This window comes from Tiliqua scincoides, chromosome 5 (genome assembly GCF_035046505.1).
Source record: "Tiliqua scincoides isolate rTilSci1 chromosome 5, rTilSci1.hap2, whole genome shotgun sequence".
Classification (NCBI taxonomy): Eukaryota; Metazoa; Chordata; class Lepidosauria; order Squamata; family Scincidae; genus Tiliqua; species Tiliqua scincoides.
In genome coordinates this window covers 26,788,789-27,058,897 of record NC_089825.1, presented here as the reverse complement: position 1 = coordinate 27,058,897, position 270,109 = coordinate 26,788,789, and the positions used below count along the sequence as shown (strand labels likewise).

The window sequence follows — 270,109 nt, the reverse complement described above, 5'->3', positions numbered from 1 at the left end:
GATTGAAAAATATGTCCATTACATCCATGGGGCAGCCCAATCCAGTCCCTCTTCAGCTGGTGCAGGCATTCTTGCGCTGGCTCAGAGTGTCATGAATGTGATGTAAAGCAGGTTTGTGCGTATTCAAGAGCTGGCAGCACCAGCACAAAGACGTGCGCCTGTGTGCTGGTGCGAAATCCATTCCCCATGCTGGCTGACACAGGTACAGATCCATTCCCCATGCCAGGTGGTGTGGGAAGGGGTGGCAGGAGGGAGTTTTTGGGGTGGGGAGGGGTTGTTTTTGGGTGGGATGAAGGTGGAACAGGAGGCAGATAGGGCCAGGGATGGAATGGGACTGGTGGAGAAGGCCTCCACTGTATCCTAATCCCACTCCTGGCTGGCCTGGTGTTAACAACGGGCTTCTTGGATTTGGACCAGCTAAATAGCTGGCGCAGATCTGAGAAGTCGCATGGGGTGGCAGGGACTTTACTTGGGGTAAGTCACCTTACCCTGAAATGACTTCCAGTTGCCTCCTGACCTGCACTGAAAACAGAGCAGGTCATGCAGCCTGGCTGTACCGGCACAGGTTAGGAATGCACTGTTAATGGATAAGTTACTATTTTAATATAGTTAAAATGCAATTAAACTCCAAACAAAAGAGACGCGCACTCTACCTGGCTTCAACTCAGATAGAAAAGGGATCCAAGCTCTGGTTTTAGTGTTTTTATAGGAAGACATTTATAGTCATGAGGGACAAGCACTTAGGATCAAGTTATGCATGACATTTAAGAAACTTTGCATTTCCCATTTTTGTGGTGTTTTCGTGTCACCACCATGAAGGTTTCTGGTCCAGAATGAGACTGTGGTGGAAGGGGTTCAACCAGCCCCCTCCCGCTCTGGTCCTGACAAAAATAACATTCATAAATTTATTTGCTGTTTGCACCAGGAGGATAGCTGCTAAGGGGCACATAACACCCTTCACTCTTAGGAACTTGGGGCAGAGTCCATCTTTGTTGAGGGTTTCTGTTTTAAACTGGAAAGGCAAAATCTTCTTTCTATCACCTCTCATTTGACTCAGAGAGTGCCTTTTATACTAACAGCCCAATCCTGACCTGCTCGGCACGCAAGGTTGCTGTGGCACCAAAATGGCTACCGCAGTATCCAGTGTGCGCCAGGTAGTCTACAACAGCTCCTTAGGGCAAGGAGGCATTCATCCCCTTCCACTGGGTAAGGGGACATTTGACTCCTTCTCCCAGGTAGGGGAAGTAGCCCCGCAATGGGGCTACTCAATTCTGCGATGGCTCTTTGGCCGGCACAGAATCAAGGGATCCCATGTCAAGCCACACAGCCTGACACGGGGCTTTGAATCCGGTGAAGCTGGTTCCACTCCCTCCCGCTCCACTCCTTCCCTTGCCATGCTTCCCCCAATTCTCCCCACCCTGGAACACCTGGGCCTGCTGTAATGGTCGCAGATGTGCCTTAAAGCACATTTGCAACAGCATTGCCAGACATAAACCAGTACGCAGGGCTCTGAATCAGGCCCTGAGATGGCTACCTTGACCAGCTCTTTGTGCCATCCCAGCCATCAATTTATCCACAGGCACTTCCCAATCATGGTCCCAAAATGGCCCAACACCAGCTTACTCACCGGTATGCCCATTCAAAGACAGCCCACTGCTACTGGAGCCCTTCTACCAATTGCTGCTACATGGCCACCATTGGCAGTGGGGTGCAGACTAACTTCTGACACAAACACACAAGCAGAGAGGTAGGAAAAATATGGAGAATGGGGCAGGACAGGGCAGGTCAAGGACAAGCCAGTGGCCACCTGATCCTAAACCCCCTTCCGAAGCAGGTTTGGAGACCCCAGCAGGATCTGGGGCCACAAAATGTCTCACAAAATTTACCTAAGGCAGAAAAGAGTGCCACAGAAGTCTGTCGTCACATCAGTGAAATGATATACAGGTTGAGACTAATTATTCTTGTGGGTTCTGAGAAAGCACTCAAATGGATGGCAAAAAAACGCACTATAGCAAATCAATTAAAAAAAAACAAAGTTTCTTTGCTCTGGTGATTTAAAAACAGCCTTGCTGACCTTTGTGATGTAAGCTAAGAGTCATTAACAAGACAATCCATCAATCAGTCCTCCTCCAAGAGCTTACAAAGAGCTGAGAGCTTACACTCAGCCCTGACCTTCACCAATGCAAAGGGATCACCTTTCTTTCACCTGCTCAGGGGGAAGGGAGGGATTGCCTGGAGAGAGAAGGACTGATGGATTGTCAGCCAGCTGCCCTCTCTCTAGCTTTCATTAAGAAGGCTATTGTTAAAGGACTGTTCAGTTTAAAAAACTGATTTTAAAGGGATGCATTTTTCCCCTTCTCTGGGGATCAGCACATTCCTTCTCATTTGCAGAGGCCATTCGTGTTGAGTCAAATCCGTGTATAAAAAAATCTGTGTATAAATAGGCTGGACTTGTATATTATCAAAGCATTCATTCAGAAATCCATTATTCCACAATAGCCTATAAAATGGACAAATAGTGAGTGATTAACCTACATTAGGCCCTTTAGGCCCATGATTTTGACATTTATTAGACCAATTGTGTCCACCGTCAAGGAGACATTCATCCCCTTCCACTGGGTAAGGGGACATTTGTCTCCTTCTCCCAGGTAGGGGAAGCAGCCCCGTAATGGGGCTACTCAATGAGGGATATATGCATTTTCCCAAGAAGATTTCACATTTAAGGTCTGTTCACATATTGCAGTTCTTTAGGTATGAATATTAAAAATTGAATTAAAATTGAATTACTGCTTCTTCTACAGAAATGGTTCATGCTATGGGAGATAAAGCTTTGTTACCCCAAAGCCAGTGTTTCATGTTCCAAACACAGGTGCGCTCTGTGAGAGCAAAGAGTTAAAGATACAACATTCCCAAGATGGAATCTGCTGGCATTTCCAAGTATAAGGCAGAAGAATTTCCAGGCATGATAACACAAATGGCCTGTTTGCCCCATAACTCCTTATCAGAAACAGTGCAACACATCCCTTGGGTAATAGAAACTAGCTAATTGCCACCTTCATATTGGGATAGGTGTGATGAGTTCTGGAATCTGCAGAAACATAAAAAAATGACTCCATTGTTGTTGCCCACTTAAGGTTTAGCCCACTTGAGAACCCTCCCCTTTTAGGTAGCCCTCAACCCCCTAAAAAACTGACTCTAGCTCAGACAAATTGGATTGCTTGACTCTTCAAACAACCTCACTTTCACTCATAGTGCCCCATCTTCTTTCACCTACAGCACTCTGAGGAACAGAATCCATCCCCAGAAGCTCCAATATCAGGTACAGGTAGAGCCTATTTATGCAATTAACAAAAAATGTGTTGTGCTGAGAATTAGAGTCCATAGAGCAAATAGGCTGCAGGCTGACACTTCCGGTTGGAAGGAAACTAAGGCAGCTGTTCTCAATCCCCTCTGTTCCGTACTCAGCCCTCCTGTTGCTAGCTCTCCTGCTTCTTACACAGTTGGAATGGTGAGCTTGCTTGGGTAGTCTCTGTGTCCCAGGCAGCCTCCCAACAGCACTGCAGGTTCTTCTCCTCTTCCCTGCTGCTCCTGCAACCCTCCCAACCACCATCATGGAAACTCCTCTGCCCTGGAGCATTCTGGGACTTGTAGTCTGGCTCTCTGCTCACCATCACCTGTCTCTCCAAGGCTTCCCAAGAGCCTGCATCATGGGGGGGGGCTGAACACTCCCTGGGCAAACACTCCCTGGGTTCTTTAAAGCAATCCCCTCTGTTGCTATGGCACCTGAGAGAGAGCGCTCTACCTCGCTGCACATGTTCTGGCTACAGAGGTTCTTGCCCCCCCTTCCCCCCTCGGCTGGCTCAGGGGCTCCAGGAGTGTTACTGTTCCTTTGCAAGGGGAACCTCTTCCAAGGCTACAGGGCTATTCCCTGCCTGGGCAAGGCGGAGCCTTTTTGCAGTGTTTTGGGCTGCCTGGAAATGGAGCGAGAGGCCAGCAAAGGGCAAAGGAGGCAAAGGTGTGTATGACATTCAGTACCCCACCCCATAAAGAATCCATGGATAAATAGGCTGCACCTGTATTTTACTCTGCTGCCTTTATCCCAAGCTTCTTTCACTTCTTCTTTTTACCCAACAGGGAAAACACATTGTCCTCTTGGGAGTAATTTCATTTGTGGGTATCTAATGTCTCCTTTGTTCAGGCATGGCCACTTGAGACTTGGTGCAAATGCTGCTGCCAAGCAACCCTGTCCCTGCTGGACCCCCCACAAATAAGGAACAACGAAGGACAAGAGAGTGAGGGAGAAGCATCCACCCCGTCCTCCCAGGAGAGCATAAGTCCCTTTCTCCCTCAGCAGTGCAAGAGGAAGAAAGGGGAAATGTGTTGCAGGTGTTGCTATTCTCTTCCCCATTCTCATCCTTGCATGTGGCTTTCTTGAGCCACAAGAAAAAGCCTCAGGCAAGGACTAGTAAGCAGTGGCACCCAAGGGGAGGTAAGGAGCAGAGTCATCCTACCTTGTCTCTTCCCATTCACTCCGCTGGAGTTGAGTGGGCAGAAAGAGCACTGCTGAATTCATTCAACTTGCATCATCAATGGGGCTGGCCATGTCTCTGCTTCCTCTTCCTCTCCCCTGCTGTTTACTTGCAATCCTGTAGAAAGCTACCTCTCATGTTCTCTCTCTCCCCAAACTAGCTCTCCTAATCAACCCTTTTGGCATCTGCGTATGTCCAAAGACAACATCAATAGAATAGTTTTATAGGGTGCCTCTTCACCCTCTTCCTGGGTAATTAGAAGTTTTACATTTCCAAGCTATTTTTCTAGTAGTGTTCCTTTCCTTCAATAGAAAACTGATTCTTGGAACTATTTAACCCAAACCAGGCTATTCCTGTCCATCCTCTTCTTGGTACCAGCCCAAAGCTGTGCGTGCTGTGATTAATGATAAAAGATCCCTAAAAATGTGTGTGTGTTACTACATATGTAAATGTGCATTCACATGTCAGCAGAACATATGAGGTAACAGCTTACAGTTAAAACCATAAAAATCCTATCAGGAAAAAAATTGGCACTCCTAAAACTTCCTTAGGTTTACAGCAGTGGTATTCAAACTGGGGCATCGCGATGCCCCAGCCTGTGGGACCTGGCCTCTGCCCCCTTAAGGGGCAGAGGCAGCCAGGAGACAGGGGGAAGGCAGGCTGCACGGGCTTCGGTGCACTTGTCCAAGCCTCCTGCAGCCTCCCAGGGGTGCGGGGAGCCCTGCGCAACCTTCGGCTGGGCTCCCCAGGTCAGGAAAAGTGAAAGTGGAGCAATTGCGCCCCACTCTGCAAAACCGGAAGCAGAGCACGATCGCTCCGCTTTCCCTTCTGACGGGGCTGCAGGAACTGGGGTGTAGCCTCCAGTCCCTGCAGCAGCCACCCTCTGCTTTTCGGAGGCAGAGCAGATCGCTCCACTCTTCCTTTCCCTGACCTGGGGAGCCCTGCAGGCGCTCGCGCAGGGCTCCCCACAAACAGGGACAGCTGCTGCAGGGACTGGTGAGTGCATCCCAGTCCCTGCAGCCCCCTGAGCGATGCGATCCTGGGGGTCACATCGCTGCCCTCCCCTGTCCCTGCGAAGACTTACTGCGGGTTTCAAACTCCCGGAGAGTTTGAAAACCGCAAGGTTTACAGGGAAAGCTGAAATTCTTTCAGAAAAAATGCCTCGATGTACACATTGCTTTATGGCATGACAGTTTCCCCCCCCCCCCAATAAATAAATGATCCTATAATCACAGATACCAAGATCACATGATATCTCAAAGCCCTGATCAAGACAGATGGTGCCTTGACTCAGACAGTGCAGCTACAACTTACTTTCCACCCCAGCACAGGGTCTTTGACACTATGGCAAGGAACTGCATCATTCATCATTTGAGGGATTCAGAAGATGGATATTTTGCCAGGTTACAAATGTGACATGGGTGTGCAAGCACAGAGGAGCATTTCTCAGCAGCAATGTTGTAGAGGCAATGTGTATATTAGGGTTTAGAGGTCCCTTGTGGCAGACTATCTGTGAAACATAACATTGATTTATCACATTTTCAGAGACCTCCTGTTCAGTTCAATGAAATCTATGTGGTGTTCTCCAGTCGGGTTGCCTAGTAACTGAAGAGAACCTGCCCTGCTCAGTGTTGTACTTTACTAGTTGTGAAATGATGCGGCCCCTTATCAGCGCTGTACTGCTTGTCTTTTGCTCACAACTCCTTAGGCATTTGTCGCTTACCTATAAATAGCAATTATGTTTCAGTGCAACTTGAGAACAGCAGGCGAGAGACCAAACAGATGCTGTACCTCAGTAATGGGTTAAACATCACCACCACCACAGAAGCTGTCCTTGGGAAAGTTGGGACTTGGCCAATGGGATGAAACCAATCTCAGAAACCAGAGTCATGCATACCTGTGCAACACCCGTCTGGCATTTTTGGTTTGCTGATGCTCCTGTATATAGAAGCCACTCAGGAGCAAGCAGGTATAAGACAGAAAACCTCAGACAAGCAATAGGGCTATTGAACCACCAACCACTATCATAAAGTTAACCTCATCGCCCTGCCCCTTGACATTACATCAGTGGTTCCCAAACTTTTTAGCATTGGGATCCACCTAAAAAAATATTTTCACTTCCCAGCCACTCAAGCCTTGGTGGCTAAAATGGTGATTGGGCAACAGTGCTCCCACCCCAGCCCACCCCCAAGCAGCAGGCAGTTCAACCCTTGATGCACACAGCTTAATCCAGTGGTGGCGAACCTATGGCACGCATGCCAGAGAGGGCACGCAGAACCCTCTCCGTTGGCACCACGGGAGGCGCCAGCAGCTGCACGTCTGCCGTGGAAGGTTGAGGAGCCCACACAGCCACAAAGCCAGCCTCCTCCTGCTCGGCAGCAGCCGAGGAGGAGGGGTGAGGCCAAGGGGGGAAGGATAGCAGGAGGGAGATCAGGCGGGGGGGGGCTGATGCCAAAGACCCAGGTGCCCCCCCAAGGCGCCCCATCTAGCCAGGCCACCTGGGGAGGAAGAAGGCTGAGAGGCTTTGTGAGGGGATGTTTCTCACATCACCCGCCCCTCTGCCCAGCAGCCCAAGAGTAAGGTGGGTGGCTCACATGCTGCGTGAGGGTGTGGCATATGGAGGGGCACAGCAAAGCTGCTGCTGTGGGCTTTGGGGCACCAGCCCTGCATGTGGTGCTGGTCCTGACTTGCTAAGAAGTAAGTCTCATTAAAGTCATTGGGGCTTGCTCCCAGGATTGCAGCCTGAGAGCCCACTCCTATGCATGTCTACTCAGGAGTCAGTCCCATTATAGTCAATGGGGCTTGCTCCCAGGAAAGCGTGGCTAGGATTGCAGCCTTGGAGCCCGCTCCTGTGCGTATCTACTCAGAAGTAAGCCCCATTACAATGGATGAGGCTTACTCCCAGGAAAGGGTGGTTGACATTGGAGCCCGCTCCTGTGCATGTCTACTCAGAAGTAAGCCCCATTACAGTGGATGAGGCTTACTCCCAGGAAAGGGTGGTTGGCACTGCAATCTTGGAACAACCCTCACACAAGTAGAAAATAATATTAAGTCGTAGACCTCTAGGTGGCATTACAAAGATAACCTTAATATCACTGAATCTGTACAGAGAAGCCAACTTCTAAACTTTTTCTTGAGTCATCTGGGGCTTCTGGTGAAGTGCGTGTTGTTTTCTGAACAGATGGCATGACTCAGTTGGGATATATTATTTTGAAAGCCACTGTTGTGGCTAAGCTGCATAAAGGTTCCAGAAGGAAGCCTCCAAAGATTATGCAAAGTATATACTAGACTTAAAAATACAGAAACATGAAGCCATATCAGTGAACACCAGTTACTGCCTTAATATATAATCTCTGGGCTCCTTTCACTGGGCAGAGATTTATCAACAGAGAACTGTCCTTCATAGACACTCTGTAGAATACATGGTTTCCTGGTCTATTCTGTTTGATCTTCATTTCCACACTCCATTCCTCATATATGAATGTCCACAGATGTGAAGGATGAAGAGATTGTTGCATCGAAGCAATGCGGAACGATTCCATGAAAGCATTTCTACAACAGGTCTGACCTGCCTACAGAACGAAAGGCACGAAGAGAAAGAAGTGAAAATGTCACCATTCTGCAGTGCAAACCTAGGGCACAATCAAGCTTCATTCTAGTTCGTGGGAGCTTTGCCAATGACATCAATGCCTTACAGCCCAATCCTCTCTGGGCCTGTGCTGCCAGAACACACATTCCGGCATCCCATCCATTGAAGAATGAAGTTGCAGATCTCTTGACTAAGGTATGCAACTTGTCCCTCAAAACGGCCATGGTGCCAGAAGATTGGAGGATAGCAAATGTCACGCCTATTTTTAAAAAGGGAAAGAGGGGGGACCCGGGAAACTATAGGCCGGTCAGCCTAACATCCATACCGGGTAAGATGGTGGAATGCCTCATCAAAGATAGGATCTCAAAACACATAGATGAACAGGCCTTGCTGAGGGAGAGTCAGCATGGCTTCTGTAAGGGTAAGTCTTGCCTCACGAACCTTATAGAATTCTTTGAAAAGGTCAACAGGCATGTGGATGCGGGAGAACCCGTGGACATTATATATCTGGACTTTCAGAAGGCGTTTGACACGGTCCCTCACCAAAGGCTACTGAAAAAGTCAGGGAATTAGAGGACAGGTCCTCTCGTGGATTGAGAACTGGTTGGAGGCCAGGAAGCAGAGAGTGGGTGTCAATGGGCAATTTTCACAATGGAGAGAGGTGAAAAGCAGTGTGCCTCAAGGATCTGTCCTGGGACCGGTGCTTTTCAACCTCTTCATAAATGACCTGGAGACAGGCTTGAGCAGTGAAGTGGCTAAGTTTGCAGACGACACCAAACTTTTCCGAGTGGTGAAGACCAGAAGTGATTGTGAGGAGCTCCAGAAGGATCTCTCCAGACTGGCAGAATGGGCAGCAAAATGGCAGATGCGCTTCAATGTCAGTAAGTGTAAAGTCATGCACATTGGGGCAAAAAATCAAAACTTTAGATATAGGCTGATGGGTTCTGAGCTGTCTGTGACAGATCAGGAGAGAGATCTTGGGGTGGTGGTGGACAGGTCGATGAAAGTGTCGACCCAATGTGTGGCAGCAGTGAAGAAGGCCAATTCTATGCTTGGGATCATTAGGAAGGGTATTGAGAACAAAACGGCTAGTATTATAATGCTGTTGTACAAATCAATGGTAAGGCCACACCTGGAGTATTGTGTCCAGTTCTGGTCGCCGCATCTCAAAAAAGACATAGTGGAAATGGAAAAGGTGCAAAAGAGAGCGACTAAGATGATTACGGGGCTGGGGCACCTTCCTTATGAGGAAAGGCTACGGCGTTTGGGCCTCTTCAGCCTAGAAAAGAGACGCTTGAGGGGGGACATGATTGAGACATACAAAATTATGCAGGGAATGGACAGAGTGGATAGGGAGATGCTCTTTACACTCTCACATAATACCAGAACCAGGGGACATCCACTCAAATTGAGTGTTGGGCGGGTTAGGACAGACAAAAGAAAATATTTCTTTACTCAGTGTGTGGTCGGTCTGTGGAACTCCTTGCCACAGGATGTGGTGCTGGCGTCTAGCCTAGATGCCGTTAAAAGGGGATTGGACAAGTTTCTGGAGGAAAAATCCATTATGGGGTACAAGCCATGATGTGTATGCGCAACCTCCTGATTTTAGAAATGGGTTATGTCAGAATGCCAGATGCAGGGGAGGGCACCAGGATGAGGTCTCTTGTTATCTGGTGTGCTCCCTGGGGCATTTGGTGGGCCGCTGTGAGATACAGGAAGCTGGACTAGATGGGCCTATGGCCTGATCCAGTGGGGCTGTTCTTATGTTCTTAGGTCCTCTGTAGCAGCACAAAAGTTGGACCACTGCTGCAAATGGGTAGAAGTGCTGCACACACACCTGCAGTTCTTGGAGACTCCGCTGCTCTACTTAGTACTTAGTACTTACTCTACTTAGTACTTCCTGCCTACTTAGGCTTAGGTGACAAGGGTGTGGGTGAGGAAGGGGAAGGTAGTGGGGACTTTGGGTGGGGGAGGGGTGAGGGAGTGGATCCTGGTGGCTCCAGCATGCCCTAGGATCCTATCCCCTCTTTTTGATCCCTCCCCATCTCTTTTCTCTACTCAAACATATGCCAGCTATACAGATGGAATAGGTCCAAGAAGGTTCGTAGGTCATCAGGAGGCCTATGCAGACGTAAGTAGCAAATATTTTTATTTACCTGTAGCAGGCCTCCTGATTGTCCCCCACCATTGGATGCAGCACACACTCTGTCAGCACAGCTACATCATCATTAATGGTGGGGTATAGGATTGGGGTCTTACAGCCCACTCCTGAGCTGCCTGGCACCCAAGATGCCGGATAGCTACCGGCAGCTCCCGTGGGAAGGGGACATTCATTCCCTTCCCCCAGGTAAGATAAGAAGCCCTGCAATGGGGTTACTTGACTTTGCACCAGCTATTTAGCAGTTGCAGAGTAAAGTAGTCCCATGTTGGGCTAGGAGCACAACTCCTGGCCCCTTGTGCCCTTCCCCCGCCACACCTTCCCCCACCTTCCTCCTGCTGCAGGACACCTCCCTCCCTGACTTACCATTATGTGCGAGTACCAGGCGGCATCTGACTGGCCTCCAACCAGTGCCAGTCCAGCGTGGGACCAGCACTGACTGCCACAAGTGTGATTTATGTTATATTTGTGACAGTGCATGCCAGCGGTGGGCCAGCATGCACTGCACAAGATTGGGCTCTTATCATTTGTTATGATTAGGTAATGGTTCCAGTGATTTTGTCAAATAGATTACTGGTCAATCGCTCAAGTATACCTGGGTATGGAGTGTTAGTGACTATGAAGTACCCAGTACAGATAAAGCCATTCAAGTTTTGTAAAATGTTCCCCTAACCTGGATCGTATCAGAAGAGTTATGGTGTGAGGTTACCCATTCCTGCCTGTCATGTAGCCAGTGTAAGGAAGACCAAAGACAATTTTTGCTAATTTGCTAAACAATTTAAGACTGCCTAAGCTGTTACATCATCTTGGGGCTCAACAGGGCTGCTCTCTAGAGAAATGATGCAACCTGTTGATACTTGTAAGGAGTATTCTGCTGTCTACCTCCATCCAATGCTCCACCTGTACATTTGGAAATAAAAACAAATATTATAAAGACCTCATAAGTCTCCAGGGCTCTCTATCCTCCAGAGAAAGCCAGAATTCAGCCCCTGGAATTTCTCACTATCTGGGGAAGTGGGCAATTGCATAACACATCCCTGTTTACTCAACAACATCTAAATGTCAACACATTTTTGTATCTTCTAACATGACAGCTGTCATAGTGAATAGCGCAATGTTTAATCACAAGTTATCAATAATTTGATCCTTAAAGGATGAAGGCTGCAATTCTATACACGCCTATGTGGAAGTAATGCCACTGAATTCAATGAGATATTTCTGAGTAAGCATGCACAGATTGAGCTATGACATAGAACATCAATGGCAGGGCCAGCCTTAGGGCAATTTGCCAGCAGAGTACCCAGAGCAGCTGCGGACACCTCACTCTGTAGCTGACACTTTGGCATGGAATCTTCCAAGCTGAGGTGTTGTGAGGAGAGAGCTGTGAGTGGAGAATTGCAGCTGGACAGCCTTCCCTCCCACCTGCCCCTGGCTCTGAATTGGCTTTAAATTGGCAGTGATGCTGCTGCCAGGTTCCTCACCACTGCCACTCATTCTGAGTAGGGGTACTTGCAGGGTGGGGGCCCCACAAAAACATTTTGAATTGGGGCCTGCAGCTCCTAAGGCTGGCTCTGATCAATGAAAAACTGGAGGAAGATCTATGTACAGTGGACTAGCTGAAATGAACACTGTAAAGGGTTAAACACACATGTGATTAATGCAGGGAAGGCACAAAACAAACAGAATCAGGGCATTCTTTATAAGCTGGAATTGATCAATGTTTGCAATGCTTGTTTTATAAAACAAAATTGCAAATATACTTTGGTGTCGAATTATGTGATTCCTGGCGCTTGTAAGTAATATTTAGCATTAGAGCAACTATCCTGTTAGATACAGTTGTCTTTTCTTTTCCTTTTCAAATCAAATCATGGGCTGCACCCGAATTAATTTTTAAAATTTTTTTTCTAATTCATGTGAGGTTAACTTAAGTACAGAACACCGCAATGTAACTATGAGAATTTTCTGACACTTATACTGAAATGTTGTGCCAAAGGGCAAGCTGCATTATTAAAGGTCATATTGAAATACTCTGCAAACTGTCTGTGCAGTTTTATTAATTGTTTGTAGTCGAGGTTCTGGGTCAGATAAGGACTTCAATTTTGTTAGTATTGTATAAACAGTTAACTAGAGTTCTAGTTCTGTACAGTGTGTAATTACTCCTTCCAATAAAACAGATACACTTACAAAATAATCAAGAGCTAGCTTCACCTCCAAGAAATAAAGAGAATGTCATTTCATGAAGAATCTTGTCATTAAAACAAGATTAGCCATTCTTCAGCAGTGCTCCTTAACAAATGTTTAAACATATGGCAATCCATAGGGGAGTGACACCAAAGGGGTAGTTTAAACTTAATTGAGTCCCTGGGAATTAAGTGTCATTTTGACATCTATTGATGCTTTGGAAAGAAAACATCACTTTTAATTAGGGTTCCTGGAAGGATCATAGTGTGTACAGAAATGGCAACTCAATTTGAGAGCAGCCAAAGGATCTACAGAGGAAATGCTATATAATTATTTGCCCAAGAGAAAAGGGCATTAAAGGCCTAATTGTATGAGATCCCTGTACAATTAAATACAGCACAGTGTTTTTCTTAATTATTAGATCTTGGGGCTTACTTAATGCAACAATGAACTCTAAATAATTAGATTGCCCCAGGGATGCCAAGCTGGATGTAGGTCAATGTCCTATCCCAAGTTTCCCTATCCTGCCAACTACGCCAATTTGTCCTGTCCAAATATTCCAACTCCCTTCTAATGCCCACTTTTTGGCTAATTAACACCCTCCTTTTCCAAGAACAGCAGCTGTGGTGTGCAAAGAAATGAACAGAACTCCTTATCAGTTTGTGCAATTAACAAAATCTATTGCTATAAATACATACATTCCCTGCAAGTCTTCTTGTCCAGAGGCTTTCCCTCCCCAGAACTCCACTTAACTCAGCAGGTAAAGGTCTAAAGCCTCCAGTCCAAGTCCACGGTCTAATCTCCAAAGCACAGTCCTGTCTTCCCAATCCAGTCTTCTGCAGCAGAGTCCCTCCTCTTCAGCAGTGTCCTCTCCAGCAGAGTCCTGGCAGTCCTCTCTTCTGTGTCCTCCAGCAGAGTCCTGGCAGTCCCCTTCTCCCGTAGGGCTGGGTCAGATAGCTCTTGGCCATGTTCCCTCTGGATCAGGTTGCATCTCCCTCTGGGTCAGGATAGCTCTATGTCTTCTGAAGCTGCCTTTTATCCTTGTATGTCCCATTAAGTCCAAATGCAGCTCAGCTGTGAGCTACCTCCTTAGCTCATTCAAAGTCCCATCAAGGGCAAATGAAGCTCAGGTGTCCATCCAGGTCTCCATTGGCCTTGATTGATTACAGCTGTGGAGACAGCCCTGCCCTTCCCAGAGCTGTCATACAGCTGTCAAAACATGGAATCACAGTCAACACCACATCATCTACCTGATGATCTTCTAATCTTCCAATACAGTCAATAGCAGAATGTGTGATAATAGGAAAACTAATCCTACTGCAAATCTGGATGGTGTTTGAGTTGTTTGTGCATGTTATAGGTCAGTCCCACATTGCTTTGTGAACAAGCTTGTGCTGGTTGGGCATGTTTTGACTGAGAACAAGTCAGGAGGCATTTGTGGTAAAGAGAGACAGATCACTTATTAAATCCCTGTCTTGTCCACAGCAGTAGCTTTTCTTCTTAGTTACAGTTATGTTTTCCCTAGATTACCCCAATTCATGAATTCATGTACAGTTGAGTGTCGCTTAACGATAGGAATGCATTATCCAATCGCCATCATTAAACGACCTGACCTGTTTCAAGCCTCCATAGCCTAGGGAAGCTACGTTCCCCTTGCCTCTGGAAACTTTTCTGAGCCCAGAAGGGGCCACCTGCATCCTCCCGTGGCCTCTGCGGGTTTCGGAATGGCCATTTTGGCCAAAAAAGCAACTTTTGGTTTCAGGAGGGAAATTGGAAATGATGTTTTTATGCCTTATAAAGTATTATGAGGACAGGGGAAGCCAAAACAGATCATTTGAGTCCGGTAGAGGTCACAAACAGACACGTGTGGCCTCTGCAGGACTCAGAAAAGTCTCTGGAGGCAAGGGGAGTGCAGCTCCCCTTTCTCCAGAGGCTTTGGGTTGGAGAAACCAGGATCAATGACGAACCGCCGTATATGTGGTCCATCACCGATTGGGAAGTTGCTAAGCAACATTCACCTGTATAACATATATAATACCAATGCTTTCCAGGATCTTATAGTATATATGGCACACTACCCTAACTAAGCAAAAGTTTCAGTATGTGTAACTGAAGTTACTGCATATTCTTTTCCTGTTTACTCCACTTACATTTCCCTCACCTTTCTCTGTTGCCTCTATTTCTAGCTTCTAAACCCATTGGGGCAGGGACCAGTCCTCTCTTTCTCTGTAAAGTGCCATGCTCATAAATGGCACTGTATAATCTAATGATACAACCACTAGTACTAATAGCTATGCTATCTCCTTAACCCATTTCTGCCCAGTTCACAGGCGTACCCATTTGATCCCTGTTGCAAATCTGCAACGTTGGGCAGAAATGGCTTAAATCAACTTCATTATTATAGTTTCCTCAAATAATTCTGGGAGTTGGATTTTCACTGAGTGCAGCAAATTCTGCAGGAGACCACTCACTCAGGGCCAGCCTGTCCATGAAGCAAAAGAGACCATTTGTATTGGGTGGCAGACTGGACTGGAACAGAACGGGTGATGAACAGACAATGACCACCTCCCCCCTCCATCTCCACTGCTGCAGACGAAGCCAACCTCTTTACTGACCCCTTCCTCTGCACTATTCTTTAACCACAGCAGGAAATATGAGCAGTTGCATACCTCACATAGACTTCCCTGGGCAAATGCTCCAGGCGCTGGCTGCTAGGACCCTGCAGAAGCTTCTCTGAGGCTCCCGACGGGGGTGGAAATGGGGAACTTCAGAGAGGTTTCCCTGACGCGGGAGAATGTTGCACAAGACTCCATGAGCCTCTGGTTAGTGGGGGGGCAGGGGGTTGGCAGCAATAGCCCGTGGGGGGGACCATCGCAGGGCTGCGGAGGTCCACGGCTGAATGTAAGACTCACCAAGAACACCCAGCATGCTCCACAGTTCTCCTTTGCATAAAGAGCCCAAGTGGTTTGCATAAAGCTTGGGCATAAAGCCCAAGCTCTTTGCATAAAGAGCCCAAGAGTGAGAAATCTGGATAGGATTGGGCCCTAAATGAAGAGGCACTTCAATTTAGGATTGGGCCCTAAATGACATACAGAGGCACCTGGCAACTCTAGGAAAGGCTGGGAAATCTGTTTAAGCCTGTGGTGCACCCTTACCTTACAGTATAGACGCACCCTTAAAAAGCCATGTTGGTGCAGAGGCAATTGTTTGACCAAATGAAAACTGCCAAGAGTCCGTTTACAGATCGGTCACAAGAGTTAAGAAGATGTCCTAGGAGGTTGCTCTTTTGGTTTCTAAATAGATTAAAAATGCAACAGCTCCTCTGGGATGACATAGTTCAATTGTTTCATCCACAAGACAAGAGGCTGAGTCAGCTTTGCCTCTGGGGGTTTTCGGTAAGTCCACCATTGCTGCCAGCAATGTACTCGTTTGCAACAGACGGCCTCAGTGTCCCTGGATCTCTCGCTAGCATGGGAGTCACGTAATGAAAAGTTAAAATCAGACAGTGAGCAAAAACATAGCTATGCTGAAAGATTAATCTTCTATACATGGAGAAGCAGACAGAAAGTATAGAAGGGCAAACAAACCACAGCCTTCTTCAGGTTAAAAAAGAATGCCACCCTCTCTCCCACAAGAGTAAATGGACAGCATACATCTTGTTGTTAAGGAATTGAGAGAAAGCAGAAAAATGTCTGAGGCACTGGTGTGAAGAAAAAAATACATAAATCAGAATTTCTGCTTTGTAGCATCACTGGCAAAGAATCTAAGCAGGCAAAGGAAAATAAGCTATACAATCCTATCCTCCCCCACTTCCATTGGTGCAGTCATGCCAAAAAACAGCCACGCTGTATCCAGTGGGGAGGATCGGGACGCAACCAGAAGGGAAAGGGGATTAAAATCCCTGTAGCCTCCTGCTCTGCAATGGGACTCATCAGACAGGCACTAGTGATTTTGCTAGCACAAGTCTGACGGGGGGGAGGGGTGCTTCAGAAAAGGGGGAAGGATCTGGTCTATGCCATTGCCACCAGATCCACCCCTCCTGCAGCCTCCCTGCTCCCCATTATGCCCCCTTCCCTTTCCGGTTTCTCCCCCTCCTCACTTCCATTCTGTTCCCCCGCCTCCCCCATTACCTTACTTCCTTTGGGGGGTGACCAGAGATCTGCTGCTACAGGCAGGAAGGCTCCAGCCTTCCCACTGGCATTGCAGCAGTGTGCCATTTCATGCAGTACCAGGAAGCACTTTACACAGCCTTACGAGCTACCACATCATGCCATACACCATTGGATTTGGAATGTTTGATGGAACACAATGCAAAAAACCCCACTGAGAGAGCTCCTTTCCTTCAAAAATTATGGCCAAAAAACCGGAAGGAAAAAATGCATGGAGCCCTATGGAAAGTGAAAGTGAGCGTATCATGCGTTTACTCGTGAGTAGGCGTACTTGCCATAGTCCATCGGAAAGGGCAGGCTGGGAGGACTCCAACAATGTCAGAATGGTCCTGATCCAATGAGTGCAGCCCCCCAAAACACCTGAGGAGGAGGTCCCCACACACACACTAGAAAGGACCAACAAAGAAGCTTGAACTGGTAAGGGGAAAGTTTTCTATTTTGCACTTGCAGTTTCCCTCACAGCCCAATCCTACCCACACTTTCCTGGGAGTAAGCCCAACTGACTCTAATGGAACTTACTTCTGAGTAGACAGGCATAGGATTGGGCTCTCAGACTTGTAAAGCCAGATGAGTCTTTGTATTGATGTGCTTGAAATAGAAGGACTTTAAACTGGGCACTGGGGAGGGCTGAAGATCTCACTGATTCTTTTGGGGGGGGCGTTATTGCAGGCAGGCTACAGAGAAAACTCGCTTGGTGGAACAGGACTGGTTTCCCCTTGTTTAATTATTTCTTTTATTTTAACTATTTATAATTATTTTAATTTGCTTGATGATGTCACTTTTGGTCATGACATCACTTCCAATGGGTCCCGGACAGACTGTCATTCTAAACAGTGGGTCCCAGTGCTAAAAGTATGAGAACTGCTGCAATAAGGTGTTAGTAAGTTGACACGGGTGTGTGTGTGTGTGAGACAGAGAGAGAGAGAGAGAGAGAGAGAGAGAGAGACTCCACAAGTTTTCAAAATCACTAAAATCAGAGTTTGGAGGAATAATACCATCATGTTATATATCAATCAATGTGTAATTTCATGCAGAATGCAATGAAACAAACCCCATTGAAATATCTGTGTTTTATCAAAAGGTACTGCCAAAAAACCAGTGGGGGCGGGGTGATGGTACATCACCACGCCCACCACCTGGGGTGTTGCCCCGCCCACTGCATGGGGTGACACACAGGCCTCCCGCACTGGGTGACTCGAATCCTAATGACGCCACCGCCTGGCTGTTTCCCAAATAGGTGTGCAATACTTGGATGAACAATACAATTTTCAGTCACATCTGTAAAAAATAAACACTTTTTGTGAAAGGGCAAAGTTTTTCTACAAATAGTCTGTGAACCTTTTAGTAGACTTTATAAAATGACTTGGAAGCAAAGAAAATCATGCTGTTTTTTCCATAATACATATTGATTTTTCTGGGGATATATTCACAGGGACCATAAAACATGTGGCCAGGATCATGCACAGACATAGCTACATAAAACTCCTAAAAACTAAAAATGAAAATGACACCATCCAGCCCTTGAATGGTCTAAAATAGCAAAGTGCTGAAGATGCTCAAAATTATTTATGATGTTGTAAAACAAATGCCTTTAAAGATTATGTCTGTGGATGGACCTGAAAAGACCCTACTTCTGGAAATAGCCCTGGAAACTATCTTGCCTCACTTTGTCAGTTGTTATATTCAAATGGAAAGATTTTTTGCATATTCTCTAGATCCCAATCTGGAAATTCTCTGGTGCGGAGTGCAACTTCTACCCTTGTTGTTTCTGATAAATATGTGCCCAAACCACAGGAGTAACTTCGCAGCATTCCTCTTTCCCTACCACATATGGCAACAATGATGTATGCATTATCTTGGCTTTGGGACTCAAGCCAGATTGTCTTTCCGGGTAGCCACCTCATGAACCAAAATGAACTATTGCTGTATGTAAAATGTCCTTAAGAAGCCTTCACACATAATGAAGAATGTATTATTTTATTTTTATGTTTGCCATACATACTGCAGTATTCTCATCTAGTTCAAAAAAACCCAATGTTATGATAAATCACACATATCTCTATTCAGATTCAATGCATTGCTTCAAAACAAAACACATGCACACAGAGGGAGAGAGGGAGGAGAAGGTCTGCGTTACTAGCCATTTTCTTGAGAATTGCTGTCCTTTATTCATTCTTTTCTAGAATGTTCAGAATACATCAGTGTCAGCCCATTGGTTTCCAGTGCCTTCTGATCTTGGGCTATTTTAAAATATGTTTGACACAGCTGATCTAGCAAGTTCATGGGTGAGGCGAGATTTTAATCAGGAATTTTCTGGCACATTCACACAGTGCAATCCTAAGTGCTTCTACTCAGAAGTCATACTGTGTTCAATAAGATGTACTTCCAGGTAAATGTGTTTAGGATTGCAGCCTTAGGCCCACACCAAATCTGCAGTACATTGCTGGGAAATCACATCCATAAGTGTCAACCCATGTGAGATTTGCAACCACACGTTCATGCCAATCTGGGGGTTATCTGTGGCAAAAGCCACACTAGTCCCTACTCTGGTGCTGTCAAACATCCTTTCGCTTTCTTCCAGTGTCTACTGGTATACCAGCAACACTTGCCCGCTGAAAGGGGAAGGAGTTTTAGGCTTTCTCCTGAATGCACAGCAGTCAGGAGGTAGAGACGGGTGCTATCCCTGTCTATATGTTTGTATTCACCAGTGAGAAATATGAAGAGGGCTGAGGCGTCTGCCATTAGCTTGTTTGTCCCTGTGATGTCTAGTTGCCTGTGGTTCTTTGATCAGCTGGATCTGGAAAGCTGGAGGGAGAAGGAAATAAATCTGTAAGCAAAGAGTTTCACTCTGCTTCACTCTGGTCTTGGCGTATCACGGCAATCCCCCATAGTCCCTTATGTACTCAGCTAGATTTTAGATGTTTGGGGGGGGGGGAGGATAAGATTGCAGCTGAAGAGAAAAATATGTCTTCTTACACAGTCAGCTGCTTTACCAGTTAGCAATGCACCATATGCTCCCGTGGGCTTTGTGCAAAATACTGCTTTCCCTGATCTTGTCTGATCTCGGAAGCTAAGCAGGGTCAGGCCTGGTTAGTACTTGGATGGGAGACCGCTTGGGAATACCGGGTGCTGTAGGCTTATACCATAGTCTTTCGAGACTGAAGGTTGCCAACCTAAATCCATTTAAAATGACAGCCCAATCCTAACCTGTGCTGGCACAGTCAAGCTGCATGGCCTATGCCGGCACAGCCAGGCCACATGGCTTGCTCTATATCCAGCACAGGTTAGGGGTCAGCTGGAGGCAGGGCTGGCTTTTAGGCAATTGGCCCAATTGGGCCCTGCACACAGTGGGGGCCCCGTGCTGCCCTTCTGCCCACCGCTGCTTCCGACTGGCCTGAAACTGGGCCACTTCGGAAGCAGCTCCCATCCACTGCTGCTTCCAATTGGCCCAAAATTGGTGCCATGCAGGCAGCAGCATGTGCGCCTTGCTCTTTCTCCACCCTTGCAGATCCCAGTGCCATCCCCTCTGCCGTCTCACTCCAGAGCGGGCTACTGCAGATGGGTAGGCAATGGGCAAAGGTCAGGGAGTGCTGTGAGCTGGGCATGCACTGGCCCACAAAAGGTACAGGAGTCCTTTCCACCTGCACAGAAGTAGCAGATTTTTTCCCCCTGGTTTGGCTCTATTCAAGCTAAGAGCTAAAACAAATTAGTAGAGGAAACCCTGCAAAATTAGAGAGGGCCCCGCAAAAAGGTTTCCAATTGGGTCCAGCAGTTCCTAAGGTTGGCCCTGGCTGGAGGTCTCCTTGGGATGAGGGGATATATTTTCCCCTTATCCTGGGTAAAGTCCCAGCCACCCATATGGGGCTTCTCAGATCCATGCCAGCTATTTAGAAGGGGCAAATCTGGAAAGCCTGGTGTAATGCAGGGTGGGCTGGGCAAGCAGTTAGGATATGACGGAGGCCTGCTCCACTGATCCTGGGCCTGATCCACCCCCGTTCCATCCTCCGCCTCCCCAGTAACACCCCCTCCCCACACCCCTGTGCCACTTGGCACAGCCTGACCTGTGCCAGCGGGCACTGCTCCTGGATGCAGGGGCAGGCACTGCCAGCTCACAAGTTGTTGCTGATGTGCCCAATGACACTCTGAGCCAATTTGCGACACTCTGAGGCAGTGTAGGGACAGCTGTGCCAGCTCAATCGGCAGTTAGGATTGCACTATAAAACACAATAACCCGCAAGACTGATTTTTAAACAACGCTCCAATTATCCTGAATTTTCAATGGCTTTCAGGTTTACACATAACCTTTGTCTTGACGAATTCATTACTTTGGAAGTGATGGAACCATTTGATATTAATTATGAAAAAAATTAGTGATAATATCTCTGTCCATCAGAAAGGAGCATGCCATCCCAGGAGTGCAGATGAAGAGAAAATTATGCAAATATACTAATAAGTATGCATTCCTCCCTAAGCAGCAGGACACATAATTTTGAAAAAGAAGGAAGTCAAATTGATTGGAAAGCAGCAAATGAAGAAGGTGCTAAAAATATATTGACTCCATTTAAACTATGCTAAATATTTGAGAGCTGATGAACTTAAAGTCTTCTGTTCAACTGCATGCACACCGGTAGAAATTATAATATCATGATGTGATGGCTGGTTGCGGAAATCTTTGGGTACAGCCGAATCTACCGAAACCCCTGTGTGGTGATGCAGTGGCACTGGTATGGCCTCCACTGCATCCCTCAGGGGGGTTTTGGCTGCTGGTGGTCTCCTTGTGGTAAGGAGACATTTGTCCCCTTACTCTGGGGTAAAACCCAGCAGCTGCAATGGATCAACTTGGACCTGTGCCAACAATATCTCTGGCGCAAGTCTATATTGACCCCTGCAGGCGGATCAGGCCTGGGAAGGGGTTTAGATTCAGTGGGTGCTGCTGCCGCTGGACCCAACCTCTTCTTGAGCCCAATCCACCCATTTCCCACCATATCTCTTACCTCTTCCACTTTGACATGATCCACATGCTGAAGTAAGTTCTTCTGAAATGCTCTTATCACAAGAGGAGTTGGGAGACAACCAAATCCTCTGGGTAAGTCAGAGGCATCCCTGGTGTGGTGCTTACCTAAAGAGGCTCAGCATCAGTGCCGTCACTAGGGTTCGCGTCACCCAGTGAGGGATGCCAGTGTGTCACCCCCCCATGCAGTGGGTGGGGCAATACCCAGATGGTGGGCATGGTGATGTACCATCACTCCGCTCCCACTGGTTTTTTGGCTGTACCTTTTGATAGAACAAAGATAGAACACATTCTGCGGGAAATTACTCATTGATTGATATATAACATGATGGTGTCATTCCTCCAAACTGTGATTTTAGTGATTTTGGTCACTAGTGGTGTCACACACACCCCAGGGTGTCAACTTACTAACACCTTATTACAGCAGTTCTCAAACTTTTAGCACTGGGACCCCTTTTTAGAATGACAATCTGTCTAAGACCCACCAGAGGTGATGTCATGGTGGAAGTGACATCATCAGGCAAATTAAAAGAATAAGTATAAATAATTAAAGTAAAACAAATAATTAAATAAGCAGAAACCACTACCCAGTGCCCAGTTCAATTTAAGAACTTCTGTTTAATCCAGATCACTGTCAGGATCCACCTGGCTTTCAGAAAAGTTCTCAGAAAAGTTCACCTTATCAGCTGAAGCCTCTGTTTTGATCCTTTTTAGTGTGGGGGAGGGGGGGAGGCTGCCTTCTGGAGCATTTGTTGAGCTCCAGTTCCATCAGATCAGGATCATTCTGGTGGCTTCACATCCCCCTTTGCCTGGCCTGACCACCAGCCAAGGCACGTTTGCTTATTCGTGAATAAATGCGACTGTGAGGCTTAGTTTTGCTTTCCATAGGACTCAATACCTTTGTCTTCTTGGAGAGAGGGACTTCCTTCTCAGGTTTTTTGGGGGGCTGCGTTCATTGCATCAGGACCATTCAGGTATCATTGGATTCCTCTCAGTCTGCCTTTTCCGATGAACTAAGGCAAGTTTGCCTACTTGCGAGTAAATGTGTGATACGGCTCAGTTTCACTTTCCATAGGGCTTCATGCATGTTTTGTTCTCCAGTGTTTTGGCCATAACTTTTGATAGAAAGGAGATGTTTCACTCTGGATTTTTGCATTGTATTCCGCCAGAAATTTCAATGCTATATAACATGACAGTATTACTCCTAACCACCGCAATTTTAATGTGTCACCGCCCCCAGTGTGTGTCACCCCCTCTGTGCGTGTCACCCAGTGCATTCCACACCACCCGCACCCCAATAGCGATGCCACTGCTCAGCATACTGGAAGTTCAGGGGTGATGTAATGACATAATCCAGCCACTCCCAACCTTCCAGGCTATTCCGGGCTATTGCTACTGCCTCGATTCTGTGATCTTCGGCCAGCTGCAGGTTAGCCACTTTGTGTTCTCACTGGTGAGTGGTGAAAAGCTGATCATTGATGAGAGTGTGAGGCAGCTGAGCCCAGAGCAGGACGAAGATCAGCGCACAGGGGTTCAGGCAGTGTGGTGTCACCCCTCCTGACACCACAACACTGTGTGTTGTGTCAGGCAGTGCAGCCCATAACCCCTTGTGCTGCTACTGGGATAAGTTTTCCTCTATCACTGGAGTTCCCCTTGGACTGTCTGCTTGGAAAATTCTTTCATAAGCAACAAACATCTCAAATTTCTGAACCTCAAGGAAACATAAGCGGTTTAATAGCCGTTTCTATTATTTTTTAAGCATGAAAGCTGAAATTCTCTTGACTTTTATTACAAGTGATTATGTTCAGCTTCTAGACATCACCACAATTGGAGTTGTATCATATCACCTGACAATCCTGCTGTCTTAATGGATAAATAAGACATCATTTTAATGATTCATAATAGAACCACATTTCATGGCAGTGAGGGAATGTTGGTAAATTACTTGTTTGGAAGAACAAAAGCTTCATTTGAAGTCTGAAGATGAATCCTCCTTTCTCTTGAAGGTGTTCCATTTGTTTAATGCTAACAGAAGGCGCTCCCAATTTGCTTCTAAATCATCCCTTCAAACATGAAGATGAAGAAGGAAAAACACATCGGTCTGTTCCTCCTCCCTGCCCCTCCATCAGTGCTATTTCATGGCGCTAGAGTAACACTCTTTGATGTTTCCTTGATGAGCTGTAAATGTGTTTGGAATCAGGTAAAAAAACAACCTGATAATGCATCAAAGCAGGAATCACATTTCAGCTCATTTTGTACAGAACAATTGGAAGCGCTTAGACAAAAAAAAATAAGGGACAACACTTTCAGAAGAATCACAAAGTATGTTACTCAAGCTTTTCAACTCATTTCCTAAATTAGACCAGTGTTTCTCAAACTGTGGGCCGGGACCCACAAGATGGGTTGTGAGCCTAGTTCAGGTGGGTCCCCATTCATTTCAATATTTTATTTTTAATATAGTAGACTTGATGCTACCATGGTATGTGACTGCATTTGGGGAAATGTTACAGACCTGTACTTTTACCAAGCTACTATATACAGGTGTGCGCCACTTAACAACGGGGATATGTTCTCCTATACCCATTTTTATGCGATTAGGTCATTAAGTGAACATCCAGTCCAATCTATTGCTTTTGTTGTGTAAACAGACACTCCCTGCCAGACCCTAGCTAGCTGCATAGGCTACTGGAGATAGATTGCCTCTTCTTTGCATTTAGAGCCTCTCTGCTGTGTAAACAGACACTCTGCTGCAGGAACAGACACTCTGCTGCAGGCTATGGAAGACGCGATTGCCTCATTAAGAGCATCTTTATTGTGCTTTGACCACTGTCATATATGCAATCTGTTGTTAAGTGAACGGTTGTTAAGTGGTGTAAGCCTGTATATTCTTTTAACAATGATAGTAAATGGGACTTATTCCTGGGTAAGTGTGGGCAGGATTGCAGCCAAGGATTGTTAAAATTTTTCCTGCTTGATGATGTCACTTCCAGTCACGACATCACTTCCGGTGGGTTCTCATTCTCATGAGAATGAGACAGATTCTCATTCTAAAAAGTGGGTCCCCGGTGCTAAATGTGTGAGAACCATTGAATTTATCGTTGTAATTGATAGGAGATTCAACTCCTTTATGCAGAAACACAGCTACATACCATTCAAAACATGGTTATAGAACAGTGGTTCCCAAACTGTGGGTTGCGACCCACTGGGTGGGTTGCTACCTGATTTTTGGTGGGTCACCAATGGGTGATGGAAAGATCAGATAACTAATTGCCTCAAGCCCTGATGCTATTCAAAAATCAGATACTGTAACTGCTAATTACCCTGCAAAGAGCTGACCTCCTGCAGTTTTCAAGATAGCTGCTACCTGTCCTGCAAGAAGCTGAGATTCTTCAGTTTGTAAGCACATGTAAATAAATGTTTGAGGGTCTTTTTCTGGTTATTATTACTTAAAAATAAAATATTATTTCTTTCTAGATCTCCTTTTAAAAAAGCTGGTAAACCTGGGTGGATCCCAATAGAGTGTCATTTTAAAAAATGGTGCTAAAAAGTTTGGGAACCACTGTATAGAATATTATGTCAATATAGGGAAATGACATAAATGACATAAATATGACATAAATATTATGTCAATATTTATGGAAGTGACACAGTTAGGACACAATCCTGACCCGGGATTGGGCCTGCAGTGCCTCCATAGCTATAGTTTTCTAGTAATCCAGGAACAGAGTTGTTTGGTTCTGTGTTCCCTGGAAAGGATTCAGGATTCAGAGTTGCAAAATCCACCAAGTCAGATCTTAGTCACCAGTTAGTCACATGTTTGCATACAAGACATTGAAGGCCACTGAGTTGACAGACCGAAAGGAGGGAAAGATATAAATGTGACAAATAAATATGAGCCATACGTTAGCTACTGCTCCTGCACATCTTCTACTCATCTTATCAGAACTCTGATGGGAAAGGCTCTTGCTGGATTTTACCAACAATCTATTAAAAATGTATCCCATTCTAGAACTGCAGTGATGGAAAGGAAATGCATTTGAAAATTAGGAAGCCTTGTGACTATCTGAGTAACGTGGGTCTCTCTCTTCCCCAGGAAGTATTTCCATGTTTGCCCACAATCAGGTCAAGGAATTAGCTAAGCCACTGACAACCTGCTAAATGCAAATCCACTGATGAAAAACCTCTTCCCCATTCATAAATCTCTAATATTACATCCATTGATTCATTCTACTCTGGCAGGGACAGTATTTCTTCAAAATGCTGGGAAACATGGTCTGTTTCCCAGCAGACTACTGATATCACCTGCCATGCTGAGATAGTTGTGTGTTAATCGGAGAATGCTTCAGTGAACTACATATGAAGAATGCCATTTGAAATCCCTAATTTGGGACAAGAGGCTGCTACTGAAGTAACCTGTAGAAAAACTAGACCTGTTTAGTAGTGTAGACCTACAGCCCAATCCTAACTAAGAAATTGCTCCAGTCATACCTGGCAACCGTAGACGGCTCATATGGGAGAAGGTGGTCTTTCAGGTACCCAGGTCCCAAACCATTTAAGGCTCTAAAAATAAGAACCTTTAAAGAAAAGCACTTTGCATGGGGAAGCAGCTCCCACAGCTTCTGCATACATGTGTAACTGAGCCCCCATGGACTGCAAATACAAAAAGATGGTTAATGTCTAGTAACAGGCCAGCAGTCCAGCTTTTGTGATCTAAGACAGAGTTTCTCAAACTGTGGATCGGGACCCACTAAGTGGGTGGCAAGCCAATTTCAGGTGGGTTGTGAACTCAGCTGCCATTGAAAACACAGAGCTGCTGGGATGGGTGAGCTCGCAGAGAGAGCCCGCTCTGGGAGAGAGGCATGATGCTTTGACCTGAATAGGTGAGAAGACGGACGGGGGAGGGCTGTGTAGTTGGAGAAGGATCCGTGTTCTGCCTCTGAGCAGAAATGTTTGAATTCCAAATTATGCAAAATAACAGCCTAAATTGATGTCACTTCTGGACATGACATCACTTCCAGGTTAATGACATCACTTTGGGCGGGTCCTGACAGCTTGTCATTCTAAAGAGTGGGTCCCAGTGCTAAAAAGTTTGAGAATCACTGATCTAGGATATATAAGCAACCGGGGGGGGGGGGGGGAATGGGACACTACACTCCAGAGAATAAATAACATACAGTATATACAGAGCTATTTCATGCTATATCATGATTGTTGCCTCCTAAAGACTAACATTGCTTGGAAAGGTGGGGAGCCAATGTTCTATACACAATAGTGTCTTGCTGATGCTCGCAGTTCCACGAGAACTTTCATCAGTCATATAATGCATCATCTTTGAGAAGGATAATTTACTTTGGAGTAAATCTGCTCATCAGAGATGGAAAATATTTGGAATGAAAGAAGGAGTGCACTCTAATTTAAAATAAGGTCACATCTTGGCATTCTTTTCACGCTTACAAAGTACACCCACACTGGAACAGAATTGGTTATCAGAAACACTTTTTATGAGGGCATCTCTGCGTGGCAAGACTCTCCCCATCAGATAAGCAAGAACAGATGAAGTTTTCTTCAAGATATGGAAAAAGATCACCACATGGTAGTGAAAGCAGAGAAACTAAAGGCACAGCCATTAAAAGCTCTGATGGCCATGAATTGGCAGTCAATGAGCCTTCAAAGTTTAGTTTCGGTCCATTAAACAGCTGAAATGCATTTTTATTCTAGTACACTGAAGCAACATGGATACTGCAAACTATTTCAGTAATATCTCTTCAAGAGGCACTGTACAAACTAAATATTTTGTTTCAGAGAAACTCTAGGGAAGGGGTGTCAAACATAAGGCCCAGGGGCTGAATGCAGCCCCCAGAAGCAATTTATCCGGCCCCCATTATAATTGGGCTCTCCCAGCTTGATAATTGGGCTCTCTCATATTGTGAAAATACGAACAAGATTTGCACATTTCCTCTTCTGTCATCTGCAGCTAATGAGTTTCTATGTGAGAACAAAGTGCTTACTTCTGGCCATCATCTGCTTAATGATGTCACTTCCAGCCCTCATCAGGAACCATGAATGCTAATTTTGGCTCTGTGTATGAAAGGAGTTTGACACACCTACTCGAGGGGAAACCAATGTTGCACATATCTGTAACCTTCTGAACATGTACTGTGGTTGATCCATGTCCCAAAGAGGCAGTGGATGTGGGAAGATCTATCACCTAATCTGTGGATACAAGGGATGGTTGGCTGTATAACCAGGTATGCTGTATTATATTACACATGCACTGTGCCACAATGTTTCATCTGTATATTATTTTTTACAGAGATGGGACTACCATGCTCTTGCTATATATTTTGATATGGCATATTGATATGCCATATCAATTTATCATATAAATTTTGATATGGCATTTGATATGGCATACCAATCAAAACAAACACACAGGTGCGCAATTAAGCCAAATGTGGATAATAAGCATATGATGCACTGAACAATTATTATTGCAAAGTCACATTCATGCCCCCCATCTGTGGATCCCATATCTGCTGATTTGCTTATCAGTGGATCGGGTCTGCGGCACCCCATGTGCACACCCCTTCCAGAACCAAGGGGAGCAGAGCTTTCCTTGCCTCTGGAGGACAAGGCATTCACCCATATCTGTGAATTCACCCTGTTTCATGTAAGATATGTGCCCCCTGCAGATATGGGGGCATGCCTGTATCAACACTATGGAGAAGTGATCAAAAGCGTAATGCCAGAATGTGGGGAGGCAATCTACCTGGTCCCAATATACTAACTACCTGGTTACAGCACTTGGGGACCCTCTGCAAGGTCTCCTACTATGCTATCTTATTCTATCAAGATCTCCTATTTCACAGCAGCACTGACCTAGCACTCCAGTTGGCTTTGCCTTCAGAATTCAGAAACATCTGAATTTCTGAACTCAGAGGGTTTCCTCAGCCACTTTGAACATTCTTTTTAAAAAGTGCTTGCAGGTAGCAGGAGATAATATGAAAACTTGTATATCTTTATATAAGTTTTACACAGCAGGGAAAATTTGTTGTGGTCAGTTGGGAATTTGGCAATGGTCCCTGAATGAATTGTTGCAATGAATTTGTTAGCTTTTATGGTGCCATAAGGCTCTTTACTGAATTGTACAGTTATTTTGATATGGCTCTTTAGGACCAATCATTCAATTTATTTTAGTTTCAGTTTCCCTTCTAGTTGTTAGCTGTTGTTAGTTATGTCCCGGCAGGAACCTCAAAAGACTCTTTTTGGGTTCTAATGATGTTTTTAGCCAGTTTAAGTATTGGGTTCTGGTGGAAGTCTTAGAGATCAACACATGCAGAGACTTAGAAAAGTGGTATAGGAATATTTTAAATAAATAAATAAATACATCTTTGATGACAGGAGATTAGCCAGTCACACGGGCTAATCAGCCTTAAGAACTGCAGGACCCAACTGGAAACATTTTTTTTTTTTGCAGGGTCCCAGGTTCATAGCCAAGATCTGTAAAATCTTAAGAGATATAAATAAAATTTATGATAGACTTCTTATCCTCTATGGTAGAATGGAAAGCAATCAAAATGTGTGTTTAAAAAGTGCCTGTGAATTAATAGACCAAATGAATCTAGGCACACCTAGCTGCCTACAAGGAAACAAGCAAAACATGTTGATTATCTTTGAAAAGTAAATAGTGACAAAACCACTTATTTTTAGTGACTGTGAAATGATTTAGTAAAAATACTGATTTTAATTTTTTTTAGAAAAAAAAAAAAATTCAGAATGTCCATTGCAATGCTTTGTATATACGTGACAAAACTAAATTACCCTAGCGCAGGGTGCCCTTAGGCCAAAGGTTTTCAAATTCCTGGGGAGAGTTTGAGCCTCTCTAAATTCTTGCGGGAGCAGGGGGGAGGCAGTGGGGGTGGGGGAAGGAGGTGATGCGATCCCCAGGATTGCGCTGCTCAGGGAGCTGCAAGGGCTAGGGTCTACTTCCCCGAGCCTCCTGCAGCCTCCCAGGGGTGCGGGGAGCCCTGCACAACCTTCAAGGCTCCCCACAGCTTCAGAAGTGAAAGTGGAGCAATCACGCTCCACTTCCACTTTAGCAGAGGCGGGGTGCAATTGCTCCACTTTTGCTTTCAAAGCTGCAGGGAGCCCTGCAGATGGTCACGCAGGGCTCCCCGCACCCTCTGGAGGCTGCAGGAGGCTCGGGTAAGTGGACCCAAGACCCCGCAGCCCCCCTGAGCAGCATGATCCTGGGGTTTGTGCCACTGCCTCCTCCCCGCCTCTTGGTTGCCCTCACCCCTTAAGGGGGCAGAGGCCAGGGCCCACAGGCTGGCAAGTTGTGACGCCCCAGTCTGGAAAGCCCTGCCTTAGGCAATTTGGAAGCAATTGGTTCAATTGGCTTAAAGCTGACCCTGCATATAACGTGTGCATCTGAATTAGGGTTGCCAACCCTCATGGATTATCCTGGAGGCTCCAAGAATCAACCTCAATCTCTAGAAGCTACTGAAAGCAATCTGAAGATTTTAACAGGACCTCCTTAGCTAAATGACGTCACATCATATTGGGGGGGGGGGGAATCCAGGAAGCATTTCAGTCAGAATTGGTAAGCCTAACTCAGATCCCCCCAGAATTCTCAGGTTTCTCATGGGGAGTTTTCTGATGATAACTGGAAGTAGTGTTTAAAGGCCGTCTGGAGGCCTTGGGGCCAGAGTACGCCCCAGAGCAAACAGTAGGTGGGGCACTGCAGTCTCCTGGGGGGGGGCATTCTGCAGCATCCGGGCAGCACATGGGCCAGGATCGCAATTGCCAAGACAAATGAGGACAAAATACAAGTGTATATTATTACAATAGCCTCTGTGTGTTATAAACCAGGATCATTTAACACTGACTAGTCATGCCCCAGCTGTTAAGAGCTCCTGGGCATGTACGCTTGCTTTGCAAATTTAAAACACATCTTAAGACCACAAGGATTTTAGTGAAACAGAACACTAAAGTCATCCCACACAGGGCTCCACCACATGCAGACAGTAGGAAGTAGGGTGATGTCTAGTTTCTACAGAAACATATGTTTCCATGTAATCCTAGCGTACCACCTTACAAGGCAGCCTTCCACCAGCAATTAAAGTTTAACTGTTTGCTCCTAATGTCCACCCTAACTAATCTGATAGAGATCCTTTCCCCTTTAATTGGTTCTTTCTCAAGCCTAAGGCGTCCAAGAGCAAATTTTGAGTATGGGAAGAGATTATAGTGAATCTACAGAAGTGATGCTCACCAAGTAATGTGCTTCTGGAAGACAGCATGTAGCACTACCTCCAGTGAGAACAGAATGACAAATCTCTGCATAAGAAGTACAGTGAACTGAAAAAAGCAATAATTTTGATGAATTCCACAGGCATCAAAATGTACACCCAACTATCAGTTAAATACTATCCTGGTCATTGTAAAATCAAGCACACTGTTCAAAAGCTGTCCTTGAGGGCCACAACCAAGCCTTTTTTCTCCAGCAGAGTCTTTGAACACAGGCTGGGAAGTGATGGGCTGTGTTCCAGCCCTTTTAAATGGTGATATTGGCCTCGGGAAAATCTATGCGTCTAGGTTTCTTCTGAAAAGGAAATCCTGCTCTCCCACAGTAAAACTTTGCCAGTGATCAGATAGTTTTAATTAAGGCTACATGTATACATTTCCTAGAAAGTCAAAGCCGGTTTATGCCATCAGCAAAAGCGTGCGAAAATGCTTTTCCTGCACTGGGTCACTTGAAAATTTCTCATTTACCTTTTATATGAATTGTGATGCAAATGGAGCTCAGCCAACATATTTTTGAGAGCCACACATTATATGGCAAAGAGATGCCTGTGGCTCATGAACCATGGTTTGGCCGCTCCTGGAATATAAGTAACTATGCCCCACCTTTATCCAATTGATGCTAAAAGATGTTTATGGAACCCAGTGGTGGACTTTCGCAGCCCTGTGTCTAGGGCAAAGGTCCGCGGTGGCGCCCCCTACACGATGCCACCTCTGTGCACAAATCCCCCCATTCACCTGGAGTGAAAGGGAACCTCGTGCAGCTCCAGGAAGAACCAGGGAAGCCATCTGTGACTTCCCCAAATTCCTAAACTGTGCTTTCGGAACCAGTGCATCAGGAGCCTCAATGAGGCTTCTGTGGAGTCCCAGAGGTGCGTGAGGCTCCGCACCCAGGGCATTTGTCCCTTTATGGCAGGTCCGACACTGATGAAACCTGTTCTAGGGATTCAGCCTATTGCATTCAGGGAAAAACCAATCTGATTACGACATGAAAGTAAAAGAGAAACAAACTCATGCCATTTTACATTCAGTTATGAGGATGGATTTAAAAAACAAAACAAAAACCAAATCATCTAGTAAGTCATGATGTTTATACCATCTGTTTCTCACAGTTCCATTGTTCTTCTACAAAAGGAGAGTAACAAAAATTATTGTAAAACAAATGCCAGCTCGCTTCCAGAATGTCAGCTTCATTAAAACATATTACAAGTGCTTTTAACATTTGCAGCCTTGCTTGTGACAGATGAAATGTGAGGGGTTAAGAATGTTCATGGAGAGAAGCCATCCATAACTTCTGTTCATTGGGAAATAAATGTTGGTGCATTCAAAGTTCTTATCTCATCAAGGTCTGCATCCTCATATGCCTCAGCTGGTCTCAGATTCAGACAGCCCAATCCTGAGTTTGATGCGCCAGCTTACCGCCAGCATGCAGTGTCGCAAACTTGCCATAAGGCATGTTTGTGAGGCCTAACGCCGGGGGGGGGGGCGCACCTGTGCTAGCCCAGTGCTGGCTGGCAGTTGCATGGACCATCAAGCCACGGTAAGGAAAGTGGGGGCGTGGGGGGAGGTGGGGAGGAGGCGTTCTGGGGAGGGGGAGGCGGGCTGAGGGTGGGTAGGAGGCATGACAGGGAGGCGGGAGGCAGGGAGAGGGCGGGCAGGAGGCGTGCTAGGGCGAGGGAGAGGAGAGGGAGGGAGGGGGGTCCAGTGGAGCTCTGCTCCACCGGATCCTGTCCATTTGTGTGGGGCTCAGTGCCCTACATGAACACCTTTACCTCACTGCCGACCTTTTGGTTGAAGGTGAACTGAGTAGCCCCACTGTGGGGCAACTTCCCTTACCTGGGAGAAGGGGATGAAAGTCCCCTTCTCCAGAGGTGCCACCTGCGGTATAGCGTGGTGCACAGGATCCAGCGGCAGCCGTTTTCAGTGCCGCCAAAGCTGCACGCCCGGGAACTCAGGGTTGGGCTGCCCATCAGTATTACCTTTATAAAGGGAGAGTGGTTTTGCTTTACTCATGTACTGAGCATATCAAAATCAGTGAGTGCGCTCTCCTGCATCTCTTCCATCTACAACAGGTTGCTGTATTAGTTATAATTTATGGTAACAAACATAGAGGGATTATAGTGCCCAAGTGACAATATACACAGGAAGAAGCATCAGAAAACAAGACTGTGTTCAGTAGAACTTTGTGCATTTTGCCAAAGAATTTCAGCTGAATTCTTTCCTTTGGAGATTGTGGGATGTCTGGGCAACATTTTGCAGAGGGTGTGCCTATGGATCAGACACCATGCCAGCTGGCAGGTTTATGTCAACATTCCGCTACAGCACAATCATATACATGTTCTATCAGAAGCACACACTGGTTCAATCCAGGAGTTTCCTGTCCTCATGACAAACGAACTACTTAAGCTTTTGGCTCCACTTTTTCCTCACTCAGATATACATTTGCATGTCCTGACTCTCCTGAGCAGTAGAATGTTCCAAACAAGCCTTCCAAGAAGACTGAGATCCCAACCATTTCCTCAGTCTCTTAGGTCCCAATCCTATCCCCCTCATCCAGATTTGATGCAGCCCTGCCAAAAAGGTGCACATTGTATTCTATGGTGGGGGTGATTGAATAGCCTGTAGGAACTAAGTAAAAACATTTTGTATTTACTTCCTGGTAGGTTGCCTGATTCCCAGTGGATTTCCTCAGAACCAAAACCTTTATTCTCCCTCCAATCCTTCTGGCCTATGTGTAATCCTTTCATCTCCACAGAATGCAAATGTCCCCCATGTGTGCTAACTCCCACCTTCCTCCCCATCCACATTACAACTCCATGTTCTCCTTCAGTATTTTCCCACTCTCTCATTATCCCTTGGAGCTCGTGCGTCTTAGGTTTAGCTATGTGTGTTACATACAACCATTTCAATCAATGCTCCTTTATTGCACCGAATTCTCATCCTTGATTCTCCTCTCTCTCATTGTACACTTATACTCCCAATAAATAAATAAACAAAACAAACAAACAAATAAATAAATAATTGCATCTACTCCTAATTCTCTCATCTTTCACAAATGCCAACTTCCTTTGGGATTTATATCAAGCCACTGGCCCAAAGACTTATCGAATACACATGTATGTATATGAGTGGAAACATGGGCTTATGAGCACGTATGGTAACCATGGAAAAAGTCCAAGGGAAATCAGCAGGGACTTATGTTCAAATAAACATGACTTAGGAATGGGTTGAAAATGGGCATTAAATTTTAGCACATGCCAATTTTTAAATCTATTATCATAATAAAGAACTGAACTCATGTGAATTGCTGGATGCCCTTATAGCAATTTAACACCTTTCAGTATCTTTCCACATGAGGTTTCATGAAGCTCACTTGGCAATTTGGATGTTGGGACATAAGTGTACAGAAATGTAAGTAAGGTCAACTGTGGGCTGATTAGGAATCCAGGAGGCTGAAATAGTACTGAATAATTGGAGTATTCACTTCAATCAGATTTTTCAGCTGGGAGCTATCAGGGGAGTGACAGCTATTCACCTTAATTACAGTTGCTTCATCAGCAAGCTGAATCATAGCCTAGGTCTATTTTTATTAGCAATAATAATAACAAAGATGAATGACCTACTCTAATCAGTTACAAAAGCAGAATTCCCTAAACCCAGCCTGGGGGGTGGTGGCAAAATCCCCAGGGCCTGGGCTTTTATGACAGAACAAACTACAGGACAAAATATATTGATCACAAACTAAATTTTGTTACCTCAGTCTCAGCCTATCCAAGGCTGCATTTCCACTACAGCTTTAACCCACTTTCAATGCTATCCTCCCAATGCATTTAGGAAGGGGGGGAGGGGTGAAATCTGGCATCTTGCCCGAGGCCCAGGGCCAGCTCTCTGCAACCCAGCCCTAAATTTATATCATCTTAACATCATACTATTCCTTATTATTTGTATGCTGTAGTGTCACCACAACTTCTTATGGTCTAATGAAATATTCACTGAAATGGCATCAAGCAACTTTTTAATTATTTTATACATTTCTATGCTGCCTTTCTAAGTTTTAAGATAGCTTACAAGAAACAGATCATAAAAGGAAAGGGCAATCCAATCCTATCCAGGGCTGGTGAAGCAGGGCCCTATGGCCCACAGTGTATCCAGCATTAGAACTGAGCAGGCTGGAAGTCTCCTTGGAGTAAAGGACCATCATGTTGGCATCCTTCGGTCTCGGAAGACTATGGTATCGCGCTCTGAATGGTGGTTCTGGAACAGAGTGTCCTCTCCAGTGCGCGAAGCCTGGGTAAAGTAGATGTGGAGGATAAACTGTTACCCATGCAGCAAATCCCCCCTCTCCTCGTCACTGGAATGGTCCAATGGAAAGGCAGAAGCCAATATGGTTGGTTCCAGCGGCGTCGCAGGAGTTGCCAGAACGTGACTGTGTTCAGCCATGAACTGCCTCAGGGACTCCGGCTCTGAATTTTGCCTCGAGGTTGACTCCTGAAGCCTTTTCCATAACTGGATGTAGCCACAAGGCAGTGGAGGTTTGGGATCAGAGTTTTCCTTCTCTCAGATGAGCTGCCTTCCCAGGCTGACGAGTCCCATCTACCCAGTGGCCTCTTACGACAAGTACAGCCAAACTGAGGGCCTATTCTTATCCCCCAGCCCCCAGGGGTTTACTCCCCCATGGAGTAAAGGATCATGTCCTTGTTTTCTAGGTACATTCATTGAACACACATATTGAATATGAAAAGGACTTGAGGGTTCAATCCAATGGGCCTCCAGTGCTGGTGATGACATCCAGCGCTGGCGCTGGGTGTCATACGCATGCTGTAAAGTATCCTATAAGAAAAGGACGTGCGGAGCAGGGTGCTGTAAAGCATGTTTACAGCACCTTGTGAGAAGGGGGTGCCAGTGCCAGACCTGTGCCTATCCTCCGTGTCAGGCTGAAAAGCTTGACGTGGAGGTGCTCTGATCTGCTCTGTAGCAGACTTGAGAAGCCCCATTGCAGGGCCTGGGGATTTCCTTTGGCGAAGGGAACAAAAGTCCCCGTCCCCTGAAGAGATCTCTAGAAGCCTTGGTGGGACTGCTGGATACAGCAGTCGCTATTTTGATAGTCACTGAGGATAGGAATGGGCTGCCCTTCTCTGAGAACTGTGGCACTCAAGTTATGACAAAGCACAACCAAGCATATCTACTGTCAGCACGAAAGTCCACATACTGTCACAGAAGTTCTGAAACGACCTATGATAAGATACTCAACAACTCTATCCTCATGTCTTTCATGTTTTCCAAAAAGACAGACACAGGAAGGAACATGTCTCATCACAAGCATAACTCTTTGGGATAGCCATGAGAAACACACTGCAAATTCCTCAGATATGCTCTAATTACTACCAGAGCCATGTTAGTCCAATGGTTATAAATAATATGCATTTTTTCCTATCTAGTAAAGGCACTAGACTACTGTACAAGGGAAGGAATATAAATCATAATGAGTTATTTAAAAGTCCTTTTAAACAACAAAAATTCTCAGTGGCATATATCACAAAGGACTATACAAAGCTGTGTAGTCAGAACATATCTTGTCTCTCTCAAAGGCATAGACACGACTAACTGGGGACAAAAATCAAGATGAAAAATAAGAACGGCATCCTGAAAACGAAAATTATGACAACAAAAGGCTAACAAAAGAACTGTTGTCTTCCCTTTTATCTTGACTTGTCAGTCATTTTGGATTGTTTTCCATAACAAACTGGGACACAGTGGAGAACTGAGTTTTCCAAATCTTCACGTGAACAGATGAAATTGTCTTATATCAAGTCAGTTCATTAGTTCATTAGCCATCTATTGTCCATTCTGTCAACGTGTTTCCAAGGTCTTCATAAGAGGTCATTTCCAACTCTGCAGTCTAAGATGTTTTTGTCATGATGTGAATTTAACTCCCAAGACAGGAAGTTGGCCTTAACCCTGCCTAGAAACAACAAGCACTGGACTAGCTGTCGCAAATTCAGTAGAGTATCACTTTGTATATGCCCAGAGGCAGTGTCATTTCCAGCAAGCCTGGAAGCTCAATTCAACTTTTCTTTAATGTTTTAGTGTTTAACTGTAAAACTAACGTTTTAATGGCTTGTTATGGTGATTTTTTCTCTCTCTTTTCTTCTTTTTCTCCCTTATTGTTTTGATACATTGTGCATTTATTATGGAGTTCCATACGCCACCTTGGGCATTTGCTTTGGTATGGGAAAGGCAGGATATAAATTTTTCAAACAAACAAACAAGAGATGGACTTTGCATCCTAACAAAGGCAACCAATTTTCAATGTGGTCTCAGATTAGAGGAATGATACCTTTTCAGGCTGCAGCTTGATGAATCATTGCTATGGACCAGTCTTTCTATAATGTTATGATAATCCCATTATTGATTGGGTATTATGGTGCCTCCCAGAGGGACACAATCTAAGAAGCAATTGAATTCTGCCAACACATAGAAACCTAAACCAGTGGGCATCAAATGGTTATTGTGAATATTGTTATTTTGCAGAAACCACAAGTATAAAACTACTAGAGAGGGCATTTCATCTCCCATATCATAAGTTCCCCAAACTTTAATGAAGCAATGCAATGCAGCTGAAATAAAAACTAGCTTGGAAATAGAAGATTTTGTTTCAGTGAATATTATTTTCCCAATCATCCACATACTCAAATGAGACTGTTTTCAATTCATACTTCTTATATCACAAGCCTAAGCATGACTATTCAGAAGTAAATTCCACTGAGTTCAATGGGACTTAGGCTGCAATCCTATCCATACTTTCCTGAGAGTAAGCCCCATTGACTATAATGGGATTTACTTCTGAGTAGACATGCATAGGCTTGGACTCTTACTCTCAAGTCAGTGCGTACAGGAGGATTGCAGCCTTTCTATACAATCCTATCCACACGTTCCTGGGAGTACGTCTTATGTTAGTGAGTGAAGGATTGCACTGTTAAATTAGGAACTGTGGTTGATCTTATTCTCAGTCATACAACTACAGTTTTTTATGCTTCCCCACACTCCTTCCCTATGACTCAGTAAAACTTGTATGTATATATATAACTGTAAATTAGTTCTGTAAATTCAGTTCTCATTTTCAGGTTTCTTTACGTTGAGCCAAAAGAGCTGCAACCAGTAGCATAGCTAGAGGGGCTGCAAAGCACTAAGTTTTGCAGGGAGCCTCACTGCGCTGTGCAAGTAGCCCCTCCCCCTCCCTTTTGGAGCCATTCGGGCCACTAGAGCAACACGGAGGCATATACCTCCATTTTGCTCTAGCATCCTAGATGGGCTCTGAAAGGGAGGCAAAGGGATTGCTTAAAGGGCGCAGTGAAGCTCCCTGCAAAACTTAGTGCTTTGTACCCCCTTTAAGCTACACTGCAGGCAGTAAGTGCTGCAGTTGTTAGAAATTCAGGACATGGTGTATATTGCTTGAGCTTACTCTGTAAAAAGAAACAATATGTTCTGTATATAATATTCTGTAAATAGTAGAATTATATAGAATATGTATTATATAATATAATGTTCTGTATATAATATTAGTTCACATCATAATAAATGTAATTAAGGCTGCAAGCCTCAGCACACTTGCTAGGGAGTAAATTGCTAGGGAGTACAAATATCTGAAAAATAAATAAATTCCATTGCATGTAATGAGCTTTACTTTAGAGTAACCATGCTTAGGCTCATATTGCAACTCTGGTAGAGCATCCCATTGGATGTAGTAGGGCTAACTTCTGTGTAAACATGCTTATGATGACATGGCAAGGTCTTTAAAATATACCTGTATAATATAAAGCAGTATGTATTTTTATTAGTAATAATACTGAATATATATTCCTTTCTGTAACAGAATAATAAGAGCACAGTTCATCTTCATTATGACCCTCCACACAATTGCCAGTCAACAACTCTAATCAAATTTCCTTCTCATCAATGAAAATGTTACTACTGCAATTTCTTATTAAGTTCTTATTACTACTTAAATTGCACTTATTAAGTGATCAACTCTTACATCATTTTGCTTTCCAACATTATCACTTCCTCCGTTCAAATTGGCTTCAGTGACACCTACTGGAGAAGAATGTCAGTTCATCCAGCACCCACATCTTTCTGGACTCTAGAGCAGGGGTGTCCAAAGTTTATGGCAGGAGGGCCACATCACCTATCTGATACTGTGTTGGGGGCCGGGGGGGGGGAAATAATTAATTTACATTTAAAATTTGAATAAATTTTCATAAGTTTACATAAATGAATATATTAAAGATGAACTTATATGAATGAATGACGGTCTTGCAATAGCTCAAGGCCTATAAAAGGCCTTGCACAAAGCAACGCTGGCCTTTCCTTTGCTGCTGCTACTGCATCACAGATGTGAAAGAGCAACAGTGGAGGGAGCCCTCATCCCACAGCTCACGCAAGAGGTCAAACAGTCGCCCTCAGGCTGAGAGAAGTTGCGTTGGGCCAGTGTGGGCTCCAACAAATCTCCAGAGGGCCAGAGGCTCATTGGAGACTGGGGGCTCCCTGAGGGCCGCATTGAGAGGCCTTGAGGGCCGCAAGTGGCCCCCGGGCTGGGGTTTGGGCACCCCTGCTCTAGAGCAAGGGCAGTAGAGGTATATGAAGTCTTCAACCATAGCAGCAGGACTGTTTCTAAACAATTATATTCAAAATTGTATCTACTAATAAAAACCTGTTGCAATCATCCTAATTTTTGTTGTCTTTAAAGCCATATTTGATGTCCAAATTAGCAGAGGGGATTAAGGCAGGTGCTGCTATTCTGAAGGGCCGTTTTACATTCTAGCATGACACATTTCAGCCACTGACGACATGCACTGATTCACTGCTGTTATTTAGAAAGCATTGATTTCCATTCCTACCTCAGTAATGTATGGTGAAGGAAATTGATAGAACTTAAAGATCACTGGAGCAATTCTTCAGTGCTAAAGCAAAAACAAATATATACAAAATCAACAGCAAATAACAAATAGAAGAGGCAACAGATGGCAAGGAAATAGTCATTCAGTTGTGCAGGAATAAATGACATTGTAAAATAAAAGCATGTCTGTTACTTTAAAGGTAGTGCAATGACCCAATGACATTTTTTTCCTCCCATATATTAAAAGAGCCCCACATGATTCATGTTTTTCATTGTTTGATGCTGTCTGTCATAAACAGCTTTCATGCCTTAGAACAGTGGTTCTCATGCATTTAGCACCGGGACCCACTTTTTAGAATGAGAATTTGTCAGTACCCACTGGAAGTGATGTCATGACCTGAAGTGTCATCATCAAGCAGGAAAATTCTTAACAATCCTAGGCTGCAATCCTAACCACACTTACCCAGGAGTAAGTCCCATTTACTACCTTTGCTAAAAGATTATACAGGTGCAGCCTATTTATCCACGGATTTTTTATCTGCAGATTTGTCTCAACAAGAATGGGGTGGGGGGAACCGAAAGTCACACACACCTTTGCCCTGAGCTGGCATCTCCCTCCATGTCCAGGCAGCCCAAAACACTGCAAAAAGGCTCTGCCTCATCCAGGCAGGGAAATAGCCCTGGAAGAGGTTCCCCTTGCAAAAGAACAGTGACACTCCTGGAGCCCCTGAGCCAGCAAAGAGGCTGAAGAGGGGAAGGGGGAGCTGAAAATCTCTGTAGCCGGAGCACTTGCAGCAAGGTAGAGCACTCTCGCTTGCTTGCGCACACACACACGCACGCATGCTCGCTCGCTTGCGCGCACACACGCACACTCGCGTGCGCACACACACACACACACACACAGACACAGAGGGACCAGTGTGGTAGCAACAGAGGGGATTGCTTTAAAAAACCCAGGGAGTGTTTGCTGAATTCCCCCCCCCCATTGAGATGGTGCAGGCAATCACTGACACAAGCAAGCCTTCCCACCAAGCAAAGCATGAGATTTAGCCTATAATCCTCTCCAAACTTTCCTGGGAGTAAGTCCCATTGACTACAATGGAGTTTACTTCTGAATAGAAATGCATAGGGCTGGACTCTTAAAAGATCAGCATCCCAACTGTGAAAGAACCCAGGCAGCTGGCAATGGGGACGGCTGAGTACAGAGGGGAGGGGATTGATAACAGCTGCCTTAGTTTCCTTCCATCCGGAAGTGTCAGGCTGCAGCATGTTTGCATAACTCTTTGGAATTTAGCACAACTCATTTTTTGTTAATCGTGCCGAGTCATGGAACGGAACTAATGCGGATAAATAGGCTCCACCTGTATATAGTCGTTAAAAGTACAGGTCTGTAATTTCCCCAAATGCACTGCCTTAGAAGGTAATCGTTCCTTGATGTTGCATTCCAAGCACGTTGTATTTACTAGTTCCTTATCCACTATACTTTCTGGTTGTGTCTTCTTAATCATACTGAATATCAACATGGCCTTTATTCCAGAGTCAATTTGACCCAATCATTTGAGGGCTTTTTCATGCGCTGAAGTGCTTTACCACACATCTGAATCACAATTTGCTGCACAACTGCAGATCAGCTTTTTTGCAGTTATGGTAGCATCTAATGTGGGATGGCCAAAGAAATCAGCCCAGATTCAGTACAATCCTTACATGGGATCATATGAATAGGCATTTACTCAAGTCAGGAGCTTCCCACTAGGCAATGCACACCTTACATTTTACATACCCTGGGGAATGAATTTCTTAAGTAAACACAAAAAAGAATAATTTAACACCTTAAAGCTGTAAGGGCACAATCCTAACCCACTTCCCAGCCCCAACTTAAGGGCAATGCTACTCCGAGGTAAAAATGTTCCCTTCCTTTGAGGAGACCTGTCTGAGTGCTACCCAACAGCAAGATGCAGCACACGTTCCATTGACACAGCTATGCCAGTGCTGGAAAGTTGGTTAGGATTTGGGCCTAGGTCTTTTAACTAAATTTACAGTGGTATACAATATAATGGAATAGAATACACCTTATCAAATGCATGATGTGCACCCCCCCCCCAAGTGGAACTTGAACTGTAGCTCCAAGGAAGCACACATCCTTTACATGAATGAGGTCCCAGGTTCAAACTCTTGTATCTCCAGGCAGAACTAGAAAAGACTACTGTCTGAAACCCCAGAGAGCTGCAGTCAGTATAGTCAATACTAAGCTAGACTATGGATGAATTCATATGGATGAATTACATAACTTTTGGCACAATCCTAAACTACATTTGTGCTGGTGAACTGCGCGCTTTCTAGGCACAGGATGTTGCAGATGCGCCATAAAGCACATTGTGGCAACATAGGGGTCAGTATTGCCAGCAGGAAGGCCTGCACCATCCCACTGGTGCCAGTGCAGGCCTCAACATGTGCTGGAGCAGGAAAGCTCCACACCAGGCAACAGAAGGCCAGGGGGAGGGCAGGGAGGGGGGTGGAACACAGGAGCGGGTGGGGAGGGGCAGGGAATGGGTTGATCAGGTCCCAGAAGAGGGTGTGATCAGTGGCACTGGCACACACCATATCCTATTCCCCTTCTCAGGCCAGATCAGCTGACACCAATCCACTTGTACTTGCGCCAGCAAATTAGCAGGCACAGATCCAAGTAGACCCATTGCTGCAGCTGGGGCAAGGGACAAATGTCCCTTTACCTTCAGGAGACCTCCAGACTGCAAAATTCCCAAGAATTTCAGTATGACTGGGCTGCCTGTACAGTAATATGCCCATGAGGCAGCTTCTTTTACACTGTTTTGCTACAGCACTCTGTCCTAGCTGTGATTAACAGCTATTCTAGTCAATGGGAGTAGTGCCTTCTGGGTAGCATAGAACCAATCAGCACCTGATTCCTGCCTCATAGCTGTTGTTGAACTCCTATAGTACTGTTTTACAAAACACTCAAATATTGGGAACAGTGGGTAGCTAATGATAATGTAGCTGGGTGCCAAGCTCAAATGATGCCCCAGAAGTGACATTACACATGGGCTTTTGAAAAAGTGAAAATCAGGGGAAAAACCACTTCCTGCTAGCCCCCCATGCCAAAATCAAATTTAAATAATTAAACAAATAAATTAAAAGTGTGCCCCTTATTCTTTAGAGACACTGTGCTGGAGTGAAGAAGGATGTTTATTCTCCCCCTGTACCACTTGAAAAAATGCCTCTTTCCCCAGTTAGCAGGGGGTAACTGTATGAGAGCTGACTCTTATTAACAACAACAACAACAGTATTTATATACTGATTTTCAACTAAAGTTCACAAAGTGGTTTACAGAGAAAAAAATCAAATAACTAATGGCTCCCTGTTCCAAAGGGGCTCACAATCTAAAAAGATGCAAAAGAACACCAGCAGACAGCCACTAGAAAAGACACTGCTGGGGGTGAGTTGGGCTAGTTACTCTCCCCCTGCTAAAGAGGAGCACCCACTTGAAAGAGTGCCTCTTACCCAGTTAGCAGGGGTTATTAACACCTGATTGGTTCCATGCTGTATCATAACAACATCTCATTGGCTTTCAGAACAATCAATCTCATAGGTCAGTTTTGAGTTAAAGAAATCCAGTTTTTGTTCTATAAGGCAGTTGTGTTTACATTTTCTGCTTAATTTATGATAACTTTTGATAGAATACAGATGTTCCAATGCGGTGTGTTTCATTGCATTTCATTGCTTTCTCCATTAAATTACCTTTCCAATGATATTTAACATGATGGTATTATTAGTGCATACCAAGGTTTTCACAATGTTGGCCACTAGTGTCAAGCTTGCCCTCTTAAAGCTTCTTGCAGTACAATTGCTACCCCCTGCATCCCCTTAGCTACACCACTGATTGGGAAACATATCCCTTGTGCTATTAGAGATGCAGCAGGGTCAGGCCTGGTTAGTATTTGGATGGGAGACCGCCTGGGAATACCGGGTGCTGTAGGCTTATACCATAGTCTTTCGAGACTGAAGGTTGCCAACCAACCATTCCTGTATAATGAAACTTCAGAACTTATGTTTACGTGCTATCTTTAGTTGGCATAATCAGGTTTAGAGTACAGCCAAGAGGTGCATTTCTTGTCGTTTCTTAAAAAGTAACTTTCTTGCCCAGAATGGGCTGCAGTACACAATGACACAAATAGGAACAAGACACAGTCAACTGTATTGATTAGGGTCCATAGCCACTGCAGTTCTCTGCTAATCAAATCTAGCTAATCCATAGACCTAAGTTTCCTGTTACAGTATGGCCTGAGTGTATCTTACTTTATTTATATATGAAATATAATTATTAATGCTGGAGGCTATAGTTTTGAACACCAGGCTGTAAGAACAGTCACAAAAAGGAACAATTGACTATGCTTAATTTGTGGGGGGGAAAACTACTGGAAGTCATATTTTTAGTTTCTCCACAAAATCTATGTAATTAATCTCTGTATTGCACTCAGCCTACAAACAGATTGACGGAGAAACTAGCCGAAAAGTGTCAGTTAGATCTAGACACCTAGAACATGATTTATGGTTCACTCAGAGCTAAGCCAATTGGAAACATTGAAGCTAATAATATACATGAAACGTCTCTCGCCATCCAAGCCTTAAAGCAGTAAATCTGATAAAGTGATCTCTGGATGCCTCTGTTTTCCACTAAAAGTCCCTTGATCTTTAACAAAAGCAAACCCTGTGAACAGGGTTATCACCGCCCAGATCAAAGTCTAGGAGACTCATATATACTGGTGTGTGAAGCTTTAATGATATGTAAAAAAATCCAAGCTCCATAGGGAGAGGATGTGAGAACAGTAAGAACTGAAGTGTCCTTTGAGAAGATGCATGGAAGGAGATTGTTCTAAGAAGCACCAACAGAGAACTGAGGGTGGCAGACTTTTAAAAAATTTGTTATAGTAAGTAATGGTCCAACTCTGAAACTATTATTGGCTATTCCCCACCCCCCATGATGGAATAGGCTAAAACCCTATTCACAGTTACCTGGGAGTAAGAGAAGCACCAATCACTGTTGTTCTTCAAGTGGGATGGAAAGAAGTACTGCTGTATGTTTCTTACTTTTCAAGTTGATTTGGTGGGCTGCTGTGAGATACAGGAAGCTGGACTAGATGGGCCTATGGCCTGATCCAGTGGGGCTGTTCTTATGTTCTTATGATGGCTCAGCAGATAAGGGGAAAAATATTAGATTAAAAATTTTGAAACATAAAGTGTACTCAAAAGCCTAGCCCACCACTTACTTCTCCCTCACTCTTCCTCTCTTACTCCATTTCCTTCTTCCTTTTCCAATACAGGAAATGGGAGAGAAGAGGTGGAGGCAGGTGGGTAGGTGGAGGAGGTTTCCATCCAGCACACCACTGCCTGAAGCAATCACCCCAAACTGGGCCAGAAAGGCTCATGGCCTTGGCCAAGGCAGCAGAACTTAGTCCAAGAGCAGCTACAGTTTTAATCACTGCCCAACACCGCTGGTGCAAAGTCTCAGGAGCAAGATCCGTCAAAGCGTGAATTTCTTAATTTCAGGACAAAGCTCCTTCTAGGTTCCCAAACCTTTAGGAGCCCATGGACCACTGATTAAAAATTGGAAACATCATGGAAACCACATGCGGCTATGGGTGGTTTGTCTCCCACGGGTTCCCCTACAGACTATCAGAAAGAACAGAGAATGGACCGCCCACAGACACAGCTATGGCTTAAGCAGTGGCTGCAGGTGGTCTCCACCCTCTTTGGTAGTCCATGGGAGATTGCTTGCTCGGCAAGACACTGAAAGTTATCAAAGATTATTTTTTCCCCTGAAACCTCGAAGACCACTTTTCAGAGTCTTGCGGACCACCTGTGGTCTGTGGGCCACAGATTTGGAACCAGTATTCTAGAATGAACATTCAAAACCACGTTTAACCTACTCAGTGGGATCCTGTCAAAAAGAGGTGCTGTAAGGTCATCGCATGAAAGGCAGTATGATTTGGAACTTTTGAAATTAATAGATCCACACTTTCAGCAGATCCTGCTCCTGAGAATTTGTACTAGCTTCATTTCAGCATAAACATCCTTAATTCTCCCTGTTTCCTCCTCTCTGAGATCGCTTCCTTTCCATCTGATTTCTAGCTTATTACAGAAAGAGCTTGGGGGATTTAAAATTCAATAATAAACAAATGGAAGTGGCAAAGTGACTTATTCTCCCCCAAGCTGCTGCTGAGTCACTGCAGATAGTTAACGGTGGCAGTCCTCTCCTTATGCTGAAGGTCTTTAGAGGCATCCATTTTTCTAAATTATGCTGACAGCTCGGACTGCTTCTGCTTTTCTTCTTCAACTGACTGTGCAACAATCTGAGCACTCGCAATGCGCTAAGAGTGCCATTGAAACGGTGACAAGTGAAGGAGGATACAATTAGGAGGGTTTGGGAGGTGTCAGCTCATTTTCAGCAGAGTGTTTCTAGAGAGCTCTCTTGAATACCAGATGTTTGGGGCAAGTCCCTAAATGTGAAGATGATTGCTTTTCTGCTGACAGCGATGTGAAATGTGGGCATGGTGCCAGCAACATTGCACTGGGGCAAATTCAACTATTCTAGTACAGAACCACATGTGCATGCTTGATGTGTGCAATCAGAGTTCCTGCACATACGGGTTTCCCCATACTGCAAGTCCTGTGGAAGGTAGATACAGGAACCCAGGAGGATGTATATGTTGAATTGTCATCTCATTGAAAAGCATTGCACAGCTCTTGCAGGTGCAGGAGCAGCCACCCGCCTGCAACAAATCAGCTAGAAATTGTGTTGTGTCCATGTTTAATCCTATGCAGGCCTGCCACCAGTGGAACATACATTTTGTTGGTGGCCACTGCCTTGTGGCAAGCTTGTGCGTTACCTTTTCTTTGAAAAGGTCAACAGGCATGTGGATGCGGGAGAACCCGTGGACATTATATATCTGGACTTTCAGAAGGCGTTTAACACGGTCCCTCACCAAAGGCTACTGAAAAAACTCCACAGTCAGGGAATTAGAGGACAGGTTCTCTCATGGATTGAGAACTGGTTGGAGGCCAGGAAGCAGAGAGTGGGTGTCAATGGGCAATTTTCACAATGGAGTGAGGTGAAAAGCGGTGTGCCCCAAGGATCTGTCCTGGGACCGGTGCTTTTCAACCACTTCATATATAACCTGGAGACAGGGGTGAGCAGTGAGGTTGCAAAGTTTGCAGACGACACCAAACTTTTCCGAGTGGTGAAGACCAGAAGTGATTGTGAGGAGCTCCAGAAGGATCTCTCCAGACTGGCAGAATGGGCAGCAAAATGGCAGATGCGCTTCAATGTCAGTAAGTGTAAAGTCATGCACATTGGGGCAAAAAATCAAAACTTTAGATATAGGCTGATGGGTTCTGAGCTGTTTGTGACAGATCAGGAGAGAGATCTTGGGGTGGTGGTGGACAGGTCGATGAAAGTGTCGACCCAATGTGCGGCGGCAGTGAAGAAGGCCAATTCTATGCTTGGGATCATTAGGAAGGGTATTGAGAACAAAACGGCTAATATTATAATGCCGTTGTACAAATCAATGGTAAGGCCACACCTGGAGTATTGTGTCCAGTTCTGGTCACCGCATCTCAAAAAGGACATAGTGGAAATGGAAAAGGTGCAAAAGAGAGCGACTAAGATGATTACAGGGCTGGGGCACCTTCCTTATGAGGAAAGGCTACGGCGTTTCAGCCTAGAAAAGAGACGCCTGAGGGGGGACATGATTGAGACATACAAAATTATGCAGGGGATGGACAGAGTGGATAGGGAGATGCTCTTTACACTCTCACATAACACCAGAACCAGGGGGACATCCACTAAAATTGAGTGTTGGGAGAGTTAGAACAGACAAAAGAAAATATTTCTTTACTCAGCGTGTGGTTGGTCTGTGGAACTCCTTGCCACAGGATGTGGTGATGGCGTCTAGCCTGGACACCTTTAAACGGGGATTGGACAAGTTTCTGGAGGAAAAATCCATTATGGGGTACAAGCCATGATGTGTATGCGCAACCTCCTGATTTTAGAAATGGGTTAAGTCAGAATGCCAGGTGCAAGGGAGGGAACCAGGATGCAGGTCTCTTGTTATCTGGTGTACTCCCTGGGGCATTTGATGGGCCACTGTGAGATACAGGAAGCTGGACTAGATGGGCCTATGGCCTGATCCAGTGGGGCTGTTCTTATGTTCTTATGTTCTTAGGAGTGCTGGCGGAAAGGCCAGGGCCTTCTTCTATGCTCTGGAGGATCGCCAGCCACCTGCCAAGGCCAATAGGATGGCTGGGGAGGTGGGACAGGGTGGGAGTGCAGAATGGGGCCATGAGAGGGCAGAATGAGGTGGTGATGGGAATTGGTGGGTGGGAGGCAGAGCATGACTGGAAAGGTGGCAGGTTTGGTGGCAGTGTGGATGCCAAATCCTAGTCCCCTTCCTGGAACTGATCCCGCAGCGCATGTGGGGTCCACATGGACCTGCACCAGTAAAGTTCATCCCGCACATCCCGCAGTGTGGGATCCACATGTACCTGCACCAGTAAAGTTGCTACCACAGGTCCGAATAGACTCCTCCATGTTGTGGTGGTTTACCCCCACTAAGGGTGCAGCAGTAGCCATTTTGGCATTGCTGCATTGGCAGGGGAGGACGGAGAATAAGATTGGACTTTTTTTTTTTAAGATGCATTTTATTGAAATTTAAAATAGCAACATAGAAATTGTAACTGCAATGTTTAATAGATTAATAAGTTAGATTACCTTGATTAAAGGTTTCAGATTCATTAAAAGGATGCCCCCACTTAACTGGACAACAGATTAAAAAAATTAATCACCCATTCAGGCTCACCTGATACTGTGCTAATATATTTTTTTTCAGAGCAAGACCTATTTATTTTCTTACTTATTGTTTTATGGTGACTCAGAGGCATAGCTAGGTCATTTGACACCTGGGATCCATAAATTTTTGTCACCCCATACGACATAATTATATTATATTGTATTATATTAATATAATTCCAGGACCCACTGGAAGTGATCTCATGGCTGGACGTGACATCATCAAGCAAAATAAAATAAATAATTATAAATAATTAAATTAAAGAAAAACTGATAATTAAATAAGGGGAAGCCAGCCCTGTTTCACCAAATGAATTTTCTCTGTAGCCTGCCTGCAATAACACCCCGCCCCCAAACACACACACACAATCAGTGAGATTTTCAGCCCTTCCCAGTGCCCACTTTACCAGCTCAAGCCTCTATTTTATTCTTGGTGGTTGTTGTTTTTTAACAGAAGAGGAGCAACTCTTTCCCTGCCTTTCCAGAGCTTGCTGATGACAGCCGCCATGCTTTTTTATAATTGGAAGACACCCATGATTACTGCCCAGCCTGCTGGAGGCTATCTTCCTGATGCCTCCCCAGAAATTGATGAGACAAGCACTGTCTTTTTTGTTATTGGGCAAATGGTGGTAGTTCTCCCTGGAGGCTTTAATTGCACAGGCATCTCTGCCCTTTTTGTCCCTTGCAAACCACCATAGCAAGGGGATTGGTAGCTCGCCTTGTTCCCTCTGTGTGTTGCTTTAAAGCAGCCATTTTCAACCACTGTGCCATGGCACACTGGTGTGCTGCAAGTGGTCCACAGGTGTGCCACAGGAATTTGGGGAAAGGTCATCTATTAATAGGGCCAATGGGAGATGTGAGCCCCCACTGGCAGCATGGTGTGCCTTGTCCATTGTCAAATACCTGCTGGTGTGCCTTGACCATTTTAATGCCTTGTCAGTGTGCCATAAGTTGAAAAAGATTGAAAATCACTGCTTTAAAGGGACTGAGCTGGAGCTGAAAGGAGCAGCTTGGGAAAGGCAAAAGGTATGGTTTGTTTTTTTAATTTGTTAGGTCCTTTACATTTTTTTTTAAACTTGCTGGGTTAGGTGAGGCTCTGCCTCCCCTGCCTTCCCATCACTGCTCCCAGGTAAGTGTGGATAGGACTGCAGCCTAAATTACATGCAAAGTCACCTGTCCAAGGGTCCCTGCAACCTTTATTTGATCCTGCTCTACATTGCACTCAGCGTTTTCTTAGCACAGTCAGTGGGGGGATAAACCTGGTAAGTAAAGCTTTAGAACAGGGGTGCTCAAAGTTTTTGGCAGGAGGGCCACAACATCTCTCTGACACTGTGCCGGGGCTGGAAAAAACAACATTTACATTTCAAATTTGAATAAATTTACATAAATGAATATATTAGAGACAGAAAATGAATGAATGAATTCAATCCAGTTTATGATTCCATTAACTCTAGTAAGGGGGGGATCTTCAAGCCAGTTTATTATTCCATTCACCCTAATAAGGGGGGGGATCTTCATGCCAGCTTATGTTCCCATTCACCCTAATAAGGGGGGATCTTCATGCCAGTTTATGATCCCATTCACCCTAATAAGGGGGGATCTTTATGCCAGTTTATGACCCCATTCACCTTAATAAGGGGGATCCTCATGCCAGTTTATGATCCCATTCACACACACACAAATGGAGGGGGGGATCTTCTATACTTTCACACACATACACCCGCCTGCTCATCTGCCCCCTCGCCCTCTGTCTTTCCCTCCCTCATTTGCTTGGGCTGCCTGCCTGCTTGCCCAGCTACATGCCTACCCGCCTGCCCACCTAACTGCCCTTCCTCACTAGCTAGTGCGGCATGTGCTGCTGCTGCTGCCTGCCTGCCTGACTGCCTGCCTGCCTGCCTGGCCAGCCAACCAGCCCTCCCTCCCTCGGAGAGGTGCTGTGGGCTGGGGCGCTCTCTCTCTCTCTCCTCTGCACTCCCCTGACTCAGGTTGCAGGAGGGAGGGGAAGAGAGCCGAGCCCAGCGGAGCCCAGCCCAGCCCATGGGGAAGGCAGGTAGAGACCAGCTGGCAAGCGTGCAGGGTCTTTTATAGTGGGAAGTAACACGAGACCTGCAAGTCTCACATTACCTTCCCACTATAAAAGGCCTTGTGCACGCGCTGGGCTTGTCTTTCCTTCGCTGCCACTGAGCTCAGCAGCAGCAAGGGAAAGCAAGGCGCGGAGCTCGTGCGGCGGGCGGGCCCATTGGAGATGGGGGGACCCCCTGGGGGCTGGCCACAAGTGGCCTGCGGGCCGGGGATTGGGTACCCCTGCTTTAGAATGATGATGGTTTGGTCGCATCAGTGGAAATGAATACTTTTCTAACAATATGACTATAAAATTCAGTGCAAGTCACTGCTTCATGCATGATTATTCCTCCAGGGCTAAGAACATCATTAGGCTGATGCAGCTTGATAACCGCTGCTATAAAAGCACCAGATAAATCAAATAAACACATTGTGCCCGTTAATCTAGTCTCCCAAAGTTTCTGCTTTTTTGATTCAGTTTTCAAAGAATCCCAAAGGTGGAAAGAGAATACCATCAAAAGGATTGGAGCTATTTTGAAATTCAGTTGCACGTCTGTGGTGCTGTTCACCGTAGCATTAAGAACTCAGGGACCTGAGAAATATATTTCAAAATTCTCATGCTGACAAAGGATTCCCCATGCATTTCAATGAACCTGGGGGAATGCCTCATACATGAAGGCAAGTACATGTGCGGCTTCCCCGATATAGAGATGAATGGGAAGGTGTTGTTCTAGGCAATACTGGCTTGCTAAGGATTTGGAGTTAAGGCCATAATTCTTTGCACAGCTTTTAAACCACTTGTTATTATCAAAGTATACTAAATGAGTGATAAGGGTGGTGTCCTTTGACTAGGAAGACCTGGATTCTGATCCCTGCTCAGCTATGAAAGTTTGCCACTCCTCAGTCTCAGTTTTCTAATATACTTCAGGTACAACAGAGAAATGAAAGGTATATTTCTTGTGGCAATTATATTTACCAGGGATGAGAAAATCCAGCGTGGTTTGACTTGAGTCGAGTCGCTGAATCACTGCCCCCTGCAACTTGACTAGAAAAAGAATAATAATAATAATAATAATAATAATACACAGTATTTATATACCGCCTTTCTTGGTCTTTATTCAAGACTTTATTCAAGGCGGTTTACACAGGCAGGCTTATTAAATCCACGCAGGGATTTTTACAAATTGAAAGAAGGTTCTCTCTTTCAAGAACCACTACATATTCAAGATGTTACACTCCGATCTGGTTTAACATTCTGGCCTCCATCCTCCCACGCTCCGAGCAGATGGAACAGCTCAGCTGCAGCTTGTCAGCTGCTCCAAGGTCGCACGGTGCCGGTGGCCTCGAACTGGCGACCTTGTGGATGTTAATCTTCAGGCAAATGGAGGCTCTACCCTCTAGACCAGACCTCCTGCCCATCCTAATGGGGATGCTTTCCAAGTCTCCGAGTCACCCTTTAGTGACTCTAATGGACTTGAGTTGAGTCGCCCCCCCTTATACAGCCCGCCATGGAAAAATCAGGGCTGCTGCTGGGGAGTGTGTGTCGTGGAGTTCTCTTTACTCTCTCCCCTGCCCATCTGTAAACACGGCAGGAGGAATGGGAGGGATAGCAAGAGAGTGGGGATGGAAGTGGCCAAAGGAAGGAGGAGGGTCACAAGCTGCAGCTGCAAGGCTTACCAGGTTGACCCGATTCTTGCAGCTGTACTCAGAAGTAGTCCCTTCTCAGTCATTCAGTGAGGGTCCCCCTCCCCACCAGTCATGCCATGCAAAACATGATCACTATGAACTCCTTCCCTGCCTCCACTCTCTCCCTGAACTGAGTCGCCCCCTTTAAAAAGCCAGCTGTGGGGAAAACAAGGCGGCTGCCAGACTCTGTGTGAGTGTGGGAATTCTCTACTACTCCCCTGCTGCCCCCTTCCATCTGTAAACAGCGGGTGGGAGGGACTAAGAGCCAGGACAGAAGCGGTGAGAGGGAGGAGAGTCACAGGCAGCGGCTGGGAGGCTTATCAAAAGTAGTCCCACTGTAGCCGGTCATTCAATGAGGCTCCCTCCCCCACACCAGCCATGTTGGCTCCTCCTATTCCCCAGCCAATGGAAATATGAGAATGCCCACCCTTTGTCCAATGATCATCTGTTACTTCCTATCAGAGATGGGAAAAGAGAGCCCAGTCTCGCCTCCCCCCTCCTGCTCACATTAACCCTTTCCTGACTCCCGACTGGAACTTCCCTGTTGCTCACCTGTCGAAATGTCCACAAGGTTTTCTACACCACAGAAACAGTAAGTAAGCACTCCAGACACAGGCAGACTCGAGTCAGCATGCGTGGGGACAAGTGCCGAGTCAGGGGGGCCCTGACTCAAGTCTTTTTCAGAGTCTTCCACATGAGCGACTCACGAGTTGCAGTCACCCAAAATCACACATTTTTGCGACTCGGGTCCGAGTCACTGACTCGGAGTTCCCAACACTGATATTTACAATGGGACAGAGTGAATGGATCCTTGTAAGTTTCTTTTTCTTGACTACAAATCACACTTCTGCATCTCAACCTTCTGTAGATATAGCCCTGATTCACCCAAAGATTGATGCAGCTGTACATAGCAGTATGCAGACAATAACACTATTCTGGGGATGGGGTTAAGTTAGTCTAATGGTGAATGCTTTGCATACAGAAAGAATGCAAGTTCATGCTAGCTAAAAGGATCTTAGCTAGCCAGGCTGGTTAAGATCTTTGCCTAAGAACTTAGAGAGCTCCTGCCAATTTGCGTGCTGGGATAGATGGATCAATGGTTTGACTCTCTTATAAGATAGTTTTATAAGCCTGAGGGGCCCTAATCAATAGTAAAGCTCATGTATTGTATCCATAAGGTTCAATCCTTGGCATCTCCGCCTAAAAGAATTTCAGGGCTGAGAAAAACACAACACTTCTGCCTGAGACCTTGCAAATATGCTGAAAATTGGAGCAGAGAAGCCGGTACTGGAGTAGATGGGGGTCTGTGTAAGACAGTTTCACCTACATATCAAAAACCTACAAACTTGATAATGAGAATGGGCTCTGAGACTGTGATCCTAAACACACTTACTTGAAAGTTGGACATTGAACTGCATGGACCTCGCTTGTGAGTGGTCTGATTCATGTGGCATTTATTTCCACACAAGTGTGCAGCAAGAAGATTTGATCCACAATGTATTGATTACCTTTTATGTGACAAGTTTGGTTATTGGGTTCTTCTCCTTTCCAATTCACCTCCATAAGGCAAAACACAATCCAAAGGCCCCTATTCTCAGAATGTCTAAACCACATTTTTAGAAAGATAGCTAGTTAGACAGATAATCAGAAGTATTTTCAGCTTTGGAAAAACATCCTCATACACACACACAAAAACCCCTACTGTATATTTTAACTAATGTCAAATACATGTGCTAATTGAGGACCCAATCCTATCCAATTTTCCAGTGCTGGCACAGCCATGCCAATGGGGCATGTGCTGCATCCTGTAGTGGGGAGGCAGTCACAGAGGCCTCCTCAAGATAAGGGAACATCTGTTCCCTTACCTTGGGGCTACATTGTGGCTGCATCAGCACTGGAAAGTTGGATAGGATTGGGCCCTAACATGGGTGGAGTTTTCCAGCTGGAGTTAAATTAAATGTCAGGTTAATCAAACTTGCGTGTATCTGGAAGGCTTTAACATTCTTGGCACCCTCTTCTCAGGAAAGATCCAATAGGTGAACAGAAAAGATACTTGAGTCTGGGCCTGAAGTCCATTGGCAGAGGTGTGTGTGTGGAAGCTTCCGGTGTTCTCACTGCTTCAGACTCCACTTAAAATAAAAGAGTCTTGATTTCTCAGAAGTAGAATTCCATTTCCCCTTTGCCAACAACATATTTTAAGAGGAAGACATGTCAGTGGGAGAAAGTGCTGACAATTCGGTAAGATATGATTAAAACCGGGAGCATCAATATCTCGCCATGCCTGTGTCAGAGAGTCCTGAATTGTTTGCACATTATGGAAATGGATCAAGATGTACCACAAGTGTGTTGTGTCGGATAACAAAGGAGCAAAAGTTCCAACTAACTTGATTCCAAAACTTATGTAACAAATGTTACATGACTCTGAAACCGAGTTAGACAGACTTCCTCTTTCCAATTCTTCCTTTCTGATCTTTCCGCAAGAATTTCTTAAAGGTTCCAGGACATGGCTTGAAGGCATATGATAAAACCACCTTGCTAAATTCAATTATTCACACTACAAAATGCCAGCTGTATTGCCAGCTGGGAACACTGGCAATAGCTTAATGGAAGGCACAGTTGTAATAATACAAAATTGAGTATTTGTGGCACCTTGCATGCATTGCTTCATCAACCCGGCTGGAATCATTATGCCTGTATATTGGTGGTGGTGGTGGGTGGGAACTGAGGCTAAAAAGAGAGCCACAAATGAGTTTATGTTTGATGAGATTTGAACTAGGCTCCAGGACTACACTCTTGGCCACTAGATGACAGACCATGATGTTAGAAATTGTTAGTAGAACAAGGAGCAGGCAAAGAAGCACTGGCTTGATACCATCAAAAGAGATTAAAAGATGAACATCCAACAGTTGAAAGAAGCTGTGCTTGACAGGGTAGCATAGAGAGCTCTTGCCTATGAAGTTGCTGTCAGACATGACTGAATGGATAAAACACACACACAGATGTCACCAGCCCTAAGTTCATTGTATGTCTTGTGTCCAGTGGTTAAATTTGCAGGCATGAACCCAAATTTAGAACAGGAGCTGTAACTAACTTAACAGCCCAATCCTATTGTGGGCTCATGGCAGTGGATCTTGTGATCTACCACCTGGTTCAGGGTTATAAGAGATGTGCCATTGACATGCACTGCAGGATCACTGGTGCAAACAGCCAGAGATCCTGCACTTTCAAGAGCTGTGTGCAGAAACCCTACTGCAGCAGGTAAAGTGGCAGCAGTGGTGGTTCGTGGGCGGTTCAGGGGAGGCTTGGGATGGTGAGTGGGGCAGGCAGGGGTGGTTTGAGGGCAAAAGGAGGTGGATCTCAGTGGCACTAGTACATGTAAAGATTCTATTTCCTTTTTCTCAGCCTGACACTTGTCCCCTCCCCCCAAAGTTTTCTCAGACTTGTGCTAGCTAAATCAGTGGGGTACATCCAAGGACACCCACTAGCAGCCAGGCAGACCTATGGAGAGATAAGCAAAACATATTTTTACTTATCTATCTTGGGCTGTCTGGTTGCCTCCCCACCATAGGATGTTGTACATACTCTGGCAGGGCAGCTGCATTGCATACACTGCTGGGGGATAGGACTGGATGCTAAGGATACAATCCTATTCATATCTTCCTGGGAGTAAACCACATTCAAACATTGAGATTTACTTCTGAGTAGAAATGCCCAGGTTTGCAGTGTTAGTGGTGAAGATGACCCTCAGCATATATGCAGCGGTCTGATTATTCCTAAGAAAGCAAGCAGGCAATCCTTGAGATCCACCCAGTGGTAAGAAAAAAGGTCACAGTTTGCATGCTAGATGGCCCAGATGATAAGAAGTTTCACAGTAGATTTTTGACAAGACCAGATTTTGTCTGGAGAAATATCCAAGAACGGCATGACCTAGAACACCACCTAATGATGCAATCTTGGATCTGCTGCCACTGCAGTACAAAACAAACAAACAAACCTTACTATACTCCTAATGCACCGTTATCAAATCACAAGCCAGGATGGTTTGGGAATCGGACTTAGACCTGGAAGATCCAGGTTCAAATCCCCATTTAGCCATGAAGCTTCCTGAGTGACCTTGGGCTAGTCACTATCTTTCACCTACCTCACAGGGTTGTTGTGAGCACCAAAGGAGGGAGAAAAGGTGGTATAAAAGTGTGGAAAACATATAAAATAATTACAGTGCTTTTGGTTTCATTTACAGGGACAATGCAAACAAAGGAGTTATTTTGTTAGCACTGTCCCTGTAAATCAAATTGGAAGTTCTATGCTTCCAGGTTGGATGCTAGCATAAAATGGGCATGGTAAGGAAGGGAATGATCCGCTCTCTTTCAAATGAAAGGGAAGCAGATAATTGCATCCTGAATCAGCTGTGCATTGGAGGGAGGTGGTGGCGGCGGCGGCGGCAGACTTCAGATGAAAGGCACTCCAAATCCGCCACCCCTTTGAATATCTCGCGATCTACCACTGATCCAAGCCACACCAGCTGTGGCCTCATGGAGGGGCCGGCCCTGCAAATATCCCAGCTAAGGAGGAAGGATTGCAAGGGCACGCAATGTTGATCTTAACAGACCATCACCCCCCACCTCAACCCACAAAGGCAACAGCAAACTTTTGGTTCTCCCCAATGTTGCTTCTTGCCAATGGGTTTCTCTTTCTCTGACCAGATTAAAATGGCAAAACTCTTTCTTTAAACTCTTCATTTTGCACAATAGAAAAAAAACCCCTACAATATTTGGAATAAATACGGACAATTCATACAGAATACTTTTTCTGAAAGTGTCATTTTCTCATAATTTGTGTAGTAGGCCTGCAAGTCTCCATCTTTTCCTATTCTTAAAAGGTATCTTGCATGCTGGAGGTAACCACATATGAATGCACAGCACACTGTGCTGTTTCTCCTGCATTTAGCCTCTCTCTGTGCTTTCTACTGCTTCTATTCTTTTTTTTTTTTAGCATTTATACTCATAGGTACTCTTTTCTGTATGATAAGCAAAGAATTTGTGCTAGAGTGTGGTACAAAAATATTTCACTCCCAGCTACCAGCTGCTTATTTCAGGTGGCTATTATCTGCAAATTTTCACATGCAGATTACCTGGGAGATACATTTCCTATGCTCAGATGCAGCAGTTATGACTCACTAAAGTCAATGGGACTACTCAGAAGTAAATAGGATAACAGCTGCTGATTGTAAGAGACCACCACATTTGAGATACTCAGAATATGTTTTCAAAGAAAGAGTCTTTGTCAGAGAAGACTCTCAGCAAGTGTGATTCCATCATTGTTATTATCATGGCATCACATATCATGTGATACTGTGAACATCTCCTTCAAATATAGCACACTGAGGGCCCAATCCTATCCAATTTTCAAGCTCCGGGGTAGCCACAATGCAGCCTCATGGTAAGGGAACACATATTCCCATACATTGAGAAGGTCCCAGTGACTGCCCCACCACCACAGGATGCAATGCACACCCCACTGGCACAACTGCACCAGCATTGGAAAATTGGATAGGATTGGGCCATGAGCCTTTTGGCCATCTGAGCCTCAAAGACCTGGGAAGAATACAAGAGGTTATTCTTTCAGACTGGTTCTGTTCACGTGGAGATCTACAGTGGAAGTGTAAACAAATAAAAACCAAATATAGAAATTCTTCTTGATTTGTAAATGGGTCAATCAGGGCTGGCCCAAGACCTCCTGATGCCTGAGGCAGCCCCCCCCCCCATTACTCCCTTGATTCAAAAAGGAAGAGGGAAGAAGCAGAGAAGAACACAAGCTGTAATCTCAAATGCCTGTTGTTCTGAACATGGATATGAGTAAGAAGACTAAACACTTGTGTGTGTGTTCAACACACATAACAGAAAGACTGCTGATTCCTGCTCAGTTTCTCTTAGTCCTAAAACAAATTTATTTAAAATTCTGTATAAGATTCACATTTCTGTGCAGAAAGAAGACTCCAGTTTTCCTGTCCCTGGGGAAGAGGGAACACCCAGGTGATGGAAAGTGAGTCTCTTGTTAAGAATGCCTCCCAGTCCAATCCTATCCATGTCTACTCAAAAGTCAGTACCATTAGAGTCAATGGGGCTTACTCCCAGGAAAGTGTGGCTAGGTTGTCCATTAACTAGAATGGGGAGCTTGAGGGCCCAACCCTATCCAATTTTCAGCACCAATGCAGGTGCAATGCAGCTGGGATGTAACAGAACAAACACTCCCTCACTTTGAGGAGGCCTCCATGGCTGCCCCCCCTGCACTGCAGGATGCAGTGCATGTCCCATTAGCACGGCTGCACTAGGGCTGGAAAATTGGATCGGATTGGGCCCTTAGGCTGCAATGCTATACACAGTTTCTTGGGGGAGTAACCCCATTGAACACAGTGTGACTTACTTCTTAGTAGTGCATAGGACTGTGCTGTTAACTCCTAACCCCACAGCTCTGGAGACTTGGGCTGTCCATCAACTAGAATGGGAAGCTTTAGCCTGCCATCTTCTGCACAATTTCCTGGGGGCGGAAGCCCCATTGAACACAGTGTGACTTACTTCTCTGAATGCACCGGACTGTGTGCTGTTAACTCCTAACCCCACAGCTCTGGAGACTGACTTGTGACGTGGGGAGGGATGCTGCACTCTGCTCACGCCCAGAGGCGCTACCTTTGGTTGATCCTGACTTCTCAAGGGCCACAATCCCATCCACACTTGCCTGGGAGTCAGCCCCATGGACTGAGGCATGCCCAGCGTGGAGCTCCTGGAGGAAATCAGCCTAGCCCAAGCTGGGCGTGGTGGACTCCTGGCTTTCAGCGCCTGCCCACCGAGGGTCCCTCTCCTTGCTGGGAGCGCCCGCCCCTCTTCTCCCGTGACGGCCGCTCCTCCAGCTCTGGGGCCAGTCAGCGGCGCTTCCCTGCAGCCGAGCGTGCAGCTCCTTCAAAGCTCAGGCAGTCCTCCCCTCTGGGGTTCCAGAGCTTGGGCTGCTCCTCGTTGCGCGCTGGTCCTTCTCCGCTGCCTTCTGCTCGCGTTGGGCGACCTTAGAGACGGGGGCAGCTCGGTCCAGCCTGGAGGGGGGCTGTGGGTCCAGCATCATCATCACCATCTTCAAAAGCACCCTGCGCCTGGGCTTGATCTCTGCCTCCGGTGGGTCTTTGGAGCTGGTGGCACCGGAGCAGGACGGGGGCAAGCAACAGCTGCTGGTCGCCAGCCCTCTCCTCGCGCCTTCTCTTGGGGATTTAAGGGCTCCAGCCTTCCCGGGCTGCCTAGGAGTTTGGGGCTTGATCCACTGCTGCGGGGATCGGAGAGGACCCCCCCACCCCGCACCTCCAAGTGCTCCCAGTCAATGAGAGCTGTAAGTCCTGGCAACTTTTGTTTAGGTGGGGAAGAGAGCGGGGTGGGTAGAGCGCACTGGAACTTGGACTGTGCTGGCCTCAGTTTACCTGACTGTAAAATGGCTTTTTGTACGGGGAAGCAAGGGAGTGGAGGTGTCCCTGGCTGACCGCTTCTAAAGCCAGTCCTGATACACAGAGGTAGCTCTAGGTCAGCTGGAAACTTCTGTCTTGGTGCGCCTTTGGCTTTGGTGCCTCTCTCTAGAGTCTAGTCTTGCTGCCCCTTGGCCTTTGGTACCTCTCTCTGGAATCTAACTTGGGTGATTTTTTTCTGGAGGAAAAATCCATTACAGGTTACAAGCCATGATGTGTATGTGCAACCTCCTGATTTTAGAAATGGGCTATGTCAGAATGCCAGGTGCAAGGGAGGGCACCAGAAAGAGGTCTCTTGTTATCTGGTGTGCTCCCTGGGGCATTTGGTGGGCCGCTGTGAGATACAGGAAGCTGGACTAGATGGGCTTATGGCCTGATCCAGTGGGGCTGTTCTTATGTTCTTATGATGATTTTCCAGGGTCTGTGTGACTTGAATTCATTCCCGGAGAGTCTCTGTGGGCACATGTGTCAATCACGCTGGGGGGAAAAAAAACACCTTGATTTCTCTGCAGTGCTTAATTGGGCAGGGAGAAAAACCACCACAGTCCCAGAAGGCAGCCACCACAGTGTCACTCTGCTGTAGAGTGTGGCTTGGAAATATGAATCGGCCAATGCTGTGTTGGTGTGCCCATAAATGGTGCACACGAGAAGGAGTTAAAAGTGCTCCATTAAGAGGGCTTTAGAGATATCAATGAAAAGCAATGGCTCTGTTGGCAGGCTGCAGAGGACTTAGTAACTCGTGTGATGATGGGAAGGCACGGTGTGTGCCCTGCACTTTTAATGTAGCTTTTTTTTTTTTTTACTTGGCCAGGAGTGCAGAGTGAATGGCAGAAGCTAGCAATGTCCTGGGCAGTTAACTGGCATCCAAGTTTGGACTCAATGGCTTATAATTTCATTAGCTGAGATGATTTTTTTTTGTATTCTCTTACAAAGCACCAGCCACTTAACAAGCACCAGTGTGTTGTCTACTGCTTGCAAATGGAACACCAGCGTTCAAAAACAGCATATCCTTGCAGGGGTCTGGCTATTTCTCCGTTTGGCATATTAAATCTTGCAATTTGGGGCTGTGTGTTGAAATACAAGGAAAACACCGCTTGTGATGTGGCTGTCGGTTCTCATGCACCTCCCCTCTCCTTTTATGTGTTATAGTAGATTTCTTGGGAAATATGTGTATGATGCGTTGCTTTGGAAGGGGCGAGAACTGGATGGATGGTTGTGTTGGACTCTTACATCAGACACATGGGATGGCTTATGAAGTCCTTTTGCAACAATGAATGGCTAAAAATGTGTTTTGTTTACTCTGTTTGTACCTTGCCTAGATCCACAAAGTGGTTTACTGGGAAAGCAATGTACAAAAGAGTTGCTCTGGTTAGCATAGGGCTTGATAGACACAGCTTTCAGCATGTCACTTTCTTTTCTCCTTATGGCTGCTGCTCCTTGAGTGTGTGTGTGTTTATATGCTGGCTGTCGCGCAAATCAATTAACAGTCGCAGAATCTCTACAACTCTTACCAGAAATATTGCTTCTCTGTGATTATTGGAAAGATGAACAGAGTGAAATGAGGTCAGAGTGGATTTAACAATTGAATCTGCCCAGATGTATTCCCTTCCCATTCTGAAGTGGAACGGAATCAACTGTCTTGCTTTCATGTACATCACATCTAGGCAACATGCTTGTGTACTAGCGACTGGAATGACTGTGCTAATCTGCTCGACACTGATAGACTTGCAGAAATGCATTCCTCCAACAGTGTTCATGACAGATAAATAGATGGATTTAATTTACCACCCAGACTATTTAATATGCTGGGTCAGAACTGAAATGTACAAGAGCTTTATTTAGTTATTTTTTTACATTCTTGGGTTTTTTTTTCTCCCAGGCATCTGATAACTTTGGCATTGCTGATCTCTGTGACATTGTCTTCGTTCTTCCACTTACTGAAAAATTAGTTTTACAGCTGTTAATGATAAATGAATCCAAAACTGGTATTTCATGGCCCAGAACGGAATGCATAGCTATTTTAGAAAAATGCTTTTGCTCTATAAAATTTTACTGAACTTCTATTGCTATTCTTACACTAGGGTTTAGGCCAAATTAGCAAGGTCTAACACCATCTGTTCTCAAATCTACAGTACAACTTCTTTAGCTTCTTCCTCTAAGAAATTTAGTTGCAAGTACAGCTAGATAATGAGCAAAAAAAGCCACTGCCAACAATTTGTTTAGATGGTACTGAGCTAAATAGTCAACTGGTTTACCCTAAGCTAGTGTTTCTCAAACTGTGGGCTGGGACCCACTAGGTGGGTCATGAGTCAATTTCAGGTGGGTCCATTCGTTTCAACATTTTATTTTTAATATATTAGTCTTGATGCTACCGTGGTATGTGACTGCATTTGGGGAAGTGTGACAGATCTGCAGTTTTAATAGGCTACTATGTATATGCTTTTAACAATGATAGTAAATGGGACTTACAAGATATCTAGAAAAGAAATTTATTTCCACCTGAAGTAATTTACTTGCATGGGAAGGATAAAGTGGATAGAGAGATGCTCTTTACACTCTCACATAACACCAGAACCAGACGACATCCACTAAAATTGAGTGTTGGGAGGGTTAGGACAGACAAAAGAAAATATTTCTTAACTCGGCGTGTGGTCGGTCTGTGGAACTCCTTGTCACAGGATGTGGTGACAGCATCTGGCCTGGATGGCATTTAAAGGGGATTGGACAAGTTTCTGGAGGAAAAATCCATTACGGGTTACAGGCCATGATGTGTATGCGCAACCTCCTGATTTTAGAAATGGGCTATGTCAGAATGCCAATGCAAGGGAGGGCACCAGGATGCAGGTCTCTTGTTATCTGGGGCCCTCCCTGGGGCATTTGGTGGGCCACTGTGAGATACAGGAAGCTGGACTAAATGGGCCTATGGCCTGATCCAGTGGGGCTGTTCTTATGTTCTTATGAAGCAGATGAGGCAGACGGGAAGAAGTGAAATATTTATAGTTGGAAACCTCTTCTCCTTATTCCTTGTAAAGTACACTAATATCTCTTGAGCTGCAATCTTGCACACACTTTCCTGGGAATAAGCCCCCAGACACAGTCAGACTTACTGTACTTCTGAGTAATCATTATAGGTTTTTACTTGTATAGTTCTGACACACACTTTTGTGAAACTTGTCACCTGCTCTTACATGGGTCTGGCAGTGCAGTCCCATCCAGGGAACTGAGCAGCTCAGCAGTGCTGCAGTCTCAAATGCTCCTAGCTCACAGAACTACCCATGCACTGCTAATGCAAGCATGTTTACTCAGAAGTAACAGCCCAATCCTATCCACATTTTCCCAGGAGTAAGCCTCATTTACAATAATGGGACTTACTTCTGAGTAGACATGCATCAGCTTGGGCTGTAAGTTTCCCCGAGTTAATTGGGATTTATTGTTTAGTAAGTATACATAGCATTGCAGCTTTAAAACACTAAAGCTGCAGTCGTAGCCACACTTACCTGGGAGTAAGCCCCATTGACTATAATGGGACTTACTTCTGAATAGACATGCCTAGGCTTGGGCTCTCAGGCTGTAGTTCTGTAGACATGTACAGTACTTGAGAGTGAGCCCCACTGAATTCAATAGAACTTGTGTCTGAAGATCACACGTACAGTACAGGATTGTGCTGTAAATCTTGTAAGTTTTTCTCACTTGAATCTTAAATAATCTGGATAAAGGAATTTGTGTGGTGGAGAAAGTGAATGAGAACAATATGTCCAGAGTATACACATGTAAGTCAATATGGATCTCGGTTTGTATAGAATTGTTTTCATTACTTTTAAAATGTAATTGTCTTTCTATGAAGAAAGCACAATAAAGTACAAAGATGTATGGCTGATTTTAACCCATTTCTGTCTGGCCCAATTTTATCCCTATATTTTATACATATTTTATCCCTATTGAGTACATATTTTACATATTTTATCCCTATTGAGTATATGAAATGCTGGGCAGAAATGGCTTTAAAAAGACAAGTTGGTGTACAGGGGTGTTAACAATGAAAACAGAAGGTAAAGGCACAATTAAAAATAATTTTTAAAGCAAAGGGATTTTTTAATGACTTCATGCTTAAATATGAAAAATGAGTTGGCTTGGCAGGTCTCCCTGGGAGAGTTTTAAAGTAAAATTCCTAGACTTAAATGCAAGAATACCAGCATTCATCAGTTGGATCAATTTTGTACTGAATATCAGTATTGACATTTTCAGACTTGTGTATTTGGTGGTATTTTTTATTTCTTTGAAGGGTGGGGCATCAAATTCTAGGAAGAAGATTTTGTGAATGGCAAGGTGTCACATGCTGAGATATCACATGGTTAGTCTCATAGGAATGGAAGATCCCCCAGGAATGGGGAGGATATGCACCACCTGACTATAGAGCTTCGCCTTCCCCTCTGATTTCTACCTACATGCTTCAGAATTTTTCTTGCGATCATGAGATTGAGATGTCTGTTTTTCTCCATGAAAGCCCAGATTATATGGCTTCTATAGAAGTGTCTTGATTTGAGAGCATGATCTGTTTTATGGTGTGATTGTGGCCATGTGGCTTCCTAAGGGATATTTATTGAGATTACACTAGGAGGTACGTTCCATATTTACTTATCAAGGGGGGGAAATGATTAAGGTGGCAATCCTGCACACACTTACAAGAGAGTAATTGCTGTTGAAATTGGTTGGACAGAGTATATATAGTATACATAGTTTTTCGTTCCCCTGGGGGCTGGGATAAGAATAGGCCCTCAGTTTGACTGTACTTGTCATAAGAGGCGACTAAACAGCCACTGGGTAGATGGGACTCATCAGCCTGGGAAGGTAGCTCATCTGAGAGAAAGAAAACTCTGATCCCAAACCTCCACTGCCTTGTGGCTACATCCAGTTATGGAAAAGGCTTCAGGAGTCAACCTCGAGGCAAAATCCGGAGCCGGAGTCCCTGAGGCAGTTCATGGCTGAACACAGTCACGTTCTGGCAACTTCTGCGACGCCGCTGGAACCAACTGTATTGGCCTCTGCCTTTCCATTGGACCATTTCAGAAACGTGGAGAGGGGGGATTTGCTGCATGGGTAACAGCCTATCCTCCATACCTACTTTACCCAGGCTTTGCGCACTGGAGAGGACACTCTGTTCCAGAACCACCATTCAGAGCGTGACACCATAGTCTTCCGAGACTGAAGGATGCCAACAATGAGTTTTTCGTGCTCTCTTCCTCTTGCTCTGTGTGTGTGTGTGTGTGTGTGTGTGTGTGTGTGTGTGTGTGTGTGTGTGTGTGTGTGTGTGTGTGGTCCTTTTAGGCTTGCATGTATTTACTTGTTCTTTAAGCGGTTTTGGAGCGTAGATAGAAAATCCACCTGGTGCCCCCTCCCTCTTGTTATGATGTGCAACCAACCAAATGGTTTTCTGCACCAGTTCCATTGAAATTAATGGTAGTAGTTCTAGCACACAGTGGAATGTTTGCACAGCTCCTGTTTACCTCAGTGGAGCTTGTGTCACTCATCAATCCAAACAATTGTTTGATAGCATCTATGGCAAGAACACTTTTCACTCTTAGCTTGTTCAATGAAATCGAGGGCTGGCAGCAAGCTACATGCAGAGCTTGTTAGGAGGAGGAGGAGGCTGGTTAGAAGGAGGTTGAAAGGGAAGGTAAAAAGAGTCCAGTCTCTACAAAGAGCATGGAGGTTGCTCAAATCAACAGTAATAGAGGTCCAGCAGAAGTGTATACTACAAAGGAAGAAGGGCTCCATTAAGTCCAGGAGGGTGCCCGCATGACTAGCCAGCCAAGTTAGAGAGGCTGTAAAGGCCAAGGAAGCTTCCTTCCCCTTGCCCCTTGGAAGTCCTGCCCTAATGAGGAGAATAAAAAAGAACATAAACTGTGGCAAAAGAAATGTAAGAAGGTGATACAGGAGGCCAAGCGAGACTATGAGGAACACATGGCCAGCAGTATTCAGGGGAATAATAAAAGCTTCTTCAAATATGTTAGAAGCAGGAAACCCGCCAGAGAAGCGATTGGCCCTCTGGATGGTGAGGGAGGGAAACGGGAAATAAAAGGAGACTTAGAGATGGCAGAGAAATTGAATGAGTTCTTTGCATCTGTCTTCACGGCAGAAGACCTCGGGCAGATACCGCTGCCCAAACGGCCCCTCCTGACCGAGGAATTAAGTCAGATAGAGGTTAAAAGAGAAGATGTTTCAGACCTCATTGATAAATTAAAGATCAATAAGTCACCGGGCCCTGATGGCATCCACCCAAGAGTTATTAAGGAATTGAAGAATGAAGTTGCAGATCTCTTAACTAAGGTATGCAACTTGTCCCTCAAAATGGCCATGGTGCCAGAAGGTTTAAAAATGTCACACCTATTTTTAAAAAGGGAAAGAGGGGGGACCCGGGAAACTATAGGCCGGTCAGCCTAACATCAATACCGGGTAAGATGGTGGAATGCCTCATCAAAGATAGAGTCTCAAAACATAGACGAACAGGCCTTGCTGAGGGAGAATCAGCATGGCTTCTGTAAGGGTAAGTTGCCTCACAAACCTTTTAGAATTCTTTGAAAAGGTCAACAGGCATGTAGATGCTGGATAACCCGTGGACATGATATATCTGGACTTTCAGAAGGCGTTTGACACGGTCCCTCACCAAAGGCTACTGAAAAAACTCCACAGTCAGGGAATTAGAGGACAGGTTCTCTCCTGGATTGAGACCTGGTTGAAGACCAGGAAACAGAGAGTGGGTGTCAGTGGGCAATTTTCACAATGGAGAGAGGTGAAAAGCGGTGTGCCCCAAGGATCTGTCCTGGGACCGGTGCTCTTCAGTCTCTTCATAAATGACCTGGAGACAGGGTTGAGCAGTGAGGAGGCTAAGTTTGCAGACGACACCAAACTTTTCCAAGTGGTTAAGACCAGAAGTGATTGTGAGTAGCTCCAGAAGGAGCTCTCCAAACTGGCAGAATGGGCAGCAAAATGGCAGATGTGTTTCAATGTCAGTAAGTGTAAAGTCATGCACATTGGGGCAAAAGATCAAAACTTTAGATATAGGCTGATGGGTTCTGAGCTGTCTGTGACAGATCAGGAGAGAGATCTTGGGGTGGTGGTGGACAGGTTGATGAAAGTGTCGACCCAATGTGCGGCGGCAGTAAAGAAGGCCAATTCTATGCTTGGGATCATTAGAAAATGTATTGAGAACAAAATATTATAATGCCGTTGTACAAATCTATGGTAAGGCCACACCTGGAGTATTGTGTCCAGTTCTGGTCGCCGCATCTCAGACAGGATATAGTGGAAATGGAAAAGGTGCAAAAGAGGGCAACTAAGATGATTGCTGGGCTGGGGCACCTTCCTTATGAGGAAAGGCTACAGCGTTTGGGCCTCTTCAGCCTAGAAAAGAAACGCCTGAGGGGGGACATGATTGAGACATACAAAATTATGCATGGAAAGGATAAAGTGGATAGAGAGATGCTCTTTACACCCTCACATAACACCAGAACCAGGGGGACATCCACTAAAATTGAGTGTTGGGAGAGTTAGGACAGACAAAAGAAAATATTTCTTAACTCGGCGTGTGGTCGGTCTGTGGAACTCCTTGTCATAGGATGTGGTGACAGCATCTGGCCTGGATGGCATTTAAAGGGGATTGGACAAGTTTCTGGAGGAAAAATCCATTACGGGTTACAAGCCATGATGTGTATGTGCAACCTCCTGATTTTAGAAATGGGCTATGTCAGAATGCCAATGCAAGGGAGGGCACCAGGATGCAGGTCTCTTGTTATCTGGTGTGCTCCCTGGGGCATTTGGTGGGCCGCTGTGAGATACAGGAAGCTGGACTAGATGGGCCTATGGCCTGATCCAGTGGGGCTGTTCTTATGTTCTTATGCATTCATTTGATCACTGAATGGAGTTCCCACATATACAACTTTAAGAACCATATGATTAAGAACTTTCATTTTATAGGGTCTCTGAGGACGCGAACCAAGCCTTACATCCAGCTGTTCAGGGACTCTGTTCAGGTGTTTAATGACCTTGTAAATGGGAGCCTGTCCACATCATCCCATGTTCCTCGAACCTGTGAACTTATAAGATGAAAAGGACTAAGAAAGATTCTAGGATGAAACAGCTTTCAAAGAACAGAGGGTGTCTTTTGCTTTAAGTATACACATTAACCATGTTTGGTGGAATAATTTTAAGTTGAGTTTTTAAATGGGAAAAAAGAATACCTCACAGCCTCTACAGAGAATCTTCCCACCAAGCCCCAGGACAGGGGAAGCACCATTAACTGGCAAAGTCATCTGTTTAAAACCTGTAGTCTCTGTGGAGTTATCCCTGCTGTATCTCAGCTGCGTTTTTAATAATCGTTTCCTGGTAGGACTCTGACAGACAGAAATGTAACACTGCAGCTTTTCTAAGTACAGAAAAGCTATGGATTCAGTGGTAGGAAAGGGTGACCTGTTACATTTATATCAATTATGGGTCATTTGAAGGCCAGAAAAACCCCTAACCCTATTCTTCTGCAAACCCAAAGGAGGAACATGAATACGCTAGAGGGTTTGGTTTTCTTGATATGACCTGGGGCCTTCTCTGTACCTATGGTCTGCACAAAGAACAAGCGCTAAGGAGAATGTTGGTGTTCACAGCTCTGCCTAAAGTATGTGGAATGTAGGCTTTGTGGCATGGGATCTGCCCCTTCCTTCTCACTACTCCAATGTCTCACTTCATAAAAGAGAGAATTAAGAGGGATAGGGTGATGTGGGAACCACCAATGACCATAGGCCTGAGCCACAGTAAAGGCCACCTCGGTGATGAACAGCAGGAAGCTAATAATGTGTCAGATGCATGTGTTGTATTTATTACAATTGTACTTTGATTGTAAGGGCCTTTCTAAATGATTGAGATCTGTAGGAATTTAAGTGCAATTACATGTGAGGCACTCTCCTGAGATGTGCTGAGACTGACCGCGTTCACCTCCATTAATCGGTGCTTCTTCCCACCCTTGGATTATGTCAGCCCATGTACAAAACACTCTGTCATACAGCATGCAAGTGTTATACATGGATCCAGTACTCTTTTTCACTACTATTACCACAAGATGAGGCCATGAGGCTAGCTTTCTACCTCGCTGTGGGTTGGTCTATCCACCAACAGTCCCTCATGTTGATTCCCTGAGAAAAAGGGGGGAAGCATCTCAAAGGAATCCTTTCCCTCTCTCACCTACACATTTCCATACCATCACACCACACACCCAGCCCTTCTCTGGATAGCGCTGCCTCACAGAGACAAGAGGTGCTCTTCAGGTTAAAGACTAAGCAGGTGTGTTTTAATTCAAACACAGGAAAAGGTTCATTGTGAGTAAATCGGATAAGGAATAAATGGACCGTAAAATTTTATACTGTAGGTAAAGTTCATAGTTGGCAACCTTCAGTCTCGAAAGACTATGGTATCGCGCTCTGAAAGGTGGTTCTGGAACAGCATCTAGTGTGGCTGAAAAGGCCGATTCGGAAGTGACAATCCCTTCCACACTGGGAGCAAGTGCAGTCTGTCCCTGGTCTGTCTCCCTGGCTATGGGCCTTCCTTCTTTGCCTCTTAGCCTCAGACTGTTGGCCAAGTGTCTCTTCAAACTGGGAAAGGCCATGTTGCACAGCCTGCCTCCAAGCGGGCCGCTCAGAGGCCAGGCTTTCCCACTTGTTGAGGTCCATTCCTAAGACCTTCAGATCCCTCTTGCAGATGTCCTTGTATCGCAGCTGTGGTCTACCTGTAGGGCGCTTTCCTTGCACGAGTTCTCCATAGAGGAGATCCTTTGGGATCCGGCCATCATCCATTCTCACGACATGACCGAGCCAACGCAGGCGTCTCTGCTTCAGTAGTGCATACATGCTAGGGATTCCAGCACATTCCAGGACTGTGTTGTTTGGAACTTTGTCCTGCCAGGTGATGCCGAGAATACGTTGGAGGCAGCGCATATGGAAAGCATTCAGTTTCCTCTCCTGTTGTGAGTGAAGAGTCCATGACTCGCTGCAGTACAGAAGTGTACTCAGGACGCAAGCTCTGTAGACCTGGATCTTGGTATGTTCCGTCAGCTTCTTGTTGGACCAGACTCTCTTTGTGAGTCTGGAAAACGTGGTAGCTGCTTTACCGATGCGTTTGTTTAGCTAGGTATCGAGAGAAAGAGTGTCGGAGATCGTTGAGCCAAGGTACACAAAGTCATGGACAACCTCCAGTTCATGTGCAGAGATTGTAATGCAGGGAGGTGAGTCCACATCCTGAACCATGACCTGTGTTTTCTTCAGGCTGATTGTCAGTCCAAAATCTTGGCAGGCCTTGCTAAAACGATCCATGAGCTGCTGGAGATCTTTGGCAGAGTGGGTAGTGATAGCTGCATCGTCGGCAAAGAGGAAGTCACGCAGACATTTCAGCTGGACTTTGGACTTTGCTCTCAGTCTGGAGAGGTTGAAGAGCTTTCCATCTGATCTGGTCCGGAGATAGATGCCTTCTGTTGTAGTTCCAAAGGCCTGCTTCAGCAGGACAGCGAAGAAGATCCCAAACAAGGTTGGTGCAAGAACACAGCCCTGCTTCACGGCGCTTCGGATGTCAAAGGGGTCTGATGTGGAGCCATCAAAGACAACAGTGCCCTTCATGTCCTTGTGGAAGGATCTGATGATGCTGAGGAGCCTGGGTGGACATCCGATCTTGGGGAGAATCTTGAAGAGGCCATCCCTGCTGACCAGGTCGAAAGCCTTCGTGAGATCTATGAAGGCTATAAAGAGTGGCTGTCGTTGTTCCCTGCATTTCTCCTGCAGTTGTCTAAGGGAGAATACCATATCAGTGGTGGACCTGTTGGCTCGGAATCCACACTGTGATTCTGGATAAACGCTCTCTGCAAGTACCTGGAGCCTCTTTAGTGCAACTCGGGCAAACAACTTTCCTACAACGCTAAGGAGAGAGATGCCACAGTAGTTGTTGCAGTCACCCCTGTCGCCTTTGTTCTTGTACAGCGTGATGATGTTTGCATCCCTCATGTCTTGAGGTACTCCACCTTCTATCCAGCAGAGACAAAGGATTTCATGCAGCTCAGTGATGATGATCTCTTTGCAGCACTTTAGGACTTCAGCAGGGAGGCTGTCTTTTCCAGGTGCCTTGCCAAAGGCAAGGGAGTCCAGGGCCACGTGAAGTTCTTCTAGGGTTGGTTCACTGTCAAGCTCCTCCAGCACAGGCAGGCACTCAATGTTGTTCAGCGCTTCTTCGGTGACTACATTTTCTCTGGAATATAGCTCAGAGTAGTGCTGCACCCAGCGTTCCATCTGCTGCGCCCAATCCTGGATGACCTCGCCTGTGGCAGACTTCAGAGGGGCAATTTTCTTCTGTGTTGGACCTAGGGCCTGCTTGATACCATCATACATCCCCTTGATGTTGCCCGTGTCAGCTGCTATCTGTATCTCGGAACAGAGCTGGAGCCAGTAGTCGTTAGCACATCTCCTGGCAGTCTGCTGGACTTTGCTGCGAGCACAGTGAGGTTGCGCTCACTGGGACAGGCCTTGTATGCTGCTTGAGCTCTCCTCTTTTCCTCAATGACTGGTGTCAACTCCTCAGAGTGGGCTTCAAACCAGTCTGCTGTCTTGTTGGTCTTCTTGCCAAATATGGACAAGGCGTTGTTGTAAACGGCATTCTTGAAATGTTCCCATCTGTTGGATGCGTTTGCATCGACCGGGCCTGGAAGAGATTCCTCAAGCGCTCGTGCAAACTCCTCCACTTTTCTCTGATCCCGGGTCTTGCTCGTATCAATGCGAGGTCTTCCTTCCTTTTCTTGTGTGGTACAGTCGCTTTGTTTGCAGTTTCACTCTGCTGCACACCAGCGAGTGGTCGGTGTCACAGGCAGCACCCTGATAGCTGCGTGTGATCTTGATGCTGGGAAGGCTGGAGCGTCTGGTGAGAATCAGGTCGAGCTGGTGCCAGTGCTTTGATCTTGGGTGTCTCCAAGAGACTCTATGTTGGGGCTTCGTGTTGAAGAACGTGTTGCTGACACAGAGACCGTGATGACAGCAAAACTCTAGCAGGCGTTGGCCATTTTCGTTCATCTTCCCAGTGCCGAACTGACCTAAGCAAGTGGGCCACGAACTGTTATCAGCACCAACTCTAGCATTGAAGTCGCCGAGGATGAACAATGGCTCTTTTACGGGGATCTTCTTGATAGTGGTGGCCAGGTCATCATAAAATTTGTCTTTGGCTTCTGCTGGAGACGACAGAGTCGGTGCATAAGCACTGATGAGAGTGACAGGTCCTGCTGATGACTGGAGCTGCAGGGACAAAATTCTTTCACTTCCCACAGTAGGTGGGATGATGGATTTCAGCAGGGTATTTCTGACCACGAAGCCAACACCATGTTCCCTGGTTTCGTTTGGTGGTTTTCCCTGCCAGAAAAATGAGAAATTTCTCTCCTTGACAGATCTGGAATCTGGCAGCCTAGTCTCTTGAAGGGCGACGATGTCCATCTGCAGTCTGCTCAGCTCCATGTCGATGACAGCTGTTTTGCGTGCATCGTCTATTGCTTGTAGGTCATCAGAGAAGCCAGGTGTCATTGTCCTTACGTTCCAGGTGCCCAGCTTTAGGGCAGGAGTTTTCTGTTTTCTATTGCATGGTGCAGAGTTGTCGATCCGCTTGTCGGTTTTCACCCTAAACCCCACGCACCCCGTGAGGTTAACGGACCGTGGCGAGGCAACACCTTACTGGCTGGGGACTGCCCAGCTTAAGGCGGGCGGTAGCTGCCCAATGAGATGCAATGATCTCTCCCACCGTCGGAAGCAGCCCCTGGCGTCATGCCCTACGCCAATTGAGCAAAGACTTATAACCGGTAACTGCTGCTTCCCGTGTTGTGCCGACGCCGTATGGCAAAGTTGGAGTGTCCTCTCCAGTGCGCGAAGCCTGGGTAAAGAAGGTATGGAGGATAGGCTGTTACCCATGCAGCAAATCCCCCCCCCTCCACGTCGCTGGAATGATCCAATGGAAAGGCAGAAACCAATACGGTTGGTTCCAGGGGCGTCGCAGGAGTTGCCAGAACGTGACTGTGTGCAGCCACAAACTGCCTGAGGGACTCCGGCTCCTGATTTTGCCTCGAGGTTGACTCCTGAAGCCTTTTCCACAACTGGATGTAGCCACAAGGCAGTGGAGGTTTGGAATCAGAGTTTTCCTTCTCTTAGATGTCTCCCTATTCAACTTCCTGATAGCCACAAACCCCTCTCGTGCCCCTCCCCCTGCATCCTGTCTGCCTCACCACTGCTCCCTATTCAACTTCCTGATACACACAAAGTTCAAGATAACATAAGGTAAAGTTCAAGATAACATAAAAACAGATTCTAATTAAGACATGCCCTTATGGAAAGAAATGCACTTGCAATTGGCATCCTGGCCCTGGAGAGAGAGATATCCTCTTAAGAATTAACCCTCTCCTATCTGGGCAGCATCACAGTTTTCCTCATGGATTGGCTAGTCTTGCAGTACACATCATGTCCAACTAATGCAGCTGGTCAGCTCTCCTTTAGCTCAGTTTCTGGAGGCTAGCATCCCTTGCTCTGACAGGCTGGTTTGAAATTAATGGATGTTCAGATTTCCCACTCCCAAGTCAGGTGATTGGATTGGATCAAAAACTTTGGTGTGGTTAAATCCAGTGGGGATCCAGGACTGTTTCAGTCATGGCCATTATTCTCTGGGGAACCCAGAAAATCACAGGACTCCAATATATGTTTTGAGGGGAAAGGTTACGTGATCCAGAGGTCTGGAGAGAATGCAGAGTGTAATGGGCTGATTCCCAGGTCACCCTCAGTGTACCCAGAGAGTTGTTATTTAGGGAAAGGGGGCGCTCCGGAGAAGGGTACTTGTTCATGACAGTGTGCCCGAAACCACATGCTGAATTATGTGGTCAAACTAGGCATTAGGTGGGGATTCATGATAGGATCCTCTAAAGCAGGGGTGTCAAACATAAGGCCCACGGGCCAAATGTGGCCCCCAGAAGCAATTTATCTGCCCCCTATTATAAGTGGGTTCTCCCAGCATGATAATTGGGCTCTTGAGAATGTGAACAAGATTTGCACATTTTCTCTTCTGTCATTTGCAGCTAATGAGTTTGTGTGTGAGAATAAAGTTCTTATTTCTGGCCATCATCTGCTTAGTGATGTCACTTTCTGCTTAATGATCTCACTTCCAGTCCTCAGCAGGCACACTGTATAACTTTCCAACTGCACCAATTCCCCAACTGTAATATTTTCCTACAGTGGAAGAGCACTGGTACCCAGGGCCAGAAGAGTAAAGGTGAGGTCAGCTGTAATGGCCAGTGGTGTAGCTGGGGGGAGCAAGGGGCTACACTGCCCTGGATATCACATGTTGAGGGGCTATCTTAGAGACCTCCAAAAAGCACTTCTGGTTTTTGGTGAAAACAAGAAGCGCTTTTTGGAGGCCTCTAAAATACCCCCTCAAGATGTGGTGCCTGGGGAGCCCCTTGACCCTCTTGTCCCTAAGACCCCTGTTAGAGTCCCCAGAAGGCCTCTGTTCTGCCACAGCTTCTCCCCACTGGGCCTCGTGCCCGCTTAATGCTGATTAGTTTCCCTTGTGAAATTCACCAGTGCAGCAAGCAAAAGTCAGAGTCCAATTCCAGTCCACAGATTCCAAGTAAACCAGTCCAATCAATGAGAGTTGCCAAATCAGAGTCCAGAGCCAATAAGCCAAGTTACAGTCCAAGGTCAGGTTCCAGGTAAGTCAGTCAAATCAGTCAGGGTATCCAAGTCAAAGTCCAAAAGTCAATATGCCAAGTCCACGGTCAGATTCCAAAGTCCATAAGCCAAGTCAGTCTCCTCTCCAACCTACACTCCTCCTACAACCCACACCACTAGTTCCTCCAGGTACTGTTTATATGCTCCCAGGTTCACTTTAGCCTCTAGTGGTTGCAGCTATGCAGCACACCTCCAGCTACCACTTGGGCTTTAACCCTGCATTTACTTAGAGTAAGGGGCACTGTGGACACCACACCCTATCTCCTCGGTAATATCTCCCGAGATTCCAATACAGCCTCTTAGGCTATAGACCTATCCACACTTATCTGGGAGTAAGCCCCATTGACTAATGGAACTTACTTCTCAGTAGACTTGCATGGAGGCCTTCAAAAGGCACTCTTAGAGGCCTCCAAAAGGCACTTTGGATTTTGGTGAAAGCTGGAAGTGCCTTTCATAGGCTGCAAGGTCATATGGGGGGGTGCCCCATATGGGTGCCCCTGGGTACCAGATGCCTTAGCTACGCCACTGACAGTTGCCACTCTGTTCTTTGTGTACCCCTCTGAGTGAGCTAGTTGACTACAGGGTTGGGAAGGAGAATGAAATCTGTGGCAGCAGAGAAGGACTTAGAGGAAGAGCCACTTCAGCTGCTGAAGAGTTCAGCAGATCAGAACTGACAGTTGGGATGGGTGGGCAGAGCAGAAGCCCACCAGCATATCAGACAAGCAGCTGCCTGGAGATGGCTTTTAACATCAGATAAATGGGGGTGGCAGTGAATTCCTCTGCCTTGTGCTTCTGTGAACTAGGGCTCATTGGCAGGCTAGATCTGATCTTGCTCCTTCAGGCACTCACATTATCTCTCTTCCCCCCCCCCCTCTGTGGTTAGTAGGAACTTAGGAGTCAGTTTTAAGCTGGGGAAATGGCAAAGACAGACAGAGTTACCCCAAGCCCTATAGCAATAATCCAAATACCTTTCCCCCTGCCCTGCATCTGCTTTTAATGAAAGAAAATTGTTCAGGAGATTCAAAGTTCTACCATGTTACCTTACATCCTTAAAGATGTTGTAGCTTATATTTGTGGCATATGGATTGCTTACAGTTACAGCTGTAGTACAGTTAAGGTCTCCTTCATGGACACGGGGCACCCAGCACATACATTTGTGCCACTGGCATTCTAATACTAGGCACTACGATTCATTCAATTCATTCATTTTTGTTTCCAGGGTGGATGATCAGACACAGCGCACAGTATAAGGCTAAAGTTAATAGCTGACTGTACTGTTGTCTTCTACATTTCTATTATTTGGTGAGGAATGAAATGATAAGTAATGCAACATTAATTGAGCATGGAGTTGGCATTCCCAGCTAGTTCTAATTTGGATAATTGTCGCTCTGGAAACATAAATTTTGCTTCCCATCCAACATTTGTTTTCTAAGCATCCTTGCAGTAATGTTCAGTTAAACTCCCTTCCAAAATTTGGATGGGATAGTAATTAAATCCTATCTACTATGTCACACTTAATTTGAATTATTTTATGTCAGCTTAATGCTTCCTTGCCAGTTCTCCGTGATAACATACCATAGAGGTTGTGATGGCAGTTGCCTTTTATTTTAGCTTTTCTCCAGGTGGCATAAGCTTATACAGTAGAGTCATTCTCATTTAGCCTCATAACAACCCTGTGAGGTAGGTCAGGCTGAGAGATAGTGACTAACCCAATGGCAAGTCGCTCCTTTTCAGCCTCATCTTCCTGGCTTCAGTATTGGGATCACAACACTTGCTTATCTTACAGGGTTTCTGTAAGGGCAGCATCAAGATAATGCGCATAGCATGCTGTGAGCACTTGCAGAGCTTTGCACAAAAGTATTAAATAGTACTTTGCACAAAAGTATTAAATAGTACTCTGTATTAGAATTTGCTGTTGCTGCTATATATTTAGGCATTGTTTATGCAATTAGTTGTCCTGGAATAATTAGCTCGGAACTCAGTTTGCTTTTCACAACTACAAGGTACAAAGTGAGAGGCTGAAGTGAGTTAAGAGTTGGCTTATCCTAGAAAGGTCTCTTCCTTTGCCTTTCATTAATCCCGGGATAAGTGACCATGAAGATTATAGCAGAATGTGGATGAACCAACAATTTATTTTGAGGAGGCACCAGAGTGGGGGAGAGATGGGCCTTCCCTATAGGAAATATCCACCTATTTATGTTGACTTTTAAAAACAGTTTTGCGTGCCTCATCTTAAATACTGTTGCATTTAAGTTTTAGTGACACTTGGGGAACTTATTTCCAAGCAAGCAAGCTTAGGGGCACAGTTGTTAGCCTGTAGATGTCACTATGGACCCGAACAAAAGGCTAATGAACTTGTAGTGATAATCCTAGCAAGAGCATCTCCAGTAGCAATAATCTGTGTCCTCCTCGATTTCCTTGAGGGACATTTAAACTTCATTGGGTCTCTAAGCTCAGTAGTGAATGCAGGACTGCTGAATCTAGCTCTCCAGCTAGTAATCTAAAAGTAAAATCTGAATACTCATCAGACCTGATTTTTTACAGTTGAAGAAATGGAACAGAATACCCAAGTCATTCCCTGCAACACTTGGCTCGGTTTCTGAAGATGAATTTTGTTTATAATTTCAGCCAATTCATTAGAGGCCCTGGGGTATTTCATATGTTTGATAAAATAGATGTTAAAAGAGAAGGCTGAGATTTGGAGGTGACTAATTACAAATAGTTGAAAAGTGGTATATAAATTCTGTTAATAATTGCAAGAACATACATATAACTTACAACAGCATAATCCTAGCTATACTTACTCAGTAGTTTACTGAGTGTATAGAATTGCAATCTAAGAGTTTCTTTGTATCTAATGGCATTCTAGGTGCTGTAGAAAACACCTGAATGAAACTGATTACATTGAAAGTCAGGAAAGACTAAGGGCACAATTCTATCCTGCGTGGAATAGGCAAGCTGAGAGGCTTGTGCTGTATCCAGTGCAGGATAGGGGCCAGAACTGGCTCAGCCAGAGGCAAGGGGAAACTTTTCCCCTTACCCCTTGGTAAGGCGCCCTGGCCCCATGGGTCTCCTTGGGCTTGCACCACCTCCTGAGGTGGCACATGTCCAAGGAGAGCGGAGCGGCTTTAAGCTGCTCCGAACTCCCCAGGAACAGGGGTTGGGATCCAGCATAACTGCTAGATTCCAGCCCCGCTCCCCACCTGCCCACCCCTAGGGCCACCCACCACTCGCCCTTCCTCCCCCACCTGGGAACGCCTCCTCCCTGCCTCCTCCCTGTCTCCTCCCTACCCAACCCAGAGCCTTGCATCAGCCCAGCTTGTGTCAGTCTTCGCAGGCTGACACACCTCTGTGTGCTGACCTTGCCAACTCCTGAGGAGGTGCACATTTGGCACATTTGCGACCCTCCTGGGCCCATGCGCAGCTCAGGATTGCGCTGCAAGCTAAAGAACTGGCAGAGAGAAAGGGAGTAAACCTAGAAAGACAGAGGCTGTTCCCGGTGTGAGAAATAGACTAGGAAAAGGCACAGAATAGGGAGGGCAGGTGGGGAAGGGTTCTGAGAGAGAACATGAATATAGGTTCTGATATGAAATGCATTCAAATGTTTAGATGACAGACAGAATTAGGTAAACAGGTTATGATTAGACATTACATATTTGAGCAACTGTTCAGTTAGACTAAAATAAATTGAGATAAATTACATTAAAATTACTCCTAGCCTTGCTGGCAAGATTTTTTTTTTCTCTGCAGGGATTGGGTAGCTTGCATTGTTTAGCGAGCATTTTTAATGGCAGATGGTAATGATGATAATTATAGAACTGGCACACTGTAAAACACAAAATGACATGCTGGGCCCAAAGGAGTTTGTAGTGAAGATTAGAATAGGATGAGTGATGACTTGGCTGTAAGCTTTGATACTTGGGACTGTTTTCGAGCAACAAGAAGTACAGTAATTGAAACAAAAGCAGAATTAAACGTTCTTGGAAAGGAGGAATTTTTGCCATGGTAATCTATTCTTTTATAACAGGATTGACAGCTCCAGAGTGTGCCATGGGTCTATCCTTAAAGATAACCCAGAAGCTACAACTGATTGAATGTCGGGCTGCCAACTTCCTAGGAATACTGGAAGGAAAGAATATATTCAGCTGCTATTACAGTGATTACACCAGTTGTCTGCTTTTGGGTAGAATTCAAGGTGTTGGGAGTTATCTTTAAATAAGCCTTTAATAACCTGAGACCCACATCCCTTTGAAACTTCTTTTCTATGTGCAAGTTCCCATGGCGCCTGCGCTCAGCAGGTCGGTCCTTGCTCCAAATAATCACTCTTTGGGAGACAAGCACATGTTTTGCAAGGCGGAAGGTCTTTTCCTCACCTTCTCCAACCACATTCTGAAACACCCTCCCCAAAGTGTGAAGTCATTGCTCCTTCATCACTTCCTTTAATAGTTGTAAGATATATCTGTTTCTGAAAGTATAGGATATTAACCTTGCCATTTGTTGTGTTTGTTTTTATGCATTAACAACTGTTTATCTTGTTTAATGTGCTGAGCTTTTAAAATTTTGGTTGACTTCATTTTTGTTGTGATCATGTAGTTCACTTTTTGATTTTTGTCAGGCTGCAATCCTGTGCACGCTTTTCTGGGAGCAAGTTCCATCATGGAACTTGCTTCTGAGCAGACATGTTTAGGATTGTGCTGTTAGCAGAGCATCATAAATGTGCTCTAAGAATATTTTAACTTAAATAAATAAATAGTATTGCAGGGTGGGAATGCAGCATCTCAGTTTCCCACTTCTTTTGGTGATAGATGTCCTTCACTAAAGCATTCTTCAGTATAAGCCCTCTTGAAATCAAGAGGTTGTGCTTGGTGCATTGAGCTTGATTTTAGACATTGGGTTTTCTTCTCTGATTCGAAACAAAATAACTGGTTTCCTTTTGTTAGGTAATACATTTTTGTAGCAGTAGCAAGGTGTTTGGGTGGGTCGGGTGGTAGTTGAGGTAAGGTAGAATGGGGGAGGAAAGGGAGGTTGATGTAGGATCTCTCATTTTTTTAAACTACAGGTCCAGCCTATTTATACATGGATTTTTTATACACGGATTTGACTCAACACGAATGGCCCCTGCAAATGAGAAAGGATGTGCCGATCTTTCTTCGGAGAAGGGGAAAAATGCATCCCTTTAAAATCAGTTTTAAAAACTGAACAGTCCTTTAACAACAGCCTCCTTAATGAGAGAGAGAGAGAGAGAGAGAGAGAGAGAGAGAGAGAGAGAGAGAGGGCAGCAGGCTAACAATCCATCAGTCCTTCTCTCTCTCCTTCCGATCCCTCCTTTCCCCCAGCACCTGAAAGAAAGGTGATCATTTTGCATTGGTGAAGTGCAGTGTGGGCTGAGTGAAGTGCTGATGGATTGTCTTCTTAATGACTCTTATCTTAGAGTCAAAAGGTCAGCAAGGCTGTTTTTCAATCACTGGAGCAAAGAAACTTTGTTGTTTTAAATTGATTTGCTATAGTGCATTTTTTTAAATCCACGTGAGTGCTTGGAACGGAACCCACGTGAATAATTATAATTAGTCTCAACCTGTATATTATTAACAGTATTTATATACCGCTTTTCAACCAAAAGTTCACAAAGCGGTTTACAGAGAAAAATCAAATAACTAAATGGCTCCCTGTCCCAAAAGGGCTCACAATCTAAAAAGATGCAAATGAATACCAGCAGACAGCCACTAGAACAGACAGTGCTGGGGTGAGGTGGGCCAGTTACTCTCCCCCTGCTAAAAAAAAAAGGAGCACCCACTTGAAAAAGTGCCCCTTACCCAATTAGCAGGGGTTAATAAACATCTGGAACCAAGAGCTAGAACCTTCAAAGGTTTAACCATTTAGAATGGGACTTAAGAAACAACTGTACCAACCCAATGTTGCAGAACAGGATCTTATCCCAGAGTTATTACTAGTTATGTGCACTGCAGCCTTTCCAGTGAGGAGGCTGAAGTAGTATCCTGTGCAGTGGTGGACTTGCTGACACCTGTTAGAGCAGGTAAGCCTGACAGGAGGTTGGAGAGGCTGGAAGAGTATGGGCAGAACAGGGGAGAGGGAGACTCCAACCTCTTTTCTAGGTCTCATCCACCTTCCCGGGTCAATGTGGACATGTGCCAGTGATGGCGCTGATCCAAGTTGACCCATGGTAGCTGCTGAACCTTACCCTGGGGCAAGGGGACAAATGTCCCCTTATCCCGAGGAGACCTTCAGCAGCTGAAAATCCTTTGCAGGACATAGCAGTAGCCGTGCGGGTGCCTCTGCATTGCTGCATGGAGGTTTATGTAGTTAGGATTGGCACAGGTCTTAGGACAGAAAGGGTGTGTGTCGGGGGGGGTGAGAAAGGGGATTGCATACTGGCATGGGTTGCATGTAGCAGGATACACCTGTCCATAACACACCTCCCCTTCCCCACTCCCACCCAGGGCCTAGGAGAGGGGGGTAAAGAGGGTAATTTGTACTTGGGCCCAGGGTCATTAAAGGGCCCAGGAGCCAAAGGAGGGGGCCCAGAAAATTTCTTGGATCTTACATTTTCCAATCTCACCCAGACTCACTCCCCATGCAGAATGCTGGGGGCATTACCATGGGCACATGGCACTATAGCCACAAGCCATACACACCAAGCCAGGAATGCATACATTGCTTAACAATGTCACATCAGGGAGGAAATTGACCTGCTACAATAGCTCTTCGGCTTAGGGTTCTGCTAACCATGAAGGAGTGTAGAGGAGCTCAGTGACACTGCTGTGGGACTGCAGCTGCTGCCAAAGTCAGTTTTGGTATACACAGGACACTCTCCATTCTAGTGTGAGCCTAAATACAATGCTCCTCATCTCCTGCAATGATTTTCTATAGTTGAAAGATTTTAGAGAGACTTAGGAATGTGTTTGGTTTTCCGTATTACTGTATCTAGCCGCCATCGCCGGGTGGGCAGGTAGACCTGAGCTCTGCATTGGAAAGACTGGTAGACCTGGGCTCCAAAGACTATTCCAGCTGTTGCCACTTTCCTCCTGCCAATTTTGCCCCCATTCTGCCCACCCCCATTGCCAACCTCCACTCTATTTTACCCCTTTCCCTCTTTCGGAAGGGGCCCAAAAGCAACTTTGTACCTCCTGATAAAATTCCTCTCAGAGGTCCTGCTCCCACCCTCTGCCCCGTTCCACCCATAAGTATTTATTTATTTATTGGGATCATGGCACGAAAAAGGTTGAGGATCACTGCCATATATCTTTGAGACATTCATTCTCAGCTGCAGCATAGATGCTCATGGATTCAGCTGGGTGGGGACAGACTGCTCCCTTTTCAATGAACGTTTTACTTAAGAACCTCTTCATCTTCTCTTGCTCAGCAACCATGACTTCCGGAAGCTCTACTGATCTTGAAATCAGAAACTCTTTATTTGGAGCATGGTCAAATAATCTCGTCACAGCAGATGTCTAATCCTCCCCCTTGTGGCACTTGGGGCAAAGACTAGATAGACTTGTATCTGTAATTAAGTTGCTCTGAAAGTTTTAGGGCACAATCCTAACCAGATCTACTCAGAAGTAAGTCCTATTTTGTTCAGTGGGGCTTACTCTCAAGAAACTGTGGTTAGGATTGCAGCCTTACTGTTACCCATAGGCTGGTGAATGAGCAGGAGAAAATTTAAGGCAAAGTAAGTTTCAAATTGGTTGAACTAGAGTTTGTTTCCGCATCCAATAGATCTCCCTTCCTAGTGGCTGGACTGTAAGAGTTTTCACAGCTTAAAAGAACACTTTGTCCTGTAGCTCTCTGTTGGGGTTCTTTTTTTCTCGGAGAGAGGATCATGCCTTTGTGGCTAGTTCCCTCCCTCAGTTCTCCTAATTGGCAAATTGACTGGATCATATAAAAGAGCTAGCTAGCCTTGTAAACAAAAGGATAATCAAACTGGATATCTACACCACAGCTTCTCACAACTCCAGTTCATACAGAGTTTGTTGATATGTTACATTCCCTTTGCATGTATTTTTGAGCTGCTACCAAATTATAGACTGGACTCCTAGCCTTTGCTGATATCATTGTCTTCTCTCACTGCACTGGTAGTCAATAGTGTAGTGGGGAGGTGGGCAGCACAGTATATACTGCAGGCACTGCAATGTGCTGTGTAAGTGGCCCTTCTCATTTGCCATCGTAGCCAATATGCAGCAAATGCCTCTGTGTTGCTGCTGCTGCCCAGAATAGCTTTGATGGTGCGTGGGAGGGGCCACTTACACAGCACATTGAGGCACCTGCAGTACTTATCGTGCCACCCCCCTGCTATGCTACTGGGTGAGACATTAGTATTGGCAACCTTCAGTCTCAAAAGACTATGGTATCGCGCTCTGAAAGGTGGTTCTGGCACAGCGTCTAGTGTGGCTGAAAAGGCCAATCCGGGAGTGACAATCCCTTCCACACCGGGAGCAAGTGCAGTCTGTCCCTGGTCTGTCTCCCTGGCTATGGGCCTTCCTTCTTTGCCTCTTAGCCTCAGACTGTTGGCAAAGTGTCTCTTCAAACTGGGAAAGGCCATGCTGCACAGCCTGCCTCCAAGCGGGCCGCTCAGAGGCCAGGGTTTCCCACTTGTTGAGGTCCATCCCTAAGGCCTTCAGATCCCTCTTGCAGATGTCCTTGTATCACAACTGTGGTCTACCTGTAGGGCGCTTTCCTTGCACGAGTTCTCCATAGAGGAGATCCTTTGGGATCCGCCCATCATCCATTCTCACGACATGACCAAGCCAACGCAGGCGTCTCTGTTTCAGCAGTGAATACATGCTAGGGATTCCAGCACGTTCCAGGACTGTGTTGTTTGGAACTTTGTCCTGCCAGGTGATGCCGAGGATGCGTTGGAGGCAGCGCATGTGGAAAGCGCTCAGTTTCCTCTCCTGTTGTGAGCGAAGAGTCCATGACTCGCTGCAGTACAGAAGTGTATTCAGGACGCAAGCTCTGTAGACCTGGATCTTGGTATGTTCCGTCAGCTTCTTGTTGGACCAGACTCTCTTTGTGAGTCTGGAAAACGTGGTAGCTGCTTTACCGATGCGCTTGTTTAGCTCGGTGTCGAGAGAAAGAGTGTCGGAGATCGTTGAGCCAAGGTACACAAAGTCATGGACAACCTCCAGTTCATGCTCAGAGATTGTAATGCAGGGAGGTGAGTCCACATCCTGAACCATGACCTGTGTTTTCTTCAGGCTGATTGTCAGTCCAAAATCTTGGCAGGCCTTGCTAAAACGATCCATGAGCTGCTGGAGATCTTTGGTAGAGTGGGTAGAGACAGCTGCATCGTCGGCAAAGAGGAAGTCACGCAGACATTTCAGCTGGACTTTGGATTTTGCTCTCAGTCTGGAGAGGTTGAAGAGCTTTCCGTCTGATCTGGTCCGGAGATAGATGCCTTCTGTTGCAGTTCCAAAGGCCTGCTTCAGCAGGACAGCGAAGAAAATCCCAAACAAGGTTGGTGCAAGAACACAGCCCTGCTTCACTCCGCTTCGGATGTCAAAAGGGTCTGATGTGGAGCCATCGAAGACAACAGTGTCCTTCATGTCCTTGTGGAAAGATCTGATGATGCTGAGGAGCCTGGGTGGACATCCAGTCTTGGGGAGAATCTTGAAGAGGCTGTCTCTGCTGACCAGGTCGAAAGCCTTTGTGAGATCTATGAAGGCTATAAAGAGTGGCTGTCGTTGTTCCCTGCATTTCTCCTGCAGTTGTCTAAGGGAGAATACCATATCAGTGGTGGACCTGTTGGCTCGGAATCCACACTGCGATTCTGGATAGACGCTCTCTGCAAGTACCTGGAGCCTCTTTAGTACAACTCGGGCAAACAGCTTTCCTACAACGCTAAGGAGAGAGATGCCGCGGTAGTTGTTGCAGTCACCCCTGTCACCTTTGTTCTTGTACAGCGTGATGATGTTTGCATCCCTCATGTCTTGAGGTACTCCACCTTCTCTCCAGCAGAGACAGAGGATTTCATGCAGCTCAGTGACGATGATCTCTTTGCAGCATTTTAGGACTTCAGCAGGGATGCTGTCTTTTCCAGGTGCCTTGTCAAAGGCAAGGGAGTCCAGGGCCACATGAAGTTCTTCTAGAGTTGGTTCACTGTCAAGCTCTTCCAGCACAGGCAGGCACTCAATGTTGTTCAGTGCTTCTTCGGTGACTACATTTTCTCTGGAATGCTTATCTAGCACCTGTCTTTCCCAGTTGGGCTAGTAGTAGCTTGAGAGGGGACAGTTTTGTCTTGGGGGGAAGTCCCCGTTCCTTTGTACTGTTCCTCTAGTTGAAATGAGAGAGGAATGCTCTTTTGCACCGGGTAGATGGGACTCGTCAGCCTGGGAAGGCAGCTCATCTAAGAGAAGGAAACTCTGACCTCAAACCTCCACTGCCTTGTGGCCATATCCAGTTGTGGAAAAGGCTTCAGGAGTCAACCTCGAGGCAAAATCAGGAGCCGGAGTCCCTGAGACAGTTCGTGGCTGTATACAGTCACGCTCTGGCAACTCCTGCGTCACCGCTGGAACCAACCGTATTGGCTTCTGCCTTTTCATTGGACCATTCCAGCAACATGGAGAGGGGGGATCTGCTGCATGGGTAACAGCCGATCCTCCATACCTTCTTTACCCAGGCTTCACGCACTGGAGAGGAACCACCATTCAGAGCGTGATACCATAGTTTTTCAAGACTGAAGGTTGCCAACTGCTGAGATGAGAGCCCCTAGAGTTGTTAAACTCAACAACATTGGGAGATCCAATCCTGTACCACCACCACCACCACCACCACCACCACCACCATCATCCCTTTTAGTCTACAGTTACATAACTTGATCTGTGCAAACTACAGTGTAACATCTCATATAATTTTAGGATTTTTAAAAATGTTTGTATGCAGGTGCTGTTGGCCCACTTGCTGCTTAAATGGCATCTACTCAACAACTGATGCCAGTACTATTTAAGGCTTCTGTTAAACTCGCTTTGTATAGCTTGTAATGGCAATGAGCCCTTAAGTGCTACTCCACAAATAAATAGAACCTTAAATGCTGCTAATTTTGTTGACCTCAGTGGCTGTGCTGCTTTTGTTCCAGTCTCTAAAACATGAACATTAAGAGGAAGTTGGGCCTACTGAGAAAAAATATAGTTTGTTCCTACTCTGCTGCCACTTGGAACCAGGCATTTTCTAAAACACGTGCTGTGCAAGGTACGCATGAAAAGTTGGCCACCGTATAAAAAGAGGCTTCTGATGTAATTGGCTTTGAGGCTCTTAAAAATGGTCCCTCGCTGTTCAAATCAAAGGAAATTAAAAAGGATGCAGTAAATGCAAAAAAAGCTATAAATGCTGCACTTAAGCAAATAGAAATTACAGCTTCCTACTAAAATGGAGATTTTTAGCACTATACTGAAGACGTATTAAAGTGACTCAATGAAGAATGGATAAAAATCCCATAAATCAACACAAAGTTTCCATTCTTTTTCAGTTATCTAAGGAAAGAGTTCTTCAGTATCTTGTTTCCCTATGATGCATTTAATCCTTTGTAATAGGTACAACTTTGTTGTTCATCATTTCTCTTTTCTTCTCATTAAAAACCCCATCTAAGCAGAGGTGCTCTTCTTTTGATCAGCAGAAACAAAGTTTAATTCAAAATAGGGGCTCAAACGCTTTAAAGCTGGACAGAGCTCCTCTGTTGTGAATTTTCGAACAGACATTGAAGCCATTTCTGCCCAATGTTGCATATACGCAACAGGGAACAAACGTGTACAGCTGTGGGCCAGGCAAAAATGGGTTAAAAATAAAACTCTATATATGAATTTCCCCCCCCCCCCCCGGTAAAGAGCCAATGAAATATTTGGTGGGGAATGGGATCCTTGTGAATTGGTGTGTTATAGTATGAACTTATTCCCAAGCTGCATGGAGTGGGGATGGAATTGTTCCTAAATCCCCTTGTGCCAGTGAAGCTCAAAGGTATCCTGTGAATCTGTGGCAGCAAAGCAGTCTCCTTGCACTACTGGACGCTACCACCATTGGAGCAGCGTGTGGCACAGAGTTTAGAAGTACCTTTGGTTCTCCCAGAGGTTCATTTGCAGCACTTTTGACGCAACTGTATTTACCAAGAGATGGTACAATTTTATTGTAGCGTAAGCTTTCGTGAATTGCACTCATAAAATTCAGTACGCAGGTGTGTGCGTGTATCCATTCATCCTTGGATAAAACTGAAAACCATAAAAACTGAAAACCATAAAGTCAAATGCAGGAGGATCTATGAGAGGCTTAGTCTTCTGACAGGCTTAAATGCGAGATAAATCGGGTGACAATTCACAACAGCAATGCCCAGTTAACTCTTAACTCTGCAATGTCATTAAAAATCTTTTGTCTCAATTCCGGTTTGCAGTGATAGTGTCAGGCTTTCTTATACAGTAAATGCTAATTCAGCTGATTCATACACTAGTCTTCCTTTGACTTTTTCTTTTGAAACACTGTGATGCAAGTTGAAAGGCTCCTTTTGAAGTCTGTGGAAAACCTCACATAGCTGCCTGCCCATCTCCAGCCACTCCCACAGCCATGACGGAAGATGGGATTCCAACTAAGGGCACAATCCTATGACCAGGCAGGGCCGGCCTCTGACATGCTGCACTGGCAAAAGCTGTGGCATAAGGCATGTCGCGGTGGTTGGGAGAGGAAAGGCACTGGTGGGCACCAATCAGTGCTTGGCCTCTGCACTGGTGGGATGTCTGTTGGGAGCCACTAGCTATAAGTTTCCTGCTGAGCGGTGGGGAGGGGGAGAAAGTGGGTGGGGGGAAAAGTGACTCGGGGGAGTTCAGGCTCAGGATGGGAGCAGGGACAGCAGCAGAGGCTACCAGTGCATCCTATCCTGCCTGCTGGGCCTCAGAGCCCTCCATGGTCTTGCATGTGTCTGGGCCTCAAAGCCTTCCACAAAACCCATAGGGGCTGCTGGGGACAGACGCAGGGAAAGATAACCAATGTTCCCTTATCCCAAGGAGACCTCTGGCTGCCTCTTTGGCCCTGCAGAATGCAGTGGCAGCTGTTTCAGCACCACTGGCAGCCTGCATAGGATTGGATTGCTCCTCTGCAACCAAATGCAACACATCACTAGGAATATTTAAGGTCCATCAACAGAACTTACTTCTCACATACATGACGATGCATATCACCCAGCAGCTCTCTCTGTCCACCAAAAATCTGTGCTGTGTGGTTGGGGGACCCTCCCGGAACAGGACTGGGGTATAAGCTGGGGTGACATGACACAGAATTCCTCTTCGCTACAAAAAAAATCCCATACTCCCTTGCACACTGTCATCAAACCCAGAGGTGCAGGATTTCTCGTTCTGACAGAGCCCTTTCATTTCCCTGTAAATAAAACTTGAAACCACCAGACGCTCTTCCGGGTTGTCAATAGCATGCAATGAGCATGGTAAGCACCGGAATGATCTGCTTCTTCCTTGCATCAGCTTGTATTGGCAATGGGATGGAGGAAGGTAGTGGCAGCAGCAGCAAACTTGGGGTGAAAGGCAACCCAAATCTACTGCATCCTCAGGCCCCTTGCAATCTACCACTGATGCAACCTGTATCAGCTGGCCTCATAGATGGGCCAGTCCTAGATACAAGGGCTGCAGCGTTACAGGAAAATGCCTTTTGGTCTCTAATTCCACAGCAGGACTCAAATCCTGCTTCTGGTGGCTTTGTGGCCCATGGATTCCATAGCTCCTCCCTCTGGGCTATAGAAGAAGCCAGATGTTGCAATATTTTCTTCTTTGCCTGGTTCTTCTCTTTTCCCAGGGCAAAGGGGTGTTTACAAACTGGTGCCACACTTTGTTGTTGCATTGAAGATCTTTTGTCTCTAGTAGCCCAAGAGCAGATAGCCTATGCTAGGAGATGATGCTCAGACAAATCAGATGGAATGTGGAAAGACTTTTTGGAATTATACACAAATTCATGAAACATGTTCATTTGTCCATGTAAGCCACCAAACCACCTATATTTGAGTTCAACTGCTGGTGTACAAGATATTTCCTATAGTTCCAACCTACTATGATGATTTTAATCCATTTACACATGTTTGCAACTCATTTATTTGTTTACTTGTAAATATACGTACGTTTCGTTTGATGTTGGCAGGGCTGAGTTACAGGTTGGAAAGGAGTTTCAAGTTTGTATTTCCAGATTTATAAAGCCACAATAAAATATGAATGACAAGAAATGTAACAAATTTTCTGTAAGTGAAGGGCTACAACTGTAATGATTGAAAGCATGTGGCTTTGAGAAAAATGTACCAAGATATTTCATTGGTTTAACATGATTGATTTACCTTGATCCTTGAAGGGCATAGCAGCATACATTCTTAAGCTTCTTAGAGAATAATATATATATACCAACCAAACTTAGTTGTCCTTTCATAAATATTGAAGGGATGAAAGTAAAAAATATTTCTCAAAGGTTCATTCCAGGCTGTTTGTTCTGGTCTTTTTTTTGGTTCAAGAACATCAAAAATTAACATTCTCCGCTCTATTGCAACGTATATCGGTTTAGAACTAGATTCTTTTGTTTCAGATAGCACAGCAGGGAAGAGTGGCCGTTTCATTGGAATTAATATTGAGTTATGCTGTGTTGGCCTAGTTTCAGAGCCTTATCCTAAAAGCTGCCTTGAGTTACTATGGTTGCTACTGGCACACACAAGCTAACTGAAGCCATTGGTTTCCCAGCAGCATGGTCAAGGTGTGGAAGCCATTATAGCAACACCTTGCACTATTATCTGGTTAAGGACCAGAGCATGGATGAAAGTCAAAAAATGGATGAACACAAATTAACTATATAACACATGCAAAACTGAAACAAACAGAAACAAAAGAAAAACAAACATAACATCAACGAATGTTGTGAAAGGTTGGATGAAAGAGGAAAGCACATGAATGAAATGTGAAAGCAATGAAAGACAGGTGAATGAAAGTCAAGGTATTGCTGTACTTGGCTTCTCCCCTTAGTTCTGGAGGAAGCAATGCACACCTCCAGAAGCCTTACCATGCCTTTTTCTAGGATGTCCAGACTGAAGTCAACTGTTGGAGTTGACTATCCATGATATTAGGAATCATTCATATAACTACAGTAAATATGGACAGCGTGACGCCCTCCTAGGCGTGCAGGTGCACTTCCTAAGGGTGCTTCAATGTAGAGGGTATAGGAAAGATTGAACATGTGCCAGTGGCATAGCTAAGGGAATTTGGCACCTGGAGGCACAAACATTTTTAACATCCCTGGGTTGTTAACACCTCTGAGAGCCAGATGCCCAGAACACCCTGGGGGTGTCTGGGGAATGGCCTGATGTGCAGGGAAGCCTCCCTGGACATCGGAAGGCCTGCTAGAGGCCTTAGAAAGGCACTTCTGTTTTTATGAAAATTAGAATGCCTTTCTAAGGCCTCTGGCAGGCATCTAAAGCCTTCAGAGGCTTGGGGAGGCTGTGCATGGCCTCCCCAGGCCTCAGAAGGCCTCCAAAAGGCACTTCCTGTCACCCCCCCAGCATGGCACCTGGTGCAGTTGACCTGGTGCCTGTCCACCCTTAACCATGCCACTTACTTCAGCACCGCCTGATACATGACCTTCAGGAAATTTTTTGCTGAATTGGGCTGCCCAAAATCAGTCTACCAGACCACAAAAACAGCTAGTTGTGGTTCCACTAGAAGTAAGAATTATACATGTCTGTTGTCATCCCCACTAACACCACCATTACAATTCTGATTAAGGTTTATAACATACTGCTGTGACTAGTTACATCAGTGTTAGTTCTGGGGGTCTCCCGTCCCGTGGTAGATGTAGCCCAGGCTCTTGATTCGCACATCTGAGCCTGCATCATGTCTGCAACAGACATGTGAATCAATCTGCTTGCCATCCAATGTTATCTAATAAGCAGAGTCCTGACTTTGCTTCATGGACTTATACATCTGACCTTGTGAACAGCATGTTTATTTCTTTGAAATATTGGTATCCCACCTTTCCTTTCCCACAGGAAGGCACCTAAGATACCTAACATCTATAATCAAAAGAACAGTAAAGACATTAAAGCATCAAAACCCACACTGAAGCAGAGCAACAAAGTCTAACGTCAAACATCAAACCAGCAGGCAGCAAAATATCAAATCTCTTGCCTGGTTTCCCCTGTGTGTGCCCTGGTGAATTCTGATTTGAGTCTCAGCATTGCTGCATATACTTGGCATGGAGCAATCCTGTGCACACTTTCCTGGGAGTAAGTCTCATTGAGCACAATGAGACTTATTTCCTCATAAGTATTCCTAGGCACCAACAATTAGCATATTGTAGAAGAGGCTAGTCTAGAATTGATTCTTTTCAAGAGTGAGCTTTCGAGCTACACTGAGTGTATTCTTGGCTAGCCTAGAATTGATTCTTTTCAAGGGTGAGCTTTCGAGCTACACTGAGTGTATTCTTAAGTCCTAACAAGCTTTTTCTGAATGTTTGACTCAGTTCTGAATAAGGTGCCTTTTCGACATTTTCCAGCAGCTCATCCCTAAGCAAGTTCCACATGGCTCGGAAAGTGTTTTGATGCCCCAACCAAACGGATGAGGAATTGTCACTCTGTCAGAAGATTTAGTGGAAGAGGCTCATGATTGGCCCCCATTTGTGTCATTTGGGTCATTTAAAAGCTCTCCCACACATTTGGTGATGCTCACAGATAAGTAGCTCCTATAGAACTGGGAGAATGTATGGAGAGCACCTGTGATTCTTAATGATGAATTACTTCAAGCACTAATGGGTGAGCACCATAAGATACGTTTACACCCCTGTATCTTTGCATAAAGCATATGTCTGCTTTTACAACAAGTCTAAGGTTGTGGCTGATTAATGCAGCATGCCTTGGTTCCTGCCCAGAGTTCTGCTTTGTCCTTTGCATCTAAAGCATCATTTATTTGCAGAATTTGGTGTCCAGAGAAGCTTTGCTTTGATTTAAAATAAATGAACATTTTATCAATATTTATGACTCAACGTTTCAGTTTAGCATGTGGGATGCTCATGCTGCAATCCTGTGCACACTTACCTGGGAGTAAGTCTCATTGAGCACAATGAGACTTATTTCCTCAGAAGTATTCCTAGGATTGGGCAGTGAGGCTGATAATACCAAGTCAGTCAGAGAGTCCAGATGAATCTAGTTCTTAGTCAAACACAGCTTTCCTCCTGGTGCAAATGCTTGGTCTTGTAAGGTGTTCATGCATTTTTTAACTGATACCATTGGCATACAGTATTGTCTGCCATATATTTAACTTTTCCTCCCATGGACTAATGTTGCACTTTCTCATTAAGCCTGCATAACTGAATCCTACTTAGTGATATAGGCCCAAATACTAACCAACTTTCCAGCACTGGCATAGCAGTGCCAATGGGATGTGTGCTGCATCCTGCATTTGGGCGGGACTCATGGAGGCCTCCTCAAAGTAAGGGAGTGCTTGTTCCCTTACCTCAGAGCTGCATTGCCCTTATATCAGTGCTGGAAAGTATGTTAGAATTGTGTCCGTAGTTATTGAAACAAATCAAAACGTCTCAAGAACTTCACAGAACCAGAGGGAAAGAATTAAATGAATAAATGTAACCATGAATTTGTTCCTGTAAAACAGTGGTTCCCAACCTTTAGAAGTCCATGGACCACTGAGGCAAAAATTGGAATCATTGTGGACCACGTGCATTGCCAGCTGCAGACATTCCATTCTCCACCCTCCCTGGTGGTCTGTGTGGAAGTGTCTCCCAAGTGAGCCACAGCCACTCAACGGACCGCCCACAGCTGCAGCTGACACTTCAGTGCCCACTGAGGATGTGGCTGGTTCATTCTCTTTTCTCTCTGGTGGTCCATGGGGGAGCACTTGCTCGGCAAGACCCTGGAAGTGATCAAAGGCTATTTTTTTTTTCCTGAGGTCTCATGGACCACTTCTTAGGGTCTCAGGGACCACCTGTGGTTCACAGACCACAGGTTGGGAACCAGTGCTGTGAAAAGAACTACTGCAATGGCTAGAAAAGAGAGAGCTTTTGTGAGAGAAAGCTACTATGAGAATGATTTCTGACTGTAGATGCTGAAGAATCTCTGTGTATGAAATAGCAAGACCATCTTAAAAAAAAAAGTGTGGTTTCATGCCAAATGCACTTCTTACACCAACATGACAAAAACATCTCTTATCCAGTATTTTGTAAGATTTCCATAGCCTTTTGTAGGAGGCTGATAAAAATGTCCAGTAGGTGGCAACATATTATACATTGTTTTCTGTGATCTTGCAGGTCTTTTAATTGAAGAATATTTCAGGATCAGACTTAAAACGAAGCTGCCAACACAAAAAGATGTTAATTATCCTGCTTCAGAATTTTCGTAGACTTCATTCCCAAAGTTTGGGCCTTTAGGTCTTGTAGCCTATCTGCAAACTGGTACTTCAGTTAAAGTGGATTTAGTCCAGTCAAAATAAAATCGACTTAAATTCTTGTATCCTGTGGATTATGGATTGGGCTGGTAGGCACTTAAATAAAAAGTGAATGGCTTTTATATTGTGTATTATTCCATTTCTTTTCAAATTGCCTTTGACTAGCCTTTGGTAGAAATTATCTAGTAAACAGGGTATTTGTTTCATTTGAGATGTGTTAGCCATAATTTTTATAAAGTTTCAAAAAGTTGCCAAATACTGCATCAGACAATTACATTTTACCTGGGGACTGGTGAAATTTATGCTATGTAGTGGAGAGGCATAATGATTGATTTAGCTATTTGATGGGCAGCTCAATCCTAACCCATGCTAGAACAGGCAGGCCAGCTGGCCTGCCCCTTATCCAGTGTGGGGTGGGGCTGCCCTTGGCTCAGCCCAGGGCAAGGGCAATTTATTCCCCTTATCATGAGTAATGCGGCAGCAGCCTCAATGGGGCTACTCGAATCTGCGCCAGGTCACTTGTGAGTGGGGTTAGCCCAAGTACAGAATCCTGGCTCCATCCCCCCCGCTGGTCCTGGGCTGCCCATAGGCCCACCCTCCTGCCACCCCAGAATGCCTTTGTTCTCCCCCCCCCAAGCCCCTGTACCAGCCTGACTCAGCCGGTGTGAACTTACCCCTGCACCGGCACAGAAGGTCTTGATTTGGCCTCTGGAGGCTGGCGGACGGACTTGCACTGGCCTTCCTTCTCCCACAGTGGTGCAGAAGTGCCTTATGGCACTGTTGTGACACCTCCGGGCTGGCGCAAGGGACTTGTGTGAGCCCAAGGGCACTTTAGGATTGCGCCCTCATTTTTGCACCCTCCATCTTTGACAATGCTTCCTTAGGACTTGATGATCACAAGAGATGAAACAAATATTCCCAATATGAATCAGCCCTTCTGTATAATTTTGCTAATCCATCCACTCCTGTCATTTTTATTTCCCTTAAAACGGTGGTTTGAGATTGATAACTATGAACATGGACGTTGCCTCTGAGTGTTCTGTGCCACAAGTGAATTGGATTCACAGCCTTATAAAAATGACGTGCCAGTTTGTTTTGTGATAGATTGTTTGGGCAGGTGTTTCAGGTTGCTGGTGTACTTGGCAGAGAAGAGAAATAGCAGGTGCCTGCTGTCTATTTGGTTCAGAACTGCAATGGACTGCTCACAAGGGGAAAGCAGATACATGTGCCTAATATTGGGGGGGGGATACGGGGGGATACTTTCGGCAAGTATGCAACAAGTCAAGTTGGAAAATTACAGATGCAGGTTTTCTCTTCCTTGGCTTGGAATATTTGAACTTGCACAGAGGAACAGAAATGGAAGACAAGAAATCCAACTTTCTTCAATGGGCAGCTCAGTCCTACCCAGCATTGGTGCAGCAGGGCCCTCACCCACACATGCCTGGAGTTCTACTTGGGGCAAAGCTTGAAATCTGCCCAATTTGGTTACTTGAACTTGCATTGGCTAAACAGCCAGCACAAATCCGAAAAGCCCATGGCTCAGAAAGAGGCTCAGGAAGGGAGCAAAGTTTATGGCGTAAGCCTACTTCGCCGGTTCCACCCCCTCCCAGGCCTGATCTGTCTCCTGTTCCACCCTTTCCCTGCCTGGAAGCATTCCCTCCCTGCCCCATTCCACCATTCCCCCACCCCTGTGCTGCATAGAACAGCTAATATTATTATTATTATTATTAACAGTATTTATATACTGCTTTTCAACAAAAAGTTCACAAAGTGGTTTACACAGAAAAATCAAATAGCTAATGGCTCCCTGTCCCAAAAGGGCTCACAATCTAAAAAGATGCAACACCAGCAGACAGCCACTAGAAAAGACACTGCTGGAGTGAGGAGGGCCAGTTACTCTCCCGCTGCTAAATAAAAGAGGAGCACCCACTTGAAAAAGTGCCCCTTACGCAGTTAGCAGGGGTTACCTGTCTTACTTGTCTCTCCGGCCACCACCACTTTGGATTCAGCGCCAGCAGGACGGCTCAGGTCTTTTCGCTGGCACAGCTCACTCATGAGTCTTTATGTACATTTGCAACCATCTAGGCTGGCACAGCAGCTGCTTACCAGCATAAGGTAAAGTTAGGACTGTGCTGTGAGTCAGAGATGGTTCTATCTAGATCAGTGGTCTCCAACCCTTTTCACGCTACAACCCCAATATTTATGTAAATAATGTACGAGATTGGGGACCCACCATTGTTCCTCCCCTCTTCAAGCACTGTCTGCCCATTCCATACCCCTATCACCACCCATTTCCCGCCCCTATTACACCCTCCCAACACCGCTCACTGTAACCAAATATTCTTATTAGAGAGAGCAGAAAAATTTACCATGGAGTCTGGCACTAGTGAAAGCTATTTTAACACAATTACTAAGAACCTGAGCAGGACACAATCCACTGGTACCTGAAGGAGTACACCAGGTGCCTCCCCTTTACCTTATGGTGCTGTAGACCAGTGGTCCTCAACCCTTTTTATTCCTGTAAGTTGCCACAACCCCATTGATTCCCGCCCCAAAGTTGAAGAACACTGTTCTAGATCTATCAAGTCAAATGGGCAAAGGGTCCTCGACCCCTCTTTTGCAAGTTGGACAAAGCCTTTCCAGAGCCTGAACAACCTTAGGACCTCATGTCTGGACATTTGCTTCTGGGATAATATGCCAAGGACTCCACTCTTTACCATGGATGGGCTGCCAGCGAAGTCTGCACCTCATGTGTTTAAATCTATGTGTTATGAGAACAAAATAGAGTTGAAGGAGTTATGTGTGTGTCCCTTGGAGGAAGGGTGGTATAAGTGCGACTTTAAAAAATAAATAATTTTGGAAAACAGATTGTTTAAAACAAGCAAGTTCCTACTTGCCGGCAAACCCCATGGTAAATGTTTTGGAACTGTGAGGGATACCAGTAAGCTTGATGCTAGTTTTCCACAGATGCATTGTTGATCCGCATACATCCATAGATGCATTCCTTGTTTGTGTGAATTAGCACATAAGTTTGAGATAAAGAGGGCTCTGCAGTGTGCATAATTGTAGCAGCTTAAGAAAGTGCTGGCACAATACTGAAATTAGTGATTCCTGTTCAGCTCCATTGGAAGCCACTGGTCTATACCAACAAACTGTGATTATGTGTGAAATGGGCTTAAGTCAAATTTGTGCCAGCACTGGTCAGTGTGAATTGGTATGTTTATGCTTGGAGTGAGGCCAGGAGATACAGTGGAGCAATATCATTTTGCCCTGTTAGGTTGTATTAATTCACAGCACATCAATTGCATCTCATAACATGGCTCTACAAATCGATAGATTTATTAATCTAGCGTTAAAAGAACTTGGGGGACACCTGCCAATAAAAATCAAAGAGGCCTCATTTATTCTAAGTAACTAATTTTATTATGAGCTTTGACAGAAAAATGGTATGCAGTCTTGCGCATAGAATCGTACAGCTTGAGCCTCTGCAAGTCAATGTACATGGAACTGTACCCTTAATCCTGCCAAAAGTAAATGCCTAATAAAAATTGGACCAATCATGTTCTTTTTACGCTTTGGAGAATTCTGGTATTTGCACTGAGGAAGGCACTGCGACAGACCAATGCTTTAGTTTAGTGCAGGGGTGCCCAAACCCTGGCCCTGGGGCCACTTGAGGCCCTTGAGGACTCCCAATGTAGCCCTCAGGGAGCCCCCAGTCTCCAATGAGCCTCTGGCCCTCCGGAGACTTGCTGGAGCCCACACTGGCCCAACGCAACTGTTTTCAGTGTGAGGGCAACTGTTTGACCTCTCACGTGACCTGTGGGATGAGGGCTACCTCCACTGCTTGCTGTTTCACATCTGTGATGCAGTAGCAGCAGCAAAGGAAAGGCCAGCCTTGCTTTGTGCAAGGCCTTTTATAGGCCTTGAGCTATTGCAAGACCTTCATTCATATAAGTTCATCTTTAATATATTCATTTATGTAAACTTATGTAAATTTATTCAAATTTTAAATGTAAATTAATTATTTTTTTCCCTGGCCCCTGACACAGTGTTAGAGAGATGATGTGACCCCCTTGCCAAAAACTTTGGACACCCCTGGTTTAGTGGTTCTCAAACCTTTTAGTACTGGGACCCACTTTTTAAAATGACACCTTTTCAAGACCCACCTAGCTTTATGAGACATAAAAAGATGATCTAGAAAGAAATATTTTTATTTATTTACAAGTAACATTTTGTTTGTTTGCAAAAAACTTGATCCATTTCTCCTAATGAGGCAGCCCTAATGAATAACCTCAAGTCTTGAGGGACAGGCAGCCCAATCCTAACCCAAGCTGGAACAGGCAGGCCAGCTAGCCTGCACTGCCCGTGACCCGCCTGCTCCTGGGACGTCCCCAGAACACCCTCCCCAGGCCTCTCCACCAGCAGCATACCACTGCTGCTCACTTACCTTGCTGCTGGTGCAGGGGCCCTGAAATTGACCTCCGGAGGCTGGCACACGTCCATGTGCCAACCTCCCGACTCACCGGGTGACACAAAATTGCCTTATGGCACTTTCGCAACACCTGGAGGGACTTGCACCAGCCTAGGCCACAGTTTAATCTTGGAAATTGGTGCCAAGGGAGACATATTAATATGGTAGGATATATTGCATTTGAAGAGGACAGGGTAAGCCATGAACTTAATATAACTGACCCAGCCCCCAAAGTAGTATTTATGGGTCATAGTTGAACTTTCAAAATTCTACTGCCACACAAGTAGACATTCTTTTGTGTTATCTTTGTATGTCCTGGAACATACATACATACAGTCCTGGAACGAGCTGGAATCCCTAGCATGTATGCACTGCTGAAACAGAGACGCCTGCGTTGGCTCGGTCATGTTGTGAGAATGGATGATGGCTGGATCCCAAAGGATCTCCTCTATGGAGAACTCATGCAAGGAAAGTGCCCTACAGGTAGACCACAGCTGCGATACAAGGACATCTGCAAGAGGGATCTGAAGGCCATAGGAGTGGACCTCAACAGGTGGGAAACCCTGGCCTCTGAGCGGCCCGCTTAGAGGCAGGCTGTGCAGCATGGCCTTTCCCAGTTTGAAGAGACACTTGGCCAACAGACTGAGGCAAAGAAGCAAAGAAGGAAGGCCCATAGCCAGGGAGACAGACCAGGGACACACTACACTTGCTCCCAGTGTGGAAGGGATTGTCACTCCCGAATCGGCCTTTTCAGCCACACTAGACACTGTGCCAGAACCACCATCCAGAGCGCGATACCATAGTCTTCCGAGACTGAAAGTTGCCAACAACCATCTTTGTATATACAAATGAATCATAGAAGCATGATATTGGAGGTGGAGGATAGAGAGAATATTGGCTCTAAGTAGATTTAAATTCAGGGTAAATTCCAGGGGAAAGCTTAGAAAGAAGAAGCTGATCTCTATAGCTCTGCTTTATGCTTCTAATCTGAATTTAGTAAAGGTTTGAATGACAAGTCAAGGCTAACTAATTTTGAGTGGCAGGTGAAGGAACTGTGCTTTGTTCCTCTGGTAATGTGACCTGTCTTACAGTAAGATGTTTTGATCATAGTGAAAGTTCGAAGTAATACACAGGAGAGTCCGTCCACTGTGCTATGGAAGGTTAACTTTATAGAGTGCGATCTAATAGCTTTTGGTTATGACACCATTGAACAGGACTGATTGTCTAATGCAGGGGTGCTCAGAGTTTTTGGCAGGAGGGCCACAACATCTCTCTTACACTGTGCCGGGGCCGGGGGAAAAAAGAATTAATTTACATTTCAAATTTGAATAAATTTACATAAATGAATATATTAGAGACAGAAAATGAATGAATGAATTCAATCCAGTTTACGATTCCATTCACACTAATAAGGGGGGGGGAGATCTTCATGCCAGTTTATGATCCCATTCACACACACAAATGGAGGGGGGATCTTCCACACTTTCACACACATACACCTGCCTGCTCGCCTGCCCCCTTGCCCTTCCTCCTTCCCTCCCTCGTTTGCTTGGGCGGTATGTGCTCCTGCCTAGCCACCCACTCACCTGCTTGGCTACCTGCCTGCTCCTGCCTGCCTGCCCACCTTAAAGGCCCTTCCTCACTAGCTAGGGCGGCATCTGCTGCTGCTGGCTGCCTGCCTGCCTGCCTTTGTGCCTTCCTGGCCGGCCGGCCAGCCAACCAGCCCTCCCTTCTTCGGAGACATGTGCTATGGGCTGGGCTGGGCTGGGCTGGGCTCCCCTCCCTTTCCCAGGATCTCTCTCTCTCTCCTGCACTCCCCTGACTCAGGTTGCAGGAGGGGAGGGGAGGGGAGCCCAGCTGAGCGGAGCCCAGCCCAGTCCAGCCCATGCGCAAGGCAGGGAAAGACCTCCCCCCCCCAGGGGATCTCTCTCTCTCTCTCTTGCACTCCTCTGGCTCAGGTTGTAGGAGGGGAGGGGAGCCAAACCCAGCAGATCGGAGTCCAGCCCAGCCCAACCCATGGGCAAGGCAGAAACAGACCAGCCGGCAAGCGCGCAGGGTCTTTTATAGTGGGAAGTAACGTGAGACCTGCAAGTCTCACGTTACCTTCCCACTATAAAAGGCCTTGTGCACGCTCTGGGCTTGTCTTTCCTTCGCTGCCACTGAGCTCAGCAGCAACCAGGGAAAGCAAGGTGCGGAGCTCACGCGGCAGGCCAGCGCGGGCTGGGGTGAGGGCCGGGTGCCCATTGGAGGTGGGGGGACCCCCTGGGGGCCGGATGGGGACCTGCAGCAGGCCGCAAGTGGCCCGCGGGCCGGGGTTTGGGCACCCCTGGTCTAATGCATCTGACATTGACTTTGGCATTTTTTGAAAGGTTTTAAAGACATACATCACCATTGGGGGGAAAAATCATTGATCTTTGAGCATTGAAATGGATGTTACCATTTTGAGGTCTTCAAGAAAAAAGTGTGTGTGTGTGCACGTGAAATCCAGCCTTCAATTATATGTAGTGAATGAGATATTCACAGGATAAACTTAGGATTTGTGTACACGTATATGCTTAGCCATTTTGTTTTGGCTATATAAAAGAGACCCATGCAGTTGTATGATACTTCTAAGTTCGGTATTCCAGAAAGTAGAAAGTTTGGAGGAGGGAAGGGGCCACGTTAGTACCCTGTGCCCCAGATATAAACTCTGCATTCTGTGAAATCGCATGAGAGTGACCTTTCTGGCCTGTACATCTTCCATATGCAGGTAAAGTTTTTCATATATATATATATATATTAGGGCTAGATGAGCACTGAACCTGTAAATAAAAACCATCTTCTGTGCGGAGGCGGGGAAGAGCAAGACTTGTATCATGCATCACAAATGATGATACGCAGCAGCCTTTCATAAATGACTGTGGAACTTACGCAACCGCATTCTGCATAGCAGTGACGATAGTAACAAATGCAGAAGCTGGAGGGCGAAGAAAGATTATATTTTCCCTGGTTGCAAAACATGGTGATTTTAGTGCTGGGAGAGTGTTATCTCCTCATCAACAAAAGCACTGCCTGGAAGAAATATATTTTTGTTGCAGTTGAAAAGCCTATCGTCTAAAAAGGGCTTCAGGTTGGTTGCTTAGGGTGCCAGCAGTGTGATATTTTGTCACATTGATCCTAAAGATTAATACCGCTGCTGCTTTCCTGGAACTTGCTACTTTTTGTTTTGACTTCAGAGGTGCTTGAAAGCATGCAGGTGGGCTCCAGAAACTTACCTTTGGTCTAATCCTTGGCCATGGTGTAGTGTAGGGTAAGGGTTAAAATCTTACACGATTCATATTTTAGATAGGACATGCTTTTAAAGGTCTTTTAAAATATTGTTTTGTTATTTTATCCAGTGATGTTAGTTGCATTGTCTGGTTTGAAATATTTGTTCCAGGGCTAGCCCCAGACCTCCTGACGCCTAAGGTGGAGTGCCAAATGCTGTCCCCCTCACCTAATAATGGGTCAGCCTTTGCTCCTCCCACCCTCCAGGGTTTTAGCTCAACACTCTCTTCCTTTCCATTCCCCTCTTCCTTTTCCAGTCCAGGGAATGGAAGAAGGAAGATGGTTGGCAACCTTCAGTCTCGAAAGACTATGATATAAGCCTACAGCATCCGGTATTCCCAGGCGGTCTCCCATCCAAGTACTAACCAGGCCTGACCCTGCTTAGCTTCCAAGAGCAGAGGAAGCAAGTAGGTGGACAGAGATGGGTGCTCCCCAGCAATCTGCTACCTGAGGCAACAGCTTCAGTTGGTCTCATGGATGGGCCTGGCCACAGTGGTGGTCCCTACAGTGGTGGAAGGGCAGGATACAAAATTTAAAATTACAGGTGTTCCCCCCTATCCACAGGGGTTCTGTTCTGAATTGCTAGTGGAATTGCTAGCGGAATTGCTAGCGCTATTTACGTTGCTATTTTTGTCTGTTTTTTCATTTCCCTGCTTGTTTGTTTGCTGAGCACATGTAGTTGAATTTGGACAAGTGTACATAAGTTGTGGGCTGACAGTTCTTTTATTATAGGTGAAAGGAGTTGATATCCTTTGTTGAAGTAACATGTTACTTGTAAATGTAAGTATCATATTTATATCTATACCATTGAAAAATCAAGCATTTTTATGGCATATTGAAAAGTAAAAAATATATATTTCTTGTTACCGACAAGGCAGCTTGTAAGTATCTAGTATATACTGAACTGGCATTCAGCCTTCTATTGCATAGAAGTTCACAAGGAACATAATGTAACTGATAACCACAGGCGAAGATCTCACCAGCAGCACTAATAAATATATTATTTATATCTGCCAAGTAGCAGAGCTCCGGTGCTTGCCCAATGGTAGCCCAGCACCGATTGGCACTGGGCTACCACCGGCAGAGCACCAGCACTAGGGTTCACAAATGTGCCTTACGGCAAATTTGTGATAGTGCGTGCCGGCGGTGAGCTGTTGTGCCGAGGTCAGGATTGGGCTCACAGTCTGCCACTTCCCCATAGAAACTAAAGGGCACAACAGAACATAATTCAGAATATGCCTAGATATGTTTTTCAGGTAATCTGCACAATGCATTTGCCTGTAAAGGAGAAACTACAGAATTGGATAAGCAGGACAGCATGTCATTTGTTGGCAAGCTCCATTGTCTGACCTGACTTGGATATTGCGCATTAAAATTAGCTTTCAGATGTGGCTGGACCCTTGTAAAACTTGATCTATTATATTTCAGAGGTTACAGCATATTCTGTCTGTGGCTTCTTATTCTGCAGGGTGAATTTATCACAGAGACATATTAATGTATCACTGCGGCTACAGGGTGGAATTCCAAACAGATGCAGAAGTAGTTGCTCACTGGGGTCAGTTGGGACACTTCTTTTCCCCTTCTTGCTTGTTTCTGAGCATCAGAAAGTGCTACCAAGTGCATAGTATGATGTTGGAAATTAAGGACTGATGCCAAGAAGTTTTGAAAAGACTTGCAAGGACGCCTGTGAAATTGAGTCCCCAGCTTGGTCCACTGCTCGCCCAACCTCTTCACCAGGGGAAGCAGTGTCAGCAACTATGACTGCACTGCTGTGCTCCCAAGCTGTAGAGAACATTGCAGATTTTCCCCAATGACTCCCTTCAAATTTTTAGAAGCAAAGGAACAATAGTAAGGTTGCCAGGTAGGCATAGCTGAAAGGTTGGAGAAATAGGTACCTTCCTTTGTTCACTGGGAGTGATTCCTACATGCCACAGTTAAGCATATGAGTAAGATACTATCCATCAAGGAGGGTGGCCAGAAACAGGAGTATTTTCTATGGTGGGTGCTGGTGTAAGCTAAATGTAAATGGACACAGGGCCCAATCCTAGCCAACTTTCCAGTGCTGGTGCAGTCATGCCAACAGAGTATACGCTGCATCCTGTTGTGGTGGGGGCCTCCTTGAGGTAAAGGAATGTTTGTTCCCTTACCTCAGGGCTGCATTACAGATGCATCAGTGCTGGAAAGTTGGATGGGATTAGGCCCTGGATCTGGCACAGCAGTTGGAATGTCAGACTAGGACTGGGGAGATGTTGATTGAAATCCCTGCTAGCCATGCAGCTCACAGTTGAAACTTGGGCCAGTTGCCTAACTTTCTTCACAGGGCTCTTGTGAGGCTAAAAGGGGAAGAAGTGCCATCCATGTGTGCCATCCTGAGCTCCAAGTCTGGAAGGGCAGGATGTAAATAAAGTAAACATAAGTGCTGAAAGAAGTTCAGAGTGGGTTTATTGAATTCACATGGGGCAGTGGCATTGTGATAGCAGACTCTGACCCACTCAAATTAATTCTTACCAGAGAGTTTGCTTTGAAGGCATTAATTTTGTCCAAGTTCCTCAATCTTTAGTGGACTCCTTCCCTATCCCGCCCATACGCCTGCTGTGCCCTGCTGTGACACACTCTCTGCCTTGCCATACCTCTCTTCTTCTGCCTTTCAGAACTAAAGGCCCAATCCTATCCAACTTTCAAGCACTGACGCAGCTGTAATGCAGTCCCGAGGTAGGGATCAAATGTTCCTGTACCTTGAGGAGGCCTCCATGACTGCCCTCCCACCACAGGATGCAGCACACACAGGATGATGGCACAGCTGCATCAGTGCTGAAAAGGTGGATAGGATTGGGCCCTAAGTGTGCACTATTTCCATACCACTCTCTGCTCCTTCTCTCCTTCCTTTGTTGCCCTAAAAGGAAAGAGGGGACGGAATGATACAGCATTGATTGGCTGCCACAGGGCAGGAAAAGAAGACGAACTGTGGCTATGTATCCATTCAATTGTCCAGCCCTCTTGCCTGATGGGCTCTTGGGCAGGTCCTATTTTGCAGGTTGGGGCTTGAGGTGGGTCCCAGCTTTTGACAAGTTGAAGACCACAAGCAGAGGAATGTATGGTGTGACAAAAACATTGTTGCTTTCGTACCTCCGTATGCTTTGCATGATCCTTGCTAAATTTAAATAGCGGTTTTCCTTGCCTTAAGCATTCTCTTGCTGTGTCTTACTAGAGGGATGCCAGAACTTATCAAAAAAAGTAAGCCTGCAGGGCATGAGTTATCTGAGCTCTCAAAAGTCGGATGCTTGACACAGGGTGCAGAAGAGATTAACAGTGCAATCTTATGCATGTCTATTCGAGCAGTAAACCCTGTTGAGTTCAATGGGGCCTGCTCCCAGGAAAGTGTACATAGAGTTGCAACCCAAAAGAACAGCAAAAAGGACATGGCAAAACTAAGCAAACAAACAACTTGGAAGCCCAAGTGTTTGTCTAATGTTTTGTTTCTCCTGCCTATGCATGCTTTCTGTTTGGCTACCCACACAAATTAATGCCTCATTTGGGAGTGCCTTCCCTGCTGACAGCTGTGAGAGAGAGAGAGCCTGTTTGCCAGTGTTAAAATCCAAATTACACAGAATGTGCAGCAACAATGGTTGTCTGTGGATGTTAATAGCTCTTAGAGAGTATGCTTGGCTTGAGAAGGCACTGTCAAATCGGCGCCAGTGTTTCCCATACCGAAGGCTGGAGAGGACATGCTGGTGGAGCAACTTCCAGCTGCTCGGTTGCGATAAGATACAGCTAAAAATATATATTGTGTGTCCCCATAGTGTTCTGCTCCTAATGCCAGCCACTGATGTTGCAGAAAATGTGATCAGTAAACGGGGAAAGAAGTTTGTGGAAGTGTGAATAGGGCTATGATTTTATATAGTCACGGGTGCTGAAGTTTGTAATTCCCTTTTCAGAATACAAGCCTGGCTGATTTGTAATACTTGCCTCTCATCTGAGGCAATCATTATGATTCCCAAGAGTTTGTCTTCAGTTTAAATTGTAATGTGAACCAGAGAGAAACTTCTCCCATCCCCATTCACTTACCCATTTATCTCTACCTGCCTTATCTAGGTCTGATAGCTGCAGCAAGTGGGGATGGTAGAGCCAGGAAAGGAGCTCTAATCCTCTCTCCTTGGAACATTGATTTGGTTGGCAACCTTCAGTCTCGAAAGACTATGGTATAAGCCTACAGCACCTGGTATTCCCAGGCGGTCTCCTATCCAAGTACTAACCAGGCCTGACCCTGCTTAGCTTCCAAGATCAGATGAGATTGGGCATGTGCAGGGTAACAGTTGCTGATTAGCATTGATTTGGTCGTGACCCAATAGTGTTTTGTTTGTTTGTTTTTGTTTTTTTAGAAGAAGTGGGGTGGAATTTGGAATTTGGACAGCATCGTGCTCTCAGTGGTGCCATTAGAGGTGCAATAGGGTCCAGGTTAGCTTGTTTCTGGGTTTGGGAATAACATTGCTCTTTTTCTGAACTGTTATGAAAAAAGCTTTGCTGTGCATGCCCCATTCCAAAGCACTCTTTGCTACACAACTTGCTTATTCAAATAGATGCCAGATTAGATTATTATCAGTGTCCAGCCTACTGGTTCTGCACAGTGTGGCTGTTGAATATAACCTATGGTTCCTGAGATATATATTTCACAGAACATCAAGCAAAAACAGATCTGTATTTCTTGTTTCCTGATTTCATGTTGTCAGAGAAGATTGTGGACTAGAGTGACTAACCTTACGTGCTGCAATACCTGTGATTACTCCCTTTAGTCACAAATGTCCTAGAACTGTCCAAATAAATGATTCGAGATCAAATAGAGTCTTCTTGGTGGTGGCACCTGTACCGTGCAATTCCTTCCCCTTCATTGTTAACCTTCCAGTGAGGCCTGAAGACATTTTTATTTAGGAAAGCCTTTGATTCCCTGTAAGAGGATATGATCACTGCTTTTTAAAAAAAAAAAAAAATTTTAGTAATTTGTTTTAATTGATGGTTTTGCTGCTGCTTGGCTCTTATTGTCTATGTTTTAGCTGTATTTTTTAATTTATTTTGTCTTTTATGTTTTTTAAATTGTTATCCACGTTGGATGCCCTTCGGGAGAAAGGCAAGGCACAAATTGAATAAATAATAATAAAACTGGTGCCTGATTGGATGGTTTCCCTGCAACAGTGTACACAGCTAGAGACAAGCCACCTTTAAAAAGAAACAGTGGCTTGTCTCCTTGGCATGAAGAAAATATTCAAGGCAATCTTTAGTTGCGCACATGGCTCCTGCGGATGTTTTTCATTTGAATCCTGACCATGCTGACCAACAAAATTGGAAAGAGTTGGTGGAGATCTTGACTTCATAAAGCAGATGAAGCAGTAACAAAGTAGCAGTGGAAGAGGCAACATTTGGTGCACTTTTTGTTCTTTGAATTTGTTTTTTCTTAATTAATGTCTTGCTAGAAAAATAAACTAAAGATGTAATCTTCAGTGCATCTGCATTTCTGTATCTAACAAGCATGAATAATGATTATTGGCTATTAGCTGGAGAACTCTCCACTCCATACATGGATGATTGGCTCTGCTTTCTTTTGTGGATTTTTCCCCTCTCTTTTACCGTTCTCATGTTTCTCGTATTTCCTCTTGGTGGAATAATTTTTCTTGGTGGAATAATAAGTATGGTTAGTAAATCATACTTCCAAAGTGGAGACTGCTTTTTCAATATCCAAGTTCAGGGCACTTTGTGGGAACAAGAAAATTAAAAGAGTTTAAAGTTGCAGCAGAAGCACGATGGTTCATGCATTTTCAGGAAAAAAATAATTGGCACTTCTTCTGTTTACAGCATCATTTTTTTTCTGAATTAAAGGCACTAAAGATAAGTATTAATCAAATGCCTACTGACTCACAAGTTTACAAAAATTGTAATTTATTTCTAACTTATGTTGTTTGATCATAGGCATGAAATACATTGAGGGTCAAAATATACTTTAAAAACTTAGTTTGACCCTCTTAAATACCCCCTCTCCAAGGTCCCAGTTCAGATTGGTTCACCCAAGTCTGGTTTCTGGCATTTAGAAGGGCCAAACTATGCATTACATTAACTGTACATTTGGTCCTGATTCCATCTAACGGTCCAACCCTATCCTGGTCTGGCTTGCAAGGGGCAGGGCTACTGATGCAGTGGCCACTACATCCTGCAGGCCAGTTGGGAACCAGTCTGATAGGAGAGGTAAATTAAGAAAATTTTTTGCATACCTTTCTGACCACTCTGTGGTCCCCTACGGACTTACTTGGATCTGCACCAACTCTTTTGCTGATATAGATCTGTTAAGGCAGAGGGGACATTCCAGGTGGATAGGAATTGGAAGCTTCCAGTGCCACCAAGATCTGCCCCTCTCCCAGCCCAATCCCTACTCTGATCTGGCCCCACTGCCACCATGACTGTGCTGACAGCTGGTGTCTGTGATGCCCCTCTCTCACGGTTGCCCCTATTATTATTTAATTAGGTGTAAATAATTACTGAAACAAGAATATTACATTTCTTTGCAAGGTTGTCAAATGATTCTGTAATTTGCTCACTGCATCTTCACCATGGGTTAAGACTGCAGTATTTCAAAAATTTAAAAAAAAAATTACTATTGCTTGCTTAAGTAAGGATTCTGAAATATAGAAAATTCCACAGTAGTCACCTAAAATGTACGCCGAAATATGCAGTATTAATGCGGTGAGATACATGGATTGTTAGAGAATGACTCTTTCACCCTCCCTTGAAGTAACCCTCCTGCTGCCAACATTAATACTTGTGTTTCTGACTGTTACAATGCTGAATGTGTTCAGAACTTGAAATCTGAGAAGCTGTTCCATATCTTGTTTAAGACAGAAGCCCTGGTTGCTGTTAGACATGGTTAGCATTTGGTGCAGGTGTAATGGTTAACCATGGTTAAAGCCAACAAGGGGGGAATTCACATCAGAGAAGAGTAAACATAACAAGTCATGGCCCAATTACTTAACTATGATTAAGAGATTGCAACAGTGAGTCTGGATCAAAATGATCCATTAATTTTGATACATTGAAGAACTTTTCTTTTTTCAGGTCTATGAGGGTTGTGCTGCATTTGACACAGCAGTCCCTACTAATGCGTGATGACCTATTGAGGCCTGATTCTCACATTACTTTTGAATAGATAAAGTGACCACAAAAACAATAGCAAATGAGTTTAGAAAGCCAGGCAACCAGAAGATCCACTACACCTAATTAGATTACAGGTGAACATGCACATATAACAAGACATTTGCACCGAAGATGAAGATTCTTCTACTTGGGTTAGAGACTCCTAGCCTCCAGGCTTGACCAGACTCAGGCCAAGATGGACAGGCCCATGCCCAGGGATCAGGTTATGTGTCACTAGGAAATATTAGGTTGCACTTAAGAATCCAATCCTTCCCCACTCCATTGGCCTCTGTGGACCCCTGAATGCCCCACAGAAGCAACTTCCAGTTTGCAGCAGTATTCTAGGGCTTGCGGAGGCCAATGGAGTGGGTCACAAACCTCGCATGACCTGGTAGTGACCTCCGGGGGCTCCCAATAATTCTTTGCAGCACTACAAGGGGCATCACCCTGTGGCCCATCACACAACAGGTCGTGACACACCTGTGGATCACAACCTACAGTTTTGGAAATGCTAATCTACATGTACAGCCAGGGCTAGTCCAACCATGAGGCAACCTGATGCAGTTTTACTGCCAGATAAATATGTATAGAATTGTAGCGTCCAGTTCATAAAAGCATGTGTAGCTACCCAAAAACTGTTGAACAGGTACACATGTAGCAATCCTATTCCACTCTGTGGCCAACAATATTTGGGGATTCTAATTATTAAATGACTGACAGTTCTACCTCTTATCTCTCCAAAGTTTCGTTGGTATCATTTATTTTATTTATTTATTTATACAGGTATTTATATACCGCCTTTCTTGGTCATCAGATTTTTCCTCAGACTTTAATCCAAGGCAGTTTACATAGGCAGGCTGTTCTAAACCCCTGTAGGGATTTTTACAATTGAATAGTTCTAGTCTTTCTTAAAACACCTTGTTCCAGCTGGATTCCTTCCCAGTCTGGCCTCTCTCTGGCCCTTCGCTTCCCACACTCCACTTGGTGGTAACTCCTCTCTGTCACGGAGGGTCAGCTCATCAGTATATCAGCGTGTCGTCAGTTCTCGGGTACTTCCGGTTGTTTCGAACCGGCAGCCTCAGATCTTCAGGCATACAAGGCAGCAGCTCTACCAACTGAGCCAGACCTCCTGCCTCATTTAGGGCTAATATGTTCCCTTCTAGGACTGCTTATTGATGTCTGTGGGAATTTTGCCTTTGTAAACACTGCTAGGCTAGGACATTGAAGAATGCCACTTGAAGAATCAACATTAACAAATTCATCAAAGAGACACCCTATACTATGCTTCGGTTTGTAGCTCTCTCGATCTTATTACAGATCATTAATTGACTAATAATGAACATAATTAAAATAATGTTTGAATTAATTGGATGCATCTCTGCAGACCCAAATCTTTTGTCAGTTTAAATTATTTCATCATTGCTTCACATCTATAATTATTATTTTGGAGCCATTAAAACAAGATGGAGAATGTTTAAAAATGAATGCAGTTTATTGGAACAAGATAAAATTTAATTAATAAGAAAATGTGGCCTCTTCATTAACAATCCACTGAAAAAGGAGATAAAAATGTCTGGATATTGTGCTAATTTCATCCCACTGTGAGATAAATGTCTATACAGGTAGTGTCTCAATATCCATGAGGGATCTGTTCTTAGACCTCTTGCGGATACCGAAAAACGTGGATAACCAAATCCATGGTTTTGGTACCTTTAAACCCTCCATAGGCAACCCTCCATGGTACCTTTAAGCCCTCCAGTCACCTCCAGAGGACTTTCTGAAGCTGCTAAGGTCACCCACAGCCTCTGCAGGCTTCAGAATGCAGCCCCAAGGCAAAAAAAAGCAACTTCTGATTTCCCGAGGGAAACCGGAAGTGATTTTAATACCTTAAAAGGCATTTTTAAAAGGCATTCTGAGGCTTGGGGAGGGCTTCCCTGGGCCTCAAAAGTCATTAAAACATCACTATTTTAAATCCATTTCTGCCCAACATTGCATATACACAACAGGGATCAAATGTGTACACCTGTGGGCCAGGCAAAAATGGGATAATAATACCTCCAAAGGCATAAAAACATCTCTATTAATGTTTGTACATAGCATTGCACCATACCTGGTGTGGAATTTGATGCCTGAGAACTTTAACTTGCATTTTTTTTAAAGTAGCACGTTTCCAGCTCTTGAGGGGATATGGAAAATTTTGAAACCATACTGGCTGAATTTCTGGACTAGAAATGTCAACAGGGTATAGCATAGCAATGCATATTAAAATCTAGAGATGATGGTAAAACTCATTTATCTGGAGCTTGGATAGTTTCAGGTGTCTGTAATGCTTACCTCAGAGAGGATCTGAGCATTACGGGACCTGGATTGTTCAACAAAATTTAAATCTGGGCCAAGGAAGAATTTCCAGCTTAATTCTCTCCGTACTTTCATTTTGAACTCTTCATACTGGCCAAGCTGGTCCTAGCAACAGTGGTGATATCACTCTGGCCACAGAGAGAAGGGAGGACTCTTTATCCATCTCTACTGACTCTTTCTTGAAGTTACCCTTGAGGAAAACGGCTTTTCCCAAGGGCCACCAGGGCCTTTCATCCTGGCGCCCCAAGTTTCAGAGATGGAAGGGAAAGTTTCAGAGACAGACTTCTTTCCCTGTAGTCCCTCTCCCTCTCACTGCTGCTCACTTGCATGTCACTGCCAGGTTCAATTCCCCTTGGTTTACTTGTTCTGACTGAAGTGGTCATATTTTTTTTCCCCAACATGATGTCATTAAACCAGGGAAACCCTACTCTTCAGTAGTCACCTGGCAATTGATGCTAATTCCCAGAGACTCCAGGCCAATCCTAGAGAGTTGACAACCCTATCGTCCACCAATGACAGGACATGCATGGTGGTCTCCTCAACTCTGGTTCCACACTATTCCATAAAATGAAGATTCCATTTGCACCAACATTAATTTGAAAAAAAAAAAAAACCACACATACACACAAGCTTCAGAGCTGCCAAAACTGTATGTGCATCTGAACATACTATCATATCCAAAGTTATTTTTTCTGTCTGATTGGTATCCTTTCTTTGCCTTTGATGTTTTATTGTTTAGGCATGGCAGCGGTAGCAGCTGTTGGTACAGATTAAACATTCCTCATTTCTATAGGTATGCCTATGTCAGTGTGTAAGAAATGATACCTCGTGTCTTTTATAAGGCTGAAAGAAGTCTGAAGATGTTGAGAACATAATCAGAAAAGTATTGATTTGAGCTCTATGGAGTCCTGAGTACATTTGAATATACCTCTTCATACTGATGAGCTGCCTGTGTTAATCAAAAGCTATGGAAAGCTTCTTTTAAGCAGCTACTGTCTGACTTGTCTTGCTAACTAGCATCTGTGCATTATTCAGGTCTACATCTAGTGCATCATATTCAGCAGTATGTGCAAATTTAAATTCTTTCCCACTACCCCAAGTACTGCATACCACAAGGACAATCAAGCAATTAAGCATCTAAGGGCCTAATCCCATCCAACTTTCCAGTACCAATGCAGCCCTGAGGCAGGGGGACTTTTGTTCCCTTACCTTGCCCCAACACTGCAGGATGCTGCAGCCATCCCTTCGGCAAGGCTGCATCAGTGATGGGAAGTTGAAAAGGACTGGGCTCTAAAATATTTACTTCTTATCAGAGGTGTTCTTGGAAGGGGGCATAACAGTAAGTGTCTTCAGGAGCCCAGGCACCTGTGCAAAGCAGCCCCTCCCCCTCCTCTTCCAAGCTAATTGCAGCTATGGAAGCAAAGTGGAGGCATCTGCTATGCTTTGCTCTTGCCTTCCTGAATGGCTCAGAGGGGCAGGGGCTGCTTTACATGAGCATCCAGGCACCTGAAGACACTGCTTTGCTCCCCTCCAGGAACGTCCCTGCCTCTTATATGCTTCAGCCTCCATAGGCATACAGAAACGGCATCATTCTCTCACATACAAATGAGCATACACAAATGCCCTTTCTCTTTCTCACATACGTGCATGCATGCATGCATGCGTGCATGCATGCATGCGTGCATGCATGCATGCATGCATGCATGCATGCATGCGCACAAAGACAAGCTCACTTCCCCAATTCATCCCTGCCCTCTCTTCTCCTGCTGTCTCTTTAGTGTCTATTATTAAGTTGTGAGCCCCTTGGGGCAGAGACCTTATGTAGTCAGATGGTGCTATACAAGTGAATGAATAAAGGATGTGCAAATTTTCTTGCTTACTAGACAAAGATTGTAAATTATCTGGGCAGATCCCTCTGGATAATCTGAAGTTTTGGTATTCCCCTGAACACTGTCAGCTCTAAACAAGTGATCAAAGAACAGTAGCTGTTTATATAACAAGTCATTTAATTACAGGGAAAAGAGGACAACTTAATGAGGAGTTGTCAACCAGGATAAGAATACTTAAAAATTTCAATTTGTATAACATTTCTTAAATATGCAAAGTGCTTCCTATGCATTATCTTGATGCTGTCTTTGCCACAACCCCGTAAGGTATTATCCCATAGTGCAGTGGGAAGGGGGGAAAATAGTTTGCCAACAACACCTAGAGTGAGATTGAAAGTGAGATTGAAACTGGGAAAGTCCTGATTTGCAACTCGGTCTTTAAGACTGTGATCCTATAGACATTTACCTGGAATTAATCCTAATTGAATGCAATGGGACTCAGGGCTCAAAACTAACCAACTTTCCAGCACTGACACAGCTGTGCCAATGTGGCGTGCATTGCATCCTGCAGTAGGGAGGCAGTCAAGGAGGCCTCCTCAAGGTAAGGGCATGTTTATTACCTTACCTTGGGTCTAAATTATGGGTAGGTCAGTGCTGGAAAGTTGGTTAGGATTGCACCCTTAGTTGTGTAACACATGCATAAACCTGAGTATGTCAGCCATTATGCTGTAACATTGTGTTTGGAAGCCACTGAACTATGTTAGATAGTTTTGAATCCTGAAGGGGCTTTGCAGCAGTATAGCTCAAGGGGGTGCAAAGCACTAAGTTTTGCACGGTGCCTCACCATGGCTTGCAAGCAACTCATACCCCTCCCCTTTGGAGCCATTCCAGGCCACTAGAACAGTGTTCCTCAAACAGTGGGTCGTGTGCCAATTTCACGTGGGTTCCCATTCATTTCAATATTTTATTTTTAATATATTAGACTTGATGCTACCATGGTATGTAACTGCATTTGGGGAAATGTTACAGACCTGTACTTTTAACCAGCTACTATGTATATATTCTTTTAACAATGATAGTAAATGGGTCTTTCTCCTGGGTAAGTGTGGGTAGCATTGCAGCCTAGGATTGTTAAAAATTTTCCTGCTTGATGATGTCACTTCCAATCATGACATCACTTCTGGTGGTTCCTGACAGATTCTCATTCTAAATAGTGGGTCCAGGTGCTAAATTTGTGAGAACCACTGCACTAGAACAAAACAGAGGAGGTTTTGCAACCCTTCTGGCTATGCTACTGGGGGTTTGGATTTGTATCACTCAAAGAAGAGTCCCCTTCCATTGCAAATTGCTTTTTGCACAGAGAGAAATTTCAAAAGCAGTTTGTGCTATGTTACGTGGTTCAGCCATTGAAGAGAATAAAACGTCTCATTTGGTGCATCGAAAGAATCTCATTGGATCTTAGTGTTTACTCCTAGCAAAAGGGGAAAGAACAGGCAGTCTTGAATACTGGCTAAAGCAGTGGTTCTCAAACCTTCAGCACTGGGACCCACATTTTAGAATGAGAATCTGTCAGGACCCACCAGAAGTAATGTCATGACCAGAAGTGGGCATTTGGTGGGCCACTGTGAGATACAGGAAGCTGGACTAGATGGGCCTGAGGACTGATCTAGTGGGGCTCTTCTTATGTTCTTATAAGTGACATCATCAAGCAGGAAAATTTTTAATGATTCTAGGCATGTGAACACTCCTAGGCTGCATTCCTACCCACACTTACTCAGGAGTAAGTCCCATTTACTATCATTGTTAAAAGCATATTCAGAGTAACCTGTTAAAAGTACAGATGTGTAACATTTCCCCAAATGCAGTCACATGCCATGGTAGCATCAAGTCGGATATATTAAAAATCAAATATTGAAATGAAATGTGGACCCACCAGCAATTGCTCGTGACCCACCTAGTGAGTCCTGACCCACAGTTTGAAAAACAGTGGGCTAAAGCACTATTGTTTTAATCAGTATCTTCCTTGCTGCTTTTTCCTTAGCTGATGCACATTTCCTTATATAATCCTGTTCTTTCCAAAACGATACTTGTGCATTAAGGTTAACAACCATGGGTCAAATTCTGAACTGAATGTCTTATGTCATGGGAGTGTAACTACTTTCCTTATGGAAATGAAAAAGTCATGTCTTCTTTAATAGCTAGGTGTCCTAGCTATTAAAATGGGAGCATGATATTTACCCTTTGTAGAGCATTTCTATTCACACAGAAATTTGACTGCTGAAAAATGCAAAAAAGACAGCCCATGGAGCATATCCAGTTCTTTTTGGAAAATGAATAATTGAGAATATTAGAATCTGTAGGCCAATTCTCAGTCAGACATCCATGATCTCCAAATAGAATTGTGTTTGGATCCTATAGGATTACATTTCAAAGTCTCTGAGCGATGAGACAATTCAGTGTGAAACTTCAGATATGCAAACTTCCCCAATGACTTCTTTGCCAGATTAAGACTGAACATCCATTTCTTTAGAATAAGAACCTAATAAATTGGATATAGGTAGAACAAGAACTCTGAACAGGGATTGTAGATTGACTGGAAATTAACTTTTCAGTGGGCTGTGTTCTTGTAGTTCAGCACTGCGAATGTATGGTCAGGCTCATTCACTTTTGTGCAATAGCCACCAACAGAAGTTCCATAAGGATGGCACTTCCAGGTTTCGCTGCTGCTACTGTCAAACTCATGTAAGTTAAAAAAAAAAAAAAGCCCTTTTTTTAACTTACCTGTGTTTGGCAGCAATGGTGACAGCAATGAAACCTGGAAGAGCCACATTAATGGCAATATGGGTTCCCAGTCAGATCACTACCCTCCTGTCCAAAAACACGCATGCCTGCCCTAGGGGATCATGACCCCCAGGTTGGGAACCACTGCTCCAAAATATTCCACTACCTTGATAGAACTGTAACTGGGTCAGGCAAGACATGCCTACTATAAAAGCAGGAAATAGAAAACGAGCATTCTGTGGCCATAAATGAACATTACACCATTATTGGGTCCATGAGAGATGAATTGATCTGTTGCACGGAGTAGTGGACTGAATAGCAGTTTTTCAAGGTTACCCCATTTCAACAGGGCCACAGTGCCGGTCTCCAGTGCACTGCACTGGCAATAACCATCATGAAAGTGCTGGAAAGCACTTCACAACAGTAAAGCAGAGACAGGCGTCGGTGGGAGGTGAGCGCATGTGGGTGCTGAGCCTTTGCGCTGGCCAGAGAGGCACTGGGCACTAAAGGTAGTAAGTTCACCGCCAAGCAGCACAGAGTCATTTGGAATGAGGGGAGGGTGGGAAGGGCAAAACCGGGAGGGAGAGGGTAGTGCGAGTGTAGGGATGAGCAAACCAGGGCTGGGAGGGGGTGGGACAGCAGCAGAGACAACCAATCCAGGCCCGCTCCACTGACATGGGGCTGCACGTACCTGTGGCAGTGATTTTGCTGGTGCATGACTGAGTAACCCCAGAGCAGATGCTGGGGTTTTCCCTGGGGCAAAGGGACACAGGTTCCTTTACCTCAGGGAGACCTCCAGCAGCCTCACTGCCCCGATTGATACAGCAGTGGCTGTTCCGGTACCGCTGTATTGTGGGGCAGGCAGTTTGAACGGGATTGGGCTGTTGATTACTGACTGATCCCATTGAACTCACTAGATCAGGCTGCAGGGTAGGCCTTGCCACGTGGTTGGTACAGATGAAACGATTGACAATGTTTGTTATAGCAAAGCTGCGTAACACAATGATGGTTAAATAGCGCTGAGCTGTGTAAAGAGACTGAGGGCTGATGTTTTTTTATCTTGGTGAGACAAGTGTAGGACACTAGATGTACTCAAGTCCCTGGAACACATTTTGGGGCATTTTGGGGCTGCTGGGTAACAGGAGGCATTTCCGCTTTTTGGGTCCCCTGAAATGAGTGATGGGCAAATTCCCCCTAAGTCAATTTAGACTGGGGCCTCAATTGCAAGTGAGTGTGGAAAATACTTGGAGGGGAGAGACACACAGTTGCCAGGTCTGTTCCATGAGCCCTAGCTATCTTCCTCATGAGCTGTCCAATCTGTTTACTTGGTAGCTCTGTGTGGGTGTGTCTTGGCAGTCAGACCCCTTGGAGAAACTACATGTCCCTGCAGGGTTGGCCTTAGAAACTAGAGGGTCCAATGCAAAACATTTTTGTGGGGACCCACACCCTGTGGCCCCCTATTCACCTGGATGAGCAGCAGTGGCGAGGCACCCACCAGCGGTGTCACTGACAACAGCTTCTGTGGAGGCTGATTTCAAGCCAAAGACGGCAGGTGGGTGTGCAGTGGTGTGTTATGCAGCGATGCTCCACTTGCCACACTCTCCTCACAATGCCTTGGCATGGAAGATTCCCTTTCAGGTGCAGGGCCCAATTTGGCCAAATTGGTCAAATTGCCCAAGTGGCCCTGTGTAACTGATTACCTGGTGCTTGTAGCACATTGTAGCAGCATTATAAGTATTGAAGAGGAAGGAAGAGAAGGAAATTTCCCTTCGATCCTGTTGTCATTGCAGAAAGGTGAATGAGAGTAGGAGGATGGAGTTTCTCAAGAACAGTGGCAGATCTCCCATTCACTCCATGGGGCAAATGCCCCAGGCGCATTTGCCCCATGGACTTAGGACTTAGGACTTGCGTGACTTAGGACTCCATGGAAGCCTTTCTGAGGCTCCCAACAGGGTCAGAAACTATGCTTCCGGTTTTCCGGAAGCACAGTCTAAAGCAGGGGTGTCCAAAGTTTTTGGCAGGAGGGCCACATCATCTCTCTGACACCGTGTCGGGGGCCGGGGAAAAAATAATTAATTTACATTTAAAATTTGAATAAATTTACATAAGTTTACACAATTGAATATATTAAAGATGAACTTATATGAATGAATGAAGGTCTTGCAATAGCTCAAGGCCTATGAAAGGCCTTGCACAAAGCAAGGCTGGTCTTTCTTTTGCTGCCGCTACTGCATCATAGATGTGAAACAACAAGCAGTGGAGGGAGCCCTCATCCCACAGCTCATGCAAGAGGTCAGACAGTCGCCCTTACGCTGAGAGCAGTTGCATCGTAAACTTTACATCGTTTACTACACATACATCGTTTACATTGTTGATTGTAAAGTACAATGTTCAATCTAAAAAAAAAAATTAAACTGGTCTAGGTTTACAGTTGCCATGGCTTATATCATGATGCAGTAGAGTTGATTAGCAGAAAGCTCCAAAATCTATGAAATTTGAGTAGTGTTGAATAATTTAGGATATTGAAGGATCTGTAGTATAAGAATACATGTCCTTGTGTTGCTTGCAGGCAAAGAGATAAGTTCAAATAGATTAATGCAAATGAGGAAGATGGCTGTTTATTTCCATAGTTCATCCCTCTCATGCTAATTCATATCTGAACATTGATTGGAGGAATGGAAGGGCTGTAGCTCTGAAGTAAAGCACATGCCTTGAATGTAGTAGGTCTTAGGCTCAGTCTCTGGTTAATGAGATCTCAAGTAGAAGGGCTAGGAAATACTTGTGCCTGAGATCCTGAAGAGTCATTGCGCACTGGAGAGGCCAGTACTAGGCTAGATAGCCCAACTGTGTTTAGAGGCAACTCTAAAGGTTTATCCCAGAGATCTATAATAACGAGCTGTATTGGAATCACGGAAGATCTGGCGAGGAGGTAGATGTGGTATCAGCAGTGGCCCCTTTAAGGGTAAGACCTGGGCATCCAGCAGAGTGTGCTGCACAGCTGCAGCCACTTGAAGGCAATAGGGCCCTCAGGGATATAAGGAGCACCTGAGGCAGGAAGGGTTGGTGGGTTGTAGAAGGAGTGCAAGTTGGAGGTAGGAGAGGAGACTGACTGGGCTTATTGACTTTGGAATCTGACCTCAGACTGTGACTTGGCTTATTGACTTTGGACTTTGCCCTGGATACTCTGACTTTGTGACTAACGGACTACTGGACCAGGCTTCGGAGAACTGAGGTGTGCTGCTATACCAGGAAGGACTGCTGCCTTAGGAACTGGGTCCCTGCAGTTTAAATAGGCAAGCTACCCTGATGGTGGAGTCTAGCAGTGCTGCTGTAGAGAACTGGGGCCATCCTTGGGGAAATGAAAGGGGAGCTAATTAGCTTAGAGTGGGCATAAGTTCCCTAAGTGAGGCTTAGAGTGGGACTCTGACAGAACACGAGCCTGGTGTAAAAGTTTACTGCTATCCAGATGGCCAATTTAAAGCATCTGCAAAGGAAAAAAAGAGCACAAAGTTTAAATCTTGCAGAAGAAAAATAAAGAGAAATAGCTTAATATCATATTAAGATATCAGAGTATTCCTGACAGTCAACCAATCAGTGCAACCTCTATAAGGACATCTGTGGCGTATCAGTCATTATGGCAGACTTAGAAAATCAGTTTTTCTACACACTCTGATCCCTAAGGTGCAGATACAATGGCTCTGAGGGTGCAGTGCTAACCAGGTCTTCTCAGAAGTCCTATTTTGTTCAATGGGGCTTACTCTCAGGAAAGTGTGGTTAGGATTGCAGCCTGAGTCAGTGTTCTGAGTAGGGAAATGTTCTGCAAGGAAAGTGTTCTGCAAGGAAAATCAAGTCGTATGCAGAGAATCTGTTCTACCCATAGTTGCTTGAATCTCCCAGCTATTTTTGTGCATCCTGCATGCAGAAAAACACAAGCAGTTGGTCTGTGTACTAATTCAAGAATTGTACTTAGTTAGTTAATCATTAGTCTTTAGCCAGTTGAATACAAGGGGCCCACAGATCCCATATCCATGGATTCAGTTATCCACAGATCAGGATCTAGTCCAGGGGACCCCCAGCATGCACTCCAGAGGGGCTTCAGCAGAGGCTGGGGACATTCTGCTGAGCTGAGACTGACCTCCTCAATAGAAATAACATGACTTCTAGTTTCACGGAGAGACTGGAAGTGATTTTTTAAGTAGCTAATAAAGCATTGGGAGGTTCAGGGAAGCTCTCCCTGCCCACCCAGTGCCTTTTTAGGCATTAAAAACGTCACTTCTGGTTTCTTCATGAAACCTGGTTTCCTGGTTTCTCCATGAAACCAGAAGTCACTTCTATTGAGGAGCTCAGTCTGAGCTCAGCAGAGGTCAGGGACAGACATCCCCAGACTCTGCTGAGCTCAGAAGTCCCTCTGGAGATGAGTGGAATAGAGGTCCCCTCGCCTCCAGGTGGCAGCCCCCAGACCGTGGAGATGGACGTCTGCCGTATCTGTGGTTTCAGCAGTTAAAGGGGCACACCTGTATTAGCTACATTTTGATCCTCCTCTTTTGCCAAGGAGTTTAGACCATTGTAGGATGGTGTCCTCTTATCACTGCAGCAACCCTGTGAGGTAGGTGAGGGACTTACTACTAGCTCCAAGTAATCTTCATGACTTAGTGGGGAATTTGAACTTGGGCATCCCTGCAGTTAGTCTGACAGCACAATCCTATGCGTGTCTACTAAAAGTGAATTCAGCTGTGTTCAATGGAGCTTACTCTCAGAACAGTATGTGTAAGATTGCAGCCTGACACACTAACTGCATTATTAATTAAATTGTTAATTAAATGTGCCTAATTGTGCATGTAACTTGGGAGCCACAAGTATCAGATTGGCTTACTAGTCAAAAGCACTGATCTGTTCTCCAGAGCAGGCTAAAACAACTCACAATGAATCCTGTGGGCTTTCTGTCCTTATAACCGATTTGTGAACTTTTTTGTTGAAAAGCAGAATATAAATATTTTTGTTAAGAACTATAGTACAGGAGTCCGTTCCTCTCCCCCCCACCCATATCCGTGGATCCAGTATTTGCAGATCTGGAACGGTCCTGCTTTCTTTTAATGTCCTGACCGTGTTTCCTTAGCGTGCTGACTGCCTGCCTGCTTGTTGCTTTCCTTTTGTAGAATCTGTAAAAGCAAGCAACATGCCTGCTTATTAATTTTTAAAAAAAAGTGATGGGATGAGGGGGATGCAGAACACTGTATCTATATGGTTTCCCTATGTCCACAGTTTCTGTATTCGCTAGGGGTGCCTGGAACAGATCCCTTCAGATATGGGGAAATGCCTGTAATTTACTTCAGTGCTGGGGAAGGTCTGTTTTGCTGAATGTAGTATCCTACCATAGTTAGAGCCAGTGTGTTGCACTAGTTTCTGGCATCTAATTTCAGTATGTATGAAGATGTGGAGAGAAAGAGGAACAGCACAGTTGACGTTCCTCCCACTCCCTGTCAGTAACTAAAAAGACAATCACAGTTCAGATGAGCTGCTGGATTTTCATGACGTTGCTGACCATATTAAATATTACAGCCTGCTGATAAAACATTAGGAGAGTTTTGATTTTTTTACCTCCGTAAAGCATGTGACACAGAGCAATAAAAAAAAAATCTTTCTGACATTTTGGCAAATGTTCATCCAAAGGCTTTTTAAAGCTTCTAGAAAGATTATCTTTACAATTAAGTCATAGCAACATTAATAAATTGGAGAATATCACATCAGTATTACAGAGGTTCCTCTCATCCCCCTGCTCTCTGGTCCTTCATTCTTATGTGCTTGGTGATGCCATTAGCTGGCGGAATGGATTTTGAGAATAATAACAGTGCCTTCCTGAAAGCGAGAAGATTGATTGCAGATCCCTTTCCCCATAAAATTGTGGAATTATTGTATAGTTTTTTTTCAAGTGTTCCTCTTGCTTAGCACAAAAAATCTGAGCTAGAATCCAAAGCTGGTCAAAGTTTGAAATGGCAGCCAGACCTCCTTTGTCTATCCATATCTGGGTTTTACTAGTTAACTTATGCTGATACTGGAAACAAATTCTTGGATTGAGCATGTGTTCAGAGGCACCCTGTTCTTCTTCTTCTGTCTCTGTCCATTCCTCTGAGGTACTATGTTGTACCTGCCTCCAGATGATGGGTCTTGGGATTCCAGTACAAGCAAAGTACATCTTGCAAGCCTGAAGTCTTCACCTGGATGGACACCAACTACTATGTGCTGCTGCCTCTCAGTTAATCAAACTAACCATTACAAAGATGGAAGATAGTTAGTCACCAGTGTAGCAGGTTTGGTTGCATTGGGGCTCTAGGGCCTGAGACAATGAAGAAGCTGACAATGTGATTTAACAATAGTTAGTGTGACTGTCCCATTTTTTTTATCTCAGAAAGCCTTGAAAATGATCTTTCCAGGATGTTTTTTTAAAGGAGCAGTACTAACACTCAGAGCCTTGTACTCTTGCAGTGCTCAATGGCTTCTTGACAGACCACCTAGCATCTCTATCAGGTGGTTTGGGGTGACTGCATCCCCTGGAGAAATTGATGGTATGGACCTTCACAGGGTAGTGGTTGACAGCTTGGGTGGTCTCAGCTGCTGGTTTGAGTCTGGTGGAGTAGCTGCCTGCTAACCTGTTTCTTTCTCGACTGGACTAGTGTTGCAACTAGGCTATGTAGGTCCTCAATGGACTCCTCATTTGTTTTCTGATCCAAACATGATGTCTCATCCTTTTGGGGAGGGGAGTCATTTGGCACTCCAATAATCATGCAGCTATTGCCATTGCAAAGGTTTTAGAGATAAGAATGTTGTCCCTATAAGAATTGTAAACAATGGAACGAAGTCCCAGGCCTTTTGAAATAAATGCAGTCTGTTCCCTCCAACCTACCCCAAACTAGTCAGCTCTGTGTTATTGAAGAGCTCTTAAACCTAGTTGCTGAAGAACAGCTTCAGTGGATATGCAAAATGAATTGATCCTGTGGTGTTGTAGCTCATGGGCAGATTGGAATATTTTCCTCATTGGCGGCAGGTGTCCTGTCAGGAGCCTGTGGCCAGCAAGAAACCAGCCATAACTAGGTGACCAAGCACCTGCTCTGCATGAAGAAGATCCTAGGTTTCATCCAGGTACTCCTGGACTCTGGAGAGTTGGTGCCCATCAACTGACAATACTGAGACAATCAACTGACAATACTGAGCCAGAGAAACCAACACTCTGACTCAATATAAGAGTTTTGTGTGAAATTTCACAAGTTAAGAGGAGTTGCATGGTAACTGGGATGCTAGAGTTTGAGGAGTTGGAAAGTTGCCATACAAAGGCACCATGTTTTGGTTATATAACTGGTCAACTGACCGTCAGAGATAAATGACCTGTGGTGATTCACCACAGAGCTACACTTTGGATACGTGGACCTGATTTTCAACTAATTGCCTAACCGTTTTAAAACTCAGCATGTAGTCATTAGGGCACATTATGAAATAGTGACCTATGCATGGAGATGGTGTTCCTCTCCAATTTTTCCTGCACTTTTTAACAGGTTATGCATCATTCATTGGGCCATTAATCATGTCAAACTTTCATTGACATTAGCATTAATTTTCCAGTTTAAAGAATGAGTCTGGAATTGTTTCTTTCCCTGGCTGACCTTTCCCAAGTGCATGCAGGAGATTTCCTTCCCTTCTACCATCAGCCAGAAAGGACTTGCAACCATCTGCTGAAACAGCATGAGCTGAAACACAGCCAATGCTTCTTCAGTTTATATTCTTGCATATATTGTCTTTGGCAATCTGATAGCTCAGTAGTCTCCTCTACTCCCTATTTCTTCTCTGTCTCCCTCTTCCTTTTCCAATTCAGGGAGGAAAAGAGTAGGAGGAGCAGTGGAGGCAAGTAGGAGCAGTGGAGGCAAGCAGAGGAGGCCAGAGATGACCATTTCAGTTGGTCTCATGGATGGGTCAGTTGGCCTCCTGATTGGGCCAGCCTTGCCTAAAGGGAATGCTTACTGAAACAGATGCATCCCAAACATAATCTGATGGCATTGTATTGGCAACCTTCAGTCTCGAAAGACTATGGTATCGCGCTCTGAAAGGTGGTTCTGGCACAGCGTCTAGTGTGGCTGAAAAGGCCAATCCGGGAGTGACAATCCCTTCCACACTGGGAGCAAGTGCAGTCTGTCCCTGGTCTGTCTCCCTGGCTATGGGCCTTCCTTCTTTGCCTCTTAGCCTCAGACTGTTGGCAAAGTGTCTCTTCAAACTGGGAAAGGCCATGCTGCACAGCCTGCCTCCAAGCGGGCCGCTCAGAGGCCAGGGTTTCCCACTTGTTGAGGTCCATCCCTAAGGCCTTCAGATCCCTCTTGCAGATGTCCTTGTATTGCAGCTGTGGTCTACCTGTAGGGCGCTTTCCTTGCACAAGTTCTCCATAGAGGAGATCCTTTGGGATCCGGCCATCATCCATTCTCACGACATGACCAAGCCAACGCAGGCGTCTCTGTTTCAGCAGTGAATACATGCTAGGGATTCCAGCACGTTCCAGGACTGTGTTGTTTGGAACTTTGTCCTGCCAGGTGATGCCGAGGATGCGTCGGAGGCAGCGCATGTGGAAAGCGCTCAGTTTCCTCTCCTGTTGTGAGCAAAGAGTCCATGACTCGCTGCAGTACAGAAGTGTACTCAGGACGCAAGCTCTGTAGACCTGGATCTTGGTATGTTCCGTCAGCTTCTTGTTGGACCAGACTCTCTTTGTGAGTCTGGAAAACGTGGTAGCTGCTTTACCGATGCGCTTGTTTAGCTCGGTATCGAGAGAATGAGTGTCGGAGATCGTTGAGCCAAGGTACACAAAGTCATGGACAACCTCCAGTTCATGCTCAGAGATTGTAATGCAGGGAGGTGAGTCCACATCCTGAACCATGACCTGTGTTTTCTTCAGGCTGATTGTCAGTCCAAAATCTTGGCAGGCCTTGCTAAAACGATCCATGAGCTGCTGGAGATCTTTGGCAGAGTGGGTAGTGACAGCTGCATCGTCGGCAAAGAGGAAGTCACGCAGACATTTCAGCTGGACTTTGGATTTTGCTCTCAGTCTGGAGAGGTTGAAGAGCTTTCCGTCTGATCTGGTCCGGAGATAGATGCCTTCTGTTGCAGTTCCAAAGGCCTGCTTCAGCAGGACAGTGAAGAAAATCCCAAACAAGGTTGGTGCAAGAACACAGCCCTGCTTCACTCCGCTTCGGATGTCAAAAGGGTCTGATGTGGAGCCATCGAAGACAACAGTGCCCTTCATGTCCTTGTGGAAAGATCTGATGATGCTGAGGAGCCTGGGTGGACATCCAATCTTGGGGAGAATCTTGAAGAGGCCGTCTCTGCTGACCAGGTCGAAAGCCTTTGTGAGATCTATGAAGGCTATAAAGAGTGGCTGTCGTTGTTCCCTGCATTTCTCCTGCAGTTGTCTAAGGGAGAATACCATATCAGTGGTGGACCTGTTGGCTCGGAATCCACACTGCGATTCTGGATAGACGCTCTCTGCAAGTACCTGGAGCCTCTTTAGTACAACTCGGGCAAACAGCTTTCCTACAACGCTAAGGAGAGAGATGCCGCGGTAGTTGTTGCAGTCACCCCTGTCACCTTTGTTCTTGTACAGCGTGATGATGTTTGCATCCCTCATGTCTTGAGGTACTCCACCTTCTCTCCAGCAGAGACAGAGGATTTCATGCAGCTCAGTGACGATGATCTCTTTGCAGCATTTTAGGACTTCAGCAGGGATGCTGTCTTTTCCAGGTGCCTTGCCAAAGGCAAGGGAGTCCAGGGCCACGTGAAGTTCTTCTAGGGTTGGTTCACTGTCAAGCTCTTCCAGCACAGGCAGGCACTCAATGTTGTTCAGTGCTTCTTCGGTGACTACATTTTCTCTGGAATATAGCTCAGAGTAGTGCTGCACCCAGCGTTCCATCTGCTGCGCCCGATCCTGGATGACCTCGCCTGCGGCAGACTTCAGAGGGGCAATTTTCTTCTGTGTTGGACCTAGGGCCTGCTTGATACCATCATACATCCCCTTGATGTTGCCCGTGTCAGCTGCTATCTGTATCTCGGAACAGAGCTGGAGCCAGTAGTCGTTAGCACATCTCCTGGCAGTCTGTTGGACTTTGCTGCGAGCAATTCGGAGGACCTGCAGGTTGCGCTCACTGGGACAGGCCTTGTATGCTGCTTGAGCTCTCCTCTTTTCCTCAATGACTGGTGTCAGCTCCTCAGAGTGGGCTTCAAACCAGTCTGCCGCCTTGTTGGTCTTTTTGCCGAATATGGACAAGGCGGTGTTGTAAACGGTATTCTTGAAATGTTCCCATCTGTTGGATGCGTTTGCGTCGGCCGGGCCTGGAAGAGATTCCTCAAGCGCTTGTGCAAATTCCTCCACTTTTCTCTGATCCCGGGTCTTGCTGGTATCAATGCGAGGTCTTCCTTCCTTTTTCGTGTGATACAGTCGCTTTGTTTGCAGTTTCACTCTGCTGCACACCAGGGAGTGGTCAGTGTCGCAGGCAGCACCATGATAACTGCGTGTGATCTTGATGCTGGGAAGGCTGGAGCGTCTGGTGAGGATCAGGTCGAGCTGGTGCCAGTGCTTTGATCTTGGATGCCTCCAAGAGACTCTATGTTGGGTAATTCAACTAAAGCTAAAGAGATCTACATCTGGCTTGTGCTTCTTTGGAGAGACCACCTGGGAATTCTATCTGTCTCCCTTGGTGCTGGAAAATTGGAGTAGGGTGGGTGGGCAGGAAGGGTGAGTAATGGGCAGAGAAGAAGATGATCAGGATGGGGATCAGGGCCACTGGAAGGTATGTCAGAATGGGCAGGAGGTGGTTATTACTGGCAAAGACACTGCCAATATCTTATGCCCCCCACCTGACCTTGCCACATCCCCTTGGGTTTATTCAGTCAAAGTGCTTGTGCACATCTGAGTAAACTCATAGGGCAACAGGGGGCTTACCAAGAGATAAGGGAACAAAGTTTCCAGGCTTTGAAGAGGCTTTCTGATTGCCTCCCAACCATAGGATGTGGTGTGTGTCTCCAAATGGTGCAAGTGGTAGGTTGATAGGATTGGGGCATTATTTTTTAAAGAAATTTAGCAGTGTGCCTAGATGGCCAGATCAGATGTATGGCCTGCTCATACAATTAATCACACTGCATGAGAAGCAAGAGGATGGGGCAGGATATGTGTGCGGTATGGGTATTCATGTCTTTAATAATGCGAAGCAATTTCGGGCAGGAAAGGATTGTCTAAACTGGCTCTTTGTCTTATCATTAGATGTCTGAACAGACTTTAACATAAACAAGCATCAGCAAATGTTAGGATGATATACAAAGTCATTGTAATTTTGGTCGTTTGTTTTGTTACAGTAGTGCTAGTTTTTAAAAAGTATCAGACAGACAGACACCCCTGAAAGGTGAATGTACACTGGCCAGAATATATGACTGATTAAAAAGTGGCAGTCTTTCCGGACTGCTTTGAAAACATTTGCAAATAGCAGAAGAAAGTCTGAAAAGGCGTATGTTAATATCCTGTGTTAAACTTGCTTAAACTTAACACTCTCACATGATTATTTTCTAATATAATCCCACCACAATTTGCTAATTTCCATATCACACTTTATATCTCAAAGTGCCTTAGAAAATCTTTATTGAGTTTGCTCTCACAAGAGCTCTCTGAATGAATTCTCACTCGGATATCTGTGGGGATTGCACACAAAGGAATACTCTAGATTTTGACTCTCTGATATTGATTCTGGAGGATAAAATTCACTAAGCTCACTCATGGTGACTGTTGTCCCCAAGATACATGTAGGTGAATGAGCAAAAAGGTTCCGGGCCCTAAATGTGCAGTTTAACGTGCAGGCAAACGTTTAACGTGCAGGCAAAACTTCAGCATAGGCACACATGTACCATTTCACCTTCTCCTCGGTATTTGCTTGCACATGAACCTTTATGATTAGGCTGAGCAGCATTGATGCTTGAAGTATGCTCAGTACCAGTGGCATTGCTAAGGGGCTGCAGGCTGTACCAGGTGACATGCACAGGGAGATGACACCATTACTTGTCAAAATTTTTAAAAACTTAGTATTTTTTTTAATAATACCATCATGTTATATATAGTTCGATGTGTAATTTCATGCAGAATGCAATGAAACAAACCACGTTGAAATATCTCTAGTCTCTCTATAGTTATAGCCAAAAAAACCAGCCGGGGTGGGGCAATGGTGCCTCACCATGCTCACTGCCCAGTTGCTCCACCCGCAGCATCACCACATCCACTGCCCAGGGCGTTTCTCCACCCAGTGCATGGGAGCAGGTCCATCATTGGGGTAACGTGCTGGCCTCCTGTACCGGGTGATGCAAACCTTCGTGACACCACTGATCGGTACATACCAAGTAGTACCCTATTGGGTCTCTTATCTGATGTTTCAACTCTGAAATGTAACTTAGTTTAAAACAAACAGAATATGACAACTTTTAGCATTTTATTTATACTATGGGGGGAGAGACTAAATATTGCCAATCTGTTCTCTAGAGTCAAAGAGATGATATCTAATTCCAGCGTATTGGCTGTGGTGTGGTTATTCCTTAATTTTGCCATAATCATCTGGGACTTGCATTTCCAATTGTGACCTTTTATTAGAGGTGCATAGTTGTTTTTTTTTGGGGGGGGGGGGATTCATGATACTCTTTAGTAGGAATAATTTCCACACATGAAGCTGTAAGCCTTGGGAAGCAATTTTCCAGGGTTAAAAAAGGGCAATATTGCACCTGTTCCATTTATTCTCAGAATATCCACTTGACATGTCCCCAGCAGAGAATGACCATTATACTTGGCATCCAGATCACCGCAGTGTAGCAGTGTAGTCCTCAGTGACAAATAAGAACTACTGTCAATGTGTTTTAGGGCAAATTGCAGAAATTGGTGAGAAAGTAATTGGATGGTGCTAATACTTTTGGGCTTGTGTCATGGAGAGTCAGGTTTGATACCATGCATTCAGTGGTGTCTCTTAGAGGGGTGTGGGGCTGCACCAGCTGACACACACAGGAGATACCACTACAGCCAAAATTTTTAAAATCTTGGTGCTTTCGAACAATGCCAGCATGTTATATATCAGTCGATGTGTGATTTCATGCAGAGTGCAATGAAACAAACTGCATTGAAATATCTTTATTCTATCAAAGGATATAGCCAAAAAAACCAGTGGGACGGGGCAATGGTGCATCACTGCGCCTACCTCCCCTGGCATCACCCCTCCCACTGCATGGGAAGCAGTTCATCATGGGGGGGGGGGTGATGTGCTGGCCTCCTGTACCAAGTGACACAAACCCTAGTGATGCCACTGTGTGCATTGTTGTGAAACTCTTTCTGGAGATCCATAAGGCAAATCTCATTGCTAAAGCTCACTTGATTGTGACAGTCACCGGCGAGGCCCAATTCATGAATCAACAGGCAAATGGCAACAATGGAAATAAAAACATTGGGAGAACAAAATGGAACTGAATTATATTATCACAATAGGAAGAACTGCAACATCAAATATTCCATTCCTGTTTCTAAGTGGCAAGCAGTATTTTTTCCTCTACTTACCCAACAGGTCCTTAAGTTTTAAGCTGCAGTATTCTTAGTTGACAGACGATAATGAGAGCATGCTAAACCCCATTCTGTATTAATAAACATAATTATGTTCCAACACTGAAAAAGTTGTGGTCATTCCTAGTTCTATGAATTGTGTTATCAACATAATGCTTTACTGAGTAATAAAAGCAAATTGCCCCCACCTTAAGGAACCAAAACCTAAAAATTGACAGCAGGAGTGAGGGGATGTTGCTAAACTGTCAACAGAGGGAGGAGAGTTATAGGAAAAGTCAGGATAACAATGAATAAGTGCAACCAAATGCAGGTACATGGGCTTTGTTTCGGATAGGAAAAGGGAGGATGTCGGATAGGAAAAACATGTCCATTGGGTGTTTCAGTTTAAACTAAACAGAAAATTTTAAACTATTTGCAGTACTGAATGGGAAAAGATAGCTTATTTGGGTCTCCAAAATAAGATATGGGACATCTGAGAACATGGATTTTTTTGAAAGTAAAAAGCAACTGTGATGGGGTGAGAACTGGATTAGGCTTGGGGTGCTAGGAGAGGAACATTGAACCCTTTTTCCCCCCCCATGCTGTTTTCCTGATTCAGATTACTGCCCCCGCTATTATTCCCTTATACTGGAAAATGCACAGGGAGCTGATATGTTCCGCTCCCATAGGGGAAAAAAGCATAGCTCTGCCAGTCGTACGTGTGCTGCATCCTGCACTTGGGCGGCACTCATGAAAGCCTCCTCAAATTAAGGGAATGTTTGTTCCTTTACCTCGGAGCTGCATTGCCCTTATGTCCGTGCTGGAAAGTGGGTTGGGATTGCGCCCTTAGAAGAAGATCAACATTGGGAGAACAGTGCATTGGAGAAAGGGTTAAACCCACTTTCCGTAGCTGCTCAGCCTTGATTTGATTCAACTATATTGCATGACTGTTTTTAACTTAAAACAAAGAAAAAAGCAAAAACCCTGGAGATACTAATCACAGATCTCCAATATCTTATTGAGCTTGATCTTCAAATGAGCCTCTCTGGGAGTTGGCTTTGCATAATTGAAAATCCACTTTGACTGCAGAGACACCACCATCCGTTGCTCCCTGCTTTGGTCATCAGCAAGCAATTTGTCTAATTAACTGGTGAATGACTAAGCATGAAATTGGTTACCGAAGTAATTCCAAGTCTGTACACCCAGTTCGGGTGCACTGCTGAAAAGCTTTTTAGATAGGGTCTCGTTTCCCATGGGTAGTGACCTAACTGACAATGTGTAATGTAATTTTGTAGATTGTTCCCCACAGAAACTCATACAGGACTCTTATTTCGTGAGCAAACTATTGAGTGTATCTGCAGCTTTTGTTCATCTGTTGGCAAAACTTGCTGTTGCAGAGATGCCTTTGAAAAGGGGGTATGTTTGTTTATGCTGTTAGACATGAAGCGCCCCTTGGCATTTTTTAAAAACCCAGTTAGCAAAATTTGAACACTATTTTCCCTTATAGATCCTTCACAAAGAGTAGTGCTTGCACATTGAGTCTAGCCTGGAAATGAATCAACATAGATCAGGGCAGTCCAACTTCTGGCCACTGAGGGGCTACACGACCCTGGTGAGAGCCTCAGACTGCACAGGCATGAAAGTAACTTCGTGGTGACGCGAAGATGTCACCGCCAGTCACTTTCAAGTACTGAGCTACCAAATTACTCAGCAGGATCAGTCAGAAAGAGACGGAGGCAGCAGTAGGCACAGTGGTGCTTTTCGATCTCTCTACCGCACCATTTCAGCTTCTCCTCCAAAGGAGGAGCTGAATGGCTCAGCAAGGAGACCGAAAAACAGCTGAAGCTGGAGAAGGCATGGGGAGTTGTGGTTTTTTCAGAGCAAAACGCTTGGTCTAGACTAGAGCCACCCCACCACTCTGCAAACACTCAAACCTGCCTCTGCTACATGGATGCAGCCCTGTCTTTGTCTGTGGGCCCAATCCTAAGGGTGCATTATGCTGGCAAAACAGACATCCCCCAATGATAAAATGCTTTGCTGCTGTGTAAGCAATACCCTGCAAGCAAGTTTGTCCTGGCCACTGTCAGAAGTGGTGCATAGATGGGTCTCTGGTGACAAATGTCTGCAGCCTCAGGTAAGATTGCACAGGCGCTGGGATGGAGATGACAGAGGCAGGGAGGAGGGTGGGTTGGTCCCAGGAAGGTGGGTTTGGCAGCAGCAGCAGTGCTCACCAAATCCAGACCCCCTTCCCTGGCCTGATTTACCTTCATGGGTCAACACGAACTTGTGACAGTGATATTGCTGGTGCAGATCTGAGTTGACCCACCAGCCCTGCAGGGGCTTACTCCAGGGCAAGAGAATAAATGTTCCCTTACTCTGAGGAGGCTTCCTGAGGCTAAAATCCCCCCTCCCGGTTTCAACGAACACCATGTTGATGCTGCTGTATCGCCACATGGACAGTTGCGTTGGATTGGGCTGTGGCATGCTCACAAACGGGCAATGAAGTTTCCTGCCTACCTGGAATGTTATACGTTAAGAGCAAAGGAACAGATGTTGGCCTTCTCTCAGAGCATTCTATTGATAGTGGCACATCTGCCACCTGTTTGTCAGGTTCCTGCAGAATTGGTATGTGAGCTAAAATTAGGATGCACAGTTGAGGCTTTACCAGTTGTGGTTCTCCTGAGACATTGAATCATAATCCAAATCCTGCCTGCTTTGAGAGAGACTGACTGACTGAAATGATCCGTGGCGGGACAACTCAAAAGACCCCTGATTTTTTGTGATGTTGTCGTCTACAGGCAGCACAGCTGACAGTTTGGTCTTTGGGAGTTTATAATCTGTCAGATCTCTCTGTTTCTTAATAGGAAATAGCACAGTGCTAGGCATCCTGCAATGAATGGGTATTAGTAGCCATGTTTCCAGCTGTTTACAGACTGCTGGAGTACCTCAACAATGTAGCCATGATGTTTCTCTCCCCCCCCCCCCCCAGCATTTAGACCGGAGAATATTGTATCGCTTGAACAAACCCTTTTCCTTTCATGACTTGTATTTGAGGCCAATAACAATGCATCATGCTGTGCAGAAATTTCCAGTTGAAGCATGAAAGCCCCATTGCTAAATTCCCCCACCAGCAAACAAGATTATTTGGTGTTTATCTCATATCCTGCCTTACAGAGATAAGTATGTCCTTGTGAATAATGGAACCCTTTTTGCTTTATATGTTATGGTCATAACTACCTAGTCGCTAAGTCATTTTCAGCAAAAACAATGGTGCCGCTGGAGTGTCCTGCAATGTTTCCACGCTGGAAACCATTCAGAAATACCCTCAGAAGGCACACAGGGGACTCGGCAGCTGCAAGTCTTAAAAAATTCAATGAAGATGTGAAGGAATGCAAACTATTTCTAATGTGGGTGAATTAAAATAAACAGGACGCACTGAAAGTGCCCAGGGTAAAATTAGTAAATGTTTAATGGTGTGCTCAAGTCTTGTTTCCCAGTGAATTCAATGGGAATGACTATGTGCGTGTATTATTTAGAGACGATAAAAGCCATTTGGAAGCCGGGTGCATTTGTTTTGCTTCACAGCAACTTGAAGTAAGTAGGGCAAGCCTGTCATTCTTATAGTTATCCGTACACACTTTCAAAATGGTGCATTGCCTCTCAAATACAAACTGGGGTAAATGACACTTTTTTGAACAGAGGGCTGGTTACTCAGAGCAAATTATCAGCAAATTAGCCATTTGTGGGAGAAAACGGTATCTGCCACTTCAAATTAGGAAGGGAAAGTGGAATTTGCCTTTATTGGTTTCCCAGGTGGCTGTAAATTCAGAGATGGGTAAAATTGTTTGGAATAGATTCCAGCCATTTGTAAAATATCAGCCTTTCCATGTTTAGCTGTCACTGTTTGCAGAAGGTAGAAATTCACTCTTTTCTTTTCATAGGCCGGTTCCATATCTGATATAGTTGCCCCGCTGTTACAGAGACATTGTAATTCACATTTTGCTTAATGCAGTACATTTGCCACAGGCCATCATCTATCAGTAAACCCTTCTAGCTGTGTTTCAGTTTCAAGTTAAGCAGCCTCTGATCTGACTTCATAAAAACCAATCTATAGGCACCAAAGGACTGTTCTCTTTCTGTAGTGAAACATCATCGTGTACAAATCTGGTTGTTTGTTTTGTTTTTTTTTGGGGGGGGGGAGTCAGGCAGATAAGAAAAATGCAGTGATTACTCACCATCTGTTTCATACCTTCCAAGACTGGTGTTTAGAAAATATTCTGGAAAAAGAAAGATGTTCTGGAATGGAAATACATGTTCGGGAAAGAAAATTCAGACAAGCAGCTTTGGGTTTGGGAGGAATGGGCCAAAAAGACATAAAAAGGGAAAATATATAGACCAGTGGTTCTCAGACTGGTGTGTCACGACCCACCAATTTGTGTAAAGGTCCCCCGGTCCTTTACGGTGTGGGGAAAGGGGAGAGGCAGCAACACAACCCCCAGGACCTCGTCGCTAAGGGGGGCGAGGGGGGTGCTTTCCACTTACTTGTAAGTAGTTAGGGCTGCTGGAGGTTCCAGGAAATGTGGGGTGTCCTGCACAGCCCTCCACAGGCCCCCACAAGGCTTAGAATGTTTAAGTAGAGCGTTTGCAAAGCACTTCCTGTTTGCATTTGAAGTGCTCCCTGCACCTCCTCAGCATCCAGCAGCCCTAACTACTTACAAATAAGTGGAAAACACTCCCCCTCGCAACCCCTTAGCGATGCAATTCTTGGGATTGCGTCACTGTCCTACCCCCTTCCCTGCAATGACTTACTGAGGGAGTAAATCTCCCTCAAACTTTGAGAATCACTAATATAGATTGTATTTTAATGCTAAGAATCTCACTACGTGATATTTAAGGAGGAAATAGATATCATCAGAATGTTGTCTGATTGTTATAAGTGGGGTAAATACATTATTTACAGGTATCATCCCTGGGTATTGAATCAGAAAAAGGCTCCCCAAAGAATTACTGCAAAGGGGGACGGATGGACACATTTTTGCAAAGTGTGGGCTTGCTCACGAAATGTACACTTCATATTGTCCAAGGCCTGTTTAAAACTACTCTAACAGCAGCTCAGATAAAATATGTGGCACAGTTAGAAAAAGTATGAAAAAGCTCAAGAAGTGTCAGCATGGTTAAACAGCAATTTTAAGAAAGCTATATCAGAGAAGAAGGCGTCCTTTTAAAAGGACTTCCATATTTTAAACACAATGGGACTTGCTGAGTGGATGTGCATAGGATTGCACTGTAATTGATTTAAAACCCAATTCTAACCTGTTCTGGAATGGGGAGGCAGGCTGGCCAGTCCTGTATCCAGAGCAGGGTTGGGACTGCCTGCAGTTCAGCCCGGGGCAAGAAGAATATAGTCCCCTTACTCCGGGTAATGCTGCAGCAGCCCCAATAGGGCTACTCAGATCTGCGCCACCTAAAGAGAGGGCGCAGATTCGAGCAGCCCAGAGCTACTCTGAGTCACTTGGGACCGGGATTAGTATCTGGCACAAGTGCTGGATCCTGGCCTCACCCCCCTCCCCCACGCAGCCATGGCCCATGCACAAGCCTGCCACAGCAGTGATTTCCACTGCTAAAGAGTGCAGTACAGCTTGCAAAGTACTTGAGGCAACATTTTATAATATACTCACCCCAGACCTTATTGCTGACATTTTCTATTAATGACCAGTATGAGCATGTTCTACCTGACTCATTCTACATGGACGTGGTTCATCAGAAGGGGAAAATGAAATTCCAGTGCACTCCAAGGCCACCGTGCTTGAGTCAAGCCTCAGAAATCCATTCCTTGCAATTCCTGGGTGGTTGGATATAAACTGTTACCGTAGTTTCGATCCAGCCCTCCAGGCTGCTTGGTATAGGTCTCTATCCAGTTCTGACTAAGATGTGCTTCTTCTGAACCAAAAGAAATCAGTCTGTAACTGTGCAGCCAGCTGAGATGCATTGATTAACACTGGACCTTGGAGAAAATTCTTCCCTGTTGACCCAGTAAAGATAAACCAAACTTCTAGTATTCATTCCAGCTTGGGCCAGTCTAGAGACTGCTAGCCAGTCAGAGGCCTATGCTGGATATCTCTGTATCTTTCTGTGCCTGCACACACATAATACTAGGTAGCTCGATAGATTAGATCTCAGACCTGGTTTATACAGACTTTCTGACAATTCATAAACATAAATTCAGGCTGGAAGACAGACAAGATGGAGTTATTGGGGAGTCCATTTTCTGTTATATAAGCTGTGTTTGCCTGTGCTACCTGCACATGGTTACATCCAACTGTATGTAATCAGGGAGCATAGTAGCATAACCACTTTCTGTCTTATCAGGAAAAGGTACCGGAAAATTGGAATAGTAATGAACAAACACTTTTGAGAAAATCACAGATCCTTATTTGATGGAAGTCAACAATCCTTCTTGGACAGATAATCTGTCCCTGCAATTTAAGTAGTTATGGCTGCATTGCACAAAGTTATTGCACTGGATGATTTCAACGAACCAAGCGCTGAAGGTTTAACGAACCAAGCGCTGAAGCATTTTCAGGTTCTTTTTTTAAAAGAGCATGCTTTTCACACATAAGTGGGCATGAGGATTTACCATTCTTTGGGCAATCCAAACTTGCGCTGGAACAGGCAAGCCAGGAGGTTTGCGCTGTATCCAGCACAGGATTGTGGCCAGAAGCAGCTCTGCCAGAGGTAAGGAGAAACTTTTCCCTTACCCCTGGGTAAGGGCTGCTGGCCAAAATGGGTCTCCTGGGACTTGCGCCACCTCAGGAGGTGGCGCAAGTCTGAAGAGAGTGGAGCGGCTTGAAGCCACTCCATTCTTCCCGGGAATGGGGGTTGGGATCCAGCGTAACTGCTGGATCCCAGTCCTGCCTCTGGCTCCCTGCCCGCCCACCCCTGGGGCTGCCCATCGCCCTCCCTCCCCCCACCCAGGAATGCCTCCCTCCCTCCTTCTCCCTGCCCCCCATGCCTACAATTCATGCTTGTGCCAGCTCATCTGAGCCGACGCAAGGAGCTGGGAGGAAGCTGGTGCGGAGGCTTCCATCAGCCTCTGCAGGCCGGCACTCTTGGAGCACCGACCTGGCCTCCTCCCGAGGAGGCACAAACGTGCTGTACGGCACGTTTGCGACCCTCCCAGGCCAGCCCAAGGGACTTGGGCCGGCATAGGGCACAGTTAGGATTGCGCCCTTTGCCAAACTGTCTTGATCAGCTACTTTGCTCTCACAAATAATGGAGCGAACAGTCTAACTGTTTAACATGGGTCTTAGCAGCCCAGCAGCTTTAAGCTTCTCAATGCACTTCCAAGCATGGGGCCTGGAAGAACGTGTATGAACATTTTTTTAAAAGAAGAATGTGTATGAATATTTAGAAGAACATCTAAACTTTTGCATTCCTTTAAATTGTTGGAGGTCTCCTGCCACACGGATGCCACTGTGTATGTGAACAGTGATGGAAAGCGGTGATTTATGTTGCCTTGATTGAACTATTTGCTATCTCAAAGGTGTTTGCTTTCCTTTTTTTTCCCCTCATGTACCTGGTCATTTCATGCACCTGCTGGGTCATTTACATACAGCTGCCATTTATGGATTCATGGAGGCAGTGTATTGTTTTTATTTATGCTTCTTTTCTTTCCCCAGGTTTATGACTTCCTGGTCTGCTGAAAGGAAAGGACCCAGAATGCACTGGGTTGGTGACATTAGGACCATCAGTGGACAAACCTGTATGATGAAAATCTGGGTATGGTAATAAGGTAGATACTTTAGTGTCTATTTGTGCATGGTTTTCCCACATCTTTATTTGCAAATATTCCTAAGTTTCTAAATCCTTGTTATGTAACTTAACTTCTGTATTTAGTGAATATGTAATAAAAGTATTGACTCAATATAAGGACCACTGAATAAGGAGCTAGGCAAATGATCGTTTGGAATTATCCCTTAAACCTGATCAATCTTGATTTGGTTGATTTTTTTCTTCTGTCTCATTTTGTATCCAGAAGTATCCTCAGTGTGGCTCACACAAAATAATAAAACTTAATTACATCAGCACTGAGGTAGCATAGCCTCCCACCCGCAAGCCAGTTTTCCTTAGGACATTATGGCTTTCCACATACATTTTCATCCCTTTGCAGTTCCTAACTGCTGTTTACTGGGTGGTTGGTTGTCTGATTGTGTGCTTCATACTTCCTTTCCTGTAGGGCTGAAGGTCTTTTCATAGTCCAAAGACAGAGCTAAAGGAGCATATTTGAAACATTATGAAACCTTACCATGAGACTTAGGATAAAAAAAACCTGATCTAGTTTCCAGTCCAACCTAGTCTTACCAGAAATGAGGCCAGAGTGTGATGGTGACATTGGAGAGGCCCATTTAAGAGAGACACTGCAGGGGGGCAGGGCAGAGAGTGGAGGCAGAAAGGTGAGGGAAGGAGAAGTGAAGAAGGAGGTAAGGAGAAGTGAAGAAGGCTGGACAGGAGGAACAGTAAAAGAGAGAAGGGGAGAACAGCTGGGAGCAGTCCAGACAGCCCCTAGGGACAAAGGATCATCCCAGCTCCCATATCCTGTACCAGGACCCACAGGACCTCAGCACCTATAATTCAGAGGTAGACTTTGGGAAGCTGTAATTACTGGTCTTGGCCCCCAGCAGGGGTCCATGTGAGGCTAAATGAGAGGGAGGAAGACTCTCAAACCAGCAATCAATCCCTGACAGCTCGTCCTGTACTCTCTTCTCACCCTGTAAAAAAAAACTTCAAAACCCCTTCTTAGCAGCATCATCTTGCCCCCCCCAGTCTCTTGTACATCCTGCCTTCTGCCCCATGTTGCTCCTGTCCCCCTATGATATGAATCTTGCCCTTTGGGTACGGCAGGGGGAGAAGGCATGCCTCCAGTGTCCACTGTCCCACTGAACTCAGTGGGGCCTACTTCTGAGTAGACATGCATAGGATTGTACTGTTGGGTGCAGTCTTCTCCAATAACACTTGGAGAACATCTTCTTGGAGAATGATGATGAAAAAAGTATTAGTTATTGCTTACAGACTTATATGTGCTGTGGTAACATAAAATTCCAGGATGTGTTCAGGTTGTTGGTTTTGATCTTTAAAACCCTGCACAGCTTTGGGACCAGGTAATCTTAAGGCTGCTTTCTCCTATATGAAACTGACCAGTTACGAAGAAGATGGAACGGTCTCTCAGACAGACAGAAGGCTTCATTTATAAGCACACTTAAACAGGTGGGATCTGTGCATATTCAGTTATGCCTTGCTCTGGACCCATCTATCTATAGAGATGGGACAGGTGGTGGCATGTGAGAGGGTTAGCACTTAATCATAACATAACAAAGTAATTTAGAACTCAAACATCTGGGAAGAAATTTGCGTGAGATGAATTTCAGAATCTTGTCAAAGTTCTGGTATGTGAGCACCCAAAGTTGTTTTCATCTGCGCATATCCTTTCAGATGAATAGCAGCCAGATGAAGCTCTAAAATATTTAGGGTTCTTTCAAAAACCTGCGGGATATACCCAAAAGCTTTCTCTCTCCATTTCTTAAAAAATAATAATTTGATACAGAAATTCTGCTCCTAGGGCAAATAATGTATTGCTATAGATTGTTAATTTAAGATAGCAAAGGGATGGGCTTATTTGTCGTTGGTATGCAATGCTCTTGAGATATCAGACTTTTGAGAAAAAATGAAGATCTCTGATTCCTGGGCAGTTCTCTTGCTAAAAAGATAGTTAAGTACATCTAGGAAAAACACTTTCTGTATTGCCTCAGTAAGGTATATAGCACCTTGCTTTTGTGTTTAGACCTTCTCTCTCATAGAACTATAGTGATTAAAAAAAAAAAGCTTTTATCAAGATATTTTTATTTAAAAATTAAAATGTAGTCCATTCATTGTGCAGCACATTGAATGAAAAATCCAAGCTACAAAAACCATCTCCTGCAGGAGAACTATTTTGTTTTGAAGATAGCAGTCAAAAGCACAGGCACTCTGAGAAATATATAAATTGCTTTTCTCAAATTGGTTTTTTTTGCTAGGGAGTAAGAGTTTTCTTTTTTTTTTTTGCTGTTGAGCCAGAACATTTCTAGCTACCATATCCTTAGTAGAAATGAAAGTGATTCTTGAAATAGGGGGGAAAACCTTATTGGAGAGAAGGCAAATATCACTGCCAAAAGTTCTAAGGAACTCTAAGCATAGACAGTGGGAGATAGGAGTAGACTCTGCTGTAAGCAGGTTGCAATTTTCCAGGAGCTCAGGTTCAGGAAAGGGTGGGATTGGCAACCTTTGGCACTCAGGGCCCCTCCTTTCGCATCTGGGTCCCCTTTTTGACCCCAGACCCCGGTACAATGTACCCCCTGCACACCCCTCTCATGGGTCCTGGGTAGATAGATAGATAGATATTGTTATGGTCAAAGACCAGCAAAAACCAACACACAATACCGCCCTACAACAGGTGCAATTTAAAATTTTAACATTAAGACATTAAAATACATTCACATTTAAAAACATTAAAATGCAAGATTAAAATACAATAAAATAGCCATCATGGTATTGCGAACAAATAAGGAGTAGTAATTAAAATTTCATCTCATTATTAATAATGCTGGGTCCTGGGTAGAAGAGGGAACAGAGCCTGCCCAAGACCTCCCGATCCCTGAGGTGGCATGCCAAATGCAGCTCCCTTAGCTGGTGATGTGCCAGTCTCTGCTCTTCCCCCTCTCCAATGTTCCTCAGCACCTTTCCCCTTCTAGTCTGTTCCCATCTTCCTTTTCCAATTCAGGAGTGCAAGGTGAAGAAGAATCTGTGGAGGCAAATAGGCAGACAGAGATGGACACCCCCCCCCCAGCAATCTGCTGCCGGAGACAACGGCTTCAGTTGACCTCCTGGATGCGCCAACCATGGGGGAAAGTGCTAGAGCTATTGACCCATTCCTGGTTCTCCAAATCTTGGAGGATCATCTGAATGCAACTTCTATATGTGAGAGGTCTATCCAGAAACTTCAGAGGCAGCTTACAAGGTGGTGAAGAGGCTATTTCCAAAAACGATTTGGAATGCCCATAGCTTTCCCATTTTGCAGACTGACATGGCCTATGAAAATGCAGTCATTTTCCTTAGCTCCCCATATGCAATGGAAGTTACTTTGGATGCACTATTGTAGGGAAGCCGAGGAAGATGAAGATTACAAACCAAATAGATCAGTTTTGGAATTGTGTATATATTAAAGCTGCAGAAACCCCTTCGGCAAAATGTCTTGTGGGAAAAGAATGACTGACACATTTTAAAAATTGTATTGTTGGCAGACTGATGACAGATCAGTTGATTATCTGATTATCAGTTGATTATTACAGTGGATTATCTGTAAACTGATTATCATCAGTTATAAACTGATGATAATTTTTACACAATTTATATGTACAGCTACATTCAAGAAGAGCTCCTTCTGGAGTTGCAGTTCATGCTTTGAATTGTTTACAAATATTCCCAACCTGACTAAAGAATATGTGCTCACTGCTATAGAAATAATCATATGAAGTTGTCATGCTTAAAAATACAGGCTGTAGGAGAGCTCGGTTATTAATGGGTACTAGAAAATTCTGATACTTGGCAACTGTTCTGCCCTGAAGTGGTGTACTTGAAAGACTAGATTAAACCCTCCATTTCATACCCATCAAACACAAGATGAAATGTCACACCTGAAAGCTGCAGGCATCCATCCAGAATTATTTCCATAGCAGTGACAGCATGTTCTTGAGACTACCAGTGCCTTTTTGATCTGTAGCAAATATAGCCAAAAACCCTCATTTTCATGAAAGATGCAAGCAACTGACCTGTTCGTTACTCATGCTAAACACTAGAAATGGGGAAGCTGCAGACGATACTGCTTTCAGTTTGTGAGGCAATGCAGAGAGAAGCCTGTCTGATCACAAACCTAGAAATGAAGAAGGTGAAAGATGAGGAAGTTTTTTTTTTTAAAAAAACCCTTTCATTTGGATAGTGTTTACAGAATAAATGGATGCAAGTGTGATGTGTTAAGGGATGGCAATAACATCTCATTGATGGTTTTCTAAAATATGGAGAAAAATGTAAATACTGTACTCTAGTTTGCATTATAGTCTGTATTAGACAACTGCTAAAACTATAGTAAGTGCAGAACGTATCCTTTTAAAATCTCCTATGGCAACAATTTGATGCAGGCTCCCTAACATACGTTTCTGCAAAGCAAACCACATGTCCATCACTTCGTAGATTGAAGGCAGATATCAAAAGCCCTACCACACCTCATCCTATCCAATAAGATGAGTGATGCCATTGAAAATGGACATTGCTGACCATCTTATCAAGCACTGCGTATGCACTTTGAGTGGCCACCGCTGTTCTCACTGCTCAGTTGATCCCGCTCTGAAGTTCTTCCTTCTGCCCTTGGCTTCAGTCTTTACTATGCGCCCTTCTCCTCCTCTTCCTAGCTAGTTCCTTCAACACCTCCCCGTGTTCTCTTCTGCCACCCTCTCCTTGCCCATCATATAGCACAGAGCACTCCATGCATGCCCAAATGAGGTGCCCTGCTTCTCATGAACCATCCCAATCAGGTAATACCAAGCCACCCACTGTACGGGTTCGCATTCCTGTTGCCTGAACAACTCACCACTCACTACAGGGAGCCCAACCAACCAGGTTGCCGACATACCCCACACTTTGCAGTCTTGGGGTTTACCCACCATATGAGAGGTGAGTTGCTTGGCAGCCTTAGCCCTGGAGATCATTAGCATGCTGATACATTTCCAAGTAAAACAGTTGACCGTAGCTAGAGTTTAGAGCAGCAGTTCTCAAATTAACAGGGAATTCAAGATTGCAGGTAAGTCTTGATGAGGTGGGGGGGAAGATAGCGACATGATCCTCAGGATCACCTTGCTGCTGGGCTCACATTGGCTTTCTAAAAACGTACCCCTGCCCACAGCAGCCTCCTGGGGTGCGGGGAGTCCCACAGAGCCTTATGCAAGGGCACTTTGCACCTAAAAATAATTTTAAAATACGATCGCAATCCACTTCTGGGTGACAATTGCAAAACTGGAAGTAGGTTGCGATCACATTTTTTTATTATTTTGAGGTGCAGGGAGCCTTGCAGAAGGCTCCACAGGGCTCCCCACACCCCTAGGAGGCTGCTGTGGGCAGGGGTAAGTTTTAAAAAAGTCCCTGTGAGCCCAGCAGTGATGCAATCCTGCAGAATGTGTCACTCCCCCCTTCCCAGGCCCTTAAAGGGCCAGAGGCACTCATTCTCAAGTTGGTGGGTCGCAACCCACCAGTTTGAGAACCATTGGTCTAGAGTGCAGGATGCAGATATCCTAGACCTGCAGCAGCATCCATAGTATCCATTTGTACATCTGGTTTCCAATTTTTCCTATGGATGTATTAATAATACTATCTGTATAGCAGTTGATGTTGTCCTTACAATAGCCCTTTATTGCCGATATTATGTATTATAGGAATGTAGGACACTGATTTATTTACTTAGCCCAAGGTCACCCAGGAAGTTTAGTGGCTGAGCAGGGATTTGAACCTGGATCTTCCAGTCTAAGTCCAACTCCCAAACCATTACACCATCCTGGCTGTTTTATGCTGAGTCTGACATTGATACATCCATTTTTATTGCCAAGATTGACTGGCAGCGGATCTCCACAATACCTGCAGATGGCAGGTCTTGAACCTGGGACTTTGTTTGCTAAGCATCTCCACAATGCAGTGGTTTCCAAACATTTTAGCACCACGACCTACTTTTTAAAATGACAGTCAGTTGGGACCCACCTAGGTTGCCAGACTTTTAAAAAAGGAGATAGAGAAAGAAATATATAATATAATATAATATAATATTTCCATATGCTTGCAAACTGTAGGAACTGAGCTCCTCGTAGGGTAATTAGGAGATATTGTATCTGATTTTTCAATAGCTTCTGGACTTGAGGCAATTAGTTCTCTGATCTTTCCATCACCTTTTGGTGACCCATCAAAAATCAGGCCATGACCCATCAGTGGGTCCTGACCCACAGTTCGGGAACCACTGTCATAATGAAATTGGCAAGTTGAAGTGGTGAGAAAGAGCTGTGGCACCCTAGGGCCGCCTATTGAATTCATTGCAGCGGTAAAATTTCCACTGGAGACGTCCTGCTTTGCAACTCACAGCCCAATCCTAACCAGCACTGCATGGCCCATGCTTTATCCGGTTCTGGAATTGAGCAGGCTGGAGGTCTCATTGGGAACTTTTGTTTTCTTACTCCATTGCAAACCAAAGCCTGCTCAATAGAGATATATAGATCTTCGCCAGCAAAATTTGTGGCGCAAGTCCAAGAAGCCCCATGTAAGCATATTCCCCGGGAGGGCGAGTAAGATGCAGCACAGGCCAGCACTGCTGATTCCTCCTTCTCCCAGGCCTGAACTGTCCTCTGTTTCACCCGTCCCTTGTCCCTGTGCCTCTCAGTGGAAGCTTACCTGCTCTGATAGGCGGTGCTCCTGGATTCAGCTCTGGCAGGACAGTGCAAACCTTCCCACCGGAACAGCCTTCTCACAGGATGCAGGAAACATCTAGAGCCAGCGAATAGAATTGTGCCATCAATCTCTTAATTGTGGCATGACAGCAGCTCTCAGTAAAACATTAGCACCAGAACTAACTTTGTAAAATAATGGGTTTGTCTAAGCTCTCTTTTCCTTTAGCGCTGCAATTTGGAACCTTTCTTTTTAGAAATTGTGGCTTATAGAAATAATACTTTAGAACCTAATGACATGATTGTCTCCTCTTCCAAAGCAAGAAAAGGATGCAAAGTCTGCCTTTTGTATATCGACTGAACATTATCATGGAATTGGTGTATCTTCTGAGTTAGTTACAGAATTTTGGTTAGTATTTTGTTGCTAGAAGTGGAACTGATAATGGAACTAACAAATTGTTCTGATGTGTAAAAATTAGATTTGTGTCTTGAAATAAGACCTTAATCTACATAGCAAAAAGTATTCAAATGCTTTGGGAATATTGAAATCATTTTTTTTTTTTTTTTGGAAGGATACAAGTGAACAGTCCTATCTGTCATTAGTTGTACATGTTATGTTGTTGGCAACCTTCAGTCTCAGAAGGCTATGGTATCACACTCTGAATGGTGGTTCTGGAACAGCGTCTAGTGTGGCTGAAAAGGCCGATTTGGGAGTGACAGTCCCTTCCACACTGGGAGCAAGTGTAGTCTGTCCCCTGGTCTGTCTCCTTGGCTGTGGGCCTTCCTTCTTTGTCTTTTTGCCTCAGTCTGTTGGCCAAGTGTTTCTTCAAACTGGAAGAGGCCATGCTGCACAGCCTGCCTCCAAGCGGGATGCTCAGAAGCCAAGGTTTCTCATCTGTTGAGGTCCATTCCTAAGACCTTCAGATCCCTCTTGCAGATATCCTCGTAATGCAACTGTGGTCTACCTGTAGTGCACTTTCCCTGCACTAGTTCTCCATAGAGGAGATCTTTTGGGATCCGACCATTGCCCATTCTCACAACCTGACCAAGCCAACGCAGGTCTGGAAAACGTGGTAGCTGCTTTGCCAATGCATTTTTTTAGCTCAGTATTGAGAGAAAGAGTGTCAGAGATCATTGAGCCAAGGTACACAAAGTCATGGACAACCTCCAGTTCATGCGCAGAGGTGAGTCCACATCCTGAACCATGACCTGTGTTTTCTTCAGGCTGATTGTCAGTCCAAAGTCTTGGCAGGCTTTGCTAAAACAATTCATGAGCTGCTGGAGATCTTTGGCAGAGTGGGCGGTGACAGTGGACAGTGACAAAGAGGAAGTCACGCAGACATTTCAGCTGGAATTTGGACTTTGCTCTCAGTCTGGAGAGGTGACCATTGGTCCCTTCTAATGTAGTCTTCAAGTAATTCATTTAGGTTGCACTGATATGCAGAAACAGTAAGGCAGAAACAAACCAAGCCCCACTGATTTCAATGATATGTACTTCTGGATTTAGTAATTGTGCTTGTGAGTAGTATCAAGACAGACAAGGCAGGGAGAGAGTAAAGCAGGTGGGCAGATGTTTTCAATGAAGTTATAGAAATACTACCCCTCCCCTAAGTCAGTTAAAAATATTTTTAGCCAAGGGGTTCCCAAAGTGTGCATTGCAACGCTTTAGGGTGTCGTGGCACACACAAAAGGGGGCTGCAGGATGTCTCCGGTGGTCCCTCCTATCTGTTCTCCTAGCGCTGCCATCTTGAATCACACAAAATCTCATGAGATGCAAGGTGCCAACATGAGATCCAAACTTTCTGAGATTTTTGAGCCGCTGTCTTGGATCTCACAAAATCTCTTGAGATATGGACGCCATCATCTTGGATCTCATGAGATGAGACCAATGATGGTGGTGCCTGGCTGTGCCAGGAAGAAGAGGCTGCAGGGACTGTGTGACACAGGTAAGTTTGGGAACCACTGTTTTAGCCCATAATTCTCCTCCACATGTCCTCTTCTGATCCTTCCTCTTGCTATTTCCAAATCTAGGGAGGAGGAGGGGAAGGAAGAGTTCAGAGGCAGGCAAAGGCAGGTGATTGACGCCCCTACCCACCAATCACGTAGCCTCATAGATGGGCCTCAGTCACCATCAGTGAAGTGTCAGCCTGGTCAGTAGGAGTGAAAAGCACTGAACCCTTAACTGGATCATACCTAAATTCATTACAACAAAGAGAGGCTGTAACACTAGCTGCTTCCTTTATCTGTTTCAGTCATTTCAGAAGACTCAAGTCAACAGGTTTTCCCCCAACAGTACTAATGGTATCTTCATTGAAGCATTAGCACCCAACATTTGGGTTCTGATTTGCATTTGATTTTAATTACACACCAACAGGCCGCTCTATTTGGCCATGCTTTCCACCATTTGTATTGCCTTTTTATATCTCTTTACTGTGTTCCTGTCATTAAAAAAATAACAGCAGAGATTAGATTATAAAGGATAGGTACAGCTGCCATAAAGCAATAATTATGTTAAAAATATTAGCATGCAAATGTTCAGGAGCATAGTATAAATGGGATTTAAATCCATATTAAAATGGGAGCTCAGTTATAAATTCTGGCAGCATTTACTTACTAAGCAAAGTTCTGAATTTAAGCGGGATTCTTGCTATGCTCCGTTGCATATGGAAAATGCTTTCCCACTTCACAGATGTCATAATAGTAAATTGGCCAATTACTAGGAATAAGTCAAAATTGCAATGCAGAAAAGTGTTTTCCATGCATAATACTTCCTTTGAAATAGCCTAGACCAGTGGTTCTCACTTTTAACACTGGGCACTCTTTTTAGAATGAGAATGTCAGGACCCACCGGCAGTGATGTCCAGACCAGAAGTGACATCATCAGGTGGGAAAATTTTAAACTATCCTAGGCTGCAATCTTACCCACGCTTACTCAGGAGTAAGTACCATTGACTATCATTGTTAAAAGTATATAGGTGTACGCCACTTAACGACAGGTATACATTCTCCTATCTCTGTTATGCGATTAAGTCATTAAGTGAACATTCATTCCAATCTATTGCCTTTGTTGTGTCAACAGACACTCCCTGCCAGACACTAGCTGGCTGCACAGACTACAGGAGATAGATTGCCTCTTCTTTGCATTAAGAGCCTCTCTGTTGTGTAAACAGACACTCTGCTGCAGGCTAGATTGCCTCATTAAGAGCATCTTTATTGTTCGTTGACCACTGTCATATATGTGGTCTGTCATTAAGCAAACAGTTGTTAAGCTGTGCACTCCTGTACATAGTAGCCTGTTATAAGTACAGATCTGTAATATTTCCCCAAATGCAGTCACATACCGTGGTAACATCAAGTCATATTAAGAATAAAATATTGAAATTAGCAACTGTTACCCTGCACATGCCCGATCTTGTCTGATCTCGGAAGCTAAGCAGAGTCAGGCCTGGTTAGTACTTGGATGGGAGACCGCCTGGGAATACCAGGTGCTGTAGGCTTATACCATAGTCTTTCGAGACTGAAGGTTGCCCACTGGGGAGCCACCTGAAATTTGCTCATGAACCACTTAGTGGTTTGAGAAACACTGGCCTAGACAACATGTTACGGAAATTTTAAACTACAGAAATGCCCGCCTGATGGTTAAATTGCTTGAATTCGTCAGCCTGGCCAACATTGTCTGTGGTAGTTCACAATTCACAAAACTGCAGATAATGGAAAGATTAGAGGGTGAGGATTGGCCTGTAGTCCACTTATGTAGCAATAGTCTTACAGGTCTCTCTTCCTTGTGTTGGTTTATCTTCAACATCCTCCATTAATCTGGAGCCAGAATATCTGGTCCCACAAGTGCATATTACATGTGCCCTCAGTTTATATCTGAGACCCTGTTCTGGGCTCCCTCATCCTCAAAACTGAGGAGGGTAGGCCTGCAAAATGGGCCTTTTCAGTAATTATGCTACAAATATAGAACACACACCTCAGGAAGGCTTACCTGGCCCAGTCTCTGATTTCCTCTTGGTAGGCAATGAAGATACGTTTATCTGTGAAGAACTTTAGCAAGTTAATATTTGCCGCTACCGGAGATTATCCTTCTAATGTAGTGTTTTGACCATTTTGTATCTGTAAGTTGCTGCAACCCCACAAATGAGGCTTTGCAATCCCACTGGGGTCTTGATCCACAGGTTGAAGAAAGGGCCCTAACGTGTTCACTACTGCTTCAGTAGAGAAAAACTTCCAGCTTTCACTCAGTGCATAAAAGTATGCATCCTAAGCTAATGTAAGAATTTTGCTTTGCTTCAAAAGCAATATTGAAATTTTCCACTTTCATAGTTATTGTGTTGAATCTCTGGAATTCACCTGAAAGGCCAAATACAGATCTTTGGCATGTAAAATCTGTTTTCTGAAAACATTCAGTGAAAACCGCTGCCCTGTTCCGCTATGGCTGCCCTGTTCTGCTATGAGAATTTTCTTTCACAGCCAAGCATTTTGGCTGACAACTTTGAGTTTAGTTTAAAAAAGTTTTGGGGTCCCCCTCCTGCTCCAGGTACCAAAAATGAAAGGAGTTTTGAACTGGATCAGAAGGCAGCATTTTATCTCACACTGCCTGTGCTGTAAAGAATCCTGTCTACTTTATTATTAGCATGCTCTCATAATCCAAAGTTCATGAAGCTATTACATCTCACCTTTTGCAGAGCAAGAATATTGTTATCTCTAATACCAAACCTTGGAAAGCAGACAGGCAACAATGCTAGAGATTGACTCCTGGGATCACATTTCAAGGAAGTGATAACAGCAGCATTCACAGACACTCAATCAGTTTCTACATTTGAAATGACATAATAATCAGGCATGTATTCTTGGTTGATTTAAACCCCTCTGAGCTTAACCATTGCTGCATGCTGTGCTTTGATGCTTTTCATATGTACAGTACTTGATAGCACACTTCCTACTCTTTGTAGCTTTGCAAATGACATGATTTGGCCTTACCATGAAGCAGAAAGTCACACTGCACCCTCATCACACAGAGAAAGGAAATCCTGACTAACCCATTATCCTACCTCTGGGAAAACAGCAGGCCTATGCAATGTAGTAGCTAAATTCTTAGGTCTGCCCTTATGCCAAAGAGAGCCTAGTTTTTATGCAATGTATACAGTTCAATGTATACAAATCAATGTGCACTGTTAAGATTTAAGGGGGGCTTGTATAAAAATTATAAGAGGATTGGTGTAGGTTCCCAGTCTTGTCCCAATATGAGTAGGTTGCAAGAACACCACTTCAACTACAGCAGAGTACTTTCAGCAGTTGTATTTGTCAAGGGATATCACATATAGAGTAGTCATTTAACAGTCAGCATGGAGAGCAGTCAGTTCCAGTATAACAAATCCAAATCAGTTCCAATAATACACAGTCAAAGGTTCAGTCCATAAGTCAGTAATATCACATACATACAGTATCCAGCCTCTTCAGTTACTCCATCAACTCCCCTACTGCTGCACTTGAGGCTCCTCCTGACTATCTTCATATAGTCAGCTCAGCCAATCAGTATTTGGCTTGGTCACACCCAGGGTGTGCCTGTCCCAGGTGCTTGCTGATTCTGCTGAATCATTGCTCTGCACCTGCTCCCTGAACCAACATGTAAGCTTTGGTTCTGCATCACTCAGAACTCAAGCTGACATGCACCACTAGGATTTAAAACAAAAAATGGTTGGCAACGTTCAGTCTCGAAAGGCTATGGTATAAGCCTACAGCACCCGGTATTCCCAGGTGGTCTCCCATCCAAGTACTAACCAGGCCTGACCCTGCTTAGCTTCCAAGATCAGATGAGATCAGGCATATGCAGGGTAACACAAACCAAAGTACAATCTTAAAAAGCAGATGTGGAAATGGAGGGAGAGGATGTTTGTAAAATAATGGTAGCAATAGCTCGTGTTCCCTTTAACATTGCATAATTCTGATCTCATAGGAGCATCCCTGCTGGAACAGACCCAAGGGCCATCTAGTCCAGGATCCTGTTTTTCACAATGGCCTACCAGCAGCCTCTGGGAAGCCCACCAGTGGAAAATGTCATACCTCTTCTCCCACCATCTCTTGTCTATAACTGGTATTTAGAGACATGCTGCCTCTGAACCTGGAATTAGCATAGAACTGTCATGATTGTGTTCACTGATAGGGTTGTCCCCCATGAACTGAACCCCTTTCAAAGCTATGTAAACGAATGGCCATCATCGCATCCTATGGTAGTGAATTCCATCAACTAAATTTTTGTTTGATTAAGCATAATTGCTTTGAACCTGAGCAGGACTGGGAAACCGTCTCCTGATACATGAAGGGGTACTCCAGATGCCTCCCCTTTACCTTGTGCTCTACTCCAGTGTTCTTTAACCTTTTTCATTCCCATAAGGTGTCGTGACCCCACAATTGAGATTGTGCAACCCCCATTGGGATCTCGAGCCCAAGATTGAAGAACACTGCTGTAATACATATGTGTCCCATTTGATCCATTCTGAACGCAAAAATAAAACAAAGAGAAATTCTTTAGTATGTGCATGCAGAAAGCAAAGAAATAAAAGCTACTTCCGCCTTCTGTCTTCTAATGTTGAAAAAGTAGCTTGTTGCCAACACTTCTTCCCTGCCTTGATGCCCTAGGAAGGCTGCTGTCGTGCAAAGTAAGTCTATACAAGTGAGGTTTGTTTACCTGATTGTGTTTGCTACGTGTCTCAACATTTTTAGCCCAGCCTTTGACAGACTCCTGGAAGTGCATACACTAAGTGTGTATGCCATATGCAAATACTAATTGGGGGGGGGGGTTTAATTTGTTGGTAACTTAAATTACTATCATTACTACTCCCTTTTAGCATTTATAAATGCAAACAGTATGCTAGGAACTCAATGCGTGGGACTAGGACAAAACAAATCATATGTTAGCCGATTCTATATTTATCATGTCATGAATGGTGCTGTGTATAGAGTGACACCAAAATAAGTGCAGGAATGTGAGGAAATTAAATCTGCAGGGAGAAACAGCAAGAAATAAAAAAGCTTGAGAAATTATACTTTGCTGGTTTTGCCAGCAAGCAAGAAAAGCTCTTGCTATGATGAACAATGGTAAATCCTTTCCCCTTTCTATTCTATTTTCTTCTTAAGGAGGACTTCAGTCTCTGTGTGAAGCACATTCAATTAGGAAAACCAACAAATTAGTCCCCAGAGCTTAATTTGAGCCAAAGTTCAGACCCAGAACTATTTTTTTCAGCGTCAAGGATTAGCCCCAGAACCTCTGAAGTGAGGGATCAAAGTATTTGCATTGTTGAGCCCAACAACAACAACAAAAGATCTCACAGTTCACGGAAGCAACTTTCCTAGATACAGTACAATCATTTCAACAATAGAAGAGAAACCTTTATGGCTTTACATGTGCTATTTTTACAGTCAGTTTAATTTGTATGGTGAAATAGGCACCTAGGCAGTTCCACACAAACCCAGACCCCAGATTACTGGGCCACGGTGTTTATATGTCAGCTTTTGCAATGAACACATCCAGGCTAAGCAAATAGTTGTCATGGACTGGCCAGGATCCAAAGGCCTGTTTTATGTGCACTCAGAGATTTGGGTACACCCAATGGAATGTCTGATCTTTTTTTTTTTGCTATGTCCTTGGAATGATATACACCCATGCTATATTGCCAACTACTTTTCTAAAAGACCTTTCTGTTTCAAAAGTGGTTTGCCATGGGGCATGGAGGTCTCTTTGTCAAAAACACAAATTCAGGCTCCCTTGGGTCTACAGAACTAGTTACATGGTTCTTTGGATCCAGGTGCCTACAAGGTCAGGCCTTCAAGCAGTTAGGTGGAAGGGCTAGAGGCAAGTATGTACTGAGGTCAGGCAAAGGCAGGGTTCAGAGCAGTGAACAAAAGTCAGAGGCAGCTACAAGGCCATGCAGCTAGTGAGGTTCCAAAAGGCAGAAGTCCAGGTGAGGTATAGGCATCAGTGCAGATACTGTCATTTAGGGCGCAATCCTAACCAGGTCTACTCAGTAGTAAGTCCTATTTTGTTCAATGGGGCTTACTCACAGGAAAGTGTGGTTAGAATTGCAGCCTGAGGGCCCAATCCTATCCAGTTTTCCAGTGCTGGTGCAGTTGTGTCAATGGGGTGTGCACTGCATCCTGCGGTGGAGGGAAAGTCACTGGGGCTTCCTCAAGGTATGGGAACATGTGTTCCATTAGCACAAAGCTGCATTGTGGCTACACCGGAGCTGGAAAGATGAATAGGATTGGGCCCTTAGTCATTTAGAACGGCGTTTCTCAACTGGTGGTACTCATACCACCAGTGGTTCTTGAGGTGGTACTGGTGGTACTCATAGAGGCCCCAGACCTCCATTGCCCCACAGCAAGAGCAGCAATGCAACATGATAAGCAGCAATAGGAGGCTCAACTCAACAGGCAGAGCTCCAGTGTGCACCTTTGGCATGCTCAAAAAAGTCCTCCCATCTGACCTGAGCCTCTTACCGGTTTTTGGCACGTTGCGGCTAACCTTCTAAATTGGAAGTAACTGACGATGACATCATCGCCAGTTACTTCTGGTGGTACTTCCAATAGGCAGACCATGCGATGTGGTACAGCAAGGATAAATGTTGAGAAACGCTGATTTAGACCTGATAAAATCAAGCCTGAAGCAAGACTTGTATAGGGCCAGCCAAGTGTTTTTTGATTCTCTAGATCTCATAAGAACATAAGAACATAAGAACAGCCCCACTGGATCAGGCCATAGGCCCATCTAGTCCAGCTTCCTGTATCTCACAGCGGCCCACCAAATGCCCCAGGGAGCACACCAGATAACAAGAGACCTCGTCCTGGTGCTCTCCCCTACATCTGGCATTCTGACTTAACCCATTCCTAAAATCAGGAGGTTGCGCATACACATCATGGCTTGTACCCCATAATGGATTTTTCCTCCAGAAACTCGTCCAATCCCCTTTTAAAGGCGTCTAGGCTAGACGCCAGCACCACATCCTGTGGCAAGGAGTTCCACAGACCGACCACGCGCTGAGTAAAGAAATATTTTCTTTTGTCTGTCCTAACCCGCCCAACACTCAATTTTAGTGGATGTCCCCTGGTTCTGGTATTATGTGAGAGTGTAAAGAGCATCTCCCTATCCACTCTGTCCATCCCCTGCATAATTTTGTATGTCTCAATCATGTCCCCCCTCAAGCGTCTCTTTTCTAGGCTGAAGAGGCCCAAACGCCGTAGCCTTTCCTCATAAGGAAGGTGCCCCAGCCCCGTAATCAGCTTAGTCGCTCTCTTTTGCACCTTCTCCATTTCCACTATGTCTTTTTTGAGATGCGGCGACCAGAACTGGACACAATACTCCAGGTGTGGCCTTACCATCGATTTGTACAACGGCATTATAATATTAGCCGTTTTGTTCTCAATACCCTTCCTAATGATCCCAAGCATAGAATTGGCCTTCTTCACTGCCGCCGCACATTGGGTCGACACTTTCATCGACCTGTCCACCACCACCCCAAGATCTCTCTCCTGATCTGTCACAGACAGCTCAGAACCCATCAGCCTATATCTAAAGTTTTGATTTTTTGCCCCAATGTGCATGACTTTACACTTACTGACATTGAAGCGCATCTGCCATTTTGCTGCCCATTCTGCCAGTCTGGAGAGATCCTTCTGGAGCTCCTCACAATCACTTCTGGTCTTTACCACTCGGAAAAGTTTGGTGTCGTCTGCAAACTTAGCCACTTCACTGCTCAACCCTGTCTCCAGGTCATTTATGAAGAGGTTGAAAAGCACCGGTCCCAGGACAGATCCTTGGGGCACACCGCTTTTCACCTCTCTCCATTGTGAAAATTGCCCATTGACACCCACTCTCTGCTTCCTGGCCTCCAACCAGTTCTCAATCCACGAGAGGACCTGTCCTCTAATTCCCTGACTGTGGAGTTTTTTCAGTAGCCTTTGGTGAGGGACCGTGTCAAATGCCTTCTGAAAGTCCAGATATATAATGTCCACGGGTTCTCCCGCATCCACATGCCTGTTGACCTTTTCAAAGAATTCTATAAGGTTTGTGAGGCAAGACTTACCCTTACAGAAGCCATGCTGACTCTCCCTCAGCAAGGCCTGTTCGTCTATGTGTTTTGAGATCCTATCTTTGATGAGGCATTCCACCATCTTACCCGGTATGGATGTTAGGCTGACCGGCCTATAGTTTCCCGGGTCCCCCCTCTTTCCCTTTTTAAAAATAGGCGTGACATTTGCTATCCTCCAATCTTCTGGCACCGTGGCCGTTTTGAGGGACAAGTTGCATACCTTAGTCAAGAGATCTGCAACTTCATTCTTCAATTCCTTAATAACCCTTGGGTGTATGCCATCAGGGCCCGGTGACTTATTGATCTTTAATTTATCAATGAGGTCTGAAACATCTTCTCTTTTAACCTCTATCTGACTTAACTCCTCGGTCAGGAGGGGCCGTTCGGGCAGCGGTATCTGCCCGAGGTCTTCTGCCGTGAAGACAGATGCAAAGAACTCATTTAATTTCTCTGCCATCTCTAAGTCTCCTTTTATCTCCCCTTTCCCTCCCTCACCATCCAGAGGGCCAACCGCTTCTCTGGCGGGTTTCCTGCTTCTAACATATTTGAAGAAGCTTTTATTATTCCCCTTAATGTTGCTGGCCATGCGTTCCTCATAGTCTCGCTTGGCCTCCCCTATCACCTTCTTACATTTCTTTTGCCACAGTTTATGTTCCTTTTTATTCTCTTCATTAGGGCAAGACTTCCATTTACGGAAGGAAGCTTCCTTGCCCTTCACAGTCTCTCTAACTTGGCTGGTTAGCCATGCGGGCACTCTCCTGGATTTAGTGGAACCCTTCTTTCTTTGCGGTATACACCTCTGCTGGGCCTCTATTACTGTTGTTTTAAGCAGCCTCCATGCACTCTGGAAAGACTGGACTCTTTTTACCCTCCCTTTCAACCTCCTCCTAACCAGCCTCCTCATTTGAGGGAAGTCCGCCCGTCGGAAGTCAAGGGTTTTTGTTAGAGATTTGCCTGGTATTCTTCCCCCAACGTGCACGTCAAAACGGATCGCAGCATGATCACTGTTCCCCAATGGCTCAGTAACGTTTACATCTCTAACCAGGTCCTGCGTACCGCACAAAATTAAATCCAGAGTCACCTGTCCTCTGGTGGGCTCCTTGACTAGCTGATCTAAGCCACAGTCATTTAGCACGTCAAGAAATCCGGTTTCCTTATCGTGACCAGAACACAAATTGACCCAGTCAATATGAGGATAATTGAAGTCCCCCATGATTACAACCCTGTCCCTCCTTGTCACCTCCCTGATCTGTTTCCTCATTTCAAGGTCCCCATCAGATTTCTGGTCTGGAGGACGATAGCACACCCCCAGTATTACATTGCTGCACAAGCCTGGTAATTTAACCCACAGAGATTCTACGGTGGAGTCGGACCCACCTTCAATCTCTACTGTGCTGGATTCTATCCCTTCCTTAACATAAGGAATTGTCTCCTTGTCTGGCCGGGCTGATGAGTTGCACTACCCTCTTTGGCCATTATCTAGGTGGTACTGCAGTGCAACAAAGACCAAACCAACAGTTCCCTTTGTCTGAAAGCTGTCCCAGTCTTGCTGGGCGCAAGGCACCTAGGCTCTGGTTTCTTGTTCAATCTTCCTAATTCCTTACACTAGGCCTAAAATAGGGTATAATGCAGGTCTGTTTCAACTGACATGGAATATGGGCACAGGCTAGTAATAAAAGAATAAAAGGAAGTAGCAGGTGACTAGGAACCAACTGTTATTTTAACAACAAACTTAACAACAGCAAAAATAAAGGAATGTGACAGAATGCTTTTGGAGATTTGTTGTTTCAGGGAGAGTGAATGAAGTAAAGATCACTGCAAGCTTGCCCCAAATGGCTGCAAAGCCAATTGGAACAGAGCTACAATGCGTATAAAAGCAACATAATTGCTTTCCGATAGAGGCTGCCCTTGGACCATGTTCACTTATATGTGTTGAACAAATTCTTTCTCCCACCACGGGCATTTTAAAAAATTCAATAGTGCCATTGTAGCATTTTCATCCCGCTCTTGGAAATAAACAGACATAATGAGAAGTGCCTAATGTACACAACTGTTGTGTGTACTGCTGGGATGATTGTGCCAGCTTTAAATTTGGGCCTTAGGCATATTTTCCACTTCTACATTTCTCTGTAGTTTTCATCACTCACAGACCCAGAGATTAGTACCATGCATTTTACAGACTTTATAAAGATAGTATAATGCTATGCTAACCACAGAGGAGATGTAGATATGAATCACAGGTGCAGAAGATACCAAAAAAAATGTATGTATGATTTATGTGCTCCATGCATGCTGGTAGTGTAGTAGAGTCTCCTCATTTGCAGGAAGTGTAGCAGACCTGGGGAGGGGAAAATGGGTAGGAGGAATTAAAGAACATGCAGAGCAGTCTTCCTCGTAAGGGCACAGCAGTGCAACCGTGTAGCTGTAATCGAAGTCCTGTGCAACTGAACAAAGTTGCTGCACACCACCCAGCAGCAGACCTCCCATAAGATGAATGAAGCAAATGCCCCAGGTCGCAGCAAACTTGCGCGACTCCAGGACTGTACAGGAAAACTTAGTAAGGCTCCTGACGCAATTAGAAACTGTGCTTCCAGTTTGCCAGAAGCACAGTTTAAGACCGCAGGGAAGCCTCAGATGGCTTCTCCCATTGGTCTTGGAGTGGTGCGAGGCCCCTTGTAGGTCCAGGTGAGTGGGGGAGGTCTTCATGCTGGGGGGGCGGCTTCATAGAGCTTTGCCCCAGGGCGCTTCAAGGGGTGGTCCGCCACTGGTGCCGCCCACAACTCCATGGTCACACTTTCCCTCGGCACTTGGAGCTCAGCAATGATGATAAAGCCATCCCAGAGCTGTCTGTATGGTGACACCCATCCCCACACACGCACTGTAGGGCTTGCACATTCAAGGAAAAAATTAGAGGGGAACCAGTGAAGCAGTACAGAAGTGAAGGCAGACAGCCCAATCCTATGCATGTCTACTCAGAAGTAAGTCTCATTAACATCAATGGGGCTTACTCCCAGGAAAGCGTGGATAGGATTGGACTGAGAGGGAGGAAGAAGAGGGCAGCAAACTATAGAATGGAGGAGACTTTGAAAGTGGAAGAATCAAGCGGCCAGAGTTCAGGGGAGCAGAAATCAGTTCTGTGGGTGTTATAAAAATAGCACTTTGTTCTTAATCATATGAAAATGTTATCTGAAATTCTAACAGTCCAGTTCTATAGTGGGCTGACCCAGAGCACACAGCAGCACTGGTGCAGTCTCTGCTGCAAGATTTGGGTTGGTTGGGGATTAGTGATGGAGAGGTAAGAAAAAAAACAAACCTATTCCATTGCTGCTTTGTTCCCAGTGAGCCTATTGGGCTCACGCTGATCTTCCTCTGGAACGTCCTGGAATGCACGCTTCATAACATATCTGCTCCACCGGAGGCTCGGATGTTATTGGCTCACATCTGTGGCCAACAACTGATTACCTGGTGGCTCTGGCTCTTGTGCTGTCACAGTGGCTGCCAAGCTAGCAACCTGGGCCTTATGCTGACCAAATGTGGATTCTGTCAGTGCAGGTCCCAATTTTGGCCATTGGGCAAAGAAAATTGGCCATCACTGGCATGCCAGTGATACAAACACATCTTTGGTTTTGTTATTTCATGACATTACTTGTTGGGGTTATGCTATGACAAAACCATGGAGACCAGTAAAGGCTTGTCACAACGAACAAAAATGGTGGACACACTACAGACCAATAATTATAGACCTCAGAATGCAAAGAAACACCAAAGGATCACAGGTTGAATGAGTTCATTCTTTCTGATACCCAATTTATTTCCTACACCCAGTTTATTTAATCATCAGGTCTACCTGAAACTAGCTCTTTGATCCCCAGGCGCTGAGCATTGCTAAATAGCACTAACTATGGTTTTTTTCTGGTTGTGTTTAAATTCTCCCAGAATTCTCAACAAACAGTTATGCTTGATGGTCATTTCAAGCTAAATCCTAAACTTAGCTATTGGCATGCAGTTCATTTGCGTTGTCTCTATGACCACCACATACACTGGAAATATGCAATTTTCACCATGTCCTAGAAAAATGCACTGCTCCTTGATGTTTTATTTCAACAGGCATTTAAAAATGAACTTAAAAGCCTGGTCTGCATTCTACTTCAGTCTATATCACGAGTGCCCAAACCCCGGCCTGGGGGCCACTTGCGGCCTTTGGGGACTCCTAATACGGCCTGCTGGGAGCCCCCAGTCTCCAACGAACCTCGGGCCCTCTGGAGACTTGCTGGAGCCTGTGCTGGCCTGACGCAACTGCTCTCAGCATGAGGGTGACTGTTCAACCTCTCACGTGAGCTGTGGGATGAAGGCTCCTTGCTGTTTGACATCTGTGATGCAGTAGCGGCAGCGAAGGAAACACCAGCCTTGCTTTGTGCAAGGTCTTTTATAGGCCTTGAGCTACTTCAAGACCTTCATTCATCTCTAATATATTCATTTATGTAAATTTATAAGTTCCATCTCTAATGTATTCATTTATGTAAATTAATTTTATTCCCGGCCCCCGCCACAGTGTCAGAGAGATAATGTGGCCCTCCTGACAAAAAGTTTGGATACCCCTGATCTATACAGATGAAAAGTTAAAAGTAATGACTTCCCTGTGCCATTTTTTTCTAGATCATTTTAACATGAGTGTTCTAATTCTCTCTCTGGAAAACTGATTTGAGTTAAAGAAATACTTTGCTAGCCAGTAACAAGCTCAAGCTTCTTCCCCATCATTTACTAGAGATGAAAGGAAGACATCGAACTAGAGCAACACACTGCAGTTGTTGCCTGTAGTAACACCATCCAGAGTGAAGCACGCTTATTATAACTCTGATGTAATTTGACAGCAGCAATTCCTAGTTTCAGTTAGAACAAAACCATTTGCTAAACACTCCATTACACATTTTTACAAGAGGATCCACTCTGTTAATTTTTGGCTTATGACGGCAGAAAATTTATGATGTATGTACTGCAATCAGAATTAACCATTTCATTAAGAAAGCATTTATGGAGCATGGCAGGCAGTCCTATTTTGGTAATATGTTGCAAATGATGTATCAAGACACTCAATTAATACAATTATTTTTCACTCTACAAATTGTGTGATTTGAGTGCTCTTTATGGATCTGAGATTATGAATGGCACCAGTGTGCAAATTAAGATAGACAGGGATAAAAATCACCTAACTGGCCTAAATGAGTTAGAGTCATTTGGACTGGTTGAACTTATCCTAGAGCTGGGGTTGGCAACCTGTGTTTTCAGAGCCACATGCGGCTCTTTCAGTCCTCTGATGCGGCTCCCCAGTGGGGGCTGGAAGCGGGGCGCCTTCCCCTTGGCCGCCGCCCAGCCAGCCCAGCCCCGAGGGCACCTCATTCCGGCGCGATGTGCTGCGGGCGCTGGCTGCTGGTGAGTGCGGGGCCGGGGCGCCGCTCCTCCCTGCAAAGCTGCAGCTCCTTCCCTGCAAGCTCCTTCCCTCCTTCCCTGCAAAGCACCCCCCGCACACACAGCAGCTCCTTCCTCGGCAGGCAGGCAGGGGCAGCTGGACCTGCTCTCCGCGCCCCACTGCGAGCAGGCACCCGCAGGTGCCCCACTGCGAGCAGGTGCAGGGGGGCAGCCGGGCACCTCTTCCCTGCGCTCTTCCTTCGCCCTGCAGCGGGCAGGGGGCTGAATGGAAGAGGCAAGGCTGGTCGGAAAAGCGCGGGAGACACAGCGCTGCTGAGGCGATGGGCAGGAAGGAGCGAGGTGAGCTGCACTCCTGTCCATACTTCCTTGGGAGGAAGCCCCGTTGACTACTGGGGCTGACTTCTGAGTAGACAGGGAGAGGAGCCGCTCTCAAGCTGCACTCCTGTCCACACTTCCCTGGGAGGAAGCCCCGTTGACTCTACTGGGGCTGACTTCTGAGTAGACAGGGAGAGGAGCCACTCTCAAGCTACTCTACTGGGTCTGACTTCTGAGGAGACAGGCAGAGGATGTCCCCTGGTTCTGGTGTTATGTGAGAGTGTAAAGAGCATCTCTCTGTCCATCCCCTGCATAATTTTGTATGTCTCAATCATGTCCCCCCTCAGGCGCCTCTTTTCTAGGCTGAAGAGGCCCAAACGTAGCCTTTCCTCATAAGGAAGGTGCCCCAGCACCTTCAAGGGACCTACAAGAAGGGGCTACATTATAAAAATGGGACCTGTAAGAGGGGAGCACATTATAAAAGTTGCATATACAAGAGGGGAGTGCATTATAAATTGGGACATACAAGGGGGAGTAATAACTATAAATCTCTTTATTGTATTGAAAAATACTAGTCATTAGATTTTGTATTTCATTGTACCTCTTTTACATTACTGTGAAAAAGACACAAAGATGACTATTTACTGTTGGTCAGAATTTTCTGCTAGGGAGGGCACCAGCCCAAGTCTTGCCTATAGCACCAAATTGGCTAGGGCAGGCCCTGGGAAAATAAATTAGTATTTAATTTAAATGTATTTTATTTTAGCTCTTTTGTTTTTTATATGTAATTCTAAATTTAAGATTATGGTGATCTTGTAACATTAAAATATGTTACATATTGTTTTCTCTGTAGCAGTTCATTCATTTCAAAAATGCAACACACTATAGTTTTTTATACATAGCATAAAGGTAAAAAAAAAAAAACCCTATATATGCAGTGTTATCTTTATTTTAGATGTCAAAAGGGTTTTGTGGCTCCCGAGGTTTTCTTTTCTCCGGAAAACGGATCCAAATGGCTCTTTGAATGTTTAAGGTTGCCGATCCCTGTCCTAGAGTATTATAGGAACTTGTGGATGTACTTGCAGAACCACTGCCTATTCTTTGAGAAATCCTGGCAGACAGAGTAGATGCCACTAGACGTCATCAAAAGGAAGTGGGCTAATGTAGTCCCAATCTTTAAAAGGAGGAAAAGGAAGACCCAGGAAATTACAGACCTGTCAGTCTGACTTCAATACCAGGGAAGATATTGGAATAAATCAGAGGTTCTTAAGCTGCCCCCCCCCCACCATGACCCTCCTGTTCTGCAGTGGAGGGCATCACAATCCACTTCCTTCATTGGCTCCAGGCTTCCGAAGGTCTCTGGAAGCAATCAGAAGTCACTTTCCCGAACTCTGAATTGGAAGTAAACTGGTAGTGACTCCAGTTGCTTCTGGAGGCATGAGGAGGCCTTCTGAGGTATGCTCGAGGCTCAGTGCGATCTCTGATTGCATCTGGAGGGCTCCACTTTGGAGCCAACTGGATGCAAGGACCCAACCCAGGACCCACCAGATATTGAGTTGCGACCCATAGTTTGAGAAATAAATTATAAAACATACAGACTGCACAGATCTGAATAACAACTTAGTGATTAATAGAAACCAACATGAATTTGTCAAAAATAAAATAAAAATAAATCTTGTCAGACAAATCTCCTTTTTGATTGGGTGACTAGCTTACTGGGCTGAGGTAATGTGGATGTAACTTCTCTCGACTTCAGTAAAGCATTTGACAAGGTTCCCCCACAGCATCTTAATTAGCAAGTTAGTAGAGGATAGATAATGAAGTTATAAAGTGGATTTGCAACTGGTTGGATGACTATTCCCAAAGTGTGCTCATCAATGGCTTAGCATCAACCTGGAGGACATTTTCAAGTGGAATGCCCCAGGGCTCTGTCCTCTGCCCGGTTCTCTTTAACATCTTCATAGACTTGGATGAAAGGATAGTATTGAACTTGCAAGTCTTAACAGAGGTTCTTGATAGTTGTGGATACCCATTCAAAATGGTGGGAGCAGGCTAGGGAGGAGGCATTTTAAGGGCAAGAGGGGGTGGATCTCTCAGCAGCAGCTGTGCAAGCCAAGATCCAGCCCCATGAAGCTCCTTGGCCTAAAAAGCTGGCATAGGTCCAAGGAGACCTACTGGCAGCCTAGAGAGGTAAAGGGAGGTAAGTAAAAGAGGTCTACTTTCCTGTCCTGGGCCACTTGGTTGCCCCCTGCACCATACCATGCATTGCACGCTCTGTCAGGAGCATGACATGCTATGGGCTGGTGGGATGGGGTTGTGATATACACCATCTGTGATTTTTTATAAATATTTTCTTGGACTTCCGTTCTTTGTGTCGTCAGTCTTAGTGGGAAGGAAATTTTATTTATATTGAATGTGCCAATGGACCCAATCCTAACCAACTTTCCAGCAATGACCTAGACAAAATACAGTCCCGAGGTAAGGTAACAAACAAGCCCTTACCTCGAAGAGGCCCCCTTGTCTGCCTCCCCACTGCAGGATACAACACACGCCACACTGGCACAGTTATGTCAATTCTGGAAAGTTGGTTAGGATTGCACCCTAAGCGAAACTTCAGTTAGGTTTCAGCAGATTCTGTTAAACCTGCTCTTCAGTTGTATCTATTACAGCCCAATCCTAACTTGTGCTGGAACAGCCAGGCCAGTGGGCCTGCACTGTATCCAGCGCAAGTTTTGGGCTGCCCATGGGGTCAGCCCAAGGCAAGGGGAGACTTTTCTTGCTACCCCAGTGAGAGCCACAGCAGCCCCAATGGGTCTGTTTGGATCTGCACCACCTAAAGAGGTGGTGCAAATCCAAGCAGCCTGGAACTGCCCTGGGCCGTCCAGGAACGGGACTAGGATCCAGCATAAGTGCCAGAACTCGGCCTCACCTCCTGCTCCCTGTCTGCCTGCTCCTATGAATGCCCACTCCCCAGCCTCTCCCACCCTGAAACACCTCCCTCCCACCTCCTCCCCGCCCTCCCCACACACACCCCAGACCCCTGCACCAGCCAAGTTTGACTGATGCAAAGGTAAGGGTCCCTTAGCTTTCTTCCCATAATATGAGCATACTCAACTACTCAGTGGTGGTAACCATGTTTTTCCAGGGCACCAGCTCTTTGGCCTTTTAGCATCTTTTCCTCTACTGAAGAGCACGCAAGTATTGGCAATGAATTAAGCAGTAGCTTGGGGCACATCCAGTCAAAGCTAAGCACCTTCAAGGTCCCATTGATTTCTTTGGAAAAGTGATGTATGTACTTAAATTGGTTCTACTGGCATCATTGGGACTTAGAAGTGCTTACGATTGGCTGGGCCAAGCCCTAGCTCTTGATGTAAAAAGTATTACTAAGTATTATTGTAATTGAACAGCATCCTTAATGGTTTAATAACAAAAACATTAACTCTCATAAAAATTAAGAATGTGGAACTGACTGCCGAGTGTGTTATTTAAAGTCTTTCATTGCACCAGCGATCTTGTATTTTTTTAATTCATAATATTGAACTTTTTAAAAGCACCATGCTGGGCAACACTACATATTGCTGGTTACACTGAATTACTTGGACTGGGCTCAAGGAGCATAAAGATTTCTCCGCATAGATCAAAGTGACTGGGTTGGCAACCTAATGTCATTTATACAGTTTCCTGAGCAGTGATTTTAATGAGACGTACTGATCCAAGACCACATTATGACTGCAGTGTAAATAACAGCAGTGTAAATAACAGCACCGTAAAAAATAGCAAAGAGAAGCAGTTTTGGAACTTCCTTTGGGACTACTGGCAATACAAGCTAAAGATGTCCACTACCTATACTTTGTGCCACTTAAGGTGCTTGCAATAGGAGTGTCCCACGTAGTCAACATGATACATAGATGTTGGGTTGGGAATGGCACTGACCATGTAGTCAATGAACTGACTTTGTGGTGATAGCACAGAGACGCTTTTGGGGAAAGGCCACATAGATCAAGGTCAAAACAGTTGTTTTCTCTGTAGAAGGTCTCGGGTTCAATCCCTGACATCTCTGGGTAGGACTGGGAAAGGCTCATGGGTTCACTTGCCCCGGAGAGCCACTACCAGTCAGTGTAGGCAGTTCTGAGCTTGATGGAGCAATGGTAGAAGACTTCTGATTTGGCAGAAGACAGCTATCTATGTTCCTACCTATCACAGGATTCTTCTGGTGCTTAAATAAGGGTACAGGAGACTGCCGTGCAGATATTTCAGGGTGTGTGTGTGTGAGAGAGAGAGTATGGTGTAGTGGTTAACACAGTGGACACAGACAGGAGAGATCCAGATTCAAATTCCCCCTCAGTTCTGAAACTTACTGGCAGCCTAAACCTATGTAGTCAGAACACTGCTGTACCACCAGGTGCACCAGCATAAGGATGGCTCCACAGCTGCCCCTCTGCTGATTGTTGCTGCACAGCCACCAGTGCAGCAGCCAGAAAGCCATGCGAAACTGGCAGCGCTGTGCAGACCAGCCACCAGTAGTACCCTACCAGGAGGAAAGGGGCAGAGATTGGGTAGGACAAAGCAGAGCCGGCAGCCACTGGATTCTGAACCACCATCTTGGGCGGGACATGCTCCTAGCAGCTCCTCCAAGCTATTTCAGCAATTAGACCTGGCTTAGCTCTGAGGAGTCTCATTGAGGACCATGCAACAAATGACATGCAGTTAAGGAATGCTCCTTCCAACTCCTCTCAACCAACCTCTCCACTGGGGTGGTGCATTGGATGCAGTGGCCACTGCGCCAGTGGTCTTGCATCTAATGAGCCATCCCAGGATAAGATTGGGCTGTAGGTAACATTAGAGAGTCATTATCTTGAAGCCTAGCATACTTCCCAGGATGGTTATGGGGGGATTACTTTGCTCACTGCCCTGAACATATTGGAGGAAGGACAGGACAGACAGACAAGACAAGACAAGACCTCCAGGGCTTGTGACCAGCTCCTCTCCATTTGGTTTTCCATATCAAGTAGCAATCTGTGTCATTTTGACTTCGATGTAGTCATGTTATATTTTCCTCCTTTTAGCAACTTGTTAGGCAAATCTCAACCTTGTGCTCTAAAAACAGGGGCTGGAATCTAAACCGGCCTATATGTGTTAATTACTTCCATATGCACAGGAGGCCTGGCTGACTTTGGGCCCAATCCTGAACAGTGTGCTCTGGCTTACCACCAGCACGCACTGTCACGAATGTGCCAAAAAGCACCTTTGCGAGCCCTTTGCACCGGCGGAGCACTGGAGCTAGCCCAGCCCAAACTATTGGTTGGCGGAGAGTAGGTGGGGGGTGGGCAAGGCAGAGGGACGTGAGGCGGGGGGAGGTGTACCCGGGGGAGGAAGCAGGTCAGAAGGGAGGCAGACCGGTGGAGCTGAATTCCATTGGATCGTGAGCTCTGTGTTGGGCTGCACGGCCTGACATGGAGTCCCAAGGGCTGCCCAGAATCAAGTAGCCCCATTGCAGGGCTATTTCCCTTACCTGGGAAAAGCAGATGAAAGTCTTCTTCCCCTGAGGAACTGCCAGCGGCAGCCCTCTTGTGTAGAGGATGCCATGCTGCTCCAAAGGTCTCCTGACTTTCACGGATTTAAACAACCTCCTTTTTGGGAAGGCTGCAGAAGGTTTTTGCCAGAGGAGGCTCCCTGTAAAATGGATAAGAATTGGCCTTTGGATCTCAATCTTCTATTTATATACAAAGTAGAATCATAAAGTGGGAAAAAGTCTTCTTTGCCATCTAGTCCAGTGCCCTGCTTGATGTAGACTACTGTCCAATCTCTGTGAAGACCTCTTGAAGACCTTTAGGGAGAGAAAGCCCATCATGTTTCTAGGTAATTGGTTCTACTGTTGAACTGATCTTACCATTAAGAAGCATCTCCTAGCGTTCAACCAACATCTACCCTCATAAACACATAAGAACATAAGAAGAGCCCTGCTGGATCAGACCAAAGGGCCATCTAGTCTTGCTCCCTTTATCTCATAGCAGCCCACCAGATGCCTCAGGGAGCACACAGGCAAGAAGATACTTGCATCTCACTGTCATCCCTGCAACTCTATTTACCTTGGCATCCCCCAGTGAAGACATGAGACTGCAGCTTAGGTTTAACTTTGCCCACCTTATTAAACGCAAGTGACCAATTTTTACAATATGAAAATACTGAACACACCATCCCTCCCTCACCAGTTTGGGGTAGGTGAAAAAATTGTCATCCATTGCCAGTACAGATGACAGGAAAAAGTTCTTATGTGGCCCTCATGATGAGCAATCAGTTCATTTCAGACTGTACATGCCCATCATGGCTTGTAACCTGTGATGGAGTTTTCCTCCAGAAATCTATCCAATTCCCAAGGCATCTAGACCAGATACCATCACCACATCCTGTGGCAAGGAGTTCCACAGACTAAGTACATGCTAGGTAAATGAATATTTTCTTTTGTCTGTTCTAATTTTCCCAACACTCAATTTTAGTGGATGCCCCCTAGTTCTGGTGTTGTGTGAGAAAAAAAAGAGCATTGCTCTATTTACTCCCTGCCCCCAGTGCACCTGCAGAGTATTCACCTATAATGAGAACAGGGTCACAGATAATGAGAGGTAGGTAGCAATTCTGTCCCTAAGTGCAGTAGGGAAAGGCTAGAAAGATTGTTCTGAATCTAGGCTGGGTTGCACCAGCAGCTACAAAACCATTTTGGGTAAAGTGAGGAAAGGGGAGAAACTGACAGAGAGAGGGAGAGTGACAAAGAGAAAAGAGACATTGAAAAGAAAGTGACGACAAATCTAGGAGGTAGGTGCATTATGTTTACATTTATTAGACTCTCTAGGAAGAAATGTACTGTAAAAAAGAGCTCTCATGTCGGTTGTATTTCACTGAAACTAATCCACACATGATCTGTGCAATTCAACTCACTGGTTGAATGGTTGAGTTGTTGGAGTGAAGTATGCTGCATCATGAACGGCTGCTTAGTGTGCATGGAGAGGGAGACAATAGGATGAATTGCCTTGGCCTCTGTTATCCAGTGATGTGCTTTCTGGTAGGCAAATCACCTTTGCTTTCCATCAGGAGCATAGCCACCAGATAATACGAAGAGACCACATTTTATCTCTGCAGTGTTTTCTCCAGCTTTGAACAAACAGCACTATCTGAAAACATACATGAGAAACTGTATGAGAATTGAGCATTTTGCCCCATTTTTGTTTGTTTGTTTGTTTGTTTGTTTGTTTGTTTGTTTGTTTGTTTGTTTGTTTGTTTGTTTGTTTGTTTGTAGAATTTTTACCCCGCCTTTCTACCACCCATTGGGGCACCCAAGGGGGCTTACAACAATTAAAACAATATAAGACAAAAAGTTAAAACAACAGTGAAACATTGAACATAAGACAATTAAAACCATAAGACAGTTCAGATCCCAATGAATCATACTTAAATGACATTCATTAACATTTCTGCCCAGCCCATGGGTGTACACATTTGATCCCTGGATTTAAAAAAGTGCCAGCCATTCCTGTCAGCAATTAAATGCTTCCTTGAATAAAAATAAAAGAAGTCTTAAGACCCTGCTGAAATGTCTCTAGAGAGGGAGCCATTCTTCATCCCAGAGGGAGAAAATTCAACAAGCAAGGAGCCACCACTGAGAAGGGCCTATTTCTGGTCGCCATCCCTTTCATCTCTGCTGGTGGCGGCAGAGTAGGAAGGGCCCCCTCAGATGACCTAAGAGTACGGATAGAATATTTTAATATTTGGATGGTTTGGGGCCCAGTAAATTGGGAGAATCTGATGGGGAAGAATCGCTGGAGCTAAGGAGATGTGCACCCTTCATCACCTTAATGGGAAGCCTTCTGAGTTATCATATTTGGATGGTGCTGCTAACACTTATGCAGTCACTTAAGAAACAAACTTTTAGAACATGATTGTAAGGCAAAAGAAAGGTATTATCTTGATTGGCACTGGATAAGTAGGATCTAATGGTGGTTCTTTTCTTTCATTTCCAGTAGGGCCAAGACAGACAAATTACTCCAGAAAGGATTTGCAATGGACACGACAGCCAATGGTTGCTTCTTACTGATTGTTCTGCTCAATGTAAGTAAATAAAAGAAAAACAACAACACCAAAATGTACTCTCATATACACCATAAAAACAGGATGTTTCTAGAACTTTATATCTATTGATGTAAAATGGATTAACATGGTGTCTAGTCCATACCAAAGAATTTATGCTGGAATTTTTTTTTCACTCAGACAATGAAAAGAAGAAATCAGGTGTCTTTTGATTTCTTTCCTTCACTGTGAAATGCTTGTGAGACTAAATGCCTGTCATATTTTTGAGACTTTTTTTTGCAATATTTGGTCTCATGAGCCTTCTGCATATGAGACCGACCAAAGGCTTATTTTGTAATTGTTTTTTAGCACAGTGAGGACAGATTGCATGCTGACTGGGCAATGAGTGTCATCAACCCTTGATCCTTGGTTACTGAATTAGAAAGAAAGGTATTATCTCCGTGTGTTTGTTTCCTGTGTTGGAGTGACCTGGGGTTGAATTTTTGTGTGTGTGGTACATTCCATAGGGTATTTTATTTTATTTTTATTCTTCGGTGGAATTCAAGGAAACCTAACTTGGGTTTGTCGGCAATCTCCCATCCAGGCACTGACTGACCTTGCTGAAGGTTGTTATATCATGGGCCTTCAAAACATTCCCTGGGAACCTACAAAAACGCTAGAGAGATCACTTTCCCTGCTGATGCTACATAAATGTTCTTGTGAAGCACAACTGTGTCATGGCAAGGGCAGAGGACATGCATTGGCACAACATTGCTGGAAACTGCTTCTGTACTTCTAATTACCGACCAATAGTAGATGGCAGGGTATCATCACTGGCACATGACCATTTCTTGTGTAATTAGAACCAACAGAGGCCAAGAGAGTGGGTTGCGAGCTGGTGCAACCCAGAAGCAGCCTCTAAGGACTACAGGCAAGGCTTTGGGGGGCAGACTTGAGCATTGTATCATGATCCACTACAGAACACAAGGTGGGCACTCAAAAGTTTGGGAACCACTGACATAAAGCATATTAATGTATTTTTCAGCTGCACCCTACTAAAACTAACTAATTAAAAGAATGACTAACTGTCATTAAAAGAATGACAGAAAGTACATCAGAATACATAGAATGAGGAGGGGACTTAATATATTGTGCAGCATGTACAATATCGATGTATTTAGAGGTACCTGTTTGTAATTTTAGAGTTTCATGCTTGTTAAAATTGTATCATTACTGTAGACTTGTTCAACATGCCTGTCCTGTACTTAACATACACAACATTTCATAATAGTGCATAACAAATAAACCTTTCCATACCCTCAACATTTCATGATACATTTTTGCTGTGATTGTCGTTTTTGTATTTGGTGTGCAGTTTGAAAACTTATTTCTGTTTATTAGTTGTTATGTGGAAAATATTTTTAAACTAACGTTACGTTATCATTTCTGTCGGAGCCAGGGCTGCGTGTTACAATCAGCACAGGAGCTGGTTTTCCTGTAGTTCTGAGATTTATTTAATACAAGGTCAACCCAAGACTGCCCTGTGAGTGAGGCAACGTGCCTCTTTTAACTGGTGTCACACTGCCTTTATGGATGCAGCTCTCATGCTCTCCAGCTCTCTGGATTCAAAATGTAGGAAGGCAATGGAGCAGAAGAGAAAGTGTAAAGGAGAGGAGAGTAGTGGGCTAGAGTAGTGTTTCTCAACATTTGTCCTCCGCCCTACCACTTCACATGTCCACCTATTCAGAGTACCACTGGTAATATCTGGGGATGACATCATCATCAGTTACTTCTGGTTGGAAGACTCAGAGTGGATAGGAGGGCTTTTCAAGCACAGAAAAGCATGCTTTGGAGCTCTGCCCACGAAGCCAAGTCTCCTATTACTGTTTGTTGTATCACATTCCTGGTTTCGCTGCTGGGTGGCAGGGGTCCAGGTGACCCACAAGTATCAGCAGACACCGCCTCAAGTACCACTGGTGGTACCTGTACCACCAGTTGAGAAACACTGGGTCAGAGTGTCACACTGTAACCGAGCACACTACACATTTCCTCTTCTGCTTTATTTTCTTTTTCAAATCCAGGGATTTGGAGGAGAGGGGGTGGTGATGGGTGTAGGCAGGAGACTCCTCTGCCACCTGAGGCAACTGCCTCAATTGGCCTCATGGACAGACTTACCCTGTTTCCATATACACTCAGATGTTATGCTCAGCAGTGCTATTTGGTTTAATCCTGGAATGAATTTCTCAGTTCCTGTACCACAGCTTTGGTGACTGACTGCAGGGAGCAGGGAAACACTTGCAAGAAGAAGAGATGGAAAGCTTTGTGTTTGGAGATACCGCAGTTCTCCTTTCCTTCTGAATTCAGGAACTGCAACTTGCTCTAACTGTGGTTGGATAGTCAACCAGAATGTCAAGACATGTTTTGATATCCTGGTTTGTTAGTTAACCTCAGTTAGAACAAGCCACAGTTCCTGAATTCAGTTGTAATGGAGTGCTGTGTTTTGTTCAAAAGCAGAAGTGAAAGCTTTCAATCTCTGTTCAGGCAAACAAAGGAGGAGGAGGTTTATGAGCCTGTAGTTGACAGAGACCCATTCGTCTAGTGCTAAACAATGGTTTAGTGCTGTGTTTGTCACTAAATGCTACTAAATATTAAGGCAAGGGAAAGACTAGAGGTACATGTGTGCCAGGTTTACCTCCTTATCTGAGATTTGCAATCTATTTGATGTTTTCCTTGTTATTAAATTTTAAGGAGATAAGCACACCTGATATCTGACATTTGCTTTAAAGGTCACCAAAAATGATATTCAGTCATACACTTGTGTTGTTGATGCTTGCTCACCATAAGACATTTGTTTTTTCTGTTCTCACCATTTAACCTCTTAGTTATAAAATCTGAGGCATTCTTCTATTCATTGGTTTGTCTTTATTTGTGCATTATATGAGAGAGTCTAATATTCAGTCAAAGATGCTTCCATTTAGATTCCCTATCTTTTAGGTATTTAGAGGTTGGCAGCAAAGCTATGGTTGGCAAACTTCAGTCTCAAAAGACTATGGTATAAGCCTACAGCACCCGGTATTCCCAGGTGGTCTCCCATCCAAGTACTAACCAGGCCTGACCCTGCTTAGCTTCCGTGATCAGACGAGATCGGGCATGTGCAGGAAGAAACCTGCTCTTTTATTCCATAGTATTGCACCTCTTATAGCAGTCACTTTATGCGTGATGGCTTGGTGGTCGTATGTATGACGTCATTTACTTGTACTTTTAGGAGTGACATCATATGTACGGCTGCTAAACTGCCACATGGGACATCAGTTAATCAGTTTTCTTCAGAAGAATTATTTCTGACCCCTTTCCTCACAGAATAAACTTCCTGATTCTGAAGCTGTGAATGATTCATTTTTATCCAATAAAGAATCCTTTTCTGTGCATAAGGTACTCCACTTTTCTTGACATGGTAACATCATTTAGCCTTCATTTTAAAAGACCGCTCTGGATGGTCATGGTTTTTCAAGTGTAATATGCTGTTTTGATAATCAAATTCCAAATTATTTAATGGATGAAAGCAAGGGCTTCTGTTGACCTCATGGGTGGGCTGGCCTGGCCCTGGCTGACACACTCAATGCCCACACAAGTTTCATTGTGTTTTGAAAAAGTATTTCAAATGCCAATGCATTGGATGTAAGACTGGAAGTACAGCAGCTGACAAACAATCCAGCTTCACATTTAGACCCTTAAGAAATTATCATTGTGCTCTATTAATGCTCCAATCCTAACTCCTCCTCCTCCTCCAGTCTAACTAGCATTGTGCTGGCAGAAATTGCTTTATAGCTGTTGCAAAGCAGGTTCCACAGTCGCTTGCTACAGGCCCACTGGCTGGGAAGTCGGAGAGGCTCTGGCAGACCCAGTGACACCTGTTAGAGCAGGCAAGCCTGCACAGGGGGTTGGAGGGGTCAGGGAGAAGGTTGAATAGGTTGGAGGGAGGGCGGAACAGGGAGAGGTGGGTGGGTGGAACAAGGCAGTGACAGTGTGGGGAGGAAGGTGGATCAGGCCTCAGAGGGGTTGGGGTGGGTGACAGCAGCACATGCCAAATCCCAAGCCCCTTCTCGAACCTGATCTGCCTGCATGGAGCAATGCGGACTTGTGCTAGCAATTGTGCTGTTGCAAGTCCAAGTTGCATCATAGTAATTGCTGGGGCTTACCCCAGAACAAGAGAACAAATGTCCTCTTACCCCAAGGAGATCTCTAGCAACTGAAACTTCGCTGTGGATACATGCCGGATGCAGTGATTTAGGGAGGGCTGGGCTGTAAGACTGAATGCAGTTGATAGTAGGTTGATTACAAATAAGGCAGGGACAGGTGTTTAATTCTGAAAGTGCTCATGTTTCCTACTTGTACAAGTAAATCTGTTTAAATCATCAAATACATCTATGGAACTGCAAAGGCAAGGTGAATGTTTTATGATCGAGACAGATATCCATATTTCCAGGATTCCTCATGGGAAAGCTAAGCCCATAGTTTGGCTAAGACAAATATAGCAAAGATGAAATATTTTAACACTGGCAACAGATCCACCATGTTCTTAAGGTGAAGTAACTTGAGATTTCAAGGCTGTTCTGCTGTATGGTTCCTGTTAGTGATTTGAGCTGCTACCATTGATGGAGCACATCAGTTTTGACACACATGTTAAGCTAAAACAAGCAAGCTACACAAAAAAGCTAAAAGAGTTGTACGATGCTAAAAAGAGGCCAACAGTGAATGGTTGTGTTTGCTGCATGAAGATGTGCTCAGATGAGCAACCAAAGCTCTTGAGTGAACAAAGTGACTTTCCTGAGATGAAAAAGAGAAATCATCTAGAACCGTGTTTCTCAAACTGTGGGTCGGGACCCACTAGGTGGGTCGCAAACCAATTTCAGGTGGGACCCATTCATTTCAGTATTTTATTTTTAATATATTAGACTTGATGCTACCATGGCATGTGCCTGCATATGGGGAATATTACAGATCTGTACTTTTAACGGGCTATTCTGTATATGCTTTTAACAATGTTAGTCAATGGGACTTACTCCTGGGTACATGTGGGGAGGATTGCAGCCTAGGATTGCTAAAAATGTTCCTGCTTGATGATGTCACTTCTGGTCATGACATCACTTCCAGTGAGCTTTGACAGATTCTGATTCTAAATAGTGGGTCCCAGTGCTAAAAGTTTGAGAACAAATGATCTAGAAACTTCAAGAACCTGATCTTCTTGGATGCATTCAGTTATTTTACCATTAAAAAAAAAAACACAGCTCATTTAAAAAAGGACGCAGAACCACATATACATAGGTGCCCACGCATGTATCTGCTTCTTGCATTGAACTGAATGGGGCAGGAGCTCTCTGGTCTCAAGTGGCATACTATGAAAATAAAGGCTTAAACATTCCTGATTCTTGTTTTACTAGCTCAGGCCTGACAGAGGGTCACGGCTTCATAGCTATTTGTTTATTTATAATATTTATTTAAAATATTTATTCCCTGCCTCTCTCCCTGATTATTGGGGTACACAAGATGGTGTACAAAATCCTTAAAATCACACTGAGAAATGCAAAAGATAAAGACCAGGAATCTTTTTTGAAAATAGCATTAATATAAACATTTAGCATCCCCTTCAAAACAAAAGAACTAAGAAGGAAAAACTGAACCAAACAGGAAACTTTCAACCCTTGCTAGAAGGCTAACAGGGAGGACATAGTTCTGAACTCAACCAGGAGGGAATTGCACAATAATGGTGCCACCATAGAGAAAGTCTTACACCTTATTGCTGCCAACCTTACTTCAGTCAAAAGTGGCATTCCCAACCAACCTCTCTCAGATGACCTCAGGGGATGAGCCGGTTCATATGGAAGAAAGCAGTTATTCAGAAACCCCAGCCCCGATCTATAAAGGGCTTTAAAGGTCAAAAGCAGCACCTTGAATCATGCCTGGAAATGCACTAACAGCCAGTGCAACCACAGGAGCAGCAATCCCATCTGAAACCTTGTGGAGCCAATGCCAGTCAGTATAGAGACAATACTGACATAGATGAACCAATGATCTGATTTGGCAGAAAGCATCTTCTTACGTTCAAGGGCAATACAAGAGGCGCACGTGGAGCTAGCGCTTTAAAATACAGAGGGCCCTTCATATCTGTAGAGGTTTGGTTCCAAGACCCCACACAGATGCCAATATCCACAGATGCTCAAGATCACAGGTGTTGCACTGAGGAAATGACACAAATGTACGTAAATTGCAAAAAATTTTATGAATTGCATAAATTGCCTGCACTCGCAGAATTTGCCTGAACTCACATAAATTTCCTAAACTTTTGTTAAGTCCCTAAGAGAGCAATCCTAAAAAAGGCAAGGGACTTGCACCAGCCCACCGGTGTCGTGAAAGTGCCATAAAACACGTTTGCACCACCGGAAGAGGAGGGAGGTCAGCGTGAGCCTTGCTTGGCCAGCCTCAAATGTAAGCCCGTGCTGGCCGAGCTAGGCTGGTGCAGGGATCTGGGAACGACATGGGGAGGGTGCAAAGGAGGTGTTTGGGGGCGGGGGAGGGCGGGCAGACGGGCAGGCCTGTGGGTGGGCAGCGGGTGAGGTGGCAGGGTCAGGATTCGGCACTTATGTTGGATTCTGTCCCCTTTTCCCGGCAATCCAGGGCAGCTCCAAGCTGCTCGGATCTGCGCCACCGCTTTAGGTGGCGTGGATCCGAGTAGACCCATTGGGGCTGCTGCTGCTTTACCAGGGGTAAGGGAAAGCGATTCCCCTTGCTCTGGGTTGAGCCACTTTCAGCCCCAACCCTGCCTTAGATGAGGGGCAGGTTAGGATTGGGATGTCCACATATGTTAATGGCAAGTGTGAGGCAAACAAGGATTGCTGCAGAAGGTGCTGGGAAGTGGCAGGAGGCTGCAGCAGGGTACGTGAAAAACATTTTGAATACATTTTCAAATTGTGGATGGTTACGTCTGTGGATGTGGAGCCCACCATTATGGCAGGCCCACGGTAGTGATGTATTATGTGAAGGTTGCCTAATTCTTTTCAACCAATGAAAAGCACAAGAAGTCCTTATCTGTATTTTCTAATTCCCCAATCAAAACAACTCACTCAGGATTATATCTAAGCATAGAACAATTGTCCCTTTGCTGTTCTGTTTTTCTGGTGGCGCTGCCTCTCTTTCTTCCCTGACAAAGGCAAACGGTTTCCAGTCATCTCCTCTTGTGTCCCTTGAAGTCCCTGAATGGTGCTGTCATAGCAACCCCTGGGGGCAGGGGGATAAGAGTAGGCCCTCGGTTTGGATGTAATTGTCGTAAGAGGCGACTAAACAGCCACTGGGTAGGTGGGACTCCTTAGCCTGGGAAGGCAGCTTATCTGAGAGAAGGAAAACTCTGATCCCAAACCTCCACTGCCTTGTGGCTACATCCAGTTATGGAAAAGGCTTCAGGAGTCAACCTCGAGGCAAAATCCAGCGCCGGAGTCCCTGAGGCAGTTCATGGCTGAACACAGTCACGTTCTGGCAACTCCTGTGATGCCACTGGAACCAACTGTATTGGCTTCTGCCTTTCCATTGGACCATTTCAGTGACGTGGAGAGGGGGGATTTGCTACATGGGTAACAGTCTATCCTCCATATCTACTTTACCCAGGCTTCACGCACTGGAGAGGACACTCTGTTCCAGAACCACCATTCAGAGTGCGATACCATAGTCTTCCAAGACTGAAGGTTGCCAACAATATAGCAATTTGTGCTAGCAATCTCTCTCCTCTTCCCTTTGATCGCTTAGATCGCTCGGAAAAAATCCTTAAGAATTTGCTTCCTACACTAGAAACAACTTGAGCAGAATTGCTGCTACATTTCAGCATACAAAGAGCATTCAGCATTCTTCAATTCTAGCCTTTTTAGCTGCAGATAAATTGGGAAAATCCTCACACCTGCCACCCTTTGGCTGATTCCATAGTATACTTTGTAGAAATCCCTGAGGGTTTGCAGTTGTGTTGTACTGCTGCTTGAACTTTTTGTTTATATAATCCTGACCTGGTGGACTACATCTGGTCCACTCTGACTCTACCAGCTGCCTCCTATCCATCTCTACACACACACACACACACACACACACCCCTTTCTTTGTTCCTGATGGCTATTCCCACTGCACGTATACTTGCATAGCACAACAAGAACAAAGGGTGCTTATGTTACACCTGGGAAGTCTTCGGCTGGTGCACTAGAAAAATGAGGGCCCATCAAAGGAAGGACTCCCCTCCTTACAATTATAGAAAACAATTGCTCTTTGAAGTACAGCACACTGTACAGCTCCATTACATGAACAGAAATAAAAGCTCAATTATCATAGTAGGCTGCCATTCACAAAATCCCATAGCAGAAACCCATTTAGTGTGTGACATGCTTGTGTTCGCTGGCATGTAGAAGTCACTTTTGACACCGTATGGTTCGGAGACTATGGCAGCAATTTTCAACCTAACAACGATGGTGTTAACATTGTCAAGGCACACCATCAAATTTTTGAAAATTGATAAGGCACACTGTATTGTCGGCCAGGGGCTCACATCCCCCAATGGCCCAACAAATATTTGACCCTCCCTCCCATGGCACACTTGCAGACCATTCACCACACTCTAATGTGCCATAGCACAGTGGTTTAAAATTGCTGGACTATGGAAATGAACATTTAGAACAGGGGTGAGCAAACTTTCAACTTTAGGGATCATGTACCTTTAACAATTGCATAGAAGGGGGAATTTTAGCAGGTGCAGCTTGTCAGCTCACAGATGACAAGCAGTACCTGCTGAAACTTTCTCTCCTTCATAATGGTTAAAGGTTCAAAATCCATGAAGTTGAAAGTTTGCCCACCCCTGATTTAGATCATTCATTCATTGTTCCTAAGAGAACATCTAAAGATGGTAATAATGAAGCACACGGTCTGTGATATGGTGAATCCCCATTCTTCAGACCTGCTGGTTCACAATATCATGTTGTCCTTTTTCATCTAAATTGCATCTCAAGAGAACTTATTAAAAAATCTCTGTTCACAGACTTGCTCACAGCATGGGTTTGTGGTGGTAGCATAGAGTCCATGCTGTGCATTACTGCCACTCAATTTCCATTCCTTAAAATAGGGATTGCACAGGGTTCCCATACAAGTCTGGCTGGAAGGAATGGATATTACAGCAACAGCACTTCATGGTTTGCTTCTAAAAAGTGATACAGAGGCAGCTCTCGTCGGTAATCAAAGCAGGTAGCCCTTTGCAAAAGTTGTATTTAATTCTGTATTCTCTGTTTTGACTGCTCTTTTTCTTTTTTTAGAAAAATAAAAAGCTATTAGGGAGAGAAAGCATTGTAAATTTTTGCTAGTAAAATGCAAAATCTCCATGGCAACAGTAAGCATTTGTGCAGATAAAAAGGTCTTTGAAATAAGAATGATGGACATCTCTGGCTCTCGGGTTTTGTATGATGTTCTCCTGGTTTTACTCACATATATTAATAGATTTTCCTCTTTGCACAGAGAATGGCTCCAAGTCTCTCTTCTACAGTAAGTTATACTGACCCCACATTAGAGCCTATAGCAACTGAACACTCTGCAGAAGACCAGAAGATAATAGATTCACAGTTCAAATGCTACGAGAGGATGAACAGAGAGCCTCCTTACCAGAAAAAAGGTAAAACAAGAAAGTCACTTTTAAATTACTTCGGTGCCTTTCTGAAATGCTGTAAAGGACCAAAAAAAAAAATAATAATGGTTTTAAGAACAAATAGATTAAAGATGTCTGGTGATAAATTTAAGATACAAAGAAGTTCCTAAGCACTGAAAAAGGAAAATTTTGCAATAGTTTCCCTACAAGAAGCCTCAACATCTTGTTCGCATTTGAAGCCAAGTTGGATGCATTCCTTGAGGCAAAATGGGTTGTGGGTTCATCTGCCAGAATGTTGCCGTGAGCTGTGAGACAGACCCAGTGGGGAAGTGCTGCAGCACCAGGAACAGAGATTAGCCTTCAAAATCCTGCACCACACACACACACACACAACACAGTGAGGTGGAAGTGAGGCTATCGAGCCCTGCGGTGATACAGAACCTCATTTCTGCCTCATTTGGTGGTGTCGCTGGAGGGGGGATGGATTACCCAGTCTGGCAGGGAGTGGACAAGCTGCCCCTCCCTTCGGAGCCATTCCCGGCAGGAGCCATATAGCCGTATATACGGAGCTGTATAGCTCCATTTTGCTCCCCCCGCCGGGAATGGCTCTGAAGGGAGGGGCCGCTTGCCCACTCCCTGCCAGACTGCATGCTCCGCCCCCTCCAGCTACACCACCAACCTCAGTGTGCTGCATGTGCTATTGAGGCACCTGTGTGTGTGTTTGTGGTGCAGGAATTCCATGTGCATGGAGAGATAGACAGTGCCTTTTCCCCTGACGTTATCATGTTTTCTGTTCATATCAGGAAATGTTGTGAGATGTCAGCGAAGTTGTGAGATGGGGACACATTCAGAAACAGCCAAAGGCTAGTAAAATAAACAACAGAAACACTTAATAATGGATAAGATATAATCTCAAACCAGAACTACTTCAAAGCTTATGTATTAGGTTACCTTTTTGGAGTGAGCATTTCCCTTCTGTTTGAACTGGGCAAAAGCCCTGTATGAACATTCACCTAATCTTAGGTTCATTTCAAGATTAAAATTATTGTTATGCCTCTTGTGCCTTGCACTAGCTGAGCAGAGTTCTTCCTGTGATATTTTGTCTATGATTTATTGACCATGTTACCTGCAGTGTGCTGATTAGTAGTGTGTAATCTGATGATAAATTGTTTAGTCTATGAATTATGAATATTATTTCTGGTGTTGTATCTTTAAAAAAAAATTCAAAAGAAAGCATGAACACAAGAAGTAAAAAAACTGTTATCCCCCGCGTGTAGTCTGAAGTTGTACAGCATTCTACCACCCCAGTTTACCATCTCAGGACTCAATCTTGCCCAACTTTCCAGCACCTATGCGGCCCCAAAGTAAGGAAACAAATGCTCCCTTGCCTTGAGGAGGCCTCTGTGACTGCCCCCACATCATAGGGTCTGACTTATGCCCCATTGCATAGGTACATAGGCACTTGGAAAGTTGGATAGGACTGGGTCCTCATTCTCCTGCATGTGTAGGCCTTTGTGGTAATCCTCTGCAAGTGATTACTACAAAGTCTACACATGCAGGAGAATGAGGACCCAGTCCTATCCAAGTTTCACCACTTGCAAAGGTGACGGGGAAGTAGGCAAACTTCCTGCCTTCAGCCCCAGAGCTCAAGAGAAGGGTGGGATGTCTAGATGATAACTACCCATTCTTTCTCTTGTAGTCCATGGCTCACCAGGCAATGCAAATAGGCACAACTTTTAGAGACAGCAGGCAATACAGGGCTTCCCTGGGCCTCAGAATGCCTTATAAAGACATAAAAACATCACTTCCGCTTTCCCCAAGAAACCAGAAGTTGCTTTTTTTTGCCCCAGTTGGGCATTCTGAGGGTCAGGGAAGCCACATGTAGCCTCTCTGGCCCTCAGAACATCTTCAGACATGACTGGAGCACAGCTCCAATTGTGTTCAGAGGGTTCAGGTGGGCCCTCCCCCACAGTTTCAAAACCCACGAATGAAGAAATCCACAGGTACCAAACCCTCAGATAAAGTGTGCCCACTTGTACTATTTTTCAGACCATGTGTGATTTTTCCTCAGAAGCCCTTATAACCTGCTCACATAAGATAAAAGTATGTCCACACCCTGTGCTTTTATATACACGGAGTTGTGGTTATGCACTGAATGTAGCCTTAATGTCCATTATATGCCATTGTATTGAACAGGCCATTGAATTATGCTGTTATTTTCATTCCTCTCCTCCCATCCACCTCAGACTAAAATCTCTGTGAATTTCCTACAAAGATCTGAAATTGCACCCTGTCATAAAGAGGAGTACATCACACAATGAAACTCTCTCTCTCTCTCTCTCTCTCTCTCTCTCTCTCTCTCTCTCTCTCTCTCTCTCTGGTATTGTATTCTATTGTATTATACATGCAATCTCCTCAGCAGAGATGTAACAGGGAATGAATTTTGTGTAACTGAAAGTGACCATTTAGCTTAGTACATGCTAGTCAAAGGCAAAACACCACAGTCCAGACTGTACAACAGAGAACTGAACTAAAGCGACCTCGCTTGAGTAAAAAAAAGTGATTATCTGAATGAGGCAACCAATAACTAGGAATAACAAATAAAAATAAGCAGAGTTAAAATCCATATCAAAGATAACAATGTGTAGAAATAAAATTGGTTAATTTTTCATAAAATAGGAATGGGGGGTGGGAATGTTTGTATTTCCTGTGGAGTGAAAAAAGCTTTGTATTCTGTACTGAAAAAACAATTTTTGTTCATTTGTTATATGAGAAATGTATTCAGAATAGAAAAAACCTTCCTATGTCACCAACCCTGCTGTCTTTTGAAAATGTGATGTAGTTGCACTTCTCATTCTCCTGCTAACATTTTCAATTGATTCCATGAACAAATCTTCCAGCTTATACACAAATACATCTCACCTAGGGAGGAAAAATGCACTTGAGAAGGAAAGTCTAAAAAAAGAACCGCAAGTGAAAAAATTACACAGGCCAACACACATTTTGCTTCCTTAAACGTTACACCAATTCCTGGGTATATTTGAGGTGCTGATTCCAAAAATGGCATCCGTTTTGCCCTATCACATCTAGTTTTGGAGATATAGTGTAGCCTCTTTAGTGAATGGTTCAAGCAGCTTCCTCATGAGGAAGCCTACACCATGGCTTCCTCATGAGGAAGCTGCTTGAACCATTCACTAATGAGGCTATACTATATCTCCAAAACCAGATGCGATAGGGCAAAACGGATGCCATTTTTGGAATTGGCACCCCAAATTCATATCAAACCACCATAAAGTTTGGGAGAAAAACTTTTCTGACCCTCAATTTTGTAGGCCTGTGTTATCTTGGAACGTTTGGTGTTTTCAATGTTGAGATAAGCAATCTTCTCAATTTAAAACTGCCAGCACCAAGTTCTAGTAGTAGCACTAAGAGCACAATCCTATGCATGTCTACTCAGAAGTAAGTCCCATTACAGTCAATGGGGCTTACTCCGAGGTAAATGTGTCTAGGATTTTAACCTAACTTTCAGCAATAACTTTCAGTGGATTTTGTCATCTCTTACAGCCCAATCCTATCCTTCCCTCCTCCACCACCCACTGTGCACCCGTGCCAAGAACAGGTGCACTATATTCAGCAGGGAATAGATTGGGAAGCTTTGGAGGCAAAAGGGTATTTAAATCCCCTTTGCCCTTTATAATGTTAAAATGTTACAGCCCAGTCCTGAGCTTCCTGGAGTACGGGGCTGCTGAAGCACTGAAAGTGGATGCCTTGGCATCCAACGCGCAACCAGGCAGCCACCGGTGGCTCCTCAGGAGAAGGGGACATTTATCCCCTTCCCCTGGGTAAGGAAAGTAGCCCCACAATGGGGTTGCTTGATTCTGTGGCAACCCTTGTGCTGGCGCAGAATCAAAAAGCTCCTTGTCAGGCCACGGTCCCCTGATCATAGAGGGATCATTGGAGCAGGGTAAAGTAATACGTGGGACTTTTCTAAACAATAAAGCTTTATTCTTTCTGAATTTCTAGGACTATTCTGTAATCGGACATGGGACGGATGGCTATGTTGGGATGACACCCCTGCTGGAAAACTGGCTGACCAAAATTGCCCGGATTATTTTCCAGACTTTGATCCAACTGGTAGAGTCCTTTTCTATCTTTGGCAAATGTGTTTGGGGTTTGGAAATGAAGGGGCAATTCTTATCATAAGTTTAAAAATAAAGGGAGTGTTGTACATTTTGAAGGTTAAGCATATTAAATAAAATGGTTTTATTTATTGCATTTATGAATGGCTGCGCTACCAACTAGCAAAGCATTTCACACTGTAGCATCTTCCTGGCATTTGACTTATCCATGCACTCCCTAGAGCCAACTTAATGAAAGTAGCATTGTTTGTTTTTAATCCCTGCCTGCATTTATAATCATTCCATTTTTAGGGGTAGTGAATGGAATAGCAGCTGCTCAAAGCTGGTTCATCTCTGTAAAACAAATATTGTTATTCCCAGGGTCTCACTCCTATATTTTATGGTCCAAGACAGCTTTACAAAGTTCCTGGAAGAACAGAAGCAAAAATAACCGTTTATTGAGCCACAGAGGCTTGGTGCCCGTGAATTATTCATAGAAATACATGTAGCCAAACCAACAGCTTGTGGCTTTCAGAAAGGTCATCAAAAGTTTGAGGGTGTGTGTGAAAAGAAAGAGTAACCAGAGAAAGGGCCTGATCTTCTGTAGCGTTGTCCAAGGTGGGCGGGGGGGGGCCTTGTGGAATAGGCTTTGTTTTTTACTAGCACTCAGAATTCTGCCAACCAGAGCCACATATAAAATGGTGATTCAGGAGATGGAGCCAATTATCTACTGAACATCATGAGCCATTCATTGGGATACAGTCAGGATCAGCTGGTGATTGAGCTTCAGGCCTGAGGATGAGATCTCCCTTGATGAGGATTATGCACACCAAGAGGTCCCTGATGGAATGTTGATCACCTGTCGAGCTGCAATGAGAGAAGCAGGAGATTGTTTTGACTTAGGAAAGCCTCAGCATGGGAGTTGAAAGGCTGAGGACTGAGAAAATGAGAGCAAAGGAATCCAAGAAGACCAGAACTGCACATGTTGATTGTTTCTAACCAGCAAACTTTTTTTTATCTCAGACCTCTGGTGAAAACAGAATTCAAACTAATCTTTTATAGCAGTTATTCTCAGACTTTTAGCACCAGGATCCACTTTTTAAAACGAGAATCTGTCAGGACCCACCAGAAGTGACGTCATAACCGGAAGTGACATCATCAAGCAGAAAAATTTTTAACAATCCTGGGCTGCAATCCTACCCACACACACTCAGGCGTAAGTTCCATTTACTATCATTGTTAAAACCATATACATAGTAGCCTGTTACAGTACAGATGTGTAACATTCTCCCAAATGCAATCACATACCATGGTAGCATCAAGTCTGATATATTAAAAATAAAATATTGTAATGAATGGGGACCCACCTGCAATTTGCTCGCAATCCCCCTAGTGGGTCCTGACCCACAGTTTGAGAAACACTGTTGTATAGTGTCGCTCTTCCACAGGGTGGGAACAGACAGACCACCCCAATTTAAACCTACCAAATCAATTACCAATCATATACTTGCACCCCATATAATCTACTTTTGTCTACACTCTTCCCAGTGCAAATCAGGGCCATCAAGCTGTTTCTGCCACTCCTATTGAATCATCTGGGGGATGATAAGCCCAATCCATACCAAAAAGGGCAGATAGTGGCAAATTCAAGGGCCTCCAGTCTTCAACATGCACCAGTGATGGCATTGCTGAGTACACTTCTAGAGGCTCTAGATCTTTCTGCTATGGATCGTTTTGTAGCTCCATTTCGGACATCAGTTGCCACCAGAATCTGGCCTGGGAGCCTGAAGAGCTGGCATTCACCAGCAATGTCCAACAGGGTGACATTCTTTGACATTTATTATCACACAATGCCTTCTCCCACTGCAACTAGTGCAGAATGCGGCGGCCCGTGTGGTTACTGGAGGTAGGCGGTTCGACTCTGTCAGTCTGCTTCTCCAGCAGTTGCATTGGCTGCCCATTCGTTTCCGGGCCCAATTCAAGGTGCTGGTTTTGACCTTTAAAGCCCTATACTGCTCTGGGCCAGGGTATCTTAGAGATCGCCTACTCCCGTACAATCCGGCTCGTCCTCTTAGATCAGAGAAGGCCTTTTTACAAGTGCGCCGCCTAGGGAGATACATGGGGCAGCAGCAAGAAATAGGGCCTTCTCAGTAGTGGCACCAACGCTATGGAACTCCCTTCCCCTTGACTTAAGAATGGCTCCCTCTCTTGAGACCTTTCGGCGAGGCCTGAAGACCCTTCTGTTTAAACAGGCCTTCTGAGTTCTCGGCCTTTTTAACATCTTTTTAACATCTTTTAATATTTTGTACAGGCCTGATTCTTTTATGACTTGCTGCTGCTCTATGCTCTTTTTACCTATTTTTATTCGGACTGCTATTTTTTTATGATATGTGTTAATATGTTTTTATTTGTTTTAAATTATGTTTTTAATCTGTTGTAAGCCGCCTTGAGTCCCTTCGGGGAGAAAGGCGGGGTAAAAATAAAGTAGTAGTAGTAGTAGTAGTAGTAGTAGTAGTAGTAGTAGTAGTAGTAGTAGTAGTTGTTGTTGTTGTTGTTGTTGTTGTTGTTGTTGTTGTTGTTGTTGTTGTTGTTGTTATTATTATTATTATTATTATTATTATTATTATTATTATTATTATTAATCTCTTGCCCCACTTCTGCTACTAGAGAAAACTAGAACTGACAGACAGCAAAATATACTCATACCGTTTTATTTTTGTTTCTTTGGGTGTGTTTTTTTTAAGTTTTGTAATGTCAAGATTTGTAGTGTCAGGATTTTTCTTGTACTTACTTTAATAATTCTTCATAAATTTACACTTCTTTAAATTCCAAACTCTGCAGAGAAGAATCAAAGGTTTTCCCCCCTGCTGCTTTTAGTAATTAAAGCATTTATGGTTGACTTTTACCATCTTCCTTAGTCATCACTTTTGCTCTCTTTCCTCTTCCTCTGCTCCTTCTCTGTTTGGCATTACTCCCTTGCTTTACTGACCTACTCATTAACTTTTGTTTCGACTAGAGAAGCTTCTCTGCAGGTCAATTTATCAGGTTTTACAGGCACACATCACAGTTGCTGGGCAAGTCAGCAGGTATCTAGAAATGGACTTCACAGATTACTGTTCACTGGGAGATTTAATCTAAAGTGAGTGAATCAGGAAAATCTTACGGGAACCACAAACTAGCAATTGCTAATGGAGGTGATTGCCACTTGAGGGTGGCTGTAAGAGCAGGTTTTTCTGTACAAAAGAAATGTGTGAGGTATTGATGAGCCAATAATATGTCTTCAGCTCTGATTTGTTCCTGTTAAATGCAAACCATATGGATTCGGGGATGGGTGTCTCCATGGTTTCCTATTTTTCTGAACTAAAAATATTATCAGGCTTTTTCCACTCTAGGCACAGCTTGCAGAAGTAACATATTAAATTAGTGAAATCTTTGGGCACTTCTGCACAGATAATCAGTCCAAGTCTGCACTAATGCAGATTTTGTACATGTATGAGACAGTGGTTACTGGGTTGGTGGATGTGAGCGATCGCCAGTCTAAATTAATGTGATATAGTCCACCACAGCTATCTATCACACTACACCTAATATATTTACACAATTTGTTTCATTTTTACAAAACATATATGGCAAACAAGATTGGATCAGACCATACAGTTAAGCCAGAATTGTATCCATAATTGCCCACTTATTAGATAATAGTCAATAAAGTCAATGAAGGGGTGAACTAGAATGTCTAGCAGTGTTTATCAAACTGTGGGTCGGGACCCACTAGGTGGGTTGTGAGCCAATTTCAGGTGGGTCACCATTCATTTCAATATTTGATTTTTAATATATTAGACCTGATGCTACCATGGTATGTGTCTGCATTTGGGGAAATGTTACAGACCTCTACTTTTAACAAGCTACTATGTATATTTTTTTAATAATGATACTAAATGAGACTTACTCCTGGGTAAGTGTGGGTAGGATTGCAGCCTAAGAGTCCAATCCTGTGGTCCATGCCGCGCCTCCGTGGCGCGGACCACAGTTGCATATGTGCCGTAAGGCACGTTTGCAAGGCTTACCACGGGCTCCTGCTGGAGCTGGCTCAGCTCCAGCCGGCGCTGAGCCGGAGCGCAGCGGGCACCTGCATTCCGTGGCTCGGCGGTGTCTGTGACCGCCGGGCCGCAGAATGGGAAATGGGGCCGTGTTTGGGGGAATGAGGGAGGAGTTACGGGGAGAGGAGAGGCGTGGCTGGGGGCATGGGGGAGATGCGTCGGGGAGTGGGGGAGAGGTGAATCCACAGAGCCGAGCTCCACAGTATCCAGGGCGCTTGGGCAGGGCTGCGTGCAGTACACGAGCGCCTTCACTTTAGCAGCGACCAAACAGTTGCCGCTAAAGTGAGTAAACCCATTGTGGGACTGCTTCCCTTTCTTGGGGGAAGGGAAGAAGAGGAGCCTCCTGTGGTAGCGCGGGAGGCTCTGGATCCGGCAGGAGCCCTTTGTGGAGCTGCCAGGTCCCGCAGCTCCAGGCAGCTCAGGATTGGGCTGTAAGATTGTTAAAAATTGTGCTGCTTGATGATGTCACTTCTGGTGGTTCCTGACAGTTTCTCATCCTAAAAAGTGGGTTCTGGTGCTAAGTGTGCGAGAACCACTGGTCTAGGGTGATGAGAGTGGTTTTCCTTGAAGGCTCAGCCTCAGAACATAAGAGGCAGCAGTGCTTCCTGCCCATCAGCAGATCTCTCCAGACCCACTGGAAAAGGTAAGGCAGTGGGGGGGGGGCAAGAAGCGGGCAAAATGGGGTGGGTAGGGCCAAGAGGGGGGAGGAGTGGAGGAGGCTGCAGGAGGAGCTGGATCAGGTAGCAAAGGTATGCACCATTTTTGCAGACGTTGCGAAAATCCACCCTTTTTTCAGCCTCCCCCCCTTTCTCGCCTCAAACACTTGCAGCAACTGAAGAGCAGGCCCTGATCCAAGGAGACCCATTGAGGATTACAGAGGGGTAGGGAATTTAAATGCCCTTTCCCCTCTGAAGCTTCCTGACCCACCCACCACTGGATACAGCATGTGCCTTTTTGATGCAGCTGCGGGAGGAGGATAGGACTGGCTGTTTGCATCAGTGCAACAACAACAACAACAACAACAGTATTTATATACCGCTTTTCAACAAAAAGTTCACAAAGCGGTTTACAGAGAAAATCAAATATCTAATGGCTCCCTGTCCCAAAAGGGCTCACAGTCTAAAAAGATGCAAAGGAATACCAGCAGACAGCCACTAGAACAGACAGTGCTGGGGTGAGGTGGGCCAGTTACTCTCCCCCTGCTAAATAAAAGAGGAGCACCCACTTGAAAAAGTGCCTCTTACCCAGTTAGCAGTGCAGCACTATTGAGCATTCAAAGTCACATCTATTATCTTGTAGTGACCTTTTCAACAACCCTGTATTTTTACCCCTGTATAACTGGTGGACTGAGGCTGAGAGGGAGCAGTTTGCCTGGTGAGTTCATGGCAGAGATGAGATTCAGACTAGGAACAGTCTGCTTCACTGTTCCATGAATGCCTAGTCTGCACCACAGAAGGCTTCAGAGGGCCTCCTGGGAGCGACTGAAAGCCATTTCCAATTTGCATCAGCAGCTTCTGTTGTGTCTGGGAGTTGTTCTGAGGTGTTACCTCGGAACGCCTCCCGGACACAACCAGAAGTTGCTGTTACATCTGGGAAACCTTATGAGGAGGCTGGGAGGCTGGCGTGACATCTAGAGGGCTGGTTGCAGTCTTCAGGTGAATAATGGTAGTGCCAGGCTGGTTCCCCAATGGATTCCAGTATCTATGAATTCTGTATCCATGGAGGATCCTGGATTGTAATTACTAGAGCAAAGATTACCCCCCCCCCCCCCAGGACTAAACTGTACTGGCCAGTGAAGGAGACAAATGAATGTTGTTAATGGATATTAATGGAAGGACTTTAGGTAAATTTTGGATACATTGTGTTCTACAGCCTAGTCACCTTTAATCTCTGTTTAATATTTCAAATGCTTTCCAGCTTTAGATAGTATCTGGCAGCAGATGTCATGGAGAAGTTAGTAGGGAAGCAGTCTAAGATGATCTACAAGTTAACCTGATGGACAGCTAAGATAATGTGTTCTTTTCTTTTCCTGTGTTGCCTGTGCACGTACCACATTTCAACATCAGATCCCCAGAGCTCTTGCTCTGAAACATCATTATTCCGAAAGAGTTTTCCTTTGGACTGCTTGGAGTGTGCTTATTCCAAGCGTTTCTATATAAAGTGTGTGCCTGGTCATAGAATGAAAACATGTTCCCTGAGTCATTGGCTTGTCAGTATCTTCACTTGCTTAATTTGTTAAGGTGGAAGTAACCCACAGCCAGGAACTGTGCTTGAGAAACAAACATTTTTTTTTAAAGAAAATTAAAACATTCAAAAATATTCTATGCTTAAATAATATAAAAAATGACACATGAACTGACACATTGGTTGATGTAATTAAATGCTAGCTATTCTAATGGTCCAATTCCTGGCATCCCATTTAATGCAGCAGGATACTGTATGGGGGAATAGGATCTTGGCATGTGTGGCTGCCACCATGATCTAGCTGCTAACCACCCCAGAACCTCCCCTGCCTGGCCTGTTCCCTACCCCGATGCACCAACAATCCTCCCCTGAACTGTGCCTGTTAGACTTACCTGTGATGACGGAATGAAAGAGGTGTCGCTTGTGTGTGGCCTCCAGCCATTTGCCCTGGTAGCTGTGACCTGCCCACTGTCAATCTGGGATTTGTGCTGATGGATCACAAGAGCCATCAGCTTAAGTCCCAGATAGGACTGGGTCATTAGTGGAAGACTTCTCACTGCGTATTGAGGGTTGTGTTACACAGTACAAGAAGCATGGTGAATAAGGCCGATACAGGCTGAAACATATCAATTTTAGTGGATCCAGAAATGGCATGAACAGATCCTCTGCCTGATGCCATCCCTGATGACTCTGACATGCTCCACCAACACATGTGCACATGAACCCAGTGATGGCACTTGCTGGATCATATCCTCCCATTTGGTAGGCTCCCCACTTCCTACCTCTCCAGATTTGGCCACCATAACGGCTGGCACATGCCCAAAGAGACCCATTGCAGAGCAGGAGGCTGGGCTTGTGGGGGCATAAAGATTTAAATCCCCTTTCCCCTCCAAAGCCTCCCAATGCACCCCCCCTCTTTTGCTGAGTATAGTGCACACCTTTTTGGTATGGCTGCACCAGCAGGAAGGGGAAAAGATGGGATTGGACCCCAAGGAAATCAAACACCAAGCTTTTTTTTTAAAAAACTATCTGTATTAGAATGTTATGCTGTGCTTGTTACTATGGTTATTTTTAAAGTTAGAATATCCTAGATTCCTTTCTGCAGAAATAATTCTTAACATGAATTCAGAAGATTTTATTTGCTAGCATATGTGGAGTAAAAAATTCTCCCCCACCCTTTCTTACTTTCTGTCACACATATTTGCCTTGAACTGCAATTATAGCCAACAGTACAACTAGACTCAAAAATAACAAGGGATTTTGAAATGGATGGATAGGAATCTCAGTGGATATTAACCAAAGCTAGCAATTCATAAAATCAGGCTGGAAGGTGCTGATGTTCTTTTCAGGACACAACGAATACTGCACTTGGATCCAGATAATTTCCAGTGCCGCAATCATTGGCAGTGTGCTGCTTGTGATGGCTCTCCAGTTGAACACATGAAGCAGCCATATGCAGGATCAAATCTTAGGTCCAATCAGTTCAGTACTTTTTACATTGGACTGGCAGCAGCACTATCAGACTCAAGCTTTGCCAACCCTGTCTGGCTCCAGCAAGGATTGAATCTAGGACCTTCTGTATGCCTACCAGACATTCTCCAACAGAACCCATTTTTCCCAGTGCTGGTTTTGATCTATAAAGCCCTATACGGTTTGGAACCAGTAGCTGAAGATGTCTTCTGTCCCACGAACCTGTTCATCAATTGAGATCTTCCTCTGAAACCTTTCGTCAGGTGCTTCCACCTTTGGAGTCTAAGCTAGCCAGTGTTGGAGAGAAGACCTTCTGTGTAGTGGTGCCTTGATTTCTGAATGTCCTTCTCAGAGAATTTCAGCTAGAGTCAGCATTACTGTCCTTAGATGTCAGGTTAAGCTCACCTATCATAGAATCAAAGAAACATAGAGTTGGAAGGAAAATTAAAGGGGATCTAGTCCAACCTTCGAACCTGTAGCAGGAAATCGTCTTGGGGCATCTCCAGCAGGTGCTTGTTGAGCCTCTGCTTGAAGACCTCCAGTGAGGAAGAAGCCACCCAGTGGCGGCACTGGGGGGGCGCTGGGGGTGTGGGCCACACTGGGGGACGCGCACAGGGGGTGATGTGCACTGGGGGGTGACGCGCTAAAATCGAGGTGGTTGGGAGTAACCCCATCATATTATATATTGTTGGATGCAGAATTTTGAGCGGGATGCAATGCAAAAAAACCAGAGTGAAATATCTCATTTCTATCAAAAGTTATGGCCAAACAACTGGAGAACAAAAAATGCATGGATCCCTATGGAAAGTGAAAGTGAGCCGTGTTGTGCGTTTACTCATGAGTAGGCGAACTTGACTTAGTCTGTCAGAAAGGGCAGGCTGAGAGGAATCCAAAGACACCAGAATGGTCCTGGTCCAATGAATGCAACCTCCAAAAACACCAGAAAGGGAAGTCCCTCCCTCCAAGCAGATGAATGTATTGAGCCCTATGGAAAGTGAAACTAAGTCACATGATTGCATTTACTCACGAGTAAGCAAACGTGCCTTGGCTGGTGTGGAAGATCAGGTGAAGGAGACTGCAAGGCTACCAGAATGGTCCTGATACTATGCACCTGGAGCTAAACAAGTGATCCAGAAGGCAGCCACCCCCCCTAAAAAGGATCAAAACAGAGGCTTCAGCTGATAAGGTGAACCTTTTAGAGACTTGCAAAACCAGGTGGATTCTGAAGTGATCTGGTTTAAACAGAAGTTCTTAAATTGAACTGGGCACTTGGTAGGGCTGAAAACCTTACTGATTTTGGAGGCGGCTGTTATTGCAGGCAGACTATAGAAGAAATTCACTTGGTGGAACAGGGCTGGCTTCTGCTTATTTAATTATTTGTTTTACTTTCATTATTTATACTTATTTATTTTAATTTGCCTGATGATGTCACTTCCACCATGACAGATCTTGGACAGATTTTCATTCTAAAAAGTGGGGCCCAGTGCTAAAAGTTTGAGAACTGCTGCAATAAGGTGTTAGTAAGTTGACACCCAGGGGGGTGACACCACTAGTGATCAAAATCACTAAAATCACAGTTTGGAGGAATAATACCAGCATGTTATATATCAACCAATGCGTAATTTCATGCAGAATGTATTCTATCTGTGTTCTATCAGAAGGTACAGCGAAAAAACCAGTGGGGGCAGAGTGATGGTACATCACCACGCCCACCACCTGGGGTATTGCTCCACCCACAGCATGGGGGGGTGACACGCTGGCATCCCGCATCGGGTGACGTGAACCACTGAAGCCACCACCTCCCTCGGCAACCTGTTCCACTGCTGAACCGTCCTTACCTTCAGGTTTTCCTGATTTCCAGTCGGAATCTCTTCTCTTTGTACCCGTCGGATCTAGTTATACTCTCAGAGGCAGCTGAGAAATTTGTCCCTTCTTCCATATGACAGTCCTTCAAGGATTTGAAGAGCACTATCATATCTCCTCTCAGCCTTCTCTTCTCCAGGCTGAACATACAAAGGTCCCTCAACCTTTCCTTGTAGGGCTTGTTCTCCAGCCCTCTGATCATCCTCGTTGCGTTACTCTGGACCTGCTCAAGTTTGACTGCATCTTTCTTAAAAGTGAGGTGTCCAGAATTGGACCTCACAGGTACTCCAGGTGAGGTCTAACCAATGTAGAGTAAAGCAAAACCATGACTTCTCGCAACTTGGAAGCTACGGTTCTACTAATGCAGGCTAAAATTGCATTTGCCTTTTTGTAGCCGCATCACATTGCTGACTCATGTTCATCTTGTGATGCACTGCAACTCCAAGATTTTTCTCACATGTTGTGCTGCCAAGCCAGGTATCTCCGATTCTATACCTGCGCCTTCATCATTTCAGTCCAGTATTCCATTTTGTCGACGTCACCTGTTCACTTGAACTGTTAATAGCAACTGTTTTCATTGTATGTTGCTTCTGTTATTTTTGTATTACAGGTTTTTGCTTTATGGACTTCACAATTTATTTCTTGCTTTTTAATTGGAATTGTAATCTGCATTATAAACTTTTTAAAGTGGAAATGTGGGATATAATTTTTGTAAATAAATGAATTATTGACACAGCTTTTCACTGCTGCAGGGCGATTGGAGGCATTCATGGTTGTTTAGCTTCCCTGGGAGGAATTGTCTGAAAGGGCAGGAAACAAATGTTCTCGTAAATAAATAATACAAAATTCCACATTGTTAGTCCTCAGGGGTGTTTGAATGGCTGAGAAACGCCTTAGCTGAACCAATCATTATGTTTTTCTTTTCACATGAAGAGGGTTGAGTGGAAAGTGGAACAGATTTTGTTGGTTTCCTTCTGTTTCTACTGGTCTGGTCCTATGTAATGTTGACCATTGAACTTTTTTAAAAATGGAAAGATGCACCAAAAAAGTGCATTCAAGTAGATCCACTATGTGCATAACTAAAACAGCAAATAAAGCTTTGTGACTGACAACAGATGGATCTACTACAAATATATCCTTGCAGCTGTATGTGTATGCCCATAAACATCCAAATTTGGCTTTCAGCATTAGTCCTTCATGGAAATAATCTATTGATTGAATAAAATAAAAAACACTATGTATTGCCATTCATTTATGGCAGGATTGACCAAAACCAATTCATCTCAATATCTTTATTATATCCTCTCCATCCTAAAGGGGCAGGAAAAATGTAATAAAGAAGGTGAAGATGATTCACAAATACATTACAGGAAGACTTAAGTTATATTTTTAATAAGGATCTCTTACAGTGGTTCTCAAACTTTTTAGCACTGGGACCCACTTTTTAGAATGATAGTCTGTCGGAACCCACTGGAAGTGATGTCATTAGCCTGGAAGTGCTGTCATGCCAGAAGTGACATACAGGTGCAGCCTATTTATCCACTGATTTTTTATCTGCGGATTTGTCTCAACGCGAATGGGGTGGGGGAACTGAAAGTCACACACACCTTTGCCTCCTTTGCCCTGTGCTGGTGTCTCATTAACTACAATGGGGCTTACTTCTGAGTAGAAACACATAGGGCTAGACTCTTAAAAGATCAGCATCCCATGTGAAAAAAGCCAGGCAGCTGGCAACGGGGAGGGCTAAGTGCGGAGGGGAGGGGAGGGGATTGATAAGAGCCACCTTAGTTTCCTTCCACCCGGAAGTGTGAGGCTGCAGTGTATTTGCATAACTCTATGGAATTTAGCACAATGTGTTTTTTGTTAATCACGCCGAGTCACGGAATGGAACTAACGTGGATAAATAGGCTCCACCTGTAATCAATTTAGGCCTCAAACCTAAGCCACGATCAGCCAAAGGTCCCATTACACAGCATGTTTGTGCTGTTATTTTGCATAGTTTCGAATTCAAACATCCCAGCTTGGAAGTCAAAGCAGAACACAGACTTGGATTCTTCTCCAACCACACAGCCCTCACCCCTTTCCAAAGTCCAGTCTTCCCACCAATTCAGGACAAAGCACCATGCCTCTTTTCCACTGAGAGCCTGCTCTGCCCAGCAGTTGTATACCCTGTATTTTCTGTTCTATATTTTCAATGGCAGCTGAGCTAGGTGCTACGCAACCTACCTGAAATTGGCTTGCAATCCACCTAGTGGGTCCCAACCCAAAATTTGAGAAACACTGAGCTATTATCTGTATGCAGCCAAGGGAAAAATTGGTATGTCATAACCTGTCTCACTGATAGGGTGACTGAGATTTAAATGTCACCTCAAATTGATTAGAAGTTGGGTTTAGTGTATTTTGCTTTTCATAGCGCACTGACCTCCATGGTCTTTGCCTCTTGTAATGTAACTTCCAGCTTCTGGGAGACTCTTCTGTAGTAATGCCACTGTCTGTAGTAATGGCCTATCCTTCTTCCTCCACTGTCTCAGTGCGTGATGGAATTGCCTTAGAAACTGAGCCTCAGAGAGTTTTTCAGCTGCTGTGCTCCAAACTCCTACAGTGCACCTGCAGACCTTTCATGGCACACCAATGTGCCACAGCACACTGGTTGAAAATCGCTAGTTTAGCGTATGGACTTAGACTTCTTAAACAAATTATATCTCTTACACCTTTAAATTCACAGAAATAGCTACAAAATACTGTGATGAAACGGGAACCTGGTTCCGGCACCCTGAAAGCAATCGAACATGGTCCAACTACACACGGTGCAATTCTTTCACAAATGAAAAGCATAAGGTAAGCTATTAAAACTCTCTACTAATCCTACTGTTACTTTTGGTGCAGTTGCACAGCAATGGAGAGGAAGAAAGAATGGGTCTATCATTGTATATGTAGGCCATTACTGGCAAAAGGAGCAAACAGCTAAGAATTTTTTTTAAAATAGAAACATTAAAAAATGGAGAGAGTTGGTGTAATGGTTCTGATATTGGATTGCCTTGGTCCCTGCACATGCCTGATCTTGTCTGATCTTGGAAGCTAAGCAGGGTCAGCCTGGTTAGTATTTGGATGGGAGACCTCATGGGAATATCAGGTGCTGTAGGCTCATACCATAGTCTTTCGAGACTGAAGGTTGCCAGCCAACCATTCTGATATTGGAATCAAACCTGGAAGATTCCATTTCAAATCCCTACTCAGCCATGAAGCTTCTTGGGTTACTTTGGGCAAGACTCTGTCACAGAAATACACAGGATTGCTGTGAGGAGGGCAAAAGAACCAGACACACCACCCTGAGCTCCTTGGAGGAAGGGCAATATAAAACGTAAAGCTGCGCAGTGGAGATTCTCAACCTCAAGCACACAAAAATTTAAGGGCCTGAAAAACAGCATAATTGGTGGACACAACTTGTACCAGGATCATGTACTTATAATGGAGTCTAAGATACGATTCAGCAAATATTAGGAAGGACATGCCCATAGCAGCTGGGCATCTGCTTTGAATGTGGCAAGACCCAGGTTCAATCTCTTGCATCTCTAGACAGGGCTGTGAAAGAGCTGCCTAAAACCCTGCAGGGCTACTGCCACCAATCAGGGTATAGATAATACTGGGTTAGAAGGACCAATGGATGACAAAGTGGAAGGCAACTGGATGTTGATACAAGCACTTCCACATCCCATTGATTTCAGCTGGAGAATTCTTAACGGTCTTACAGTGCAATCCTATGTACATCCCACTGTATTCAATGGAGTCTACTCCAGAAAAGTGTGCATAGGACTGCACCATAAACAACTGCTTTGGATCCCCATATGGAGAGCAAAGCAGGATAAAAATACAGCAAATAAATAAATAAACATTACCCCAGCAAACCCCCTCCCCCCAATAATGACAGAGACCATGTCTTTGGAATTTAATGGGCAACTTTATTGATGTTACTGATAATTCTGCAACAGGGCAAACTGAGGGTAAACCCAAAATCCTTCCAAAAGTGCAGGATGCTAAATGGGGGGAAACGGCTCTAGCCATCTTCGTTCCCCGGTCTCGTAGAGCGTCCACCCGACTCCAGTCATCACTCAAAGATCATTAAGCCTGCCTTTCAACTTTGCCCGAAAGTCGGGGTAAGGCAGCAGAACTGTCAGGCCTGCAGGACCCTCCCTTGCAAGACTTGGTCAGCTCAGACAAGAGGCTTGCCAATCAGCCTCCTCGAGCTGGTCAGGCATCATGGGAGCGGCCCTGGCTCACCCCTTGGTCTTGCTGCCTTAGAATGGACACAGAGAAATCCTCTGGACTACCCCCACCTTGCACTGAGCTGCCCAGGCACACGTGCACCTGAGCAGAGCTCGGTTCCCACCTTCCCCACTGTGCAGCCAATCGGCTGACAGCCATAGCCTGCTCTCAGCTGGGGGGCGGGAAAATCCCCAGCCATCGCACACAAGGCGCAATGGCTGCCTTTCTTAACTCTCTCCCGTTGCTTAACTCTGCCTGCATCATGCTTCTATATATTTTTTTAAAGAAACTCAGGGCCAACCAATGAAATTGATAGTAGATTCAGGACAAGAAAGTACAGGCCCGATCTCAGTATCCACAGGTGTTTCTTTCCTGAACACACCGTGGATACTGAAATCTGCAGACACCAGGGTCCACATGCATTCTGGAGCTAGACTGGGTGGAGAGGGGAACCTCAGTGAGACCTGGAAGTGGGTCATTTAATCCTAGCTGATGGATTGTTTATGCCAATAAAGGTGGAATGAATGAATTTAATCCTAGAAAGAGCTCTACAGTCTTGGAAACCCTACATTTTGGCTGCACAAAGGTAGGAAACATGATTTTGGCATGCTTTTTTTCTTTTTAAAGAGTTTGACATCTGGACCCTGGTATCTGCTAGCATCCATGATGAGTTAAATCCATGGATACTGCGGGTCCACTGTACGTTTTCATACTACACATAATTAATTTACAGAATTCACTGTCATAAGATTTGGTGATAACCATAAGGTTACATAGATGTCAGAGGTGATTAGACAAATTTATAGAAGATATCAGTATTACCTAAATGAAACTTTCAGGATCAGAATTTCAGGTCTGAAGGGTTGGGAGAGAGCAGAGGAAGGCAGTTGCCTTCATGACCAAATGTGAAGTTCTCAGAAGTATGTAAAAAAGGAAAGCTAGAATAAACGGTCTGATCCAGCAAGGCTCATCTCATGTTTTTAACAGTATTCCTAACCCATTTTTGTGCTTTAGAGAGCACCAATAGTCTGACAACTTCTCTTTTTACGTGTGCTGCAATTTAATCTAGCAATGGCCTTCCCTTTACACAGTAGTGTAGGAAAATCAAATTAGATTGATATAAGCTGGCTTTAATATCGCTGCAGAGCCTGTGACACTTTGCAGTAAGAAGTTATATTCTCAAAGGTATTAAAGTGAAAGTCTATACAAATTTGATCACTCCATATGGCGGTCTGCAGAGAGAGAGGCATGATACCTATTAAGTACACTGTTCCTGCGAAGAAAATCTAAACATTATTTATTCTCAATGCAGCGAACAGAAAAACCAAAATAATGTGCAGCTGAATAATATGCAACATTATTTGCACCAATTTCCGGCATCTGCAAGCAATTGTCACTCAGCAGGGGATGGGGGGGCTGGGTTTGCCTATACATCAAGACCTCTTTGTTGAAAATGCCTTTCTGCCTTCTTCTTTCCATTTCTTCAATGGTTTTTAATTATTTTGTTTTAGCAAATGCGATTGAAACATTTTTTCCCAACTCCCACATGGTTATGTAAAGTGTGACTGCAGAGCGCTAAGTGATTAAGAGTACACAAGAAATGGATTGGAGAAGATAGACCTAGGTTATTTTATGGTGTATTCAGGGCTAAGCATGATGTGATGTTTGACAGATTCAACCGGGTCTGCTACATCACATGCTTTTATATAGAAACACTTCTCCGTGGCCTCTGCTTCCTTGCCTTGCAGTCTGTCCCCTTGGGTGGTTTTCTCCTCAGTTTAGCTCTGATAAATAACTCAGCACCACAGATACCTTCCCTGAAAGTCAAGTGCTATCTGAAATAGCACACTATTGGAGAAAAAGGCTGAAATTCTAACCACACTTTCCTGAGATTAAGCCCCATTGAACAAAATGGAACTTACTTCTGAGCAGACCTGGTTAGGATTGTGCCCATAGTCGATCTACTAAGCAGGAAACGGCCACTGACTGGCCCAGAATGCCCCACATTGTTGACTAAACTGTCAACCACTCCAAGAGAAAGAGTGCTGTGATGAATCAGCACCACTGGCATTCCTGGGGGGTGGGGACAGGACAAAATGCTGAGTGTTTCGGGAACCTGAACATTGTGTAAAGCGGCTCCTCCCCTTTGCCTTCAGAGCCATTTGGAGCAGAAAGAGCAAAGGAGAAGAGACGTCCCCATACCGCACATCTACTTTTACATGCAGATGTCCTTTGATAAGTCATATAAAGATGTAAATATCTAATATATTTCTGCCTCAAAGGAGCGTCTAAGCAATATAGTTGTTGGCAACCTTCAGTCTCGAAAGACTATGGTATAAGCCTACAGCACCTGGTATTCCCAGGCGGTCTCCCATCCAAGTACTAACCAGGCCTGACCCTGCTTAGCTTCCAAGATCAAGCATGTGCAGGGCAACAGTTGCTGCTAGAAGTGCTGTCAAGTGCTGGGAATACCAGGTGCTGTAGGCTTATACCATAGTCTTTCGAGACTGAAGGTTGCCAATCAATTGAAATCAACAGACTCCCCTAACTGTGGTCACACTGTGTCCTTTGTGTTTATTGCACTGCCAAAAGGGACCTCATTTCTCCCCCCCCCCTTGTTTCTGATGACAAGCAATATATTATTTCTAGTTATCATTGCTCCATTTAGTCTTTTTTTTTATTTCAGATGGTATACATACTTTACTATATGACTATAGTAGGACATGCTTTGTCTATAGCTTCACTTTTGATCTCCTTGGGAATTTTCTTCTATTTCAAGTAAGCATTTTCTTCAAACTTTTAATTGCTTTTCTTCAATTGCCTGATTGATACATTCACAGTTATTGCTGTTAAGAATATTTATATACCGCTTTTCAACAGGAGTAATTCAGAAAGCTTGATACACAGTAAAATCAATCAATACACGATTCTGGCCATGTATGGCCACCAATTCTCCTCCTTGATCATCTGTGCAATGCAACAATACTGGTGCTGGAAAGCACTGACATAAGAGGTTAGGATTGCGCCCTCAGTTAATATAAGTATATCCATATTGTCCATATCCCAATAAGCAGTGGTTCTCAGACATTTAGCACCGGGACCCACTATTTAGAATGAGAATCTGTCAGGGCTCACCCAAAGTGATGTCATGACTGAAAGTGACATCATCAAGCAGGAAAATTTTAACAATCCTAGGCTGCACTCCTACCCACCCTTACCCAGGAGTATATCCCATTTACTACCATTGTTAAAAGAATACAACAGGTATACATAGTAGCTTGTTAAATGTACAGGTCTGTAATGTTTCCCCAAATGCAGTCACATACCATGGTAGCATCAAGTCTAATAGTTTAAAAATAAAATATTGAAATGAATGGGGATCCATCTGAAATTGGCTTGCGACCCATCTAGTGGGTCCCAACCCACCGTTTGAGAAACACTGTGATACAGGATGCTTTACTATTCTAGCTACTGAAGGCTGTTTCAATCAAACATAGAACATTATTCTCTGCATTCGCAGATCTAGTGATCTAACAGTTCAGCTATTTGTGATTAGTTCTAGCAAAATGTTGGCTCTGCGTGTGTGGAAATCTTGAAAGATAGGCCATTTTCTTGATTATTTTGGCCACAAGTAAACAGGAAATAAGTCTCTTCTTGTGGGATCCAAGGAAGAATCAAAACCATGCAGAATATGTATCCAAATCTCCCTGACATCCAGGGAAATTCCAGGTTCCTTAGCTAAATACCCATTCCTACCACATTATGTAATTGCCATTTCAATGTTCTAAAGACTACCTCCTTATAGCATAGTAATTGTGCTGTTCATAATTTGCATTCATGAAAATAAATCACGTACTTTCAAAGTACTTCTCTACCTCTCTTGTGCAAACTGAACGTATAGGGCACAGAATGTAAACTGTGAGAGCCTTATAGTGTGTTCTGGAAAGCATGCGGCTTTAAACAGGTGTGGAAACTTTTGTGAGCTCCCATGGCTTCGGTGCCAGCCATGTGTTTTCCAAATGCCTCATGCCAGATTGCATTCTTCTGAAATTGCCAGCATGTGCTTGTTATGATGTGACATAAGAATCAAAACACTCATTTACAATTTGTGGTGCATATTTTTCAGGAGTCTCAGCTGTCAAAGGATAACACTGCATAAGAATTTGTTTTTTTCTTACGTTCTTAACTCTGTGTTTACACTCACCCACCTCATTGCGGTAGTGTCTGATCGAGACCTTATAAAACAGGATCCAGTAAGTATTATGTTATTCCTTTGTTTTATTCAATGAAGGGTCTTTTCTGCCTCTCAGACTGATTTAAAATTGATTTGGGCTTCATCATGGCATGCTGGGAGTTTGAAGGCTACTACCAACTTGACCCTCAGTTATTGAGATATATTGCATGCCCCTAGGGCTGTCACTCTATGTGACTCTCCGTGTGCAGACTCACACATACATGCATATACTGATCTATTCTATTCTATTATTTCTCAACCAGTGGTACAGGTACCACTGGTGGTACTTGACGTGGTATCTAGTGGTACTCATGGGATCCCTGGACACCTGCCACCCAGCAGTGAGACCAGTGATGCAACATAACAAAGCAGTAGGAGGCTTGGCAGGCAGAGCTCCAAGCATGGTTTTTGCATGCTTAAGAAAGCTTCCTGTCCACCCTGAGCCTCCTACTGGTTTTTGTCGTGTTTGTTCTGACCTCCCAACCCAAAGTAACTGTTGATGACTTCATCACCAGTTACTTTCGGTAGTGCTTCCAATAGGTGGACCATGTGAAGTGGTACAGCAGGGGACAAATGTTGAGTGATGCTGTTTGTATTACATTACATTACATTATAATAATTTCCCATTGGCTCATTTCCATATATGATTAGCCTGAGACTATATGAAGTAAACCTTATTTCTTTGCCTTTATGCCAACAAATGTTTGCATGCCTTAATGAATTCCGGTAATGCATAGACTCATAGACTACTGACAGTGCAATCCTGAGATGGAGATGGGCCAGTGCAAGTCCCTTGCGCTGACCCAGAAGTATTGCAAACATGCCATAAAGCACAATCACACCTCCTTTAGAGTAGGCTTAGCCAGCACACGGACATGCACTGGCTCAGGAAGCAGAATCCAGACCCCATACCACCTGGATCCACTAAGTTTGCACCAGCTGAGTGTGGCCGGCATGCAGGTTGGAGAGGGTGGCGGGAGGGTGGAATGGGGGTGTTTTTGAAAGGGGGGGAGGGTGGACCACTGGGCAGAGTGGGCCCAGGAGGGGGTGGGACCATCCTGGGCAACTTAGGCCAGATTCTATGCCCCCTTCCTAGTCAGCCTGGTATTACACGAGGCTACTTGGATCTGTGCCAGTGACTTTGCAGGTGCAGATCCAAGTAATCTGACAGGGGTGGCTGGCACACAGCATGATAGATATCCCCTTACTCCAAGTTATGTGGCTGCCACCTCCTAACCTGCACTGGATACACCACAAGCCACTTGGTCTGCCTATTCCAGATCGGGTTAAGATTGGGCTGTGAGTCTGATATATAATACAGAAAACCTCTAGATTAAATCCATTAGGTGCAGCTGAATTCGATGAAAATACTTATGCTCACGCTATTGGTAAGAGCAGAGGTTCCCAAACTGGGGCGTCGCAACACCCCAGCCAGGGAAGCCCTGACTCTGACCTCTTAAGGGGCAGGGGAGGGACAAAGGCAGCGATTGGGAAGGGGCTTTTTCTATTTACAACATGCAATGCCAGCTTCCGAGGGTGTGGAAAAACAATAATAACCCACTTCCAGTCATAGTTATTTTTAGTCTTTCTGAGGCTTGGGGAACCCTGTGGAAGGCTCCGCAGGACTCCCCACGTCCCCACTCCAGAGGCCTGCGCTGCTCTTTTACCCTTGGCAGCAGCACAGTCTTCCCAGTTACAGAGTCTGGGAACCGTTGGGTTATAGAAATGTAAGTGTTCTGTTTTGGGGAACAGCTGGGGATTTTTCTAAAAGTAGTTTGCCCTTTTGCATACTGCCATATATTTCTAGTTTGATATTTGAAGATAAAGTTCTTGCATGAGCTAAAATGAATTACCCCAGACTTTTGGCACTAAGTAGTAGTCCAGGAAGCAATTATTTCTGAATATATAACATACAAGGCTTCTGGATAACAGGAGTTTAGAGAGATGACACATTCAGAAATGCCACATTGCACAGCTCTTTCTAGACTGTACCATTTCAGACGACAATTGAGGAATTAGGCGTACTCTTCAATGTCAAAAACTCTTTGGGCGCAATCCTGCCCTTGATAGGTTTGTGTAATCCTGCAGTAAGGTATGTTTGCGCCTCCTCAGGAGGAAGCCGGGCCAGCACTCAGAGAAGTGCTTGCCTGCAGAGGCTGATGGAAGCCTCCACATCGGCTTCGATGTGCTGACGCAAGGCTCTGATATATTTGCGGGAGGTGGGAGGGAGGCATTTCTGGGCAGGGGGAGGGCGGGCAGTGGGCGACCCTGGGGGCGGATGGGTGGGGAGCAGGAGACGGGGCTGGGATCCGGCAGTTATGCTGGATCCCAACCCCCGTTGCCAGGGAGAACAGAGCAGCTTCAAGCCGCTCCACTCTCCTCAGACTTGTGCCACTTCAAGAGGTGGCACAAGTTCAAGGAGACCCATAGGGGCCAGTGGCCCTTACCCAGAGGTAAGGGGAAATGTTTCCCCTTGCCTCTGGCTGAGTTGCTTATGGCCACTATCCTGTGCAGGATACTGCGTAAGCCTCTTGGCTTGCCTGTTCCAGTGCAAGATAGGATTGCACCCTTTGTCCATGTAAAGTTAGCATGTCAGATATAGCAGTGCATCTAACTACATCTGCTTTGTTGCATCTTTGCTGTTGAGAATGCAGGTTGAGATTCACCAGTGTCAGGCCAGCATAGGATTGGGCCATAAAAGAAGAAACTGGAAACTAACAGCACCTTTGAGGATACAGTCAAGCCTTTTTTTTAGAAAACAGATGTAATCGTTGTTGATCATAAGGGATGTTCCATTGTCTACCTCAATCCAGTGCTCAGCCTGTACATTTGTAAATAGAGCAAGTATTACAGAAACACCAGAACCCTCCAGCGCTCCCTCTGAAAGCCAGAACCTCGGTAGTGCTGTGTTCTTGAAACTTCTCACCTCTCAGTGAAGGGGGCACATGGTAACAATATGATAGAAATGCAAATATTTTTGAGAAATACGCACCTGTTAAAATCAGTAGTATCCCAACTCAGAAGGGTTTTCCTTTGGTGGTTGTATAAAAAAATTATGAGACCGTTTGAAAGACAAGAGAAACAGAAGAAGTGATGCCGTTTGTCACGTTGAACGGGGAAGAGGAATTCTCGTATGATGTCTGGAACAAAAGAGAAACGAACTTTCTTCTGTTACCCGAGGGAGCAGCAGAAATGAGTACAAGGAAAAAGACAGGGCTGCAGAAGCAGAAATATGTTGCCCTTTTCAGGAGGTTAACTTGAACTGTTTTAGCAGAAATTCAGCAGGTTCCTTGAAGCTTTTGTTTTGCTCCTTCATGAAACTGCCTTGTGAATGCCTCCAGGAATTTTAAAAATTTGTTTTCATCAGGAGTTAGTCTGAATCCTAGGCCCCTTGGAAAGTGAAGCAGAGAACTCCCATTAACCTCAGCCTGATCTGCGTCGTGCTTCACTGATTTAAAAACCCTTAAGCGATCTATTTTTTGCTGAACATAGCTCAAGCTGAACATCTTGAAAGTAGTTCGCTGCAATTCCTAAAGGGCACCCAAGGCCACGTCAAATGCTGAATAATTCAGGTGAAGCTTTCTGATATTGTGCTGACAGCAATCTGTCTGCAGAAGCCTACCATTCAGAGGGTGGAGATGTAGCCTGGGATATAGCCAAGTATCTATAATGGATCCCATGGGGAGGTGTGACTTGGAGCACCACCTACCACCACCATTGCCTCTGCTGCAATGCTCTGGAGCAATTAAAAAGGCCCTTCCCATGCTTCTCACGCAGTTTTCGCCAACTCCAAATTGCAGGACTTCTGGTTTTATTTCAAGGGACCGTGTGAACGAACGTGCGCCTTCATTCCAAGCTCGTTCCAAGATGATCTACATCTTGCTTGAGTGAGAAGGAAACAAAATGTGGTTCACATCTGTGGCAGGGTGTAGGGAGGCAGCGGCAGACTCTGAGCAGAGGGCACCCCAAATCTGCCACCTGCTCTGCTCCCCCATGATCTGCTGCTAACACAAGTCACTTCAGGGGGCTTCATGGTTGGAGCAGTGAGATCAGAATATATGGTGCATAAGAAGGTTACTTCATCTCAGACTAAAACAGTGGTCCACCTTGGTCAGTACTATCTGCCGCATACTAACTAGCTGTGGCTGACCAGAGTTTCAGACAGGGGTTTTTAACCACCCCTCCCTGGAGATGCCAAGGATTGAACTTGACACCTCTTTTATGCTAAAATCATGCTCTATTGCTGAGCCACAACCCCTCCCCAAATACAAGATAACTACATTTTTCCTCAGAAACATAACATTAAAAAAAAATTGTTTCAGCCTGTTTCAGTTAAAGTTAGCTGTGAATAAGTCCCATTGTAATCAATGGAACAAGTTATCAACTGGCATAAGTTAATTGAAGTACGTAACTAGTAAGTAAGGAACTGGCCAATTCTGCCTTCCACCATTATTGACACTGCAGCCGTGCTGACAGAGCACATGCTGAATCCAGTGGTGGGGGGAGCAGTCAGGAGGCCTGCTAGAGGTATTTAAAAATATTTGCCACTTACCTGTGCCTAGGCCTCCTGGTGGCCTTGGACCTGTGCCAGGTGTATAGCAGGCATAAGTCCAAGAAGAGAAAAAGGGGCAGGATGGGTTAAGGAACCTGGCGCATGCTGGTGCTTTCAGGACCCACCCCCTCCCTCCCCTCTTCCCACCTCACGACATGTCCTTGCTGCCAACTTACCTAGAGTGGTGGAGCTTCCAAGAGCCGCTGCCAAGTGTACTGCACCTCTCACTATTTGCTGCAGCAGCCCAGAGTGCACAGCACTCCATAAAGGGCCACCATGCCACCATAAAGGGCCTTGTGTTGCCAGAACGTAAGTTCCAGCAGCAAAAGTTTCAGATAGGATTGGGACCGAAGTACTGTTTTGCATTTGATTGACTGTAGCTGTTTCGGCACCCTTTTTCCTCTGTATTTTCCCCATACTTCTCTCACACTTGTATGCCTGATGAGATTTGTTTGCTGGTTTTTCACATTTTCACCCTGCCCTTCAGCTTCTCTCCAAACTCCCCAAGTAAGGAAAGGAATCCAGTAGGGATGTGCCAGAGCCACTGCGCTGAGTCACAAATCTCTGATCCCCTGACTCTAATCAACTCATGAGTCATAACGGGTGGCCATTGTGTCTTCTCTTGACGTGTAGGGTCATTTTTGACTCAAGTCCAAGTCATTATGAGAAACAAATCATGGTGCAAATCAGGTGCAGCAAAAAAAAGTACACACACAAACACAAAAACAGAGCCATAAGCACACACAAAAGCAAGTTGGGACTCGAGTCAATTTGAGTCATGACTTTTTACTGAGGGCCCAATGCTATCCAATTGTCCAGCTCTGGTGTAGCCGCACTGCAGCCCCAAGGTAAGGGAACAAATGTTCCCACACTTTAAGAAGGCTTCTGTGACTGCCTCCCCACCACCGGATGCGACACATGCCCATTGGCACAGCTGCACCAGCACTGGAAAACTGGATAGGACTGGGCCCCGAGTCACTGGCCCCAAGTCATGAGTTGGGTCTGAGTCAGTGATGTCTGTGACTTGAGTCAACACAAGTCAAGAAAAACAAATGCTTTCACTATTCAAATCAATCTATGAGTAGAGTTCCCATCCTTGGAATCCAGCTGAGCAGTTTTCAGCAAAGACAATCAGTAATGCTGCAGATAAGTTGAGCTAACCCTTATTACTTTCCCCCTACTTCTATTTTGATATTCTCATGCAGTAAAGTGAATCCTGCTGAGAACTTCGGTTCAAGAGGGGGAAAACAATCCAATGACAATCCAATGAATCCAATATAATCCTGCCAATTATATCCCTCTCTGCTCTGTTACTCAGCCTCTGATTCCAAAGCCTCTCTAAAAAGGTACAGTAATTGCACTAATTAACTACTTTTATCAGTCTTAACTGCTGAGAGGCGTTTCATTGTGTTTAACCTAAGCCTATGACCCAATACTTTAATGCAGTTATTCTTGTTCTCCCATCAGTGGATAGGTGAAACATGCACACCCCATTCTGACATCCTTTTAAAGGTGTGAAAATTCTAACTTTTTTCTTTTTTTTTGACTAAGCATGTCAGTTGTTTTAGTATTTTCTCATATAATTTGTCTTCCCCAAAGTTTATCACCTCAGCAGGTCTTTTTTTGAATGCATGCAGTATATTTATTTAAAAGATTTATATACTGCTTTTTAAATTAAAAATATCCAAGGCAGTTTGCAATAAAACTTCATCATAAAAACAGGACAAAAAGCCATAACACTGAAACAACAGAGCATCAAAAAAGCAATCTAAAGACAGGTGAGAACAGAGAAGGCAGAACAATTAATCTTTCACTAAAAGCCTTGCAGAATAATAAGGACAAGCAGTCCAATTCTACCTAAATCTGTCCTCCCGCTGATGCAGCTGCACCATTGGAGTATGCACTGCATTCTGGGGGGGGGGGAGGCCCATTTGTACCCTTGCCCAGGGGTAAGTCTCTGCCGCCCTGATAGATCTACTTGGGACTGCACCAGCACTTTTGCTGGAGCAAGGCCAAGTGGACCCAGGTAGGTGGATCAAGGCTAGGAATAGGATATTGGTGGAGCTGCTGCCACTGATATCTGATCCTTCCCACCTTTGACACACCCACTCTGTTTCTGTATCATTTACAGATTCTCCTCTGCTGGCTGTCTCTTCCACTTGTCTAATCTTATACATTTGAATTTTGTCCATTAAAGCAGTGGTTGTCAAACGCCAGGGAGTTTGAGCTCCACTGTAAGTTCTTGCGTGGGATGGGGGGAGGCAGCAACGCGATCGCCAGGTTCGCGTCACTTTGGAGGGATGAAGGGGCTTGCTGAGACTTACCACAGCCTCTCAGGAGTGCAGGAAGCCCTGCACCAGCCTCCACAGGGCTTCCCAACATGCAGAGACAGGCAAAATAATGATCACAATCCACTTCCAGTTTGTGATCACGAAAGGGAGCACAAGGGGGCAGAGGCCAGGATTCTCTGGCTGGGGCATCGCAACGCCCCAGTTTGAGAACCACTGCATTAAAGCAATGGTGGTCTACATGATGTCATCCTAACAGCAACTCTGTGAGTTAATCTTTTTTGGAGATAGACAGGGACTTGCCACCAAGGACAGGGACTTGCCACTCATCATTGCTGAGTTGAAATCTGAATCCAGAGTCGAATACTCTGTCTATTGCACTACACTAGCTATAAGCTAATGGATAAGCTACCAATTACACAACAGTTAACATAGGTTTCCCTTGATGTTTTGTGTGTGTGTGTGTGTTGTTTAAGAAAAGCAGCCATAGCAGAATGCAATCAGGAGCAGAGGAAGGCTAAGTGTGAAGGAGGCACTTCTCTTTAAAATGTAGCCAGTTATTTTTTCCTCCTGAAAAGACCCCACCAAGCCTATATCCCCTTCCCTGGAAAAAGATACAAGACCCCTTTTTTCTCTTTGGCAGGAGATTATTTTGAGAAGAAAAACAGCTAGCAGGGAAAGCGTTAAGCATCTCTCCGTCCCTCTTCCTAGCATAGAAATTTCTTAATTCACCCGCATTGCAAAGACCACTGTGATGATAGCTCTCTGTGTTGTTCCTGTGCTGTCATTTTATGAGCCATGGAATGTAGGAAGCCAGTCTGAGAGTTGGAAACTTAGATGTGTTTTGAGGAATCCTTAATTCCTTTATTAAGTTCAACCACTGTCAAAGATCAGCACAGTTAATAATGGCCCAGTCCAGTTGTAGCTCTGAGAAGCCATGTGGGGGCATGTCTCCCAAGGCAGGAGATATGGCAGATGCCAGAGCCACTGTGATCTGCCCCCATTCCAGCTCCTCTACTGGCAGAACCCTGCCAGTGGACTGTCTGCTTGGTGCTGCTGACAGTGTAAGGCTGACCTTTGGTCTGGCAGCAGTGCTCCGCAGACCGGCAGAGTGCTGCCATGACATTATACTGGCATACCACATCAATAGGATTGGCCTGTTAAATAATGAAGAGACCAACATGGCCCGTATTAGCTATGTTTGGATTGAACAACTTTCCAAGTAATTATGATCTCTCCATTAATGAATTCCCCTTCCATTAGAATTGCATGATTAGAGAACCTTATTAAAGTGAGGGCGCAATCCTAACCCCTGGACTGAGGCAGTGGTCGGGGTGGGGGCATGGGGAGGGCGGGGAGGAGGCATTTCAGGGTGCGTGGAGGGCGTTCCTGGGGGCGGGCAGGTGGGGAGCAGGAGACGGGGCCAGGATCCAGGAGTTATGCCAGATCTCAACCCCTGTTCCCTGGTGGTACAGAGCAGCCTCTGGCTGTTCCATTCTACTCGGATCTGCACCACCTCCTGAGGTGGCGCAGATCCAAGTAGACCCACTGGGGCCAGTGCAGTGTGACATGGGGTAAGGGAAAGGTTTCCCCTTGCCTCAGCTTGCGCCAGTTCTGGCCCCAAACTTGTACTGGATGCAGCGTAGGCCCAGTGGCCTGCCTGCTCCAGCACAAGTTAAGATTGCGCTGTTAGTCTTCTAGAACCTTGTCCAGCTTTAAAAGAAGCAGAGATCACACTTTTTTGTGTGCAGAGTGAGTCTCCTGAAGAAAATAACTATTGTCTGGAGTGTAGTGACTGTTAAATAGATTCTGACAGTAATCCAATTCCTCCATCCGGTATTGACATCTTTACTTATTTTCCTTTTGATCCGCCTTGGGTGCTCTTAATTGCTCACTGTGATGTGCTTCTTGGAAGTTACACAACTATGGCATAGGCTACAAGAATGTCAAGTTGACAATACTGTAATGAATCCCTCACTAACTTTAGCATTGTGCTACCTGGTTGGCTTTCTTTAGAGGCAAACACGCTGGAAACTTGCTGTTTTTGTGGTTCAGTATTTGCTTTATTTTCAAATGTACTAGTACTAGTACATGTACATAAATGTACTAGTGGGGCATATGAGGAGGCAAATAGAAGAAGGCATAACTACAAAGCAGCTGATGTACTACCCCTTATCACCTTGCTGTGGGCTTCCCAGAGACACCAGGTTGATCACCAAGGGGAAACAGAATGGACTAGATGTGCCTTTGGCCTGATCCAGCAGGGCTTTTCCTATGATGTGATTAATTTTAAAAAGTGGCAGAATAAACATGGGAAAAGGTTTCCTGGGTTTTTACATCACTCTGCTATTTTCAGAATTGTTATAATAGCACATGCATGGTAGTTGTTAACAGAAGTTGCACATTTTTTTGCTCACACTAAAATATACTCATTGTATTCAAGTAGAAATTCAAGTAGAAAGTACATCACTGATTCACTCTGGTCTATGAATCTCTAGTGAGCAGCAAAAGGGGGGGGTCAATCTTAAAAGAAAGCCATAGGTAAATGATTGCTTGTTGTACATTATGGCAAACCTTCATTTAAAACTTTATATTCAATAACGGTTATGGGCCAGAAAAAGTAGAGTTTTGTTACATTAATCTGTACTTTCTTTTGTTCATGTGTAATGTGGAAGTTCTAACATTTTGGTGATTTGTGGTAATTTTACTAATAGCTAGGAAAATGTCTGCCATTGTGGGGTGTATATGTTTATTTGCTTCTGTGTGTGTTAGTGCACATGGCACATGGGGAGTGTAATACAGTCCTAGGGTGAAATATATCTCACAGCCCAATCCTAACCACTGTCTAGCACCAATGCAGCTGTACCAGTGGGGTACAAGCTGAGTTCTATAGTAGGAGGCAGTCATGGAGGCCTCCTCAAGGTAAGGGAACGTTTTACATCAGGGCTGCATTGTGGCTGCACCGGTGCTGGAAAGCTGGTTAGTATTGGGCTGTTAGTGAGGTGCAGCTTGTCATCTGCCGCCCAGAAGCAAGACCAGGAACATGACACGGTAGAAGCCTCGGCTCAGCGGACAGGGCTCCAAACCATGTTTTTCTGCACTCAGAAAAGCTCTCCTGTCCATCCTGGTGAACTTCTTACTGGTGTTTGTTCCATCATATCTGGCCTCCCAACCCAGAAGTAATTGCCGATGATGTCATCGCCAGTTACTTCTGATGGTACTTCAGATACGTAGGTGGACCATGTGAAGTGGTACAGCAGAGGACAAACATTGAGAAACACTTGTTTAAATCAGTATTTTTTCCATGTATTAGTTATAGATTCCGAATAAAAGTACATATGAATTGGTTCATGGGTCTATAGAATTATAAATATTTATAATTCCAGTATGGACTACCAGACAGCTGCAAAGATCAGGTAGTTATTAGGCATAAAATGGGAGTCACCCAGGTGGATCAGTTGGATAACATGATGGCTTTCCAAATCCCTTGCCCCCCCTCCCCAATGCCAAGCTACAATATAGATCCAAGAATTATTTTCTTTCATGATGACTGTTGATGAATGTTTTCCCCACAATTCTTTCTTTAGGAAGAAAACCAGCCACTTATAAGTTTTTCTATTGCTGTTTTTTAAATAGTTGTTTCTACAATGTTTCCCTGTATGCTGACTTCCCCCCTACTCACATTGACTGTACCTGCATGTAATATGTGCACAGTCCTCTTCATCATGTCTATATGATTCTACAATGCGTGCAGTGCTTTCGGTTGCAATGCTCACACTTTGCATCACAAATTTTTGTGGTTACGGAAATAGGCTTGTATTGATTTGGAATTTGATCAATAAAGCTTCCTTGAGGCATTAATCACTCTCCCTTTATGAAATGAGATTTCTTTAAAAGCAAAGCCTAATTTAAATTTTTTTGCAGCAGTGCCGTTTTTGGAAATGTGGACTCTTTTCTTTTTAGTGTTAAGAGATAAAGCAGAAAATATTTGAACCTTCATTCTCTTCATTGAAATATTTGGTCCGTTGCCATTGTTTCTTAAATAATTAGTCCACTGCCATTACTGAATAATTTAATCAGAATGATTGTGGTTCTTATAGCTCATTCCTGATAACTTGACCATAGGAGCCTAATGTGTTGGTCTTGTAATTCAAAAATTATCAACAACCACAATTATATAAACGACACAAGCTGTTTTCCTTTTGTTCCTTGCAGAATCTCTCTCAATTTGTTTGGGGGGGGGGAGAGGCGGGATTCTTTTTCTTGCTCTTTAATTCTAATATTGCCTGATTTTAATTTCATTTGTTTTTCATGTATTTTTCCCCCCCAAATATTCTTGCCTCTGGTCTTCATGTTTACCAAATGTATATCCTGTCTTTTATCATGGAATTCACACTGGGGTTCTTAGGCAGTTCCCCATTCATGTGCTGACCAGACTGAGATCACTTTATTTTCAGCAAGATAGCTACAGCATGTATGCTTTCAGGTGATGCCCTGGGATGTCAGGTCTTCATATTTACTCCCAGTCGGCCATCACTTTTATATGCTGTCCCTATTAAAAGTGAGAATACAAAGAAGATTGGACATAATTGTTCTTATGGTATGCAGGAAAAAATCAGGTGGCTGCCATTCAGTTATTTGAGGCTAAACAGAGGAAACACTTGACCTAAGAGTAAATGCACTGCTGAATGCAGACAAAGCCATTAAAAACTCAAAATGCCACTTCATCTATACTTTCAAAGCAAAACCCCCCACATGAATGGCGTTTTCAGTGACTCAGAGCTAATCTATTATCCTGTGAATATCAAACAACTGTATTTGAAAATGTTCTTGTTGTGACAGCATCTGTCAAGAGGTAGAAAATTTAAGTCAACCCAGGAAGGATTTTTTCTCCCCTTTCATCTGTTGGCCTCTTTTCAGTGGAGAAGGTTAATATCCTATCATAGGACTCTCTTTCGCTTTGCCCCAGTCCTTGCTACGAAAATGTCTTTTGCATGCATATCTCTGCATGCATGAGAAAGTGATGAAAATTTCAGACTCAGTACAGTGAATGTAATGCTACATTATTCTCCTCTTACAATTCAATTCATGGTAACTCCCTGTGCAGTGATGCAGTGGCACTAACATGGCATCCACTACATCCAGTGGGGAGTTTGGCCTCCAAAGACCTCCTTCGTCAAGGGAACATCCCTTGCCCTGGGGTATGCCCTTTCCATTGCCCTTGCCCTTGCCATTCCTGATCCACCCTCCTCCCAGCTCCATCACCCCCCCCTTTCCACTCACTGATGCTCTATTCCACCCATCCCCCCTCCTCTCTCCCACTGAATCTTGCATGGGTCAGCAGGCACTTCTGGTGGCAGCTGGTCCACTTTTTGTGAAAGCTAGACAGCACCAAGAGCCACTAGAATTCTGTCAGCAGTGTGGCCAGGGGCTATGGCACCTGGGACAGTGACTTTGACATTGTGATGTCACTTCCAGGTTCTCCCGGAGGAGGTGGCCTCCTTGTCTTCATGTTCGGTAAACATGAAGAGGAGGAAGCTAAGGCAGCAGCTTCTCAGTCTGGCTGCCACTCCATCTCTTCCTTCTTTGGAAGCAAAACAAATCACCACAGCTGCTGCCACTCTTGCGTGCGCATGTGCTCCGCCTGCTGTCCTGACTCAGGAAGTGACTGGAACACATGTGTGTGCATCCCCTTCTGGCCTCACTCCCAGGGCAGACTGCTCCCACCCCCACTTGGTTGGCAACCTTCAGACTGTGGTATAAGCCTACAGCACCCAGTATTCCCAGGCGGTCTCCCATCCAAGTACTAACCAGGCCTGACCCTGCTTAGCTTCCAAGATCAGACGAGATCGGGCATGTGCAGGGTAACAGTTGCTGTCTAACTTGCTATGCCACTTACACTAGGTGCTGTATGGTTTGGACCTTTAAGTTGTAATCCTAAATACACTTACCTGGGAGTAGGTCCAATTCAGCTCAATGGAACTTACTTCTGAGTAGACATGTAAAGGATTGCACTGTTAGTCACACAATTTCGTCTGTGATTGCCCCAAAAACAGACTCTCCAAACTGTATTGATTTTGGAAAATCTGAGGAACACAGAGTTGCCTGCCCCATTATTTCCCATCCCTTCTTCTGTGCTATCAGTAGTATAGTAGTGTGTAAACACTATCTATCAAAATTGCTGTAAGGTTCAAAATAGAATAACCCCAATGTAAGCAACCCTAACCAGTGGTTCCCAAATTATGGGTCAGTGGGTCATGATTTAATTTTTGGTGGGTCCCATAGCAGCCAAATAAAGCCTCCAATTAAAACACTGGTGATGGATCAGATAACTAATTGCCTCAAGCCTTGAGGTTCTCCAAAAATCAGATCGCTGCTAACTACCCTGCAAAGAGCTAAGCTGCAATTTGCAAAATAGCTAAGTCTTGTAAACGCAGGTGGGTCCAGATAGAGTGTCATTTTAAAAGGTGGGTCCCAGTGCTAAAAGTTTGGGAACCCATGACCTTAGAGGAAGAACCATCATTCATCATTACCTGCTTAGTGTGTCAGCCATTTGCCTACTGAAATAAGATTTACTTGACCTGCGTACCTGAATATGCTTCCCACATTGAATCTAACAATTATTTGAAAAGGGGAAATGGAAAAAGCGAAATTGTGCTTAGCCTCAGCACATCAGCAATAGGAAAAGCTCTTAGGGTACCAGACAACTTTCTGAAAAAGGAGGGGGGGTCAGATTTATCTTGTTTTGATAGCCATATGCTACTGCATTACTGTTCTTCATCGGGGCCAGCCCTGAAGTGATGAGAAAGAAACTGGATCAGGCCAAAGGCCCATCTCGTTCAGCTTCCTGTATCTCACAGTGGCCCATTAGATCCCATTGTGGGAACACACAAAGCAACAAGATGCCCCTATCCTGTTGCCACTCCCTTGCATTTGGCATTCAGAGACAACCCACTTCTAAAACCTGGAGGCCATCTGAGGCAGTGAATTGGTAGGGTAGAGACCATCTCTGTACCCAATTGTATGCATGTCTACTTAGAAGTAAGTGCCATTGTGTTAATGAGACTTACTCACATGAAAGTATGTATAGAATTACAGCCTCTGTCTGCTTGCCCACATCATCAGTCAACCTTTTCCCACTCCCTGGATTCAAAAAGGAAGAATGGAAATGGAATAAGGCAGTACGAGTAGAAGAGACGAGACTGGTGCTCTTTCCAAAGTTACTCTTTTGCTCTGTTCCCCTCATCCTTTATGAATCCAGGGAGCCAAAGGAGAAGGAGCAGCAGGACCAGTGGCTGGTGTGCTAACAGGGGGGGGGAGCAGATTTCAGTGCCCCTTCTCAGGTGCCAGGAAGCCTCGGGCTGGGCCTGCTCTGTATACGAACTATTTTTCTAAACATCCTTTAGCTAGCAGTCCATCAGTAAGGACAAGATGTAGATCGAATAGATACCATTATGTACTGTTTTAGCTTTAACTGTATAATCTGAGTTGTGAATGGTTGTACAGGTTGAGTACCGAGAATTCTAAAATACGGAATACTCTGAAATACAGAACTTTATTGAGCACCAGCATGACTTTTAAAAAACTGTTTTGCCTAAAGAAATAAATCACAAACAGTGTTTCATGCACAAACTTTGTTTCATGCACAAAATTATTTAAAATATTGTATAAAATAACCTTCAGGCTATATGTATTACAGCCCAATTTTAACCCACACTGGAACAAGGAGGACAGTTGGCTTGCTCCGTATCCATCATGGGGTTGGGGCTAGCTGCAGTACAACCGGGGGCAAGGGGAATCAATTCCCCTTACCCTGAGTAACTTGGCAGTGGCCTGAATGGAGCTACTCAGATCTGCATAACCTCAAGAGTTGGTGCAGATCTGAGCAGCATGGCGATAGGCCCCGAACCCATTTGCTGCCCACCCTCCCCCTGTCCCGGTACACCCCAGTTCTGCACTCCCCTGGCCTCCCCAGAACCCTGAACTGGCAAATTGCCACCGGCGCAAACTCACCCAGCCTGGAGCTTGCTCTGGCATGGGGAAGCCAGCAGGTATCCTTGCACCAGCCTCCCAACTCCTCAGTCATCGTAGAAATGCCTTATGGCACATTTGCAACACTCTTCAGCCAATGCAAGGGACGTGCACCGGCCAACAGAGCACTTGGGATATATGAAACATAAATGAATTTTGTGTTTATACTTGAGCCCCAACCCTAAGAGCTCTCATTATGTATATGCAAGTATTTCAAAATACAGACAAATCCAAAATATTTCTGGTGCCAAGCGCTTTGGATAAGGGGTGCCCAACCTGTGCTACGCAGAAACTACATACATATGGGAGATGCATTTAAATGGATGTGAAAGGAAATGAATTCATCATTCTTTGGACAAGATCTTGATTGTCACTTTTTTAAGTGGTACGGCTTTTGTGTCAATGGCTCAACATCTCAAAATCAATAGCAACATATGAGCAGGCTTAATATGTTCTGACAGAAAGGTGCTATAAAGCTTAGTGTTTAGCCCAGCATTATTTTTGTAAAGGTCTTGCTTATTTATTCCAAACCATGAAAACTTGGATTTTAAGCCTGCTGTTGTAGAGCAACGATCTAATAAGCAGACCGAGTTTAGTAATCCAAACTCAATGCAATCATGTTTGAATTATATTGTCTGAAGAAAATGTCATGGTGTCTTCAGTGCAACTTAAGTGACAAATGTAATAAGCTGCGGTCTGCTTTCTGTACTAAGGGACAAGAGGGCAAATTTGTAGCTGTTGCATGTAAACGGCATCGCTGTTGACTTTGGAGAAGAGGTGATCAGAATGGTAGACAGTACACACTGCTATTTATTAAGGCATGACTAGGATATGTGTGTTGCACACTTCAACAGAAAGTTCAAAAATATTTGTAGAGCCAACATCCTAGGCGAAATGCTGTCCGCACCATACCTGTAATTTGAATTCCATCAGAACAAGTGAAGGTCCTATAAATGATTTCCTCCCCACAAAATTTCCTTTGCAAAGTAATATTGTAGCACATCCCACAGTGGTAGATGTGATCTAACAGAGCTGCCATACACACCACTATCTCGGCATGAATTGCCTGCTTCTACAGCAGCACTTCCTGTCTCACAATGGTACTGACACAGCAGTCCATCCTAAATTCTTATTTGTAGCTCAGGACCTCACAGAATTCATCTGTTAAAGTTTATATTATGCATCACTGCTGCTTGGGCTTCCCAGTAGTGTAGCTGGAGGGGGCAATACAGTAAGTCAGGGGTGCTCACACTTTTTTGGCTCGTGAGCTACTTTGAAACCCAGCAAGGCCCGGAGATCTACCAGAGTTTTTTTTACAATGTTCGCGCCATCATAACATATAACATTTATGTGTACAATGTATGTTGGTGTACCTTGAGCCCCACTGAGTATAACAGGACTTACTCCTGAGTAGACATGCCTAGGATTAGGCTGTGAGGCAGCAATCCTAGCCACACTTACCTGGGAGTAAGCCCCATTGAGTACAATGGGCCTTACTCCCGGCGTTTCCTCCCAGAGGCACCTGAAGGAGGGGGGTCGGCACTCCGCGATCTACTCATTTTGCCTCGCGATCTACCGGTAGATCGCGATCCACCTATTGAGCACCCCTGCAGTAAGTACTGCAGGTGCCGCAACACGCTGTGTGCGTGTCCTCTCTAACTCATTGTTGGAGCCATTCCAGGCAGTGACAGCAACACGCAGGAGACACCGTTTGGTTTGGCAAGTGCCTGTGAGCCGCTATCGCTGCCCAGAACGGTTCCAACAGCAAGTGGGAAGGCCCATTTACATGTTGTGTTGCAGTTTTTCCCACCCCCTCTAGCTATGCCATCATGACTTGCTTGAAGATTCTAGGAGGTTCGCCTGGCTGGTTCAGAAGCAGTTGTGTGAATTGGCTCCAGGGGATCTAAAATGAAGCTGCAAATAGAATACCTGTAATGTTAGAAAAGGAACATAAGAAGTTGACTTACACTGTACTGAGACAGATTAATTCATCCATCTAGACTCAGGATTGGCAGTGGGTCTCCATGGTGTCAGTCAAGTGTCTTTTCCAGATCCACCTGGTAATTCTAGGGAATGAATCTGGGACCTTCTGCAGGCAAATTCTGTGTCCTACTACTGAGCGACAGCCTCTCCCCTAAAACAAGATTACCTTTTAAACCACTTATGTATAAATGAAAAATGCTGTAAGTGTTTGCCTGTGAAGATTGATGTTTACGGTGCTCTGAATAATATTTCTTCAACACAATTCATCTTCGTATATTGCTAGATCTGAATTCTTCATGCCAAAATTTTCTAATATATTTTTAAATTGATGCGATGTGACTTTAAGCACTAACCAGGCTCATCCCTCACACCTTGTCTAATAGCTTTCCCAAACCTATTACACATCAAGAGACTTAGCTTCTCAAAAAGTCATAAATTAATGTGGATTCATGGGGATTAACTTAGAGGAAGGCTGCAGAATTTAAATCAGAAAGCTATGAACTGTGATTGCTGTATCTGATTGAGAGTATAGAAACATATATGGCAAATGAGAAATGTACTATGGGAAGTTTAATATCATTAGATATCTCAGAAATGTACAATGCCCGCATAGCCATTTGACTGTAAAGCTGAATGAAAAATACCATCACATTGAACTCTCATCAGCAGAGTAAAAGAAAAAGAACTGGAAAAAATAGCCAAATACAAAGATTTACAAATAAAAATTGAAAGGTTGTGGCAGAAGAAGACCAAAGTAATCCCAGTGCTGATTGGCGCCCTTGGGGCAATTCCAAAACACCTTGAAGGGCACCTGAACAGCATAGAAGCCACAGAAATTACCATCCACCAACTACAAAAAGCAGCTTTACTGGGAACAGCTCATATTTTGCAATTATATTTATAACATCAAAATATGATAAAGGTCAGGCGTCCCAGGTCCTTGTGCAGGACTCGAAGTGTGGATAAAACAAAAGAGTTGATAACTCCTCTCTGACTGTGTGAAAATCAATACTACTACTAATAATAATCCTATTCTAGGTCCTTGCGAAGGACTGATAAGGTGGATATAAACAAAATCCAGACAAAAACAACATGACTTTGCATCATCATCATCATAAATAAAATTCAGATGAAATTCAGATGAGAGGTCAAAACTCCTCCCCCCCCCCACCTGCCTTTTTCTGGAATAGCACTCCGACAAGCCATCTTCCTGACAACTGTCTTGCTACAATCTTATTGCAGGTTCCATTACCTGAGAGTAATTCTCATGGATTTCAATGGGACTTACTTCTGAACCAGCATGCATAGGATTGTGATGTGAGTGAAATGATATCATTATATTGCACCATTCAGAAAGGGGGGCATCTGCCATTCCCCCCCTCCGAAACATTCTCAAAATAATGCTATAGGATGAAGTAGCATGATTTGAAGGGACAGGTGAGGAGGAAGAAATGGCTGTTGGCAACTGCTGGAAGGAACACCACTATCATGGGTGCATTTTGTCACCCAGCCTCTTCCTCCATGATGGAATTGCCCCCATTTTCCACCTTCCCAAATGCTCACACAAACTGATTTTCTCTTACTACAGATCATTCCTGTTTCCCATGCTCTCTTTAATTCTGATCACCATTATACCACCTTACCTACTATTCTGTTGCGGGATTAGGAACTACACTTGGAGTTATGATTCCAATATTCTAACAAGTATTAGATCAATTGCTCTCTCATGCCAGAAAGCTAATAGGCCAACTCTTCTTACAGTTCTTTGTGTTAAGCTAATAATGGAACAGGTCAGCTGATGGTTCTTAATCAACCCTTATTTGTTACAAGGGGCCAAAGCTTTTGTTAAATGGATCATGGGCTGATAATCCCAGAGGGGCAACAAAGCCTCTCTGAATGGAAGGCCTCTGTTACAAAGCTGGTAAAGTCAGGAAGACACCTGAGGGAAGGGGCTTGAAAGTGAGGCCGAAAGGGAAAAGTCACTGATTTCACCACCCCCTAGTGTGGTGTGCATAGGAAAGAGAAAGGGAATGTTTCTAGCAGTTTCTGAGCAGAAGCAAAGAGAGACTGGATTTGATCTGTGTGAGAGGCAAGAAAGATGAGATTGGAGAAACACAGTGACAGCAAGGCAGCAACCAAAGCCCAAAGGAGCTTTGGAGCTTCTCCAAAGAAGAAGCCAGAATGGCGTGGCAGGGAGACTGAGAAGTTGCTGAAGCAGGAGGAGGGGGTGGGAGCAGCAGGGTTTTTGAGAGCCGCCAAAAGAGGCCTCACAGGCTGCATGCATCTCATGGGCCACGTGTTAGACCACCCTGATGCAGACAGTACTGAGATAGATGGACTAATGGTCTGATTCTGTGTAAGGCAACTTTTTGTGCTCACCTTTCTGTGTTCATGTGCCAGGCACATGAACTCATCTGTCTGTGCCATGGTACTACTTTCAGCAGCAGAAACATGTCCAAGCACATAACAGCTGATTTCAATATATTCTGCAATAGAAAAAAACAGGGCTTCTATAATTTGACAGGCATGTCTACACCTGCAGTCCATATGACCATGAAATGAATATATATACAGGTGGAGCCTATTTATCCGTGTTCTGTTCTGTGACTCGGCACGATTAACAAAAAAATTTGTTGTGCTAAGTTCCATAGAGTTACGCAAATACACTGCAGCCTGACACTTCCGGATGGAAGGAAACTAAGGCAGCTGTTATCAATCCCCTCCACTCCTCTCCGTACTCAGCCCTCCCCATTGCCAGCTTTCCCACTGAGCTTCTAAGAGTCCAGCCCTATGCATTTCTACTCAGAAGTAAGCCCCATTGTAGTCAATGGGGCTTACTCCCAGGAAAGTGTGGAGATGATTGTAGGCTATATCTCATGCTTTGCTTGGTGGGAAGGCTTGCTTGTGTCTGTGATAGCCTGCACCATGGGGGGGGGGGGTTGCTTGTGTCAGTGATTGCCTGCACGATCTCAATGGGGGGGGGGGAATTTGGCAAACACTCCCTGGGTTTTTTAAAGCAATCCCCTCTGTTGCTACCACACCTGCCCCTGAGTGAGAGAGAGAGAGAGAGAGAGAGAGCTCCACCTTGCTCCATGTGTTCTGGCTACAGAGATTTCCTGCCCCCCCTTCCCCTCTTCAGCCTCTTTGCTGGCTCAGGGGCTCCAGGAGCGTTACTGTTCCTTTGCAAGGGGAACCTCTTCCAGGGCTCCAGGGCTATTTCCCTGCCTGGGCGAGGCAGACCCTTTTTGCAGTGTTTTGGGCTGCCTGGAAATGGAGCGAGAAGTCAGCATAGGGCAAAGGAGGCAAAGGTGTGTGTGACTTTCGGTTCCCCCACCCCATTCATGTTGAGACAAATCCGCAGATAAAAAATCTGTGGATAAATAGATAACCACACAAGATGCTTCCGAAGGATGAGAGTAACTCTTTTGACACAAATTCTCTCTTGCAATTTTTTTTCTGGACTGCTCAGCTGTCAATCAAGTAAAAGAAACTTTCAGTTTATCCTGAAAAGGAATGATGAATTAACTGAGGCTGTTTATTGGCAGGTTTAAGGGGTATGCTTTGAACTTGTACAATATGTACAAAGACCTATGCTTCTGTTAGTCACTGCAATGCTCAACAGGCCGTGAGATCAATCAGAACAGAAAGGAGTTGTCTTGACACCAGCTAAGAGGCTGTTTTCAACACATGAAGGCATTGAACATATCAAACCATGCTTGAGGAAAGCAACCTTAAAGTGACTTATGTACCTGATTCTTCATGAACATGTTTGTTCATATATAAGGAACAAGTAAGTGCTGCTTTCTTCTCACATGCAGTTCTTCTGCCTTAGTGCTTACTTTGCAAAAAATAAAATGTTTCCAAAGTTCAGGCCTGCTTGGAATTTGGAGTTTCTTAGAATGGGACTCAGAATGTGCATCCTACCCCATCAGGGCTGACTGAGTTGATTGCCTAGATAGTGGGTTGGTAGCGGGTGTCCTCTGGCCTTCATCATTCCATCTCCTGCTCCCTGGGTTCAAAAAGGAAGAGAAGGTGGAACCCTCTCGGGAGAGGAGAGATGTTAGAGCATGTCTGATGGTCTAGCCCAGTGGTTCTCAAACTCTCTGGGAGAATTTGAGAGACAGTAAGTCCTTGCAGGGGTGGAGGGAGGAGGCAGTGGGGGCAGGGGACAGGCAGCGGCACAATCCCCAGGATCGCACCGCTCAGGGGGCTGCAGGGGCTTGGGTGGACTTACCCAAGCCTCCTGCAGCCTCCCTGGGGTGCGGGGAGCCCAGTGTGACTTCTGGCAGGGTTCCCCGCAGCAGGGAAAGTGGATGCGGAGTGGGGGCAGGGTGCGATCGCTCCACATCCACTTTCCCTGCTGCAGGGAGCCTTGCCAGAAGTTGTGCCAGGCTCCCCGCACCCCAGGGAGGCTGCAGGAGGCTTGAGTAAGTGCACCCTGAGCGGCGCGATCCTGGGGATCGTGCCGCCGCCTTCCCCCTGCCTCTAGGCTGCCCCCACCCCTTAAGGGGGCAGAGGCCAGGGCACTCAGGCTGGGGTGTCGCGATGCCCCAGTTTGAATAGCACTGGTCTAGCCCAAGGGTGCCTAAACCCCAGCCTGGGGGCCATTTGCAGCTCTTGGCGACCCCCAATCCAGCCTGCAGGGAGCCCCCAGTCTCCAAAGAGCCTCTAGTCCTCTGCAGACTTGCTGGAGCCTGCACTGGCCCAACACGCCTACTCTCAGTGCAAAGGGCAACTGTTTGACCTCTCACGCAAGCTGCAGGCTGAGGGCTCCCTTCACTGCTTGCTGTTTCATGTCTGTGAAGTAGCAGCGACAGCAAAAGAAAAGCTGTCCTTGCTTTGCGCAAGGATTTTTATAGGCTTTGCGCTATCATGAGCCCTTCAGTCTTTCATATACGTTTCAAACCTAATATATTCATTTATGTAAATTTATTCAAATTTTAAATTTCAATTAATTCTTTTCTTCTCAGCCCCTAACACAGTGTCAGAAAGATGATGTGGCCCTCCTGCCAAGAAGTTTGGGCACCCCTGGTCTAGCCCACCACTTTTCTCTACTCAGCACTTCCTGTTATGCTTTATTTCCCTCTTCAAATCTAGAGGGGGTGGCAGAGAATGGGGCACCCCTGGGTGATCCATTTGGCACACTACGTCAGATAGCAGGAGGTCTTGGGCAACCCTGCCTTATTCAGAGATGTGTGGAGTCTGCTAGAGGTGCAGTGGTGAAAGAAATATGTTGCCGTTCCTGTGCACAAAGATACACTCTTATTATGATCTTGCACATTCCCAAGACTGATACACAGACCATTGCAACCACTCCCTGTTCAAATCCTGTTTGGGCCATTAATTAAGAGCTTTCTCTGCATTTTTTGCAAGAGGTGCTAATTAGCTTCTGTCAGTTCGTTATGCCCTCTCAAAATGCTGCTTAAGCACTGTTTACAGCACATTGCCTAAGCCATTACACAATGCTCCTATTCATGAAGAATCATGAGCCCTGATACCTTGACCAGCTGCTGGAACCTAGAAGAAAGGTCAGGTATTTATATACCGCCTTTCTCTGTTTCAAGGCGGTCTACACAAGCAGGCTAATATAAACCACCATTTTTCAGTAGGGTTTTTACATTATGTTCTGTGAAGATTCACAGACCCCTCCCCGCCAGTCACCAGTCATTGCCTTCATCCAGTTGTTGCCTTCACAGTATGGTTATCTTTTCTGGCTGTGTGCCATCGAGCTTCAGCAGGAATCATAAATCATAAGCCTGGGCAGGTTCTCAAGTTTGTTTCTGTTCTTGCTGGCTGGTCTTCATACACTCCCTGCACTCTCACTTCGGTAATCAACTCATTAGCAGCTCCATCCTGCCCCAACAGGTACAGTAGCTTGTCACAACCTGGCATGCCATCTCCCATCCGGAAACATGACATTCTCTTGCTTAGCTCTTCAGGCAGCTCAACCATCAGACCACACCTCACACCACAACATGTGTTCCTGGTAAAGGCAAGACCTGTAGTAGCAAACAATAGGACATGATAACACACACTGAAATTGTGAAGCCAGCCTCCAGCCACCACCCACACTCCAACAATGGGGATACTAAGACTGGATTAAAATTTATGTATTGGGAAAGAGAGCAAGTTTTTTGCATCAGAACTAAAAGTACTCAGATTCTGAGCATGTGGCCAACTTGTCAGTTTAGTCTGGTGACTACCGATAGCTCAGGCACAAAAGTGGGACATGGGCTCCAAAGACATGACCTTATTAATTATGGAATAAGAGTTTCAGGGTAAAGGCACCAATTAGTAATTAAAAAATTAGTACTCAGAGCAGGGAAAATTCCGATTGCAGGGCTTTTATTGGCAAACTATGACCGCATCACTAATCCCCAAACCAAGACTCGGAACTGAAGGCTGATGTGAGAGTTAAGCCCTGGTGAATCCCAGTCTGTCTGCAAATTTTATGAAGTCAGTAATCAGAAAACTTCCAAAGAAGACTCTTATGTATCGCTTCAAATTGTTTCTAAGTACTGAAGCATCATACTTCTAATTGCACCGACAAAAGTCAAGAAAAGAAGGTTAGCATGATATTGTGGAGTTTTTAGCTAGTATCACTGCAAGACTTAACTGGCCTTTAGGTCCACTTATTTGTTAGTTTTAAAAGCATGCCAGACTGGAGAAAATACGCCAAATGTGAGTTTCTGATTGTAGCTTTTTGGAATTTTGGCTCCTTGCACCTGATGCCTGGTGATTTAAGAGGAACATTTTACCCTGTGTGTATGATTTATTAGTAGCTCATAGTCAGCAGCAGATGTAGAAAGATTCCAACAAGTGTGGGGCAGGGGAAAAATCTTTGGCTCTTTTGCATTTGTCCGTTTTGTTTCCCTACATTACGCATAGTGTTGTCAGTTCTGTCTACAATTCAGTGCTTTTCCATTTGCCTGACAGGTAAGCTGCAAAGTGCTTCAGTTTTTTCACCAGTACATGATGGGCTGCAACTACTTCTGGATGCTCTGCGAAGGCATTTATCTTCACACCCTCATCGTGGTGGCCGTATTTGCCGAAGAACAGCGTTTGCATTGGTATTACCTCTTGGGCTGGGGTATGTGGGGTTTTTATTTTCGTTCTTTATAAACTGTGAATCCAGTCCTCCCTCTAGTCACAGTGGGTTTCAAGACTTGTCATATTGGTTCGTGGAGCTTGAAACACCCACCAAAAAACTCACAAAAGTTTCCTTCTAGCCAGGGGTGAATCAGCAGCCTTCTTAAGGGCACACACCAGTGACCAACCAACCAAAGCCCATGGAGATGCTTAACAGGGTTTGTGGAGGAGTGGTGGCAAAAATGGACTGTCTTATTCTACCCCATTTCCACTGAATAATTCCCAGATCACTGCATCTGGTTTGCAGCATCCAAGAACTGTTGAATAGCACCAGGGATAGAAAGAGAATGATCTGCTGCTACTGCTGCCTGCTACCCACTACCTACCAATAAGCCTCCCACTGGGCTGTAGGAAGTGGTGTACCTGGGGGGGGGCAAGGGGGACAAATGCCCCAGGCTCCAGCCTGTTGGGTGGCATCATGCTGCCATCCTCCCCCACGCTGCCCCCACTCATGCCACTCAAGTCAAAAGCCCAGGGCATTCTGAGAGCCAGGGAAGCTGTGCTGCCTCCCCCACCATTCGAAGGCCTTGTAAAGGCCTTGGATGGCTGAAAAAAATCACAGAGGAAACCAGAAGTGATGTGTTTAAGCCTTAGAAGGCCTTCTGAGGGCTGGGGAGACTTTGGCCCTCAGAATTTCTTCTAAGGGCATTAGAACGTCACTTCTGGTTTCCATCATGAAACTAGAAGTGATGTTTTTTGGTCCTCCAAGGCCTTTACGAGGCCTTTGGAGAGTCAGGGAGAGTGTGCGCCACTTCCCTGGGCCTCCAGAAGAGAGTCAGGGAGTAGCAGCCTGCCGGTGGGGAGGGCGGCAGCTCTGCCGGTGGGGGGGGGGCAGCCTGCAGTCTTGGCCTTGGGTGGTACCAAGCGGGACCAGGATTGCCACTGGCTCTGGCTCCCTGGTTATCTTACCAAGAGGCAGTGGGTAGAAGCAGCAGTATCAAACCACCCTATCCCCACCATCATTTTATAAATCCTGCTGCTCCATATTATCAGCTGGTAAGCCAACCAAGGACCATATGCAAGTCATTTACAAAGCATAGGGAAATGCACCATTTGGGAGGCCCTCACAGGGCTTTTACCCAGGGCCTCCAAAACCTGGAGCTGACACTGCTTCTGTCAGTTTTTCAGGCACAACTTGTACAGGACCATAAAGGTTTGTCATTTGTACCCTCTCTTCTGTGAACAGAAGGTATTTTGTACCATCCTTTTGCACCAAAGGGGGCAATTTTGCTAATCTCCAGTTAGTTCTGCAACTCTCTGATTCCCCCATTCAGGATCAGGAAGCAGATTTTCAGGCATGGAAGTTTGCTTCCATGGGCTTCCTTCTGCACACACTCTTTGGGATAGAAGCCATTTTCACAAGTGTGCAAAACACGTCACATGCATTTTCTGACTTTTCCTTGCCATGACTCTGTAAATAGAACAACATTAGCCCCATATTACAGAGAGAGCTGAATGCCTCCCCTCTCCATGCAAGTTCTCTCCTTTTCTACATTGCATGGTAGTCCTGTGCTTCCAAGGGTGACACATTTCAGTTTTTTTTTAGTGTGGGGAACACATAAAAGAAAATCTCAGAGGGCATAAGATTCTTTGCAAGATTTAAAGATTGGCTGTTGGGTAGATTCCACAATCAGGATTAAAGTGCAAAAAAGTAGCATCTGTCCAATCCTATGCAGGTCTACTCAAAAGTAAGTCCCACTGAGTCCAATAGAACCTACTACTAGATTAAGACGTATAGGATTGAAGCCTAAGAGTATTTGTTGTGGCTCCTTTATAATTCCTACTGTCTTAAACAATAATGCCAACGCAAGTCAAACGGACACTTTTTTAAGCAGAGGGATGTTGTCCTTAGCATTTCAAAGGTTCATTTAATGGTTTGTAAGATCAACTTGATATGAAAAACATTGCACAAAACCAGAACTGTAGGTGCCACTGGCAAGAACTATAGGAGCTACAGAAAGACACTTCCTTGGAGGAAGGGTGAGATAAAAATGTGGAAAATAGCCACAATGTTCTGAATCATGAGGGCTGCCTGTAAGAAAAATAAGCATAAGAACATTGATAAACTTCCTGGAATGTTGGATGAAATTGAACAAAGGAGGAAGGCACATGAGCAAAATTTGAAACGTGGTTGTAATTGAAAGTGGCTGAAAGAGCGAAACAATGAAAATCAAGTGGATGAAAGTTAAGGTATTGCTGTAATTCTTTCCTAGGCTTCTCATCAGCATGTTATACCACTCACAAACCAGCAGGGTTGGGTCTGGCAAAATGTGACCTTTATGCTGACAGAACGGAAAGGTTTTTTGCATCTCAGTAAGTGGGCTGGATTGAACTGTATGGCCCAAAGGAGACATTCTGCTCATTTTTACATTGGGACCAATATGACTTCAAACGGGCTTAATCTTGTGCCTGGCAGGAAAATAGAATGAGTGTCAGCCCCCTGCATTTAACATGTATCAGTATTCATGAGAATACTAATCAGGGGATGAACTGAATAAACTATCTGAATGTTATTAAGCAGAACTGTTAAAAAAGCATAGTTGCATCCCTCCATACTTCTGCTGTAAAGAAACAATTGCCTATTTTTTTTGTCCTACTGACAGATTTGCAGATTTCCATTTCAGCTCAATAGATGTAAAACCACTCATGCGAAACCAGAAAGCCATCATTATCAGTGTAACCTGAGGCTAGAATTAGAACTGGTTTTTTTAAAGCCATCTGAATACAAATTGTTTCTGTAAGGAATTCAGGTATTGCTTCAATATCATCAACACTACTGACATGTCCAAAACATTTGTATATCATAATGTTCACATTTGAAGGCTCTGAACACTGTTGCAACATTCAATCCCCAGTCTATGTAATTTAACCGTGTATTGTTGGTATAAAAAGTAAATTCTAGTTTAAGAATATTTGAGCGGATCTAATTAAAAAAAGAAGTTAAAACAAGGGTGGCCCAATCCTAATCTGCACTGGGGCAGCTGGGCTGAGTGGCCTATGCCACTCAGCACAGGTTCAGAGCAGCTGGAGATCTCATCAACGTAAGGGGATGTTTTCCCTTTACCCCATGTAATGCTCCAGCCTGCCCAATGGGACTGCTTGGAACTGTGCCAACTAAATCACTGGCGTAAATTTGTGCAGCTCTGTGTAAAACTTCGTGGCCCAAGAAGGTGGTTAGGATATGGTGGAGGTCTCTTCCCCCTATTCCACCCCCTCCCAGGCCTGTCCCACCCCCCCATTCCATCCTCCCCATCTCCATTCTGTCCTCCCACCCTTCCCCCAACCCTGCATCACTCACCTCCACTGGCAGCCTTTACTCTGTATACAAGTCTCAGGTGGCCTTCCTGCTGGCACTGCTTGCTCCAGAGTAGTTGCAAACTTGCTTTATGGCACATCTAGTAATTAGATCCATCATCCTCATCCCCAGGCCTACAGCAAATACACGGAGGGGAAAGTAGAATTGAATCTGCCAACCCTGCCCCCCAGCCTTCATACATTTGATGCAATACCTGAAGGGAAACCCATGCACATACAGCTATAATCTATCCTCCACTGTGAAATCAACGCTGTTGCCAATGCAATTTCTGATAAATTTATTTTTCACTATGGCTAAAAAAGCACAAAAATCATTCCCCATACTTATGACAAACTGCTGTGTTGGACAATGAGCAAAGATGAGCAGAACCGCATTCCAAATTCATTTGGTGTTCATGAATGTTTTTGTGCAATAGGGCTTCTCTTGCATCTTTTTCGGAAGACACAGGGTGCAGGCACCTTGCTGCTCTGGAAACACATCAGTACAAAAGCCCCCAGGGCCCTTGGGAAACATAGTTTTCCCAGTGACTGTTGCCGTTTCAGAGTCTTCTTAAAAGTCCAAGAACGCATTTCCTGGTTTAGAAGAATCTAAAGTGTAGAGTAGGATTCATGCAGCCGAGGCATGAAACATTGTTACCAAAATAACAGTTGTGAAGTTCCCTTAGTGTAAAGGGAATTCACTTTGAGAAACAGAAAGTCTTCCATGTTTTTCCATGACACCTCAAATGACTTTAAAATCAATTTCTAAAATATGCTCAGTTCAAAGCTGCTTCTGCAAAATTGTTCTCTGAAACAAGAAGGTTCATTTTCTAGTTATTTCAGCATTTGAAGAAATATAGCTCTCAACTAAATGTTAGAAGCAATATTTTTTTTGTACATAAAGTGACATTCAAGCCATTTTCACGCCTTCATATAACCTGTACTTAATTTAACAGGAAGATTTGTCTGGGTGATATTCAAACAAAGTACTTTAGAAAAAGTGACTGACTGGGCTATCAGTCTTAATTGTGGTATGCCTTAGCAAGAGCTAGCATCTTTTGTAATGATGAATTCATTCCAGGGCTGGCTCTTTAAAATGCTTCTGAAGAACAAGTAATTTATTTGCAGACAGTAACTGAATTACCATCAGATGGGATTGCAGTCAGCTAGGCAGACTTCCACAGTTTGTGATAAACATAAGCAGACAATATACTTGAAAGTCCATTAAAAGTGAAAGTAAAACAAATACTGTCATCATCTTTTTCTCCTGGATTGTTCCTGTTACAATCTCAAGGATTTAAATTGGCAATACTGCTACTACGATAAATGCAAACGTAAGCCCAACAGGTAAATTCAAGCAAGCTCTACTTATGAACAAAGGATAGGGATTGAACTCTGAATGTTTGATGTCTAAAGGCCCAGTCCTATCCAACTTCTCAGCACCAGTCCAGCCACAATACAGCCCCAAGATAAGGGAACAAATGTTGCCTTACCTTGATAAGGCCTCCATAACTACCTTCCCACTACAAGATACAGTGCACACCCCATTGGCATGGCCACACCAGGGCTAGAGAGTTGGATAGGATTTGACCTAAGGCTGCAATACAAAACTAACTTACAAACCTTACGGAACACAGAGGGACTTCTGAATAAACATGTGTAGGAATGCATTTGACGAGCAAATTCTGAGTGGCCTCCATGTAAACACTTGGGATGATGGTGGTTACACATGGATTGGCCAAATCATGTAACAGAAGCTTCATGCCAACACTCTATTTCCAGCATTTGCTGGCATGGTGAAACAGTCTTTGGCTGAACTGATCCACATCAATTTGCAAGCATACAGCTCTCAAATGAAACAAGTCCCCAAGTGGAAGCATAGACATTGGCTACCATGTCATGGGCGAGGGGCCATACTTTCATACACCCTTTAAGTTTTTCTTCCCAAGGTTGATTATTACAACAACCTGCCTTGCACAGCATCTCTGCTTTATTTATTTATTTATTTATTTACTTACTTACTTACTTACTTAAATGATTTTTATACCACTGTTTTAAAAACCCAAAGTCATGTACAACCAAACTTAAATTACATCAACATCAGAATAAATTAAAATAAAAACCATCAGAACCATAAAAACAACTTAAAAAAATCACAACAATAAAAGAACAAATAGCAGATAATGTATAGCAGCATAAAAGTTAAGGGGAATCTAGGGAGAACCTCCCTCCCCAAAGGCCAGGCAGAATGGATGGGTCTTCAAACTCCATTGGAAACCATATACCAAAGAAGCTGCTGTCAGATCTTCTGGCAGCTGGTTCCAGAGGTGGGATGCTACAACTGAGAAGGACCTACACCTTGCCGCCATCTTGGCTTCAGATGGTGACGGTCTCCTGCGAAGGGTCCTCTCTGTTGACTACAGGGAACGCGCAGGAATATATGGGGGAAGGCGGTCCTTAAGTTATTGCAGTCCTATGCCAATTGGGCTTTAAAGGTCATTACCAATAACCTGAAATGATTTTGGAAAGGAATGGGCACCCAGTGTAGCCGGCGGAGCAATGGCATAGCAGATTCTGTATGCCAAATCCCAGTAACCAACCGAGCGGCCACACTCTGGGCTAACTGCAACTTCTGAAACATTTTCAGGGGTAGCCCCATATAGAGTGTGTTACAGTAATCCAGGGCTTTTCATACTGGGGGCTTCGCAACGCTCCAGTCTGTGGGCCCTGGCCTGTTTCCCCTTAAGGGGCAGGGGCAGCCAGGAGGCAGGGAGGAGGCAGCAGCACGATCCCCACTTCCACTAAATCGCAATCGATCCACTTTCACCTCTAAAGCATCAGCATAAAGACAGCTACACAGGGCTCCCCGCACCCCCAAGAGGCTGCAGGCAGCTCTGGTAAGTGTACCCAAGCCCTTGTAGCCCCCTGAGCAGCACAATCCTGGGGATCCTGTCACTGCCTTCTCCCCACCCCCGCTGCCCCCCCCCCCACAAGAACTTACTGCGGCTTTCAAACTCCCTGGGAGTTTGAAAGCCGCAGCAGTAATCTGAGATGTCGCTGGGGCAGCCGTTTTCAACCACTGTGCCATGGCACACACGTGTGCTGCGAATGGTCTGCTGGTGTGCCGTGGCAGTTTGGGGTTAGGGTCATTTATTAATAGGGTCATTGGGAGATGTGAGCCCCCCACCAACAGCATGGTGTGCCTTGTCCATTTTCAAAAAGCAGGTGGTGTGCCTTGATAATTTTAATACCTTGTCAGTGTGCTGTGAGACAACAAAGGTTGGAAATCACTGCACTAGGCCATGGATCACCGTCACCAGATCCAACTGACACAGGTGCACCAGCCAAAGCTGAGCAAAACCTCCCCTGACCGCAGATGCTACCTGAGCATCCAAGGACAGCTGTGGGTCCAGGAGGACTCCCAGCCTGTGAACTTGCTCTTTCAGAGGGAATGCTACCCCATCCAGAGTGTGTTGTGGGTCTAATACACAGGCTGCGTAGCCACCTTTCAGATCAGAAGGACCTCCTCTTATCCAGATTTAATTTCAGTTTATTAGCCCTCATCCAGGCCCCAACCACTTCCAAGCAGTGCCCCTAAACTTCAACAGCCCCCTTGGTACATGGTGGAAAAGAGAGATAGTGCTGGGTGTGCCAACTCCAAGTCCCTGGATGTCCTCTCCCAGTGGCTTCACATAGATGTTAGACAACATTGGAGACAAGATAGATCCCTGAGGAACCCCACACATCAGTGGCCAGGGAGCAGAACAGGTGTCACCCAGTCTCACCATCTAGGTCCAATCTGTCAGGAAGTAGAACCACTGCAAGACAGCGCCTTCAAGTCCCAACCCAGTCAGGCATCATGGTCAATGATAAGGCCACTGAAAGGTCCAGAAGGACCAACAGGGGCACATTCTCTCTGTCCAGTTCGTGGTGCAGGTCATCAACCAAGGCGACCAGTATGTTTCCATTCTGTAGCCCAGCCTGAAACCACATTGAAAGGGGTTCCGATAATCAGCTTCTTCCAGAATTCTCTGGAGCTGAGACATCACCATGCCCCAGAATGGGAGGTTGGAGACAAGTCGAAAATCGTCCAAGACTATTGGGGTCTAGGGAGGATTTCTTCAGAAGAGAGTGAACCACTGCAGCCTTTAAAGGCTTTTGGCAGCACCTCCTCCTCAAGAGATGAATTTACTATCCTCCCCACCCAGGCCACCAACCCTCCCCCCCAGCAGAACATAATAACCCCACTGGACAAGGGTCAAAAGGACAAGCAGCAAGACTCAAACTCCAGAGAAACGTGTCCATGTCCTCAGGCTGTATAAACAGAAAAGAATCCCAAATAACTGGACAGAGGGTTGTCCCAGGGACATTTATAGACTCTGTCGAAGTGGAGTCCAAGCTGAGTGACCTTATTCGCAACATGCGTTGCAAAAGCATCTCATGGGGTCTGAGGAGTCTCTCGCTCATTGTCCTGTGGTGTTACATGCAGCAAGCCCCGTACAATGCAGGGCAGCTCTGCTGGATGAGTCTCCTGCGGCCATGGTGGCAGAGAAGAAATCCTTTTTAGCTGCCATCCCTGCTGCAGAACAGGCATTAAGTTGTAATTTATGTTCTAAGCTTTATATTGATTGCATTTATAATTCTTTGACATTCACATTTCTGTCTGCTTTTGAAACCTAACAGGGAAGGCCTTTCAAAATAATATGTATATAATGAATTTGTTCTAGGGTTCCCTTTAGTGCCTGCATCGATTCATGCTGTGGCCAGAGCCAAATACTTCAATGATAAGTGAGTATCAATGCCTGTTTTTTTATACTTAGCGCTACTGTAGAAGCAGGATATTTAATTCTGTTATATATATTTTTTCTTTTTCTTTCAGCTGCTGGATCAGTGTTGACACTCACTTGCTGTATGTCGTTCATGGGCCTGTAATGGCAGCGTTATTGGTAAGCAAATTCTTTAAATGGCATTTGGGAGCGTTGCACTATTCTGTACTATTTTGTACATTTCAACCCATTGCTCCTCATCCCGGGGCTCCTCTTTCATCCACGAAAAATTTGTTTCTTTCTCCACGCAGTCTTGTCCCCACATATAGGTGCACAGAGAGAAGCATGTTAACTACGCCCCTTGTTCACCCATTCAAAGATCCTAGCAAATCCAAAAGTGTCTCACAGTTGCAGAAAGTGCCACAAATTAGGCATGCATATTGCTAACCAGGCAGTCCTTCGAAGGTGAAAATAATTGTGCAATAAAGCAAGCCAGTATGCTAAAGGAGTACAGGTAGATTATCCCTTATCTGGACATCTGAAATCCAGACTACTCTGAAATCCAGCCATTTTTGTCCAAGACTTAAAAAAAAAAATTCTGTAGTGTGAACGCTAGAAAGCGTTTGTGCTCATTCCCATGAGCGGCGCAGCTACAGGCTGTAAATTCTATTCTCTGTTCTAAGGTGTGTACCTGTACAGACATGGCTGAAAAATGTCATAGAGGCCAGCTGTATGGGTAACCGTGAAAAGACCCAGAGCCATTTTTCATCATATTCATGCAATTATTCTGAAATCCAGACAAATCCAAAATCCAGACTCCTTTCTGTCCCAAGCAGCCTGGTTAAGGGATACTAAACAATAGTGTGAACAAATGTTTTCTTTTCTCTCTGATATCCATTTTTATATTTGCAGGCAGTTATTGTGTCTCTTCCTCCCCCCACCATGTTTTTTCTCCAGAGGTTGAGCATCTACACTTTTCCTCATGTGTTTTGTCTTCAGCTCCTTTTATTATCCTTCCATTTTGCTGTATCTTCTCATTATCAGCTTCTTCTGATATTTTTAAGAAACTGATTCATTTTGGATATTTGCAGTTTGCAAAACCAGGGCTTCTGGTGTCTCCAGATGGCTGGAAGGCACAGATGGTAACAGTGAAATTGTCTTGCTTCTCAGTATGCCAGTAATTGTTTCCTCACAACAAAACACCTTCTATTTAATGCAAATTATATCAATTAGGTGATATTCCATAAATGCAAAACAAAAACCTTCCTTCTTAGCAACTAGGAAGTCCCATAGAGCAGAACAAGTTATCTAATCCTGTACTAATTAGAAATGTACAGGGTTGGTTCTATACATTATAGAGGAGAAAATGTGTAACTTAAATGAACTAATTTAATATGGTATGAGTTTTCTGAGGTATACTTTATCAGATACGTGTCGATCCTATAATAAACTTGCTAATCTGGCAAGTTCCACAGTGCTAAAAGAGTAACCCTTGTTGTCCTCTAATGTACATATGGACAACCTGGATGGGTGAAATTCTCCATTCACTTCAGTGGAGCGGCCGCTCTGCAGACATATCCCTTGTGTGTTCAGAGCTGCCTTCATTGAAATGAATGGTGAAACTCTTGCCAGTGACGGTGGGTAGGGGGAAGAGTGGGTGATATGTGCATTGGAAATGGCAATACACAGAACTGCTAAATCTTAGTGTTAGTCCGGACGCAAGCCAATTTGAATTGAGTGAGGTTTATTCCCAAGTGTGTGTCATTTTACTCTTATGAATATCCTTGTCCTAACTCTGCCATTATTGACACATATGGTTCTGAATCTCTTATTAAAAAGAATGATGAACAAACTCTGTTTAAAGCTGAGCTGTATTTATATCAATCAAATTACTCATTAGTAATTCAGTGCCAGTTATATTTAAATATATGAAGCCAGTTTATCTAGCTCAGTTATATTGTTTTTATTGACCAGCAGAGGCTCTCCAGGGTTTTTTTTTCCAAGCCCTACCTGAAGATGCCAGGAATAGAATATCAGACTTTTTGTATGCAAAATAGGTGTTTCTATACTGAGCTATACCCACATATCCCACACATCTGCTCACACTTCAATCCTAAACAAGCTTACCTGGAAGCAAGACAGACAGGTGTTGTAAGAATACAATCCTGCCAAGAACTGTAGTCTAACACCCTGATTCGATCAACTGCTTCATAAAAAACAGATGACCCTGATGGAAACCTCTGCTTCCATCTGGTTAAGAGGCACTTTTTCAAGTGGGTGCTCCTCTTTTATTTAGCAGGGGGAGAGTAACTGGCCCACCTCACCCCAGCAGTGTCTTTTCTAGTGGCTGTCTGCTGGTGTTGCATCTTTTTAGATTGTGAGCCCTTTTGGGACAGGGAGCCATTAGATATTTGATTTTCTCTGTAAACCGCTTTGTGAACTTTTTGTTGAAAAGGGGTATATAAATACTGTTGTTGTTGTTGTTTCTGTGCCACATCGTGTACTGTGATGTCACAATGACATAACAACATGGACTTGGTATTGCTATGCTGGGACACAGTTGCCAGATATTGGGGCATCATCTTGCAAAGCTATTGAAAACCCCAAGTCATGCTTGCACATGCTGTCCCCCCTCATATTTGATATAAATCTTATATAAAGGGATTGCACCTGGTAGTCTTGGCAACACAGGGTTGTCTTCTGTAAAGAAAGGGGAGCATTCCTACATCTGAGCAAGTCATTCTGTATGCTTCTCAATGCTTTATATCACACCTATATGATCAGGATATGAGCCAATCTCCCAGAAGATTCAGAATGGGAGAGGGGCAGGGCCCGAGGTGGCTGAACAGCCTTATTTAGCTTGATATTAATAGATGTTAGAATTTTAGAGGATAATTTTAATGAATTAGAATTAATTTTAGGTGATATTGTTTTGGATGTTTACATATATGTTTATGTATTTAGTCATGAGGATATATTAATTTTGGGTGTTATAGATAGAGAAATGATATATGTAATTATTAGGATATTAAAAGTTGTTAGAATTTAATATGTTAGATATTGGATTACGATATTAATTCTTGTGAGGATTTTATATGCTAGATATTGGAAAGACACGAAGATCCCAAAGAAAGATGAATTAGTAGAGAAAATAATGAATGTGGTGAAAATGGACAGATTTCTAGAGAGCTTGGATCAACAGTGAAACCGATATAGATTGAGTAACAAAAATTATTTTATGCTTGGTTGAAAATAAAGTTGTAGAAGTATAAGATAGGGTATTTAGATGAATGTATTATATATATGATATATATGATATGATATGATAGATAAATGATAAATGATATTAAGAGGCTAACATAGAAGAGGAACTGGATTAGGAAATATGTAATGATTTATTAGTTATAGTCATGTATGATATCTTGCACCCTCTGTGTTTATGTATTGTATTTTGTGTTATGTGTGTTTGTTATTTTTGTTTTTGGAAAAATTAAAAAAAATGAATTAAAAAAAAAAGATTCAGAATTGAATGACCCAGCACCTGACCGACGCCTGCAGACATGTGCATCATTGGTTTAGAAGAGCAAATACCCAAGGTGATGAGTCAGATGGAAATGACGAAGAAGATAACCTTAGATTGTCCTTGAGAAATTAATTTAGATTTCAGTGACCCAACAGGAGGTGTAGTGCCTTAAAAACATCCATTTGGAAAAAGAAGCTGCTTGTTTCATTCAGGCTTCTATGATTCAATCCATTTACACAGAATGGAAACAACACGTGATCATTTTTAGTGTAACGGTTTGTGAAAGCAAACTGCTGTGCCTTCATCATACTAAATTTTATAGTCTGGGTAAGAATACTTTGCATGCTTCTTGACTTCTCCAGAACTGCAACCACCTCAAGATTTATGGCAGTAGACTTAAGTGTTTTCCCTCTGTGACTATAAAGGCTAAGGCTGGCTGATGATATGTAAATCATTCCCTAGTTTTGAACTCGCCCTCAAGCTGTGTATGTCTGTTGCTCTAGGAGAGAAAGCCCATCGTATTTCTAAAAGAAACTCTAAGCACTTCATTAAAAAAAGTATTACAATTTCTGGTTTTAGAGGTTTCTGCTGTTTACTGTCTGGCTTACTCATTATGGCGCTGCTTTTCCAAAAATGTACTGGCGATGAGCTCAGTTGCCATCAAAGGAGAGACAATGGCACTGAGATCAAAGTGCTTCTTTCTTCCCCAACCCTCTGCCTGTGTCTGATTTGCCTCAAGAAATGTTGAGCAGGCTAGGGAACCAGAGTCACTCAGCTCCCAAAACCAGCAGGAATACAGAAGCAATTTGGGGGGAAGAGCAGCATTTCTGAGCATCCTTCCAGCAGGCCAACGGCTCTGTATCTTCCTCCACTCATTTGTGCATTGTTTAAGTATCACAAGGTCACAGATGTGCAATCACTCTCTTGTTTCCCTGTCTGTATTTACATCTAATGTATCTCTACATGTGGCACTTTTGATCAAGGGTTGAGCTTTTACTGCAATAACACAGAGATGTTTGAAAGGTGCGTGAGGGAAACAGGTTTCTAAAATATTGCTCTTGAAAAAGAAATATACCGAGATAACTATTATTATTATTGGGTGTTATCAGATGTTTGACTGGGATTTTTGGTTGCTCACTTGTTCAAATTCTACCCAAGAGTTTAAGAACTGGAGATGTCGCCGTATAATGTTCGATGTTCCTAGTAGTGCAGTTGCAGTTGTTCAGCTGTGATCTTGTCAATGCCTGTGTTGCGCCAGATATTTCTTAAGGGTCTTGGGGATTGCACCTATTATCATTATTATTAACAATGACGACAACAACAATGATGATGATGAAGATGCCATTTTTATCTCACCTTTTTGTCAAGGAGCTTAGGTTAACATATGTGGTGTTTCCCATTTTATTTTCATACAACTCTGTGAGATTCTGGGATGAGTGGAGGGTGCCCTGAGGACCCTGGTGCAAAGTTTTCCCTTGGGGCCCTCACTAACCTGGTGCTGGCACTGCCCAGAGTAATAAAATCAGCTCCACCTTTGAATCCCTTGAAAAGCATGTGTACTTGTAGCATTATGAGCTATATCTAGTGTTTATTTTAATGGAATTTCAGTTGATCAATTGATTTTAAGGCGTTCTATATGTAAAAGAAGGGCAGTATGTTTTTCATCTTTTTATATTTGGCAATCTTGATTGGTTCCAGTGGTGTCGCTGCAGAAGGCCAGGGCATCACCCCCCCCCCCCGTGATGGACCTTTTCGCATGCAGTGGGCGGGGCAACGCCCTGGGCAGTGGGTGTGGTGATGCACCATCGCCCCATCCCTTCTGGTTCTTTGTCTATAAGTTTTGATAGAATAGAGATATTTCAGCGCTGTTTGTTTCACTGCATTCTGCATGAAATTATGCATTGAATGATATATAACATGATGGTATTATTTGAATGTACCAAGATCTTAACATTTTGGCCAGTAATGGTGTCACCCCCCCCCCGTCACCCGTTGCAGCCCACACCCCCAGCAATGCCACTGATTGGTTCAATTATTTGTTTTTGTTAAAGAGGAAATAATAATAGTGATAACAATAATGTACTTGTTCTTGCAGGTCAATTTCTTCTTTTTGCTTAATATCGTGCGGGTTCTGGTAACAAAGCTCAGAGATACACATCGGGCAGAGTCCAACATGTACATGAAAGCTGTCAGAGCCACTCTAATCCTTGTGCCCTTATTAGGAATTCAGTTTGTCATTATTCCCTGGAGACCGGAAAACAAACTTGCTGGAGAAATATATGACTACATCATGCATATATTAATGCATTACCAGGTATGAATATAGAGCTTTGACTGTGGTTTTTTTTGGGCAATGTGTTTGCTGGTAGGTTGCATCTGGCAAAGGGATCTTTTTCCCAGGAAGCACAGCTGACTTCAGCTAATTGATTAGTGCCACTGAAATAAATGGGAATAAGCCAGTTTTCCACCAGCTGAATTGATCTGTAGGATGCTAAATTGTCAGTGCTTAAAATCTAAGCCACAATGCCGATACCTGGGCTGCAATACTATGCACACTTACTTGGGTGTAGGTGCCATTGAAATCTGCGGGAGATATTTCATGCTTAGAATCATGCTATTTGGCAGGTTTACACAATCATCACGTGAATTGGAAGAGAATGTGGAATGGATTGAATTCCCTGCTGGGTTGCCCATAGCTAGCTGAAGTGAATCTGAACAGCAGAGCCAGTTCATCTCAAACTGTCCTACTGTCTTTACAAGATTGTCCTTATTACACAGCACTTTCACTCAAAGCAGATGAGCTTTATACCCCTATTTTTTCAGCTTCTAAATGCTGCTCTAATTTAAGGTTCTATCGTAGTCACATTAAATCATTGGACAGCTTAAAAATGTATAGGGATTTTCTTTTATTTTCCAGCAGTACAGTATTAGTTCCAAGAGAATTTTTTTTTTTTTAAAAAAAAGGGGTTTGCCTAATTCAAACGTAATTGTCCCAGAGTTAGCAGTTACAAGAGCAAGACAGACAAAAAATGAAACTGTGCCATCAGTGAAGTGTCAGAGCTGCCCGTGGCACGAAACTCACTAGAGAACTTGCTAATGTTCAGATTCTAGAGCAACTATTTGCATTTCAATAGCATCAGGTCTAAAAAAAAAACAACAATCATCAAGGGGAATCTGCATCCACATCTTTATAAAATGAAAACATTCCACCACCACCACCAGCAGTGGCGAACCCACCCAGCTCCATGCCCAAGGCAAAGGTCTGCGAAGCTGCCCCCCCTCCACTCACCTGGAGCAAAACCGAGCCTCACGTGGCTCCAGGACCCACTGGAGAAGCCTCCTAAGGCTTCCCTGTGTTCTAAAATTGTTCTTCCAGCAAACCACAAGCACAGTTTCCGACCACATCAGGAGCCTCAATGAGGTTACCCATGCAGTCCTAAAGGCACACAGACTCAGCATCTGGGGCATTTGCTCCATTCACAAAGCACTAGGTACGCTGCTGACGACCACCACCACCACCCCTCTCTCTGTCTGTATGTCTGTCTCACACGCACGCACACAAGCACAAGTGCATTTGGCATTGTTTTAAGCACTGCCAAAAAGACCTCTACACACTGAGGGGTCACTCTTGGGTGCTGGGCAACTACAGTGACAGCTCACCATTTTTTATTTGATTTCCGATCTCCAACTTGACCAATAGTCAAGATGACTCAATGCACTACAAATGTATTGTTTCTTCACTTACATGACAGAAAAAATGTAGGATAACACTTCATGAATCTGATAATATTTGGTACTTGTATAGCACTTCCAGGTGTTCAGGGCACTTCACAATGTGATCCTCACAATAGCCCTGTAAGGTAGTAAGTATCATTGTCCCCAAATTGTAGCTAAGACTTGTCTAAGAGCACCATTTTGAATTGCAGTTCCTGTGTCTAAGCCACTTCACTGCATCAGCTCTCTAGGTAATTATACTGACAGCTGAAGCTCCATGCCTTAGCATGTTTATCACTCCATGATAAACATAAGCGATTCCCAACCTTAATGATGCTGCGACCCATCTTGTCCTCCACGGTGGGTCACAATGCTCCTGGTGGTGCCAGGGAGGTGTCTCCTGGGTGGTGCTGGGCTGGCAACTCACTCTACTGGCCTCTCCAAGTCTCAGAATGGCCCACAGAAGCCTCTAAAAGCCACTTCTGGTTTTCTGAGGTAAACTGGAAGTTCTCTCCAAAAACTGGAGATGGCTTTCAGAGCCTTCTGCAGGCTATTTTGAGGCCCATGGAGGCCAGCAGAGTGGGTAACTGACCCAGCACAACCCAGAAGAAACCTCCTACCACTCAATGCTTCTAGAATGGCTCCATTTCAGAGCCATTTGGATGCAAGGACAGGTGGTAAGGCCCAGCCTATGACCTGCTTTGCATGGACCCATGAGTCACCTGTGTGTCACCACCCACACTTTGAGAAAGGCTGTGCTAGTCTTTAAGGGGCCACAAGTTACTTTGTTATTAAAGATGACTTGGATAATCTTTACTATTCAATATAAATTAATCTATTACAGAACCATTGGATTAATTCCAGTGTTCAAGCTCTGAGGGCTGTATTATCAGGTATTGACCCAATAGTAGGACCATCTCACATTTCCTTCATTCCTCACAATTTTCCTCAGATATGAGCAGCCGCAGAATCTCTGCAGTGTGATGTATAACAACCTATTAAACAAAGATTGCAGAGTCAGGGTCAGACTGTCAACTCTTTACACATCTGAGTTCTGTCCCATTCCACCTTCTTTTACAGCAAGCAGTGAATAGGGACCTATTTTCTCCCCTTCTTCTCTACCGGGCCCAGCCTCTTTATTGTTCAAGGACATTACTTTTTCATTACCTCATTTATTGCTGTTACTTTCTGTCTCATAGAAATAACATCACTCTCGGTGTTTTTACACCAGGCTCTTTTCTCACCTTAGATAGCATCCTCTACAGAATTGTTAACTAAAATCTAATTTCAAGGCCATCTGAGCAAGCTCATTGTTTTCAAGCCTCAATGTCCATTGTACTCTTGCAAAACACAATACGGCTCTAAAAGTGCAAATGAGGACAGAATTTCAAGGAGGTGGGGGCAGAGGCCATCATATGACTCAAATTGTCCTTATTAGAGGCACAAATGAGAAAGATCCTTGTTTGGCTGTTTGAAAGACACCTAATGGCTGCTATGCATACTTACTAGGAAGTAAGCCCCATTTAACGGTCAACCCAATCCTAAGCTGCCCAAGCAGCGGCCATTGCAAATGTGCCATAAGGCAGCCGGAAGGGAAAAGGTGCTGGTGCCACTCTAGTCAACAGCTCACCTGAACCCAAGAGTGGTACATTCCCTGACGCAGCAACTGTTACCCTGCAGGTGCCCGATCTCGTCTGATCTCGGAAGCTAAGCAGGGTCAGGCCTGGTTAGTATTTGGATGGGAGACCGCCTGGGAATACTGGGTGCTGTAGGCTTATACCATAGTCTTTCGAGACTGAAGGTTGCCAACCATAAGCGGGGAGGCATTCCTGAGTGGAAGGAGGGCAGGGGGAAGGCAGGGAGGGGCAGAACTGGGTGGGGGAGGGCGGTGGGAGCCCAGGAGGGCAGGGGGACAGTGTGGGTTTGGGAAGGGGGTGGACATGGCAGCTTCCATTGCTTTCAAATACTATTCCCTCTCTTGGGCCTCGGAGCTCAACATCGGTCTCCTGGCACGGATTTGAGTAGGCCCCTTGGGCTGCCAGGCCCCAATATAGGATAAGGTAACTGAAGCAAACCAGAAGTGGTCTCCAGTCGCTTATTTTTACTATTCTAAGACTTGGGGAGCCCTGTGGAGGGCTCCGCGGGGCTCCCCACACCTCTTGGAGGCTGCTGCTTCAATATGTGAGTAGAAAACACCCCCTTGCTCCTGGCAGCAGCATGATCCCGTGGGTCGCATTGCCACCTTCGCCCCTCCCCACCAAGGCTTACCCTGGAACTGCTGCCTTAACCCAAGGAGACCTCTGGCTGCTTCCCTGGCCCCGTAAGATTCAGTGGCAGCCATTTCAGTGCCGCTGTACCATGGGGAAGAGGACCCAATAGGATTGGTCTGTTGGTGCACTTACCTCTGAGTAAACATTTTTAGGATTGTATTCTGACTCCCTTTATGATTGCAGTCCTACTTACTAGGGAATAAGCCCTCTTCAACTTGTAACATTCATATCCTTTGAGCTTGAATAGGATTGTACTGCAGAGGTTAGCCTCTTCTGAAGTTCTCTCCGCATCCAATATGCGCAAAGGAGGAGGACAGTGCTGGCTAGCCATAGATCACCGTGGCCTGGTCTGCACGATCCAAGTATGGCCAGAACTGGCACACCTGTTGAAGCTGGGCAAGGTTTCTCTGGCCACAGCTGCCACCTGGGAATCCAGGAGCAGCTGCAGATCCAGGTGAATCCCCAAGCTGCAGACCTGCTCCTTCAGAGGGAGTGCCACCTCATTCTGTTCAGGACAACACTCTAGTACCTGCAATATCAGATTTAGCACATGAAAGCATATGCCACAATTACTTGGTTAACCAGAAGGCTCTGAAATTTATGTTTCATTTCCCTTCTCCGATCTGAAAAATTATAGCAACCCCAGGTCAATTTCCTTCTTAATTTGCTATCTAGCACAGCACAGAAAGGCTAAATTCTTTTTCTTTTCCTTTGCTAGGGCTTGCTTGTGGCAACTATTTTCTGTTTCTTCAACGGAGAGGTAAGCATATTAAACAACTGAACTTTGCCTTGCATAATATAAAACAAAATTTATGACCATTAACAATACCACCGTTCAGTCTTGGAATAATAAGAGCAAACATGTGGGTACGCCTGTTGCGTGGATGGAATCCCAGATCACACACAGGAACAGAAGTGTAGCTTAATATAGGGATGGAGATGTGCACCTGTAGCAACCTCTTTTCAAGCATGCAATTTGCACAAGCACCCTCATTTAATTATTCCTTGTGTATTTTTATCCCATTCATGAACATATAATATAAACATATATGAAACTACCTTTTACAGAGTCAAACCACTGATCCTTCAAGCCCAATACTATCTACTCTGACCAGCAGAGAGTCTCAGAGGTCTTTGGTAGACGTCTTCTCACTTAGGAGATGCCAGGGATTAAACCCGAGACCTTCTGCATACGAAGCATGTGCCACCACCACTGATCTATGGGCCCTTTTTAATCCAAGTGGCCACATGTCAAAAATTGGTTTTCAAAATGTTAAAGCTCAAAAATAACAGCATTGTCTGGGGTGCAAAGAATTGTTTCAGGCATACATTGTTATGCCTTCTGAGAGGCAACTTTTTTTGAACAGCAGACATACACGCACAGCCAAACCACAATAGCACAAACTACTATTGAAAGTTTTATCTGTTTCAAAAATCACTTGACATGTGATATGGGTGGGTACTGCTGTTTGAGAAGTGCAAGCCCAGGACACTCCCTCGCACATGTGAAATTATTCACCTGATAGGTTGGTCCCTGGCTAGAAAATATAATACCTTCAACCAGGGATGTCAAACATGTTTCATACAGCAGGCCAGTTAGTATTCATGGTGCCTGCTGAGGGCCAGAAGTGACATCATTAAGCAGATGATGGCCAGAAATATTGTTCTCACATAGAAAACAAAGGACATATTTGTTCATATTTTTAAGATATGAGAGAACCCAATTATCAAGCTAGGAAAGCTCAATTATAATGGGGGAGGAGAGAGAATAAATTGCTTCCAGGGGCCACATTCAGCCCCTGGACCTTATGTATAACACCCCTGCCTTAAACCATGAAATGTCAAACAGAAAACATATGTATGTGTGTGTACCTCAGCCCTGACCTATAGTGTTGTTGGCTTGTGCAGTGAAACCAGGACATTGAGACCCCAATCCTATCCAACTTTTCAGCACTGGTACAGCTGCAATGTAGCTACAATGCAGCCTTGAAGAGACCTCTATGACTCTCCCCTCCCACCACAGCCCTTTTGGCACAGCTGCATCAGTACAGGAACTCCTATTGCTAAATAGTCTGAGAAGCAATTCATAATGTACATGCAGTAAGTAGTTTCATTCACACATTTAATAATCAGCACTGACCTTTTGCAACTTAGCAATTTTCAAAAAGTCACTGGAAAATAAAACTGGAATGAATGTTCTCTTACACTCTTACCCTGTTGGATCAATATTTTCTATGCCTGCTAATGTTTGCATTCCTACTCATCTATAATGATAAAATGTCTTGGGACCACATGTCAAACACTTCTTTAATTTCTATTAGAGGCCTTCTTCAAAAGCAATTTAAGATACAGAGGAAAAAGACTTGGTGACCCTGCCAGACTGGAATTTGACTACAACAGTGGTTCTCAAACATTTAACACTGGGACCCCCTTTTTAGAACGACAATCTGTTGGGACCCCTCAGAAGTGATATCATTAACCTAGAAGTGGTATGGCTAGAAGTGACATCATCACAAGCAGGACATTTTTTAAAACCCCCTATATGACAAAATCAAATCAAATAAGTAAATTAAAAGTGTACAATATGTGTAGGTTTAAAAATTTATTTAAAATAAACCACCTAACCCATCCAAGAAGTTGCTGATCTGTTTAAAAAAAAATTCCCCTAACATTCCAAATTCTGAAATCCTATCCACACTTACCCGGGAGTAAGCCCCATGATAGCATCAAGACTAATATATTAAAAATAAAATACAGATTGAAATGAATGGGGACCCACCTGAAATTGGCTCAGGACCCACCGAATGGGTCCCAACCCACAGTTTGAGAAACACTGGACTGGATTACAAGTACCTGTTGAAAACAGGAGCAAGTGGGAATGTGCATAGCAGTTCAAGGCATAGATCTGGCTTCTGGCAGTTCAAGACATAGATCAGGCTTTTCCCTCTCTCTCTCTCTCTCTCACACACACACACACACACACACACACACACACACACACACACACACACACAATAACTGCATTTAGAATAGAGGGTTTTTGCTAACATACCACTGCCAACAACAACAGTATTTATATACCGCTTTTCAACAAAAAGTTCACAAAGAGAAAATCAAATATCTAATGACTCCCTGTCCCAAAAGGGCTCACAATCTAAAAAGATGCAACACCAGCAGACAGCCACTAGAAAAGACACTGCTGGGGTGAGGTGGGCCAGTTACTCTCCCCCTGCTAAATAAAAGAGGAGCACCCACTTGAAAAAGCGTCTCTTAACCAGTTAGCAGGGGTTAACACTGCCCTGTTAGCACTGCCAATGGTGCACACTATAGCACTAAAGCAGGGGTGTCCAAACTTTTTGGCAGGAGGACCACATCAGCTCTCTGAGTCGGGGGCCGGGGGAAAAAAGAATTAATTTATATTTAAAATTTGAATAAATTTACATAAGTTTACATAAATAAATATATTAAAGATGAACTTATATGAATGTATGAAGGTCTTGCAATAGCTCAAGACCTATAAAAGGCCTTGCACAAAGCAAGGCTGGCCTTTCCTTTGCTGCCGCTACTGCATCACAGACGTGAAACAGCAAGTAGTGGAGGAAGCTCTCATCCCACAGCTCATGCGAGACGTCAGACAGTTGCCCTGAGAGCAGTTGCACTGGGCCAGTGTGGGCTCCAACAAATCTCCGGAGGGCCAGAGGCTCATTAGAGACTGGGGGCTCCCTGAGGGCCACATTGAGAGGCCTCAAGGGCCGCATGTGGCCCCAGGGCCAGGGTTTGGGCACCCCTGCACTAAAGTAACGGGAAGATTTGGTCCACTGTACACAATCTTCTAGAAAGAAATATATTTGGATTTGGGATCCTGAATGGTTTCTTCAGATCTGCTCAGAATCACTGCTCAGAATCTAGTCAGTTCAGTACTTTTATCTGTTTATTAAACATGCAGCTTTTTTCTTTTTGAAAAAGGCAGTCACCTGCATGAACAAGGTAATGCTGACTTAAGTGTATTCTTCAATGGGACTACAGCTGAAACAGTAAGCTTGCTTCCTTGGAAGTAAGTTCCACCTTTAATGGGACCGATATTCCATTCAATAGGAAATTCAGTTAATGGAACTAACCTTTGAGTAAATAAGCTTAATATTAGAGTACAAATTTGCTTAAATTCAAGTATTCCAGCATCACTCATTTTTGATTGGGATGTTACAGTAAATGCAGATATTTTGTTAGTTCTTACAGACCAATCCTATGCATGCCTACCAAGAAGTAAGTCCCATTCCATTCAATGGGGCCTACTCACAGGGAGGCATGTGTAGGATTGTAGCTTTAAACCTTTTATTTAAATCAATAATTCCCATAACAAAAGTCCTCCACAGCTTTTATATCCTTCACCCTCTCAACTTCGTAAAATTAACAGGCCAATCCTATGCATATCTACTCAGAAGTAAGTCCTGTTGTGTTCAGTGAGATTTACTCCCAGGAAAGTGTGGGTAGGATAGCAACCTAAGTTAAGTAGAAGCAAAGACTTGACCCAAGGTAAGTGATCTCTGCAGCTGAGATTTCCATGTTTTTATAAGATTACAATGCTAGTATATTTTGATGGCCTCTCTATAGATCCATGCTCAGTAGTGTTGTTCCCTCACCAAGAACGGGTGACCAGGTACAAGTCTTGGTGAGGGAACAACAATACCAAGCACAGATCTATAGGGAGGCCATCGAAATATACAAGCATAGTAATAACATGAACACAAAAAAGGAAATGCTTAGCCTTAGCCACACCTGGACTCCTGTGCTCAGCGAAACCAAGATCTTATGGTTCAATAAGGAACAGACTGAAGGAATAGGTGCCTTTAAGAAAGTTGGAAATGATCACCCAGTGATGAATGTGGTGGTGAGGTAATTGGGGCTGGGAGTAGACTAGCAGTTAGTTGGCTGAAGAAGCCTGACTATATAAATCCTGATTTATTTTTTTTTACATGAGAGCAATCTCTGCTGGAGGTGGGTGCATTTACCTATGTGTAGAGCTCCTTTGATACTTGCTATATCAAGCAGCCCTAAGCTTCTAGGGCTAGGATACTTGCTGTAGTTTTTTGATTTATGGTTTAGTTTTGGTTTATGAGGCAGTAACATGGGATACTTTGTTCAGAGTTTTTTGGGGGTGTCATTGTAGTTATTTCATTCCCTTGAACCTCACATAGTTGGGGCAAAACATCAGGAAACTATTCAGACTTCTTGAACGTGACCCGAGGACCAAAAAATGAATTTCTTTCTTTAGAACAGATCTATTCTTAGTTGAAAATCTTTAAGCTTCCAGGGAGAGAAAGAGAATGCACTGATTTGGGGGAAGTGGATTAGTGTGAAATGGACATTGCCTTTGGCTTGCTTCTGCACATCCATAGCTTCCCTTCATAGTGTACATAAACAAAAACCCTGGATCACCGCATATACCATCTGTATCCAGCATTCTCTAGTCCAAAGTCAACCTGATTCCATGACAGCTGCCCAGAATTTCCCACATCTAGGAGAAAGCAAACTGCATACCAACATACAACCTTCCTGTCCCTTTGGTAGTATGAAAAATTAGATGGTGTTTAAAAAAAAAATCTGGCTTTATCCAGGATTAATCTTATATGCAGGATATAAGCATTTGCTCATATTCAGCAAATACATTACTTGAAACATTTCTATGATTTATTTGGTCAGTTAAGGCTATCTGAAGATATCCTTATCTGTTTTTCAGCATACAAACATTAAAATTGTGTCACAATACTAACACACCTGGAGTATTGTGTCCAGTTCTGGTCGCCGCATCTCAAAAAAGACATAGTGGAAATGGAAAAGGTGCAAAAGAGAGTGACTAAGATGATTACGGGGCTGGGGCCCCTTCCATATGAGGAAAGGCTACGGCGTTTGGGCCTCTTCAGCCTAGAAAAGAGACGCCTGAGGGGGGACATGATTGAGACATACAAAATTATGCAGGGGATGGACAGAGTGGATAGGGAGATGCTCTTTACACTCTCACATAACACCAGAACCAGGGGACATCCACTGAAATTGAGTGTTGGGAGAGTTAGAACTGACAAAAGAAAATATTTCTTTACTCAGTGTGTGGTTGGTCTGTGGAACTCTTTGCCACAGGATGTGGTGATGGCGACTGGCCTGGACGCCTTTAAAAGGGGATTGGACAAGTTTCTGGAGGAAAAATCCATTATGGGGTACAAGCCATGACATGTATGCGCAACCTCCTGATTTTAGAAATGGGTTATGTCAGAATGCCAGATGCAAGGGAGGGCACCAAGATGCAGGTCTCTTGTTATCTGGTGTGCTCCTTGGGGCATTTGGTGGGCTGCTGTGAGATACAGGAAGCTGGACTAGACGGGCCTATGACCTGATCCAGTGGGGCTGTTCTTATGTTCTTAATTTACTATTGCATTAGAGTTTCATAATACTGCAATTGTTGGTCTATTTTACTGGAATAGCCTTTCAGTTAATTTGAGTTGAGATGTTGATATTTGATGGCCTGAGATCAAGGCTAAGATCCAGGAACCACAGAATTCACATCCCAACTTTCCAAAGAACTCACTGCGTGGCATTTAGAAATCATGTCCAATGGCCTCGTTAGAATCTGGGCCTAAGAAAAGGTTGACCCTATATCTTCCTGAGGAATTTGACTCGGCTCATACAGGTTCAACATATTTATACACAGATTTTTTTATACACGAATTTGGCTCAACACGAATGGCCCCTGCAAATGAGAAGGAATGTGCTGATCCCTGGAGAAGGGGGAAAATGCCCCCCTTTAAAATCAGTTTAAAAAATTGAACAGTCCTTTTACAATAGCTTTCTTAATGAGAGAGAGGGCAGCTGGCTGACAATCCATCAATCCTTCTCTCTCCAGGTGACCCCTCCCTTTCCCCTGAGCACTTGAAAGAAAGGTGATCACTTTGCATTGGTGAAGGGAGGGGCTGAGTGAAGCTCCTTTCTAAAGCTCTTGGAGGACAGACTGATTGATGGATTGTCTTGTTAATGATTCTTATCTTACATCACAAAGGCAACAAGGCTGTTTTTAAATCACTGGAGCAAAGAAACTTTGTTTTTTAAATTGATTTGCTATAGTGCGTTTTTTGCCAACCAGGTGAGTGCTTGGAAGGGAACCCACGTGAATAATGAGGCTCAACCTGTATTTGTTTGAGGGTCCTTTCTTCTGTGAAACTGTCTGAAGGCAAATGGAGCTTGAGAATTTTTTTTTTTAAGGTGTGAACCTAAAAGATGACTGTCAGCTGCCCCCCTCCACATTTTATGGCCCAATCCTATCCCCCCCCCCATCATGTGTTGGTGCAGCCATGCCAAAAATGAGTACACTGTATCCAGCAGAGGGGGTGGATTGGGAAGCTTCAGAAGGGAAAGGGATTTAAATCCCCTCTGTAAACCTCTAAATCTGCAGTGGGTCTTGTCAGACCTTCACCAGCTCTTTAGTGAGTTCCACAAAGACTTTTCACCAAGAAGACAATTGCAGGTTATGTAAGAAGGCACCACCTGCAAATATCGTGGGGCACAGGTATATTTATATGGGGGAAGGCCACTTAGAGCTTGAAAGTCCATGTTACCTTGCAGTAAAGGATGGTTAAGTGGCACATACATAAAAGTTCTGTGTTCTTTTTTCATGTGGTTTCCTCTACCAGAATTCTCCCAGGGCTCCAGCCACGCCTTCAATCCAATTCAAACGTTAGCTAAAACCACAGCTTTTTATTTCTTCCAATAAAACTGTCCAGCTAAACTGTTGCCAGGTGCATAGAAATCAAAATAAGATTTCTTTGGGGAAAAACCATACCATTGCACAGGAAAAGGGATTCACTATAATGCGATGGAAGCTCAGTTATGGAGTGATTTATTGCTTATTACTGAACCATTTTGTATTGCGGCAAAATAATGAGTTCTTTATCCAAAATAAATTATTTCAGAAACAATTTAATGTTCCACCTCTGCATTTGGAGCAAGTTGCCCAGCCTCATTTATTCACAGGTTGTCAGTACCACAAAGACTTTGTCTAGAACACTGAGAATTTAGTGAAGAACAATCCAGACATCTGTCTTAATCAGGAAATGTTCAGCCCTTCACCAGCACAGTTTCTCCTGCTCCTGAAGGAGAAATTGTACTGATTGGCCTTTTCCCCCCTTGTGGGGTCATTCTGAGAGACATGAACCCAAGAGAATGAAAGAAAATTATTTCTAAAGTGCAACAAGGACATTTATAATATAGAATTGTGCCTACATGTATACTTTACATTACTGTTTTAATGGTGTCACAGGCTTACAGCCCAATCCTATGCAATCATTGCACCAATGGAACTTGTGTTCCACCGGTGCATGCTGTCACAAAAGGGCCTAAAAGGTCTCTGCGACAGCATTACCAGCAGGCATGTGGTAACAGCCTTCCCGCTGTCACTGGCATTCACAGGGACACCTGCTGGAGCAGGTAAGGCTGACGCAGAGGTAAGGGAGGGTGGTGAGGGGGTGGAACAGGGAGAAAATGGGGCAGGGTGGGTGGATCCAGCCCAGGAGACGGACAGGATTGGCGACACCAGAATGTGCTGTAAACGAACCCCCTTCCCAGGCCTGATCCACCTGCACAGATCAACTTGGACTTGCGCCAGCGATATCGCTGGAGTAGGTCCAAGTTGACCCATTGAGGCTTCTGGGGCTTACCTACTGACAAGGGGACAAATATCCCCTTACCCCATGGAGACCTCCAGCAACCAAAATTCCCCTGTAGGATACACCATGGTCCACACTAGCACTGCTACGTTGCCATGAGGGAATTTAGTTAGGATTGGGCTGTAATGCAGCTTGCCACTGCTGTATGGCTACCCTGTGGCCTATAAAGGTAGTACTTGTCAACATGCTAGGTGAGATAGTGCTGACGTTCTGCACTGCAGTGCACACTAGACCATAATTCTTGTTGCTCAGAAGCCGTTTCCAGCCTGGAAAGCTGGCCAACCTCACGGAAGGTCTGTCTGAGGAAACACGTTGAATCTTCCATACCAAAGAAGATGAAGGAATGAGATAGAATAAAGGGGGAAAGAACAATTTGAAAGAATGGAAGATCAATGACCGCCGCCCCCCCCTCACCTAATCTAAAGATTTCATCTTCAGATGTTTTGCTTGTAATGGTAATGTGAATATACATGGTAACATTCATGCTCTGACATAACAATAACAGCTGAATGCTTTCTAAATAGAGAAGCGGTTCATGAATTTTATATATTGGCAACCTTCAGTCTCGAAAGACTATGGTATCGCGCTCTGAAAGGTGGTTCTGGCACAGCGTCTAGTGTGGCTGAAAAGGCCAATCCGGGAGTGACAATCCCTTCCACACCGGGAGCAAGTGCAGTCTGTCCCTGGTCTGTCTCCCTGGCTATGGGCCTTCCTTCTTTGCCTCTTAGCCTCAGACTGTTGGCCAAGTGTCTCTTCAAACTGGGAAAGGCCATGCTGCACAGCCTGCCTCCAAGCAGGCCGCTCAGAGGCCAGGGTTTCCCACTTGTTGAGGTCCATTCCTAACCTAGGAATGGACCTCATGAATTTTAAAATTACATCTATAAATGCGATTATCATGGTTTTTAAAAAGCCATTATTTCATAGCATATTTTAAAGTCTTTATATGAAACACTTTGCACAGGAAAAAAAATTAGGTTCATTTCATATTCCTCAAACAGGGTACCCACCAACACGCTTGTCATAGGTTTCATTGCACAGTTTAATAGCAAAAGGATAGGCTAAGAAGATATTGTCAAAAATTATAACAATTTATTATATAAGCAAAGATAAATCAGTAACCATTGTTGATCCTGTTGTATTTACAAGTATCTTAAAATGATAAAGTAGACTACAAAACTGGAGGTGTTTTGATGGTGTATCCATGATCAGCTTTAAAATTTGTTTTGTTGCCCCTCCATTCATGCTAATTTGCAGAGCAGAATTATTTTAGATTTAGAGACCTTTATTGGCACTAACTCATGTTCCAACAAATGAGTCATTAAAGTAAAATATGATGTGAAGTAAAGAAAAATAATGAATTAAAAATAAAAATAAAATAAAAGTCATACAAATTTTAAGGTTAAAATGCAAACAAACAAACATTACACCAATCTCTTTCCATACTTTTCTACGACTGACAAAAGGAAATTAGCAACACATCTACTGGGCCGTCATTTAATAAGTATAGAAGTTTCATCTGCTTTGGGAGCCCATTCTTCTTCGCTAGGCAGAATTATTTCGTTCCACTACACTTTTGGAAGCCGAGTGTTCAAAGTAATCTTTGTGCACATGCATCGTTTTTCATGGTGGTCTTTGTTAAGAGAAGGCAACTGCAGTGTTAAATGGTTGGTTTATTGCTTTTTGGGATTGTAGTACAGCAAATCCTTACTTGTGATCGTTAGGTTCCTGGAAAACTTATAACAGAACCAATTTTACCATAGGCTGATTGATATTCATAAACATGAGTTCAGTTCCTACAGCATATTTCTGGTCACAGAACATCACCACTTCTCAATAACCAAAACACTTCTAATATTAAACACTGAAATAAATGTGACCTTTCCAGGCCAGAGAAAACCGTATAGACAAGGGGAGAACATGCAAACTCCACACAGACTGTGGCCCCGGATGGGAATCCATTTTTTTTCTCAACAACTTTATAACAAAATGACTTAAAATGAAATGTCTTTAAGTGAGGACTTGTAGTTTAATCTATCAAGATTAACATTTTCAAGTTGGCATCTACATTTAATGGTTTGATTTATTTAGAGTCTGTGCTGGCTCTACACTGACTCATTACCTGATGGAACAAATTATTCATTCAGATTTACAGTATTTTGCTCATTTTATTATAGATGCAGTTGATTAAAATAAATGACTTTTTGAAAGCTGTGTGATTATATGACAGAATGGAACCATTATATACAAGGGACAGAATCCAGAGAGCTACTTACAAAAGTAAAAAGCATTTCCATTGATCCCTCCTCTAGTTACAGCCCCATGCTCTACATCCCACAAATTTCTGAAGAGTCTCCTGACCTCCAAGAAGATATGGAGAGGGGGTAGAGAGGGATCTACAGCAGGAAGAAGGTGGGGAACAGAACTCCTCTTGCAGTTTTCTAGATCCCACCCAATGTATTAAGTTTATCAAGATTCCAATAACATATTTTACCGTCAGCAGAAATGATCACCATTTCACGGAACTATTGGAAGAAGAAAGATAAAACAGGTTGTATCTTGGCATCTGCACAGGTTCTATTCCCAGAACCCCTTAGGACGACAAAAATCATTTAAAATGAAATCCATTGAAAAAACACATCCCTTTATTCAGTGGTAAAAATAGTCTATTAAAAATAGTCACTCTTACCATGGTAATGCAGGAGAGCGGCATCAGGCAGGCAATCAATCAGTCTCCAGGGGCTTAGAACAGCTTAGTTTCAGTTCACTCCAAGACAAATGACCCCCCCCCCCCCCGAAAGTGCAAAAGAATGCAAAGCAGAAGTGATAATCACTTCTGCTTTGCATTTTCTTTGTATTCTTTTGCATGCTCCAGGGGAAAGGGAGGAATCACTTGACATTTTCTTTTAATTTAAAGAACCCTTTTCATCCACACTGAGAGAAAATGTGAATAATCTGTGGATAATTAGATTATACCTGTATATCCAAACCTTCTCTTATGATGATCTTAAATTCAATGTCTTGCAGGTCCAAGGAGCTTTGAAGAGGCAATGGATGCAGTATAAAACCCAGTGGGGTCAAAGGCGACGAGAACATTGCTCTACACGATCTACCTCCTATACAGCAACATCTATCACAGAGGTCCCTGTTTACTTATATCATCATGACTCCAACAGCGAACAGTTTAACGGAAAGTATATAGATGACTCTGAACTTGTTGCATTAAAATCTGGAGAGACATCAGCTTAATTTACAACTAGAGGATTTTGCTTTCTGTTTGTACCAGGAAAAGAGAAGGAGAAGATCTCAAAAGGCATTGCAAGAGCATGCAAAGTCAGATTATGGGATACGTCATACGCAAATGACAGAAACTCAGCTTTCTGGCAGCAGCAGCTCAGAGTGAATCTGACAGAAACTGAGCTGTGGTGGCTGGCTTCAGTTACCACGTGCAGCTCTTCAAGGTGGTAAGGACCAAGGCTGGAATTACCCAGTGAAAAGCATAGAAGTCACCAGTTCTAGAACTTGGCCATATGAAATGAGGATGCAGAAGTATTAAAAACTTCCATAAGAAGTCCCATGAAGACCTGGGAGATGTCATTGTTCTATCAATGGATCTTGTCCAAACTGAACTAAATGCAAATCAGAAGTGATCAAAAGTGATTTCATTAAATACCTTTTCTTTTACAACAGACATTTGAACAGTAAACACAAGTTACTTGTCAGCATCACGGAAAACTTTACTCTTTGAATTTCAGTCAGCTCCAATGCTTTCTTAAAGTTTTTTGCACTCAGAGCAAAATAATTTTTAAACAAATGATTCAATTGTATTTAAATCCTTAGTACCTGTGAAAAGGATGTCATACTGTATTGTTCTATTTCCAGCACAGAGAGAAATGAAGGTAAAATATTTATTGTGTCACAAGTATTCACAAAAGAAGAGATTAAGCGTTTCCGGGAAAATATAATGTTCTATCAAAAAGTCTAATGAGAAGACCCACAAGACGTGGTTCCTAATGCTATATACTGGTTGCTTGATATTATAGGGAGATTGTCAGCCATATTTTTCAGCCCAGCAATCAGATATAGGAAGCAAATTTTTCTCTATGAATAAACTGTGAAATGTACTTGGAATATTAGTGATTTTTTTCCCATTTTAACATTACAGTTGACATTTCTCTTCTTCCAAATATCTGTCTTTACTTTTTCCAATAAATTCTTAATGCTTGTACTTAAAGATTCCGGGGTGGGGGGTGGGGTGTTGACTACTGTATAGATAACTAGATAGACTAGAGGTCTAAGGGACCAATCCTATCCAAATTATGAGTGCTGGTACAGCCTCAGTACAGCCCAAAGATAAGGAAAAAAATTATGCGACGGCTGCCCCCCACAGGGTGCAGGACATGCCCCATTGGCACAGCTGCATCAGTGCTGGATAGGATTGGGCCCCAAGTCAGGGGTTCCTAAAGTATGTGTTGCGACTCCTTAGGGCAGTGATTTTCAATCTTTTTCATCTCATGGCACACTGACAAGGCACTAAAATGGTCAAGGCACACCACCAGGTTTTTGATAATTGACAAGGCACATGCACACCATACTGCCAGTGGAGGCTCACATCTCCCATTGGCCCTATTAATAAATGGCCTTCCACCAAATTCCTGTGGCACACCTGAGGACCACTCGTGGCACACCAGTGTGCCACGGCACAGTGGTTGAAAATGGCTGCCTTAGGGCACTGCAGCACACTCACAAGGGCACCACAGAATGTCTCCATTGGACCCTCCAACCTGTTCCCCTGGACACCACCATCTTGGACCTCCCAACATCTCACAGGATTTGGGTGCTGCCATTTTGGATTGTGTAAAATCGCACAAGATACAAGATGGTATCAATACCAGTCGTCTTTCACAATTAGGGGCATGTCTAGTTTGACTGTGATGTGGAGGGAAGACTTCAAGAAGAGTCTTCCACAGCCTTGACCAGCTGGCTTTGGAGGGAAGTCCTCCAAAGAGCCTCTCCATCCCAGAAACATATGTGAGTGTGTCTGGGATGGAGAGAGGAAGGAGTAATTGAATTAACTGGCTGTCTAAATTGCATAGGACAGTGTTTCTCAAACTTTTTAGCATCAGAACCCACTTTTTAGAATGACAATCTTGTTGGGACCCACCAGAAATGATGTCGTTAATCTGGAAGTGATGTCATGGCCAGAAGTGACATCATCAATTTAGGCTTCAAACCTAAGCTGAGTTCAGCCAAAGGTCCCAATACACATGCCGGCATACACATAACGGCATGCACATGCTGTTATTTTGCATAGTTCAGAATTCAAAGCAGAACGGAGACTTGGATTCTTCTCCAACCACACAGCCGCCCTCCCTTCCCAGCATCCCATTTTCCCATCTATTCAGGACAAAGCACCATGCCTGTCTCCCACTGGGAACCCACCCCGTTCAGCAGCTCTGTACCCTGTATTTTCAGCACTGTATTTTCAGTGGCAGCTGAGCCAGGTGCTGCATGACCTACCTGAAATTGGCTCACAACCCACTTACTGGGTCCCAACCCACAGTTTGAGATATACCTGCATAGGGAATTGAACTAGTCACAGGGTCTATTCATTACTGAGAGCTGATATTAATCTTGTAAACAATGGAATAACCAAGCAAATAAGGCAACCTGCTTATTATTTGTATAATCTGATTTGTTGGTTCAGTTTAATATCGGATTGTGTGATCACTCCATGCCCAAGCCTTACCAGGTTACCAAGGGAAAAAGGTACTTGGGAGAAGGGCTGCTGACTTTCCTCCCTTGTCACTTCTTGTCACATAAAGAGGATGCTGAGCCCTTCACAGGAAGCACTGGAAGGAAAGGTAACGAAGGATGAGAAGGACGAGGTGCATGGAACATGCATGTGTATGCACCCATTGGCACAGGGGGTGCTGGCACATACTGGCTGTGGGAGTGGCAAAAGTTGGGAGGTGGCAGAGCAGGCATCATTCTGGTCAGCAAACCATCTTGGACCACCCATCCATAAGTCACGTGCGGTTGCAAGAGGGGAGGAAGGAAAGATCATTTGCACTTGCCAGCGAAAAGCTGAATTCAGAGGAAACTGTCTCTGGAGTATAACAACTCCATAAATATGCATCAAGTCCAAGGGAACAGTGTTTACTATGCTGCTTTATAACCAGGTTTTGTGATGGGAATCCCGCTCCTTATTAAATCACATCCATCCCTTCATTGTCAAAACCTATTAAGAGAAATGAGAAACAGAAGCAACAGAGACGGTCCATTGTTTGCGGGAGCAGAAATCTCATATTCTGTCATTACTGGGAAGAGGGAAGCCAGCAGCACAACTGCAAAACTATACACTCCAGCAAATCTTCTTTCTCCAAAAAAAATTACATTTGACAAGCTTGCAACACTAATCAAGATACAAACCATGACTAATGTCATTGTTGCATGCCATTTTGAAGATACTAGGAAATTTTAAAACTCATTTCACTGGGGGGGGGGAGGGGAGTGAACAGGAACATTGCATGTAGTGGTGTGAAAAAATCATTTTCAGCTTTTACAATCAGATTGTCAATATGCTCAAGTCTAAGTCTGTCACTAGTTCTGCCTGCTCTAAATAAATACTCCCTAGCATACTGCAAAAACATCAACAAGTACAGTGCACTTTTAGTTCTTAGCTGTAGGATTTCTGGTTCATTTTGCACATAGAGAAACAGATTGCTTTCCTTACTTCAGTGGTGGACCTCTCCTAGGAAGAACGGGGCAAAAGCTCCGGGCACGGAGGTCCTGATGCAGTCGGAAACTGTGCTTCCGGATTTCCAGAAGCACCGTTTAAGACCACGGGAAAACTTCAGACGGCTTCTCTCGGTAGTTCTGGAGTTGCACAAGGCTCCGTGGCGATCCAGGTGAGGGGGGGCAGCTTCGTGCAGGGGAGGCAGCTTCATGGTGCTTTGCCCCAGGGCATCTCAAAGGGAGGTCTGCCACTGCCTTCCTTCTAGAAAAGCAGTCTCCAAACTGGAGAGCACTTTGCAACAAAACTCCCTTTCTGTCCCAAGCAGCACTTACTGTTCCGCTGCCCTATTGCTTCGTTCTTAACCTATGTGGGCATAAGGGCACTCTGGTTAGTTGCATCTATGGCCCGGACATCCTGGTGCAATGCCTGCTGAGACGTGAGCCATAGACACGACTGCCCAGAGCATCCCTATGCCCACATAAGTAAAGAATGAAGCAGCAGAGTAGCAGAACTGTAAGTGCTGCTCATGGTGGGAAAGAATTTCAATGAATGCCAGAGGCAGCCTCGGGCCAGGGTCTGGGGAGCTCTGTTCGAGAAATTCTCTTGCCTTTCCACTCCAGTCTAATGCTGCAATCCTATACACACTTTCCTGGAAGCAAAATGCACTGGATAAAGTGGGATTTAATTCTGATTAGACACGCCTAGGATTGTGCTGTAAATTCTGGAATGAATTAGCCTGAGATTAACCTGGGTCAGTCTGAAACAGTGACCTGGATCAAGGAATGCAGCCACTCCCAAGCTGTTCAGCAGTGTGACCCACCTTGGCCGCTGCAGTAGGCCGCAATGCAATTCTCCTGGTAGTGCCACCGTGGTTTATTGGGAGGCCCTGGAGATCTCTTTTGGGTCCTGCCAGTCCTGTGACCCACTCTATTGGCCTCCATGGACCTCAGAATGGCCCACAGAAGTGACCAGAAACAATTTATAGTCAAAATGGAAGTCACGTCCACAAACCAGAAGTCATTTCCATGGGCCATTCTGAGGCCCAGGGAAGCAACAGAGTGTGTTGTCAGCCGCAACAACCCAGAAGAGAACTCCAGGGTTTCCCAGTATGGCATGGCATGACTACCAGGAGTACTGCTTTGGGCCCTGTGCACTTGGGGTTGCAATCCACCAGTGATCAGAACCCACAGTTTGGGAAATGCTGAATAGATAAGCTAAAAAGCAACATGCTTCCCTTTTCCCCAAAACACATTTATACAGAAAACTTATGACAAAATATGACTACATCTGGTCCTACCTGGCTTTGATCACCTAATGAAGGAACATAGCCAGATGCAACATATTAATCTATTGACCATTCCAAAATACTAGCCTAGAGCAAGGAGTGGATTAATCACAAATATCATTTTCCTTTTCCCCCAAAGAGCCTTTAATCTATTAAAAAAAATACAGAAATTACAACTGGTTTCCTACACAGCAAATTGCTTTGTCTTCCTAATGACAGAACACATTTCAAAAGAAACATTAACCTAACGTCCCTACCTGCTGATACTTTTATCTTTGAACAAATACGAATATATCAAAGAAAGAGTAATACTTAAGAATCTTTAGGAATGCGACTTTAGGTTGCAGAATAGTCTTAATACAAGCAGGGTTTAAAATTCAAGCATACAGCAACAGATAAGCAGACTGCTGTCCTTCCTTCTAGAACCTCCTTTGTCTTTTCAATCCTGGATTGGGCTGGTCTATGATTATCCCAAAACACTCTGAATACTAGGCTGGATCGCAAGAACGGATTGTTGCAAACGTCACCAAAATATCGAGAAACGTCCACCTGTGACCATAATTTGCAGCTAATTTAACTAACAAATTCAAATATAGAAAGACTAAAGCAGAAGAAACCACGATCTCTATAACTTGCTGCCCTCTCCAGCTTGCACTGAGAGCTCAATTAGAATTAAGCTCATAGAAAGCGCAGCTGAGGTGGTCAGTCATCTCAGGGCATTTTTTAAACAAGCCTCGTCTTGACTTTACAGTTCTGTATGTATTTTGAAAGGCTATTCCACTAAAACAGCTCAAAAAGCAGCTTACAAACTTCAAATTTTAAAAAAATCATAGCAGTAGATTATGAATCATTTGCTATTTGTTCCACCGGTGGTGATTGCCTCAAATACCAAAGCAAGAGACGTCACCCACTGTCTAGTCTGCCTCTTTCAGTTCTTCTCACCTGTCAGGAACCAGCATGAGTGGCAGAAGCTGTTTTGTACAATAATAATAATAATAATAATAATAATAATAATAATAATAATAATAATAATACAGGTATTTATACACCGCCTTTCTTGGTCTTTATTCAAGACTTTATTCAAGGCGGTTTACATAGGCAGGCTAATTTAAATCCCCGTAGGGATTTTTACAGTTGAAAGAAGGCTCTATCTCTCAATAGCCACAACAATTCAGATGTTTCGTTCTGATCTGGCCTCCATCCTGGCCTCCATCCTCCCACGCTCAGAGCAGATGGAAATAGCTCAGCTTGTCAGCTGCTTCAAGGTCGCACGGTGTCGGTGGCCTTGAACTGGCAACCTTGTGGATGTTATCTTCAGGCAAATGGAGGCTCTACCCTCTAGACCCTGCACATGCCCAATCTCGTCTGATCTTGGAAGCTAAGCAGGGTCAGGCCTGGTTAGTACTTGGATGGGAGACCGCCTGGGAATACTGGGTGCTGTAGGCTTATACCAGAGTCTTTCGAGACTGAAGGTTGCCAACCAACCTCTAGACCAGACCTCCTGCCCAGGTTGTACAAGGTTTTCTCAGTTAGGTAAAGACCCTCACCTCCAGTCAGAGGGCCTTGGATCCCTGCCGTGGGAGCTAATCAGTTCCAGTTTCCTGTCTTATCCTCAATGATGTATCCTATGGACTTGATTCACCCAGCACTGAACGTTGCGGTAATATATCTCCCACTGAGGCATTACTATAATCTTAAAAACATAAGGACTGTTAATGAAAGCAATTAATGTGCTAAATATGCACGTTGTGTCAGTTTAATAACAGTGTTCATTACCGTTGATGATGAATCACTTCATTGGTGTAGCCATTGCTTCATCCATTATTAAATTATGAATCCCGTTTGAGAATCAGAAGACAGAACACTTGCAATAACAAGTGATGCTCAAGCTTTAAAATCCTTGTGTCATCAATGTAGGCTTTAATGGGAGGGGGAATAATAATTTCCTTGTGGATCAAGAATGGCCTGCTGAGTTCAGCTGGTTGCACAGGCTTTATTAAACACTTGCCTGATTGAAATCTAGTGACGTGTGCATGACAGAAAGGGCGGTATCTAGCTCTGTTAGTTTTAAACACACACACACACACACACACACACACACACACACACAAACGGTCTGTCGTAAAATATATATTAAATTGGAAAAAATGCCTAGCCAAAAACAGAAGTTTCATATGTTTAACCATTTTTGCTCGGTCTGCAGGTGTACCCATTTGATCCCTGGTGCTGGTATGCAACATTGGTCACACATGGTTCAAACCATGTCTGCCCAACAGGTTGTTGCATATACACAACAGTGATCAAATGGGTACACCTGTGGGCTGGGAAAAAATGGGTTAAATGAATTGTTTTCAAACTGTGCCCCAACACATGAAGGCTGCTTTAAATTATGGATGTTGGCAAATTTCATTAGATTCAGGTTCAGAGAAAAGTTTGTGAGGCTCAAAAAGCCCTGCTCCAAAGCAGGGGTAAACTGAACTTGAGATACCCCTGAGCTGCCAGCCTCCCCATCAGTCTCCCACCCTTTACTTACTGGTCTTAGAGCCCAATCCTATGAGCTCCTAGCGCCAGCACTGAGCTCCAGCGCTGGCATTAGGTGCTGTAAAGGATGTTTCCAGGTAAGAGAAGTAGCCCCGCAATGGGGCTTCTCAATTCACCGCCGACCAAAAGGTCAGCGGTGAGGTAAAGACGTTCATGTAGGGCGCCAAGCCCCACACAAACGGACAGGATCCGGTGGAGCTCCACTCCACCAGACCTGCCTCCCTCCCTTCCCGCTCCCTCTCTCCAGCATGCCTCCGGCTTGCCCTCTCCACGCCTCCCGCCTCCTCATAATGCCTCCTTCCCGCCCTCTCCCCGCCCGCCTCCCCCATCCCTGGAACACCTCCTCCCTGCCCTTCCCTACAAGCCTAACAAGGCCCTCCGAAAACTGCAGCTCAGGTCAAAAACATGAAAACTGGCCACACTACAGACTTCTCTCCAAGAGACAGCAAGAAAAGTCTGGTGGTGGCAAAGAGAAAAAAAAAAAAAATCCCTTTCTGTCTAAGCAACAGGCACCCACATTTGCATTTTACCTCAACAAAGGCAGTTTCTTTGAAAGAGATACTTTAATTTTACACCCTGAGAAGGTACCCTTTGGAAAACACACTATTTTGGTCATACAAATGTCTGTTCTGTACCTAGAAGTGTCACAACCATTCTTATTATCCTCTCATTTTTTCCTTTCTTGGAAAAAACAATTTCCTCGTTACCAGTTTATTATCATTTTCTTTTCCTCTCTTCTCATCCTATGTCCATCTCTTACTTTTCCTCCCCAAAGTTCCTTTTTTATTTGTCTCGGCACCAGTGTATCTTTTATGTTGCTGCTCAGTGCTGCACACCTCTTGGTCTTCATCCCATTCAATCCTCACATGTGGAGATGTGCCACTTCTAAGGGAGAACAGACACGGATGCCTTTTCACAGTCCTGCTCTCTACAAAGACTTTCATTGTACAGCTGTAAGGGCCTTGTTGAAAACCTGTTCTGTGCCACGCTTGCTGTTCCTCCACTTTCCTTCTGTCTCTGTGAAATGTTTGTGATGGCTGTGATTTAATAAAGGTCATGCTGAAAAGGAAGGAGCCTGTCCTCAGAAAAGCGGTTGGCCACAATCCAGTATAGAGTTTGGCATGCTGAAGTTTTTCCAGAAGATGGCATTGTAGAAAGTGCTATTGCCCACAGCACAACTGTAGGCAAAAGCATCTTTGAAGTCCATTTCCTGCCCCTTGGATACAGGCTTGCAATATCAGTAGAAGACAGATTCATTTTTTCCTATAATCCCTGAGTGGCCAGACCACATGTAGCCCTTTGACATATACAGGTGTGCGCCACTTAACAACAGGAATACGTTATCTGATGTCCATTATTATGTGATTAGGTTGTTAAGTGAACATTCAGCCCAATCTAGTGTCTTTGCTGTGTAAACAGACACTAGCCGGCTGCATGGGCTATTGGAGATAGATTGCCTCTTCTTTGCATTACAAGCCTCTCTGTTGTGTAAAAAGACACTCTGCTACAGGCTATGGGAGATGTGATTGCCTCATTAAGAGCATCTTTACTGTGCTTTGACCACTGTCATATATGTGGTCCATCGTTAAGCAAACAGTTGTTAAGTGGCACGCACCTGTAATGTACAGCTTGCAGAAATGTATTGGCTGAGCTCCTTTTTACATTACAATTAATATAAAAGATAAATAAAAAATTTTCAAGCTTTATCATTATTTACCAGGAATAAACTGAGAGTCCACTGGATTAAAACATAAGTTTAATGTTCATGGTGAGTACAAGAGAACATAAGAGCCCTGCTGGGTCAGGGCAAGGTAGGTCTGGGTTCCCTTGGCAAGCTGCTGTCCATTGATCGCTCCTTTCTAAGTTGATCCTGTGAGAATTATTTCATCTCCTCCATAAAAAGGCTGTGGACACACAAGTGGTCTCAGGGATCAACATTGGGTCTAGGGCCATTGCAGCTGCCCAATGATGCCAGTCCCTACTGCCAGCCCCAGCTAAATGGAACCTCCATGTACAATGGCAGTGAATCTCTTGCATAGCAGATATTGGAAACAGGTGAGGCCTACTGCTTTATTGCCATTCTTGTCCACTATGGCCACTATTTATAGTTGCTTTGAATTCCCACTTGGGAGATAAAGTGGGATATATATATGAATGAATGAGCATTAGAAACAAATGTTGGACTGTGTGGACCTCTGGTCCAATTCAGCATAGGAAGTTCTTGTCTCTTACTGAACCAGTTCAGTAGGAGTAGGGGTAAATACTGATCGTCCCCTGAGAAGCCAGCTCATAGATGCAAAATCCTATGAAACATTTTTATCTCCTAAAGAGTACAAATGAAGATTAAACAAACATGATTTGCAGCATTGTTCTGTATTCTCCCTTGAATAAACATGTCACCCATTACCCATTAGAATGAGTCTTTTTCTATTGTTTAAGAAGACAAACTCATGCTGATTACTGTGAGATCTGGGGAGGGGGCGGAAGTGATTAAGAAACATCAATCAATAGTGCTTTTCTGGCAAAGTAGACATTGTCAAAAGATTCCTTCAAGATGCTAGTGAAGCCCAGCGAGAAACATATTGGGATTTTAAAAGGAAACTGAACTGTATGAGCAGCACAACCCACCATAACTCCCCAACCTCATGCTGTGATGGAGCAACACCAAGGTGGTGTCTACTGCATCCCACGGGAGAATTTTGGCATGTTGAGGATTCCTCAGGGGAAGGGAACATTTATTGCCTTCCCCCAGGGTAAGCCCCCACTACCAACTTGGACCTGCATCAGTGATATCACTGGCACAAGTCCACATTGGCCCATGAAGGGAAAGGGATTAGGATTTGGTGGGCACTGCTGCCACTGAACCCACCCTCTTCCTGGGCCCGCTCCACCCTTCCTTCTGCTTCACCCACCCCTGCTCTGTTTCACTCCCACCCCATCGCCTTTCCAACCCCTGCATGGTCTTACCTGCACTGGCAGGCATCCTCAGTCTGCCTTCATGTGGACTCAATAATAACAACAACAACAACAACTTTATTTATACCCTGCCCTTCTCCCCAAAGGGACCCAGGGTGGCTTACAGCAGGTTAAAAACAGATTAAAACATAATATAACAAACAGATAAAAACATGTTAACAAATTGACAGGTATCATAAAAAACAGTAGTCAGATAAAAAGTCAGGTAAAAAGGGCATAGAGCAGCAGATTATAAAGGAATCAGGCCTGTAAAAAATATTAAAAGATGTAGAAAAGATGTTAAAAAGGCCATGAACTCAGAAGGCCTGTTTAAACAGAAAAGTCTTCAGGCCTCGCCGAAAAGTCTCAAGAGAGGGAGCCATTCTCAAGTCTTGGGGAAGGGAGTTCCATAACGTTGGTGCCACTACTGAGAAGGCCCTATTTCTTGCCGCCGCCCCACGTACCTCCTTAGGCAGCGGCACTTGTAAAAAGGCCTTCTCTGATGACCTAAGAGGACGAGCTGGCTCAACAGCTTACTGCTTGCAGTGTTGGCCAGGCGGTGCACTCTGGTGATGTTGCATTTGTGACAGCTGGCGGAAAGTGCATTCCACTAGCGAAAAGCGCATTCTGCCATCATAAGGTGCCCATAGGATGCCCAGGGCAGGAGATCTGGTCTAGAGGGTAGAGCCTCCGTTTGCCTGAAGAAAACATCCACAGGTCGCCAGTTCGAGGCCACCGGCACCGTGCGACCTTGAAGCAGCTGACAAGCTGAGCCGAGTTATTCCATCTGCTCTGAGCATGGGAGGATACAGGCCAGAATGTGAAACCAGATCAAGAAAGAAACATCTGAATGTTGTGGTTCTTGAAAGATAGAACCTTCTTTCAATTTGAAAAAATACCTACGGGGATTTAAATAGCCTGCCTATGTAAACCGCCTTGAATAAAGTCTGAGGAGAAATCTGAGGACCAAGAAAGGCGGTATATAAATACCTGTATTATTATTATTATTAGGATTGGATCCTGAATCTATAGACATTTATTTGCCTTGTCATTGGCTCTCTTCACAATAATTAAGCACTGCGTTTGTCACAAAACTAATAAGAACACTGTAACTAAATCAACTGCAGTATCTCTTTCTCTGATTATTATTTGCTGCTGCGTTTATAGTTGGTTGTGTGCTTCTTCTCCCCCCACCCCATCAGCTGCAGGCCTCAGGTCTATCTGTTCTTTGAATAAAGCTGTAAGCTCAAGGAATACGAGTAAAGGTGATTAGTAAACGGTTGCAAAGGGGATGGGTTGGCTAAGATCAAGTAGTAATTGACCTCGCTCACTGTTGGAGATGTTTGCTGAGATGATTGCTATGTCCCCTGAATATGGCCTGCTCCTTGGGTGAGTAGCTACCAGCTGCTGTTCCATCTCCCCTGCCAAATGTTCTACCCTCAATCCACAATGAGTACAAAGCACTTAAATGAACCCACTCACTTGCTTTCCATTCAATACTACCCTGTAGCTATTTTTATCCATTCTTGCAGCTACCTAGCTATCTCCTTGATTATCCTCACTCTGCCTTTGCACGCCAATACCATCCCCTTTCAAAAAAAAAAAAAATCTCATACAGAATCCTTCGACCTCTTGGCGGTGTGTTGCCTTCAGCAGAAAACAAATGCTGGGAACTTGTCAAGTGACCCTCATCAGACCAAATGCGCCTGTTAAAATAGCAAATCTATCCTAATATCACATTTAAGCATAAATCTGGTTTTAAATAGCTCCATGAGGTGGCTGATAAATGCATGGGAACATTTCCCTGGTAGCGCTTATAGATGGCTTCTATATATCTCTTTGTAGATGCCTTTTAAGGAGTTGGATCATTGTCCCACTTAGGTCAGAATTGTTTACACTGATTGGCTGGGTCTTTTCGAGCACAACCTGGAGACTCCAGGAATTAAACTTTGGACTTTCTACATGCAAAGCAGGCAGTGGTGTTGCTAAGGGGTGCAGCTCACACTGGGTGACGCATTCAGGGTGTGTGTGTGACACAACTACTGGCAAAAATTGTAGACAGGGCTGTAGCTAGGGGGGCCGGGGGGGGCTTTGCCCCCCCTTGAGCCAGTAGTTTGGCCCCCCCCCAGCATTTTTCCAGACTTGTCATGTAAATGTGGTTGAATGTCCTCCAATTCAGCTTCTGTTCCTTGAGAGCTCAGCCCCTCCCTGCTGATTTCTGCTGTGTGGGGCCTGGGAAAGGCCCTTCTCTGGGGGGGGGGGAACCATGGAGGGGCTCTGGGGTTTCCTTGGCCTCTGAGATTTTGGATGGATGATTTCTGCATGTAGCAAAGCAGTTTGTGAATCAACCTTCTCAGTGCTTACAAGAATTAACAGACCTCAAAGAATATCAGTGTCTCACTCAAGAATGGCTAATTTAGTATACCTAGCATTTGAGCTAAAGAGAAAAAGAAATTAAAAGTGGAGAAGGTTCAATTCTCAGAAAGAGAGAAGAATTCAGCTCTTTTGGGTAAATTCAAATCTCCTGCACTTTGCTTTTTAAAAGTAATGAATGATGTAAAAAAAAACACTAATGCTACAATGGCGTTACTGTGTTTTAAATATCTGTCCTCTTGCTTTTATGTAAATACATTTTTTTATTTTAAAAAAGGATCTTTTTATTTAAAAAGATCTGTCCTGGGACCGGTGCTTTTCAACCTCTTCATAAATGACCTGGAGACAGAGGTGAGCAGTGAGGTAGCAAAGTTTGCAGACAACACCAAACTTTTCTGAGTGGTGAAGACCAGACGTGATTGTGAGGAGCTCCAGAAGGATCTCTCCAAACTGGCAGAATGGGCAGCAAAATGGCAGATGCGTTTCAATGTAAGTAAGTGTAAAGTCATGCACATTGGGGCAAAAAATCAAAACTTCACATATAGGCTGATGGGTTCTGAGCTGTCTGTGACAGATCAGGAGAGAGATCTTGGGGTGGTGGTGGACAGGTCAATGAAAGTGTCAACCCAATGTGCGGCGGCAGTAAAGAAGGCCAATTCTATGCTTGGGATCATTAGAAAAGGTATTGAGAACAAAACAGCTAATATTATCATGCCATTGTACAAATCGGTGGTAAGGCTACACCTGGAATATTGTATCCAGTTCTGGTCGCCGCATCTCAAAAAGGACATAGTGGAAATGGAAAAGGTGCAAAGGAGAGCGACTAAGATGATTACGGGGCTGGGGCACCTTCCTTATGAGGAAAGGCTACGGTGTTGGGCCTTTTCAGCCTAGAAAAGAGACGCCTGAGGGGGGACATGATTGAGACATACAAAATTATGCAGGGGATGGACAGAGTGGATAGGGAGATGCTCTTTACACTCTCAATAACACCAGAACCAGGGGGGACATCCACTAAAATTGAGTGTTGGGCGGGTTAGGACAGACAAAAGAAAATATTTCTTTACTCAGTGTGTGGTCGGTCTGTGGAACTCCTTGCCGCAGGATGTGGTGACAGCATCTGGCCTGGATGCCTTTAAAAGGGGATTGGACAAGTTTCTGGAGGAAAAATCCATTATGGGTTACAAGCCATGATGTGTATGTGCAACCTCCTGATTTTAGAAATGGGCTATGTCAGAATGCCAATGCAAGGGAGGGCACCAGGATGCAGGTCTCTTGTTATCTGGTGTGCTCCCTGGGGCATTTGGTGGGCTGCTGTGAGATACAGGAAGCTGGACTAGATGGGCCTATGGCCTGATCCAGTGGGGCTGTTCTTATGTTCTTATGATAAATTTACTAGTGTCATCAGCAAACGAAAGCTTGTACCTGTATCATAGTGATATGTTTTACTTTTGCAGGGTTTCAAGCCTGTGTATTGCACTGATGTCCAAAATGAAAGGGATAAATTGCATGTTATTTCTATGTAGACAAATAGATTTTACATTGCATACAGAGATGCATTTATTCTATGCGGATCATTGTTAGATTGCTTTACAGATAATGAATGCATCTTTCAAAAAAAAAAAAACCCAAAATTTTTCCTCCTAATGAAATTTGGGTTAGTTATGGATCTTTGATGTTTCTCTGTACTTATCCTTCATTTTGCACACCAGTATAGATACCTGACATAATTGCCCCCCCCCTGAAAAAATAGTTGCCCCCCCCACCTCTAGAATCCTGGCTACGGGCCTGATTGTAGAATCTTGTTATTTTTGAATAGCACCATCATGTTGTATATCATTCGATACAGAATTTCATGCAGAATGCAATGAAACAAACCACACAGAAATATCTGCATTCTATCCAACATTGTAGCAAAAAAAAAAAAAACCAGGAAAGGAAATCACAATTGCCTCATGTAACAAGGTGGATTTTCTTAACTCAAAATGGACCAATGAAACTGATTGTTCCAAGAGCCAATGAGGTGTTATTATGATGCAGCAGAGAACCAGTAAGATGTTAGTATGAATCAGCTCTCAGTTCCATGGATCAGAGCTAATATTACAACTGAATAAGAGTTCTGTGAGTGTCATCAAGTTGGCCACTGGTTTTTTGTTGTTAACTGATTTATTGGGTGACCTGTAATGTTATATATTAAAATAAATACATAGAGTTCATGGGGGTTACTCTAACCCTAGTGACGCCACTGCATTTAGGTTGTGTGTATGATATTGTAATTTATTCTGTATGGTCTGGTACAGGAGGAGGTCCATGATGGGGTTAATGCAATGAGCTCTCGTACCAGGTGACACAGACCCTAGTGTGCCTCTGAAAGCAGGTAATTACCTCCAAGCTACAAACATCCCCAAATATATGTAGTTTTGCTAAGTTCTATAGCCATGGTTATGCACTAGCCATAACGGCTCATGTTATAGTTTCCTGCTTTCTTTTAATTCTTTAACAGGATCTCTCATGAGAGCAACCGATACCTTAGAAGATGCTAGTAGTTCCTAAACGTTATACTAGGGGGATCCACAAGCAGCTTCCCCCCCATCTTGCCACCACTATCTTTGACCTGGAAATAAAATACCCAAAGAATGTCTGTCTGTGTGAAGGCCACTTCTGCAGAGCAGCTCTCTGTCATTGGCAGACATCTCTAGCATAGCTTGACATGTGGACTCTTTTGATTGTATATAGAATATCAGTGATAGATGTTACCAGACATAGCCAATGCTGTGGTGTAAACTCTCACTACTTGTGGGGAGGTTCACAAGATGTGAGCTTGGGGAGTTGCCATGCAGAAGCAGCTTCCCACATGAATAAGTTGAGATGAAGAAAAACACTTAAACTCCTGTACAACTTTCCATCCTACTTGCTAGAATCCCAGGGAACTGGGCATGTGGCATCTATGATTCATTGTCTAAGAATCAGTGTCCTAAGGGTACAAGAAGCTATCTATCTGTACTTGTGCTATTATGTATGTATATAGCAAACTGGCATAGACACTGGAAAGTCAATGGAAGATTTGTCAGGGATGTCAGTGGGCTATTGGATCTTTCCAAGACATCAGTTCTGCCTGTTAATTGTAGTGGTATACTATGGAAGTTCCTATACAACAGACAATTGTATTCCTATTCATATATTCTAATTCAAGGGATGGCGCGGGGGAGGTGAAATTTTGCTATTGAGGTTCCCGCTGTGGCATATATCAAATCACTATCACTGTTACAGAGGACAAGAATTCATTCTTTTTTTTTCTTTCCATTTTTCATGTGTTTTGGCTGTACCCTCAGTAAATAAATCATACAGCAGTAAAACAGGCTGTTTCCCTTTAATCCTGGCCTGCTCTTAAATCAAGCTGGATTTCATCACATGAAAACAGTGCAGGGGCACCCTTACTAAGGTGTCTGGAGGGTTCTTTACACAATCAAACTGAACAGAAAGTCCAAGGGACGGGTGCAGGACTTTATAGGTCTATGTTCAATCGTGATGACACAATATAATCTGGGCTCCAAGTGAAAATAAACTCCTGAATGAACCAAATTGAAAATATATGTCATTTGGTTTTGTCAGGAATATTTTTTTCATTCCTATGTATGAAGAAGAAGCCAAGTGGGCCTGAGTTGGATCTATTTTTCATTGGAAATGAATGTGCCCTTCTACTGGACAAGGCCGGCTTTTCAGCATATTTGGACAAGTTTATAGCTTCATATATCAGCCAGGGCTGGCGTCCACTGTGTTACAAGATACTTACCTCTATGTCCTTTTGTTCTCACACAACTAAAGCGAATCAATGCCAACCAGTGATGGCTGGTGAAATGGGGCAGAGGGTAGTGACTGGCCACTGCTGAACCAATCAGAACCAAAAGGGTCTCCCCAGGCCCTAACTAGCAAGTGTGGTGAGGCATAGTGCTTTATCTATTAACTCATTCAGTTCAGGATCAGGTAATGATGTCCACACTCATGCTGAGGGATGCTAGCCTGGGAGCAACGTGCTGCATTCCTACCTCATGATATCCACCAGAAAGGCAACAAGAGCCTTTTTCCTTTGTTGCTGCTAAGCAACAGCAGTGGATTCATAGCCTCCATCCCTCCACCTTATCAACTACATATAGTGGAGCTCCTGGAGGGCTATGAATTTCATCTATCGCCTGAAGTCTCAAAGGTCACAAACTTTATTGCTTACGTTGAACAAGTCTGCAACATGTGGACAGTCAGAAAACCGTCTAAACTGACATTTTTTCCCCAACAAAACAACCTATACAAAAATAAGATTCTGCATACAGTACATGCAAAACACCAAGTAAATGAAAAAATTAAGGTGCATGGAGCACATAATTATACCATGCATCACTTCAAGAAAGCATCAAGGCCACAAAGCACAAATGAATCTGGAATACACCAAAAAGGATTCCTTCTTTGTCTTGTGATATTATCGCTTTTGTAGTCAATGTGCTGTTTGTGGCTTCAACCAAAAGGTATTTTTAGCAGTATGTATTTCTCTGTTCTGCGTCCTTGTTGATTTTAGTTTCCTTTCCCCAGTGAATCAATCCTTCCACAACAGCAGAACAAAGGAAAAACTCAAAAATGGCTCTGAAATACCCACCCGTTGGCAGGGAGATTTGGAAGCAAACAACATGACCTGGATCAAAAATTTACTAACTCATTGTGTCAGCAATCTATTTTCTCTGGAGTCTCCCATTGGCTTTAATAAGGCGGCCTTGGGATGACTGTCAGTTTCAGAAAGCTGAAATCCACAACCTAAACATTCAAATTGATAGTTTCCCACATAGTTCCAAAAAATAAATTGAGTGCGCACACCAGAGTTTTCCATTCTGACTGCAAGCCTATTACTTGGATGCAGGTCGGATTAACTGCCACAGAATTCATTACTGATATCAATGTGCTCATGTTCCAGTGAGGTGCTCTTGTGAAAGGAGAATACCACACTGACTTCAAAGAGGACAGCAA

At 44.5% G+C, this 270,109-nt stretch overlaps 1 protein-coding gene and 5 pseudogenes across 1 annotated transcript; 3 read left to right on the top strand and 3 right to left on the bottom strand.

The window, feature by feature from the left end:
* Positions 1-59,777: 59,777 nt before the first annotated feature.
* Positions 59,778-252,499, top strand: CALCR (calcitonin receptor). Its single transcript, XM_066628742.1, has 14 exons — positions 59,778-59,811; positions 136,320-136,432; positions 166,990-167,077; positions 176,570-176,723; positions 180,720-180,830; positions 193,157-193,269; positions 197,381-197,472; positions 198,821-198,947; positions 222,719-222,872; positions 230,953-231,013; positions 231,105-231,171; positions 236,610-236,828; positions 241,217-241,258; positions 252,234-252,499. Exons 2-14 carry the CDS (start codon positions 136,422-136,424, stop codon positions 252,453-252,455), a joined length of 1,461 nt encoding a protein of 486 aa, XP_066484839.1. The 5' UTR covers positions 59,778-59,811; positions 136,320-136,421; the 3' UTR covers positions 252,456-252,499.
* LOC136654855 (5S ribosomal RNA) lies at positions 105,122-105,238 on the bottom strand (annotated as a pseudogene).
* On the top strand, positions 146,528-146,644 carry LOC136654494 (5S ribosomal RNA; annotated as a pseudogene).
* Positions 148,883-149,001, bottom strand: LOC136654848 (5S ribosomal RNA; annotated as a pseudogene).
* On the bottom strand, positions 211,531-211,647 carry LOC136654954 (5S ribosomal RNA; annotated as a pseudogene).
* LOC136654620 (5S ribosomal RNA) lies at positions 239,887-240,003 on the top strand (annotated as a pseudogene).
* Positions 252,500-270,109: the final 17,610 nt, after the last annotated feature.

Coding starts and splice junctions, on each gene's coding strand:
- CALCR (XM_066628742.1), top strand. Junction 231,014..231,104: donor GCCAAATACTTCAATGATAA/GTGAGTATCAAT, acceptor TTTTTCTTTCAG/CTGCTGGATCAGTGTTGACA. Junction 236,829..241,216: donor ATATATTAATGCATTACCAG/GTATGAATATAG, acceptor TTCCTTTGCTAG/GGCTTGCTTGTGGCAACTAT.